Source organism: Hemiscyllium ocellatum, chromosome 47 (genome assembly GCF_020745735.1).
Source record: "Hemiscyllium ocellatum isolate sHemOce1 chromosome 47, sHemOce1.pat.X.cur, whole genome shotgun sequence".
In the NCBI taxonomy this organism is placed as follows: Eukaryota; Metazoa; Chordata; class Chondrichthyes; order Orectolobiformes; family Hemiscylliidae; genus Hemiscyllium; species Hemiscyllium ocellatum.
Window position 1 is genome coordinate 2,595,705 of NC_083447.1, and position 263,786 is coordinate 2,859,490.

Below are 263,786 nucleotides of genomic sequence, written 5' to 3' on the forward strand. Positions count from 1 at the left end.
TGGTCCAGGGCCTGAAGCACGTGGCGCTGGGAATGGGAGCCATTGGGGGCAGGGGTGGATTGGGAATTCTGAAAAGGTATGGGAATTCTGTGAGAGAATAGGAATCAGGGACGTGGGAAAAATGAGAATGGAAAATATGTTGGTGGTATGGAATGGAAATTCTGAGAAGGAATGGGAATCGTGGAGAATGGGAAACAATGTGGGGAGGGATGGGAATTCTGAAAGGGAATGGCAGATGTGCTGGTGTGAGGGAATGGGAATTCAGAGGAAGTGGAATGAAATACATGGGGTTAGCAGTGAATGGGAATTTGGAGCGGGAGATGGGAAACAGGAGTGGGAAAAACGTGAATTCTGAGAGGAAGCAATGGGAAGACATGAGAGGTTTGTGATGCAATGGGAATTCTGAGATGGAGTGGGAAATATGGAGATTGGAAGGAATTGAAATTCTGAGAAGAAATGGGAAACAGAGGAACAGTTTGAATGGGAACGCTGAAAGCAATTGACAAACATGGAGAAGAGAAAGAATGGTAAACATGAGGTGCGAGATGGAATGAGAATTCTGAGAGGAAATGGGAGACTGAGAGAATGGGAAACACAATGTGAGAAAGGGTGGGAGTTCTGCGGGGATGGAAGATATAAATGTGGGGTTAAAAAAGAATTCTGAGTGGATTGGGAAACAGGGTGGGATAGAATGGAAATTTTGAAAGGGAATGGGAAATCTGAATTCTGAGAGGGAATGGGAAGTGGAATTGGGAGTGAATGGGAAATATGTTGTGATTAGGAATGGGAGTTCTGCGAGGAATAGAAATTCTGAGGGATAATGAAAAAATGGAGGTGGAAGATGATAGGAATTCTGAGAGGGAATGGGAAACAGGAGTGAGATGGAAAGTGAATTCTGAGAGCAAATGCATGTGGGAGGCAATGGGAATTATGATAGGGATTGGGAGACATGGGAGTGGGATAGGATAAGAATTTTTGGGTGGAATGGGAAATGGGGTTGTGGGCTGGAATGGAAACTCAGAAAATGGGAATTCTGAGAAGGAATGAGACGTGTAAGCAGGTTGGAATTGGAATTCTGGGAATGATTTGGAATTTAATGTGGGACAGTATGGAGTTCTGTGAGGAAATTGTAATTCTGAAAGCGAATGAAAACATGGGATGGGTGGGAATAGGAATTCTGAGAGGGAATGGGACATGTGGAGTGGAATGCAAAGGGGATTTTGTGGGAGTGGGATATGGGAATTTGGACAGGGAATGGGAACCATGTGGTGGAGGTCAAATGGGATTTCTATGGAGTGGAAAGTACTGGGTTGGAGAGAATGGGAATTATGTGAGGAAGTCAGAATTCCCTGAAAGGAGGTAGCTTTGTAGTGTGAGGAAATGGGAATCCTGAGAGTAGGTGGGAACCATATAGGATATTTTGGGAATTCTGAGAATGCATAGTTTCTCTGAGGGAATGGAAGCAATGTGGGAGGGATTGGGAATTGTGGGAAAGAATGTGCATTGTGGAGAAAATGAGAATCATGATGGAAAGAATAAAGAATTCTGGGAAGGACAGAGGACTGCGTGGCGGTTGGCACTAGAGATTGCTTTGATGCATTAGGACTTATTATCTTGAAGGCATACTGATATACAGTTCAGTATAATTTCATCAATTAAGATGGCAATATTCTGAAACTTTGTCATAATCCTTGCTGCATGATAGAATATTTATAACACAGAAAGGAGTTATTCATTCAGTAACGTCCATGTTGGCTGTTTCCAAGATCATCTAATCTGCCTAATTGTGTAAATATTTCCAAATTCAATGAGAAGTTGATGATAATCATTGTCACAGGGTGAGCACTCCAAATGCTGTGCATTTCTTGACCACAAGCCTTATAAGGTATTAGACTCTCTGTTGTGTATGATACTAGATCTGCTGAGAATTGTGGCCTTTTGTTGATTATGGTGCTCAATGACTCCAAAAAATGAGGGCCATGTCACCAGCTGGGCTAACCCCTAAACTTTGGAATTCCATCCTTAATCCTCTTTGTTACCCTCTCGACCTTTTAAGATGTCCTTTTAAGATAATTTCCAATCAACCTGTTAAGAGAGGTTATCATTCACCTCCAAGTACCTGTGGATGGGACTTGAAACTGGGCTCCTGGTCTAGAAGTAGGGACATCAGCACAAGTGCCTTTAAGATATCCTTTTAAAACCTATTTGTTTTATTTTGATCACCTGTCTTAAGAGATCCTTGTGTGGCTCAGTTTCAAACATAGTTTAATAAAATTCCTGTGAAGCACTTTGGGAAGTTTAATTTATGTTAAAGGAGAATCATTGTGAATGTAGGACATGGTTAAACTGAATGAAAGAAAACCTTGCATTTCTGACACTGTGTTTATAACCTCAAAGCTCTTTCATTGGGGTCCCATAGGGCTAAAAACCAGGTCCCTTATTTTCTGTAGCATGTTCTACTGCATTAGACTTGAAAGAAATCTGCAGGTGACACTAAGTTTGCTGGTGTGATTAAAAGTGAAGAAGAAAGCTTCCGACTGAGGGAAACAAACAGTAGGCTAGATCAGTAAATGGGGCATTGGCAAATGGCGTACAAGCTAGAGAAAGGTGAGGTATTGCATTTGGAAAAGTCTAAGAATCAAAGAATCATTGGTGTACATAGTGACAGTGGCATAGGTCAGTTCTATTATCCAATTCAGTCAGGAAACGACCAGAGGACATAAAATATAAACAGAAAATAAATCTGACTATCTTTTGAATCCAGGAGAAATGAAAAGCAGGATCTGTATTAGTCCTAAATGATTTAAGACTATGCATCATACCAGAACAAGATGAAATATACATCAGATTTAGGTTTAGGAAAAGCTCCTATATCTTTGAAGTGTTATCTATAGATCAATAAATCAGACTTAATTAAATTTACATCAATTCCAGGAAACCTAAGGGTAATGGCAAACACTTGCTAATACATCACACATTTTCCTCAGGCCAGTATCACAGGAATAGACCTAGATACAAACTGCAGCTCATGAGAATTTAGAAAATGAGAGTAAGAATTGTTTTATTCAGCAACCCTTTGATGGACTAACTGTTGCTGCTTTGAGGCTTAGGGAAAAGGCACTTTGTAAAGGTACAGATGGTTACGACCCATACAAGATGAATACCGAGATGAATACCATTATCTAGCATTCCTAACAGCATTGGTTGTTGCTCATTTTGATGACAAGGATCTGATTAACCTTGACTGGATGCAAATCTAGACCCAATTACATGTATGGCTGTCAAGTACCAAGTTACGTACACATGGAGACCAAACCCTTGATGTAAGCATCTGTTAATAAGGTTGGAAGCAAACAGTAGCAGCTTTGAAAATGACCTGAGCAATTTCTTTTGTAGCTTTGTCCAAAGATAGGCTGAATTTCAGCATAAATCAGCTGATACTGAATTTGACAAGTTTCATGGAACGTGTCTCTCCATAAAGCCCAGCACAATTTCTCTCACTATTGTCTGAAATACACTTCATACCTATGCATCCTATGAATGTAAGAAATAGGAGCAGGAATAGGCCATCTAGCCCCTTAAGCCTGCTTTGCCATTCGATAAGAACTCAGTTCCACTATCCACCCACTCACCATAACCCTTAATTCTTTTACTATTCTAAAATCTATCTCTCTTTGCCTTAAAAAGATTCAACAAGAGAGCCTCAACTGTTTCTCTGGACAAGGAATTCTACAGATTCACGGCCCTTTGAGTGAAGAAGTTCCTCCTTAATTCAGTCCTATATCTAGTTCTAGTTTCACCTGCCATTTGAAACATCCTCCATGCTTCTATCTTATCTATTCCCTTCATAATTTTATATATTTCTATCAGATTCCTTCCTCATTCTTCTAAATTCCAATGAGTGTAGTCCCAGTCTACTCAATTTCTTGTCATTAGTCAACCCTCTCAATTTCGGAATTAACCAAGTGAACCACCCCCCTCCAGTGCCAGTACACCCTTTCTCAACTAAGGAGACCAAAACTACACAGTACTCCAGGTATGGCCTCACTAGCACCCTACACAGCTGCAGCATAAACTCCCCATTTTTAAACTCCATCCCTGTAGCAATGAAGGATAATATTCCATTTGCCTTCTTAATTACCTGCTGCACCTGCAACTCAGCTATTTGTGATTCATGCTCAAGGACAACCAGGTCCCTCTGCACAGCAGCATGTTACAATCTTTCATAGTCCATAATTGTTAAATAATCATGCCTCTATGGTGCCCTGTTTGTTGTAACTTCCCTCTTGCCATATGCGAAAGTACTCTTCCCAACTGGTACTGGGGCCAAATCTGAAATGCAATTTTTAAAAAATTCACTCATGAGAAATAGGCATCACTGGCTCGGCCAGCATTTATTGTAATCTCTGGTTGCACTTGAAAGGGGATGGTGAGCTGCTTTCTTGAACCACAGTCCGTGTGCTGTGGGTATATCCATGATGTTGTTAGGGAATTATAGAATTTTGACCCAGCGACATGTGCATTGAATGAGGCACTGTCTGTCGATTTAGAGCTGCCCTGAATGGTTCATGTGAAACACCCAAGAGATGGCAGACAGTAAATGCCATGCTTTGGTGACAGACTCCTGAGGTTCTGGTGGATTTGATGACAAAGAGAAAGGACGTCCTCTTCCCTCAAGAAGGGGCAACCACTTCATCAAACACTGTCACCTGTCTGAGGTTGCCACCTGGTTCAGTGCTGTTTTCATGGTCAAGAGGAGCACCCAGCAATGCAGAAAGAAGATCAGTTTCTCTGCTCTGCGACAGTGAGTGCCACCATATTTTCTTTGCAACTTCACCAGTCCCTCTATCTCCTATTATTGCCCCAACCTCCGACCAAAGTTCATGTCTGCCATTCTAACTATAGCATGCAAATCTTCCTTCACTTACTCTTAACCACCCAATCCCCCAGACCATTAACCCAAATGGTCCCTGTGCTGCCTACTTAACCACTTGAGACAGCTTACCATCTTGCCCTCACCTGCACTAGCACTAATAGCTGTACAAGTCCCTGTCATGTTTCTCAATCCCTCCTTTTGTTCTCTTCCAGAGAAAACTGGCCAAAATAGGGTGGATAGCCAATCAGAGTGATGGGGTGCCAAATAATCAACTCCTCTCCCCAAATGAGGTGAGGATCACAATTGTTCCTGTGATGATTTTGAAACCTCCATGTCGTGGTAATGAAGTCAGAATGATTGTCGTTACTGGCTGCTCTCCCATTGCTGTTAATTTGAATGCATTTTTACTATGTCCAAACTTCTACCTCTTGTTTGTGACACATTCTGTCTTTTCTCTCCTCAAGATACAGTGGCACCTATACAGTCTATGATGTCTCCTCCACATCTGAGGATGAAGCCACAAATTCTTCAGAGGTTGCACTGGCAAGGCTGCACCCTCCACCAATTCAGGTACTGACAGTTAGGTTGGCAGTTTAGCTAAATTAGAGTTGAGAGGACATCACTGCCATGTCTCAACAGCTGGTCAAAGAAGAAATGCCCTACATCACTGGCACCTAAAAGACAGATACCAGGCACCTCACCGCCCCATTCAGGAGAGAACTCTATGGTCTCAACGATTAAGAACATCATGGGACCCAGGAGCAGTGGGCAGGTTTGTTGGAGGAACTGGGCAAACTGGGGTAACGTTTGGAGGAATCCACCAATGCTGATTGTACCCTGCTGCCTCTCTGCAGTTGTCTGGCTGCCTCCACGAACAGTTTGGTAGCTATCTTAGAGTGACAAACCTCATTCCCACAAACCTGCATTGCATCATTCTAGTCATTAGTTTTCAATACCAGTCAAAGGAGACATGAAGGTGAGGGACTTCGACAAAACTCCAGGTGGGTCTTTTTCACAAAGAGACAGGGTTGGCCTCATAGACACCCAGCTCAAGGAGGAATCATAAACATGTGCCCCAGAAGTCTAATCTCAGGACACTCTAGAGCAATATTCCTAATATTTTTCATGCATAGACCTAACAAAAGCAATTGAGGTTTTGATCAACCAGAACTTAAATGGATGATGAAACAGGCTTTAGGGGCTGAATGATCAACTTGTGATCCACCGTTCTAATTGTTTCAAATGCAGTTTTGTTTCTTTCTGATTCTTGGCAGCATCTTGGGAACTTTTCTCTTTTTTAAAGATCGTGTTTGTTCTTGAGCAATAATCTGTGTTATAATTCCAATCGATGTTATTACTGGACACGTCAGATCCCAGACTATCTGGCTTGATACACCTTTTTATTTTAAGAAGGTGGTCGTTCACTGAAACACCAGCACACAATGCTGCAGATTTGGTTTTAACAATAACCAATAGTTTATTATGCAAAAGAAATGTAAATAAAATAGAATAAACCAAACTACTTACACATAACATTGATTTAAAGATTTCAAACACATGATAAAAGTACAATCATTTAATTCCAACAGTATCCCATTATTGTACTAAAACACCAGAGAGTATTTTCAATCAAACTTAGGTTTGATTTAGCTGTGGCTTCAGTTCTCTATTTTTAAACTCTGATACCTTCTTCCTGGAGCCTTCAACTGAGCTTGCTCGACTTCAAATAACCCCTTCAGGGTTCTAACCAAACGCATTTGTTCTGGAATCTTTAAACTCTTTACATTGAGGTAACCTCTTTCTTAGTCCTTAAACAATCCTTCCTTTTCTCAGGAGCAACTATTTCACACATGCAATTTCAGCCAAGATTTCTGCAACCTGTCCCAAACTGAAATCCAAAAGTTTTATTTTTCCAAACTATTGGTTTCCCCTAACCTGGAAAAGAACAATTCCAGAATCTTCTATTTGAAAGTCTCATTCACAACACTGTTTACTTTGTTTGCTTCTAAACTCTCCCAACCTAAACAAATTTGAGTGCTGTCCAGGAAGACTCTCTCAAACACTACATTTTAAAAGAAATCACCATGGCTATGGAGATATTCACAAATTAATCATTAAACCCCTTCAGGCACAAAAAACATTTATGCCACTAGTTCACAATTCAAAAATTCTGTTGTAACACATATACATGACTCACCTTAATCCTTGCTGAAAATATGTTGCTGGAAAAGCGCAGCAGGTCAGGCAGCATCCGAGGAACAGGAGATTTGACGTTTCGGGCATAAGCCCTTCTTCAGGAATGAAGGATTCCTGAAGAAGGGCTTATGCCCGAAACGTCAATTCTCCTGTTCCTTGGATGCTGCCTGACCTGCTGCGCTTTTCCAGCAACACATTTTCAGCTCTGATCTCCAGCATCTGCAGACCTCACTTTCTCCTCACCTTAATCCTTTGTTGTTATTAGTAACCAGTTTACACACAGTAAAATCTCATGTCAGGCATGGAATAAATGAGCGTTTTTCCTCCTGGAACATTTGTTTGTGAAATTAATATTATGTAAAACTCCTCACTCTTCTTGTTAAAAAGTATTGGAGGGGAGTTTTAAGTTTTACCCGAACATGGGCATTGCTTTGATTTCTATTGCTTTGATTCACTGATGTCCTTCAGAGAAGGAGATCTGCCATCCTCACTTGGTCTGGCCCACATGTGGCTGCAGACCCACAGCAATGTGATTGGGTCTCAACTGCCCTCTGAAATAGCCTAGCAAACCACCCGGATGTATCAATTGCTACAAAGTTTCAAAGAAATGAAACTTGGCATCAGTCTAGGCACTGGAAAAGAAAATGGCACAAACAGCTCTGTTGACCCTGCAAAGTCCTCCTGATTAACACCTTGGGACTAGTGCAAAATTGGGAGAGCTGTCTCACGGACTAGTCCGGCAACAGCCTGATCTAGTCAGACTCAAAGAATCTTACTTAAAGGCATTGTCCCAGACGCTACTATCACTGTCCCTGGATATGTCCTGTCCCGGCACGACCCATCCAGCAGAAGTGGCAACACAGTGTTAAACAATCGGGAGGGAGACAGAGTCATACAGCATGGAAACACGCCCTTCAGTCCAACTCCTCTAAGCCAACCCAATATCTAAACCATTTGGCAGCACCTGGCCCATATCCCTTTAAACCCTTCCTATTCATAAACCCATCCAGATGCCTTTTAAATGTTGAAATTATACTCACTTCCACCACTTCTTCTGGCAGCTTGTTCAAGACAAGCACCACTCTCTATGTAAAAAAAGTTACATCTCAGCCTCTTTTTAAATCTTTCCTCACTCATCTTAAACCTGTGCCCTCGAGTTTTGGACTTCCCCACCCCAGGAAAAAGACCTTGGCTATTCACCCTATTCATGCCCCTCATGATTTTATAAACCTCTTTAAGGTCTCTGAATCTCCAGGGAAAAAAGCCCCAGCCTATTTGGCCTCTCCCTACGGCTCAAACTCTCCTAAGCCGGCAGCATCGTTGTCAATCTTTTTGCCTTAGCTGTCCTCAACATTGACTCCGGACTCCATGAAGTCTCATGGGGTCAAGTTAAATATGGTTAAAAAAATTCCCTTACTGATTACCACATACTGCCCTCCCTCGGTTGATGAATCAGTATTCGTCCACATTGAACAACACTTGGAGGAAGCACTGAGAACGGCAAGGGTGCAAAATGTACTCTGGGTCAGGGATTTCACTATCCACCATCAAGAGTGACTCAGCATCAGTACTACTAATTGTACTGGTCAAGTCGTAAAAGACATAGCTGCAAGACTGTGTCTGCAGCAGGTGGTGAGGGAGCCATTAGGAGGAAAAAATATACTTGACCTCATCCTTACCAGTCTGCAGATGGATCTGTCCATGACAGTATTGGTAAGAGTTGAAAAATGTGTTGCTGGAAAAGCGCAGCAGGTCAGGCAGCATCAAAGGAGAAGGAGAATCGACGTTTCGGGCATAAGCCCTTCTTCAGGAATGAGGAGTGTGTGCCAAGCAGACTAAGATAAAAGGTAGGGAGGAGGGACGTGGGGAAGGGGCGTTGGGAATGCGATAGGTGGAAGGAGGTTAAGGTGAGGGTGATAGGCCAGAGTGGGGGTGGGGGCAGACAGGTCGGGAAGAAGATTGCAGGTCAAGAAGGTGGTGCTGAGTCTGAGGGTTGGGACTGAGAAAAGGTGGGGGGAGGGGAAATGAGGAAGCTGAAGAAATCTGCATTCATCCCTTGTGGTTGGAGGGTTCCTAGGCGGAAGATGAGTCGCACTTCCTCCAGGCGTCGTGTTGCTATGGTCTGGCGATGGAGGAGGCCAAGGACCAGTATGTCCTTGGCGGAGTGGGAGGGGGAGTTAAAGTGTTCAGCCACTGGGCGGTTGGGTTGGCTGGTGCGGGATGAAAGCAGATTTCTCCAGCTTCCTCATTTCCCCTCCCCCCACCTTTTCTCAGTCCCAACCCTCAGACTTAGCACTGCCTTCTTCACCTGCAATCTTCTTCCCAACCTCTCCACCCCCCAACCCCTCTCCGGCCTATCACCCTCACCTTAACCTCCTTCCACCTATCGCATTCCCAGCGCCCCTCCCCCAAGTCCCTCCTTACCTTTTATCTTAGCCTGCTTGGCACACCCTCCTCATTCCTGAAGGGCTTATGCCCGAAACGTTGATTCTCCTGCTCCTTTGATGCTGCCTGACCTACGGCGCTTTTCCAGCAACACATTTTTAAGTTCTGATCCCCAGCATCTGCAGTCCTCACTTTCTCCTTGTATTGGTAAGAGTGGCCACCGCACAGTCCTGTGTAGACAAAGTCCCTCCTTCCCATTGAAAATACTCTCCATCGTGTTGTGTGACACTACCACCATGCTAAATGGGGCGGGCTCCAAACTGGTCTTTCACTTCAAGATTGGGCATACACAAAGCACTGTGGGCCATCAGCAGCAGCAGAATTGTACTCCAGAACAATCTGCAACCTCATGGCCCAGCATATCCCGCACTCAACCATTACCATCAAGCCAGAGGATCGACCCTGACTCAATGGAGAGTGCAGAAAGGCATGCTAGGAGCAGCACCAGGCATATCTGAAAATGTGGTGCCTGCCTGGTGAAACTGCCAAACAAGACTACTTGCATTGCCAAACAGCATAAGCAGCAAGTGATAGACAGAGTTAAGTGATACCAAAACCAATGGATCAAATCTAAGGTCTGCAGTCGTGCCACATCTAGTTGTGAATGTTGGTATATAAACAACTCACTGGAGGAGAAAGCTGCACAAATATGCCCATTCTCAATGATGGAAGAGCCCAGCACATCAGTGCAAAAGATCAGGCGAAAGCATTTGCAGCAAAGTTCAGCCAGAAGTTGGATGATCCACCTCGGCCTCCTCCAGTGGTTCCCAGCACCACAGATGCCAGTGAATTCAATTCACTCTATGTGATATCAACTAATGGTTGGAAACACTGGATACTGCAAAGACTATGGGTTTTGACAACACTTTGGTAATAGCACTGAAAACTTGCATTCCAGAATGTGCTACTCCCTGAGCCAAACTCTTTCGATACAGTCACAACACCAGCATCTACCTGACTATTGTCCAGAAATGTCCTGTATATAAAATGCAGGACAAATCCAACCCAGTCAATTACTGCCCCATCAATCTATTGGTGATCATCAGTAAAGTGATGATATCATCAACAGTGCTATCAAGCAGCACCTGCTCTTGAAAAACCTGCTCAGTGATGTCCAGTTTGGGTTCCACCAGGGCCACTCAGCTCCTGACCTCATTGCAGCCTTGGTTCAAATATGGACAAAAGAGCTGAATTCCAGAGGTGAGGTGAGAGTGAGAGATCAAGGCTGCATTCGACTGTGTGTGGCATCAAGGAGCCCGAGCAAAACTAGAATTAATGGGTGTCAGAGGCAAACTTTCTGCTGGTTCGGTTCGTACCTGATACACAGGAAGCTGATTGTAGTTGTTAGAGATCAGTCATCTCAGCTCCAGGAGTCTCTGCAGGAGTTCCTCAGGATACTGTCCTAGGCCCAACCACCTTCAGCTGTTTCATCAATGACCTTCCCTCCATCATAAGATCAGAAGTGGGGATATATGCTGATGATTGCACAATGTTGAGCACCATTTGCAACTCCTCAGATACTGAAGCAGTCCATGTTCAAATGCAGCAAGATCAAGACAATATCCAGGTTTGGACTAGCCAGCAATGCCCACAAAATGAATTTTTACAATCTCATCAAAAAGACAACAGTTCTGCTATTGTAACACCTGCTCAGTGGTGCATTGAGATCAGTACATATTATGCACTGTCCTGGAGTGGGACTTGAGTCCACAACCTTCTGACTGTGAGGGGAAGGTTCTTCCCACTGAGCAAAGCTGGCAACTCACACTGAGTGTATAGTGGGACATAAATTTGATGTACAGACGTGGCCCTACTATCCAGTATTCTTTTAATTGTGATTCGGTGCAGAAAAGAAAATAAAAATTTGTCTTCGTATACAATGTCCCAAAGCATTTCACGGGCGACTGAGTACTTGTTCTATGTAGCCATTGTTGTAAAGCCAGAAGCACAGCAGTCAATTTATGCACAGTAAGTTCCCAAAATCATATTGTGATAATGACCAGATAATCCAATTTTAGAGATGTTAGTTGAAGGGTAAATGCTGCCAGAGACAGCAGGAAAACTCCTGTATCTTTATACGCAGGGAAGCATTGTTTGAACTAGTGACATTTCTGCAAGAGTCTGTGAATCTAAAAGATACAAAACTTGTTTACACAGCAAGGGTCTGGAGCTGGTCTCCAGAAATGATTATTTTGACTTAATGACTGAAAACAACAAATGCTGGACTTTACAGCAGATCACGCAGCATCCATGGAGAGAGAGCAAGCTAATGTTTCAAATCCAGATATCTGTACATCAAAGCTGAAGTAAAGTGTGGAGGGGTTAGCATTTATGCAATTGATGGAGTGAGTGGGATGTGTGGGAGTAGGTCGTGTAGGGTGCGCTATAGTTTGGGGATGTGTGGAGTTAGTGAATGTACGGTCCACTCTAGTTGAGTGGGTGGAGTTTTTAGGGGTAGTTGGACTATAGCATAAATGTTTGTCCCTTCCATACTTCACTTCAGCTCTGATGAAGAGACATCTGGATTCAAATCAGAGGCTTGCTCTCTATCCTTGGATGCTGCCAGATCTCCAGCATTTGTTGTATCCAGTACAGATTCACTACAGGTCTGCAGTAATTTGTTCCTATGTTTTGACTTTATTTTTGGTTAGTTTGCTAGCCATCTGCCAAACATTAATTTATTTTGTAAGTCACAGGTAATATATAGTATAATTGTGATCTCAGTTGCAATTCTTGCATTGGGAATTTAATCCCAGAATCACTGTGTTGATATGCATGTGAAAATCTTTTATAACTCACAATTAAGAGGGAAGCCCAACAGTGTCCACAAACCCAACATAAAAGCAGCGTCAGTCTGAAGAACCCTCAAATCCTTTGCTTGATGCTAACAATCTGAAACACGAGAGCATATCCTTTAAACCGAGCCCAGGTATTCAAAACTGAACACCTTTCTATGCAAAGATTGGGAGCAGTGTGGAGCTGACTCCTACAAAAGCTCTGGTGCTAGCTCAATTAACTATTTTGAATTCTAGGACTAATAGAGCTATTAGTCCTAGACCAAACCTATTAAAGGATATGGAACCATAATCTCATTGAATGGTGGAACAGGCTCAGTGATGTGCTGTTATTTCTTATAGATACATGTATGGCATATAAATGCAGTAAAATGCCTCATAGTGATGTGTCACTTGGGCTATTTTACAAACATTGTAGTTTGTAACTTTGGATAGTAATGGTAGAGGTTCCAACTTTCTTTCCATCTGTTTTGCTCATATCTTACATAATCAACCCATTTATGTGTATTATGAATGGACTTTGCCTGACCATCAAAGATCCAGAGCTTCTAGCTCAGAAACAGGGGTCTTGCCTAATTACTGCAGACCACCATAGTAACGTATTGAAAGAGAGAATGTGAATAAAGGAAGTGTTGCCATCAGCCTGTATGCCCTGGTATTAGTGCAGCCATGGCTTCTCCTCTCCTTGACACCTTTGCTGCAGTAGCAGATACCATTAATAAGAAACTGTCAAGTTGAAACCAATAGGAAAAATATGAAAAGGTATCATTTACTTAGCAAAGCTGATAGTATGAATCAGGAGTCTTGTAGCAGCAAGTTAAGTCACCGATAGCTCCCTCCACCTTTGCAATTTGGTTATGTCAATTAAGAGAGTCGCATCATGCAATATCATAGAAATTAAAATGGTAGCTGAACCACAGAAGGTGGACCACTTAAGTGATGGTGGACACTCTTGTTGATTTTTGCAACCAATAGTGCAGAGAAATGGACCCAGAATCCTAGCACTGATGTCTGTCCAAGTCACACTTAGTGTGTATATATATATCTGGTCCAGAGTGATTACACACAGTTAACTAAACTCAAAGTCAGACAGCACTTGAACTTCCAGTTACAAAAGTTGAGGGGGCAATTAAGAGAACAGAGAAGTATTGTTTGAGTAAATCTTCCTTAATCCGAAAAGTAGCTACAGAGATATGGATGCTTTGGTTGTAATTTTCCAAAAATCCTGGGATTCTGGAGAATTACCCGACCGATAGGAAAACTGCCAATGTAAAACCCAACATTGAATCTTCCAGGTGGACATAGTACTCCAAATGGAAAGGAAATAAAAGATTCAACTTGAACGAATAAACGTGAGTTCATTACTGAAAGAAACCACTCCAATTCAAAATGAGAAGGTAGCAAAAAGTGTGCAACTAAAGCGAAAGGCCAATTAGTCTAACATCTACTATTTAATTATTAAGGGAATCATGTTTGATGAATATATTAGGGTTTTTGAGGAAATCTCAAACGGAGTAGAAAAAGAGGAACCACTAGATGTGTTGTTTTGGGACTTTCAGTAGGCTCTTGACAATTTACCTCACAAAAGGTTAAGTCATAAGAACCCATAGTGGTGGAAGTAGTATAATGGCATAGGCAAGATTTGGCGAATGGACAGGAAGCAGCAAGTGGGATAAGGGGTTGTTTTTCTGCTTGGTGACCCTTGACCAGTTGGATTCCACAGGGATCAGTGCTGGGATCACAACTGTTTACTATATATTAGTGACTTATTGGGTTATTTATTGTCATATATATCCAGAATGATACTTGTGAAAAGTGTTTTTTTGCCACAGTCCATTGTCAATTTGAGTTACAAGAAGAATAAAAAGAAATTACACAAATAGAGTTCATCTTCTGCACAAAGGGACTTCACATACAGCTCCAGGGTTTCTGCAACGTGTCCCTGGCCTCAAGGAGTCCCCATTCTGGGTACAGCAGTGATAACCCCACCAGGAGTCCATGGAAAGGAAGAAAATGTACTATAGCCAAATTTGCAGATGACGCAAAAATAGGTGGACAGGCAAGTTGCAAGAGTGATATAAACAGTTTACAGAGAAATACTGGGAGCTAAAGTAAATTGGCAAATGGTGTACAATATGGGAAAATATGAAGTTGTTCATTTTGGAAAGGAGAACAAAAGAACAGTATTTTTTAAATGGAGGGAAGTTGTAACACAAAGTGATTTGGGGGTATTCGTGTGTGAAATAAAGAAAACTGACACACAGGTGCAGCAGTTTATCAAGAACACCAATGGAAGATTTCAAGGGAGTTCAAGTAAAAGAATAAGGAAGTCATTTGGGCGACACAATGGCTCAGCGGTTAGCACTGTGGTATCACAGTCAGACCTGGATTCGATTCCAGCCTCAGGTGACTGTGTGGAGTTTGGCGGGCACATTCTCCCTGTGCCTGTGTGGATTTCCTCTGGGTGCTCTGGTTTCCTCCCACAGTTCAAAGATGTGCAGGCTAGTTGGTTTGAACGTAGAACATTACAGCGCAGTACAGGCCCTTCGGCCCTCGTTGTTGTGCTGATCTGTGAAACCAATCTGAAGCCCATCTAAGCCACACTATTCCATTTTCATCCATATGCTTATCCAATGACCATTGAATGCCCTTAAAGTTGGCAAGTCTACTACCTTTGCATGCAGTGTGTTCCATGCTACTACTACTCTCTGAGTAAAGAAACTACCCCTGGCATCTGTCCTATGTCTATCACTCCTTAATTTAAAGCTATGCCCCCTCGTACTAGCTATCACCATCCGAGGAAAAAGGCTCTCACTGTCCACCCTATCTAATTCTCTGATTATCTTATATGTCTCAATTAAGTCACCTCTCAACCTTCTCTCCAATGAAAACAGCCTCAGGTCCCTCAGCCTCAAGTCCCTCAGCCTTTCCTTGTAAGACTTTCCCTTCATACCAGACAGCATCCTGGTAAATCTCCTCTGAACCCTTTCCAAACCTTCCACATCTTTCCTATAATGCGGTGACCAGAACTGCACACAATATTCCAAATGTGGCCGCACCAGAATTTTGTACAGCTGCAGCATGACGTCATGGTTCTGAAACTCAGTCCCTCCGCTAATAAAAGCTGACACACTGTATGCCTTCTTAACAACCTGGGTGGCAACTTTTAGGGATCTATGCACATGGACACCGAGATCCCTCTGCTTATCTACACTACTAAGAAATCTTACCATTAGCCCAGTACTCTGTGTTCCTGTTGCCCCTTCTAAAGTGAATCACCTCACACTTTACCACACTAGACTCCATTTGCCACCTCTCAACCCAGTTCTGCAACTTATCTGGCTGTGCTACATTGCCCATAGTGTCCAAAGATGTGCAGGGTAGGCGGATTAGCCATGGAAAATACAGGATCTGGTTTGGATGCTCTTTGGAGTGTCAGAGTGGACTTGATGGGCCAAATGGCCTGTTTCCACACTGTAGAGATTCTATGATTCTGCAACTGTACAAGGTGCTAGTGAGACCACATCTAGAGTATGTGAGCAGCTTTTGTCCCCTTATTTAAGGAAAGATATTATGTTAATTGAGGCAGTTCAGAGAAAGTTCACTCATGATCCCTGATATTGAGGGATTGTCTTATGAGCAAAGGCTAAACGGTTTGAACTCTACTCACTGGTGTTCAGGAGAATGAGAAGTGATCTCATTGAAACATTGATCTCATTGATTGTTAAGGGGCTTGACAAGGTAAATGCTGAAACTATGTTCCCCCTCATGGGAGAGTTGAGGACCAGAGAGCACAATCTCAGAATAAAGGGGCACCAATGTAATACTGAGCTGAAGAGAAATTTCTTTTTTCAGAGGGTTGTGACTCTTTGGAACTCCTTGCCACAAAGAGCTCTGTGGAAGATTCTTTATGTCTCTATAAAGCTGAGATAGATTTGTGATTAGCTAGGGAATCAAGGGTTATGTGTAATGGGCAGGAAATCGATATGAGAAATTTCAGATGAGCCGCAATCCAAATGAGTGGTGGAGCAGGCTTGAAAGGCTGAACAGTCTCCTCCTGTTCCTATTTCTTATGTTCTTAATGAACAGAGCTCCATATGTGCAAAAGATTTTTATGTGCTGTATTAGGCAAGTATACTTATTCTCCTGAAGTAATGTCCAGTGAAGAAAAGTTTCGCAATTTCAATGCCATCTTTTGTTGTTTCTTCACAGCAGAAAATTAACACAAATGTATCTACTACCTTATTAGCCACCTTTGTTTAAGACCCACCAGTGTGGGTAAATGGATATCGGGTCTACAGAGGAACCTCAATTATCCGAATGAGATGGGAGGGCACTATTTTATTTGGATAATTGATTATTCAGTTAATCAATTCAGTGCCTTTCCTCAGGGGCTTGGAGTTTTCTGTAAAATCTGCTTCCTGTTCAAGAGATAAGGCAGCATCACAGAGTGCGCGAGCCCCCCCCAACACTGTTCAACATACTAACCTGCGCACCCCCAAACCCCTCCAACACCGCCCCCCCGCCCACCCCAAAATCCTTCCAACACCGACACCCCCCAACCCTGTTCAACACACTGACCCGTGCACCCCCAAACCCCTCCACCATGGCCCCACCCCCCCCAACCCCGTTCTACCCATCCAACACTGCCCCAAACTCCATCCAACACCACCCCCCACCTTCCCCAAACCCTGTCCAACACCATCCCCACCCACCCTACAACACCGGCTCCTGATCCCCCCAACCCTGTTCAACACACCGACCCGCGCACCCCCAAACCCCTCCAACACCGGCCCCCGCACCCCCAAATCCTTCCAACACTGACTCCCCCAACCCTATTCAATGCACCGACCCGCGCACCCCCAAATCCCAACACCACCCCTGACCCCCCCAACACTGTTCAACACACCGCCCCCGCTCACCCTCCAAATCCAGTCCAACACAACCCCTCCATTTGCCCCCCCACATCGTCCAACCCATCCAACACTGCCCCCTCACCCGCTGTCCATACCCCATTGAACACCACCCCTGCCTGCCCCCAAACCCCATCCAACACCGCCCCCCTCCGTCTGCCCCCACAAACCCCATCCAACACCACCCCCCCCCAAACCGCGTTCCACACTGCCCCTGCCCACCCCCTCTCTGGGGCAGCCAGACTGAACACCAACAACAAAACTGTTACTACTACTGTTATTTGGGAGTGAGTCTCCAAATAGCACGTGCACAAACACACACAACGTTTTACTGCAACCTTTTGACAGATTCCACCTTCGCTCTGCACAGGACAATGTTAGAGAGATTAGCTGGGGAAGGGGAGTTTAGAGTACACCCCTGTGTAGAACTCCAGGGAAAGTGTGGGAAGAGAGAGGGCGAGAGGTTAGTCATTTAGAGACCGCCTGCGCTCCCATCAGGACTGTTCTCGGCAGCACTTTTAATCACTGTAAGCAAAAGATGCGATCAGTGTTGGACACACATCTTTGATGTAATGTTTCTGTCAGGACCTCGAGATCTCCTTCAGATAATCTGATTTTTGGATAATTGGTATTCAGATAATTGAGGTTCCCCCATGTATGCTGTAAACGGTTAGTCTGAATTTTCAGGGAGGAGACAGTGAGGTCTGCGGATGCTGGAGATCAGAGTTGAGCGTACGTTGCTGGAAAAGCACCGAGGCCAGGCAGCATCAGAGGAGCCTTTCATCAGGAATGTGGCTGGGAGCCTCGGAGGTGTGGTGATAAATGGCAGGAGCTGAGGCTGTGATGAATGTTGCTGAGAGTGCAATGGGTGGATGAAGATGGCGGTAATAGTGATAGGTTGGAGGACAGGGTGGAGTGGATAGGTGGGCAGGAAGGACTGGTTTCATGGGCAGTGCTGAGCTGGAAGACTGGAACTGTGATAAGGTGGGGGAGGGGAAATGAGGAAGCTGGTGCAAGGGACATTGGTTAGGTCATTTTTAGAATATTGTATGTATTCTGGTCTCCTTCCTGTTAAAAGGATGTTGTGAAACTTGAAAGGGTTCAGAAGAGATTTACAAGGATGTTGGAGGATTTGAGTGATAGGGAGAAGCTGAACAGGCTGGGGCTGTTTTCCCTGGAGCGTCAGAGGCTGAAGTGACCTTATAGAGGTTTACAAAATAATGAGGGGCATAAATAGGCTAAATAGACAAGGTAATTTCCCTGGGATAGGGGAGTCCAGAACTAGAAGGTATAGGTTTAGGGTGAGAGGGGAAAGACGGGAAAGAGACCTAAGGGGCAACTTTTTCACACAAAGAGAGGTGTATGTATGGAATGAGCTGCCAGGGGAAGTGATGGAGGGTGGAATAATCACACCATTTAAAAGTCATCTGGATGAGTATATGAATAGAGAGAGATATGAGCCAAGTGCTAGCAAACAGGACTAGATAATGTTAGGATTTCTGGTCAGCATAATCAAGTTGAACCAAAAGGGTCTCATTCCGTGCTGAACAGCTCTATGACATTAAAGCATAATTCTCTATGTCTACAATTACAGCATTTTGAATGAGACCGAGAGTGACCAATATTTATCAATCTCTCTCTCGCACAGATTTATTTTGGTATATCAAGTAAGCTTGGTGGGTGCAGTTGGGTTCTGTTTTGCCTACTTTACAATACTGACGACATTGCAAAAATACTTAATGAATATAAACTTCTTTGGAATGTCTGGTGCTGCAAAAATATAAGTCTTTGTTATGCAATTCATTACGTCAAGTGCGTTAATATGTCTGAACACTAAATATAGACACCCTTACAGGAGCACATTTTCCTGCTTATTTAATGAAGCTGTAGTATGCCTGCTTCTGATAGGAAGCAGAAAGCTACATAACTTGTCTCATTTATCGAGACAGCAACCACCTTATTCCGTTCTTATCGCTTTACTCTTTCCTTTTATACTTGAGAGAATCTACTACAACCCAATCCTTGGACACTCACAGATTCAAAAGCAGCCAATGAAGGTTGGTGTCAATTTTCCCCGGACCTCCCACCTCCTTATGGATGATTAATAAGGGAACGTCCTTCAGGTAACAATCCAATTAAATCCGTGGGTAATCCCTGAGACCGCGCCCCATTGAGTGACGCTGTCACGCGTGTTGTCCAATGAAAACTAGCTGTCAGTTCTTTGACCCAGCAGCCAATCAGATACGAACATCAGTCAATGGTTCGTTAGCCAATTGGAAGACCCTATTGACCAACAAAGTGTGGAGCCTCAACCAACTAGAGGTGGGGCCAATCAGACTCATGAACAGTAGCCAATCGGAAGCGACCACTGCTCTCATAGACATTGATTGACCAATCAGAGGCTATCCTTGATCTCTGGCTCTCCAGGTATTGATTTGGCACCCGAAGGACCCCGTTCGGCGGCGACCAAAAACCTGCCTCGATTTTATTTTTAAAATTGAAAACGAAAATAAAATTAGAGCAGAAAATCAGTGTGAGAAGAAGATTGGTCGAAGAATTAAAATCTGAATTTAAAATTACAGAAGGGGGAACTAAGGAAGGAGTGGAGGATGGCTTTAAAATAAAAATACACAGGGAAATGAAAAAAAACCCTGTGAACTGGGAAGGCTATATTTTTCTGTCCCACCTGAAGAGGTGTTTTGGTTGAAAGTTTGAGAATGTGATTGTGGTATTTCTGGTCAGGAGTGTGTGGGAACAGCTGTTGTTGTTGACCTCCCTTCAGTCATGTTAGCCCCTGATGTGATGGCGAGGAAACCCCGTTAGGCAGGCGCTCTTCATGACGGTGAGTTCCTTTCGAGTATTACAAATTTCTCTTAAATGTCTTAGCCCTTATTTTCTCTCTCCCCCTCCCCTTCAAATCCCCCTCCTCCTTCGTTACCATAGAGGGAGAGAGAGAGAGAAAGAAAAAGGGGGAGGGGAAACGACAACAATCTTTGAAAAAATACCCATTATCCTTTTTAAAAAAAAGAAACACCCCCTCCCTCCTCCTTTACCCTCAAACCACCGTATTCTTTTCATTTTATTGAAGAGAATGTTGCAGCAGTGTATGGGACAGCCCCCGCGCAGCCTCCTGATATGTTTCTCTCCCAGCTCAGCTTGCAGCTACATTGTATCCCTTTCCCCTTTTTGATACATGCGGATGGAACGTTGATACATGTCTTCGCGTTCCATTTCCCAATGTTGATCAATCTCAATGTTGCACCTTATACCCCCGCCCCCTTCAGCTTCCCCTCCCCCCATCTCCAGCTTTTCCACCTTCAGCTCTCCTCCCCCTACCTCACCTCCCACCACCCCCATTCCCTTCCGCCCCCACCTAGGGGTTTCTTCCCACCCCTACCTCCAGTTTTTCTCTCACCTCCCCTCCGCCCCCACCTCGGGCTCGCCTCTCTACCTCCCTACCCCCCCCCCCCCCAGTCTTCATCTCCCCTTCTCCCCCCCCCAGTCTTCATCTCCCCTTCTCCTCCCCCAGTCTTCATCTCCCCTTCTCCCCCCCAGTCTTCATCTCCCCTTCTCCCCCCCCAGTCTTCATCTCCCCTTCTCCACCCCAGTCTTCATCTCCCCTTCTCCCCCCCCAGTCTTCATCTCCCCTTCTCCCCCCCCAGTCTTCATCTCCCCTTCTCCCCCCCCAGTCTTCATCTCCCCTTCTCCCCCCCCAGTCTTCATCTCCCCTTCTCCCCCCCCCAGTCTTCATCTCCCCTTCTCCCCCCCCCAGCCTTCATCGCCCCTTCCCTCCCCAGTCTTCATCGCCCCTTCCCCCCCAGTCTTCATCGCCCCTTCCCCCCCAGTCTTCATCGCCCCTAACCCCCCCAGTCTTCATCGCCCCTAACCCCCCCAGTCTTCATCGCCCCTAACCCCCCCCAGTCTTCATCTCCCCTAACCCCCCCAGTCTTCATCTCCCCTTCCCCCCCCCAGTCGTCTTCTCCCCTTCCCCCCCAGTCTTCACCACCCCCTTTCCCCCCCCCAGTCTTCACCACCCCCTTTCCCCCCCCAGTCTTCACCACCCCCTTTCCCCCCCCAGTCTTCACCACCCCCTTTCCCCCCCCAGTCTTCATCTCCCCTTCTCCCCCCCCAGCCTTCATCTCCCCTTCTCCCCCCCCAGCCTTCATCGCCCCTTCCCTCCCCAGTCTTCATCGCCCCTTCCCCCCCAGTCTTCATCGCCCCTTCCCCCCCAGTCTTCATCTCCCCTTCCCCCCCAGTCGTCTTCTCCCCTTCCCCCCAGTCGTCTTCTCCCCTTCCCCCCCAGTCTTCACCACCCCCTTTCCCCCCCCCAGTCTTCACCACCCCCTTTCCCCCCCCAGTCTTCACCACCCCCTTCCCCCCCCAGTCTTCACCACCCCCTTCCCCCCCCAGTCTTCACCACCCCCTTCCCCCCCCAGTCTTCACCACCCCCTTCCCCCCCAGTCTTCACCACCCCCTTCCCCCCCAGTCTTCACCACCCCCTTCCCCCCCAGTCTTCACCACCCCCTTCCCCCCCAGTCTTCACCACCCCCTTCCCCCCCAGTCTTCACCACCCCCTTCCCCCCCAGTCTTCACCACCCCCTTCCCCCCCAGTCTTCACCACCCCCTTCCCCCCCAGTCTTCACCACCCCCTTCCCCCCCAGTCTTCACCACCCCCTTCCCCCCCAGTCTTCACCACCCCCTTCCCCCCCCAGTCTTCACCACCCCCTTCCCCCCCCAGTCTTCACCACCCCCTTCCCCCCCAGTCTTCACCACCCCCTTCCCCCCCAGTCTTCACCACCCCCTTCCCCCCCAGTCTTCACCACCCCCTTCCCCCCCAGTCTTCACCACCCCCTTCCCCCCCAGTCTTCACCACCCCCTTCCCCCCCAGTCTTCACCACCCCCTTCCCCCCCAGTCTTCACCACCCCCTTCCCCCCCAGTCTTCACCACCCCCTTCCCCCCCAGTCTTCACCACCCCCTTCCCCCCCAGTCTTCACCACCCCCTTCCCCCCCAGTCTTCACCACCCCCTTCCCCCCCAGTCTTCACCACCCCCTTCCCCCCCAGTCTTCACCACCCCCTTCCCCCCCAGTCTTCACCACCCCCTTCCCCCCCAGTCTTCACCACCCCCTTCCCCCCCAGTCTTCACCACCCCCTTCCCCCCCAGTCTTCACCACCCCCTTCCCCCCCAGTCTTCACCTCCCCTAACCCCCCCAGTCTTCATCTCCCCTAACCCCCCCAGTCTTCATCTCCCCTAACCCCCCCAGTCTTCATCTCCCCTTCCCCCCCCCCCCAGTCTTCACCACCCCTTCCCCCGTCTTCATCTCCCCTAACACCCCCCCAGTCTTCATCTCCCCTAACCCCCCAGTCTTCACTCCCCTTCCCCCCCCAGTCTTCACCACCCCCTTCCCCCCCCGTCTTCATCGCCCCTAACCCCCCAGTCTTCACTCCCCTTCCCCCCCCCAGTCTTCACCACCCCCTTCCCCCCCCGTCTTCATCTCCCCTAACCCCCCCCGTCTTCATCTCCCCTAACCCCCCCCGTCTTCATCTCCCCTAACCCCCCAGTCTTCACTCCCCTTCCCCCCCCAGTCTTCACCACCCCCTTCCCCCCCCCGTCTTCATCTCCCCTAACCCCCCCAGTCTTCATCTCCCCTAACCCCGCCGTCTTCACCCCCACTTCTCCCAGTCTTCCCCCCCCCAGTCTTCCCCCCCCAAGTCTTCCCCCCCCAGTCTTCCCCCCCCCCAGTCTTCCCCCCCCCAGTCTTCCCCCCCCCCAGTCTTCCCCCCCCCAGTCTTCCCCCCCCCAGTCTTCCCCCCCCCAGTCTTCCCCCCCCCAGTCTTCCCCCCCCCAGTCTTCCCCCCCCCCCCCTCCCCCCCCCCAGTCTTCCCCCCCCCCAGTCTTCCCCCCCCCCAGTCTTCCCCCCCCCCAGTCTTCCCCCCCCCCAGTCTTCCCCCCCCCCAGTCTTCCCCCCCCCCAGTCTTCCCCCCCCCCAGTCTTCCCCCCCCCCAGTCTTCCCCCCCCCCAGTCTTCCCCCCCCCCAGTCTTCCCCCCCCCCAGTCTTCCCCCCCCCCAGTCTTCCCCCCCCCCAGTCTTCCCCCCCCCAGTCTTCCCCCCCCCCAGTCTTCCCCCCCCCCAGTCTTCCCCCCCCCCCAGTCTTCCCCCCCCCCCCAGTCTTCCCCCCCCCCAGTCTTCCCCCCCCCCAGTCTTCCCCCCCCCCAGTCTTCCACCCCCCAGTCTTCCACCCCCCAGTCTTCCCCCCCCGTCTTCCACCCCCCTTCCTGCCCAGTCTTCATCTCTCCTCTTCTCTCCCCTCCCAGCCTCCATCTCCCCCTCCCCATCTTGAACTTCCTTCCTCCCCCTCCCCGTCTTCATTTCGCCTCCTCGTGCCCCGTCTTCATCACCCCTCCTCCACCGTCTACCCTACCCCCCCCATCTCCATCTCCCCACCCCCCCAAGTCTTCGTCTCCCCTCCGTCCCCCTCCGTCCTCTTCCCCCCCCATCCTCCCCGCCCTCCGTCCTCTCCCCACCCCCCATCCTCCCCGCCCTCCGTCCTCTCCCCCTGCCCTCCGTCCTCTTCTCCCCCCCCATCGCCCCCCGTCCTCTTCGCCCCCCCAATCCTCCCCGCCCTCCGTGCCCCCCCATCCTCCCCGCCCTCCGTCCTCTTCCCCCCCATCCTCCCCGCCCTCCGTCCTCTCCCCCCGCCCTCCGTCCTCTTCTCCCCCCCCCATCGCCCCCCGTCCTCTTCGCCCCCCAATCCTCCCCGCCCTCCGTGCCCCCCCAATCCTCCCCGCCCTCCGTCCCCTCCCCCCCAATCCTCCCCACCCTCCGTTCCCCCACCCCGTCCTCCCACCCCCATCCTCCTCCCCCTTCGTCCCCACCCCCCCACCTCCTACCCTACCTCCTCCCCTCCCACCTCGCCCCTCCCCTCTTCCTTCCCTTCCCCCCCTCACCTGTCTCCCCTCTTCCCCCCCCTCACCCGTCTCCCCTCTTCCCCCCCCTCACCCGTCTCCCCTCTTCCCCCCCTCACCCGTCTCCCCTCTTCCCCCCCCACCTGTCTCCCTTTTTTCCCCCCCCACCTCGCCCCCTCCCTTCATCCCCCCCCACCTCGCCCCCTCCCCTCATCCCCCCCCACCCGTCTCCCCTCATCCCCCCCCCACCCGTCTCCCCTCATCCCCCCCCACCCGTCTCCCCTCATCCCCCCCCACCCGTCTCCCCTCATCCCCCCCCCGCCTCCCCTCTACTTCCCCCCCGCCTCCCCTCTTCTTCCCCCCGTCTCCCCTCATCCCCCCCCCCGCCTCCCCTCTACTTCCCCCCCGCCTCCCCTCTTCTTCCCCCCGTCTCCCCTCATCCCCCCCCCGTCTCCCCTCATCCCCCCCCCGTCTCCCCTCATCCCCCCCCCGTCTCCCCTCATCCCCCCCCCGCCTCCCCTCTACTTCCCCCCGCCTCCCCTCATCCCCCCCCCGCCTCCCCTCTACTTCCCCCCCGCCTCCCCTCTTCTTCCCCCCGTCTCCCCTCTTCTTCCCCCCCGTCTCCCCTCATCCCCCCCCCCGCCTCCCCTCTACTTCCCCCCGCCTCCCCTCTACTTCCCCCCCCGCCTCCCCTCTACTTCCCCCCGTCTCCCCTCATCCCCCCCCCGCCTCCCCTCTTCTTCCCCCCGCCTCCCCTCTTCTTCCCCCCGCCTCCCCTCTTCTTCCCCCCGCCTCCCCTCTTCTTCCCCCCCGCCTCCCCTCTTCTTCCCCCCGCCTCCCCTCTTCTTCCCCCCCCGCCTCCCGTCTTCTTCCCCCCCCCCCGTCTCCCTTCTTTTCCCCCCCCCGTCTCCCTTCTTTCCCCCCCCCCGTCTCCCTTCTTTCCCCCCCCCGTCTCCCTTCTTTCCCCCCCCGTCTCCCTTCTTGCCCCCCCCCGTCTCCCTTCTTTCCCCCGTCTCCCTTCTTCCCCCCCACCCCGTCATCCCCCCCACCCCGTCATCCCCCCTCCCCCCACCCCCACACCCCGTCTCCCCTCCCCCCTCTCCTCCGTCTCTCCCTCAGTCCCTTTCCCCTACCTGGTCCACCTCCACCTCTGCTCCACGCCCCAAACGTCTCCCCACTCCGTTCCCCCAACATCTCCCCACTCACCCCCCCCACATCTCCTGCTCCCTTTTCCCCACCTCCCAACACCCCCGCCACGTGGTATTTGCCTCCCTCCAGCATACCCCACCATCTCCAGCTTCCCCCCTTCCTCCTCCACAGCCCCCAGCCCCTTATCTCCAGGTCCATTCCCCCTTCCAGCTGCCCCTTCACACAAACATCCCCTCCAGGTTTCCCGGATCTACTCTTTTTTTTCGCCTCCCCACTCCACTCGTTATCCCGCCCACACTGGCCATCATTTCCCCCCTCCCTCCACCTGCTCCCTTGTCCACTCCACCAACCTCCCCATCTGCCAGTTTCCACCCTCCACTCTTCTGCCCCCTCCATCTTCTCACTAGCTTCCCCCTCGTTCACTCTCCCACCCGGCCAGTTCTTCCCCTCATTCCCAAATCCTGTCAGTTTCCCTCATTCAGCCCTTCCCCCGGCCAGTTCCCATTCCACTACAACCCTCTTGTTTGCTCTCCCCTCTGGCATCCTCCACCCCACTCCCTGGCCAATGCCGCCCCCCCCCCCAGGGCACCTCCCCAACCACAACCCTCTTCTCTCCACCCCCTGAACCAGCTCAACCCTCCACTTTGACCCCCCTCCATCTCCTCACATGCCTCTCCACCTCTCTCCTCCCTCATTCAGCTCCCTTCCTGCTTCCCAAACTTCTGGCTGCTCGTCCTATTCCTGTTATTTCTCCATCCAGATTCCCTGCCTTCCCATCTCCTCTCCCCCTTCTCCCCCTGCCGCTGCTCGCCCCCTTCTTCCCCCAACTCCCCCTCCCCGTACCCCCCCCCCCCCAAAACCCTGGTCCCTTACCCCTGGATCTTTCACTCACTCCCCCCACCATCCCTCACCCCCTCCCCCATTCACCCTGTCCAGTTCTTCCCCTCCACCAGCTCAGCCTCTTCTCCTTTCACTCTCTTATCCCATTCCCTCTTCTGCAGTCATTCCATTTGTTGCTGCTGTCTCACTCCTTGCCCCCATGCCCACCACCCTTGAAGGTTAATTAAGGACGCTGCTAGTTTACCTTGGTGTTTTTGATCCCGTTTGTTTCCAGGTCACTTGCATGTGGAAATGAAATTGCAAAGCACAATTTTAAATAAAGCTGCTTCTATCTGTGTTTCATTTGTACCTGTGTTTGGCGCAATACTTTGTCTTATAGTTATGTTTCATTGGGGTTTTAGCTGTCGTCGCCTCAGTTTTTGACAATGCAATCTTCAGTCGAATACGGGTCCTTCCCCACCTTTTATCTGAAGTCGATATTTATGTGTATTCTCGTCTACTGTTCCCTGCTCTGGATTTGTTCATACTGTATTTTTTCAATGTTTGATTACAACATGATGTTGCTGAAATTTCAATGCTTGAAGTGGCTATTTTTAAAACTGTCAATGGTACAAGGCCCCGAGAGAGCCACATTAAGATTTCCCTTTCCTGTCCACTATTGCTTGACTTTAAATTTTAAGCTTTTTCTGAGGTCTACCTTGATGGGTCAACCATAACCTGTTTGGAGGTTATACCCTTATTCTGTCACTTGGTCAGTTGTTTGGTTATTTTTCAGGCTTGATAAGCCCTCAGTTCTAATGTGAAACAACTTCCTTCCCTGTCTGTGAATAGCGGAAGGGGAACAGTTTTGAGGCCTTCTCTTCTATTAATGTATGAATTTTCTTTTCCATCGCCTTCTCATTCCATTCTTTGCTGAGGAGTACGCTATTTTCTGTTTCCTCATTCCTCACCCTTAACTTTCAGGCTTTGGAGCTGTCCTGCATTTTTCTTGGGTCTTTTTATAGCTTGTCCTATCTGGAGTCAAGTGTTAACATTGAGAATTTGTTTTGTCCATTCACAAGTTTCTCGTGTTTTCCTCTCTTACGCCTTGTTAATTTCAAGTAAATGGTGCGTCTTAACTGTAACTACTGTGCAACACTATCTAATTGCAGGTGATTGTGTAGATATCATAATTTAAGCAAAAGGGAGTGCAGGAAGAACTGCATTGATACTTTGCCTGGAAAGACAAGGTGTTTGGTCACTGCAGCCATTTGACTACAGTTAAATGAAAGCAAATTACTGTGATTGTTGGAACTCTGCCACTCAAAGTGTCATTTCAGACTCAAGCCGTTAACTCTATTCCTCTCTGTACAGGTGCTGCCAGATCTGCTAAGTTTCTCCAGCAACTTCTGTTTTCATTTCATTATTATGGATGTTCAGATTGAAGTTTTGAATCCCTGAAATGTTTGCACTGAGATTGTGATATGTTTGCCCTGCTGAAGTTTGGTAACCTGTTTCCAGTTTGTCAGTATTGTTATGTAATCAGTTAGTAATTACTTCCACCAGCCCCCATGGCCCTGTAGTCACGATCATTAGTAATCCCTGTAGTTGACAGTGAGGTTAATATGAGTGACTCAATTCTGTTTAGCATCTAGAGAGCAGTTTTTCAGTTTATTGATTTTCTTTTTGCAAAATTTGTTGCATATTTCAAAGCGCTCGTTTAAGTAAATGGAAATTTCATTTGAAATTATTTTGATATCACAAACAGAAGCATTTTAATATGTAGATTTATATTGTGATTATTTACCTACCTGCAGTTTGCAGACGGGTGCAGACTAAAGAAACCAGATTGACACAAATGTTGGAAATGCAATAACGAGGAAATGCTGTCAGTCTGCAGTGGATCAGTGAACACATGAAAACCAGACTGTGGCCATTCATACTGGAATGTGCTCCCAAACTCTGATCACCTGATTAAAATACCAGGAGGTGGGCAGCAGCATGGAACCTGCACCATATCGGAAGTGGGTGGGTGGGGGTCGTCAGTCATGGCTTGGGGTAATATTCTTGCCATCCAGTCAGAAAATCCATGTTCATATTCAAACCCAAGGTCTTTGACACACAATTTATCATGAATGGGGGGAATGGGATGGGTGTTCGCTGCATTGTCAGAGGATTCACGTTTCAAATGAGAAATTAAATTAAGGCATTGTCTGCCATTTTGGGCACAAGTAAGAGATCCTCACACTGATTATTTAGAGAGAGAGAGATCAAATAATTGTCTCCTTTGACCTGGTCAATATTTATCTTTCAATCAGCACCTCAAAGCAGATTAACTGATTGTTATTACATTGCTGTTTGTGGGAACGTGCAGTGTGCAAATTGATTGCTATGTTTCCACTTTGAACAGTGATCCACAGAACAGGAAAAAGCCCTTTGGTCCATCAAGTCAAACACAATCTCCTATTTATTATAATTATGTTTTCCAGTGCTTGCCCCATAATCTTGTATGCCTTGGCATCGCAAGTGCACATCTTGATACTACTTCAATGGCATGATTGTGCCTCTAACCGTCGCCTCCCCAGTCAAGACAGTGAATTCCAGATTTCTACCACCCTGTACACAATCCTTTCTCACCCCCCCCCCCCTTGCTGCAAATCCCTGCCCCCAGTCATCGAACCCTCCATCAAGGAAAAAGTTCCTTATTTTAATTTATACATTTCAATCGTGCCAGCCATCCCCGTTGCACCGGACACTTAACCTCTTCTCTCCAACAGCCCCAGTCTGGCCATTCTCTCAAAACTAAAATTCTCCAGCCTAAGCAAATCTCCACTGCAAATGCAATCACATCTCTCCTGAAGTGTGGATACTGTGTTGCACATCACTTCTCCAGCTATAGCCTAAACTAATTTTTATAGACAGTTCAAGCATAACCTCCCTGGTCTGAAACACTGCCTCAGCTACTAAAAGCAAGTATCCCATAATGCCACCTTAATCACTTTTTCTACATATCCTGATACCTTAAGGGATTGGTGTACATGCACACGTAGGTCCCTCCGATCCTTAGTGCTTCCAGATTCTTACCTTTCATCATATATTTCCTTGCCTTTGTCCTGTCCAAATGCATCACCTCAAACTTATCCAAGGTTAAATTCCATTTGCCACTGGTCAGCTTGTTATACCCTCCTGTAATCTAACACTATGCTCCTCACTATTTACCACCTTACTGTTTTTCACATCGTCCGCAAACTTGTTGATGAATCCTCTTACATTCCAATCTAAGTCATTTATATCTTCCACAAACAGCAAGGACTCCAACGCTGATCTCTGCAGAGTCTCATTGGACACAGGCTGTTTCTCACAAAACCCATCAACCATCACTGTATGCTTCTTGCACTCAGCCAGTTGTCTACAAAGCGATCTTGATCAGCGGGCTTTGAGAAGATTTGTAGCTCAAGTTGAGGTTCTGGATGTAGGTTTGCTCACTGAACTGGAAGGTTCATTTTCAGACATTTCGTCACCATACTAGGTAACATCTTCAGTGAGCCTCTGGATGAAGCACTGCTGATGATTCCTGCTTTCTCTTTATATGTTTGGATTTCTTTGGGTTGACGATGTCATTTCCTGTGGTGATGTCATTTCCTGTTCTTTTTCTCATGGGGTAGTAAATGGGATCTAAATCAATGTGTTTGTTGATAGAGTTCTGGTTGGAATGGTTCCTGATGAAGGGCTCTGGCCCGAAATGTCGAATTTCCTGTTCCTTGGATGCTGCCTGACCTGCTGTGCTTTAACCAGCAACACATTTTCAGCTCTGATCTCCAGCATCTGCAGACCTCACTTTTTACTTCTGGTTGGAATGCCATGTTTCTAGGAATTCTCGTGCGTGTCTTTGTTTGGTTTATCCTAGAATGGATGTGTTGTCCCAGTCGAAGTGGTGTCCTTCCTTATCTGTATGTAAGGATACTAGTGAAAGAGGGTCATGTCGTTTTGTGGCTAGTTGATGTTCATGTATCGTGGTGGCTAGTTTTTTGCCTGTTTGTTAAATGTAGTGTTTGTTACAGTTTTTGCACGGTATTTTGTAAGTGACATTAATTTTGCTTGTTGTCTATATAAAGTTTTTCAAGTTCATTAGCTGCTGTTTTATTGTGTTGGTGGGTTTGTGGGCTACAATGTTGCCAAGGGAGTCTGGCAGTCGTTTCGAGATGTCTTTGGTGTTGGGGAGAGTGGCTAGGGTTTCTGGACACATTTTGTCTGCTTGTTTGAGTTTGTTGCTGAGAAATCGGCGAACTGTGTTCATTGAGTACCCTTTTTTTTAATACATTATATAGATTTTCCTTTGCTCTGCATAGTTCCTCTGTGCTGCAGTGTGTGGTGGCTAGTGAAATAATTTTCTGATGCAGCTCTGTTAGTGGGTGTTGGGATGATTGCTTCTGTAGTTCAATATTTAGTCCATGTGTTTTGTTTTCCTGTAGACACTGGTTTGAAGTTCCCCATTGGCTGTTCACTCCACTGTGACATCTAGGAATGGCAGTTTGTTGTTGTTTTCCCCCGTTTAGTGAATTTTATGCCAGTAAGGGTATTATTGATGGTCTTGAAAATTTCCTCTAATTTGTTTCATTTAGTGATGTCAAAGGTGTCATCCACACAGCCGACCCAAAGTTTGGGTTGGGTGGTTGGCAGAGCTGTTTATTCGAGTCTCTGCATTACTGCCTCTGCTAAGAACCCTGATATTGGTGACCCCATGGGTGTTACATTGGTTTGTCTGTAGGTTTTTTGTTGTTGAAGGTGAAGTCGTGAAGCTAGTGGACCTATGCCTTACCACACACTTCACCTTCAACAACAAAACCTACAGACAAACCAACTATGGGGCGTATTTTTAAGGTGAGAGGAGAAAGATTTAAAATGAATGTGAGGGGTACCGTTTTACACAAAGTGGCCCGTGTGTGAAATGGACTGCCAGAGGAGTTGAGATGCTAATTGAACATGTTTTGAGAAGATTTGAAGCTCACGCTGAAGTTCTGGATGTAGGTTTGCTCACCGAGTGGAAGGTTAATTTCCAGACATTTTGTCACACTGCTAGATAATATCTTCAGTGGGAGTCCGTGCGAAGCACTGCTGATGATTCCTGCTTTCTATTTATATGTTTGGGTTGGTGATGTCATTTCCTGTTTTTTTTTCTCTCACAGGGGGTGGCAGATGGGGTCTAACTTGATGTGTTTGTTCATAGACTTTGGATTGGAATGTTATACTTCTAGGAATTCTCGTGCATGTCTCTCTTTGGCTTTTCCTAGGATGGATGTGTTGTCCTTCCTTTTATGTAAGGATACTAGTGAGAAAGGGTCATGTCGTTTTGTGGCTAGTTGATGTTCATGTATCCTGATGGCTAGTTTTCTGCCTGTTTGTTAATGTAGTGTTTGTTACAGTTCTTGCGCGGTATTTTGTAAATGACATTAGTTTTGCTTGTTGTCTGTATAAGGTCTTTCAAGTTCATCAGCTGCTGTTTTATTGTGTTGGTGGGTTTGTGGGCTACCATGATGCTGGGGGGGGTGGGGTGGAGGGGGGAATTGTCTGAGTAGTCCCCCTTGGTAGTTGAGTATTTTGCATCGGTGTTAACTGTGAGGATATGGAAGCTAGAGAACTCGTGGAGATAAATAGCGACATCTTGAAAAAGGTCCATGTTACGGAGGAGGAGACGTTGGACATCTTAATGTACAAAGGTGGATAAATCCACAGGACCTGATCAGGACCTAGAATTTTGTGGGAAGCTAAGGAAGTGATTGCTGTACCTTTGCTGTGATATTTGTATCATCAATAGCCTCAGGTGAAGCGCAGGAAGACTGGAGGTTGGCTAACATGATGCCATTATTTAAGAAACGTAGTAAGGAAATGCCAGCGAGCTATCAACTGGTGGGCCTAACATCAGTGGTGAGTAAGTTGTTGGAAGGTGTCCTGACGAACAGGATTTACATATACTTGGGAAGGAAAGGACTGATTAGGGATAGTCAATATGGTTTTGTGCATGGAAAATTGTGTCTCACTAACTTAATTGAGTTTTTTTTTGAAGAAGTAACAAAGGATTGATGAAGGCAGAGCAGTGGACGTGATCTACATGGATTTCAGTTTGCAGTTGACCCAAAACATCAATTTTCCTGCTCCTCAGATGCTGCCTGACCTGTTGTACTTTTCCAACACAACTCTAATGTCTAGCATCTGTAGTGCTCACTTTTGCCTTTATTGGTCAGAGTATTGAGTACAGGAGTTGGGAGGTCATGTTGAGGCTGTACAGGACATTGGTTAGGCTGCTTTTGGAATATTGCATTCTGTTTTGGTCTCCCTCATATAGGAAGCATGTTGTAAATCTTTTCTGAACCCTTTCAAATTTCACAAGGATGTTGCCAGGTTGGAGGTTTGATTTGCAGGGAGAGGCTGAATAGGCTAGGGCTATTTTTCCTGGAGTATTGGAGGCTAAGGGGGGAGACCTTATCGAAGTTTATAAAATCATGAGGGACATAGATAAGGTGAATAGTCAAGGTCTCTTCCCCGGGGTAGGGGAGTCCAAAACTAGAGGGCATAGGTTTACGGTGAGAGGGTAAAGATATGAAAATGACTTAAGGAGCAACTTTTCCACACACAGGGTAGTGCGTGTATGGAATGAGCTGCCAAAACAAGTGGTGGAGGCTGTACAATTACAGGATTTAAAAGGCATCTGGATGGATAGGAGTAGGTCTAAATGCTGGCAAATAGGACTAGATTAGTTTAGGATGTTTGGTCAGCATTAATGAGTTGGACCAAAGGGTCTGTTTCCATGCTGTACGTCTCTATGACTCTAAGTGGTGGATGCAGATACAGTTACGATCCTTAAAAGATCTTAGAATAAATAATTAATTAATTATTAATTAAACATTTAATAGGAAAAATTAGCAGATGGATGAGCCAAATGCAGGCAGGTGGGACTAGTTTAATTTGAGAATATGTTTGCCGTGGAGCTGTTAAACCAAAGAATCTGTTTCAATGCTATAGAACATCCTAACGCAGAACAGGCCCTTCCGCCTTCGATGGCTCCACAGGTCAGTGCAACAATCTCCATTTTCATCTATATGTCTATCCAATGACCATTTAAATTCCCTTAAAGTTGGCAAGTCTACTACTGTTGCAGGTAGGGCATTCCACACCCCACTAGTAAAGAAACAGCCTCCGACATTTGTCGTTCACCCCTCGTGCTAGCCACCATCTGACGAAAAAGGCTGTTACTGTCCACCCCATCTAACCCTCTGATTATCTTATATGTCTTAATTAAGTCACCTCTCAACCTTCTCTCTAATGAAAACAGCCTCAAGTCCCTCAGCCTTTCCTCATAAGACCTCCATACCAGGCAACCACCTAGTAAATCTCCTCTGAACCCTTTCCAAAGTATGACTGAGTTTGACTCCATATCTGATACATAAATATAAGCACTAGGAGCAGGAATGTAGTGTTAAATCCCATAAGCATGCTGATTCTTTCACTTCAACTCATCTTCTCATTCAGTATCCCTTGATTCCTGTGGAGAGCAAGGATCTGACCATCTCAGGCCTTGAATAATCTCAACAGTTCTACATTTTTAGTAGTCTGGCAGATAATATCAAATATCCCCAAATCTGTTGTGTGAATAAACCTCTCCTAATAGCTGGCCCCCTATTCTGAGACTGTGAACCTTAATTCCACACTGATGAGTAAGGGCAAGCATTTAACTAAAAGCCTTCTCAGAAACTTTTTGCACATGGGGAGGCTGTTCACTGCCAAATATCATCGGAGAGATGAGTACTTCAAGGGCAGCAGGGCAATTAGACTTACAGTGTGGAAACAGGCCCTTCGGCCCAACAAGTCCACACCGACCCGCCGAAGCGCAACCCACCCATACCCCTACATTTACCCCTTACCGAACACTATGGGCAATTTAGCTTGGCCAATTCACCTGACCTGCACATCTTTGTGACTGTGGGAGGAAACTGGAGCACCCGGAGGAAACCCACGCAGACACGGGGAGAACGTGCAAACTCCACACAGTCAGTCGCCTGAGTCGGGAATTGAACCCGGGTCTACAGGCGCTGTGAGGCAGCAGTGCTAACCACTGTGCCACCGTGCCGCCCACAAAAGTGATGGACAGCAAAAGTAGCACACATCTGAGCATAATTTGCATTCAGTACAGCACCTTGTCCATACTTAATATCTTGGGTGCCCAAAGTATTCTCTCATCTCAGTCAGAATCTTATTTGCAAGTTTCAGAAAAGTGCTGTGTGTTTCGTCTCCTATTATAATTTGCCAGCTGTTGACTTAAAAAAATCTGTCTGGCTGAAGTGGTCATTATTATAGTTTGTCTTTTAGAACATACCCACCTACATTGATTCATGAAGACAAGGCAAGGATCTACTTTGTAAACCATCCAGGTCAGACAGTGAGTTTTTAGAGGTATCTAAACGGGTGTGATTACCATGTTGTTTATGGAGAAAATCAATTTGTGTCATGGTTTTGGTGTGCTGATAAACTGCATCAGCAATTAGCAGTGCAGTAGATTACATCATTGGATTCCCAAGTGTCCAGTGATATCAGGTGAAAGTGTAGATGTAAGAACTAAACCAAATCTCATACAACTGCAAAATAAAAACCGAAAGAACCGCAGATGCTGTAAATCAGAACTAAAACAGAAATTGCTGGCAAAGCTCCTCAGGTTTGGCAGTATCTATGAAGAGAAATCAGAATTAACGTTTTGGGTCCAGTGGCCCTTCCTCAGAACTGTTTTTGCTTCTCGTACTACAGCACTTGAAGGTCCGCTTGGAAGCTGTGTGAAGATCAGAGTGGTGCTGGAAAAGCGGAGCAGGAAAATCAGCGTTTTGGGTACAAGCCCTTCATCAGGAATCAGTTTCTTCCTGATGAAGGGCTTTTGCCCGAAACATCGATTTTTTTTTTCTCTCTCTCTGCTCCTCGGATGCTGCCTGACCTGCTGTGCTTTTCTAGCACCACTTTAATCTTGACTCTGATCTTCAGCATCTGCAGTACTCACTCTAGCCTTGGAAGCTGTGTGGTTAATTGATGCTAGGATTGAGTTGCACTTGAGTCTGTGTGTCAAGTCCAGATAATTGGTTACGTTGAACACAGCCACAAATCCCAAGCCATAAAAAATGGGTAACTAATTTCTTAAAGCATTAATTCTCAGATGTGAAACTTACTTTGACAAGCAAACCTGTTGGTTGCCCATTCCAACTTGCCCACAATTGTGGATCTTCTGCTGGTGATAGCATCTTTATCACTGTGGTGTAGGTAGAGCATTCAATATTATTAACCCAGCGGTGAAGGAGTAATGATGCATGTCCAAGTCAGAATGGTGTATGTTCTGCAGGTGATGTTGATATATGACGAGTTGATGGGAGCGAAACTGTACTCCCTCACGAAAGGATTAGGAACAAGAGGATACAGATTTAAAGTAATTTGTAAAAGAACCAAAAACACTGAAAATAGCTTTTCCAAACAGTGAGTGTGTTAAGATCTGGAATGCACTGCCAGGGATTATGGTGGAGCAGGTTCAGTTGAGGGATTGTAAAGATTATTAGACTGTTATCTGAAAAACAAGAATGTGTAAGGTTCCAGGGAGAAGGCTGGGAAAAGGCACCAAATAAATTTCTAATTCAGAAATCTTGTGCAGGTATGACCACCTCCTGTGCTGAAGCATTGCTATAATTTTGCTGATTGATGATTTGTGCTTCCCCAGAGAATGGTGGCAGTATGGTAATTGAGAAGCTGTAGATAGATTCTTGACTAACAAGGGAATCAAAGGTTATTAGGATAAGTCAGAAGCTAGAATTGTGGCCACAATTCTAATCAACCACAATCTGCTTGAATAGTGGAGCAAGCTTAATGGGCCAAATGGGCCTTAATTTTATGTTGGTATGGTCAAATTGACCTCTTGAAAGTGATTGAAGCTCTCCTTTTAGGATTTAGAACCGTTTTGCACATGGAATAAACAAGACTTTGTTTGACCGGCCAAATTAAACAGTAAGTTTCAAAAGGCATCTAAACCGGTATGATTAGCATGTCATATATGGGGAAAATCAATCTGTGCCAGGGTACTGGTGTGTTAATAAAGACTGCATCAGTAACAAAGGGCGGTAGATGAGAAAGCTGAAAGAACTGCAAATGCTGAAACTCTGAAACAAAACATTAATTTCTGGAAAATCGCTGGACTTGAAATGTTATCTCTGATTTCTTGCCATGGATGCTGCCAGACCTGCTGAGATTTTTCAGCAATTTCTGTTTTAGTGCAGTAGATTATATGAGTGGATTTGCAAGTGTCCGATTGTATGTTTTAATGTCTGGTAAGGATTAGATGTGCCAGCACTGTAGTGATTTATAATCCCACCTGGTTTCCCTTAAAATGCTCCCAGTAGCTTGTTGGTGAAGGAAGATTCCAAAGCTGTTCTTTCCTTGAAATAGATTAATTTACGAGGTGAAATGCTACAAATATATATCCAGTCTCCACACAACTTGTATCAATAAGCTAGTTCAAATAGCCATTCAGTTGATGCTCTCTATTAAGTGAAGCACATAAAGGTATGGTTAACATCCATGTTTCTGCCATTCTACTTCAAGCTATATATTTTTTAAAATCTCTAATGAGTGATTAGACAGTCAGGTGGACCTTTGTACAAATTGATCTGTTAGAAGCTCCTTGGGGAGGTTTCATTCAAATTCTGTTTTTCGGGGAGTTTCCATGATTTTCTCAAGTTACAAGGGAAAATGGCAGAACACGTGTCACCCCTCCCTGTATGTTCACTGGTGAATAATTGACCCATCAATTCAGGTTGGTCTGGGACACTTATTTAGTCCACTGTTTAAACATCAGCTGCATGTTTGGGTGTATTTGCCTCTGGGTGCTGACGGGAGTGCTTCACATGATGACAATGTGTTTACAACCAATTCATGTTTCTATGATGCCAGATCCAAAGAGGAGCTGTAATCAACTCTCATAATGCTGTCCTTTCATTCACTTCTCTTTACCACATTGAAGCATTTAATAAGCTGAAGCGTATGACATCGCTAGTTGCATTGATGTGTGATGTCAGACTGCTATGCATCATAAAGTGTGGGTTATAGTTCCCTTTTGTTCCATTGCTGATCATGGCTGAGTGGTCCTAGTTAGTGTGATCCTACCTTTTCTCCCCCTACCTCACCCTAACTCAAAGTAAGATTACAGGATAATAAGCTAAGGCACTCCGAGATGGCTCATAACAAAACCTTCCATTTTTATCCATTCTTCATAATGTTGTTAGATATCCCAGGAGTGTTACCAGACACCATTTGACATTGTGCCACTTTGGGTGATATTGGAACAGGTGACCAATTCTGGGTCAAAGATTGACCCCATTGGCAATGGTTATCCTGCTTTCTAGCATTGCTGTCCAATTCTGCCCCCTTGAACATTCCCCCCTCCCCCCATTATCAATAGTCAAGCCTTTGTGGGGCAATTAAAATCAGAGATGCAGATATATCAGAAGGTTATGGGGCTGAAGGAGGTTTCAAAGGTAGCAGAGTGCAGGGAATAATGGGCTATGGAGAAACTTGAGAAGGAGGATGGGAGTTTTAAACTGGAGTCCTTTCTTAGCCCATCTTGGTCTGCTAGCAGAGGGGGATGCATTTGTACAACTTAGGTCATGGTCAGCGCAGTTTTATGAGAGTAGCATAGAATACAAGAAACTAACGAAACTGAAATAGTCAGCTTTGGGGGTTTATGAAGTCATAAATGAGTGTTTCAGTAGGTGGTTACGTTGAGGAAAATATGTTATGGAAATAGGCAATCTTAGTGCTGGTAAATCTAGGTGCTCCTGTGAGAAGTGTATTGATGGTCCAATGACAATGTTCTATGGGGCACAGAGCCCCTGTAGATGAATGTGGCATAGCAGAGGCTCATGAAGCTAGTCTTTACATAGGAGAAACATACTGAGGTTATAGAGTCGTAGAAGGTACAGCATGGAAACAGACCCTTTGGTTCTATTTGTCCACGCCAACCAGATATCCTAGATTAATCTAGTTCCACTTGCCAAAATTTGGCCCATATCCCTCTGAACACTTCCTATTCATGTACTCACCCGGATACTTTTTAAATGTTGCAATTGACCAGACTCCACCACTTCCTCTGGCAGCACATTCCAAACATGCACCCGCCTCTGTGTGAAAAAGTTGCACCTTAGGTTCCTTTTAAATCTTTTCCCTATAATCTTAAACCTATTCCCTCTAATTTTAGACTCCCCTACCATGGAAAAAAGTCCTTGGCTATTCACCCTATCCATGTCTCTCATTATTTTATACACCTCTAGAAGGTCACCCCTCAGACTCTAACAATCCATGTTACATAGGAGGAAGATATTCTCAACCATGACTGAACCAAATAGATATCCATTGAATCAGCAGACCTTCCAATCTCTGGTAGGATTGTCCCCAAATGCAAGAATAGTCATGTTTCGCTACAGATTGTTGGTTCTCAAACTGGGATTTGCAGGAAACTGTTCAAAGGATCCACAATATAAAAGCTATGGAGAAGCAGAGTGGCATATTCACAGATACCTGTTCATTTTATTACTTAAATGCTTTTTACTTTGAGTATTTCATATTATGTGCCTTATAATTTAGATAGGGTCCACAATTCATGATACACTAGACAAAGGGGTCCTTCAATTTTTGCAAATATTTCAGATCCACTGATGCAATGTTGAAGACTGCTGGAGGATAAGAATGTCCAAAGAGTGGTGCAAAACCCTCACCTGTGCCTTGAGTCCAGTGGTTAATAGCAGCTTAGTTAATATTCTGTCCTCTCATCAGAGTCACTGACAAATTTGAGCAGCTTGTGGCAGAGTTCCCTCTGAGAACTGGTACACATACAGCAGGCCTCTGCTGAAACAGTACTGTACTAAAGCAGTTTAGAGTTCTCGATGGCCCTATTTATGCAGAGCCAGGAGATGAGCACAAGCCTTAGGCTTGCCGCAGATTTCCAGCACATTTCAAAATGTCAGTAACCTCTCTCTCTCTCTCTCTCTCTCTCTCTCTCTCTCTCTCTCTCTCTCTCTCTCTTCCCCCCCCCTCTCTCTCTCTCTCTCTCCCTCTCCCTCTCCCTCCCTCCCTCCCTCCCCTTCACCACTCCCCCAAGGCTTCATTGCCACCATTTGTAGAAGAGAGAGAGATGCAAAAAAGTTATCAGCTGTGATCTTTCCCACAACCTGGGTTATCCCATTATAATCTGTGTACACTTAAGGATCAGAGTTTCCCATCCCCCTCCATCCTTCAATCTCCCATTTCCCCATCCCCCCCCTCTTGCTTCAAGCTTCATTCCCCTGCACAGGCTTCTGCACGTCTCCCTCTTTTCAGATGTTTTCTATATTGTGGAACGTTGCTCACTTTTCCTGTTTCATTACTTGTTCCTGATTTGGTTTTCCGCAACGTCCTTTTAAAGGGTGCACTTTTTATTTTCTTTGATTTCAAAGTAAGTGTGCAGCAGTTGCATTAACAAATAGCCAGTAATGGAAGCATTTTGGGTCCCTGCTGAACCCCTTGCTTTTTCTTAGTCCCACACTCCTGTTCTGTGGAGTGAAGTGGTGGTCATGTATTGCAGGCCACTCATGGCTCTTATTCCTTGGTCTAACCTAGGTAAAAACCACTGGTAAAGTCTGATCACCATGGCCACCTAACCTGTGTAGCTTAGTCCATGCTGGGTAAACCTGGAGGCAATGGGTGTTGTCCAGTGGGATAGGAGAATACTATCTGCAAATGTGTTGCTGGTCAAAGCACAGCAGGCCAGGCAGCATCTCAGGAATAGAGAATTCGACGTTTCGAGCATAAGCCCTTCATCATACTATCAACAACCGAAGCTAAGTTATTATATCACTTTTAAGTTTCTGTTTGTCCTCCGTAATCTGTGGTGTTCCTTTTAAATATTTTGTATTTTCAGTTGATTCAACGTAGTCTTATTCGTCACCTATCCTTTGCCCTACTCCCCTTCCCCACCATATGCAGCACATGTGGGAATGAGAAAAGAAGCCTTGCTTAATTCAATGAAGGGTAGGTCGGGATATTTCTGTGAAATTCCTTTGTCCTTTCGGCATGACAAATTAAACTAAGGCAGCACAAAATTCCTCTCCTAATATCCAATTACCCTTTATATGCTGAAGTCACCCCCCCCCCCCCAAGCTGACAGGAAACTCTGCAACTCCTTATTAAATGTTTGCAGCAAATTCGTACTCAATATATTTATTCAAACTTCATGACAGTTTGGGAATAAAAAACACAGATATCAAGCCTGCTTCTGAGCTTGAATAACTTGAACATATTCTGCCTCCATCCAATCTAACTCATTAGCATGGGCATGGTTAGACTTTTCTTTCATGGCCTCATACCTTTGTTAAGAATGGGGGTGAGCAAAGGATTCTGTTTCCGATCGCAGACGACTCTTTCAGAGTTTGAACTCTGGATGAGATCAGATTCCTTCGTCACTGCAGGAGCAGCTATGATTTTCACCTGAGTCTTGGTCACTCCTGAGAAACAGGAGCAGGTTCTTAATATGCCAGAGGAACTGTTATTTCATCCAGGCTCCTGTACAATGCACAGCTCTCTATAGTTAGCAGCGGTAGTGTTGAAGATAGATGCAGTATTTGAGTTTTTCTTGCTGCTGTAATTTTTCTTCGCTGTCGCCAGGTCCGACTTTTGAAACGTTTGGTTAAAGATGAATCTAAGAATATGATAGCACAGAAGGTCATTAAGCTCACCAAGTCTGTTCTGACCCTTCCAAAGAATGTGTTTCAGCCCCAGTCCTTCAGTATTCTGCAGCTCTTTTGTTTTTGTTCCTCCAAATATTTGTATAGTTCCCTTTCGGCAAAGCCTACTGAATTTGATCCCATTTGATCCCACCACCATATATATCAGACAATATATTGCAAATCTTAACCACTTTATAGTTTTTTAAACCTGTTGCCAGGGTTGGAGGGTTTGAGCTATAGGGAGAGGCTGAATAAGCTGGGGCTGTTTTCCCTGGAGTGTTGGAGTTGACGTTATAGAGGCTTATAAAATCATAAGGGGCATGGATAGGATAAAGAGACAAAGACCATTTCCCAGGTTAGGGAAGTCCAAAACAAGAGGACATAGGGGAAAGATTTAAAAGGGACCTGAGTGGTATGTGTATGGACTGAGCTGCCAGAGAAATTGGCAGTGACTGTTACAATTACAACATTTAAAAAGCTTTTGGGTGGGTACATGAATAGGAAGGGTTTAGAGGTAAAAGGGCCAAATGAGAGCAAATGGGACTAAATTAATTTAGGATATCTGGTTGGCATGGGTGAATTGGACCAAAGGGCCTGTATCCATGCTGGGCAGCTCTATGATTCTGCCTTTTTTTTATTATTGTCACTCAGTCTTCTGGCTGTCATCCCATCAGCTACTGGAAATATTATCCGGTTTTAAAACTTTACATTATATCTCTTATTCTTCTTTGTTACAGGGAGAACAATCCCCAGGTTCTCCAGTCTACCCATGCAGTAATAATCCTTCATTTCCTGGAACCATTTCATTAAATCACTTTCAAACCCTCTACAAAGCCTTTCATCCTTCCTAAAGTGCAGAGTGTTGGACTCTCTATCTCTTCAAACTTCTTCTGATATGAATTTGTAGTTGGAATACTCTGGGAATAGTTTACTGGTCCCTTAGATAGCTGGTTTTGCTTTTTTCAACTTGGGAATTGCTGACAGAATTATAAGCAGTTCTGAGTCACAAATATTTACTTTATTGACATCAGCTTCTCTAATTGTGCAAGAGCAAGCTGCCATTTTAGAACAGTGCACAAATACTCCAATTGACAGGCTGGCTGGCTGGCTCACTAATTTTAAAGGGCCTCTGTTACTTGGCGTGAAAGTGTTACAGCTTTGCTTCAGCTCTGTCCTGCCTGCTGCCGTTACTTAGTATGACTTTGGCAAGGATCGTTTTCCCCACCCTCTGCTGGGTGACTCAGTTCTGTAATGTGATATGAAGCTGCACAAAATCCTTGCCAGATCCAAGATTCTCACCCAACCCTGGCCTTAAAAAAAAAAAGGAAATCCGGAACCCAGTGTGGAAAATATAATGGTTTCAGTTTTATTGAAATCTTTTTGAAGAGGGCCCACAGAGAATTAGTTTCAAAAATGGGAAACTAAGGAATGGTCAGCTTAGCATTGATTGTGAATAATAAGTAAGTAGATTTGTGTTCATATGGCTCCTTTCACAACCTCTGGGTATCTCGAGCAGCCTCACGCTCAGTGAAGTACTTATTGAATTGTAGTCACTACAAAACACAGCAAGCTCCCACAAATTACAGTTCATAATAGCTGGATAATTTGTTTCATAGCATCCCTACAGTGTGGAAGCAGGCCACTCATCCCATTGAGTTTGCACCAACCCTTTGAACAGTATCCCATCCATATTTCCCCCATCCCTATAACCTTGCACCTAACCTGCACATCCCTGGACACTATTGGCAATTTAGCATGGCCAGTCCACCTAACCTACTCCCCTTTGGCTATTGGAGGAAACTGAAGGAAACCCACACAGACACGGGGAGAATATACACTCCACACAATTACCAGAGGGTGGAATCAAACCCAGGTCCCTGATGCTGTGAGGCAACAGTGCTAACAACTGAGCTACCATGTCAACATGGTGATTGTTTGCTGCTGATTAAGGGAGAGCTATTTGCCAGGATACTGAATAGAACACCCTCCACTCTTGTTACAAATTAATGCTCTATAATCTTTTATGTTCACCTGAGAGGGCATCCAAGCTTCGGTTTAATGTCTCATACAAAAGGTGGTACTTCAAATTGTGCAGCACTTCACTTAGTTTTTAGGATCTCAAACTCCTGATTCTCTGATTCCGGAAATAAGTAAGGAGAGGTGACCCACTGACCCAAGCTGCCAAAAGCGTGATAGCAAGGCAACATTAGCACAGCAATGTTTCTGTTTTACAGTAAAGTTTACTTATAATGAGTAGTATGCTTAGGTGAGGCTGTATTTAACAGCAGCAGATGGATCAGCTTGATGCAAGACGACTAGAGGTGTTCAAGTTTTACCCAAGCTCAAAATCAGTCCAAAATGAATTTTAAAAATGCCGTTTAGTCCCTCTTGCCCATGCTGGCTCTTTAAAGGAGCCATCCAGTTAATGCTATTTTGCTGAGCCTAGCCCACAGCGCTCCAGTTTATTTTCCTTTTCAAGCATTTATCCAATTCTCCTTTGGAATTTATAATTGAGTCTGCTACCAACACCCTCTCAGGCAACTCATTCTAGATCAATGCTCTCCCATCTCTGCATCTGGCATTTCAAGTAATGTTGACCCTTTTTTAATTCATTAAATTATCGCATGTCTTGAAAAGCATGTCCACAGGGAACTACACTGAGACCAACCAACGCTGTTCACTTTAGTTTTCCACAGTTGGAAAAGGGACAAAATTTTTGCCTGTCAAACTGAGGTGGGTTCAGATCTGAATGTGGGCTGTGGAAGGCTCAGTCATCTTGCTATTAGCAGCTAGCTTCCTTTTAAGAAATTAGTTCAGTAGGAATTATGTTTGTGTTATGTACAATATTCCAGGAAATCGATCTTCTCTCAGTCTTTTATAGAAGCTGTACGGAGCACAAGTGGTGTGACAGTAGAGACAGTGAAGTAGTGGTAATATCACTGGGCTAGTACTGCAGATGCTCTTGGTACACAGGTTCAATTACCGTGATGGCAGCTAGTGGAATTTCAAGTCAATTAATGAGTTAGTAATAAAAAGTTAGTTTGAGTAATCATCAATTGTCATGAAAATCCATCTGATCCATTAATCTCCTGGGAAGAAAAGCTGTCCCTTCCTGGTCTGACCTGTGTGTGGGCATTGCTGGCAAGGCCAACGTTTGTTGTCCATCCCATGAAAGATGGAAAAAAAGAAGTTTGCCAGATTTTGCCTGGTATCTCTCTTGTGAAGCCATTTGGGATGTTTTTCTCCCTTTAAAATGCGACATAAGTGAAAGGTGTTGTGGTTCTGTTCGCCGAGCTGGAAGTTTTTGTTGCAAACGTTTCGTCCCCTGGCTAGGCGACATCATCAGTGCCTTGGGGTCTCCTGCGAAGCGCTTCTTTGATGTTTCTTACGGTATTTATAGTGGTCTGTCCTTGCCGCTTCCGGTTGTCAGTTTCAGCTGTCCGCTGTAGTGGTTGGTATATTGGGTCCAGGTTGATGTGTTTGTTGATGGAGTTTGTGGATGAATGCCATGCCTCTAGGAATTCCCTGGCTGTTTTCTGTCTGGCTTGCCCTATGATAATAGTGTTTTCCCAGTCAAATTCATGTTGCTTGTTGTCTGCGTGTGTGGCTACTAGGGATAGCTGGTCGTGTCGTTTCGTGGCTAGCTGATGTTCATGTATGCGGGTTGTTAGCTGTCTTCCTGCCTGTCCTATATAGTGTTTTGTGCAGTCCTTGCATGGTATTTTGTACACTACATTAGTTTTGCTCATGTTGGGTATCGGGTCCTTAGTTCTAATAAGTTGTTGTCTGAGCGTGGCTGTTGGTTTGTGTGCCGTTATGAGTCCTAAGGGTCGCAGTAGTCTGGCTGTCAGTTCTGAAACGCTCCTGATGTATGGTAGTGTGGCTAGTCCTTTTGGTTGTGGCATGTCCTCGTTCTGTGGTCTTTCTCTTAGGCATCTGTTGATGAAGTTGCGCGGGTATCCGTTTTTGGCGAATACCTTGTATAGGTGTTCCTCTTCTTCTTTTTGCAGTTCTGGTGTACTGCAGTGTGTTGTGGCCCTTTTGAATAGTGTCCTGATGCAGCTTCGTTTGTGTGTGTTGGGGTGGTTACTTTCATAGTTTAGGACTTGGTCTGTGTGTGTTGCTTTCCTGTATACCCTTGTGGTGAATTCTCCGTTCGGTGTTCTCTGTACTATCACGTCTAGGAATGGGAGTTGGCTGTCCTTTTCTTCTTCTCTCGTGAATCGGATTCCTGTGAGTGTGGCGTTGATGATCCGGTGTGTTTTTTCTATTTCCGTGTTTTTGATGATTACAAACGTGTCATCGACATATCTGATCCAGAGTTTGGGTTGAATTTGTGGTAGGACTGTTTGTTCTAACCTTTGCATAACTGCCTCTGCTATGAGTCCCGAGATTGGTGATCCCATGGGTGTTCCGTTGATTTGTTCGTATATCTGGTTGTTGAATGTAAAGTTGTAGTCAGGCACAAGTCCAGTAGTTTAAGTATGCCGTCTTTGTTGATAGGTTCCGCGTCCTGTTTTCTGTTCTGTATGTCCAGTAGGTTGGCTATTGTTTCTCTGGCTAGGGTTTTGTCAATCGAAGTGAACAGTGCCATCACGTCGAATGAGATCATGAGTGAAAGTGTTGTTGCAGCAAGTTGATCAAGTTTGTTGATTTGGAGGTCAGTTTGTCGGTTAAGTTGAAAGGTCATAAAGTTGATGCTCGACAGGAATGAAAAGCACCATCCATTTTAGTGTTGCTTCTGCAGGGTTTAATATTTGGCATATCAATTTCATACTTTATCAATTTAACAGCTAACAAAAGCACCTGTTTGGCAGCAATTTCCGTTTGTATAGCTACTTAATAAAATTTCACAAGGCATTTCACAGGAAGTATATAAAAGAATGGAAGTAAATCATTTAATAAATAATTGGATTTATTCAAGACTGAGTAGGATTTTATGAGGCAAAGGAGTCAAGTGCTGAAGGTGGCAGCCTGGAAAGTGCAGTTGAGATCACGATCAGATCAGTCATGACCATATTGAATGGCCTTCTCTTGCTTCTAAGTCCAGCGTTCCTAAGAGCATTTCCCAGGAAATTATAATGACAAATGTCGTCAAAGTTTGCTCGTAGAGGTAGGTTACAAGGAGCGTCTGAAAGGAATAGAGTGAGGTGCAAATGTAAAGAGCTTGGAGGGAATTCCAGAGCCCGGGACCTTGGCAGCTGAAGGCATGGCCAAGGTGCAGCAATATTGTCACGTTCCACTTGTTTGGACATGGACTGTGTATTGGCCTAAGTTACTGTCGGCTCAACAGCTGACAATTGTTGGGTGCATTTTGTGGTAATGATTGCAGAACATTGCTTGGAAAATGTATCTGCTGATGGTTTAGAACTTTGTTTAAACTAAAATTGAAATCAGTGCAGCTTGTTGATAGAGGTGACCGTTTTCAAAGGTGTGTTTTTAGTATGAGGTGGACGTGGTTAATTTGAAGGTGAGATTTCCACGTGGAAGTGGATGAAAGGTCATGGGGGGGTGGGGGAGGTGGGGTTGATATGTAGAATTGAGGTTAAAGTCAGATCAGCCATGAGTTTATTGAATTACCGAAGGGCTTACTGTTCACGAGAAATTATGGGCAACTTCACAATTGATAGAAAGATTTTCCTTTCTCTGATGTCTTTCATACTCAGGATGTTCCCAAGTGCTTTTACAAGTGCAGTCATCAGTATACTATCTTAAAATGCTCCAGTACATCTTTTACGTGGTGTATATTGCTGTTTTGGTGGTGAATGAGGTTGCAATCCCACTAATAATTTGTGAAAACCAATGGAGAATTCAGTGAGGATGGTGCCCACAAGTTCCACGTCTCCCTGTCACACACAGTCTCTGTAGTCATGATTTGGAGATGCCGGTGTTGGACTGGGGTGTACAAAGTTAAAAATCACACAACACCAGGTTATAGTCCAACAGGTTGAATTGGAAGCTAGTGTGCTTCCAATTAAACCTGTTGGACTATAACCTGATGTTGTGTGATTTTTAACAGTCTCTGTAGGCACTACTCTTGGTCATTGTACATTTTATAAATTTTTTTTGGGGCATGCCTTTATTCTCCCTGCCTGTACTTTCTCATTCATTCTTTGCTTTCCCGATTTCCTTATTGAGTTCCCCTCTATTTTGTTTGCACTGATCTAGGAACTCTGCCATATTGAGCCCTTTCTATTTACCATAAGCTTCTCTTTATTTCTTAATCCTAACCTTTACGTCCCTTGACATCCAGGGTTCCCCAATCTTGGCCCCATCCCCTTGTTTAACTGGGAACATATTTGCCCTGTACTAGCTTGTTCTCTTTGAATACCTTCCACTGCACGCTCAGTTGCATCTGCAAGTAGAGGCGATTTGACCAAAGTGAACAGAGTGTATCACATTTTTGTTCCCCCCTACATTCTACACTAAAATTATCCCAGTTGACATTTGAGTGGTTAAAATCCCTAGCTTTTGCTGCTTTATTATTCTTGCACTTATCTGAAGTTTGAACGGTACTTGATCCTCTATCTCTCCCTGACTGTCTGTTTCTTTGCCTGGGAGCCTGCAGTACATGCCGAGTAGGACATTTACCCTGTTTTGTGTTTTTCACTTTTATCCATAGAGCCTCATATTGTGATTATATTATAGACCCCTAATAGTCAGCAGGAAATTGAGAAACAAATTTGTAAGGAGATTTCATTTATCTGTAAGAATAGTAAGGTGTTTATGGTAAGGGATTTTAACTTTCCAAACATAGACTGGAACTGCCATAGTGTTAAGGGTTTAGATGGAGAGGAATTTGTTAAGTGTGTACAAGAAACTTTTGAGTCAGTATGTAGATGTACCTACTAGAGAAGGTGCAAAACTTGACCTACTCTTGGGAAATAAGGCAGGGCAGGTGACTGAGGTGTCGTGGCGGAGCACTTTGGTGCCAGCGATCATATTTTTATTAATTTTAAAAGGATGGAAAAGGATAGACCAGAACTTGAGGTGTCATCCTCAATGAATTCTCCATTGGTTTTCACAAATTATTAGTGGTATTGCAACCCCATTCGCCATCAACTCAGCAATATATACCATGTAAAAGATGCACTGTAGCAGTCTAAGATAAGTTCTAAATTGGAGGAAAGTTAATTTGACAGTATTGGGCAAGAACTTTCAAAAGCTGATTGGGTGCAGATGTTCACAGGTAAAGGAACAGCTGGAAAATGGGAAGCCTTCAGAAATAAGATACCAGGAGTCCAGAGAAAGTCCTCACATCATCGCTGATGCTACATGCTCAGTGTCTTCCGCCACCCCTACTGCCGTGTCTGCCACCACTTCCGCCCCCACCAGTGCCACTCACCTGCATTCTGCTGACATGCCCCCCACAGACCCCACTGTCACTATCCCCACCCCCCACCCCCCAGGAACACTACCCCTGCTCATGACTCCACCCCCATTACCCCCACCATCACACCCACTCCAGGTACTGGTTCCGACCCAGCTCCACACCCACACCAGATCCCAGCTCCCAGCCCTGTCAAGTTTTCACCATCCCTCCAGACTTCCCCTCACTGAGGACGAACAATCAGACCTCAGCAAAGGACTCGCCTTCATCCCCCTCCTTCCACGCATCAATGAATTTAATACACGCCGTGACGTCGAACAATTCTTCCGTCGCCTCCACCTCCGAGCTTACTTTCACAATCAGGATTCCCGCCCACCTTCCGAGGACCCCTTCGCCCACCTCCAACACACTGCATCCACCTGGCCTATTACCTGCCCTCGAACTCTTCATTTCCAACTGCCGCTGGGACATTAACCGCCTCAATCTGTCTACCCCCCTCCCCCACTCTAACCTCTTGCCCTCACAACGCGCCCTCCAATCCCTCTGCTCCAATCCCAACGTCACCATTAAGTCAGCGGATAAAGGGGGCGCAGTGGTAGTCTGGCGCACTGACCTCTACACCGCTGAAGCTAAACGCCAACTCGAGGACACCTCTTCCTACTGCCCCCTCGACCATGACTTCACCCCCCATCACCAAACCATCGTCTCCCAGACCATACAGAGCCTCATCACCTCAGGAGATCTCCCACCCACAGCTTCCAACCTCATAGTTCGAGAACCCCGCACTGCCCGGTTCTACCTCCTTCCCAAGATCCACAAGCTTGACCACCCTGGCCGACCCATTGTCTCAGCATGCTCCTGCCCCACTGATCTCCTTTCTACCTACCTCGAAACTGTCCTATCCCCTCTAGACCAGGAACTCCCAACATACGTTCGAGACACCACCCACGCCCTCCACCTCCTCCAAGACTTCCGTTTCCCCGGCCCCCAACGTCTCATCTTCACCATGGATATCCAGTTCCTCTACACCTCCATCTGCCATGACCAGGGCCTCCAAGCCCTCCGTTTTTCCCTCTCCAGACATCCCCAACAGTACCCTTCCACCGACACTCTCATTCGTTTGGCCGAACTGGTCCTCACCCTTAACAATTTCTCCTTTGAATCCTCCCACTTCCTCCAGACCAAAGGGGTAGCCATGGGCACATGTATGGGCCCCAGCTATGCCTGGTCTCTTTGTTGGCTACATAGAACAGTTGATCTTCCGTAATTACACCGGCACCACTCCCCACCTCTTCCTCCGCTACATTGATGATTGCATTAGCGCCACCTCGTGCTCCCGCGAGGAGGTTGAGCAATTCATCAACTTCACCAACACATTCCACCCTGACCTTAAATTTACCTGGACCATCTCTGACACCTCCCTCCACTTCCTGGACCTTTCCATCTCGATTAATGACCACCGACTTGACGCTGACATTTTTTACAAACCCACCGACTCCCACAGCTACCTGGATTACACCGCTTCCCACCCTATCTCTTGCAAAAATGCCATCCCGTATTCCCAATTCCTCCACCTCTGCCGTATCTGCTCCCAGGAGGACCAGTTCCACCATAGAACACACCAGATGGCCTCCTTCTTTAGTGACCCCAATTTCCCTTCCCACATGGTTAAAGATGACCTCCAACGCATCTCGTCCACATCCCACACCTCCGCTCTCAGACCACAACCCTCCAACCGTAACAAGGACAGAACGCCCCTGGTGCTCACCTTCCACCCTACAAACCTTCGCATAAACCAAATCATTCGCCAACATTTCCGCCACCTCCGAAAAAGACCCCACCACCAGGGATATATTTCCCTTCCCACCCCTTTCCGCCTTCCGCAAAGACCGTTCCCTCCGTGACTACCTGGTCAGGTCCACGCCCCCCTACGACCCACCCTCCCATCCTGGCACCTTCCCCTGCCATCATAGGAACTGTAAAACCTGTGCCCACACCTCCTCCCTCACCTCTATCCAAGGCCCTAAAGGAGCCTTCCACATCCATCAAAGTTTTACCTGCACATCCACTAATATCATTTATTGTATCCGTTGCTCCCGATGCGGTCTCCTCTACACTGGGGAGACTGGGCGTCTCCTAGCAGAACGCTTTAGGGAACATCTCCGAGACACCTGCACTAATCAACCACACCGCCCCGTGGCCCAACATTTCAACTCCCCCCTCCCACTCTGCCGAGGACATGGAGGTCCTGGGCCTCCTTCACCGCCGCTCCCTCACCACCAGGCGCCTGGAGGAAGAACGCCTCATCTGCTGCCTCGGAACACTTCAACCCCAGGGCATCAATGTGGACTTCAACAGTTTCCTCATTTCCCCTTCCCCCACCTCATCCTAGTTTCAAACTTCCAGCTCAGCACTGTCCCCAGGACTTGTCCAGACTTGTCCAACCTACCTCGCTCCTTTTCCACCTATCCACTCCACCCTCTCCTCCCTGACCTATAACCTTCATCTCTTCCCCCACTCACCCATTGTACTATATGCTACTCTCTCCCCACCCCCACCCTCCCCTAGCTTATCTCTCCATGCTTCCAGCTCACTGCCTTTATTCCTGATGAAGGGCTTTTGCCCGAAACGTCGATTTCGCTGCTCCTTGGATGCTGCCTGAACTGCGTGCTCTTCCAGCACCACTGATCCAGAATCTGGTTTCCAGCATCTGCAGTCATTGTTTTTACCTGAAAGGAAAGGCTGGTGGATGTAGGGAATGCTGGATGACAAGAGAAATTGAGGGTTTTGTTAAGAAAAAGAAGGAAGCATATGTCAGGTATAGACCAGATAGATCAAGTGAATCCTTAGAAGAGTATAAAGGCAGTAGGAGTATACTTAAAAGGGAAATCATGAGGGCAGAAGGGGGACATGAGATAGCTTTGGCAAATTCGGTAAAGGAGAATCCGAAGAGTTTTTACAAATACATTATGGGCAAATAGGGCCCCTCAAAGGTTAGCAAGTCAGCCTCTGTGTGGAACCTAAGCAGATACTAAGCAAATATTTTGCATCAGTGTTTACTGTGGAGAAGGATATGGAAGATATAGAATGTAGGGAAATAGATGGTGACATCTTGAAACATGTCCATATTACAGAGGAGGAAATGCTGAATGTCTTGAAATGCACACAGTTGAATAAATCCCCAGGATCTGACCAAATAAACCCTAGAACTATGTGGGAAGCTAGGGAAATGATTGCTGGGCTCCTTACTGAGATACTTGTATCATCAATTGTCACAGGTGAGGTGCCAGAAGACTGGAGGTTGACTAATGTGGTATCATTATTTAACAAGGGTGGTAAGGACAAGCCAGGGAACTATAGACCAGTGAGTCTGATGTCGGTGATGGGCAGATTGTTGGAGGGAATTCTGAAGGATAAGATATACTTGTATTTGGAAAGGCAAGGACTGATTAGGGATAGTCAACATGGCTTTATGTGTGGGAAATCGTATCTCAAATTCATCTGAGTTTTTTGAAGAAGTAACTAAGAGGATTGATGAGGACAGAGCGGTAGACGTGATCTATGTGGAATTCAGTAAGGCGTTTGACAAAGTTCCCCATGGGAGTCTGGGTAGCAAGGTTAGATTTCACGGAATACAGGGAGCACTAGCCATTTGGATATACAACTGGCTCAAAGGTAGAAGACAGGGGGTAGTGGTGGAGGGTTGCTTTTCAGATTGGAGGCCAGTGACCAGTGGAAATGCCACAAGGATAGGTGCTGGGTCCACTACTTTTCATCATTTTATGAATGATTTGGATATGAACATAGGAGATATAGTAAGTTTGCACATGACGCCAAAATTGGAGGTGTAGTGGACAGCGAAGAAGGTTACATCAGATTACAACTAGATCTTGATCAGAAGGACCAATGGGCTGAAGAGTGGCGGATGGACTTTAATTTAGATAAATGCGAGGTGCTGCATTTTGGGAAAGCAAATCTTTGCAGGACTTATACACTTAGTGGTAAAGTCCTCAGGATTGTTGCTGAACAAAGAGACCTTGGAGTGCAGGTTCTTAGCTCCTTGAAAGTGGAGTTGCAGGTAGATAGGATAGTGAAGAAGACATTTGATATGCTTTATTGGTCAGAGTATTGAGTACAGGAGTTGGGAGGTCATGTTGCAGTTGCACAGGACATTGGTTAGGGCACTTTTGGAATATTGCATGCAATTCTGGTCTCCTTCCTATCGGGAAGATGTTGTGAAATTTGAAAGGGTTCAGAAAAGATTTACAAGGATATTGCCAGGGTTGGAGGGTTTCAGCTAGAGGGAGAGGCTGAACAGGCTGGGGCTGTTTTCCCTGGAGTGTCGAAGGCTGAGGGGTGACCTTATAGAGATTTATAAAATCATGAGGGGCATGGATAGGATAAATAGATAATTTTTTTTCCTGGGGTGGGGAACTCCGCAACTAGAGGGCATAGGTTTAGGGTGAGAGGGGAAAGGTAGAAAAGAGACCTAAGAGACAACTTGTTCACGCAGAGGGTGGTGCATGTATGGAATGAGCTGCCAGAGGAAGTGATGTAGGCTGTAAAATTGCAACATTTAAAAGGTATCTGGATGGGTATATGAATAGGAAGGGTTTGGAGAGATATGGGCCAAGTGCTGGCAGGTGGGACTAGATTGGTTTGGGATATCTAGTTGGCATGGACAGGTTGGACCGAAGGGTCTGTTTCCGTACTGTACATCTCTATGACTCTATTTGATAATCCTTCCAGCATATCGTTACTACTCAATTCTATAATTGATTCCTTGATCATATTGCAACGACTCCCACTCATTTTTCTATCCCCCTCTCTAGATAGACTTAATACCCAAATAAACAGGAATGTTGAGCTGCCAATCCTGCCCATTTTTTGTTCAAGTCTTGGGCATGGCTGTGATGTCATACCCCCACATGTCTATCTTTCCTTTCAGCTCATCTATGTTATTCCTCATTGCCTTGAATTAAATATATTCCATTTAACTTTACTAAACTCAGACTTTCTAAACTAGCCTGTGCTTCCCCTGCCTTCCAGACTCACTGCGTTTTAAAATCTAGTTCCATCTCCCTTCTGAGCTGTGTCAGGATCGCATGCCCCTGACAATATCATTTTAAATCCTTCCCAACAGCACTAGCAAATCTTCCTGCAAGGCTGTTGTGGACGATTTATCAAGATTTATCCCATTCTTGTTCAGAACTAACCTGTGGAGTTTGTGCAGGTCCCACGTCCCCAAGAAAATGTCTTGCTGCCTCCCAGAATGTCCCCTTTCTCACATCGTGTCTCTGCCTTATATTCATCTGCTCTATACTTCTATTCTTATGCTTGCTACATCAGATTAGAAATAATCCAGAGATTGCTACCTTTTGAAATTCTGCTTTTCAATTTCCAACCTAACTCCTTCAAGTCTGCTTGCAGGAACTAGAGTCATAGAATTTGTAGGACCTCATTTCTTTGCCTTTGGGGTGGCTCAGTGGTTAGCACTGCTGCCTCGCAGTACAAGGGTCCCAGGTTCAATTCCAGCCATGGGTGACTGTGTGTGTGTAGAGTTTGCACATTCTCCCAGTGTCTGCGTGGGTTCTCACTGGGTGCTCCGATTTCCTCTCACTGTCCAAAGATATGCAGGTTAGGTGAATTGGGTAATTTCTTCGAGTAAAAAATGAGGTCTGCAGATGCTGGAGATCACAGCTGCAAATGTGTTGCTGGTCAAAGCACAGCAGGTTAGGCAGCAGAGGGACGGGAGGAAGCCATTCAGCCTCTCGACCCTATTACAGCGGGAAAGGAGGATTTCATTCAGCCTCTCAAGTCTATTACAGAGGGACAGGCAGAGCCTATTCAGTCTCTCGAGCCTGTTACAGAGGGGCAGAAAGTGTTTATTTAACTTTCAAGTCTGTTACGCATAAATCTTAGTTTGAAATTAGTCCTGTTCAATGTGCTAGGTCCATTAGTCAGAGGGAAATGGGTCTGGAGGGCTGGGGTGGACTAGTTGGACCGAACGGCCTGCTTCTGCACTGTAGGGAATCTAATCTAATCTAAATTCATCTTCTATGTTACTCTTTCCCATCTGACTAGCCCAGTCAATATGCAGATTAAATTCCTATAAGACAAGTGTAGTGCCCTTCTTGCACACTTCCATCGTTTCCTGATTAATACCTTGTCCTTCAGTGAGGCAGCTTTTTTAGGACCTATAAACAACTTCCACCCTTGGCTCCTTTTATAGCATCATGGAGACGTACCACACAAAAACAGGCCCTTTGGTCTAACTCATCCATGCTGACCAGACATCCTAAATTAACCTAATCTCATTTGCCAGCATTTGGCCCATATCCCTCTAAACCTTTCTTATTCAGAAACCCATCCAGATGCCTTTTAAATGTAATAATTGTACCAGCCTCCACACCTTCCTCTATACACATCACCCTCTGTGTGAAAAAGCTGCCCCTTAGGTCCCTTTTAAATTTACCCCTGTCGCCCTAAAACTATGCCCTCCAGTTCTGGACTCCCCCACCCCAGGAAAAAGACCTTGTATATTTCCCCTATCCATGATCCTCATGACTTTTATAAACCTCTTTAACCCCTCAGCCTCCGACGCTCCAGGGAAAACAGCCCCAGCCTATTCAGCCTCTTGCTATTTGTTGCTTCCACCAAACTGATACCACATTGCAATCTATTACACTGTATCTATAGTCACCAGTGGTATCCTTTATTGAAAAATCTGCTCCAACTCCCTTTCTTTTTTTTCCCTATTCTTAAGGAATATTGATTATCCTTTAATGGTGAGTTCCCAGATTTGGTCACCCTCCAGCTATGTCTCTGAAATAGCTATCAAGTTGTATTCTCTTATTTCTATTCGCGTTGTCAGATCATCTATCTCATTGCAAACCCTGCATGCGTTCAGGTAAAGAATTTTAAGCTTTTACTTTTTACCATTATTAAATACTTGAGTTCTAATTTCTGCTCTACTCTTGTGTATATTTTCTATCCTTTCCTGACACACTTTCAATATAGAGTCATCCAGCATGGAAACAGACCCTTCGGTCCAACCAGTCCAATGCCAGCCATGTTCCTACCTGCCTGCACGGCCCATATCCCTCCAAACCTCTCCTATTCATGGTCTTATTCAAATGTGTTTTAAACGTTGTAACTATACCCACTTTTTCTGACAGTTCATTCCACTTGTGAAACCACTTGAATGTATGTTGCCCCTTTGCTAAACTGCACCTCCTCTTTCCTTTTTAATTTTTAACTTCCCTTCAATTCCCCACTGCTCACCAATTATTTTAAAGCCCTATCCACTTCCCTTTTCCCTTTAAAGTTTGCTGGGACTCTGATCCCAGCATGATTCAAATAAAGCCTATCCTAACAGAGTAGCTTTCTCTCCCTGGTACTGGTGCCATTTCACCATGAATTTGAACTCATTTCTTCTAAGATAATCTTTAAATCACACCTTCACTTCTAATCTGCATGCTAAATTGCATTTGGCCTGGTAGTATTCTGGAGTTTATTACCTTTGTGGTTCTGCTTTTTAATTTAGCCCTGAGCTGCTCATAATCCTTCAACAGAACCTCTTTCCTGGTCCTCCTTATACCTATATAGACCATGACAACTGTAGCCCTTCCCTCCTACTCTAAGTGCCTCTCCAGCTTAAATGAGATGTCCTGAACCTTGGCACCATGTTAGACAACACAGCCTTTGAGACAATCTATACTTGCAGCAGAAAACACTACCTATTTCCAAAAAGTGCTCTGGAGCAAGGTGCCATGGTCAGTTCACGATCCTGCTGTCTGGTCCCTCAGGACAAGGAACAAAAATCTCATACCTTATTGGACAAAGTGCACTGGATGAGGGTCCCCCAAAGCTATATTTTGGATCTTCAAACCTGCCTTACTTAAAGTCTGGTTGAAGATTTGTAGCTCGGGTGTCCGTTGTTGTGGTTCTGTTCGCCGAGCTGGAAGTTTTTGCTGCAAACGTTTCGTTCCCTGGCTAGGGAACATCATCAGTGCTATTGGAGCCTCCTGTGAAGCGCTGCTTTGATGTTTCTTCCGGTATTTATAGTGGTTTGTTCTTGCCGCTTCCGGGTGTCAGTTTCAGCTGTAGTAGTTTGTATGTGGGGTCCAGGTCGATGTGTCTGTTGATGGATGTTCTTGCCGCTTCCGGGTGTCAGTTTCAGCTGTAGTGGTTTGTATATGGGGTCCAGGTCCATGTGTCTGTTAATGGAGTTTGTGGATGAATGCCATGCCTCTAGGAATTCCCTGGCTGTTCTCTGTCTGGCTTCTCCTACGATGGTAGTGTTTTCCCAGTCAAATTCATGTTCCTGGTTGTCTGAGTGTATGGCTACTAGGGATAGCTGGTCGTGTCGTTTTGTGGCTAGCTGATGTTCATGGATGCGGATTGTTAGCTGTCTTCCTGTTTGTCCTATATAGTGTTTTGTGCAGTCCTTGCATGGTATTTTGTAAACTACGTTAGTTTGGCTCGTGCTGGCTATTGGGTCCTTTGTTCTAGTGAGTTGTCTGAGTGTGGAAGTTGTCTTGTGTGCTGTTATGAGTCCTAAGGGTCGCAGTAGTCTGGCTGTCAGTTCTGAGACGCTCCTGACGTATGGTAGTGTGGCTAGTCCTTTTGGTTGTGGCATGTTTGCATGGTTGCAGCCAGACTACTGCGACCCTTAGGAGTCATAACAGCACACAAGACAACTTCCACACTCCGACAACAACTCACTAGAACAAAGGACCCAATAGCCAGCACGAGCCAAACTAACGTAGTTTACAAAATACCATGCAAGGACTGCACAAAACACTATATAGGACAAACAGGAAGACAGCTAACAATCCGCATACATGAACATCAGCTAGCCACAAAACGACACGACCAGCTATCCCTAGTAGCCATACACTCAGACAACCAGGAACATGAATTTGACTGGGAAAACACTACCATCATAGGACAAGCCAGACAGAGAACAGCCAGGGAATTCCTAGAGGCATGGCATTCATCCACAAACTCCATTAACAGACACATGGACCTGGACCCCATATACAAACCACTACAGCTGAAACTGACACCCGGAAGCGGCAAGAACAAACCACTATAAATACCGGAAGAAACATCAAAGCAGCGCTTCACAGGAGGCTCCAATAGCACTGATGATGTTCCCTAGCCAGGGAACGAAACGTTTGCAGCAAAAACTTCCAGCTCGGCGAACAGAACCACAACAACCTGCCTTACTTGCAGCCTCACCCTTCTTCCCTCCACATGGAAAATTTTACGAAACTAATCGTAAAACCGCCCGAGTGGGCGGCACGGTGGCACAGTGGTTAGCACTGCTGCCTCACAGCACCTGAGACCCGGGTTCAATTCCCGACTCAGGTGACTGACTGTGTGGAGTTTGCACGTTCTCCCCGTGTCTGCGTGGGTTTCCTCCGGGTGCTCCGGTTTCCTCCCACAGTCCAAAGATGTGCAGGTCAGGTGAATTGGCCATGCTAAATTGCCCGTAGTGTTAGGTAAGGGGTAAATGTAGGGGTATGGGTGGGTTTCGCTTCGGCGGGTCGGTGTGGACTTGTTGGGCCGAAGGGCCTGTTTCCACACTGTAAGTCTAATCTAAGTCTAATCTAATCTAATCTGAGGTGAGTGCATCATGAAACATAATGTCACAGACCTCTTCTCCCCATGTGGTGCAGTACCTGCAGCTCAGACTCCAGCTCAGCAACTGAGTTGAAGTTCCTCAAGCAGTTAACACTGGCTGCAGACATGGTCACTGATATCCACCTGCACCCCCATACTACAGCTGCAAAACATTGCCTGCCCAGCCTTCTAAACAATTTGGCTGCTAAATATTTTAAAAGTGTAATTATTAACTGTGCTGCTCAGCTGCAGTAACATATCCTGATTTAAACTACCTTTCCAATGAGAGGAGGCATGAGGAGAATACCCACCAGTCACCTAACTCTTCTCCTGTAATATTACGCTTCGGCTCTGTCCAGCAGAAGCAGGTTGAAGAGGCTCCCTGCAGTTAGTTTTTACCTCCTCATCACTGTCACCCTCATGAAGGTCATGAATAGAGTCAGCAGCTTCATTTAAAAAAAAAGCAATGTTTCAGAAACACACGGTCTCTCTGTCTGGGTGTCTCTCGCTCTCGCTCTCGCTCTCTCTCTCTCTCTGTAATAGGCAGGTGCCTTGTCTCTTCGACCTGGTACTATGTATCCTCACTGGGGCCCAGACTCGATGTTAAGAACTCCCAGGACCACCTTCCCTTGACTGTCTGCCATTGTGCCACCAATTCTGTCTGTCCTGCCAGCAGGACAGGAAATACTCAGGGTTGGTGATTACCATGTCTGGAGATAATATGTAAAGTATGTTTGATCAGGTTGTTGCTTGATTTGTCTGTGGTGGGGTAACTCTCCCAATTTAGTTTTGGCATTAGACACTGAAGTTGGGAGGATTGAACAGGGTTGACTAGGCTGGGTATACCATTTCTGTTGCATAGGTAGATACAAGTTTAATTCCTTTGTGATGTAGCAGTTTTGGTACAACTGAGTGCAGGAGTTGGGAGGTCATGTTGCAGCTGTACAGGACATTTTTAGGTCACTTTTGGAATACTGCATTCAATTCTGGTCTCCCTGCTATCCAAATGATGTTGTGGAACTTGAAAGGGTTCAGAAAAGGTGAGGAGGAAAGATTTAAAAAGGACCCGAGGGACAACTTTATCACACTGGTTGGTTTGTCTATGGAATGAGTTGCCAGAGGAAGTGGTGGAAGCTGATACAATTGCAACATTTATAAGGCATCTGAATGGGTACATGAATAGGAAGGGTTTAGAGGGATATGGGCCAAATGCTGGTAAATGGAACTAGATTAATTTAGGCTATCAGGTTGGCATGGACAAGTTGGACTGAAGGATCTGTTTCTCTGTTGTACAATTCTGATTCTCTAAAAATGGCTAGTAAGCTGCTTATAGAGTTGTTAAGTATTACCTTATCTAGGTTTGTCCTGAATAGGACTTTGTATACCTTAAGCACGATTTCTGTCTCCTTGTATTCAAGCCTTTTGATAGTGAAGGACAACGTTCTATGAGGCTATTTGATTTGTTTTACTGTTCTTATTTATGTGAAGGAAAGTGAGGACTGCAGATGCTGGAGGTCAGAGTCGAGAATGTGGTGCTGGAAAAGTACTTCAGGTTAGGTCCTGATGAACTGCTTATGCCTGAAACATCAATTCTCCTGCTTCTCGGATGCTGCCTGACCTGTGCTTTTCCAGTACCACACACTCAATTCTGTTCTTATTTAATGCATTCATCTTTTTACTGTCTTCAAAATACCCTGCCTCATACCTAATTAGGTTCAAGGCGCAAGTTCTCAGATCTGCCTACTTTGGAATTCATTTATCTTTCATGCCCATTCACTTTATCAATATTTCTTTGTAAATTGTATGGTTCCGTCTATACTTTCACAAAGAGTTTGTGTCATCAGAAAATTGGGATAAGTGATCTTATGTCCTGTTATCCAAATCATTAATGACTACAACGGATAGTTAAGGTCCTGACACTGATTCTTCAGAAGCATTATTAGTCAGATTCTGTCCATTGAGCAGCTGCCTTTATCCCTGCTCTATCCTGCCATTCAACAAAATTTCTTGGTTAGGAAATTGGTTATCAGTTCCCTGAGCTACAGCTTTAGCCAGCTGGGAGACTTTATTGAATGCCTTTTGAAAGTCCATATAACTAACATCCATTGACATTTGCCTGCCTACTACTTTAGTCAACTCTTCAAAAAAGAAATTCAACCAACTCAACGACACGATCTACATCTTACAAATCCATTCTAGCTCACTCTGATCTGAATTTTCGAGTTCAGTCAGATTGCCCTCAAATTCATTACTTACAGACTTGAGCAGTTTTCTGAAAGCAGAGATTTGGTTAACTGTTGTATAATTCCTGGGTTTTCTTCTCTCTTCTTCAATGGTAGAGAGGAGAAAGTGAGGACTACAGATGTTGGAGATAGGAGTTGAGAATGTGTTGCTGGAAAAGCACAGCAGGTTAGATCCTGATGAACATTCCTGATGAAAAGCTTATGCCTGAAACATCAATTCTCTTACTCCTCAGATGCTGTCTGACCAGCTGAGCTTTTCCAGCATCACGCTCATGTCTTCAATGGTAGAGACACGTGCAATTTTCCCATCTAAAGGAACTATTCCCAATTCAAGAGAACTCTGTAAGCATATAGTTAGGAAACCAGCAATACTCTCACCTACTTCCTTTTAAAACCTTGGGATGCACGTTATCTGGTTCTGTGGATTCTCCTGTCTTTCATGCCTTTCATTTCCATTCTGTTATTTTGCTGGTGTTACTTTTGGTTTATCCCTGACTCTGATTTGATAATTACATTGTGAGTTTCACTACAATTGGCAATAGTTTCGCCCTCACCATTAGCCTAGGCTTTTTCATTCCACATTTTTATTGAATTCAGATTTTAAATCGTTAGACATTTAGAGTCTTGCATTCAATTCTGTTTGCCACATTGCAGGAAGGATGTGAAGGCTTTGGAGAAGGTGCAGAAGAGGTTTACCTGGATGCTGCCTGGATTAGAAGGAATCAGCTATAAGGCGTGGCTAGACAAACATGGGCTGTTTTCTCTGGAGTTTGAATAGAAGTCTATAAAATGATGAGATACATAGATAAGGTTGACAGTCAGAATCTTTTTCCCAGATTTGAAATGTCTAATACTATGGGGCATGGATTGAAGGTGAGAGAGGGAAAGTGTTTTGCCTATGGAGAGTGGTAGGAGTCTGAAACGTGCAGAGGCAGATACGACCAGGGCGGTTTAAGAGACTTTTAACTAAGCACATGGATATGCAAGGAATGGAGGGATGTGGACCAAGGGCAAGCAGAAGGGACTGGTTTAATTTGATGTCAAGTTCGGCACAGCATGGTGGGCCGAAGGGCCTATTCATGTGCTGTACTGTTCTATGTTCAAGGTTATCTTCAGAACATTAGTCTGAGGTCCTGATTACGAGTCCAGTGACATGACCACTACAGTACCTGCCGCCACTTCCTTGTACTTTGTGCTTATATGAAGAATGCACATTTGGGCTACACCACCTCACCTGCCATCCTACTGTAATGCACTGCTAGCATGTTTATTCCTCTTTCCCTGTTTAATTGCTCCATGCCTGTTGAATTTTCCGTTGCTTGTAATGCCTAAAAAATTATTTCTGGCTGCTTCTCTGCTCTCTTCCCATTTGCTTATTGTTTTCTTTTGAACTGTTGTGAAGATGATCTTTTCCTACTAGGTCAGAAAATTGTAGGTTCAAGTTACAGTCTAGATGCTTAAAGCCACAATCTAGGCTGAAACTGCAGCTCAGTACTGAGGGATTGCTTCAATGTCTGAAGTGCTGTCAATTGGATGCACTTCCACCCCTCTCCACTCCACCCCACCCCACCCCACAGTGTAAATACTTGAGACCCTTCTGAGAAATCCTCCCTTATAATGTTAACACACTCCCTTACATCAACCCAACCTAACCCACCCCCACCCCCCGCTGCCTTGCTTTTCCCCTCCCTCTTGCACTCTACCCTTTGTAAACACTACTGGCACGCCCAGGGATTCCAGTGTATAAACATTGGATCTAACCAGCAGCTCACATGAGTACGGCAGCTGAGTGAATTCCTTTTTTAAGAATGGATGGGAGGAGAATGAAAAACATAATTGCGAAGTTTGATTGAAGGTTTGAGATTTAAACCTTTTACCGAGTCTAATTTAATCAGGGGCCTTTTATATCACATGCTGCTGGTAATTTTTAGCAGGAGATTTATCACCACTCTGAACGCTGCCTCCTCCAGAATCATTGTTAGGTTTTTTTGTGAATGGCAGTCATGTGCCAGCCTCCTTGCCTGACTGCTGTGTGATATCTGTTTCAGGCAGTAATTACATTGGAGTGTGATCACTGTAACACACTTGCTGATTTTGGGTAGAATTAAGCCTTCAGCAAGAAATGAAGCTGGAAAAGGAGGAATGGCTTAGTTGCGTGATGCAGTTTAGAAGGATGGACTGAGAGAAGTGCAGGAGACTGCTGTACGTAAACATGGTATCTTGGGAACCTAGCACTAGATAATCTCTCACCACGCTACATGTCTGTTCCTCCCACCGTTCCACTGCTCCAGCTATTTAATTTTTAAAAATTTCTTCAGATATTTCCTTTGTTCACACATTTTCAGTACATGCCCCTGAGTTTGTTTTTGCTGGAGCAGTGGCTCCAAACTCTTCCTCTCCAGGCATCATTAGTTGTGAGGACACAGTTAATGCTGTATAACCACAAGACCATCATAAGACAACTCCAGCACTAAAAGCCAACATATGTACGTCAAGTTCTTGTAGCCTCTGCTGGATAACCATAATCAGGAGTATTTTCTCCTCTTGACTTTTCCCCTTTATTAATTTGAGACAGGCTATTCAGCTCCAACCTCACTGCTGCCAAACTACTCGTTCCTACCCAAGGGCTGTTTTTATTGAAAACAGTGGAGCTCATTAATACAGACTGTACTGATAGTCTCTCACTCAAAGAAGCAAATTTCCGTTGGTGCCAAATGTCCGAATAGTAAATGATAAATCCAGATAAATTATCCTTTGTTTTTTGTTTTGAAATGTTGATGGTCTTGGTTAGTCCCTTGGAATCCAGCTTTTTGGATTGTTGACCAATTGTAGCAAGGAAGCAATAAGGAGAAGGCGAGGACTGCAGATGCTGGAGATCAGAGTCGAAAAATGTACTGCTGGAAAAGCACAACAGGTCAGGCAGCATCCGATGAGCATGAGAATCGAAATTTCGAGCATAAACTCCTTATCAGGATTCTTCGTGCCCAAAACGTCAAAACTCCTGCTCCTCAGATGCTGCCAGACCTGTTGTTCTTTGCCAGCACCACACTTTTTGACAAGCAAGCAATACATCTACAAGAGACCCAAGTATGAGATGAGCTGTGTATCAGTAACTATACTTCTTGAGTAGGCTATACTTACCACACCTTGAAATGTAGTGGAGGTAATTGCGTAGTAATGATATCACTGAGCTAGTAAACCAGGGGCCGAGGCTAATGCTCTGGGAACTTGGATTCTGATCCCATTATGGCAGGTAGTCATAGAGATGTACAGCATGGAAACGGACCCCTTGGTCCAACTGGTCCATGCCAACCAGATATCCTAAATTAATCTCATCCCATTGGCCTTTATTCCTCTCAACCCTTCCTATTCATATACCTATCCAGATGCCTTTAAAATATTGTCATTGTATCAGCCTCCACCACTTCTCTGGCAGCACGTTCCACAAATGTACCACCCTCTGTGAAAAGGTTGCCCCTTAGGTTCCTTTTAAATCTTTCTGCTCCCACCTTAAACCGATGTACTCTAATTCTGGACACCCCCATTCCAAGGAAAAGTGTGAATTTAATTAATGTATCTGAAATTAGTGTCAAATACAAATTATTGTCTTTTTGTTCTAAAATCCCATCTAGTTCACTAATATGTGGGCAGTACGATGGCTCAGTGGATACTACTGCTGCCTCACACTGCCAGGGACCCGGGTCCAATTCCACCCTCTGACAACTATCTGTATGGAGTTTGCACATTCTCCCCATGTCTGTGTGGGTTTCCTGGTTTCACTTCTTTCGAGGGCAGTCCAGGGCAAATGATAGATGTTGGCTTTACCAGTGACACCCACAGCCCATTGAAAGAACAAAGGTCACTCCTACACATTATCCCAATGTGCAGTAAGTTGGCAGGGCCCAGCAGTTGTTAATTTGAATCCGAACCTTCATGTACTGATGGCTGTTGATGAGTGGAGAGTCTCAGGAATTCTGCATTAGCAGCTTTCACGAAAAGCTACTGTATAAATGTAGAAACAGATCCCATCGTGCTTCTGGAGTGTTAACAAATAAAATCTGACAGCCCACTTGAAGATGCATTAGGACAGATGATCAGAGAATTGGTAAAAACAGCTAGGTGTTGAGCAATGCCTTAAGAGAAGGAGATAAAAGTGGAGAGAAATCCAGATTTTATTGCTCAGGCAGCTACGGGCATGATTCTATATTGCAGCAATGGACGTCAGAGGATGCATAAGAGTCTGGAATTGGATAAATGTGGGAGATATTAAAGGGTGGTGGGACTAGAGGTTTAGTTGGTGATGTGGCAAAATTCCGTGAGTTAGGGAACAATGTACTGTCCTAATGCTGTAAATGGTGAATTGCCTCTTTGGAACAGTCTAAAATTATGATGGTGCTATATTTTATTCACTTGTGAGACGTGGGTGTCACTGGCTGGGCCAGCATTTATTGCTTGTCCCTAGATGCCCCCTTGAGAAGGTGATGGTGAGCTGCCTTCTTGAACTGTTATAGTCCATCTGTTTTAGATAGACCCATAATGCTTTTAGAGAATTCCAGGATTCTGACCAGCGACAGTGAAGGAACAGCAATATATTTCAGAGTTAGGATGTGAGTGGCTTGGAAGGAACATGCAGGGGGTAGAGTTCCCATGTATCTGCTGCCCTTGTCCTTCTAGATTTTAAATGTTTATGGATTTTGAAGGTGCTATGTTAAGGAGCCTGGGTAAATTTCTGCAGCACATCATGTAGATGATACAGGGTGTTTTGGTATAACATGACAGTTGTGTTCTTCTGCAACCTCACACTATAGAAAATTGCACTGTTGAAGGTTGCCATTAGAAAGTCGCTGTACCCATTCACTGGAAAGTTCGCTTTATTCAAATGGCGTCCACAATTCATCAATCATATTATAGACAATCTGTGTTGACGAAACACACGTTAAGGGTGGCACGGTGGCTCAGTGATTATCTCTGCTGCCTCACAATGCCAGGGACCTGGGTTCGGTTCCAGCCTTGGACAATTGTCTGTGTGGAGTTTGCACATTCTCCCCATGTCTGCATGGGTTTCCTCTGGGTGCTTGGTTTCCTCCCACAGTCACAAAGATGTGCAAGTTAGGTGAATTGGCAATGCTAAATTACCCATAGTGTTCAGGGTTGTGTAGGTTAGGTGCATTAGTCTGGGATAAATAGAAGGAAAGGGAATGGGTCTGGGTGGGTTACTCTTTGGAGGGTCGGTGTGGACTTGTTGGGCTAAAGGGCTTGTTTCCATATTACAATGTGGAATCTATGATCTATGATCTTGTTTAACCTTTTACTAGAACAACCTATACACAGGTAGGTGATGCTTGTGGATGTAATGCCAATCAAGTAGGCTGCTTTGTCCTGGATGTTATCGAGCTGCTTGAGTTGTTGGAGCTGAACCCATCCAGGGGAGTATTCCATCGCACTCCTGACTCATGCCTAGATGAGGGTGGACAGGCCTTGGAGAGGTAGGAGATGAGTTGCTGCAGGATTCATAGCCTTTGGATATATTTGGATTGCTAGTCCAGATTCTGATCAGTAGTAACCCCAAGATGTTGATAGTGGATTCAGTGATGGTAGTGCCATCGATTGCCATGGTGCGCTGGTTAGGTTATCACTTATTGGAGATGGCCAAAGCCTGTCTCTTGTGTGTCATGAATATTACTTGTCAGTTTTCAGCCCAAGCCTGGATTTTGTCCAGATTTTGTATTTGGACAAAGACTGATGAAGAATCTTGAACAGTGCTGAACATTATCCATGATGTGGAGGAGCCGGTACTGGACTGGATGGACAAAGTTAAAGATCACACAACACCAGGTTATAGCCCAACAGGTGTGTTTGGAATCATTAGCTTTTTGAGCACTGCTCCTTCATCAGGTAGTTGTGAAGCAGGACCATAATAGACAAAATTTATAGTAAACGATTATAGTGTCATGCAACTGAAATGATATATTAAACAATCTTCAATTGTCGTTAAGTCTTTCATCTTTTAGAATGAGTTGCAGGTTTCATTTCATTAATATGTAAATCCCAGAACTTCTTTTAAGTCATATTCTCAAGATAACTTAAAGCTTTATACATGAAGGTGACATCTCAGCTCAGACAATGCATTTAAGGTATGAGGTTACAGTCTGTCTGTGTATCAATCTTGAGTCAGACTGGTTCTATTTCCAAAGTAGGAATTTATAAAATATTACATGGATTGACTGCCTGCAAGTTGTGCATTTTTAGAGCAAAATAGAATGTATCTGCATATATAATTCAACAAATACAAATTCACCCCAGAGATGTGTGTGTGCAGGAGAGAGAAAGTGAGAGTGCACAAGAGAGAGTATGTGTTTGCATGTGTACAAGCTTGGTAAAGTGTGAGCGTGGGGTATAAGCCTGTGAGGGAGTGCATGCGTGGATGACTGTGTGTGTGGGTGTGTATAGTATAGTGAGTTGCTGAGGTGCCCATTCTTGATGGAGATGCATGTGTCCAAGAATATGACAGATACTAAAGAGTAGTCCATGGTGAGTTTGATGGTGGGATGAAGCAAGTTGATATTACTGTGTAGTTGTTTCAGTGACTCCTCGCCAGGAAGAAAATGTCGTCAATATAACCGGTTGTATAGCATTGGTTGGAGTCCTGTGCAGTACAGAAGTCATGTCCGAACCTGTGCATGAAAATGTTTGCATATTGAGGTGCAAATTTGGTCCCCATGGCTGTTCCATGTGTCTGGATTTAGAACTGGTTGTCAAAGGTGAAAATGTTGTGGTTGAGGATGAATTGGATGAGTTGCAGGATGGTGCTCAGAGATTGGCAGTTGTTGGTACTGAGGCTGTTGCCCTGATACCATCATTGTGGGGGATGCTGGTGTAGAGTGTTGAAACGTCAATTATGACAAGGAATGTTCCCAGTTCAACTGGTCTGTGGGTGCTGAATTTCTGTAAGAAATCTGTAGTGTTGTGACAGAAACTGGGAGTCCTCTTATACAATGGGTTTCAAGATGCCTTCGAGATAGCCAGAGAGGTTGTCACACATTGTCCCATTGCCTGATATGATGGCACGTCCTGGTGTGTTGGCTTTGTGTGTCTTTGGAAGGCAGTAGAAGTCTCCTACGTGAGAAGCACGTGGGATTAGAGCACATAGGGAATTCTGATCAATGTGTTTAGTTCATGGGTGTGTTCTTTGGTAAGATCTACCACAAACCCATAGATAACCTCACGATGCTACACTTCTCTATCTTCCAACCTAAACATTAAAACAGCCAGCCCCTGTGGACAAGCCCTACGTATACACAGGATCTGTTCAGATCAGGAGGAATGTGACAGACCCCTGAAAGTGCTCAAGGATGTCCTCATAAGAACAGGGTATGATGCTCAACTCATCGATTGCCATTTCGGACATGTCACAATGAGAAATTGTAATGACTTCCTCAGGAGATGGACGCTGATAGGATACCCTTTATTGTCCAGTACTTCCTGGGAGCTGAAGAAACTATGCCATGTTCTTCGCAGCCTGCAACACAACTGCCAAATCTTAAACACGTTATTGTTCGCAGTAAACTAGCCAGCCTTCAGGACAACATCGACCACAACACTGTACAACCCTGTCATGGCACCCACTGCAGGACATGTCAGAGTGTTGACATGGATCCCACCATTACACATGGAGACCACCACCCTCCATGTACATGGCAGGTACTCATGTGACTTGGCCAACATGGTCTATCTCATATGCTACATGCAAGGATGCCCCGAGGCGTGGTGCACTGGCGAGACCAAGCAGACTAGAACAACTGATAAATGGACACCGTGCAACAATCTCCAGACAGAGGTGTTCCCTCCCAGCTGGGGAACACTTCAGCAGTCAGGGACATTCAACCTTGGATCTTCAGTTGACCATCCTCCAAGGTGGACTTCAGGACAGGCAACAAAGCAAAGTAGCCGAGCAGAGGCGGATAGCCAAGTTCGGTACCCATAAGGACGGCCGAAACCGGGACCTTGGGTTCATGTCACACTACAGGTGACCCCACTACACTATACGCTCTCACTCTCTCTCACACTCTCTCTCTCTCTCTCTCTCTCTCTCTCTCTCTCTCTCTCTCTCTCTCTCTCTCACATTCTCACTCACACACACTCACACTCTCTCTCTCTCTCTCTCTCTCTCTCTCCAGCGCTCACGCGCGCGCGCTCTCTCTCACACGCGCGCACACATTCACACTCTCACTCGTGCAAACCCTCTCTCATAGTCGCGCGCGCGCATACACACACACACACACACACACACACACACACACACACACACCCACCCACACACACACACACACACACACACACACACACACACCCCCTGATCCACCGCCCCCACACTCACCCATACATGCACCCTCTCACGGGTTTATACCCCATCACACTCACTCTCACACTTTATCAAGCTTGCACACATGCAAACACACACACTCTTGTGTGCACTCACTCTGTCTGTCTGTCTCACTCACTCACTCACCCTCACACGTGTGCACACACACACAGGTCAATGGGGTCAATTTGTATTTGCTGAATTATATTTGCAGATGCATTCTGTTTTGCTCAAAAAATGCACAACCTGCAGGCAGTCAATCCAAAAATATTTTGTAAATTCCACTTTGGAAATAGAAGCAGTTTGTAACCTCGCACCTTAAATGCATTGTCTGAGCTGAAATGTCACCTTTTTTTAATAAACCTCGAAGCTATCTTGAGAATGCGATTTGAAAGAAGTTCTGAGATCTACATATTAATGAACCAAAATCTGCAACTCATTCTAAAAGATAAAAGACTTAACAACAATCGAGGGTTGTTTAATATATCACTTCAGTTGCATGACACTGTAATCTTTTGCTATGTATTGTGTATCTTATGGTAAAAACAATGACTGCAGATGCTGGAAACCAGATTCTGGATCAGTGGTGCTGGAAGAGCACAGCAGTTCAGGCAGCATCCAACGAGCAGCAAAATCGACGTTTCGGGCAAAAGCCCTTCATCGGGAATATGTGTCTTATGGTCCTGCTTCACAACTACGTGTTGAAGGAGTAGTGCTTCCAAATAAACCTGTTGGGCTATAACCTGGTGTTGTGTGATTTTGAACATTATCCACTATATTACATGAACATCCCCACTGTATTCCCTTATATAACATTAATTAGGCCCTAGCAGGAGTATGATGTACAATCTGGGAGAAAGTGAGGACTGCAGATGCTGGAGATTAGAGTCAAGACTGTGTTGCTGCAGTGTTCAGTCTGTGTTTGCCACACTATAAGAAAGATGTGGTTGCTATAGAGAGGCTGCAGAAAAGATTCATGATGCTGTTACCTGGACTGGAACAATTAACTATAAAGAGACGCTAGGGCTGTTTTCCTGAAAACAAAGAAGGCTGTGTGGGGATCCTGACTGAATTTTACTAAGGCCTGGGGGCCACAGACAGTGTGTGTATATAACTAGGGAGCATAGATCTATTAATAGCAGCACGTTTAGAGAGGATTTGTTGAGGATATCCTTACCCGTAGATTGTGGGTATCCGGAACTCGCTGCTTTAAAGAGTCCTCAAGTCTAAAGAGCTATTTAGGTGAACACTTGAAATGCCACAACATGCATGCCTACTAAAATGGGATTAGATTAAATGGATGTTTGACCAGCACACAAACAATGGACTGAAGGGCCTCTTTCCATTATGTTAGAACTCAATCACAGTCTTATTAATTGATTCAAACATGTGCATCCTAGTTTGTTGGATGGGGGCAGGATTTGGATTGTCCACTGCTTCCTCTTTCCTCCTCAACCCAGAGTGCAGTTGCCTAGTATTTATTGCCAAAACTCTGATTTAGGCACTGACAAATTGGGAATGCCTATTGAGAGTGCAACCGAATGAGACTCAACACTGAAAGGAAAGATGGACTTCAGATGAAAAGATATGCAGGATCCACTGAACAATAGGTATGGTTAGTAAGTTTGCAGATGACACCAAAATTGGAGATGTAGTGGACAGTGACGAGGGTTACCTCCAATTACAACAGGATCTTGACCTAATGGGCCAATGGGCTGAGAAATGGCAGATGGAGTTTAATTCAGCTAAATGTTAGGTACTGCATTTTGGGAAAGCAAATCTTAGCAGGACTTATACACTTAATGGTAAGGTCCTAGGGAGTGTTGCTGAACAAAGAGATCTTGGAGTGTAGGTTCATAGCTCCTTGAAAGTGGAGTCACAGGTAGATAGGATAGTGAAGAAGGTGTTTGGTATGCTTTCCTTTATTGGTCAGAGTATTGAGTACAGGAGTTGGGAGGTCATGTTGCGGCTGTACAGGACATTGATTAGGCCACTGTTGGAATATTGCGTGCAATTCTGGTCTCCTTCCTGTCGGAAAGATGTTGTGACACTTGAAAGGGTTCAGAAAAGATTTACAAGGATGTTGCCAGGGTTGGAGGGTCTGAGCTACAGGGAGAGGCTAAACAGGTTGGGGCTGTTTTCCCTGGAGCGTCGGAGGCTGAGGGGTGACCTTATAGAGGTTTACAAAATTATGAGGGGCATGGATAGGATAAATAGGCAAAGTCTTTTCCCTGAGGTCGGGGAGTCCAGAACTAGAGGGCATAGGTTTAGGATGAGAGGGGAAAGATATAATAGAGACCGAAGGGGCAACTTTTTCATGCAGAGGGTGGTACGTGTATGGAATGAGCTGCCAGAAGATGTGGTGTAGGCTGGTACAATTGCAACGTTTAAGAGGCATTTGGATGGGTATATGAATAGGAAGGGTTTGGAGTGATGTGGGCCGGGTGCTGGCAGGGGGGACTAGATTGGGTTGGGATATCTGGTCGGCATGGACTGGTTGGACCGAAGGGTCTGTTTCCATGCTGTACATCTCTATGACTCTAATAAATGGCTCTTATCTTGGCACAGGGTTCCTGTGCAGGACCTTGCCAGATCTTAAATACTAAATTAGTTGTCAAGTTACAAGTGAAAAATCCTTTTGGCATCGAGTAATCTCATTTCTTTTGAAGTAGGTCCAACGTGTTTGTGTTTATATTAGAAAAAGCTTTGTTTGTGAGAGGGCAGGGACTCTGGCTCATGGAGTTCCCAAGTGAGGTTTGACAGTGTATTGAGTGCAGTCAGGAGTCAGGCGCTGATGATATCAAGGCAATCTGGATGTAGCATTGAAAGAAGGCAAAGTAGTGTGGCTGTTTATTGACCTCCTGACAAGTGTGGACTTCTTGTTTAGTAATCCCTCGAGCTAAATTGTACAGTGCATGTCATGTTTGAAATGGAATCCACTCATTGCTTTTGTTTATGGTTGATGTGCAAGAGAGACTGTGGTTGCATCCCCAGCTCCAAGCTAGAAAGTTGTGAGTTTAAGTTCCATTCTAGAGACTTGTACACAAAAACCAAAGCTAACTGTGGAGTATCGAGGACGTGCTGCATTGTCAGAGAGTCGTACAGTATCAAAACAGGCCCTTCAGCCCACCATGTCAATGCCAACCAACAAACACCAAACTACACTAATCCCATTTACCTCCGCTTGGTCCACAGCTATCATTGCCTTGGCATTTTAAGTGCTTATCCAGATTCTTAAATGTTGCAAGAATGCGTGTCTTCACAATCATCTCAGGCAGCACATTCCACAATCCTAACAACTTCTGAGTGAGAAAATCTTTCTCCAATCGTCTCTAAACCACCTACTCCTCAGCTTAATCTTATGCCCTTTGGCCTTAGACACATCTGCCATGCAGAAGAGATTTTCATGATCTACCCTGTCTATGCCTTAGATAATTTTGTATACCTCAATCAGATTCAGCCTCTTCTGCTCCAGGGAACACAAACCCAATCTATTCAGTCTCTCATAACTGAGAATTCCATCCCAGGCAACATCCTGATGACTCTGCTCTGCACCTTCTCCAGTGCAATCACATCCTTCCCATAGCGTGGTGACCAGGATGGCGCACAGCATTCCGTCTATGACCTAACCAATGTTTTATAAAGCTGTAACAAGACTTCCTTGCTCATATATTTGATACCCTGGCATGTGTGCCACCTTCACCACCCTATTTATCTGTGTTGACCTCTTCAGGGATCTATAGACTTGTACATGAAGGTCCCTTTGTTCCTGTGTGCACCGTAAGGGCCTACCATTATTAGCTGGCCTAAAATACAACACCTCGCACTTATCAAATTCCATGTGCTATTGCTCTGCCCAATTTACCAGCTGAAAATTATCAGTCTGTAACCGGAGACTATCCTCCTCACTGTCAATAATGTCACCAATTTTTGTCATCTGCCAACTTACTAATCATACCTTCTCCATTCCCATCCAAGTTGTTAATGTACATAAGAAACAGCAAAGGTCCCAGCACTGATCCCTATGGTACATCACTGGTTACGGGCTTCCAATCATAAAAACACCTCTTCACCATCATCCTTTACTTCCATTTTACAAGCCAATTTGGATCCAATTTGCTGACTTGCTTTGGGTCCTGTGGGCTCTTACATTTGGACCAGGCTTCCATATGAGACATTGTCAAAAGTCTTACTGAACTCTGTATGAATCACATAAGCTGCATTACTCTCATCAATATATTTAGTTACCTTTTCAAAACAACTCACCTAGATTAGTCAGACAGGATCTACCTCTAACAAATCAGTGTTGACTATCTCTGATCAATCCCTGCTTTTCCAAACTTTGATTTCATCCTGTCCCTCAGAATCTTTTCCAATAATTTCCCTACCACTGACATCAGATCTGTAATTACCTATCCCTATCCCTGCAGTCCTCCTTCCTGTCATCTTGCAGTTTACCTGTTGCCAGTGAAGTATTAAGTAACTCCACCAACAATCTCCTGCCTTCCCTTCCATTGCAGCCTGCGGTGCATCTCATCAGACCCTGGAGATTTATGTACATTTGTGCCTACTAAAACATATAATACCTCCTCTTTATTAAATCGTAACATCACCATCCAAACTGAAACCCACAGCTATAATGTCTTTCTCCTCTGAGTTAAAATCAAACAACACCAGGCTATAGTCCAACAGGTTTACTTGGAAGCATGAGCTTTCCGAATGCTGCTGAGCTACTGAAATGTTTCTCAACCCCACTCCTACCTTTCTTCTCTAACCCCTGATTCCCTAACTAATCAATAACCTATCTATCTCTGTCGTAAATCCACCCAATGACAGGCCTCCATACCTCTTCGCAGCAATGCATTCCACAGAGTCCCCACCCTCTGGCTGAAGAAATTCCTCCTCATCTCCGTTCTAAAGGGTCATCCCTTCACTCTGAGGCTGTGCCCTCAGGTCTTAGACTCTGCTAATAGTGAAAACATCTTCTCCTTGTCCACTCTATCCAGGTCTGTCAGTATTCTGCAAGTTTCAATCAGATCACCACCCCCGGAATCCAATCCCCACCCATCCTCAACTGCTCTCATATGACAAGCCTTTCATCCTCTGGAACATTCTTGTAAACCTCCTCTGCCACACACACACACACACACACCCGGCCCCCCTCCAACGCCAGCACATCCTCCCTTAAATACGGGACCTAAAATTGGTCAGAATATTGCAAATGTCATCTGACCAGAGCCTGATACACCTTCAGCAGTACATCTCTTCCAAATGCTCCTCTGTTGGCAGCCCTACCTCCATCTGCCAGGGCCTTGAGCCAGTGCTTCCCCAATCGTTTCCCTCGGTAGCCCCATTTTGAGGCTTCGAAATTGCCTCAACCCATTGAGAAAGACCCCCTTGGCAAGAATGGGGAAGGGGGAGGGTTGAGGAGGGCCTGTGAAATTGGGGGCCTGTCTATTCAAGCATAAGGTAAAAACAATGATTGCAGATGCTGGAAACCAGATTCTGGATCAGTGGTGCTGGAAGAGCACAGCAGTTCAGGCAGCATCCAAAGTGCAGCGAAATCGACATTTCGGTTTGCCCAAAACGTCGATTCCGCTGCACTTTGGATGCTGTCTATTCAAGCAGAAGTACAACAGCTAGACTAGTTCAGCCAGGGATTCGCTGCAGCTCTGAAATTCAAGCTCTCAACCACTTTTGGGGATCCCAACTCCCACTTTGGAAAGCCTTGTCCTAAATTAAGAATTCCCACCATAAATCCCTTTCCTGATTGGCTGTTTTCCTTTTAAGAACCAATGTATTCAGAGTCACACAGCATGGAAACAGATCCTTCTGTCCGGCTCATCCATCCCAACCAGACATCCCAATCTAATCTAGTTCCATTTGCTAGCATTTGACTCCTATCCCTCTAAATCTTCCTATTCATTTATCCATCCAAATGCCTATTAAATGTTGTAATTGTACCTGCCTCCACCACTTCCTCTGGCAGCTCATTCCATACACGCACCACCCTCTTCATGGAAACAGTTACCCTCCGGTCCTTTTGTTTTTAATTTTTCCCCTCTCACCTTACTCGATGCCCTGTGGTTTTGGATTGCCTAGCTATTTGACCAACCTTTTAGTCATCCATCCTCACATGTACAGGGTTAAAGACAGGATTCTTGTCAGTGTAGAGAACAAACAAAAAAGAACAGTGAAAATTACAGCACAGGAAGCCTGCGCTAATCCAGGTACTCTATCTAAGCTGCTCGCCTATTTTCTAAGGATCTGTATCCCTCTGCTTCCTGACAGACATGAATCTGCCTAGATACATCTTAAGTGATGCCATCATGCCCATCTCTACCACCTCTGCTGGCAACATGTTTCAGGCACCCACCACCCCTCCGTGTAAAGAACTTCTCATGCATAGCTCCCTTAAACCTTTTCTCTCTCACCTTCAACTTGTGACCTCTAGTAATTGAGACCCCCCCCCCCCACCCCAGCGTAAAGGCTTCTTGCTATCCACCATGTCTATACCCCTGATGATTTTGTTGACCTCAATCAGGTTCCCCCTCAACCTTTTGTCTTTCTAATGGAAATAATCCTAATCTATTAAACCTCTCTTCATAGCTAGCGCCCTCCATACCAGACAACATTCTTGAGAACTTCCTCTGCACCCTCTCCAAAGCATCTACATCCTTTTGGTAACGTGGCCTGGGATAAATCCCATCCAGACCCAGGCACTTGTCCACCTTACTGCCTTTTAGAATATCCAACACTTCCTCCCTCCTTATGCCGACTTGACCTTGGGTAATCAAACATCTATCCCTAACCTCAACATCCGTCATGTTACTCTTGGTGCAAAGCATTCATTAAGAATCTTGCCCATTTTTTCTGACTCCCTGCATAACTTTCCTCCTTTGTCCTTGAGTGGGCCAATCCTTTCTCTACTTACCCTCCTTGCTCCTTATGTACAAATAAATGGCTTTGGGATTTTCCTTAACTCTGTTTGCGAAAGATATTTCATGACCCTTCTTAGTCCTCTTAATTCCTCATTTCAGATTGGTCCTACTTTCCCAATATCCTACCAAAGCTTCATCTGTTTTCAGTCATGTATGCTTCCTTTTTGCTCTTAGTTAGTCTCTCAATTTCAGCTGTCATCCATGGTTCCCTAATCTTTCCATTTTCACAGAGACATGTCTGTCCTGCACTCTAATCAACCTCTTTTTAAAAGCCTCTCACATATAAAATGTGGAATTCCCTTCAAACAGTTGCTCCCAATCCACATTGCTCAGTTCCTGCCGAATTTTCCTATATTTGGCCTTCCCCCAATTTAGCATTCTACCTTGAGGACCACTCTCGTCCTTTTTTATTATTAACTTAGATTAGGGGACTTGTCCAAGAGCATTCTAAAACTTCCAGGATTGTGATCGCTATTCCAAAGTAATCCCCTACTGAAACTTCACCCACTTGGCCGGGCTCATTCCCCAACACCAAGTCCAGTATGGCCCCTTCCCGAGTTGGGATTTTTACATACTACTCAATAAAAACCTCCTGGATGCTCCTTACAAATTCTGCTCCATCTAAACCTCTAAAGTTAAGTGAATCCCAATCAATGTTGGAAGATTTAAAATCTCCTATCGCTACCATCCTGTTGTTCCTACACCTTTCCATAATCTGTTTACATATTTGTACCTCTATCTCCCGCTCGCTGTTAGGAGGTTTGTAGTACAGCCCTGATATAGCTACTGCACCCTTCCTATTTCTGAGCCCTGCCCATATTGCCTCACTCCTAGAGTCCTCCATAGTGCCCTCCTTCAGCACAGCTATGATATCCTCTCTGACCAGTAATGCAACTTCTCCACCCCTTTTACCTCTGATGTTGTGAAACTTGAAAGGGTTCAGGAAAGATTTACGAGGATGTTGCCAGGGTTGGAGGACTTGAGCTATTGGGAGAGGCTGAACAGGCTAGGGCTGTTTTCCCTGCAGTGCCAGAAGCTGAAGGGTGACCTTATAGAGGGGCATGGATAGGATAAACAGACAAGGTCTTTTCCCAGGGGTGGGGGAGTCCAGAACTAGAGGTTTAGGATGCGAGGCGAAAGATATGAAAGAGACCTAAGGGGCAACATTTTCACACAGAGGGTGGTACGTGTAGGGAATGAGCTGCCAGAGGAAGTGGTGGAGGCTAGTACAATTGCAACATTTAAAAGGCATTTGGATAGGTATATGAATAAGAAGGGTTTGGAGGGATATGGGCCGGGTGCTGGCAGGTGGAACTAGATTGGGTTGGGATATCTGGTTGGCATTGATGAGTTAGACCAAAGGATCTGTTTCCATGCTGTACATCTCTATGACTCTCTGTCCTGCCTGAAGCATCGATATCCAGGGATATTTAGTTACTAATCATGTCCATCCCTGAACCAAGTCTCAGTAATAGGAATATCATCATACTTCCAGGTACTAATCCTAGCTATAAGTTCATCTGCCTTACCTACTACACTTGCCTAAAACAAATGCACCTGTCCCTTTGCACTCATCATCTGCTCCCTGCCTACTCTTCCCCTTAGTCACGCTGACTTCATTATCTAGTTCCTTACAGGCTTTAGTTATTACCTCCTTCCTGTCCATTAATCACCTCATTTGGTTCTCATCCCCCACAGCATTAATTTAAACCATCCCCAACAGTATTGGTAAAAGCACCCCTAGAACATTGGTTCCAGTCCAGCTCAGGTGTAGACTGTCCAATTTGTAATCATCCCACCTCCATCAGAACTGGTCCTAATGTCCCAAAAATCTGAATCCCTCCCTCCTGCACCACATCTCAAGCTATCCTGAATATTCTTTCATTTCTACTCTGACTAGCGCTGGTAGCAATCCTTAGATTACTATTTCTGAGGTCCTACTTTTTAAGATGACTCCTATCTCCCTAAATTCTGCTTGTAGGACCTCATCCCATTTTTTTTACCGATATCGTTGGTGCCTGTATGCACCATGACAGCTGGCTGTTCACCTTCCCCCTTCAGAATGTTCTGCAGGCAATCTGAGGCATCCCTGACCCATGCACCTGGGAAGCAACATACCATTCGGGAGTCTTGTTTTTGACCACAGAATCGCTTATCCACTCCCCTTACAACGGAATCCCCCATGACAATAGCCATTCTACTCTTTTATCCCACCCTTCAGAGCCAGCCACGGTGCCATGAACCTGGTTACTGCTGCCTTCCCTTGGTGAGCCGCCTCTCCCAACAGTATCCAAAACGGTAATCGAGAGATGACCGCAGTGGACACCTGCACTGCCTTCCTCCTATTTCCCTGCCTTTTGGTCACTCATTCCCTTTCTCCCTCAGCAATCCTAATCCACGGTGTGACCACTTCGATGAATGTTCAATTCACATCCTCCACAGAGTTGCAGATGCTCCAAAGTGAGTCCATCCGCAGCTCCAGAGCCAGCATGTGGTCTAACAAGAGCTGCAACTGGACACGCTTCCTGCACGTGAAGGAGTAACGGACATCAGCCGTGTCCCTGAGCGTGCTCATTGAGCAAGAGAAGCATAACATGGGTCTGAGATCTCCTGCCATTTTTACTCTTAAGCTTAACTTAGTCGAACTATAATATCAAATAATACATAAATGAAAAAAGCTAAAAAGAAAAATTTTTACCAATTACACGATAAAAAGGAGAAAAATCTTAGTGGATCAACACATCAGTTTTTTTAGTTAGAGGAGGAGGGCAGATGGGAGATATGACATGTGTAGTGTCTGAGGTTCAGACGCTGACCAAATATATCAGTTCACTCACCTTCCCAGAGCGCCATTTGAACACACCCACTTAGCTCCTCATTCTCACTGCTTCCGCTGCTGCAACATGGAGGTTGCTGACTCTCAAGGTAAGTAATTTTAAAGGGAAATTTACCTTCCTGGCAGCCCCCTGTTCCTCGTTTACATCGCTCCTGCTGCTGCCATAAAAGGTACAGCAGGATCTTGGGGTCCACGTACATAGAACCATCAACGTTGCCACCACATTGATAGGGTTGTTAAGAAGATATATGTTTCAACTTTCATTAACAGAGGAATTGAGTTTGAGTGCTGCGAGGTTTTGCTGCAGCTCTATAAAATACTGGTTAGACCACACGTGGAATATTGTGCCCAGGTCTGGTCGCCTCATTATAGGAAGGATGTAGATGCTTTAGAGAGGGTGCAGAGGAGATTTACCAGGATGCTGCCTGGATTGGAGGGTTCCTCTTCTGAAAAGAGGTTGAGTGAGCTAGGACTTCTCTCACTGAAGAGAAGAAGGAAGAGAAATGACTTGATAGAGGTGTACAATACTCCACATCCACCTGATGAAGGAGCAGTGCTCTGAAAGCTAGTGCTTCCAATTACACCTGTTGAACTATAACCTGATGTTATGTGATTTTTAACAAGATAATGAGAGGCATAGATAGTCAGAGACTTTTCCTCAGGGTAGAACTGTCTGTCAAGAGAGGTTATAATTTTAAGGTGATTGGAGGAAGGCATAGGGGAGCTCTGGGAGAGGTAGGTTATTTACGCAGAGAGTGGTGGGTGCGTGGAATGCACTGCCAGCAGTGGTGGTAGAGTCAGAGACATGAGGGACATTTAAGCAACTGCTGGACAAACACATGGATGGCAGTAAATTGAGGCGTGTGTAGGTTAGGTTGATCTTAGATTAAGAGAAGTGCTTGGCACAACAACGTGGGCCGAAGGGCCTATACTGTATGTTCTGTAATTTTCTCACCTTTTTACAACACTTGTTTGAAATACCTTGGTGCTGACAGTGGGTGACTGCTCATGAGCTCTCTGCAGCAAATCTTATTCTCACATTTTTTACAACCATTCCACACTTTGAGCCCTCAATTCAGAGTCTGAAAAAATTACTAATAGTGTTCTCCTGAATCTCTAATTTCAAATCTAATGTTGACCTTGCTTTGTGCACCTCCTGTGCAGCTATAGCTTTGTATGCCTCACTCCATCTAAATGCCGTATGATCGTATGTCCTTGCATGGTATGATCTGTCTGTACTGCACACGAAACACAGTTTTTCACTGTACTTGGGTAGATGTGACATCAATAAATCAAATCAAATGAAGTTAAAGGTATTCCAACAATGCAAACTGTCCTTGGGGACAAGAAATTAAATGATCTTCTCTCTGCAGTCCTGTGTGCTGCATTGTTCCTCAGCCCAGTTCTTAGACCTGGTATTGTATTGGACTGTAACTAATTGGTCATGCTTTAGTGTCAGTATTTTTTCTTTAACTTGGTGGGTGGAGGGGAATCTCTGACTCAGGTTGTTAGTTGTGAAAGGAACCATTTGGGCTCTCAGTTTCTGTTTGTCTCAGTCATGACACAAAAAGACAATTGACTTGAACAAAATAATTCCTCTCAAGACAAAACCTGTCTTGATTGTCTGTAGAATAAAGTGGAGTGGATTATGCTTCAATAACAACCTTATTTGCCATCTTTAGCAAAGATAGCATCTTTACTGTAACAAAATGTCCCAAAGTATTTCATAGGAGAATTATCAAAGTATGACATTCCACTGCATGAGCTATCTGATCAAATGACTAAAAGCTTGGTCATGGAGGTAGGTTTTATGAAGTGCCTTGTGGAAGAAAGCAAGGTAAAGAAGACTGGATGTACAGGAGAGTAGTCTGGGCAGTGTAAGAAGTCGCTATGGTTTATGGAGTAATTGAAATCGAATATGTTCAAGATCCAAACTGGAGGAGTGGAGAGTTGTAACACTGGAGGTCATGGTGATAGGGAGAGAGAAAGCCATGAAGGGCATTGCAAAATATAAAGATAAGAATTTTAAAATCATGATTTTGCTTGCCCAGCAGCCAGTAAAGCAAGGGGACTTGGCATGAGTGCAGTCTCTGGGCAGCAGAGCTTCTGATAATCTCTAATCTCTGGAGGCTATAACATGGCAGTTTGGCCAAAGTCTTGTTGGAATAGTCGTGTCACATGGTAGCAAAGGTATACGCAAGAGGTTTTCAGCAACAGGTGAACTGAAATGGGGTAAAGTTGCCCAGTGTCACGGGAGTAGAAATGGGCCATCTGGATAATGCATGCATATCAGGTTGGAGGCTCAGTTCTAGGTCAGAGGTGACACAAAGTTGCTAAACTGATCACTTTAATACCAGGAGTCCATTTGTAGGGATTTTGGAACAAGGAATGAAAGCAATGGCTTCTGTCTTCATAGTATTTAATTGGAGGAAATTGTTGCTTATCCTGTACAGTGTGTCTGATGCTCCGCCTGAGAATTCAGTAACTGTGGAGGAGTCTAGAGAGGTTTCGAGGAAGTATTCTGTGTTGTTTGGGCTTCCTCGCAATCCCCTTGGTGCCTTACTGTTTGATGACTCAGTACAGTTTCATCATCCTTTTATTCCCTTGTTTCACACTTTGCACCACAATGTGTAATGCAGTGTTTCACAGTGTGCATTGCTTTTCACCATTGTTAATTCCTGTTTTTCTCACACCTGTGGAAAATGAGTTTTGTCAATGAATCAGTCTGTGCAAATATAATTTAACACTGTGTGTTTACGTTTGCACACTTCCTGCCCAATTTCCTGTTATCGTTTTTGGACAGGCTTTTAGAAAGAGGAAAGAACAAACCTCCATTTCTGTTACACCTCTCAAAACCTCAGCCAAATTGGTGCCTTAGTCACTTCATTTTTCTAATTCTAATCATTGTTAGGTTGGATATGGGGGAAATATCATCTTCTAACTGGCCTGATTTCCAGATTATGCTTGGGTATCTTGCCCCTCTCAGCTGTGACTCACAGGCTATCATTATTGCCTCTGAGTCAGAGAGTTATTGGTTTGAGTCCTGTTCCAGAGATGTTAGCATAATCTCCCAGGATGATGCTTCCAGTGCAGAATTGAGGGATTGCTGTGCAGAAGCGCTGACCTTTGGGTGAGACTGTAAACTAACTGCCCGAGCATTAGAGAATTAGGAAGTAGCATGCTCTAGGTCTGCCATCCTGGAAAAGCATGAAAGATCCTTGAACACTATTTCAGAGAAGAGCAGACACGTTCTGCACAATGTTCTGGGAGGAATATTTATCCAATCAATATTATTGAATAACACTTTATCTTGGAGCTTGCTGTGTGTGATTTTCCATTGTTACAAACTGGGCTAGTTTTCAAGGGATGCTTCGTTAGTTGCAAAGTATTCGGAGTTGCAGAAGACACTGTAGAAATGCAGTCCATATTTGGAATCTAATAATCTTAGAGACATACAGCATGGAAACAGACCCTGTCGTCCTTGCCGACCAGATCTCCCAACCCAATCTAGTTCCACCTGCCATCACCCGACCCATATCCCTCCAAACCCTTCCATTTCATATACCCATCCAGAGGCCTTTTAAATGTTGCAATTCTTCTAGCATCCACCACTTCCTTTGGCAGCCCATTCCACACACGCACCACCCTCTGCATGAAAAAATTGTCCCTTAGGTCTGTTTTATATCTTCCCCCTGTCACCCTAAATCTATGCTTTCTAGTTCTGGACTTCCCCAGGCCAGGGAAAAGACTTTGTCTATTTACCCTATCCATGCCTCCCTCCTGATTTTATAAACCAGCTTCTGCTGCTCCAGAGAAAACAGCCCTAGTCTATTCAATCTCTCTATAGCTCAAATCCCCCAAACCTGGCAACATACTTTTCTGAATCCTTTCAAGTTTCATAACATCCTATTGATAGGAAGAAGACCAGAATTGCGTGCAATATTCCAACAGTGGCCTAACCAATGTCCTGTACAGCCACAATATGACCTACCAATTCCTATACTAAATTTTCTGACCGATAAAGGAAAGCATACCAAATGCCTCCTTCACTATCCTATCTACGTGCGACTCCACCTTCGAGGCATTATGAACCTGCACTCCAAGATCTCTTTATTCAGCAACACTCCGGAGGACCTTACCATTAAGTGTATAAGTCCTGCTAAGATTTGCTTTCCCAAAATGCAGTACCTCACATTTATCTGAATTAAACTCCATCTGCCACTCCTCAGCCCATTGGCCCATCTGATCAAGATCCTGTTGTAATCAGAGGTAACCTTCTGCTCTGTCCTCTACATCTCCAATTTTCTTTTAAATCATGTAGCAATACTTTGAAGTTTAGTCAAACAGCACTGACACCCCTGGGCATATACCTGTATACATGCTTTAGAACCTGGAACTATCACTTTTCTATCAAAATGAGGATTTTACTTATTGAACAATAGGCAGTTTCACAGTCTTGACTTTTTAAGAATACTTGATATATTGATACATGGCTGCACTAGCTTGGCTCATGAGTTGCTGTTCTGCAGGCAAAGCGTTGGTTCATATCCTGTTGCTCCCTTACGGTCTCTTCTGAAGGATGATTCCCAATAGTTTTAAAGTTATGCAAAGAACATTGCCTCAGGTCTCTGGCACCAGGTTCACCCTCTTGCTTCTTGTCAAAGTAACTTTTGGTTCAATGCTGTTCTGAATAGTAATTTTCTTGCATTCATGAGAATGGTTCCACTGGCTTGTCCAAAATTATTCCTTCAATAAAGATGATCAATAACAGATTTTCATTTGTATGGTACAGCTTGACCATCTCGTTTCCTACATTACACCGTCAGCAGCCTTCCATCATGAATGACAGCAGGTTGTTCTGTGTTGGTCAACTCTGCGTTAAGTATTACCTGTTGCAGCTCAGGGTCTCTACTCCAGCATGGCATCCATTGCTGCTGTTGCTGCAGATGAAGACAGTGGCCTGCAAAGGTGCAACATTTACCGGCTTCCGTGGTCTCTGGGTCCACTTGGCCGGCTGAACCACATGACTCTTCTTTACAACTCCAGTGCCCCACCAGACTGTCATCCTCCAGTAATGGCAGCAGTCAGAAACTCACTCTCCCTGTTTGGATCAGTTCCTGTCATCTTCATATATCACTGAGATGTCCTTCCAGTAAAGGTGTGGATATCCAGGAAGTAATGACCCTTTGGTCAAAACACCCTGCAAGAAGTTTTTTCATTAACGGCTATCATCTGTCCAATAACACTCAATAATGTTTAGCATTGAGTGTGCATTAGTGGAATTAGCATGCTGTCAGACTTCTGAATGCATGAACCCTCCCTGCAGGGAGATGCTGAGGAGACAGCTGAGTCAGGAAAGGTGGAAACTATTCAGCCTTTTCTCTCATTTAGCACTTTCTCTCATTTACCATACAGGAGTACGCTGAAGGCCCAGGCACGGTAAGGATACCTGTTTAGTGTTCCCAAATAATGTTCTACACTGTCTTAATCAGCTTGACCAGCTATACTTCAAAATTTACATCACTGGCTGTTAAATGTTTTGGGCAATCCTTGATAGGGCTTGTCAACCTTCCTAGAGTGGCAAAGAGCCAACTGGAATTGACATCAATCTCCTGGTGTCGAAATAAAATGGACATCATTGAGAACTGATCAATCACCAACATTTTTTTTTCTCCCTCTCTGTCTCCCTCCTCTTGTCTCACTCTCACTCCTCCCCAACCCCCACGCCACTTCTCTCTCTCCATCTCTCTCCCCCCTTCTCCCTCCCCCCACCCCACAAAAATACAAGAAGAAGGGCCCATGGCGCTGCATAGGAAATGTAGTCTTCCTGTATGGCAATGAGCGAGGAACTGGCTGTAGCAGACTGTAATTCCAGCAGATTTGACCCCAGTGAGTGGGGAGCAATGACAGAATTTGTGACAATCATTTGTATTTGGAAAAACAAGTGTCCCAGGGCTGACCCCTGGGAAACTCCTCTCTTCCAACAACCTCCATTAATCATCACTGTTTCCAATGCCTGTCAATTCTTATGCAAGTTGCTGTTGGCCTTATTATTCCATGGTATGGCTCATGCCCGAAACGTCAATTCTCCTGCTCTTTGGATGCTGCCTGACCTGTTGCGCTTTTCCAGCAACACATTTTCAGCTCTGATCTCCAGCGTCTGCAGTCCTCACTTTCTCCATGGAATAAAAGAGAAGGCAGTCTTAGTCCAGAGGATGTGAAAGGAGCTATAGGAATGCATATATTACTTTCACCTTTCTGACATAAATCCATATTATTTTACTTTAAAGTTTAACAAACTTTGCAAGGATTAAGCAGTTTGCTTTTTAATAAACTTATCTCACCATTACATCAAGTGCAGTTCTGACAACAGCTGTTCTGGGGATCTTTTATTTGCTCTGATCAAATGTTGTCATGTTTGAGTTTGAACAAACAATGCAGGTGAGAAACTTTTGGATCAGCTTTATAGAAAGCAAGACTTGCATTTCTGTAGCACCTGTTGTGACTTCACAATGTCCCAAAGAGCTTTATAGCTGATGAAGCACTTTGGAATGTTGTCATGATGTGCTAATGACCAGCTAGATAATCTGTTTAGTGATTGTTGATGGAAAGCTATGTATCCACCAGGGCAACAAGTAAAATAATCCAACAAAAACAGAGATCCTGGAGAAGCTGCGCAGTTCTGGCAGTATCTGTAGAGAGAAAGCAGAGTTAACGTTTTGAATTTCCAGTGACTCTTCAGCACACCACCCTTCTGAAAAAAGGTCACTGGACCCACATTAACTCTGTTTTCTCTCTCCATAGATGCTGCCTGACATGCTAAGTTTCTGCAATATTTGCATTTTTGCTACAGATTTCCAGCATCATCATAGTTGGTTTTTTTTGGTTGAGGGAAAACATTCCTCCCATTCTTCAAAAAAGTGCTGTGATATCTTTTTATCTCCACTTGAGAGCAGACATTGCCTTGGTTTAAGTTCTCATCTGAAAGATGGTACCTTGAAGTTTAAGATGTGCCTTGCTGGAACTAGAAGTGTTCACAGGTTTTTGTTTGTAAGTCTCTGCTCTGGGATAACATAAACCCAATACCACAAGCCTTGAGTTTTGAAATGATATTTTCTCTTTCTCCTCCCTCATGTGAGCAAGTGAAGTTTTTAAGCTTGAAAACTGTGTGAAGGGAAGTCACCATGTGGGTTTCTGATTCTGGTGGAGTCTTGGCATAGCTTTAGCTGAATGTCTGATTGTGAAACTGGTTTCTTTTCAAACTGGAATGTGCAGATTCTGTGGTTTTTAAGCAGATGGTTTCTAAAAGCCTGTGGCTACGTAACCAAGTTCCAGAACTGTTTGAGTATCTTTCCCTCAACAATGACTAATGTAGGAACTTGTGAACCCACACAAATTCTGAGCTGTCAGCATTTTACTCTGGACTTTACTCTGAAGCTGTGTTGCAAGGGAGTCAGAATCATACAGCATAGAAAAAGACTCTTTGGTTGAACCAGTCTATACCCACCATGTTGCCAAACTAAACTAGCTCCACTTTACCTGCATTTGGCCCATATCCCTCCAAACCTTTCCTCTTCATGCACTTATCAAAATGTCTTCTAAACATTGTAACTGTACCTGCATCCACCACTTTCTTTGGCAATTCATTCCACTCATTAACCTTTTTGTGTTTAAAAAAAGTAAGAAATCACCCAATCCTGTGCCTGCCTTGCTCCCAGACACATTGAGATGGGTCGATGTTGAGTAAACCATACCATCATAGCTCATAGAACCCGTAGAAACCCTACAGTGTGGAAGCAGGCTGTTCAGCCCGTTGAGTCCACACTGACCCTCTGAAGACTATCATGCCCAGACCCAGACTAGTTCTTGGTACTTACGATGAACAGCCTGTTGGTGCATGGCCACCTTCTTCACGAGGGCTTGGACTGATGGCAGATTGGAGAATCATGACCTTATGTATGAATTGTGATGGGCCAGGGTTCCCAGGCACTGGCTCTTGTGGGGACATGGGTCCCACAGTCACTGATCTCCCTTCCTCTGCTCCAGACCAGCAACCTGTCGTCTTGTCTGAATGTTGATAGCTTGACTGACCTCTGCACTCAATCATCCTCAAGGTCACTTCATGGGGGGACCACAGTGGAGCAGCCTGAGTCTGATCAACTCCATTGACCTGATTTTAACAGCAACAATGTCCCCTACACACTTTCAACATAAGTGTTTAAGAAGGCATTGCCATAGCATGAAAGAATAGCTGTTGTGGAGAACATGTTTTGTGTCTGGTGCCTGGGCTGATTGTTGACTTTCACGTTGAAGTGCAAATTGCCGTAATTTGTCACTCTTCAGAGACTGCGTTCTGGAACTGGTTGTTTCAGGCCCAGTACAGAAATCCCGTTTGTTTCATTAGAAACTGGAATTCTTCAAATTCTTTATCTTGCCTGAACATCTTGGATGCAGTAAATGAATTTGAAACACCAAACTATTCTAAGTTCAGTAGCCACTTTGCACGCATTATCCCGTGCACAGAATCTGAGATGCGCCTGTATTGATACTGGTTGTGTGAGTGACATTGCCCTGAGGACCCAGAAAAATTCCTGATCCCCATCCAGTGTTGTCATTAGATCATTACATTTTGCGCAGGTAATCACAGGCTCTGGTTATAATCTTATCTGAACAGTATTGTCTAAAACTTTTCCCCATATGTAGACCATGTAGATGAGGCCAAAGAGACCACAGTTGAGCCACCTGACCTGTCCATCTATCTGTTCAATACTATCTACTTTCACTTATCACTATAAAAATAAAACTCAACAGAATTAATGGAAACTATAAATAATGTGCTGCTTTTCACTACTAAATAATTTAAAACAGTGCAATTTTAAAAAATATTACCATTGAAAGATATCACCTCATTGATACAACATTAATAATCAGCTCTGAACTGTCAAGTTGTCAAGATTACATGCTCAAGACCTGCAGTGGAGATTAACCTGCAGATTTGGGAAGTGACTTAGGGACTTAATGAACTTAACTGTGATTTCAGTTTGGATTGACCAAGATGAATGATTCGAGTAAAAAGTGAGGTCTGCAGATGCTGGAGATCAGAGCTGAAAATGTGTTGCTGGTTAAAGCGCAGCAGGTCAGGCAGCATCCAAGGAACGGGAGAATCGACGTTTCGGGCACGAACCTGATGGTGCATGGCCTGATGAAGGCTTGTGCCCGAAACATCGAATTTCCTGTTCCTTGGATGCTGCCTGACCTACTGCGCTTTAACCAGCAACACATTTTCAGCTCAAGATGAATGATTGACATTTTGTGTGCTGGTCTCTCCTTATGTTCATTATCCTAATAGATGATTTGAGCGGTTACATTTTCTTGTAGGTTCTGCTGTTTTACCATTGTACTCACAGCATCAGCCTTCACCCACAATCCAACCTCAATCTCTGAATATAAAAATGAAAGCTTCACCACCCACCTGGGTCAAGGAGTTGAATCCAACATTCGTTGAAGCAGTGAGGGCCTTGATGAAATCTGAAATCTATTCTACTCCTTGTGGCAAACCTTGTGTTTATCCAATGTCTAAATCACCACATGACTTAGGAGCGGACATAGACTCTTTACCCCACTGAGTCTGTTCCACCCTTCACGGAGACCACGGCTAATTTGAATTTTGAATTCCACTGTCCTGCCTTATTTCTAAAATCCTCGATTTCCTTCCTGATTAAAAATCTGTCTAAGTCGGCATTTTCAAGTCATGGAAATCTACAGCACAGATAAAGGCCCTTCAACCCATCAAGTCTGCAACTGGTTAAAAACAAGCTCCTAACTATTCTAATCCTATTTTCCAGCACTTAGCCCATTGTTTTATATTCCTTTGCATCACAAGTGCACATCTAAATACTATTTCAGTAGTCTTTCTGTCTTTACCACCCTTTCAGGCAGAGAGTTCCAGATTCCCACCAGCCCCTGGATGAAAGAAAATTTCATCTCAATCTTCTGTCCCTTTGGGGGCGGCGCGGTGACTCAGTGGTTAGCATTGCTGCCTCACAGCGCCAGGGACCCAGGTTTGATTCCAGCGTTGGGGGACTGTCTGTGTGAAGTTTGGGTGCTCCGGTTTCCTCCCACATTCCAAAAGATGTGCAGGTCAAGTGAATTGGCCATGCTAAATTGCCCATAGTGTTAGGTATATTAGTCAGAGGGAAATGAGTCTGGGTGGGTCACTCTTCAGAGGGTTGTTATGGACTTGTTGGGCCAAAGGGCCTGTTTCCACACTGTAGGGAATCTAATCTAAAACTGTCGCCCCCGGCCATTGGTTCTGCCACCAAGCGGGGAATTTTCTTTCTGTATAGCCTTTTTATGCGTTATACTTCTCAATCATGTCTTCACTCAGGCTCCTCTGTTCAAGGAAAACAGCCCCAGTCTATCTTCGTAACTAAAACGTATCAGACCTGGCAAAATCCTGGTAAATCTCCACTGCACCCTCTCCAGTGTAAATACGTCCCTCCTATAATGTGGATTCCAAAATTGCATATAATAACTGAGTTGTGGCCAAACCAACCAGTTCCAGCATTACCTGCCTACTCTTCAATTCTGTGCCTCAGCTAATAAAGGCAAGTATCTCAAATGCTGTCTTACCTACTTTATCTACCACCCTGCTTCATTAAGGGACGAGGGGGCATGCGCACCAAAGTCCCACTGATCCAAGGAACTTTGCGAGGCCCTAATGTTCACCACATATTCCCTTGCGTTGTTTGTCCTGCTCCGTGATAAATGGATCACACTTATCCAGGTTGAATTCCATTTGAGGAGAAAGTGAGGTCTGCAGATGCTGGAGCTCAGATTCCTGAAGAAGGGCTTATGCCCGAAACGTCGAATCTCCTGTTCCTTGGATGCTGCCTGACCTGCTGCACTTTCCCAGCAACACATTTTCAGAGCTGAATTCCATTTGCCACTGATCAGCCAATCTGACGAGCCTGTCTATATCCTCCTCTGATCTAAGGCTGTACTTCTCACAGTTTATGACCTTACTAGTTTTGATATCACTCACAAACTTACTAAGTGACCCTCCTACATTTCTCTGTGCCTAGTATACTAATGTCTAATGTTTTAATATAAGAAAAGCAAGGGTCCCAACATTGACCCCTGTGGAACTTCACTGTAAATATTTCTCAGCCCGAAAACTATCCATTAGCTGTTACTAATTTTGTGTCCATGTTACTGCTGTCTCTTTTATTTCCTGGGCTCTAACTTGACTCAGAGTCTGCTGTGCAGCACTGTATCAAATGCCTTCTGGAAATCCATGTGCCCCACAACAATATTGTCCTGGTCAACCATTTGTGTTGACTCATCAAAAAGCCACAGTGCGTTAGTTAAACCTATCCTTCCTTTAAGCAATGTGGGACAGCCATCCTCCTTATTATTTCTAAACATTTCACAACCACCAAAGTCAAGCTGACTGCTCTGTATGTAGTTACCTGTCTTATCCTTTGTAGTTTCTATTCCCATGTTCGGATGGGTCTTGCCTGGTCCTGGTGGTGCCTTGTCAACTTCCTATACTTGTGTGCTGCCAGCCGATCCAGTATTCCTCTTTTATCAATTTTAAGCCTATCCGGCAACTGCATTTTCTCCTCTTCTACCATAGTCTGGGTAACATCTTCCTCCTTGGTCAAGTTGATATGTAGTTGTTTAATACTTCAGCCATGGTGCGTGCCTCCTTGTGTATATCCCTCACTAAAATACAATAAAATAGTCAGTTATTGTCACTTACCAAAAAAACAGTGAAAAGTGTTAAGTCACCACGCCACAGTGCCTATATTAATAAAAGAAGGCATAGATAAGAAGAAATTTTTTTAAATTAAGAGAAATCCATCTTAGCTTGGGAAAAGACAGTACCACTGTAAGACTACCATGCTGGGCCACCAGAATACCGGGCCAGTAGCCACTGCCAAAGCAGCCTACCAGACACAGCTGCAATGGTCATGAGGAACCGCCAACACTGCCACAGAAGTCACCCAAAATACCCTACCTCCACCTCGCCGATGTCACCTCTACCAATGAAGTAGCCAATGTCAGGTCCCTGTGCTTGCCCCTCCACGAGGTATCTACCCAGTACCACTGCCAGAGTCCTAGACTACTCTCTTTACCAGCTTTCTATTATTTATTTGCTTAAAATGGAATTCAGATGTCTTCTTTATGTGATCTGCTGGTCTCTCCTCTTAATGCCCTTGTGCTACTCATGTTGTTTTTCACTTCCAATAATTCATAGAGATTACAGCACGGAAACAAGACTCTTTAGTCCAACTTGTCCATGCCAGTAATGAACGGAGTCATCCACAATGCTATTGAATAGCATGTTCTTAGTAATAATTTGCTCGCTGATGCTCATTGAGGGCTCCAGCAGAGCTATTTTGCGTCATTGCAACCTCCATTCAAACATTGGTGCAAGAGCTGGATGCCACAGGGGAGAGTGACTGTCATTGGCATCACGTCTGTGTATTTGCACAAATGTGACATGAGGAAGCCCTAGCAAACCTAGAGTCAATGGGAATTGGGAAGGAAAGCTCTCCACTGTTCAGTGTCACACCTGGCACAAAGTAAGATGATTGTGTTTGTTGGAAATTAGTCATGTCAGCTCCGCGACATCTCTGCAGGAGCTCCTCAGGGTGGTGTCCCAGGCCCAACCATTTTCAGCTGCTTCATCAATGACCTTCCATCCATAAGGTCAGAAGCGGAGATGTTCATTGATTGCACAGTACTCCAGTGCCATTTTCAATATGGTCTGTGTCATATACAGCAAGATCTAGACTTGATCCAGGTTTGGACTGACAAGTGTTGAGTAACATTCACGCCACACAAATGCCAGGTAATAACCAACTCCAACAAGAGAGAATCCAAGCATTATTCCTTGACATTCAATGATAGTACCACTGCTGAATCTCCCATTATCAATATCCTGGGGGGGTTGCCATTGGCCAGAAACTGAACTGGACTTGCCATATAAATATAGTGGCTACAAGAGCAGATCAGAGGCTAGGAATCCTGCAGTGAGTAAGTCACCTCCTATCTTCTCAAAGCCTGTCTACCATCTACAAGATACAAATCAGGAGTGTGATGGAATTCTCCCCACAGGCCTGGATGAATGCAGCTCCAACAACACTCAAGAAGCTTAACATCATCCAGGGCAAAGCGTCTGGCGTAATTGGCACCATATCCACAAACATTCATTCCACTCTCAATGCATAGCAGCAGGGTGTACCATCTAGATGATGTACTACTGAAATTCACTATGGCTCATTAGGAAGTACTTTTCAAACCCAAGGTCAATACTATTTTGAAGGACTCCACTTTTAAAAATATCACCAGCTGAAAGTTTCCCTCTAAGCCACTCGCCATCTAAGGCTGGGGAATAAACTGCTCAGCGAGTGATGCCCACAAATGCATTAAAAAGACTACTCACAGCCTTCTATATCAAGTCTGATTCTCCATTGTGTTCTCAACACCAGTGAGAAAATCAAAGAAATTCTGTAAGCTGCCAAATTCATTTTGTTTGTTCTACGATGGCCCAATACATATTTTCCTGCTGCATTGTCATGCATTTGTCAGGAAACACCTGTATCTGCATCTTTCAGACAGAGTTAGACGTGCAAGAGGTTATTGTAGAGTTTAGAATGCTTCAGGAAATTGAGGTTGTGCAGTGAGCCTAATTATATAGGAATGCTGCTTCAGGAAAGGCTTATTTCTCTGTACACCTCCTTGGGTATGTCCAGGCAGAGTGTCTCTTTAAACCTGCTCGTTTGGAAATGCTGTGATGCACTTGTGGGGCGGGTAAGTCTTGAAGCTGGCCCTTTTGCCGTGGAGATAGGTGCCAAAAGAGAACCTTTCCAGCTACACTGGCAATAATGGTGGTCCGCCTTGCATTTGCAGAAAGTTAAAGAGGTGCTGATCAGTAGCTGAAGGAAGTGCTGCTGGAAAACTAATGAATAACACTGGGGGAAGTGAAGTTTTGCACACACGGCCATATGGCAGAGGCTTCATTAGAGGGGCATTCATGGATAGTAAGAATGAGTGCACTCAAGACATCTGGCCCTTAAAGTTGACATAAATAACATGACTGTTTTTAAAACTAAGAGATCTGTTTAGCCAAGCAATAGGGGAGGCGATGACCTAGTGATATTATTGCTGGACTGTTAATCCACAGACCCAGGTATGGCCTGGGTACTTGAATTCAAAGCCCTCCATAACAGATGGTGGAATTTGAATTCAATAAACATCTGGATTTAAGAGTCTAATAATGACTATTGCCGATTGTTGGAAAAATCCATCCAGTTCACTAATATTCTTTAGGGAAGGAAACTGCTGTTCTTTCTTGGTTCAACTACATGTGACTCCCTACCCACAGCAATGTGTTGACTTGTAGCTATCCTGTGGGGTGAACAATAAATGCTTGCCTAGCCAGTGACACCATCATCCTGTGAAATAATTTTTTAAAAAGAAATCATCTTGTTCCAATTTGTTTTTTTGGGTAATTCTTACAATGCAGGAGGCGGCTATTTGGTTCATTGAGGCCATGCTTTGCAGGAGCTTCCAATTAATCCAGCTTCTCTACTCTCCCTACAGCCTGTAATTTTTCAAATAATTTTCCAATTCCTTTTTGAAAGTTTTTTTACTTAAATTGCACTACCTTTTGCTAATTCCCTAAACTATGTTGTCTCTCCTGCTGATACAAAGCTATTCTTCTTCTTTACTGTCAAAGCCCTTCATGATTTTGAACACCTCTCTTAAATCTTACTTTCACCATGAAGGAGACCAATCCAGTTTCTCTAGTCTGACAACGTCTCTGAAGTTCACTACGATGTTTGATCTCAATAGAGTGGGGAGAAAGAGAGGAATGTTTTAAAAGGGAGTGTTTCTGGTGACCCACTGGGTCAGAAGTTTGTGGTTCAAGTCCCTTTTCAGGACTTAAACACAAGAGAAATCTAGGTTTCAACTCCCAGAGGAGTGCTGAAGGAGGACTGTGTAGTTGTAAATGCCATTTATACATACTGCATTCACCTGTGGCCCCTTCAGGTAGATGCAAATGATCCTGCAGTGTTATTTGATAGAGGTGCAAGGGTGTCTTCTCCTTGATGTCCCAACCAACATTTTTAACAGAGTCAACATCAGAAAGAAAACAGGCTACCTTCTCGTTGTCACGTTACATTTCGTGGGAGCTTGCTGTTCACAAATTGGCTGTTGTGTTTCATACATGACAATAGAGGCTGTGCTTAGAAATAGGATTCACTGGCTATAAAGTGCTTTGGGATATTCTGTGGACGTGAAAGATGTTCTGTAAATACAGTTTTTTTTCCCTCTGAGATTGGTTGCTTGACATGTTTGGATAGATGCCTGAAATTCTTGTGTTAGCAGCTTTGTTCCATAAATAGTATCTGCTGAAGGGATCCTGAGGAAGTGTGCCTCTGGGAAACATAACTCCCAGTGGTGATCCTTTGACTAACCAGGAAAGAGACAGTTACAAAGGAGAGATTTGCAGTAAGGAGTATGGTCTTTGTTCCTGTCTGGAGGATTTCCTCCTGCTTTCTCTGATTACCTGCTTTTCACTATTAAATGGAAAATGACGATTCTGTTAACATCAAATTAACTCCTGTATTTACACAAACAGTTACAGACAGCAAATTGCACGTGGCCATTTTATCTGATGCAGTTGGGAGATGGATTAAGAATGTTACTTCAGCAAAGCAAAGACTTACATTTCCATAGAACCTTTCACATTCTCGGGATGTCCCAGTGCTTTACAGCCAATGAAGTGCGTTTTAGGTGTAGTTACTGTTGTAATGTCTGAAATGTAGCAGCCAGTTTGTGCACAGTGAGACCCACAATCAGTGAATGGTGACGATAACTAGATAGATGGTTGTTCAGAGAGAAATTTGGTCCCAGGACAAAAGGATGGCCATGTCACTCTTCAAACTCATACTGCGGGATCTTTTTCCTCCTATGGGGAAGCCACAGCCTTAGATTAACATCTGATTCGAAAGATAGCAATCCTGAAGTACGTGAGGCGGGATGTCTCGTGTCGGGTGGGATTATGGGGTTTGAGTTTAGAGAAAATCCTGCCCATGCAATTGAGATTGGAATACTTCTCTCCTGTCCAAATGCTGGAGGAGTTTAAACAGCTAGTGCAAATTGTCCCTAATTGAATACCAAGTTCATTTTTGGAGTTCAAAGGGCATACTGAAAAGGGTGCAGAACTGAAATTCTGCATTGATGCAGTGGTTGGAGTTTTTGTTTTTTGTTAGGAGACAGTAAAGTGTGCATCAATTCCATTCTGAAACTGGGAAATGTTCCATTCACCGACGCTTAACATCCTTTTGACTTGACAAATGTGCACATATCCAGAACAAATGTTTTCAAATTCTCCTGTGTGATTCCACTCATCTTTGACCACAGGCGAACAGCTATGTCCTGTAAACTCCCTGCAGAAATACAAATGTTTTCAAAAAAGCATTTTATTCTGTACAATCTTAATGTTCTGGTTTTGTTTTGCATCATGATTATTTTGACGTTTTTGTTTGGAAAGGAGGTGAAACCTTGCGCTGATAAAGTTGAAGTCTTCAAGATTATGTTGTGGATTTGACAAAACTGATTTGGACAGATTGTGGGGTAGGTTCACATCCTGAGGGATGCAGGCTTAAAAAGAAAATTCCAAGTGACCTTTCACCTAGCCGTGTTACAGAGTAAATGACCAGGATAGGTTATTGAGGCCAACAGATTAGAGTGTTGCACATCTACACAATTATGTGAACTGTCTGTCTGTACATCTTTTTTTAAACTTCTCTCTGGCTGTCTGTCTGTCTGTCTCTCTGTTTTGGGTTCTGTGTTTCTGTCTTGTAATTTTTTTCTCTTTGTCTCTTTCCCTCGCCATCCCATCCCAGTGCCATTACACTGTGGTTTCTTAGCTCTGACAAGCCAACTCTGTACTCTCTGTCACAGATTGAGTCAGTTCACCCCAGGCTCAATGTGCCAGATCAATTCTGCTACCTATAATGGCCAGAGTACTGCCTTAGGGCACACATTGCATGTGTGTGCATGCATTCCCGTGAGGGATGACTTAACCGTAGAAAATGTTCCTTCTGCAGTAGGTCGCATAACCAGTTCCAAATCACAATTGAACAATTTACTTTTAACAAAACTAATAATGATATTGAGTTACAGGGCAATAGTCCAAGTGTACGAGGAATTTTTATATCATATGTAACTGTGTGGTACCCTCTACCAAGTTTGTTTTGGAGTGGGGATTTGTTTTCTCTCTCTCATCAACAGAAGAGTTTTAATAATGTATTTTTGTACAGGTAAAGCATTGCTCCCAACGGTGCGTGACGTAATGTGGGTATTGTGCAGTCCCTGGCAGGTTCTACGCTGGAATAGGGGACCGAGACACAACTAAAGTGCCAGGCAAGATTGCAGGATTTATATGATGTCTGCTCGTGCAGGTAAATAGATGAGGTTGCTCGGGAATGTGTCACAGTTTCCAGAAAGATTCAGCCCAGAGCAGGTTGCCAGAAGCTAAAGCACTTTTCATATTGTTGATTTTCCCATCTTTTCCAATTTCCTGCCGTCCTAACCTGAACCATGGGGATAGTCCTGAGTGCTGGTGACCAGTTGTTCCAAGAAGAAGCCATTCTCTGAATATTCTCTAGGTTTATTCACGGACTTCACTTGCTGGGCCAATATTTATTGTTATGCCCTTGAGAAGCTGGTTGTGAGCTGCTTCCTTGATGTACTGCATGTAGATATACCTACACTATTTTTAGGGAGAGAGTGCCAGGAATTCGACCCAGCAACACTGAAGGGTCAAGGCAGGATGGTGAGCAGCTTGGGCAGGAACTTGTAGGGGGTGCTGTTCCCATGTAACTGCTGCCTTTTTTTAAAGTTCTTTCATGGGAAAGAATTTCGCTGTCTGGGCCAGCATTTGTTGCCCATCCCTAATTGGTTTTGAGAAGATGGTGGTGAACTGACTTCTTGAACTGCAACAATCCACGTCCTTGTCCTTCTACATGAAAGTGGTTAGGGTTTGAAAGGTGCTGTTTAAGGAATTTCTGCACTGCATCTTGTAGATGGTACACCCTGTCTATGTGACCTAGCTAGGGAGGACTGGGAGACATTTCAACTTTGAAGGATTCACCAGTAGCATTATTTACAAAAACAATCTAATTGAACTTGGCAGTGAGATGTCTAGTTCCCTTTTAGGCCCCCACATCCACCGCATCTTCGCTACACCCTAAGGTACCAACATTGTTTCTGTCAGACATAAACCTTGTATGCATTCCATTAATCTTGAGGGTTTGCTGTGCTTATGAGATTGGAGCCATACAATGGAAAGCTCTCAGTTTCAGATACTCTCTCTGCATCAAGCCAAGATGCAGTTACAGAGTAAAGCTTCTTTCATGGTGTTCCTTGATGGTTCCTAGGTTCCAGGTTTTCTCTGATTTGACATTTTGCATTTTCCCCCACAATAGCCATCCAATGCCATCTTATGTAAGATTGATAGCTGATCTGAATTTCTCTTGTTTCTGTACCCACTACGATCTGCAATGAAGGTGTTTCAACTGCTGACAGTGCAGTGGTTTAGTGAATCAGATGCTAGATTTCAAATCCATGACTTCTAAAACTGCCTTGTAAAAGTATAAAATTGAATTGCTAAAACTTGATTTTGCAGGACACCAAACTGTCGTCATAACTAACTAAATTATTGTGTTACTGACGGTCTGTATCACATCAAGTCTTGGTTGTGAAACAGCAGGACATGGGAAATAGGAGCAGTAGGAGGCCATTCAACCTGCTGAGCTTGTACTGACATTGAACAAAATCATGACTAATCAACTACCTCATTATCAATTTTCCCTGCTATTCTTCCATCTCTTTACATCATTGGTATCCAGACATCTTTTGATTTTTGTCTTCAATATACTCAATAATTGAGCTTCCACATCCCTCTGGGGTATGGATCGATAAAATACAATCCAAATTCATGGAGAAAATCTGGTACTTAGATTAACCAGAAAAGGACAAAACTTCCTACGATTCTAGCGCAGGTGATCAGAAGTGATGTGAATTTGGTTCTGAAATTGGCACAGTGCATTTACATCTGCAGAAATCCTCAGGCAATCTAATATTCTGTTTACAATTCCACTGGTGTCCATTTCTGTTCCTCCTTTTCCTAGCAATGTTCCCCATTTTACTTTAGGAAGGATGCAAAGGCTTTTGAGAGGTTGCAGGAAAGAGTCATCTGAGAATGTTTCCAGGGATCTGGCACTTTACTTTCATATGGATAGGTTAGAGAATCTGGAGCTGTTCTTCTTTGAGATGGAAAGTTGAGAGGTGATTTTTTTTCTTAGAGTTGCTCAAAATCGTGACTGATCCAAACAGGTTGGATAAAGGGTCAGGAAGGAAAGGCACCAACTTAACATGGTGGACAAAAGAATCAAAAATGACACAAAAAATGAGAAAGGGCAGAGTTTTGGGTCTACCTGAGTTGCGTTGCAAACAGCATGGACTCAGCAGGCTGAATGGCCTCCTCAGCTGTTATCATTCTATGATTTGATACTAATGTTGGCACTGCACCTTGGGATATTGTATTTCAAAGGTGGAGTGCTTTTTCTTTCAATTGTGGTAAATCAGTATTTAGATCTTGTCAACAGCACCAACAGTTAACAGACATGAATCAACCAACTGATAGAGCATTTTGAACAGTGTAAACTATCAAGGCAAACAAATGTAGGAACCAGGATTAGGAGTAAGCCCTTTAGCCCAACAAGACTTTTCCACCATGCAACCGGTATATAACTGATCATCTCCCTTAGTGCCATTCTTCTGTACTATACCCATATCCGTGATGTTTTTAATATCTAGAAATCTATCTATCAATGCACTCAATTTTAATTAAGAATGAGAACAAGAACAATGACTGTAATAATGGGTGTGTTTTGGTGAACAAACCATGGGAATTCCCGCACCCCAAAGTGAAAGTTGTTTGCTGGCTGGACCTGATACACTGCAGCTTAATAAGTTTATCATTGCTTAGATGATTTAATATTTGATTTGATTGGAGTTTGTACCTCTTTACTGAAATTTACAGTGTTTGCTCATGTGCTTCATAAACATAAACTTGTGTAAAACTCTGTGATAACATCCTAACTCTCACCACATTCTGTTTTTCTCCCCATCAACCCTGTGCTCGTTTACCTCCATATGGCTTCTAATCTGGTAATGCCTCGCTATTTTAAAAACTTGTATTCTTGTTTTCAAATCGCTTCTATGGCTTCACCTCTCCTCATCTCCGTTACCTCCTTCAACCGGGCTGGGTGATTGCATTTCTTCGAATCAGCCTTGCTTTTTGTGCCTGGACCCAAAACTCTGGAGTTTCCTGCTTATACCTCTTTTCCATATTATGATGTGCCTTATTACCTATCTCTTTGACTAAGCATTTGGTTGTTTTATGTGGCTCAGTGTCAAAGTGTGTCTGATAATGCTTCTGGCATTGCTTTCCTACTCTCAAACTTTAGTAATGCTTAAGAACATAGTTTGTAAAAAATGGGTTAATTAAATTACATTTGGATTAAATATGCCTAGCTATGTAATTGTATTACAGTATTGTCATGTTCTACCTTGACTGTTTGAATGCCATCCTATCTCTCTTGTCTGCTTTACATTCTGCATTTCAATGCAAGACTGCACTGATTGCATTTGCCTGGCGAGGGTGATGGTTTTCTGAGGAGGTCAGTGCAGTGAACTACCATTACCAGAGCAGATTAATGGCAAAGGTGAATCTGAGTCCTGTTTATTCTAATAGTCAGCAACCAGCTCTCTCTGCAAAGTGAATTAGATGCTAGAATAGGATAGGTGCAAATATTTTGAATCTGGGGCCTCAACATTTACTCAGAGTGAAAATAAAAAGAAGCAAGGATTTTATTTTAAATGGCTTTCTCAAGGGCCTTGACTTTGGAACTTCTCAGTATGTCAAGTGGCCAGCATTGACGGCAACTTCAGATGGTGACCACATCTTAGTTTCACATGGTGTGCAACTAGGGAATGACAGAGAGAGCTAGCATCTTGCCAGAAATTTGATACTAGCTGCATGTTTGGGATTAACACCAGATTTCTATAATTAACCGTAAGTTAAAAAAGAATGTAGCCGCGACTCAGTGGGTAGCATTTCACCTTTGAAGCAGAAGACTGTGGATTTGAGACCCAATGCAGAAACCTGAGCACAAGAAAATTCAGTGCTCCTGTTGTAGGACTGAATGAGTGCTGTATTATCAGAAATGTTGATTATTGGATGATGCATTCTAGAATTATAGAATCCCTAGGGTCTGGAAGCAGGCCATTCAGCCCATCGAATCCACACTGATCCTCCAAACAGCATCCCATCCTATCCTTTGTAAGTCTGCATTTCCCATAACTAAGCACCTAACCTACACATCTCTGGACAGAACAGACAGTTTATTTAGCATGGCCAATTCACCTAGCCTGCACATCTTTGGACTGTGGGAGGAAACCAGAGCAAACCTACACAGGCATGGGGGAGAATGTGTAAATTTCACACAATCGCCCATGGGTGGAATCTAATCCGGATCTCTGGCAGCAGTGCTAAACGCTGAGCCACCATATCACCATACTCGTTTAACTGAGGTCCTATCTGTCTCCTCAATTGAACATAAGAGCTCCATGACATTAATTACAGCCAGGCAGGAGAATACTGGCCTATACCTATGACGTGACAACACTTCAAAATCACTTCATTGGCTTATAGTGCTTTAGGATGCCCAGAGGTTGAGCAATTTTATATAAATGTTTGATTCTTTTAGACAATTGGTAGGGCAGTAGCACTTTAGTTATTGTGTTTTGTTTTTACAGTTGACATGGATGATGAAGATGGACGTTGTCTGTTAGACGTAATTTGGTATGTATCTCATCTCCAAAAAAACCCCTAAGAAAAGGTAAATAACAGTGACTGTTCACTTACATTTTCTCCTCCCTGTTTTTGGGGCATCTTCAATTCATACGAAGTTTGCCGTCCCTGGCCAAAATACTGTAGGAAGTTGGGGTATTTTCCTGTTCCAGTAGAGCAGCATTTCTGTTTGATTACTTCTGTTGTAAATACTTTGTGAGCACTTTGAAGAGTGGTAATCGAGTTTCTTGCTGAAAATTGGAGTGACAATGGAAAGCTCCAACCTACCCAGGGTGACTGGCCCCTCAGCACCAATCATTCATACCCTCCCATCAACTGTACTTCACCTCATTTATTCTGCAAGAGCTTTGACTTGGGAATATTCACAAGCTTTCTGACCAGAGAGGGTATTGCAAAGAAATTATTTCAGCAGCTGAAAAAACTGCTCAGGTTAATTTAACATCAGTAATGGGAAATTAATTTATCTTAATTAATCCTTCATTTCCCTGACTTTAATCCAGCAAAAAGCTAGAGATTTGAACAAGGGAGCCACCATATTCATAGCTGGAGGCTTCTAACCTACAGAATCCGACGTCTGATCAGACAAAGCATCAAAATGGGTCAAGTATATATTACATTTTAAAAATAAAAGTCACTGTGCGATCCCTATGATGAAGGCTTGGTGATTAGTTACCACATGAAGGGAATAATCCTTCAGTAACTGCAGTCCTGCCTTACTTTCAGAATCCGCTTAAAGGTTTGTCTTAATTAATTGCATACAGCAAAATGAAATAGTGGGTCTGGCTTCCAAACTCCTGTTGGTCTAAGTTCAAACTCCACTTTCACTCTTGGAATTCATTGCTCTTTTTGTTGAACTGTGAAGGTTTTGTTAACTTCAGGTTTAACTGGCTTCTCATTAAAGAATCAACCACCCTCCTGAGGGTTTTCTGTTCATAATTCTATTGGTAATTTTTTTTTTATTCATTTGAAGATGAGAATTTGTGCTGAGGTTGGAATATCTTCAGCGCCTAAGCAAACCTATATACTTGTCAAGCACTTTCAGGACAGCTACAGCATGGGTTTCAATACAGAGTAAAGCTCTCTTTACACTGTCCTTGTCTATCACTGTTAATAACAGTACAACACTGGGTTAGATACAGAGTAAAGTTCTGTCTACGCTGTCCCTATCAAACACTCCCAGACAGGGACAGCACCGAGTTAGAAGCAAAGTAAAGCTTTCTACACTGACCCCCATCAAACATTTTTAGGGCAGGTACAGCAATGAGTTCGATAAAATGTCAAGTTCTCAGTACACTGTCCCTTTCATGTAACTCAGACCAGCATTTGAAGAGATGCCCCCTGGTGGGCCATTATGGCATTACAAGTTTCTCATTGCACTTTGAGTTTAGTTATGTTTTTCGTTGCTAAATCAGTGAATGGATTGGGGCTACAGGCCCTCATTTGATGTTGGATGTTTAATGACAGCAGAGGCAAGACGCTTTTAGCGTTAGTTATATTCAAATGTGTTGTAGGGGATGAAAGCCAACATTTGTCTCACCCCTTGGTGATCTGTTTAGATTACAATCACCCTGCGTGCAGATTGGATTTGCATTTTTGTTTAACAAAAATGAATCCCAGGAAGGCTGACTGGATTTTATTTTTCAGTTATCTTGCTCCCTTGTGGTTTTATGTGCCAGGAGTTTTGCAATGTAAATCCTCTGCTAACAGAGTGGCTGTTTAGTTTTGTTTTAAACAGCATAGTACCAAGCAAGTAGAAATTAAGTTTCTGCAGTCATGCCTTCCTCAGCTTGTTCCACTTCGAAAAGCACTGACAGCCCACTGTGTTTTTTCATTGCTTATCTTTCTTAACTGTTCTTAAAACTAAAGCACATGGGAGCAGAAATTAGGCCTTTAAACCCATCAAGTCCGCTCGAGCCTCAGCAGTACATCTCTGCTCTTGTATTCCAGCTCTCTCAAAATGAATGCTAACATTGCATTTGCCTTCCTAACTGCCAGCTGAACCTATATGTTAACCTTAAGAGAATCCCAAATCAGAACTCCAAAGTCCGCTTGTTGTACAATCTTTGTTTTGTTGCTTTTTTTTCCAAACAGGGCCACACCTAATGGATTAAGTCATTTCAGTTCCTTTTTGTGAACAGAAGTTAATTGACCCGAAACACAAACTCTTTCTTTCTCCACAGATGCTGCTAGATGTGCTGAGTATTTCCTGTCTTTTCCATTTTTAATTTGGGATTTCCAAGTACCCTACGATATTGAAGTTTGGGTCACACATGTGGTTTGTTCCTTTTATTTCTCCTTCTGTCCCAGTCACCTGTAGCTTTCTGTGGGTTTCTGATGTAATTGGAAAACTCAGTTGTTCCTGATGTATATCTTTTTCCTTTCCAGTGACCCTCAGGCTCTGAATGACTTCTTGCATGGTTCAGACCAGGTGAGTATAATTTGCTGCTGGAATTGTACTTCTGTGTGTGGTGGTTCTGGTGCTCACTGGAAGAGTCCCATGTGGTTCTGACCTTGGGTTCAATGATCTGAAAAAGATTGGCATTGGAATTTTGCAATTCAGTTCTGCCTATCTAGCTTTAGCTGCTTGAAAGAGTTGGGCCATTTAGTTTTCCTTATCATTTTCTTCGCTATAATGCTGCAACTTTGTTCATTTTAAGTACATGTCCAATAGCTTTTTCAAAGGCATGAATGAGAGTCCAGTACCCTTTCAGCGGGCATTTTTCAAATCCGTTTCCAACCCTTTGAAGAAATTTCTCCTCATCCTCCTTTTTCCTGTTAATGTAAATTTATGCTCTCCTAATGGAGTGATTCACCACGTAAATGGGCCATTCGGTCCATCTAGTTCACACCAACCATGTTCCCAAACTAAGCTAGTCCTGTGTTTGGTCCATATCCCTCCAAACTTTTCCTATTCATGAACTTATCCAAACTTCTTTTAAACATTATAACCATACCTGCATCCACCACTTTCTCTGGCAGTTCATTCCATTCATTAACCTTTCTCTGTGTGAAAATAATTGCCCCTCATGTCCCTTTTAAATCTTTCTCCTCTCTCCTTAAAAATATGCCCCCAAGTTTTGAATACCAACCCTAGGGAAGAGACCTTTGCTATTCACCTTATCTATGCCCCTCATGATTTTAAAAACTTCTATAAGGTCACTCCTCAATCTCCTATGCTCCACTGAAAAAGTCCCAGCCTATCCAGCCTTGTCTTATAGAAAAATTCTCCATTCCTGGCAACATCCTGGTAAATCTCCTCTGAACCCTCTTCAGCTTAATATCCTTCCTATTGCAGGGTACACACAGTACTCCAGAAGAGGCCTCACCAACGTCCTGTACATCCTGAACAAGTTTCCTGATGAAGGGCTTATACCCAAAACGTCAATTCTCCTGCTCCTCAGATGCTACCTGTCTACTTTTCCGGCATTACATTCTTGACTTTGGTGTTCCCAACTCCTATGCTGAAAGTTCTGAGCAGTGAAGGCAAGTGGGCTAAATGCCTTCTTAACCACCCTGTCTGTGTGTGCTTCAGCAAAACCCCTCATATGTTCAAACTTATCCCTTAACCTTCCCAGCTCAGAGGAGAACAATCTTTGCATTTCCAATCTCTGAGTTCCCTCATTCCCTGAAAAACCAGCTCTTTACCTTTTCCGGAGTTTTGACATTTTTCCTGAAGTGCGTTGCCCTGAATTGAAAATTGTACTGCTTATTGCAACAGTTGTTTCCTGCCAATGTTCCCTACACATTACTTGTATGTAACCCACTCACCCATCTACTACTTCATTTATGCTTTATTCCTAGCAGATATCAAAATTCAGTTCTCAACTTTACAAAATATCAAAAGATATCTCTAAATTCCTTGACTTTTGTTCTCAAAATGTGCCATCTTAATGAGTAGTACCAGGAGTAGACCATTCAACCCATCAAGTGTGCTCTGCCACTTGATTAGATCATGCATGTTCTCACGGTGGCCTTTACTCTTGCCTGTCCTGTCCCACATAGCCCTGTCATAGAGTCATAGAGTTCCTTGTACATCTGGAATCTATCTGAACTGTGCTTTAATATAATTAATGACGCAGTCTCCGTCACTTTCTGGGGAAGAGAGAGTTAAAAATATTAATGACTCTTGAGAGAAAAAAGTCCTCTTTATCCTCATTATAAATAGGGAGACACCTTGTGTTTGAACTGCGCACCCCTACTTTTCAATAACTCCCATAAGAAATATGTTCCCAACATCTGCTTGGTCAAATCAAGGGCAAATGCCTGAGACATCGATTCTCCTGCTCCTTAGATGCTGTCTGACCGGCTGTGCTTTTCCAGCACCACACTCTTCAGCTCTGATCTCCAGCATCTGCAGTCCTCACTTTCCCCATATCTATGCTACAATTTGAATTGAGTAATGAAGTGGTCCTTTCAGTTTTACTCAATTCGACACCACCCCCCAACAACCCAGGCCAAAACAAATCCCCACAAGTGAGCCCCTTGCCAAGTGTAGATTTTCAGTCTACAAGAGGGTTTCTGGTCAATAGAGAGAAGGGTTTGAGTGAAGACATAGCTTGTACTGACTTCCTTCCCAAGTCTGTGTGGCTCAGTTTTTTTTATGCTTTTAATGTGAAAAGCGTCATTTTTGAGAGTGTGCTTTCACTTCCTTCTCTGGTGAAGTAGGACTGGGGCCCAGCCAAAGCAACTGATTAGTGACACTGCTCCTGCCTGTCCCTCTGAACACCCAACACCTGATGGATCAGGTCCACTTCCACATTGGTAATGAGGCCAGAAAGATGCGTCAGTGTCTGCCTCCATTTATTTACTTGTTTAGCCTTGTGCCCTTGATGCCAACCTGAAGCCTGGCACATGCCCTACACAATTCCCCCATGATCACCCACAGTCCTTGATGATCTGTACAGGATGACAGGGTGCAGTGCTGTTTGCAAGGTAAGGCAACCATGAACAAAGGGCATCGCAATCTTGGTATCTCCAAAGAACCTCCCAGTACTTGGTTACTATGTGAAGTTCCTAAATTGTCCCTCAGCTGAGAATGAGTCATTTTCTATATTGGGAATAACAAGCGTGGGTTATTTTGTCCTGTGATGCTACATGGCACAATTTTCTTCAACTACTACTGGTCAGCAACTTACAAATTGAGGCCTCCAAATAATTCTCGAAAGGGTAGCTCAACATCTCCAAGCTATGCTCCTGAATCCAACAAGACTGTTTGAATATTTACAACCCTTCTGTTTACATATGAGATTATTAAGTTTATGATGTTTCACTCCTATCTCTTTTAATTTATGATGTGGAGGTGTCTGGTTTGGACAAAACCAGAAGTCACATAGCACCAGGTTACAGTCCAACAGGTTTATTGAAAGCACAAGCTTTCGGAGCACTGCTCCTTTATCAGGTGAAGTGAAGGTCACCTGAAGGAACAGCGCTCTGAAAGCTTGTCTTTTAATTGATATTAAGATGCAAGAGCAAAGGTGTTTAGATTAGATTAGACTTAGATTAGATTAGATTAGACTTACAGTGTGGAAACAGGCCCTTCGGCCCAACAAGTCCACACCGACCCGCCGAAGCGAAACCCACCCATACCCCTACATTACCCCTTACCTAACACTACGGGCAATTTAGCATGGCCAATTCACCTGACCCGCACATCTTTGGACTGTGGGAGGAAACCGGAGCACCCGGAGGAAACCCACGCAGACACGGGGAGAACGTGCAAACTCCACACAGTCAGTCGCCTGAGTCGGGAATTGAACCCGGGTCTTTAGGCGCTGTGAGGCAGCAGTGCTAACCACTGTGCCACCGTGCCGCCCACTGTGCCACCGTGCCGCCCACTGTGCCACCGTGCCGCGTGTTCATGTACCCTGTTCTGAATTGTGCCTGACAGCGAACTTAATGGATTGGTTCTTAAATGTTAAAAAGGGGATCCATTATGAAAAAGATTTGAGATATTCGTAATGATCCAAAAACGTGTTTTGACAGTGGATAGACTCCCAAGTGTAACAAATGTCAAGTTTTGTAGATCATTTTACTTTAAACTGTCTAATTCCAAGATTGAATAATTTCGGGATCTAAGGATACCTAGTTAGCAGTTCTATCTTGATAGAAGGTCCAAGTAATTCATTTATCATGAAGATGGGCTATGATATCAGATTATTTTCCTGAGGTTTCATACACGAGATGCAATTTGCACACACCAACTTCTGCAAACAGTTAGTTTATTAAAGCCTGTACAAGCGAGGTGACCCTCCTTTAACCTTCCTCGCAGGCGTGCAAAGTTGATTCAAAAGAGACCCCGAACAAAGGAAATACATCCCCTTTATAAAGGTCAGTTGGTAATGCTCACACGTACTCTGGCTACTCAGATCATGAGGGCTTAAACAAAGCTGGAAGATTCACTTAGCATTGACAAGAGTGAGGAATCTGTGGGGTCAACCACACTGAAAAGTTTAGGATTAGAATTTATCTGTCAGGAAGGAAAGTGCTAAGAATCACCTCACATAGTTCATGACAAATAGTGTGTCTGCTTACAGACAAAGTATAACTGTGAAGGGAGATTTTCAGCTCTTTTAAATGTTAAATGGTGGATCTTTGTAGTTTAGGCTCTAAGTTACTGTCTGAATTGTGTTAGTTGATATTACTTTCAGTTTGTGTGTTATAGTAAAAATCTTAACTTGAATTCTTGTGTGACTCTTTCAATCATTCTCTGAAAGCTTGATTTTTTAAAAATTATATATCATTCTGTAGTCCAATCGTAACGTCATTGGACTAAAGAATTATATATAATTTTTTTAAAAATCAAGCTTTCAGGGAGTGACTGAAAGAGTCATAACATGATTGTGTTCACATTTAATGTGAACTTTAATGTGTTCACAACATTAAGATCTGAAGTTGATGCTCGTTCTCTTTGTAAACATGTTCTTAATTTAACAATCAGCTCGATGGCGATGATCTCCTTGATACGACAGCTGATCCTGCCAGCGCCTTCTTCACTGATGCATCTGTGAGTGTTCACTCTTAATCTCCTCCTCCATTTCTTGGGCCTCAAAGAATTTTAAATTGATGCAACATGTCATGCCTTGAATCTGGGCTGAATAGACATGAAAACTAAGGAAATTGCAGAGGATTTGTTAAGTTCTTAACGGCATTAAAACTTCAACATTTTGGTGTTTGTTTTGGTGTACATCATATTGTATATTTGACGTGGGCTTATTTTCATTTTCTATATCAAAACATTCTGACTACTTCTAACCCCCATCCTCAACCCACTCTCCCGGGGTGGGGGGGAATATGCTAGCTATTGACCATTTCCTACAAATTATCTGCTGGTCAGTCTTCAATGGTGAGTTTAGAGTGGATGCAAAAACAGGAGGAACCAAATTAAATCCTAAGATATAGGACCAGCAATAGACCATTTGACCCATTGAGTCTGCTTTGTTATTCAGTAGCAATTGATAATCCTCAACTTCATTTTCCTGTCTTCTCCCCATCATTCCCTTACTGATTAAAAATCTGTCTCCGTCTTGATCCAGTCTCAGCAGTCCTTAGTGGTAAAGAATTCCATAGATTTCCATCCTCGTCTTTGTCCTAACTGCGGAAATACCCAGAGATTATTCCTTCCAGTCTTAGACTCCTCTATAAGGAGATCCAACATTTCTGCATCTCCCCAGTCAAGTTCCTTAAAAATCCTACGTTTCTATAAGATCTCCTCTTGTTCTTCTAAATCCCAATGAGTATAGACCCAATCTACTCAATCTCTCCTCAAAGGAAGACCCCTCCATACCCAGGATTGACTCATGAATTTTTTCCAAACTGCCTCCTGTGCTGTTATCGATCCCCTTACAGAAGGGGACCAATAGTTTTCACAAAACTTAACTATCTTTATATATTTTTGAATTAAAGGCCAAAATTCAGTTTGCTTTCCCTATAATCTGCTGATGTTGTATGTTTGCTTTTTGTGATTGATGCATGAGGACTCCCAAATCCCTCTGTGCTGTAGTCATCTACAGTTTCTCTCCTTTTAAATAATATTCCTCTCCTATATTTTTCCTGTCAAAGTGCATAAACTCACATATCCCACATCCTCTTCCACATACCAAAGTTTTGCCCATTCTCGTAACCTGTCCATAAACTCCTGTAATATGTTTGAGAAGATTTGTAGCTCAGGTTGATGATAAGTCTGTAAGTTAGGTCGCTGAGCTGGAAGGTTTGTTTTCAGACGTTTCATCACTATACAAATTAACATAATCAGTGGTGAAGCACTGGTGGTGGTATGTCCTGCCTCTCGATTTATAAGTCTTGGTTTCTGAAGTTGGGTGATGTCATGTCCAGTTCTTTTTTTCCAAGGGAAGGTAGATAGGAACTAAATCGATGTGTTTATTGATGAGTCCTGGTTAGAATGCCATGCCTCTAAGAATTCTCATGCGTGTCTTTGTTTCGCCTGTCCTAGGATGTGTGTGATGTCCCAGTCAAAGTGGTGTCCTTCTTTGTCTGTATGTACGGAAACTAGTGATAGTGGGTCATGTCTTTTGGTGGCCAGTTGGTGTTCACGTATCTTGATGGCAAGTTTCCTGATAATTCATCTGATGTAGTGTTTTCTACAGTTCTTGCATGGCATCTTGCAAATGACTTACTGATAGCATCTAATGGATCCTTTAGGTTCATTAGTTGCAGTTTAAGTGTCTTGGTAGGCTTGTAGGCTACCATGATGCCAAAGGGACTGAGTAGTCTGCAAGTCATTTCTGATATGTCTTTGATGTAAGTTATTGTGGCTATAGCTTTTGGTTGCATTGTGTCTGCTTGTTTGGGTTTGTTTCTAAGGAATCAGTGGGTTGTGTTTATTGGGTAGCCATTTTTCTTGAAAACATGTATATCTACTTTTCTTCTGCTTTTTGTAGTTCTTGGGTGCTGCAGGGTGATGTAGCTCCTTGAAATAATGTCTTGATGCAGCTCCGTTTGTGAGTTTTTGGATGATTGCTTCTGAAGTTAAGTATTTTGTCCATGTTTGTTGTTTTTCTGTAGATGCTGATTTGAAGCTCTCTGTTAACTATTTGTTCAACTGTCACACTTAGGAATGGGAGTGTATTGTCGTTCTCCTCTTTTGTAAATTCTTTGCCTGTCAGGATATTGTTGATAGTGTTGAATGCTTCCTCTAATTTGTTCCATTTGTGATGACAAAGGTGTGATCAACGCAGCGGACCCAAAGTTTGGGTTAGATAGATGGGAGGGCAGCTTGTTTGAGAGTCTACATTACTGCTTCCGCAATGAGCCGTAATACTGGTGCTAGACCCACTATCGCAGGGACAGATCAAACAAAGACATGCATGAAAATTCTTAGAGGCATGGCATTCTAGCCAGAACTCCATCAATAAACACATCGAATATCAATCCTATCTACCTTGCCTTGAAAAAAAATTGAAAGTGACATCACCCACCTTAAGAAACCAAGACTTATAAATAGAGAGGTGGGACATACCACCAGCGCTTCACCAGAGTCTCTCAATGATGATATTACCTCGTCATGGTGACAAAATGTCTGAAACCAAACCTTCAAGCTCAGCAAGCTAACTTACATACTCCTGTAACATCTTTGTTATCCATACCACTTGCCTTTCCACCTATTGTGGTGTCATCAGGAATGATTAATGACCAGTTCATCTGTTTTTGGTGTGTCCAGCTGTGGGAGAAATGTTATCCAGACAGCAGTGATCTCCTTCTGTCTAATGAGAGAGCCCTTTGGTACGCTGGGACTATGGCAGCTTTACTGTTTTGCATTCCAGACAATCATTAACCCACTGGCTTAGAAACATTTCTTCCCATTTCCCTTCTGCTTCCATTCCCAATTTCCTAAAATCCATGTCTTCTGATTAATGGTCATCAAGTCCTTGGCAGCAGTTTCTCTCTGTGTATCAAGCCTTTCATAACGTTGAACATCTCTTCAGTGTCTTCACCTTCTCTGCCACACAAAAACAGTTTCAGTCTTTGCATTTGACTTTAGAGAGAAATGGTGGTACAGTGGTAATATCACTAGGCGAATTCCCCAGGATTGGGGGACTTGGATTCAAATCTTGTTATTATTAATAATTCATGGGATGAGAGCATCACTGGCTGGGCAGCATCCCTAATTGCCCAGAGGGCAGTTAAGAGTCAACCACATTGCTGTGGGTCTGGAGTCGCGTGTAGTCCAGACCAGATGAAGATGGCAGTTTCCTTCCCTAAAAGACATCAGTGAACAAGGTGAGTTTTTCCCAACAATCAACAATGGATTCATGGTCAACATTAGACTCCTAAATCCAGACATTTATAGAATTCAAATTCCCCCATCAGTCGTGGCAGGATTTGAACCTGCATCCGCAGAGCGTTACCCAGGTTTCTGGATTAACAGCCCAGTGATAATACCACTGGGCTGTTGCCTCCCCTGCAGCAGCTGCTGGAACATAAATTCAATTAATTTTTTTGTTAAACTTGGAACTGAAAGATGAGAAATTATCATCAATTGTTGCAAATATTCATTTGATTCACTCATCCTGTCGGGATGGAAATCTGGCTGACACATGATTCCAGACCCACAACAACTTGGTCAGCTCTTCAATCTGAAGGGCACTGGGGATAGGGAACAAATAATACTTTGACCACATCCCATGATGATGTAATTTTAAAAAAAATTAAGTCCCTCCTCCCCTGTATCATTTGAGTAAATCTGTATCTTCCCTATTGTTTAATATCCTTCCTGAATTGTGATGCCCGGAACTTGATATGTTAGTATGAAAGGTGCTGTAGAAACATGCTTTCATTTTGTATTCTATTGTCATTCAATGAACATTCCAGTTAAAGCGATTCAATCGCATTTCAGTTGCTGCATGAACATTGCTATGATCCTTGACTGTTAATTGTTTTGGACAGGAGAATCTAATTGAGAGTTGCTAATGTATTGAATTTTTTCAGCTTAATGTACAGGATACGACTGTTAATCATTTGAACAGCGGGCAGACTCAGAATTCCTCCAGCGCAGTCGATCTCGATTTCCTGGAAGATGATATCCTTGGGCCATCCCCTGGTTCCAACTTGCAGAATTCTGACCAGCCGTGTGATATCTTGCAGCAGAGCTTGCAAGAGGCTAACATCACAGAGCAGTCTTTAGAAGAGGATGCTGATCTGGACATTGCCTCGCTCCATTTCCCTTCCTTGCAGCCGGTATCACAGGCAGCTGATGCCTCCCAGCTTTTCTCAACTAGCACTGATCTGATTGGTTTGCAGCAGCAGCCCACAGTCCTTGCCCAGCAGACTCTGATCCAGCAACAGACCATAGGTGGCCAAGTTGTGAACAAGGCCATCAACGTACAGCCCTTTTTGCAGCAAGTCGGACTGGGCAATGTGACCTTGCAGCCCGTCTCGAATCTCCAGGGGCTGCCAAATGGAAGCCCGTCCGGGGCATTGGGCATCGGGCAGATCCAAGTGGTTGGGCAGTTGTCAAACCAGTCGGTCATGACCATCAACCAGCCGGCACAGCAGATCATCACAAAGGCTGGGCAGCCTACCCAGGTGACAACTGTGCCGGTCGGGAGCTATATATCTTCGCCGGCCTCGGACCAGCAGCAAGTGGCCTTGAACTCTGCTGGGGTCTCGCCTCCCAATGCTGGACTCGTGCTCCAGAAGAGCGCCCCTCCTGGAGCGTTGAATGGAAACTCCCTCTTTGCTGGTACATCCATCGCTCAGGCAAATCAGGCGCTGACGGTCAGGCCCACCATGAGCAATCCCATGACGCAGGCTCCACTCTCAGCCCAAAACGTCATCATTCAGAGGACCCCGACTCCGATCCAGCCAAAGCCAACGGGAGGAGTCATCCAGCACAAACTCTTTCAGATTAGCTCGAAGCCGTTTGCTTCCACCAATACTGCACTGACCATCCAGAATGAAACTTCACTGCAGCAGCAACAGCAGCAGCAGCAGCAACAGCAGCAACAACAAAAGGCCCAACAAAATGTGACTTTCATGGCAGGGAAGCCTGTGCAGAATGTGGTTTTCTCTGCCTCCGGGACTGGGTTCCCCCAGACTATCTCCTCCAATGTTTTCAAGCAGCATCAGGCGCAGCAGCAAGCCTTGGGCAAATCCCTGAGTCTGCACCTGCAAGGTGGCAGCATTGTCATCCAGCCTCAGCATATGCAGCAGGCTATGCTTCAGAGTCAGAACCAGTTCCTCCTGCAAGGCCAGCTGTCTGGTGCCTCAGCTGTCCCTCTTTCACAACAGCTCTCTGCCTTGCAGGCAAATGTGGGCGGGCAGATACTGACTGCCCAGTCTGCTGGTGGTCAGGCGCCCGCGACCCACATCATTGCTAGCCAGGGTCCGGCCGGTCAGCTGATCGCCAACCAGACCTTGCCGGCTCAGATCTTGACCAACCAGAACATTGCCGGACAGCTGAACTTGAGCCAGGTAATAGCAGCCCAGAATGCTCACGGAGCAACCCATATCTTGTCCGCTCCCATCCAGCTGCAGCCTGGCCCCGTGGGTCAGTCCGCAGTCTTCCAAATGCCAGTGTCTTTAGCGAATAGCCTGAACCCTCAGACATCAGCACCTGTCCAGGCAACCCTGGCCGGTGGTGCCGTCAACCAGCAGAGCCAGTCAGCTGTCGTACAGGGAGTGACACTGCCCAACCAGGTCACCATGCTGAACAGTGGAGAGAGTCTCGGACAGGCAGTGAGCATCCAACAGCCGGCCAGCAACGCCCAGGGCTCCAGCGTCATCCAGCAGCAAGCGGGGCCTGGCCCTGGGTTAATGGCTCTCGGGAATGGGCAGCCCTCGTTGCTGACTGTCCAGACTGCCATAGCGTCTCCAGCTCAGCCATCCCAACAGCAGCAACCCGTCCAGGCTCAGTTAGCCTCAGCCCCTCAGTCCAGCAGCAGCAGTATGGTGCAAACGCCTGGGAAAATTATCATCAGCCAGCAAGGATCTGCGGGAGTCATCAGCCAAGATGCAGCTGACATGTTCTTCCAGCAGGTAAGGTTAAAAGGCTGTGATATTTCAATGCAGCTGTTTTTTTTTATTATTCACTCACAGGATGTCAGCATCACTGGCTCGGCCAGCATTTATTACCCATTCCTATTTGGCCAGAGGGCAGTTTGGAGTCAACCCCATTGCTGTGGGTGTGGAGTCACATGTAGGTTAGACCAGGCAAGGATGGCAGCTTCCTTCTCTAAAAGGCATCAGTGAACCAGATGGGTTTTTCCCACAACCATAACAGTTTCACAGTCATCATTAGATTCCTAAATTTATTGAATTCAAATTCCACCATCTGCGGTGGCAGGATTCGAACCAAAGTTCCCAGAAAATTACCAAGCTCTCGGAATAATAACCTGGCAAATGATTCCACGAAGCCATTGGCTCCTCTTTAAAGATTCAAGGCCTTCCTCCTTTTTCCTGCGGTTTGCTTTCCTCAGACGCTCCTCCACTGGGAACCTGGTTCAGCAGAAATGGGCCACTCTGTAGAGCTTTGGCACAAAGTGATGTGATGGCAGGGCCTGACTGACTGCCTGTGGCGTCGCAGTTGTGACCACTTCACGTGTGCACAGTCACAACTGCATTGCTGAAATCACACCCCGGATCCCAGCCGGGACACACTGTCAGTCTCCTCCAGGTAATCTGGCTGAGAGCACAGCAGCTAGAAATCTAACTTGAGACTATGGGAACTCAACAGTCCTGATGTCAAATGAAACCATGCATTCAGCAGCTAAACGTGAGGAACATATGTTGGGTGGAATGATAATCACTCTTGTTTGACGCTCCTTGTCTGAGGAGAGGAAAAAGAAATTACACCCACCTCTCTCAGCTCCTAAATAGTAATAATTGTGCCAGAACGTATGTACTGGAGGAAGTCATTCAAGTCTGTCCCCCTTTCCATTAGATCATGGCTAAACAAAACGTCAATAGAGAGTCTCCAAAGTAAGCTGCTGAGCCGAAGCACGGGGGAATTAGAAATGAGCCTAATTGCAAGTTGTGGTTCTGTGATTTCTTTTGCAGGAGATTGTTTGTCCTGTCTTTCCTGAAATGAATGAGCTCCGAGGCACGTTTCCACTACAGTCTGTTTGTCTCCTCTGAGCTCCAGCTCATCAGCCTTCTCATCTGGTCACCTGACTTATTGTCACGGCCATGATTGAAGGAGGTTTAAATTAAAGCTGTCTTGTTTCTCCTGACTCATAGTGGTAGGCCTTAATCAGTAACTCACCTGTGTGAGTGTCGGGGTTTGAGCGGCATTAGGTCCAAACCTGATCTCTCTCCTCCCAGGGATCACTGCTTTGGGGTTCCAGTAACAAGCATTATGACAGGTGCAGCAGTGCAGGTTAGTTCTCCACAATCTCAGGCTTAAACTGACCCTCTACATTTGTGATCTTCAGAGGGCAAGAGTTTGTGTTTCTCACTGCGTGTGTGCGTGCGCACGCGATGTGGAGGTGCCAATGTTGGGCTGGGATGGACAAAGTCAGAAGTCACATGACACCAAGTTATAGTTCCAACAGATTTATTTGAAATCACAAGTTTTCAGAGCGGTGTGTGTCTATGCGTGTATTTAGAAGTGCTTTCTGACATCGCCCCTGAACAATCCAAATTCTAGTTGTAAAGTTGCACCTCCTTGTTCTGGATTCCCCCAAATTAAAGGACACCATTTCTCTTTCTTTACCATTTAATTATCTCTAACCCCTCAATTAGATCACGTCTCAACTTGTCTAAATTTGAGCAGAAGAGCCAAGCATAATAGAGCATATTCTTATGATTTAACCCTTTGGGTCCCAGTGCCATTCTGTTAAGTCTGCCCTGTACTCTCCTTCCACTGTTAGTATCTTTTCCCTGAAGTGTGGTGCCTGGAACTGAATGCAGTTACTCTAAGTGGGGCCAAGACAGTGAACAGCTGAAGCACCACTTCCCTTTATGTTCTGTGTTGTTTGAAATAAAGGCCAACCTATCATTAGCCCAGTGGAGCTATTAGATTTACATTTCTAATATCATATCATTTCCAGCAACCAACAGTTGACAGTGTTTATACTGTCAGTCCTGCCAGAATTGACTAGGTTCGGATTTTTTTTTTATCTTCCCACTGCCACTCATCCTAAAAATCAATCCAAGGTACTCTGGACTATAGCTTCACTGTGAGCTTTGTCCAACCACCATAAGATGCGCTTGTCTCATGTCCTGATGTTCCCTGAGCTGCAGGACCCAGAGACCTCGGTGGTCAGTCAGCAGTGAGACTGGAGACCAAGGGAATGGTTGACTTTTCCAACTGAACCCTCAGGAAGCAGTAGTACTTATAGCAGAGAGTGTAGATTATAGAACAGGTGGAACTACACAGTATAGATAGATTTATTAATGAAACACAAACTGTGCAGCAAAGCTAAAAAGGCAGATACCAACCAACATACCAATCTAAGAGTAGGAGGGGTATGGATAGGGTAAATAGGCAGAGCCTTTTCCCTGGGGTCGAGGAATCCAGAACTAGAGGGCATAGGTTTAGGGTGAGAGGGGAAAGATATAAAAGAGACCTAAGGGGCAACGTATTCACACAGAGGGTGGTACGTGTATGGAATGAGCTGCCACAGGAAGTGGTGGAGGCTGGTACAATTACAACACTTAAAAGGCATTTGGCTGGGTATATGAATAGGAAGGGTTTGGAGGGATATGGGCCGGGTGCTGGCAGGTGGGACTAGATTGGGTTGGGGTATCTGGTCAGCATGGACGGGTTGGACCGAAGGGTCTGTTTCCATGCTGTACATCTCTATGACTCTCCATAAATGACTGCCAACTGCATTTCAACAGGAAATTGCATTGATGGAGACCTTTCAGGTCCCAAGATGCTTCTTGCAAATGATTGTCAAACAGAATCTAATACTGAATCATAGAGCCAAACAGCGTGGCAGCCGGCTCTTCGGTCCAACTCGTCCATGCCAACCAGATATCCTAACCTATTCTAGTCCCATTTGCCAGCACTTGGCCTATATCCCTCTAAACCCTTCCTATACATATACCCATCCAGATGCCTTTTAAATATTTCAGTTGTACCAGCTTCCACCACTTCCTCTGGCAGCTCATTCCATACACGCACCATCCTCTGTGTGAAAAAGTTACCCCTTGGGTCCTTTATAAATCTTGCTCCTCTCACCTTAAACCTATGCCCTCGAGTTTTGGATTCCCTCACCCTGGGGAAAAGACCTTGTCTATTTGCCCCATCCATGCCCCTCATGGTTATATAAACCTCTCTAATGTCACCCCTCAGCCTCCAATGCTCCAAGGAAAACAGCCCCAGCCCATTCAGCCTTTCCCTGTAGCTGAAACCCTCCAACCCTGGCAGCATCCTTGTAAGTCTTTACTGAACCCTTTCAAGTTTCACAACATCCTTCCTAAAGCAGGGAGACCAGCACTGCATGCAGTATTCCCATAATGGCCTAACCAATGCACTGTACAGCTGCAACATGACCTCCCAACCTGTATACTCCCATGTGAGAGATGATGATTGGTGACCAAAAGCTTAGTCAAAGAAAGCGACTTTAAGAAGCATCTTAAAAGAGGAGAAAGAAGGAAGGCTGGATGGATTGCCATTGGTGATGTGATTGAAATGGAAGATGTGAAAGAGGCCAGAATTGGAAAAGAGGGCTTTAGGAGGTCACTTAGTTCTGGGAAGGATATTTCCCAGGGCAGCTCCACAACTACAGGTCTCATACTTCCACTGTGTTTTATAATTTTGCATCACCTGGTTTTTTTTTTGAAGTATTTTGTTTCACCCCTCCACCGAGTCCCTGAAGTTCAGCTCTCGCTATTGGTGCGGCGTGTGCTGATAACTTTGTCTTGAACGTTGCAGCAGGAACAGAAACAGCAGCAGCTTTACCAGGCGGCTCTGAAACTCCAACAGGAAAAAGGCCTGAACCAGCCGTCCCCTCACAGCTTAGCACCGACTGCCACCACGAGCAGCGTCCCTGCCTCGGTTATCGTCAGCAGTAGCATGGGGCTGGCACCGGCCACGCCTGCGGGACACGCGGACTCCAAAGGACAAACAGTGTTGCCCTCGCTGCCGAACACTCCGTTCCAGCAGATACGGGCTGGACAGGTAGTCCCCCGTCCTCCTCCCAATCTCTCGCTCTCTGACGCTTCTACTAACACGGCTCTTGCTTTGAGTTTGACGGGTCACGGTCGGCGCTATCTGCACAATATTCTCAAAATAACGTTGGGAAAAACCTTTTCTCGTAATAAAACAAAGAACTGGTGCTGGAGATCTGAAACAAAAACAGGAACTCTGGTAGCATCTGTGGGGAGAAAAGCAGAGTTAACACTTCAGGTCTCGTGACTCCTCTTCATTCCATTCTGATCACTGGTTCGATCCCAGCTTGGAGTATTGTGTCCATTCCTGAGTACCAGAATATAGCAAGGTTAAGAGTCCTGGTGAAGGTACAAAGGAGATTTACTAGAATGCCCGCACAGATGACGGACTAGAGAATCTGAGAGTGTTCTCTTCAGAGCAGAGGGGAATTAAGGAAGGTTTAAGAGTTGTACAAAATATTATGTTATTGGCAGAAAGGGAGAAAATATTTCAGATAATTGAAGGGATGGCAACCAAGGGAAGACTTGAAAGTAGGAGCAAATTGCTGCTGGAATCTGCACTGAAAACAAAAAATGCTGGAAATCACAGTGGCAGCATCCATGGAGAGAGAACAAGCTAATGTTTCGAGTCTAGATGACTTCATCAGAGCTGACCTGAGATGTGGAGGGGCCAACAGTTATATAATATTGGGGGTTGGGGTGGAGTGCTGGGGGAGAGAGGCTGCTGATAGTGTAGGAAGACTTGAAAGTAATTGACAATGGAATCGGAGGTGAGATGGAAACGTACTTCCACTCATTGAGTTATTGTGATCTGAAACATGCTGCATGAATGGGTGGGTGGAAACCGATTCAGTAATAACTTTCAGAAGTGAACTGGGTAAAGACCTGCAAAGCAGAAATTTGCAGTAAGAGGAAAGAGCTGGGAAGTGGGACCAGTTGGATTTTGTTTGAAAGAGCTAGTGCAGTCATGCTCAGCAATTGGGACATGGTGAGTGAGTGAGCTGAGGAGGGGTGTAAATCCGTTGAAATAAAGCGGAAGTGACAGTATGGGTCACTCAGGTCGATAGGTGTATTCAGTGGAGAAACAGGCCAGTGTAAATTGGTAATAATTTGAGCAATGCATCCCAATGAGTCCCTGACTTTTACTTCTGGTTTTGGTGGTTTAAAACAGATTCTCTCCAAGAAAGGCAGGATAGTGAGTTCTGAGCAAGAAGCAGCTTTCTCTGTTCCAGGTCTCCGATTTCTTGGGGTCGGGGATAACTCTGAATTGTCACACGCACCAAGGCCATTTGTCAGTCTTGCCCCAGACTTCTGTTTAAATGTGCAGCCAGCAATTTTTGACTGAATCCCGTCAAAACTCGTATGTGTGCGTGGCCTGTAACAGACTGGTGTACCTCAACCTCTCCAAACGGGCTTCCTTTACTTGCCCTTCCTTCTGCCTCAAAGCTGCTGTTTACTGTTCCTTCTACCTTGTGTCTGTTTAACTTTTTTTTCACATTTACTTGTGTCTAAGGAAGGTTCATGTTGTGTCATGTCAGTATCTGATTTTCATAGCAGAACTGAGAGATCACTGCTTAGCCAGAATCCACACCTCAGTCGTACAATACTGCAAGACAAAACAATCAGTGTTACTTTCTGCCAGAAAATTTGCAGAGAGTGCAATCTCAGCAGGTGGGATAACAGTTTAAGAGTTTAGAGGCTGCTGAAGAGATTTAACAGCATGATTCCAGGCAGGGGGACTTCAGATACACGGTTGAGTTTCAGAAACTGGAGTTGTTGTTCTTAGAGCAAAGACATAGTTGGAAGATTAGACAGAGGTGTCAGTATAGCTAGAATGAAGCTCCCCCTGCACTGTTACTATCTACGCCCGTGCTGTCTCTGTCCTAGGAGATTTTGGGGACAGTGTAGAAAGAGCTTTACTTGTCCTGTCCAGGGATTATTTGATGGGGACATTATCAAGGAAGCTTTATTTTCAGTTTAAAAGAGTAGAGAAAGCTTTACTCTGTACCTAACCCTGTGTTATCCCTGTCCTGCAAGTGTTTGATGGGGGACAATGTAGAGAGAGCTTTACTCTATCTAACCCCGTGCTGCCCCTGTCCTGGGAGTGTTTGATGGAGGACAGTAGAAAGGGAGTTTTACTCTGTATCTGACCCCATGCTGCCCCTGCCCTGGCTGTGTTTGGTGATATTGGGTGCTTAAAATTGGACTTACTTTATTCCCTGCATAACATCATTCACCTTGATCAGCCTCTGAAAATGTACAGGGTATTTTTGTTTTGGATGAGAAAACAAATCATCCCTTTCATTGAGGCTACGTTCTTAAACAAATTATCAGTTGAGATTATAGGTATTGCTTATGACTAAGTGGGCATTAAATTTCAAATGGGGACTGCTTTGGATCAAAATAGCAAGCTCTGTTTCTCCTATCAATTTCCTCCATCAAATTATTTTACCTTGAGAATGGACTAATAACCTAAATCCCAATGAAATCCTGCAGGGATCGAACATAGGAGTATGAAAGTTTGCATCGTTTTGTATTTTTGTTTGGTTCATTCAGCAGATGGCTACGGGACAGCAAAAGACAACCTTGCAGCAGCTCCCGGTTACTTCACAGTCACCTCTACCTCAAACGCCACAGAATGACAGCCAGCTCCATCTGCAGATGCAGTCGCCACACCAAATGCAGTCTCCCCATCAGATGCAATCACCGCACCAGTCACGTCCACCCTCACAGCCTCAGCCTTTGTCGAGACCTCCCTCCCGCCCTCAGTCACGTCCGTCCTCTCAGCCCCAGGTGCTGTCCAGGCCACCATCGGAGCCCCTTTCCCGCTCTTGCACGCCATCCCAGCTGCCCCTTCAGCCCCTGTATGTGATTCAGACCCAGGTCCAGTCATCCCCGCACGGTGCCCCCCAGGGGCAGCACCCAATGAGGCCTCCATCACAGCCTCATGTGCAGGTTCAGTTCCAGAACCCCCCTCAGCCTGAACCCCAGCCCCAGTCTCAAGCCCAGCTGACATCTCCCACCCAGATACACCTTCAGGTCCAGCCCACCCCTCAGGTCCAGAGCCAGGCCGAGGTGCAGACCCCATCCCACCTCTTGCACCCGTCCACAGCCCCAAGCCAAGTCCCGAGCGAGCATCATCCAACGCAGTCTCAGTCACAGCACGTCCAGCTCCAATTGCACTGCCAGTCCCAAGCGCAGGCCCCTCTGCAGCCCGTCTATCAGACGCTGCATCTCACAACGGAGCAGCAGAACCGGTTCCAGATGGTTACGAGCCAACTTCAATCCATATCTTCGATTCCCAACCCCACCGACCAGCATAAACACATCATGGAGAAGCTGCAGCAGGTGAGTACCTTTCCATCTTCCTTTCATCGGAGAGGTGTGGAGATGGGGTGTGGTTGAAGGCCTGCATTCCAAAGTGACTGGACCCACTGGGATTGAGACAAGTTGGGGAGGAGGTTTGGAAGACTGATTTAATCTAGGAGGAGTGTTTGGGTTGCTGCTACACTTGGACCTTTGAAACTGCTGAGGAAGGTGAGAAGCTTTATTTACATGGATCTGGTAAATCTAACTGGCACAGGAATGCAATTACACGGAGCCTAGTCAGAACAAATTTCTTCCTTTCCCACTCCATGCTTCCTGAGTTGGTTTGCTTCCTCCCTTGATGATATTGACTGCCTATTGGGATAATATTCTCTGGACAATGGTTCACCACCCCTCCTGAATTTCTCCTCCTCCCTCCTTTCCACTTCCCCTCCCAGCTTTGTTGAATGAGCACAGTAGGGTGAAATGAAGTAGACTCTTTGAAGCTTACAGCACGGAAACAGACCCTTCGTCCAACTCGTCCACATCAACCAGGTGTCCCAGACTTAACTAGTCCCATATCCAGCATTTGGTCCATATCCCTCAAAACCTTTTCTGTTAATACACCCATCCAGTTGCCTTTTAAATGTTGTAATTGTACCATCCTCCACCACTACATGTGGCAGCTCATTCCATACACACACCACACTCTGCGTGAAAACATTGCCCCTTGGGTCCCTTTTAAATCTTTCCTCTCTCACCTTAAACTAGGTGAGAGACTAGGAACCGTGGACACAGCCTTAAAATTAAAGGGGGTCAATTCAGAATAGAAATGTGGAGACATTTCTTCAGCCAGAGAGTGGTGGGCCTGTGGAATTCATTGCCACAGAGTGCAGTGGAGGCCGGGACGCTAAATGTCTTCAAGGCAGAGATTGATAGATTCTTGATGTCACAAGGAATTAAGGGCTACGGGGAGAATGCGGGTAAGTGGAGTTGAAATGCCCATCAGCCATGATTGAATGGCGGAGTGGACTCGATGGGCCGAATGGCCTTACTTCCACTCCTATGTCTTATGGTCTTAAACCTGTGCCCTTCAGTTTTGGATTCCCCTACAATGGGAAAAAGACTTTGGCTATTTATCTTATCTATGTCCCACATGATTTTATAAATTTCTGTAAAGTCTCCCCTCAGTCTACAACGCTCCAGGGAAAATAGCCCCAGGGTGGCACGGTGGCTCAGTGGTTAGCACTGCTGCCTCACAGCACCAGGGTCCCAGGTTCGATTCTAGCCTTGGGGTGACTGACTGTGTGGAGTTCGTACATTCTTCCCATGTCTTCGTGGGTCTCCTCCGGGTGCTCCGGTTTCCACCAACAGTCCAAAGGTGTGCAGGTCAGGTGAATTGGCCATGCTAAATTGCCTGTCGTGTTCGGTGCATCATTCAGAAGAAAATGGGTCTGGGTGGGTTACTCTTCGGAGGGTCGGTGCAAACTGGTTGAACCGAAGGGACTGTTTCCACACTGTAGGTAATCAAATTAATCTATTTGGAGTTTTCTAGAGCAATATGTCAATAGTCCAACGAGGGAAGGGGCCATGTTGGACCTGGTACCGGGGAACGAGCCAGGACAAGTGGCAGAAGTTGCGGTGGGGGATTTCTTTGGGAACAGTGACCACAATTCTCTATGTTTTATAATACTCATAGATAAAGAAGAGAGTGGTCCTAAGGGAAGAGTACTAAACTGGGCCAAGGCCAATTATATCAAAATTAGGCAGGAGCTGGGAAATGTGGATTGGACACAGCTATTTGAAGGGAAATCCACATTTGAGGTTTGGGAGGCTTTCAAAGATAGGTTAAAGGTAGTGCAGGATAGGCATATCCCTTTGAAGACAAAGAATAAGAAGGGCAAGATTCGTGAACCGTGGATGACAGGAGAAATTGTACAACTAGCCAAGAGGAAAAGGGAAACGTGCATAAGGTCTAGGCAGCTAAGAACAGAACGGGCCCTGGAGGAATATCAGAAGAGTAGGAAAAATCTTAAACAAGGAATCAAGCGGGCTAAAAGGGATCATGAAATAGCTTTAGCAAGCAGAATTAAGGAAAATCCCAAAGCATTTTATTCTTGTATAAGAAGCAAGCAAGAGAAAGGATTGATCCACTAAAAGATAATGAAGGAAGGCTGTGTGCCCAACCTGATAGAATGCGTAAGATTCTGAATGATTACTTTGCATCAGTATTCACTGAGGAGAGGAACATAATGAATCTTGTGATTAGAGATAGACGTATGATTAGTCTGGATCACGTTGGCATAAGTAGGGAAGATGTGTTGGGTATGTTAGAGGTTAGAGCTGAAAATGTGTTGCTGGAAAAGCGCAGCAGATCAGGCAGCATCCAAGGAGCAGGAAATTCGACGTTTCGGGCATAAGCTCTTCATCATTCCTGGAGTGGCAGATAGCATAAGGCACTGTCAGAGAATACAGGAGGATATAGATAGACTGGAGAGTTGGGTGGAAAAGTGGCAGATGGCTTTCAATCCAGGCAATGTGAGGTGGTGTGTTTAGGCAAGTCTAATTCTGGAGTGAATTATACAATGAATGGGAGAGCCTTGGGAAAAGTTGATGGGCAGAGAGAGCTGGGAGTGCAGGTCCATTGTACCCTGAAGGTTGCTGCACAGGTGGCTAGAGTGGTCAAGAAGGCATGTAGTATGCTTGCCTTCATCAGACGGGGTATTGAGTATAACAGCTGGCAAGTCATGTTAAAATTGTACAAGACATTGGTTCGGCTGCATTTGGAATACTGTGTACGGTTCTGGACGCTGTGGAGAGGGTGCCGAGAAGGTTTACGAGATTGTTGCCTGGTATGGAAGGTGCTAGCTATAAAGAGAGGTTGAGTAGGTTAGGTTTATTTTCATTAGAAAAAAGGAGATTGAGGGGGGACCTGATTGAGGTTTACAAAATCATCAAGGGTGTAGACAGGGTGGATAGAGACAAGCTTTTTCCCAGGGGGAAGGATTCAATAACGAGAGGTCATGCTTTCAAGGTGAGAGGTGGAAAGTTTAAGGGGGATACACGTGGTAAGTACTTCACCCAGAGGGTGGTGGGCATTTGGAACATGTTGCCAGCAGAGATAGTAGAGGTAGGCACGGTAGATTCATTTAAGATGCGTCTGGACAGATGCATGAGTAGGTGGGGAGCTGAGGGATACAGATGCTTAGGAATTGGGTGACAGGTTTAGACAGTACATTTGGATCGGCTCAGGCTTGGAGGGCCGAAAGGCCTGTTCCTGGGCTGGAAATTTTCTTTGTTCTCTATTCGACCTCTCCTAATAACTGAAACCCTCCAACCCTGACAACATCTTTGTAAATTTTTTTTGCACCAATTCTATGAAGAATTTTAAGTAACATGGATCTAGGAGAAAGTGAGGACTGCAGATGCTGGAGAGTCAGAGTCAAAAAAGGTGGCATTGGAAAAGCACATAGGTCAGGCAGCATCCAAGGAGCAGGGGAGTCAACATTTTGCGCATAAGTTCTTCATTATTCCTGATGAAGAGTTTATGTCTGAAATGTTGACTGTCTTGCTCCTCTGATCTGCCTGACCTGCTGTGCTTTTCCAGCACCACCCATTTCGACTGACTAACAAGGATCTGTTGGGCCATCTTATCTGAGAGTCGATATAGACCAACATCGGATCAGAGACGTGACGTTCATCTTTTTTTTCAACAGATGCAGCATAACATAATTCTACAAGCCAAACAGTCTGCAGCGAACCAGACTGTGAGTGGGCTTGGCCCACTGAGCAATCAGGCACCCACCATGCTAATCAGTAGCCAGGTGCAGTCTCCCAGTGTGCCAGCTCAGGTACATACCACCTCAGCCAGTATGAAGTCCCAGCCTCATGGGGGAGGTCAAGCAGCCCTAGCAACACTGCTTCAACAGACATCCGTCCTTGTGAAGACATCTTCAGCAGGTACAGCTACCAAATTCATTAATCAGTCATTCTCTACTGAGTACTGTCCTCTTCCCCAATTCGCTGTCTGAGTTGATATTTGCATTTTTATAGCACCTTTCACAACTTCTGGGTACTCCCAAAGATCTTTCGAGTCAGTGAAGGTTTTTTTGGCTTGTAGCCACTGTTGTAAAGTAAGAAACCCGGCAGCCAAATTACACACCGGAAGCTCCCACAAATAGCATTGAAGGGATGTGAAAATAATGTACTTTTTTCAATGTGAAGAAGTAATATTGCTGAGGACACTGGTAGCTTGTTTGATGTTCATCAGATTTATGTTATGGGATCTTCTGCATCCACTTGAGGGGGGAGGATGGGTAACTTTGGTTAATGTCCCATTCAGAAGTTGGCACCACCACCACCAATGCAGCACTCCTTAGGTATTACACCGGGAGTGGCAAACCTGAGGAGTGGGATTTGAATCAACAACCATCTAACTTGTCCCTTGGTGTAAGCTGTGGCTTAGAACCCAAGAGAAGCAATGCTGAGTGTCTCAAATGCAGGTTGTGTTTCCTGATGTCTCATTGTGTCACCTGGTAGAAAATTCTGTGAACACAGTAAACTGAAGTTGATGCTACTCCGGTATTTAATGGTCCAATGAATTGCTTCATTAGTAGAGACAAGTTTACTCCTATACCTCATTAAACATAATCCTCATCATTATGTCAGGTACCACGACCACAACAAGGTCTCCAGACAGCAAAGTCATCTCGGGGGGAGTACCTGGAGGCACCTGCCACATCCAGCAGGGAGCAGCGGTCCCTATACAGATGAAACCTCTCGCACAGCACCAGATTCAACCAGCCCTGCAGGTAGCAATTGTAGCTTTCATATCTATGACAACAAACCTGTTTTCAACTTGCAACTTTTCCAATAAGAAAATGGTTTGCTTGACAAATTCTCTTGGCATGGTGACAAGCGTGAGTGTGAACAGTAAATGATACTTTGCATTGGTTTGACCGTAGAGGATAGAAGTATACCTGGAGAAACTCAGTAAGAAAATGGATAGGAAAAAGGAACTTGAGAAAAGTCCAGGGAAGTGGCACTGAGCAAATTGTTGGAGTTGTGGGCTCACAGGGACTTCATCCTCGGATCATGAAAGAAATGCATTTAATTCATTTGTTTTACTTCTTTCCAAATTTCCCGGATTCGAGGAACATTCTATTAGATTGTAGACCAGCAAACGTAATGGCTTTATTCAAAAAGGAACAAAGACCAAAAGTAGGAAATTACAGGCCAGCTATTGCGACATCTGTCAAAGGGAAAATACCAGAAGCTGTTTTTAAGCACACTGTAGCAGGCCATTAGAAAACAATGAAGGTGGTGATGGCAGCGTCAGCATGCTCTAGTGAAAGAGATATTTTGCTGAACCATTTTACTGGAATTACTTGATTTAAAAAAGATAAAGAAGTACAAGTAGATGTACTGTATTTAGATTTCAGAAAGGATTTGATAAGGTGCTTCGTCAAAGAATATTGCAGTAAATCAAAGCTCAGGTAAAGGAAACATATTTGTACAAGTAGAAAGTTGGCTGGCTAACATAAACCAAAGTGGGTATAAGGGGATCATTTTCTGGTTGATAAGATGTGAACAGTGACCACAAGACACCGGAGCAGTTGGCCCTTAACCCACGTGTCATCCAGTGAGATCACAGCTGATCTAATAATCCTGAACTCCCACTTTCTTGCCTTTTTGCCATTACTTTAATGATTAAAAATCTATCTCCACCTTGAATGCTTAATGACTGAGCCTCTATGGTTCTTTGTAGTAAAGAATTTCACAGATTCACTGCCCCCTGAGAGAAGAAATTCCTCCACATCTAAGTGGTGGAGTAGAGGGACCAGTGCAGGGGTTTAACCTCATCACAGTCTATTTGAATAACTTGGATGAAGGAACCAAAGCTATGGTTTCTAATTTGCCAATAACGTAATGATCAATTGGAAAATAAGAAGAGATTAGGAAGGTACAAAGTGATACCCATCGTTTGAGTGAGTGGACCAGAATCATAGAATCCCTACAGTGTGGAAGCAAGCCATTTGGCCCATCGGGTCCACACTGTTCCTCCGAACAGCATCCCACCAAGATTCACACCCCACCCCCACCACACCCTCCTCTTGTAACCATGCATTTCCCATGGCTAAACCACTTAACCTGCACATTTTGGATTGTGGAAGGAAACAGGAGTACCGGGAGGAGCCTGCACAGATATGGGGAAAATGTGCAAACTCCACACAGACAGTCACCTGAGTGTGGAATCGAACCTCGGTCCCTGGCACTAAGGCAGCAGTGCTAAGGTCTGGCGAATGAACTCAAATGTAAGAAACTCTGAAATGTCCTTCTGGACAGGAATAAAATAAAAATTATCTAAGTGGTGAGAGATTGCAGAGCTCTGATGTGCAGAAGGATCTGAATGTCGTAGTGCATAAATCGTAAAACATTAATGTGCAGCTTCAGCATGTCGTTAGGAAAACTAATATTATGATTTATCCCAAGCGGTACTAAATAAAAAATAGGAAGTTATGCTTCAGTTATTCACAGCAATAGTAAGACCACATCTGCAGTACTGTGTGTAATATTAACCACTTTAGTTAATAAAGGATGTAAATGTAGTGAAGGGAGTTCAGGAAAAGGTTTACGAGACGAATGACTGGATTGGCCGTACTGTCTTATAAGGATAGTTTGGACAGGCTAGATTTGAATCTGCTAGCATTTAGAAGAGAAAGAAGCAACTTGATCTAAACATGCAAGATCTTGAGTGGTATTAACATTGTAAATATGGAGTGGCTCGGTGGCACAGTGGTTAGCACTGCTGCCTCACAGCGCCAGAGACCTGGGTTCAATTCCCACCTCAGGTGACTTTTTGTGTGGAGTTTGCACATTCTCCCCATGTCTGCGTGGGTTTCCTCTGGGTGCTCTGGTTTCCGCCCGCAGGTTAAGTGGATTGGCCAAGCTAAATTACCCATAGTGTTAGGTGAAGGGGTAAATGTAGGGAAATGGGTTGGATGGGTTGTGCTTCGGCAGGTTGGTGTGAACTTGTTCGGCCGAAGGGCCTGTTTCCACACTGTAAGTAAGTAATCTAATGTTTCTACTTGTGGGCGAATCTGGAACTAGGGATCAAAAATAAATTTAAAAATCAAGTATTGCCAATTTAAAGCAGAGATGAGACAAAATGTTTTCTGAGGTTCATGAGTCTTTTCTTCCACCACAACTTCAGGGAGAGAGTTCCAGAGTCTTTTAATATTTTTAAGGCAGTGGTACATGGTTTCTCATTAAGCAAAAGTTGAAGCATAATCGGGATATACAGGAACGCAGTTTAGATCAGCTGCAATCCTAGTAAATACTTGAGTAGAATCAAGGGGGTGAATGACCCTCTCTCATCTGTCTGTCTTTCTTACACTCTCCCCCTCCATGTTCCCCTGACTGTTCCTATAAACTGTGTTGACCTACTGATGGATTAATTGTTCTTGGCTTTTCACAGACAAAACCTGGAGTAATCAGTTCAATTTCTGGTCTGAATATGAACTTGACCAAAGGACCAATCCAAATCCAGCTTCTTGGTAAAGGACTAACACAGTTAATGCCAGCGACCTCTGTCCCAGCACATCAGGTACGTAGGAGGATCAGAAAAACAGCTGACTTAGCCTTTCCAACAGGAATGGGCAATTGCTTCTGACCATGCTTGTTCTCTTCAACAGTAGATAGCAAGACCTTCTAGGATTGTGGAAAAGGCCATCCCTTTTTACATTATGGGCTATATCTCTTCTTGCTTCTTTCATGCTGTGTAGTCTGCTGTGGCTCACCCAGCATTTGTTGTTGTCCCTAATTGCCCTTGAGAAGGTGAGGAGTTGTTGTTTTGAACCAGTGCATCTCTGTGGTGTCAGTATGTGGATCCTGATCCAATGACCATGAAAGGAAAGTGATAAACAGGAGATCCCTGATTTATAAACATCTGGCTTATGAACACTAGCTCCATTTAAGGATATACCTTCACAAACCCGACATACGGCGTGTTTCCTGCCCTTTCAAACGACTGCTTCACGTTGCCCCACATTGTGTCCTGACTTCCATGCAAGTTGACTCGGGAGCAAAACCTGTTCACAAGTTGATTTGTGCACATTGCGGGGGGGGGGCTACCTGTTGTCAACCAGCATTGTGTGTGGGGAGCTTGGAGAGGAACCTGCAAGGGGTGGTGTTCCCATACATCTCCTTCATTTCCCCTTCTAAGTGACAGTGGGTGTGCGTTTGGAAGGTGCTGTCTGAGGAGCATTGGGGAGTTGCTGCAGTGCACCTTGTAGATGGTACACACTGCTGCTGCTGTGCGTTGGGTGGTAGAGAGAGGGGACATTGAAGGTGGTAAGGTGGTGGATAAGGTGCCACTCAGGCAGGCTGCTTTAATCTGGAGGAGCTGAGTATTGCAAAGTGACCAAGTTCAATCAATCTCATACCTACCATCCTGATAGTGACTTGATGCAAGGTGAATGGCATTATTTTAACCAAATTACAGTAAGCAGTTTCAATCAGTGTGTTCAAAAAGCAGACCCAGATCAAAGGTAAGGAAAGCTTCCAGTAGTGTGAAGTGCTTTGGAACCCGATGGGTCCAAAGTCACCGGTTCCTCCAGAGGACACATGAACAGCTCATACTTTCTGAATTTGCTGCTTCTGTTGACATCCAATATTTCCAGTTGATCTCCCTCATTTTTCCCGCATCAGCTTTCCTCTGGTGTGATTATTGGAAATATATCTGTACTCAAGTGTTTCTTACTCCTGATATATTTCACAGATGGATAATAAATTGGGAGGATCGAAGGTGCCAGTGTCCCTGAAACCAACAAAGGAAGCTGTGTAAGTGACTCCTCCAATCCAAGAATTGTAGCTCATCTGCAGAAATCACCAATTCCCTCTCCATCCCCTCTTTATTCTTCCATGGGGTATGGTCATCACAGACAGGGTCAGCATTTCTGGGTATTCCTAATTTCTGTTGAACTGCTAGACTGTGTCAGAGTCAACCAAATGGAACTTTAGATTTCCTTCTCTAAAGAGCATTGATGAACCAGATAGAATTTGACAGCCATCAATGATATTTGTCATCGTCATCATCACTGAGACTAGCTTTATATTCCAGGTTCATGAATCAAATTTAATTTCCACCAAATGGAACCTGTCACTGTGAAATATTGGATTGAGCCTCTGGATTATAGGATCATAGAATCCCTACAGTGTGAAAGCAGGCCACTCGAACCATTTAGTCCACACTAACCCCCCCAATCCCCATCCCCAAAAGCATCCCACCCATACACACCCCCCTATCCTATTCCTGTAACCCTGCATTTCTCACGGCTAATGCGCTTAACCTCCACATCTTTGGACTGTGGCAGTGACCCAGAGCACCTGGAGGAAACCCATGTAGACACAGGGAGAATGTGCAAACTCCATGCAGACGGTCACCTGAGGATAGAGTCAAACCTGGATCCCTGGCGCTGTGAGGCAGCAGTGTTAACTACTGAGTCACCATGACACCTCCTTTGTAGGCTTTGTAGTTTGGAGTACTGGTCCAGCCTGTAACCACTGTGCCCCAGTCAATATGCTTTTTGATTTTCCCCCAAAACCACCTGTTCTCCACTTCCTTATGTTACAGTCGCTATATACATGTGAGGGGTTTTATAAATCACTTGTACTCCTCAAAATGCCATGTTTGTTTCTAGATGTCACTTCTCAAAGCAGAGATTGACCTCGTAGAGAGGGTGCAGCACAGATCATCATCATTGGGGCTGTGGTAAAAGAGATGAGACAACCAAGTTGGTGTTCCCTGGAATGTAGCAGATTCAGGATTCTCTAATTGAGAGGAGGTGAAAATAATTGACACAGCTGATCAGCTAGATGGGCAGAGACAACCCTTTTACAGTGTAGAACATAAGCACAGAACTTTAAAATTATACCTTAGGAGTGATGTGTGGAAGCACTTCTTCACACAAAGTAAAGTGGAAATCTGGGACATTCTCCAACCCCACCCATCCCAAAATGTTGTTGAGGCTGAAAGTCAATTGAAAATTTCAAAACTGAAATGGTATGAAGGGTTCCAGAACCAAGATACTTAAATAGCATTAAGACACAGATCAGCTATAATCTAACTGAGCAGGGAAATAAACTTGAAGAGCTGAATGGCCATCATATTTGTTTAAAGTTAAAAATCACACAACACCAGGTTATAGTCCCAACAGGTTTATCTGGAAGCGCTGCTTTCATCAGGTGGTTGTGGAGTATAAGATCGTAAGACACAGAATTCATGCTATAAATTCTGTGTCTTACGACCTTATACTCCACAACCACCTGATGAAGGAGCAGCGCTCCAAAAGCTAGTGCTTCCAAATAAACCTGTTGGACTATAATCGGGAGTTGTATAATTTTTAACTTTGTACACCCCAGTCCAACACTGGCATCTCCAAATCATAATATTTGTTGCAGGTTGTACCAGCTGCACAATAGTTTAAGATACATGAAATTTACAGTTCAGAAATAGTCCCTTCAGTCCATCTGTAATGCTCATGCTCTAATTAAGCCTCCTGCAAATCAGTGCATCCATCTATTTGTTTTTTCACCTCAATTTATTTATCTAGCTTCCCTTTCATGTGTCTGTGGTATTTGCTTCCACCGTTCACAAAGAGCTGGGAGCAGGAGTAGGCAATTCAGACCCGTGAGCCCATTCCCACCATTTAAAACAATCATATCTCAGCCTGAACTTCACTTTCCTGACTACCTTTCAATCCCATTATTAATTAAAAATCTTCTGTCTCCATAAACTTACTCAGTGACCCAGAATCCGTCGGACTATGGGTTTGTGAATCCCACAGATTCACAAGCCTTTGAGAGAAGATGTGGGATTCTCACCATTCTCCAGAATACCCTTTTAGGAGTGAGTCTTACGTTGGTGGGCTGTAGTTTTCCGAGACAATTCTTCAAGTAGTTGCAGTCATTCCTCTTGTTCTAAGACAGTGTGTCTCTGTTCCACCTTTAGGATATTGGACAGTCTTGACAAGCATCGGAATGCAGTGCTCCAACCGGACTACAAGTCACGTTTCCAATCGTATGAGGACATGGTCCACCGGCTACTGCCATATCACCTTTATCAGGGGACGTTACCATCTGATGAAGAACACAGGAGAGGTAAGCTCCACAGAGTTGCTGACAGACTCTCAATACCAAACCTCCCTTCTGCAGCACTGCTCTCTTTCATCACTGTGGATCCCCAGTGCTGTGACCTATTTGGTATGTACACTTGTTCCCTCAGGTCCACGATTCTAATCCATGGAATGTCCCCAACATTGCCTTGCTCAGTCGCCAGTGCACACATTTACAGAATCTTGAGTGTAAACCGTTCCTCATTGCACACAGTTCCTGAATGGAGTGATTGCTGTATCCCAGTAGGTAGACAGGACAGTGAAACTAATTTTAGAGTATTCTTGGCTGAAGTCCACACGTTGTGATAAATGTGATGTATATTTTCATTTGCGGTTTGGATTTCAAAACACAGGCAGCTAGATATGGGTCAAACCTGTAAGCTTTGTTTTAGAAGTTTTAGAAAGTCAGTTTGGAACAGTGAAATTTGTCAGTTCCCAGAAACCATGTGACTGCAGAAGAATGTCTGGCAGAACCCTCAAGTGTTAATAAATGAAATGTATATATTGTTGAGTTTATGATGAGCAGAGTAATAATATTAAGGCAGTTACTTTAGTTTTGACCTCTGAACAGAGTTTAAAGATTTTTTTTCAGAAAAGTCCAGAGTTCACTTCAGAATATAAAAACATTTCTCCCATCAAGAGAGTGAAGTTAGTTCAGGGAACCAGTCACCTCAGCAGAATGGGTTTCTAGTTTGTTGAGCTTCCAAACCAGGAGAGTTTGGGTAAAAAATGTTGCTGTAACTGAGAAATTTTAGGCCATCAGAATTGTGAAAGGATTGTGCAAGCCATCTCTGAAAAGAATTGTAAAATTCCCTCAACAATTAGAGTAAAAGAAACTGGGAAAAGTCAGTTAACTAAAGATTTTAAAAACTGAGGTAGGAGTGACATTTCTGTGGGATTGAATATCCATAGTGAATGTATTGAGAAACAGGTTTAAACCTTATTTAGATGTGTTTAAGCTATTTCTGTTCAGATTTGTTAATAGTTTTTTTGCAGTAAATATATTTGTTTATTTCTTGTGTGTGGTAAGTTACATCCAGTTGTTGAAGAGCATCTGGAGCACATGTGAATGTTTCAGTTACAAATCACCATGTTACCCAACTAACATGGTGGCTCAGTGGTTAGCTCTGCTGCCTCACAGCGCCAGGGTCCCAGGTTTGATTCCAGCCTTAGGTGACTGTCTGTGTGGAGTTTGCACATTCTCCCCATGTCTGCGTGGGTTTCCTCCAGGTACACTGGTTTCCTCCCACATTCCAGTTCAGGTGAATTGGCCATGCTAAATTGTCCATAGTTGTTAGGTGCATTAGTCCGAGGGGTGTGGGTTACTCTTCGGAGGGTTGGTGTGGACTTGTTGGGCCGAAGGGCCTGTTTCCTCACTGTAGGGAATCTAATCTAATCATTTGCAAAAATTAAATGTATGATCTATTAAACCCAGGTTTCGTTCTGGGATCTGACTTGTCTGATGTAACAGTTAGTTGGGATGCACTGCTGTGGGCTGTATTTATTCTGAGACTGGTAGCGATACCGGGTGGCGACTATAGTTGAATAGCCTTTTATCAATACATTAGCAGTTCTTTTAGGATATAAGTCACAAACTAATAAATAGAAGTTGTTTTTAAAAGTGTGAGGTCGAGTTCAAGATGCAATATTTTTCCCTATTCGTAAGGTGTGGGCGTCACTGGCTGGGCCAGCATTTATTGCCCATTCCGAATTCCCCTTGCAGGTGTCCGTGTGGTATAGGTAGACCCACATCTGTTGAGGGAGAATTCCAGCAATGAAGGAACCGTTTTATAGTTCCAAATCCAGATTATGGATAGTTTAGAGGAAGACATGCAGGGGGTAGTGTTTCCATGTACCTGCTGCCCTTGTCCTTCTAGATAGTAGTGAAAGGTGCTGATGAAGGAGATTTGAGTTTTTGTAGTACACCTTGTGGATGTTACAAACCACCATCACTGCGTAGTGGTAGTGAAATACTGATTGGGCTGAAGGAGTCTCCCAGCTTTGCCCCAACTTCTCAAACCTGTAGAAAGATTGAAAGAAAAACAGTCTCTGGACGGTGAAGAGTGAGTTTAGAAGAGAAGAGGCCAGTTAACAATGTGCCACATAGCACATTCTCTAAACGTTTTCAATAAAGTATCAATAAGCTCCAGTAACTAAAGGGATTTTCCTGTGACCAGAGGGTCAGTAACCAAAGTTCCAAACGAACCAAACTGCAAATTGGCAGAACAACACGTTATCTTCTACATGGGCAGCCTACATTCAACATTGAGTTCTCCAATTTGAAATAACCTCCCTCCCCATCCCCAGACTCTCTTCCCAGTCTTTCCCCATCCCTTCCACTCCTCCCTGCCACCAACCGGATTCATTCCTCCCATTGACCAACCAGGTGATACCCTCTACCTGTCTTCACCTATCCCCACTTCACCACCCTGCGCCCGCCCCCCCCCGCCACCGCCTTTCTCTGCAGCTCCCCCTACACCCACTCCCTGTCCTGAAGAAGGGTTACACCCAAAACGCCAACTTCTCCACCACCTGATGCTGCCTGGCTTTGTGTTCCTCCAGCCACCTGCCTTTTGACTTTGCAAAAGAATAAGGTAGAGCTGTGAAATGTTTTTACAGACCAAGTTATGATTTGGAATTTGATGCCTGAAAGTGGTGGGCGGGGGGGGGTGAAAATGATTCAAAACCCAACTTTCTGAAGGGGATGTTGGGCAATACTTGAAGAAAAATAATGCAGAGCTTTGGAGGAAAAGGAAGGTAGTGGGACTCATCAGAGAGCTCTTATCAAAGAGAAATCATGGATTTGTATTGGGCTGAATGGCCTCCTTTTAAGTGGCCCATTCAGAACAGCCACTTCCATTGTTTCTCTTCACAGATGTTGGCAACACACTGCCCATTTCCAGCAAGGTCCATATATTGTGCTTAATTATGATGGCCACATGCCTCACCCTCCTCTTCATTAAAACCTTGAACAAGAATTAATTGTACAGAAACCAACTATACTCTGCTGGGATGTCAGAGGGTATTCTCACATTCGTTAAGACTTTACATATCTAGATCTAATCTCCCTTCCCACGCTAGTTGTTTTAATCAATTTTAAGAATATATATTTAATAATTGAAATCTGTAGCACTAAATGTTCCTCTGTTTCAGTGGATGAAGAATTTGAGACTGTATCGACGCAGTTATTAAAACGTACCCAGGCCATGCTGAGCAAATACCGAATGCTGCTGTTCGAGGAGGCCAGGGTAACCATTTCTGCTTTTGCTTTCTGTGCACCGTCCTTGAAACTGGGGCATACAATCCTGGATATTTCCTGTACTTTGTTGGGGGAGGGAATGGGATGTAACATTTGTGTGGATCTTTCAAGCTTTCTGGTACTAAGTTAATATTCAGACGAGACAAGTTAAATTGATGTCGCTCTCTGGGTAACACGAGTGAAGTGGGTTTTGGGGCCTCTGTCAGTCTGGTTCGATGTTGCAACTGAGCAGATCTGCCCACAATCAGCCTCTGAATTAAGGCTTTCACTGAGAGGGCAAAGAGTTGTGGGAAGGGTTTTACAGTAGGTATGTGTGTTATTGTAACATCTCATCTGAGACTGCAGCTGAGGAATCCTGGCTCAGGGGAGCTGCAGAAACCCTGGTTGCTTTGAGCCAGTGTCTAACTCTAGCTGGCTGAATAGGGCCCAGCCCACAGACCACTGACGAGGAATGGGCATGTTTGTTCCTGGTGTTCGAAGAGCAGCCAGGGAGGAGATTATCATGAAGATGTGGGTGTACTGTACCTTTTAAGAGAGTGAAAAGCTAGCAGAACTACCTGACAGCATCAGTTGTTCTGAACAAGATATAATGCAACCTTTTGGTCCAGCAGCTAGTGTAGCTGGTTGCCTGGAGACAAAAAAAAAAGGCAAATTCAAATTAGGCCAATCAGTTTAAATTAAACCCCGAAAAATACCAAACTCCATCAAGCCTGAATTGAGTATACTGACAATATTAAAAGCTAATGACACAATCTGACGTTTTGGAGTTATAAGACCGGGAAAAATTGAACAGTTGGGAGAGAACTACCAAGTCACCTGCATGTAAAGACTGCCTGAAAAATAGCTGTCTTAAAGGTATCTTTATCAATCAGTGACCTGTGAAACAGAAATCCCTAAGAAAAAGAAAAGAAGACAGAGAAAGATATAAAGAGAAGATTTAACAGCTGGCTGGTTTTGAAGTTTGAAATTTGGTAAATCTTCATCAGGGGTTTTATTGAACTAGTATTATAGAAGGGAAATTAAAGATAGGTTAGAGGAAGGAGTTAGTTAATTATTCTCTGTTATACTTTAAGAAATAAAGTTGTTAATTTTTACTTAATAGTTCTTGGCCTCTTGAATTTTCACAGATTACTGCAAGGGATAAAATTTTTGTGTTGCTGGTTTAAATTAAGCAGGAGGGGTCACCCCATGACGTAAGATTTGAGTCAGTCTGATTGTTATAAGAAAGTTACCACACACACCGCAGTGATCAATCAATTGGAAACCGAATAACACTGCTTTTTTTTTAACAAAAAGACAAAACAGACTGGGATCAGAGACTGTGCAACCGCATTGCGGTATTATGTAAAATTAGGGAATTGATTGGTATAAGCAGATGATTACGCTCCTCTCCCTCCCTGGGAAAACTTGTCAGGGAAAGAACAGCCAAACCTGAGTGATAAAAGGAGGATCTTGCTCCAGCCATTTTAAGTTCAATGATGCTCCGGTTGAACGGTTCTCAACCTCTGAGTGCCAAGTATATGAAAGTCTCCTGCCATTGAAATGGGTTCCCCAGAGACTGAAGGCGGACTGGTTTTTGCAGTCATTGCTCTGGTTTATCTTTAAGGCTTATTTTTCGAGGTAACTGGATGGGCAGCACAGTGGCTCAGTGGTCAGCACTGCTGCATCACAGCATCAGGTACCCAGGTTTGATTCTACCCTCAGGCAACTGTCTACATGGAGTTTGCGCATGCCCACCCCCCGTATCTGCATGGATTTCCTCCCACAGTCCAAAGATGTGCAGGTTAGGTAAATTGGCCATAGTACTCAGGGAAGTGTAGGTCAGGTGCATTAAACATGGGAAATGTAGGGTTATAGGGTAGTAGGATATGGGTCTGGGTGGGAAACTCTTCGGCGGGTTGGTTTGGACTTGTTGGGCCAAATGGCCTGTTTCCACACTTAAGGGATTCTGTGGTATGGCAACTGTAGCAACTAACACTTAGTCTTCTGACAAGGCAACTCTAACTGGTCAGTGTGTTGTATTTAAATGCCTTTGTTTCGGGAGGAGGTTTTTCTCCCCCCTCTCTTGCATGTCTGTTGCTCCTCCTGCTCTTTATCTCCTTTCCCTCAGCTTGTTTCTCCTCTTAGGGCAATAGAGTATTTGTACTAGAGGGAGACAGAGCACCTGCAGCAGCCTGTGACTGGAGTGAGCAGTGTAGTACTCTCTCTGCAATGTACTGGAAGTGGCCAGGAGACAATAATCATAGCTTTCTGTTAGTTTCTCACATGGCAACAGTGGACAAAACTGAGGCAAGATTCAACTGAGAATCATTGCCCTGGAGTGTGTTTTAGTACGTACATTACACTCCACTCTGATTCTTCAGTGGGTAATGGTTTTCAATCAGCAATGAAATTGTCTTTTCTTTAATTTTCAGAGATTGAGTCCATCAGCTGAGATGGTGATGATTGACAGGATGTTTATCCAGGAAGAGAAAACCTCCCTTACCACTGACAAGCAGCTAGCAAAAGAGAAACCTGGTAAGACTGTTCATTGAGGACACAACTCTCTCCTTTTCAAATACCGGATCAGTTGAGGGCTGGTAATCAGTCAGAAACCTTCCCATTCTGAGCTGGTCCATTCGCAAAGATCCTGCTCAATTGTATTGAAGCCAGTTGCTGATTATCTTGCAGTCAGTGGCATGGTGCACGCAGGAGATGTTGCGGTGGTGTAGAGATTGGGACCAGTTCAGGTGGTCCATATTCCTCTGGTTAACTCCACTTGGTTCTAAACACGGATAAAGATGGAAAAAATGGGCCGCAGAAGGAGGAAAACCTTCTCCACTTTTGATACTCTTTACAATCATTCTGGGAGAGAGTGAGGACTACAGATGTTGGAGATCAGAGTTGAGTGTGTGGTGCTAGAAACACCTCGTGAAGAGCTGATGCTTGAAACAATGACTCTCCTGTTTCTCGGATGCTGCCTGACCGGCTGTGCTTTTCCAACATCACATTGTCCGACACTGTATTTGCAGAAGCAGCTTTCCCATTGGTGCTGCCAAAGAATAGAGCCACCGGCTTCAGATCCGCCAGACATCCTGAGTGTTTGGAGTTTTCATTCTAAGATAAAAGGTCCTCTAATGTCCAGTGCATGAGTAGGATTGAATGCAACAGGATTTCACCAAAAGTGGTGTCTTGGAGCTCTCCAGCCAATGGGTAAAACGCCCGTTATCTTCATTAATTTCATCCCATATAGGATTACAGCACTAAGAGCTCATTTGGCCCATTGTAACTGAGCTAACTCTTTGAAGGTGATATAGAACTCCCTTTTGAAAGTTAGTTGTTTTTATATTCATTCATGGGATGAGGACATTGCTGGCTAAGCCAGCATTTATTGCTGTGGGTCTGGAGTCAAGTGTAGGCCAGACCAGGTAAGGATGGCAGTTTCCTTCCCTAAAGGATATTAGTGACCCATATGGGTTTTTCCATCAATCGACAATGGATTCATGGGCATCATTAGACTCTTAATTCCAGATTTTTATTGAATTCAAATTCCACCATTTGCTGCAGCAGGATTCGAACCTGAGTCCCTAGAAAATTCCTGGGGTCTCTGGATTAATAGGCTAGTGATAATACCATGAGGCCATCACCTCCCCATGTAGTATTGAATCCTCCCACCACACCTCAGGCAGCAGTTTACAAACTATCACAGCTCAGTGGGATTTCTTTTGTTTGTTTTTGAAGAGAAAATCTCCTTCATCTTGTCTGTTGAATTATTTTGGCCATTATCGCAAAATTATTTGGAATGTCTGAAATGCTGAACATAAAGTTCACCAAAGGACTGAAACCTTGAACAAAGCACAAAATAAATTGCAGTTGTCAGACCAAAATGAAAAATGATTCTGCTTCTCTGATTACTTAGTAAGATTGAATTACACAACAGTTGTGTCAGCATCTGTATAGCTAGTGTAGGTAAGCTGCCTTCATTTTTATCACATCTTTATCATCGTAAAACATTATAAGGCATTTCACAGATCTACTTATCAGACGATGTTTGACAGTCACATGAGAAGCTATTGGGTCAGGTGGCTAAAAGGTTAAAATAGAAAGATTTTAAGGTGCGTGTTAAAAGGGAGAGACACATTGACATTTAGGATGAAAATTTCAGACCTTGGGGCAACACATAACTTCAGGCCCAATGGCTGATTCAGGTCACTTGATCATAAAATTCCTACAGTGTGGAAACAGGCCCTTCGGCCCAACAATTCAATGCCACCCCTCCGAAGAGTATCCCACCCAATCCATTCCCTTATCCTATTACTCTACTTTTACCCCTAACTAACACATCCCTGAACACAATGGGCAATTTAGCACAGCCAGTTCACCTAACCTGTACATCTTTAGACTGTGGGAGGAAACCAGAGCATCTGGAGGAAGCCCATGCAGACATGGGGAGAATGTGCAAACTCCACACAGACAGTCACCTCAGGCTGGAATCAAACCCCGGGTCCCTGGCGCTGGGAGGCTGCATTGCTAACCACTGAGCCACATGCCAAAAATTACAGAAGTGTAGATATCTCCACAGGTATGGTATTAGAGATTACTTGGAGGGAGGGATGATGTGGTGAATGACATGGGCATATCATTTTCATGTAAAAGACAGAAGGTTTAGTGGGGATTTAAAGAAAAACAATTTTGCCCAATGGGTGGCGAGGGTCTTGAGGTGGGAAACCTCACAATCTTTTTTTTAAAAAAAATTACTTGGATGAGCAAATGTCAGAGGTAGGTTCTTTATTCAGAGGGTGGTGGGTGCATGAAATGCACTGCCAACAGTGGTGGTAGTCAGATATATTAGGGACATTTAAGCGACTCTTGGATAGGCACATGGTAGATAATACAATGGAGGATATGTAAGTTGGTTTGGATAAGAGGTTGCCACAACTTCGAGGGCCGAAAGGCCTCCACTGTGCTGAGCTGTTCTATGTTCTATGAGCACTCAAAGGGTCATAACATTCAAGGCTATGGAGAAAGTGAGGACTGCAGATGCTGGAGATCAGAGTCGAAAGTGTGTTGCTGGAAAAGCCCCGCAAGTCAGGCAGCATCCGAGCAGCAGGAAGATCGACGTTTTGTGCAGGAGCCCTTCATCAGGAATCGGGATGAAGGGCTCCAGCCCAAAACGTTGATTCTCTTGCTCCTCGGATGCTGCCTGACCTGCTGTGCTTTTCCAGCAGTACACTCTCGACTATAATATATATTTGGCAGCACAGACCAGATGGGTAATAATGTATGCTTTGCCGTGGCGTTTGATTCTATGACACAGCCAAGGGATTTGAAAACAATAATGAGAAATTTAAGTAGGTGTTGCTGAAGGGGAAGGGGAATGATAACGGAGAAGTGAGTGTAAAAGTGTTCAAATTTAATTTCTTGTATTTTCTTGTCCCACTGCAGATGAATATGTGGCATCTTCCTCCAGATCCCACAGCCTGGCTACCTGTTCTCCATCCCCCTCCTGTAACACTTCAGCTGCTTCACTGGAAACCCCTCGGGCTCCCGGTACTCAAACAGCCACACAGATCCACCCGACAAAGTTGGTCATCAAGCACTCTGGAGCCTCACCTTCCGTCTCGTGGGCCAAGGACGGTGACGACGAGACTCTTCACACCCGAAGTCGGCCGCCTCCGATGAAGACGTACGAGGCTCGAAGCAGGATCGGGCTGAAGCTTAAGATCAAGCAGGAGGCAGGGCTTAGTAAGGTGGTTCACAACACTGCCCTTGACCCCGTCCATCAGTCTGTCAGCACGAGCTCAGTCATCAAAAGCACCGAATGTTTGGTGGCAACGAGCGTCAGCCAGATGAACGGGACTCTCGAACACGCGACGCCACCCCCAGCTGAGAACAAGCCACCTCGTAGTGCCAACTATTGTAAGCTGCCACCGCGCAAGACTTATCGGGAGAACGTGCAGTCACTATCAGCTGATCGAACTGCTGGGACCCCATCTCAGGGTGGGACTGTTAGGGTGGAGGACAGCAGGAGAGAAACAGTGTCCAAGTGTGAGGAATCTTCCAAAAGTGTCATAGCCACTTGCAAATCCGCAGAGAGTCCAAAGGTGAGAACTGCAAGAGGCAGACCTGAGGAGAGCGCAGTGGTCTCGAGTTTCAGTAGGAAGGCTCGAACACATACACACCACCTGCCTCCCAAATCGGAGGAGCCTCCTGGAGGAAGAGCCGAGGATGGCACTGGGGGACTCATGAAGGAACTGTCGGACGTTGAGGACGAGTTAATCATCAAAGCAGACCCTCCGGACGGGCCCTGGGAACTGGCACTCCCACCTGCCAAGCGGAGCAAGTCCGAGTCGTTCGACATGGACAATGCCAGTTTCTCCAGTGACAGCCCTCAGGATGACACGCTCAATGAGCATTTGCAGAGTGCTATTGACAGTATCCTGAACTTGAGGCAACCGCAGTCCGTGTCAGTCACTCAAAACCCAGTGTCGTCTCCGTACAATTCCTCAGAAATGAACTCTTCGCCCTTTTCCCCCACTCCCCACTCAGACAGCTATCTTGCACCCAATCACAACGGAGGCCTTGGAGCTAGAACTTACACTAGATGACTCAGTCTGTTCAACTCGTATTTTTCCCAACATTGGTACGATGTCTGTGCTGTGGAACCACAACACAGCTCATTAAAGAGAGAGTATCCCTTTATGTGAACCTACCGTTGTGGTATTTTGTAAGCATTGCATCCAAAACAAAAAAAGATCTTTCTCAATGCATTCTTGAGGCTTTTAACATTAGTTAAAGATGCAGTGATAACCGTCCAGTGTAACCTGTGATGAGATTGCCGACTCTCACATTGGAGCTTGTACCTGTTTTTTTAGCAGGTTGCTTGGAAGGGCCAGAGGCTGGGAGAAGGCACAACACAGTTTGCCTTTTGGGAGCCCTGTGTCCTTGCTTGAGTTCAGAGTTCAAGGGTGCAGCAACCTAAAGGTGTGATTCATAAGAGTTGGTTTGTGATAAATTCAAAGGCTAACTAGATGATTGACCAATGTACCTTAACCAAAAAAAAACAAATCCACATACATATGGTTTTCTCAGTCTTCCTTGGAGTGTGCACAATCGTTCTGATTGTGGGAACATTCATCAACCCGTAATGGAGTCAAAAGTGCCAGTACTTGTGTGAAATGGTTTCTCCTCCTTCCTATGGGACCTTGTATTTTCTCCTGTCTCCACCCTGGGAGGTAGACTTGGGATGTAACTTTCTGGTTTTCTCCTTGCCGCCAAATGTCATGTTGGCCCTTGTTATCAGCTGAAGGTCAAAGCTGTGATAACACGCTGATCTCTGTGAATAGGTGGAGGGGACCTATGTAGCATTGATACATACTGCAACTATATTTGAGCCACAATCCAAGTTCCCATGTCCCCCCGCCTCTACACAATCTGAGCTGTAATCTCTCATTTATATGTAGCATCATTCCCTTCAGTGCCAGCCTTGCCTAAGTTCTCAATTCCTTCTTAAATGCCCCCTTCCTCCCCTCAGCCACTGAAGTAACTACAGGCTTTGGCAGTAGGATGGTTTGGTGAAGACCCCTTTGGTATTGCAGTTGGTCACTGAATAGTGCAGAACCAACCTAGCCATGACTTTTCCAGAGTGTTTGAGTGTGTGGCCCCTGTGCATTTATGGTTTTGCCTGGCTGTTCTGGGCACATGACTTAAGGGAACTGACTAGTCCATGGCCTATAGAGGGACTATTCAGTCACTCTGTGGTTGCACAAGTTTGAATGAAGGTAAAGGACTCTGTTTTCGGAATTCCCCCATCTCTCTCAAACACTCTGCTTTAAGAAATTGTCTTGTTACATCACCCAGGGTTACCCAGTGTCACACACATGGGCGTGTCCCTGAGATTTTATTGGGACAGCTCCATTCCTCCTCCCTGATCCACTCCATTTGGTTTCCTGACATGTCCATCATCTCAGTTTCACGCCTGACAGTCCTCCTGTTGATCAGTCTTTCCAAGTTCACCACCTTTTCTGGAACTTCTCATGGCCTGTTAAAATGTCTGGGTTTATGTTGTATTAATTTCCCTCCTGAGTTATTCCCATCAGCGTGCTGCAGATAAACCTACAATTTCTAGAGACCCCAGGGCAGTGCTAGGGTAGGTTGGGGGGGGGCCAATTTTAAAACTCTCCTGTTTTGTTTCGAAAACTGAAGTGATATCAGGTTGCGTGAATGTTTTGGAGCTATCACTGATTTGGAGCAAGTGTGGATGTATCTCACTGCCTCACACGCAGAGGAAGCTTTATTCCGTAACAATTGATACACTCAAGAAGGGCCATATGTTTCTGCTGGGGAGGGTGCAAAATTTGCCAACGCGCATAACCTCTGGCAGAAGGGGGAAGACTGGATTAGAATTGGGAAGGGAAATGTAGGAAGTCAGCTGCAAGTTAATTGAAGCATTTTTCTGATATATTTATAATATGAATTCTGTTAATTGCTGTTTATCACAAATTAATTAGAAATGGGCAGCGTGTGGGTTTATTTGCTTTCAGAATTGAGATTGGTCAACTTAACGTCAAACTGTGTCAGCTTCAGGGATACAGCCAGACTAGGGGATGGGGGAATTCCAGGAGCTGGGCTTCTGCTGGTTCCTAATTGAATGTGTTTTGCTGTCTTCAATTGTTGTGCAACAGTAAAAAGGGTCAACTCCGAGGTACAGGAGGGAGTATCCCTGTTTTTATTTTGCTTTCTGAAGTAAGTTGGGGCATGGGGTGGGGGAAGTAATTTTAACAAGATCATGGCATTGGCTGTTTCAGGAGAGATGTTGATCTTTCTGCAGGTTCTGAGTTACATTTTCATCTGAGAAGAAAATCTTGTTTTTTTTATTATTCATTCTGGGATTGTGGGTTTTGTTGTCAGTGCTGGGGTTTGCTGTCCATCTTTAATTTCCCTTGAGAATTGCGTGGCGTAGAGAGACACAAGGAGTAAAAGTTGTTCCCAGATGTTGCCTCCAGTAGGGTAATTGACAAAGGAAAGTTATCTCGATGTCATGATTGTTCTTGTGTGAGTACAGCAGGACTTGTGTAAACATGCAGGATTCTGCTACCTGTTGCTTTAACAAGTACTGCTGGGGCAACAGAATTAAACACTCTGTCTCTCCATGAGAGATTATAACAGCCAGCAGCAGGGTTGGATCCTGCCCGTTCACCAGTATGATATGAGGTACTTTAATTAAAAAAATTGTCATCAGAGGCCCCAGTCTGTCTTGTCAGACTGTGCAAGCTGACTTGACATCTTCTGGCCCTCTGATACCCTACAGGTCCCAGTGGCCAACCACACCTTTGTGACATTTCACCTGTTTGTTTGTATGTCCCCCATTAGGAGTAGACATTTGCTTTACAGGTTGAAACGCTGGAATTTCTCGTACTCCACCACTTACATAGCCGTTATGATCGGTAAATTAATTTAAGATTCTGTTGATTTAAGAGATTAGCAAATCCCTCAATTCTCAAATGTTTTCAAAGGAGTTTGTGCAAACTTATTGAGACATTGTGATGTAAATTTCAGTAGGGGCTAGGTGGTTGCTTCTCTTGCCGAGTGTGTGTGTGTGTGTGTGTGTGTGTGTGTACTTCATCTGTACTTTTGCGTTTCTCCTTCTCTCTTCCCCCTTACATGACAACACACCACATCCCCTACCCCCATCCAAAACGCACGGGGAAGTACCCCTGTGTAGATTTTGAATTTTTTTTGTTAAATATATTCCTGATATAAGGACATAAACTGTTAAACTGAGGGTAGCCTGGTTAGCTCCTCAAATACAATATTAATTTGCCACCAGCTCCACAGATGGTCAGCATACATAATGTTTTACTTTAAAACAAAAAGAAATTGAAGTGAAGAATTTTGAGTGTTGATGATTATTTAAAGGCTTATTTCAGATGAACTATTAGTTTAAAAGAAGACCCTGCCTGGGAATAGGCGCTGGAGTCCAGTTAGGATAATTGTAAATGTATGATTTGGCTGTTAGGCTTTCAGTACTCTCTTTTAAACCATTTTCAAGTTGGGGGAGTGGGCAATACTGAATGATTGGAAGTCCCCACTGTGAAAACTCATTTCTTGAAAGAACTGTTGTGAATGTTAATTTTCTTCACACTTTTGGGCATGGTTTCATTATTCTGATCGGCGCCAACACTGTGTCCACGTCTTCAGTCTTTATTCCTTTTTTTTTCCCTCAATTAAACTCTCCAAATTATGTAAAAGCAAAATATTGTGGATGCTGGAAATCTGAAATAAAAAGGGTGCTGGAAAAAATAGTGTATCTCTCCAGCACTTTGTTTTTAATCTCCAAGTTATGTTCCATTTTTCTGTTAGAACAATACAAAACTTTGCCTTTTATTTTGGCAGCTTTAAGTGTCTGTGATTTCAAACAGACCCAATTTCCAGTGTTAATGAAATGACAGCATTATTTATAAACCTCATTATGGAACCCTGAGCTTTTTTTTAAACAGCGGTGGTATCCTTTTTTTTCGCTCTGTATTGGAATGGTCTTTTTGCAAAACTTGGACAGCAAGTGTCAACAAGCTATTTGACTGCAGAATGCCTCACGTGAACCAGGTTCTGACCTTGTTTGGTGCCCAGGTTCGTCTCTCCTATCAATAGGAGAAGATAGGAGCTGGGATCCTGCAGGACCTGCACCTTCTTTTAAATTTAAAGTCTGTGCCAATGAAACACAAGATTTATGTATTATAATCTCAATTATCATTTGTTTTTGCCCAAGGACTGAGGCTGTCAGGGTTAATGTCGATCAGGATGGAGTTAGCTAATTTCAGTGGGGCTTGGGCTAGGTTAGGGGAGAGGGGCAAAGCTGCCTTTTAGCAGGAGAGGGGAAGGGTGTGTTACATAAGTGATTCAGAATCATGCGCTGCAGGATCGTCTTCAACATTTTATTTACTGATATATCTGCTAAACGTACAAGCATCCCCTATTCTGAGGGTGTTTAACATGATGGCTGGGCGCAGCATGATGGAGAAATAGTGCTGTTGCTGTATCAGTTAGGATCAGAGTTGCAAATCTTCACCAGTGCCACAACACCCACCACCCTCCCTGCCGTCCTCTTTGACAGACTGTAAACTCTACTGTCTTCTGTTAAATCCTGGTCCTTAATTGGACTTTGTGGCCCCTTTTGAGTTGGATTCGTGAGTAAATACTTTGGCAAAGTTACAATGAAATGTAGAATGTTTTCCACCTTAAGACCCAATCTGTCTGAAAATGTGGACTGAATGCTGCACCTTTTCTAGTTTTAATTTTTTTTAAAAAATAATTTTCTTTCCTTCCCTTCAATGTTTCTTTCCCTCCATTTTCCTGTTAGTCTTCAGTTTCCTAAACCCCCGTCACCTCCATCCAATCAGTTCACCTCTCATCCCTCCCTCCCTTTTCATTCACATCTTCATGAATTTACACTCTTCCACATTGTGTGCCATTTGTGAAAAATAATGTGCCAATTATTATCAGAGTTCATTAATTGTCATTTTTAAAACTTGAGTTTGTTGTTGCCTTTATCAGTTTGGGATGCTGCAGAGTAATTCTGTACTTAACCCTTCCCTGTCCTAGGAGTATTTAATGGGGACAGTATTGGGAGAGCTTTATGCTGTATCTAGCCCTTTGCTATCCCTGTTGTGGGAGTGTTTGTTGGGGACCGTGTAGTGGGAATTATTTTCATCAGAAGAAACTGATGGTAGCGCTTTGGAGAGATATCCAGTGACCTCTTTAATTTAATTATGTTTTGTGGAGAAATTGAAAATGGCAACATTGCTTTTGTTTAACGGTTAGATGCATGCAGCAGTTTGAAAGCACATGGTTATCCTCCCTGTGTGTGGAGCTCCCATTTGAGAGCTTTGCTGAATTGTATCTTTTATCGCTGAAGTACAAAGGGGTCCCCCATTTATTAACGTCCAACTTCGGAGTGTGATCCCATACAAAGATGTAATTTTAAATATCCAACCTGTGAACATTTCCTGTACTTATACTGTCCTGCATCGTGTTCCAACTTCAAACAGACTCCGGAATGGAGCACGTTCACATCTGGCATTGCCTGGACAGTCCAGGGTTTGCTCTCTCCAGTGATCACCCAAGTTCTCTCCTTAATTCAAACATAAGCCACTTTTGATTGAAAATTCTGTTCTGGAAAGCAGTAGCAAAAATAGTCATCTCCAATGTTGCTTCTCTCTTTCCAACAAAGATAGTCAATAGTCCTTCCTAAATGTGTGCCACCCATTAAAGACCGATCCCATTCTAGTTTCAAGTTTTGTTTGACTTCTTCCCCCCCCCCCCCCTCAGAACCACTTATTGTCAGGAACTCCTTCTCTCTAGACTATTTCAATCCAGAACTTGCCTCGTCAGACTACTGAAGCTGTTATTAGTTTTGTTGCAGTTTGATTTTATTGACCGCCTTTGCTGTTCATTTGTGGCTGGTGGATGTCTGTTGTTGCATCTCTCCAGAGACGCCGCGGGTGTATGAAAAGGGAAGCGACGATTGAGTTTCATGCTGTGTCCGCAGGAACTTTGATCAGGATGCAGTCATTCCTCAGTGCCCAAGAACAGCTGCCTCTGTATTTAACCAGAAGCCTCTGTTCTCCCAGTGGAGGTGTTGGGTGTTAGTGAGATTCAGAGTATATTGTGCCATTTCATGTTAGTGCCACTATGATTGTAATTCAGGCAAAAGTTTGGGGTGATAGTTGCCTATTAGAAATCAGCATTAATTCCGAGTGCGTGTATTTTGTTATTGGGGTGAGCAACCACTTCATTGCTGTCGATTCGCCTGTGTCCTACTAACTAGAACACTCCTGAGTCGGCAGATTCAGCGAATACACACAAGTCCAGGTGTTTAAAGGGATACTGTCTCTTTTCAGCTGATATTAATTCTACCTTGAAACAAAAAAAATACGGAAAAATCTCTCGAGCTCCCCCACCTCTTCCCCCCCACCCCCACCACACCGCAACACACCACAAAAACCTCGCCTTTCTAACTGTGTCTCGTACCCTAACATTCCTGCAGGGGGAGGTCACAGAAAACAGTGTATTGTCCTCGCAGTGTTCCCTGAGTTTGGAGGGGGTTGGGTGGTGGGAGGGGTGGGGGGGGGGGTGGTAGGAAGAAGAGATGGGGATGTGAAGCTATCACATTCTGCCTATGCTTTTTCACCTGCAGACCAAGATGATTGTATATATAATATTGAAGAGAGGTCTCATCGATTTGTTATACTGTTTAAAAGGTTTGTTTTTGGAGAGGATATTTTCAGCAGTTATGTTCCAGGGGGCCTTAACCTGAGAATCATTCAAAAATAAAATAACTGTCAATGTCTGTCAATAATGAAGGATGGTGATTGAAAGTACTGTGACTTTTGATGTCTCCCTTCGCTGTACAAACCCAAGCTCCTACTCTTAAAAACAAGTGAACATTTTTGTACACATTTATATTAAGCTATTTATTAAACAAAATGTTTTGTAATAAACAAAAATCTTAAAAGAAGCACAAAGTTGGGCATCTTTTTTGCATAGAATTTCTCTGGTTCCCCCCACCCCCACACACCCACACCCACACACACACACACAATGTGGAGCTTCAGGTGTTGGACAAGGTTGGAAGTCTCACAACACATGGTGGCTCAGTGGTTAGCACTGCTGCCTCAGCACCAGAGACGTGGGTTCAGTTCCCGCCTCAGGTGACTGTCTTGTGTGGAGTTTGCACATTCTCCCTGTGTCTGTGTGGGTTTCCTCTGGTTTCCTCCCGCAGTCCAAAGATGTGCAGGTTAAGTGAAGTGGCCATGCTAGATTGCCCGTAGTGTTAGGTAAGGGGTAAATGGCAGGTCGGTGTGGTCTGTTTCCACACTGTAAGTAATCTAATCTAATTTGAAATAACTAGCTTTCAGGATTTCATCCGATTAGGACCAGCACTTCGATAGCTTGTGATTTCAAATAAATCTGTTGGACTATAACCTGGTGTCGTATGACTTCTGACTTAGTCTCAATCAGTTTTTGTTCCCTTGAAGTTACAAACTCTCTTTAGGTTACACGGGATTGACAGCACGGGAAGACGCCAGTTTGTCTCTGTTTATGCCATAGGGTTTTCTCACTTAAAATTTATCACAGTAAGCCTTTTTTCCCCTTGTGTGCTTCTCTTTAAATGCAACTTTAGCAATTGTTCCAACCACTCCCTGTGGGAGCAGGCTCCAGTCTTACTGCCCCTCTCGCTGAAGACATTTCTTCCGATTGGATTCCTCAGATTTATGTTTGGAATTGGAAGAGAGTGAGGCTCTAACTGGCCTTCATATTGTATCTGTACAGTGTCTGGAACTCTTCCCTCTATAGGGCAACTCCCCCATACTTTGTCACTAATCTTTTGTGTTTTTCTCATGTTAAATTATCCACTAAAACCTTACTTTTAAAAGAGCGCCTACACACCTCCCAAATTCCCACCCTAACTGTGGTTCTCTGGATTAAAGGTGCTGATCATCTCCCGACTTGTAAAAGTTATTCTTGCATGGGTCACACATGTGGACCGATGTTGCCCTCTGCTGGTACAACACTGATTCTAAAAACCTTTTACTCCACTGTAGTGTGTAATCAGGCCATTCAGCCCATCATGACTGAACTGGCTCTTGGGAAGCATTCTCCTGCTCTTTTCCCATAATGGTTAAACATTTTCTTCCTTTTCAAATATTTATCGGACTCCCTTTTGAAAATTATCATAACTTTGCACAGCCCTTTCAGCTAGAGTGTCAAGATTGTAAACAATCATTGCATGGTCTTCCCATCGGTTGGTTCTTTTGGTCAATTGCTTCAGATCTATGTCCCTCAGGTAACTGACCTTCCATAGGAAACTGTTTCTCCTTACTATCAAACCCCTCCATGATTTTAACTCTGCTATTAAATCTTGCCTTCACCTTCTGTGGTTTAAGGATAACAACTTCAACTCTAATCTCCCCACATTTATTGGATTCCCCCAGATCTGGTCTCATTCTCTTAAATCTCTATCTCCTCATTATCCTTCCTAAAGTGCAGAGTCTAGAAGTGGACTAAAATTCCTCCAACTTTCGTTAAACCTAGTGATTTATAAAATTCCTTGTGTTTATACCTTCTGCCTCTATTGCAAAAAGCCAGCCATCTCTAATGTCTATTTAACAGCTTTCTTAACTTGTCCAGCCTCTGTCAAAGACTTTGTGCACAGACCTCAAGGCTCTTTCGATCCTGTCCTTGCTCAGAATTGTACCATTTTGTTTGTATTTTCCTCCTTTGTTCTTACAGTCATAGAGTTATACAGCATGGAAACAGCTCGTTCGGTCCACGTGTCCATGCTGACCAGATACCCTAAATTAATCTAGTTCCATTTGCCAGCACTTGGCCCATATCCCTCTAAACCCTTCCTATTCATATATCCAACCAGATGCCTTTTACATGTTGTATTTGTACCAGCCATTTCTCACCATAATTAATCACTTCAGACTGCTCTCTCTTAAATGTCATTTGCTGTGCCTGCCCACTTTAGCAACCGATGTTTCTTTGGTGACCTGTTACTGTTCACTCTTTATTGCATTCAATGTTTGACATCAATAGCACACATTGAGATTACATCCTCTATATGCAGGTCTAGGTGGCATTATGTACTCTCTTTCAAACGATCTTGACTCCTTGTAGCCAGTGACCTTATGTTAGTTACATGTATTTCCACTTTCCCTCGCATACATCAACAGTACCTATCCTTAGCAAACCTGTCCATTACTACAGCCAAGATCTTTGTTATGTTTGACTTTTCAGTTTTTATTTCAAAACTCAAGATGTGGAGACAGGTAATTTACCACATTAACACATTGTTAGTTAACTTGGTCTCCCAAAACACTTGATGTTTACATAGCGATTTATTTATAAGATTCCATGAGTTATTTCACAAGCCCTGTCCTTTTCAGACTGGTGGAAGGATTGTAGTGTAGTTTCCCAGGGGTCAGTACTCAGACCCTTGCTTTTCCTGATGTATATTAATTATTTGGGTCTTTGTGTGAAGAGACAATTTCAAAGTTTGCAGATGACACAACATTTGAAGGCATTGTAAAGCATAGGAGGACAGTGTGGAACTCCAAAAGGACTTTGATAAGTTGGTGAAGACAGTGGATAGGTGGAAGATGAGGTTCAAAATCAGAAGTGTGAGGTAATATGCTTTGAGAGACAATATAAAATAAAGAGTACAGTTTTAAAGGGGGTGTAAGAACAGAGGGACCTGGAGATCTATGTGCACAGATCACTGAAGGTGGCAGGTCCGGTGGAGAGAGCAGTTAATAAAGCGTACAGCATCGTTAGCTTTATTAATATGGCATGAAGTATGAGTAAGGAGGTGATGTTGGACTTATTAAACCTCGAGGAGAAAGTGAGGACTGGAGATGCTGGAGTTCAGAGCTGAAAATGTGTTGCTGGAAAAGCGCAGCAGGTCAGGCAGCATCCAAGGAGCAGGAGAATCCTGAAGAAGGGCTTATGCCCGAAACGTCGATTCTCCTGCTCCTTGGATGCTGCCTGACCTGCTGTGCTTTTCCAGCAACACATTTCCAGCACTTATTAAACCTCATAATGTATTGTGCTCACATGTGAGTTCCTATTATAGGAAACATTAATGCATTGGAGAGTGCAGAAGCAACTTAAAAGAATGTTTCCAGGAATGAGTAATTCCAGTGATTGAAGAAATTGGGACTGAATTGGAGGGAAGAAGGCTGGGAGGAGATGTACTTAAGGTTTTCTCAAAATTTGATTAGACTAGAAAGATTAAATAGAAAGAAACAAGAGGCAGACATTTCAAGTAATGTGTGAACGAAGCAAGGGTGATTAGAGAGAAAATAAAATCTTTTCACCCTTGATTTGTGGTTAGATATGGAATGTACAGCCTGGAAATGAGATTGGAGCAAGTTCAATTGAGACATTCAAGAAGGACATTGGATGGTTATTTGTATAGAGATGATGTGCAGGGACATGGGGAAAAGGCAGGAGATTAGCTCCCGGTAATGGAATCATTTCCCGTGTGACAGGTACCTATTACAGTGTTTGCACCATCTCCACTCTCTTGTGTTATCCTGTAACAATGGCCTGCATTTATATAGCTACTCCAGCATAGGTGAAGGAGTGTAGATAGAATAGACAGAATAGAATAGAAAAGTACAGCACAGAACAGGCCCTTAGGCCCACGCTGTTGTGCCGAGACTTTAATCCTAATATAAAATGTAGTAACTTAACCTACGTGCCCCTCAACTCACTGCTATCCATGTGCATGTCTAGCAGTCGCTTAAATGTCCCCAATGACTTCGCTTCCACCACCTCAGCCGGCAACGCATTCCATGCATTCACAACTCTCTGCGTAAAGAACCTATCTCTGATGTCTCCTTTATACCTTCCTCCTAATATCTTCAAACTATGACTTCTCATACCAGTCAATCCTGCCCTGGGGAAAAGTCTCTGGCTATTGAAGCAAATGAGCTAATGAGTAAAGTTAACACCAAGCCACATGAGAAGATACTGAGACAGGTGACCAAGAGGTAGGCTTTAAGGAGCATCTTAAAGGAGGGGAAGGAATCTGAGGTGTAGGGAGGGAATCTGAAAACTTAGGGCCCCTGATGGCCACAGCACAATAATAGGAGCAGCAGGGTGCAGGAGGCCAGAAATTCAAGACTCGGGGTCTCAGATTGGTCAAGCAAATGGAGATGTGCATGTGGGCATAGAAGGATTCAAAAACCTCAACATAATCCAAAAGTGACTCTGTTCCATTAGTGCTTCACTGTACAATGCACTAACGGGTGCTAGAAAAATGCAAGTTCTTTGTTCAATATTTTTCTTTCGATAACATATCATCCAACTTACCACAAGCCTTGATCTGGGAAATGTATGTCACTGTGTATCAACTGTTTAACATGAGAGGCAGTCAGTTAGTTTGGACTTGGTTCAGATTTCAAAGAACTATAAAAAACAGTTGAATGAGGTGGCATTAATGTGGCATATTAAGCACAGCTGGAATTTATAGAAATGGAATATCGATATGTCTGTTGTTATAAAGCATAAAATTCCTCTGAGTTCTCCCAAACAGGCCAAGCATCTATTTTAGCTTTCCCTAATAATTTTGGCAGAAAGCTACTTTGAGTGTCAGGTTGCAGAGTGAAATAGCTGAAAATGTGTTGCTGGAAAAGCACAGCAGGTCAGGCAGCAGCCAAGGAACATTTCGGGCATAAGCCCTTCTTCAAGAATCGTGAAGAAGGGCTCATGCCCGAAACGTCGAATCTCCTGTTCCTTGGAATCTGCCTCACCTGCTGCGCTTTTCCAGCAACACATTTTCAGCTCTGATCTCCAGCATCTGCAGACCTCACTTTCTCCTTGCAGAGTGAAATAGGCAAGTTTAAATCCAATCATAGTTGTTGTTTGCTGATGATGCCTTTGATAACCAAGGTAAAGAAAGTTAAAACATACCAGAGAAATTTCGTTTATTTTGTTTGCCCCGATGCAGAGTTGGTGTTAACTCTGTCTACCTGCTTTCCTATTATTCTCTTCACTGTGACCAGCTCCAGCATGATGTGATCCCTACTTCAGTCACTGAATCTGTTATTTTGACAGAACGTTACAACCCCTCTGTGAAAATATATATACTTCTGTCCAAATCTATTTAATCTCCATATCCGCTCCGTTTTGTTTTGAGCAATTTTTGTTTACTTCATTCACAGGATGAGGGTGTCGCTGGGTGGGCCGGATTTTTTTGCCCATCCCTAATTGTCTAGAGGGCAGTTAAGAGTCAACTGTTGGTCTGGAGTCAGATGTAGGGCAGACCAGGTAAGGATGGTGGCTTCCTCCTCCAAATGACATTAGTGAACCAGGTGGGTTTTTCCTGACAATTGACCGTGGATTCATGGTCATCATTAGACTCTTAATTCCAGATATTTATTGAATTCAAATTCTACCATTAGTCACGGTGAGATTCAAACACTATTTACCTAGGTCTCTGGATTAACAGTCCAGCGATAATAGGCCACTGCTTCCATCTAGACATAGTTAAAAAATCACACAACACCAGGTTATAGCCCAACAGGTTTATTTGGAAGCACTAGCTTTCGGAGCGACTCTCCTTCATCAGGGGGTTGTGAAGCAGGACCATAAGACACAGAATTTATAGCAAACAACTACAGTGTCATGCAACTGAAGTGATATATTGAACAAACCTGGATTGTTGTTTAGTCTTTCCTCTTTTAGAATGGGTTACAGGTTTCAGTTCATCAACATGTAAATCCCAGAACTACTTTTAACTCCCATTCTCAAGCTCAGTTAAGGTTTTACACAAAAAAAGGTGACATCCCAGCTCAGACCATGCATATAAGGTGCGAGGTTACAGTCTGTCTGTATCCCAATCTCGAGTCAGACTGGTTCTATTTCCAAAGTGGAATTTACAAAATATTACATGGATTGACTGCCTGCAGGTTGTTCATTTTTTGAGCAAAATAGAATGTATCTGCAAATGTAATTCAGCAAATACTAATTCACCCCATAGATGTGTGCATGTGCAGGAGAGTTAGAGTGAGTGTGTGCATGTGAGTGTGTGAGCGTGAGTGCACTCAGAGTGGGTGTGTGTTTGCGTGTGTGGAAGCTTGGTAAAGTGTGTGAGTCAGTGTGATGGAATGTAAGCCTGTGAGAGGGTGCGTGCGTGGGTGTTAGTGGGGGGGAGGTGTGTGTATACATATATGAGACAGGGTTTACTTGAGTGTGTGTGTGTGTGTATGTGTGAGAGAGAGAGAGAGAATAGAGAGAGAGTGAGTGTGTACAGTGTAATGGGGTCCCCTGTAGTGTGACATGAACCCAAAGTCCTGGTTGAGGCCATCCTCACGGCCTCTGAACTTGGCCATCAGCCTCTACTGGGCTACTTTGTGTTCTTGCCTGACCCAAAGTCCACCTTGATGGATGGTCACCTGAAGATCCAAGGCTGAATGTCCCTGACCCCTGAAGTGTTCCCCAGCTGGGAGGGAACACCCCTGCCTGGTGGTTGTTGTGTGGTGTCCATTCATCCATTGTTTCAGAGTCTGCTTGGTCTCGCCTCAGGACAACCACCAGACAGAGACGTTCCCTCCCAGTCAGGGAACTCTTCAGCAGTCTGTGACATTTGGCCTCGGATCTTCGGGTGACCATCCTCTAGGGTGGTCTTTGGGATAGGAACCACACAAGTGGCTGAACAGAGGCTGATAGCCAAGTTCAGTACCCATGGGGATGGCCTCAACTGGGACCTTGGGTTCATATCACACTACAGGTGACCCCACTGCACTAGTCTCGCTCTCTCGCTCACTCTCACTCTGACTCAAGACTGGGATACAGACAGACTCTAATCTCACACCTTTAATGCATTGTCTGAGCTGAGATGTCACCTTTTGTTATAAAACCTTAAGTTATCTCAAATATGTGACTTTAAAGAAGTTCTGGGATTTACATGTTAATGAACCGAAGCCGTTCCAAAAGATGAAAGACTTAACAACAATCCAGGTTTCTTCAATATACCATTTCATTTGCATGACACTCTGTAATCTTTTGCTATACATCCTGTGTCCTATGATCTTATACTCCGCAACCACCTGATGAAGGAGCAGCACTCAGAAAGCTAGTGCTTCCAAATAAACCTGTTGAATTATAACCTGGTATTGTGTGATTTTTAACTTTATCCACCTCCATCCAACACCAGCTCCTTCACATCATGTCCACCTAGAGCGAGAGGGACAGAGAGTCTAGCATAGTCTGCGCCATCTCCCTGTTATTTTCAACGCTATTTAAATAATGTCACTATTAGAATATTTGATCGTTATCAACATGGAATCACTATCATAATTTTTTTAAAAAAGGAAATTGGGTAAAATTTGGAAGAAGTTGAAGATTTCCAGGGAAATGTAGGAGAAGCAGGATTCCTACTTTCAACTCACTGCGTCAATGGCATTCCAAGGTCACATGAGAGGGTGGGGAGGCGGTCGTCTTGTGTAGTTTGAGATTATCGATTTCTAATTCCTTGTGGAAGCAGTCTGCTTGTTTCATGATTTGGAGATGCCGGTGTTGGACTGGGGTGTACATAGTTAAAAATCACACAACACCAGGTTATGGTCCAACAGGTTTAATTGGAAGCACTAGCTTTCGGAGTGACGCTCCTTCATCAGGTGATTGATGAACTCCCCCCTGGTGAAGGAGCGACACTCCGAAAGCTAGTGCTTCCAATTAAACCTCTTGCGCTATATTGTGTGCTTGTTTCAAGATTTGTTTTAGTGTTTGTGAGATCTTGTGGGAACCTACAACGTACAACCCCTTCACAAACCGGTTACCCAGAACATCTTCGACAGCCTCTGCACATCCCCAAGGATTTCACACCCAGACAAGTACCTTTTAGAGCATAGTCACTGCTGTGATGACAGAAGTGTGACCAACAGCAGCACAGCAAGATCCCATGCCGTGCAGTGATGGTCACATCATCTGCTAAGGTGATGGAGAGGAAGGATAAATACTCAACAGCTTGTGCGGTGCAGCTCCCTACATTTCTTCAAATTCATAACGTGTAATCTACCACACTGACCTGAGAGAGCTGAATGTCACATGTCATCGCAAAGGCAGCACTTTCCAATAACACAACAGTTCCTCTGGACTGGACTGAACTTAGTCTAGATATTTGTGCTTCGTTTTCTGGAATAGGACATGAATATGCACTCAACAGAAAATTTCCCATGAGACTCCTCTCAGTCCCACACTAATCTCACTGTCTACATCTCCCTCCCCCTTAGCTCTGTATCAATCCCACACTAATCCCACTGCCCTATGATCTCCCCATAGCCCTAAATAAATCCCACACTAATCCCACTGCCCTATAATCTCCCTATAGCCCTATATCAATCCCATACTAATCCCACTGCCCTATAATCTCCCTATAGCCCTATATCAATCCCACACTAATCCCACTGCCCTATGATCTCCCTATAGCCCTATATCAATCCCATACTAATCCCACTGCCCTATAATCTCCCCATAGCCCTATATCAATCCCACACTAATCCCACTGCCCTATGATCTCCCTATAGCCCTATATCAATCCCATACTAATCCCACTGCCCTATGATCTCCCTATAGCCCTATATCAATCCCACTGCCCTATAATCTCCCTATAGCCCTATATCAATCCCACACTAATCCCACTGCCCTATGATCTCCCTATAGCCCTATATCAATCCCATACTAATCCCACTGCCCTATAATCTCCCCATAGCCCTATATCAATCCCACACTAATCCCACTGCCCTATGATCTCCCTATAGCCCTATATCAATCCCATACTAATCCCACTGCCCTATGATCTCCCTATAGCCCTATATCAATCCCACTGCCCTATAATCTCCCTATAGCCCTATATCAATCCCACACTAATCCCACTGCCCTATGATCTCCCTATAGCCCTATATCAATCCCATACTAATCCCACTGCCCTATGATCTCCCTATAGCCCTACATCAATCCCACTGCCCTATGATCTCCCTATAGCCCTATATCAATCCCACACTAATCCCACTGCCCTATGATCTCCCTATAGCCCTATATCAATCCCATACTAATCCCACTGCCCTATGATCTCCCTATAGCCCTATATCAGTCCCACACTATTCCTGATGAAGGGCTTTTGCCCGAAACGTCGATTTCGCTGCACTTTGGATGCTGCCTGAACTGCTGTGCTCTTCCAGTACCACTGATCCAGAATCTGGTTTCCAGCATCTACAGTCATTGTTTTTACCTCTATATCAATCCCACACAATCCCACACAATCCCACTGCCCCATGCTCTCCCCATAGCTCTTTATCAATCCCATACTAATCCCACTGCCCTGTGATCTCCCTATAGCCCTATATCAATCCCCAAACTCATCACACTAACCCATTCTCCCCACATTGCCCTGTATCAATCTCCAAACTAATCCCACTATCAGTCTCTCCTCTTAGCCTGTATCAATACCAAACTAATCCCTCCCCATATCCCAAACCAATCCCCAGCCAGTCCCACAGTCCTGCTCTGTCGCCATAGCCCACTATAGATCCCAGACTAAACCCATTGTCTCCCAACATGCTCTAGTGATGCAATGGTAGTGTCCCTGTCACTTGACTAATAGTCCTTGGTTCAAATCTCACCTGCTCCAGAGGTGTGTCATAGCATCTCTGAAAAGTTTGGTTCAAAAATATCTAGCTTGAGTCTTCAAACTGCTCCACTATTTATGCCTTTGTTTTTTATCTTTTAAGTAGCATCCTCTCACTCCATCGTTGTTAGTGGTTATACAGTCCCAGCAGTCACCTGCCTAAAGACGTTTCTGAAACAGTTCCAATCACTCAATGACACTTTTCAGTTGATAAACTTCCCCATCACTCTACACAAATCCTTTACAGTTTAAAAAAACTTCAATGAGACTTTTTGTCTCCAACTCTTCATACGGAGAGTGTCTGTGATATTTTATAATGTTAGGGTACAGCGGTTTAATGTTATGTTCCCTGGGGTTTATGCTGATGTTGATATTTTTAAAAGAAAATTGTAAACAAAATATAATTGAGGCCTTTTCTTCATTTCATTAAATTTGATAACTTAATAATTAGTGAGTTATGATGATCTGGAACGTAGATAGATGAAAATTGCATTAGGAATTTTTGATGAGAAATGGGTGAAGAAAATTTGAAAAATGAGAGATTTAGGTGGTAGTCGCCCAGGAGTGAGAGAGTGTGGAGCATGTTAAGTAGATTCTCAGATTAGTAGGTTTTTACAGCATACAAAGAGGCCATTCAGTCCATCATACCTAGCAGCTCCCAAAAGAGCTCCGAGCTGGTCTCATTCTCCAGCCCTATCAATCCCCAAACTAATCCCACTACCCCGTGATATCCCTATAGCCCTGTATCAATCCCCAAACTAATCCCACTGCCCCATGGTCTCCCATAGCCCTGTATCAATCCCCAAACTAATCCCACTGCCCCATGGTCTCCCATAGCCCTGTATCAATCCCCAAACTAATCCCACTACCCCGTGATATCCCTATAGCCCTGTATCAATCCCCAAACTAATCCCACTGCCCCATGGTCTCCCATAGCCCTGTATCAATCCCCAAACTAATCCCACTACCCCGTGATATCCCTATAGCCCTGTATCAATCCCCAAACTAATCCCACTACCCCGTGATATCCCTATAGCCCTGTATCAATCCCCAAACTAATCCCACTGCCCCATGGTCTCCCATAGCCCTGTATCAATCCCCAAACTAATCCCACTAGCCCGTGATATCCCTATAGCCCTGTATCAATCCCCAAACTAATCCCACTGCCCCATGGTCTCCCATAGCCCTGTATCAATCCCACTGCCCCGTGATATCCCTATAGCCCTGTATCAATCCCACTGCCCTGTGCTCTCCCCCATAGTCCCATATCATTCCCCAAACAAATCCCACTGCCCTGTTCTCTCCCCATAGCCTTGTATCAATCCCACGCTAATCCCACTGCCCCGTGCTGTCCTCATAGCCCTGTATCAATCCCACACTTCTTAATCATGTACCTGTATCTGCATTTACCACTCCCTCAGGCAATTTAATCCACATCTGAAGCAGTTTCTGTGAAAAAGTTGCCCCCTCATGTCCCTTTTCAATCTTTTTCCTCTCACGTTCAAAATATGCCCTCAGGTTGGACTCACCCCACCCTTGGGAAAAAAGCCTTGCTATTCACTTTGTCTATGCCCCCCATGATTTTATAAACCTTTGTAAGGTCACCCCTCACCCTCCTACGCTCCAGTGAAGTAGGTCCCAGCCTGTCCAGCCTCTCCTTACAACACAAACCCTCCATTCCCAGCAACATCCTGGTAAATCCTTGGTCAGCATGGACAAGTTGGACCAAAGGGTCAGTTTCCGTGTTGTATGAAGCTATAGGTCCAGCTCACTTTGAAACCTCCCGTGGAATCCTCACGACTGTCTGAGTAAAGAAGTTTCTCCTCATCTCATCACGGCAATCCCAGGACTGTGACTCCATACTTACTGACACACCAACTAGTGGAAACAGAATATCCTCCTTCACCCTGTCAAAATTGTTCATCATTTTGAACACCTCAATGAGGTCATCTCTTAACCTTCTCTGCTTCAAGGAACATAGAATATCACAGCGCACTACAGGCCCTTCAGCCCTTGATGTTGCACCGACCTGTGGAACCGATCTGAAGCCCATCTATCCTACACTATTCCATTCTCATCCATATGTTTATCCAATGACCATTTAAATGCCCTTAAAGTTGGCGAGTCTATTACTGTTTCAGGCAGGGCGTTTCACGCCCCTACTACTCCCTGAGTAAAGAAACTACCTCTGACATCTGTCCTATATCTATCACCCCTCAATTTAAATATATGTCCCCTCATGCTAGCCATCAACATCCGAGGAAAAAGACCTTCACTGTCCACCCTATCTAACCTTCTGATTATCTTATATGTCTCTATGAAGTCATGTCTCAACCTTCTTCTCTCTAATGAAAACAGCCTCAAGTCCCTCAGCCTTTCCTCATAAGATCTTCCCTCCACACCAGGCAACATCCTAGTAAATCTCCTCTGAACCCTTTCCAAAGCTTCCACATCCTGCCTATAATGCGGTGACCAGAACTGTACACAATACCCCGAGTGCGGCCACACCAGAGTTTTGTACAGCTGCAGCATGATCTCATGGCTCCGAAACCCAATCACTCTACCAATAAAAGCTAACACACTGTATGCCTTCTTAACAACCCTATCAACCTGGGAGGGGGGGGAATTTCAGGGATCTATGCACATGGACACTAAGATCTCTCTGCTCATCTACATTATCAAGAATCTTACCATTGGCCCAGTATTCTTTATTCCTGTTACTCCTTCCAAAGTGAATCACCTCACACTTTTCCACATTAAATTCCATTTTCCACCTCTCAGATCTGCAGCTTATCTATGTCTCTCAGCAACCTGCAACATCCTTTATCACTATCCATAACTCAACTAACCTTTGTGTCATCCACACATTTACTAATTCATCCTTCTACACCCTCGTCCAGGTCATCTATAAAAATGACAAACGGATACATCACTAGTAACTAAACTTCAGGATGAACTTACCCGTCCACCACTATCCTATGTCTTCTTTCAGCTAGCTAATATCTGATCCAAACTTCTAAACCTTCAATCCCATGCCTTTGTATTTTGTATAATAGCCTACTGTGGGGAACCTTATCAAACACCGTACCAAAATCCATATACACCACATCAACTGCTTTACCGTCGTCCCCCTGTTTGGTCACCTTCTCAAAGAACTCAATAAGGTTTGTGAGGCACAACCTACCCTTCACAAAACCGTGTTGACTATCCCTAATCAAGTTATTCCTTTCTAGATGATTATAAATCTTATCTCTTATAACTCTTTCCAACACTTTACCTATAACCAAAGTAAGGCTCACTGGTCTACAATTCCCAGGGTTGTCTCTACTCCCCTTCTTGAACAAGGAGACAACATTTGCTATCCTCCAGCCTATTCCTGTAGATAATGACGACATAAAGATCAAAACAAAGGGCTCGGCAATCTCCTCCTTGGCTTCCCAGAGAATCCTAGGATAAATCCCATCCGGCCCAGGATACTTATCTATTTTTACATTTTCCAGAATTGCTAACACCTCCTCCTTGTGAACCTCAATCCCATCGGTATCTCAGTATTCTCCTCAACAACGTTGTCTTTTTTTAGTGTGAGAACGTACGAAAAGTATTCATTCAGCGTTTCCCCCATGACCTCAGACTCCGATACAGGAGGGTAAACCAATTTTCTCATAGTTCTAAGGAAGAGTCATTCGACCCAAAAATGTTAACTCTGCTTTCTGTCCACAGATGCTGACAGACTTGCTGAGTTTTTACAGCAATTTCCATCATCTCTAATTCATAGAATCCCTGCAGCGTGGAAACAGGCCATTCAGCCCATCAAGTCCACACAAACAGCATCCCATCCAGACCTTACACCCACACCCTATCCCTGCATTTTCCAAAGCTAACGAACATACATCCCTGGACACTTTCCCTGTGCCAATCCATCCTTCCTGATGAAGGGCTTATGCTCGAAACGTCGAATTCTCTATTCCAGAGATGCTGCCTGGCCTGCTGTGCTTTGACCAGCAACACATTTTCAGCTGTGATCTCCAGCCCTCATTTTTTACCCAATCCATCCTAACCTGCACATCTTTAGACTGGGGAAGGAAACCCACACAGACACAGGGAGAGCGTGTAAACTTCACACAGACAGTCACCTGAGGGTGGAATTGAACCTGGGAACCTTGAAGCTGTGAGGTAGCAGTGCTAACCACTGTACCACCTCAGCTCTCTCTAGGTCTTTAATATCCTTCATTAAACAAGGTGCTCAGAACTGACCAACCCACTCCAAATCAAAAATAGAAATTGCTGGAAATTGCTCAGCAGGTCTGGCAGTGGCTGTGGAGAGAAATCAGAACCGCACCTGAAACATTAACTTTGATTTCTCTCCACAGATGCTGCTAGACCTGCTGAGCTTTTCCAGCAATCTCTGGTTTTGCTTCTGATTTCCAGCACACTCAGTTCTTTCAGTTTTCATCTAGCACCACACGCCTCCTGTGGGGCGCTTCTGTGATCTTTCCTCTGGCATTTCCTCCAGATTCAAACCACTACCAATTCCAGAGGAGGGATCGCAGGGACACTTCAGGGGAGGCTCCCAAGCACTGAGGAGTCCAGATCTAGGGGGGGCATAGGTTTAGGGTGAGAGGGGTAAGATATAAAAGAGACCTAAGGGGCAACCTTTTCATTCAGAGGGTGGTATGTGTATGGAATGAGCTGCCAGAGGAAGTGCTGGAGGCTGGTACAATTACAGCATTTAAAAGGCATCTGGATGGGGACATGAATAGGAAGGGTTTAAAAGGATTTGGGTCAAATGCTGGCAAATGGGACTAGATTGGGTTGGGATATCTGGTCAGCATGGATGAGTTGGACTTAAGGGTCTATTTCCACGCTGTACATCTCTATAACTCTAAATAGGTCAGAAGGCACAAGACACCAGGTTACAGTAAAACAGGTTTGTTTGAAATCACAAGCTTAATCTGTTGTACTATATCCTGATGTTGTGTGATTTCTGACCTTGCTGCAAATGTGTTGCTGGTCAAAGCACAGCAGGCCAGGCAGCATCTCAGGAATAGAGAATTCGATGTTTCGAGCATAAGCCCTTCATCAGGAATAAGAGAGAGTAGCCAAGCAGGCTAAGATAAAAGGTAGGGAGGAGGGACTAGGGGGAGGGGCGATGGAGGTGGGATAGGTGGAACGTGGCTGAAGAGTTTCTGTGCAGAGGAGATGACCTGGGGGGTGCAGTGAGAGAGGGACTCACTGAAATCCTTGTAGAGGGAGGAAGAGAGCTTCTTCAAGGAAGGCATCCTTGTAAGAGGATTCACAGCTGTGCAGAGGACTCGAAGATTTTCACCTTCTGCGAATCCTCTTACAAGGATGCCTTCCTTGAAGAAGCTCTCTTCCTCCCTCTACAAGGATTTCAGTGAGTCCCTCTCTCACTGCACCCCCCAGGTCATCTCCTCTGCACAGAAACTCTTCAGCCACGTTCCACCTATCCCACCTCCATCGCCCCTCCCCCTAGTCCCTCCTCCCTACCTTTTATCTTAGCCTGCTTGGCTACTCTCTCTTATTCCTGATGAAGGGCTTATGCTCGAAACGTCGAATTCTCTATTCCTGAGATGCTGCCTGGCCTGCTGTGCTTTAACCAGCAACACATTTGCAGCTGTGATCTCCAGCATCTGCAGACCTCATTTTTTACTCGATGATTTCTGACCTTGTTCACCCCAGTCCAACACCAGCACCTCCACATCGTGACTGCCAATGGGGTCTGACCAATGAATTGTAGCTCTGCTGAAGAGCTAGCAAAGGTACTACTGGCCGATTGGTCTGTCCTTGAGTTGGATTAATCCCCTTTGGTCTGGAGTAATAATACCGAACGCCAGATGGCGCCGAGTTGCTCCAAAACTAGTCGCTTGACTTCGTTCTTTGAGAATATTTATTAGTTCAGAGATATTTGATGTGGGGGGATTGGGAGGAGGTTTTATAATAATTAAAGGAGTGTTTTCTGCGCAAGTTTGGAGGCTGTGCCTGAGTTAACTAACGGCAGTCTCACTCAGAACTACTCCCAGGAATTCCTCACCCTGAAAATTATTGTGCAAAACTTTTGAGACTTGTTTTGAAGTGGAAAACTTTGAAAGCAGGGAGGGAGGAAAGGACGGAGATTTATTTTGTCTGCATTTCTCTTGAGTGCCACTTTTTATTCAGCCCTAACACTAGCAAAGACCTTGTTATTCCTGTGTTTAAAAATGTTCAGTTGGATGAAGAAACACGAGAAGAAGAAGGAGGAGGTGATTGAGAAAGCTCACACAGTGACTGAGGGGCTGAAGGACCTGTACAAAACAAAGCTTCTGCCTCTGGAGAACTTCTACAAGTTTCACGACTTCCACACCCCCTCCCTGGAAGATGCAGATTTCGACAATAAACCCATGATCCTGGTGGTGGGACAGTATTCCACCGGGAAGACCACTTTCATCCAATACTTACTGGAGGAGGATTTCCCTGGGAGTAGAGTGGGACCCGAACCGACCACTGACTCCTTCATCGCTGTGATGCACGGGGACACAGAGGGTGTGATCCCTGGGAACGCCTTAATGGTCGATGCCAACAAACCTTTCCGCAAACTGACCCCTTTTGGAAACTCCTTTCTCAACAGGTAAATTTACAAAAAAAAACCCCTCCCCACTAACCTTCTCGAAGTTACCTTTCAAAATTTTCACCTGAAGAGGGAATTAAATTGACACTTTGCGGGGAAAACAAAGCAAAATGCACATCATGGAAAAAAAAAGAGCAGGGACTGTATTCGGGACGCACTTCCAAGTGAGAGCCAGCATTAATATAATGGGCCGAGTGGCCGTCTCCTGGGCTGTGTGATTGGAGACCACGCCACGGGGCTGTTGGGATTTGCTTTGTTCCCGGATTGGCAGATGGAAGAGCAAAGTAGGCCATTCGGCCCAGGGGGTCTGTTCCCCCTCCCCCCTCCCCCCAGTCCTGGCTGATTGGAACCCTCTCAGCTTTCCTGCCTTTTGCCTCTAACCCTCCATCCCCTTCCTGATTAGAGACCTGTCTCTCTCAGCCTTGAATATACCAAATGACCCAGCCTCCAGGGCGCTCTGTGGTGAAAAAAAATTCCACTCCCCGTCCTGGAAGAAGAAATTCCTGGTCATCTCCGCCTTCACTGGGCGACTGGTCACTCTGGGATGATGCTACTTCCCCCCTGGTCATCGTCTCTCCCACAACAAGGGGAATGGCCTTTCCATGTCTCCCCTGTCAAATCTCCTGAGAAGCTTGTATAAGGTTGTTCCTCATTGTTTGTCTATTAGCTTCAGTCCTTCTTGAAGGTGAGGGTGCTGGAGGGGGAGGGGTGGGTGTGGGGTGGGGGGGCTGGGGAGGTGAATATTGAGCAGGGTCAGTATTCCCGATGGCTGCAGGGCCTTAGAGAGCGACTCCCTTTAGCCCACGCAGTGGTTCCTCCTCAAAGTCAAGAAACCCCAACTCTGAGCCTCATCACGCACTCGGACAACGGCCCTCCTGGTGGAACGACTTTATGAAATGAGATCGCCATGTTCCAGTTACAGAGCCCCGTGCCTGATAACTCCCTCTCCTCCGGCTGGAGAGAATTCCTCACAGAGACCAGGTTCATCAAATCAGAATTTTAATCTGACCGTTTACCCGGCCAGCCCCATCCCGTTAAGGTTTTGCTGTAATCCCAGCTGCCTTTCCCTTGTCTGAAAGTAAGTGATGATTGAATCTGCTTCCACATTCCAAACCACCACAACTCAGGCTTAAAACACCTCTACATATACACAGTCCCAATCCTCCCGCCCTCTACTTCTGTCAGTTTCCTTAAACATGTCCCCTCTGGTTCCCAACCCTCTCACCAAAGGAAACCTCTGTCACTGAGGTGGAGTAGGCCATTCGCCCCCTCAAGGCCGTTCCACTGTGGCTGATAGCAGCCCTGACTACTGATTCCTTTTCTCTTCATTCGGAGGCTGTGGGTGTATCTGACTGGGCCAGCATTTATTGCCCTCCCCCTAATTGCCCAGAGGGCCGTTAAGAGTCAACCACACGGCTGTGGGGCTGGAGTCACATGTAGGCCAGACTAGCTGACTTCATTCCAGGATTAGTGACCCAGATAGAGATTTCCTTCAACAACTGGCATCATCAGACACTTAACTCCAGATTTTTATTGAATTCAAACTTCATCATCTGCTGTGGCAGGATTTGAACTCAGATTCCTCAAGCATTACCTGGGTCTCTGGATTAACAGTCCAGCGATAATACCACTAGGCCATTGCCTCCCGTAGACAATCCTAGGCATCTACTGGTACCATTACTTCTAATCGTTTTGAACCTCCTTACTGAATCTCCCATCACTGGTGCTGATCAGACACCTCCCTTGCAGGGCATTCAGTTACAGGTTTTATTAGAAATAATACATGGATACCTGCAGAACTAGATGTAGATGGTGTTGCAGGAGAGAAAGGACGTTATTCCACTGAAGAGCAGCACATCACTATAAACCAGAACTTTGAGCTCATTGTCAATGCAGTCAATAATTTCCAAATGACAGCACATATTTCTCTAGTTACATCCCTCTCTTTCGTACACGGACCAAATACTTAACTTCAAAAGCAATCATCTCAACACCCACAAACAGAGCTGCTTCAAGACATTATTTCAAGGAGCTACATCACACTGCAGCACCCAAGAACTACAAAAAGCAGAAGAAAAATGTTCAAGAAAAACAGGTACCCAATAAACACAATCCACTGATTCCTTAGAAACAAACCCAAACAAGCAGACACAACGCAACCAAAAGCTATAGCCACAATAACTTACATCAAAGACATATCAGAAATGACTTGCAGACTACTCAGTCCCCTTGGCATCATGGTAGCCTACAAGCCTACCAAGACACTTAAACTGCAACTAATGAACCTAAAGGATCCATTAGATGCTATCAGTAAGTCATTTGCAAGATGCCATGCAAGAACTGTAGAAAACACTACATCAGACGAATTATCAGGAAACTTGCCATCAAGATACGTGAACACCAACTGGCCACCAAAAGACATGACCCACTATCACTAGTTTCCGTACATACAGACAAAGAAGGACATCACTTTGACTGGGACATCACACACATCCTAGGACAGGCGAAACAAAGACACGCATGAGAATTCTTAGAGACATGGCATTCTAACCAGAACTCCATCAGTAAACACATCGATTTAGTTCCTATCTACCTTCCCTTGGGAAAAAAAGAACCAGACATGACATCACCCACCTTCAGAAACCAAGACTTATAAATCAAGAGGCGGGACACACCACCAGTGCTTCACCAGAGTCTCTCACTGATTATGTTACCTAGTCATGATTGGATTCAATTCCCTACAGTGTGGAAACAGGCTTTCGGTCCAACAAGTCCACACCGACCCTCCGCAGAGTAACCCACCCAGACCCATTCCCCTACATTTACGCCTTCACCTAATACTATGGACAATTTAGCATAGCCAATTCACCTGACCTGCACATCTTTGTGACTGTAGGAGGAAACCAGAGCACCCAGAGGTAACCCACGCAGACACTGGGAGAATGTTCAAACTCCACACAGATAGTCACCTGAGGCGGGAATTGAACCCGGGTCTCTGGTGCTGTGAGGCAGCAGTGCTAATCACTGTGCCACCATGCTGCCCCAATGGTAATGAAATGTCTGAAAACAAACCTTCCAGCTCAGCGAGCTAACTTACAGACTTATCATCAACCAGAGTCACAAATCTGCTCAAAATTCCCTCTCTTTCTCTCCAACAGTCCATTTCCACAACATTGCCACACAGTGTGACTGCATCCTAAATCTAGCATCAATTCTGGGAACAGAACAGAAATGGCCATTCCCTAAAGAAAGAAATTTCCCAACTTTTGGATTTCCTTGGCACTTTACCCCGATGGTTGGTTGACCAGATGTTGAAACTTTGCAGCGCATTTAATGTTGGAATAGATTGTCCATAATAACTTTGTGCCTTGTCTCTGCACTCACTTCCTTCTCTGATGTCCTGCTTTGTAATGTTACCTGTCACCGTCCCCACCTCAATTCACCCGATAATCAAATATCCTACCCTAACTCTGAATAGAACCACTCACTGGTTTTAAACGGATACCAGATACGACCTGACCAAAGCTGGAAGGATAATTATGGCTCTTGTGTTGTTCATGTGGCTAACATTGGTGCAATGGTCCCAAGTAGTTTATTAAATCACTGGATGTGGGCACCGCTGGTTGGACAAATGTTTATTGGCCTGTCCGTAGTCCCCTTGAGAAGGTGGGGATGAGCTGCCTTCTTGACCCGCCATGTGCTGTGGGTTGACCCACAATGCCCTGAGGGAGGGAATTCCAGGATTCTGACCCAGTGACACTGAAGGAAAGGGATATACTTCCAAGTCGGGATGGTGAGGGACTTGGAGGGGAACTTGCAGGGGGTGGTGTTCCCATGTATCTGCTGCTCCTTGTCCTTCTCGATGGAAGTAGTTGTGGGTTTGGAAGGTGCTGCCTGAGGATCTTTGGTGAGTTTCTGCAGTGCATCTTGTAGATGGTACACACTGCAGCTACTGAGTGTGGGTGGAGGAGGGAGGGGGTGTTTGGGGATGTGGGGCCAATCAAGCGGGAGCTGCTTTGTCCTGGATGGTGTTGAGCTTCTTGAGTGTTTGTTGGAGTTGCCCCCAACCAGGGCAAGTGGGGAGTATTCCCTCCCACTCTTTGGGGAGTCAGGAGGGGAGTTACTCCCAGCCTCTGACCTGCTCTTGTAGCCACTGTGTTTATGTGGTGAGTCCAGTTGAGTTTCTGGTCAATGATAATCCCCAGGATGTTGATAATGGGGGACACAGTGATGGTAACACCATTGAATGTCAAGAGGTGATGATTAGATTGTCTCTTATTGGTGATGGTCATTGCCTGGCACTTATGGAGCACGAATGTTACTTGGCATTTGTCAGCCCAAGCCTGGATATTGTCCGGATCTTTCTGCATTTGAACATGGACTGCTTCAGTATCTGAACATTGTCCAATCATTAGCAAACATCCCCATTTCTGACCTTCTGATGGAGGGAAGGTCATTGAAGAAGCTGAAGGTGGTTGACCCTAGGACACTCCCCTGAGGAACTCCTGCAGAGATGTCCTGGAGCTGAGATGACTGACCTCCAACAATCCCAACATCTTCCTGTGTGCCATGTATGGCTCCAACCAGTGGAGAGTTTGCCCCCGATACCCATTGATTCCAGTTTGCCAGGGCTCCTTGATGCCACACTCGGTCAAATATGACCTAATGTCAAGGGATGTCACTCTCATGTCTGGGGTTTGGCTTTTTTGATCGATGAACTATTGATCTGTCTGGTCCCCTGTTTCTAGTTGAACATGGGGGAATCATTTACAACTGAAAGCTGACAGACTGCCACCTGTTCAAACCTGACCTAGCCACCTCCTGGAGAAGGTTCCTCTTATCCCAACCTCAGTCACAGTTATTCCTCGTGTTTCACCTCTGGCATCTGGGTCCCTAAGTTCCAGAATTTTAGATTAGATTCCCTACAGTGTGGAAACAGGCCCTTCAGCCCAACAAGTCCACACCGACCCTCTGAAGAGTAACCCACCCAGACCCATTCCCCTCTGACTAATGCACCTAACACTACGGGCAGTTTAGCATGGCCAGTTCACCCTGAACTGCACAGCTTTGGAACATGGGAGGAAACCGGAGCACTCGGAGGAAACCCACGCAGACACGGGGAGAATGTGTAAACTCCGCACAGACAGTTGCCCGAAGCTGGAATCGAACCTGGGTCCCTGGTGCTGTGAGGCAGCAGTGCTAATCACTGACCCACCATGAATTCCCTTCCTAAACTTGTCAATTGTCCATCTAACTTTCAGATGGCCCTTAGAACCTACCCCTTTGATGAAGACTTTTGACCATCTACCCTCCTGACTCCTGAAGCAGCCCGATGTTTGTTAGCTTCCACTGTGAGGCGCTCTTGATATGTTTTAATCGCACCGAAGGCACTTTGTAGATGCAGGTTGTTGTTGTTGGTGTGGTTGGGTTAGGGTTCCTGATGAAGGGCTTTTGCCTGAAGCACCGACTCTCCTGCTGCTCGGATGCTGCCTGACCAGCTGTGCTTTTCCAGCACCACGCTTTTGACTGGATCGGTTGTGGCTCTTAGCTGTAGCGAGGGCACCATCTGATTGGCTTCTGAAGATGAAATGTTCAGTTCCAGAGAATGTGAGGCCATTTCTTTGTGAATTTGTATTTTTATTCGATCATCTGGATGTACGTCACAGCTGGCATCGGGTCAAGGGAAGATGATTCTGTTGAAATGTTGGAAAAACTGACAAAGGGAAGGAACTGTGCCACCCTGAGCTGCTCTAGGCCTATACGTGACTCCAGTCCCACACCTACTCTGCCCTTAGCCACCAGTGAGGAGCTCTCAAAATCCACTCATTTTCGGAGCAATTAAAAACAGACATTAAGTGCCAACATCAGGAATAAATTCATTGGAGATAAACTGTAGGAATTTGTTAAAAGTTTCAGTGATTTGTTGACTTTGCTTAAAGCTTTGTGGGAAAGCAAAGAGAAAAACAGGGCCAGGAATTCTTCCTGTGCTCCGTGAGGGAAAGAGATGACCTTATTTGTCGAGAATCTGGAATGATTATAGTGTTTGCTGTGCCAAGTACATGCTTCTGGTAAAGGGTTGAAATTGGAGCCTGACTTTCATAGAATCCCTACAGTGTGGAAACAAGCCGTTCAGCCCATCGAATGGACAACAGCCCTCCAAAGACCTTCCCATCCAGAGTAATACTATCCTTGCAACACTGCATTCCCCATGGCTAACCTACACATTCCTGAACAATATGAGCGATTTCCCACAACCAATCCACCCTGAGCTGCACAAGTTTGGACTGTGGGAGGTAACCCACACAGACACGGGGAGAATGTGCAAAGTCCACACAAACAGTCACCCCGAGGCTGGGATCGAACCAGGGTCCCTGACGCTGGGAGGCAGCAGTGCTAACCACTGAGCCATCGTGCTGGGCCAGAGAGATAGTTACAGAGGGAGTTACTTGGACAAAGACCCAACCAAATTGGTGGGGTAGAGGGCAGCGTCTTACTGTCATTCAGGGTCAGAGTTAGGACAGATCCGGGGGAAGGGGCAGACATGGGGAGGGGTGGGGCACATGGTGGGGCAAGGGGAAGGGGCACTCATGGACGGGGTTGCATGGGGAGGGGTGGGGCACGTGGAGAGGGGACATGGGCAGGGGGCAAAGGAGGGGTGGAGCACGGGGAGGGGTGGCTCAGGGAGGGGAGGGTACAGGGAGGGTGATGAGGCGATTCCCCTCACGTTTTGCCTTGCTCCGACCTGTCCGTCCCGTCTGTGCGAACTTCCCAGCCCCCGGAGGGCCCATATCCCTCCGAACCCTTCCTGTTCATATACCCATCCAGATGCCTCTTAAATGTTGCAATTGTACCAGCCTCCACCACATCCTCTAGCAGCTCATTCCACACACGTACCACCCTCTGTGTGAAAACATTGCCCCTTAGGTCTCTTTTATATCTTTCCCTTCCCTCACCCTAAACCTATGCCCTCTAGTTCTGGACCCGCCCACTCCAGAGAAAAGACCTTGTCTATTTACCCTATCCATGCCCCTCATGGTTTTATAAACCTCTATAAGGTCACCCCTCAGCCTCCAACACTCCCAGCCCCAGCCCGTTCAGCCTCTCCCTGTAGCTCAAATCCTCCAAACCCTGGCAACATCCTTGTAAATCTTTTCTGACAACATCTTTCCGATAGGAAGGAGACCAGAATTACTAATGTCCTGTACAGATGTGTGTGTGTGTGTGTGTGTGTGTGTGTGTGTGTGTGTGTGTGTACACGCCTGAACTATATTATGGGTGTGATATAAATTAAGTTGTTGTTGATTGATCACTGATGGTGAACAGTGTATTGTGAGGAATTAACCAAATCATCCGCCGACATTTCCGCCACCTCCAAACGGACCCCACCACCAGGGATATATTTCCCTTCCCACCCCTTTCCGCCTTCGGCAAAGACCGTTCCCTCCATGACTACCTGGTCAGGTCTACGCCCCCCTACAACCCACCCTCCCATCCTGTCACCTTCCCCTGTCACCTTCCCCTGTCACTGCAGGAATTGCAAAACCTGTGCCCACACCTCCTCCCTCACCTCTATCCAAGGCCTTAAAGGAGCCTTCCACATCCATCAAAGTTTTACCCGCACATCCACTAATATAATTTATTGTATCCGTTGCTCCCGATGCGGTCTCCTCTACATTGGGGAGACTGGGCACCTCCTAGCAGAGCGCTTTAGGGAACATCTCCGAGACACCCGCACCAATCAACCACACTGCCCCGTGGCCCAACCTTTCAACTCCCCCTCCCACTCTGCGGAGGACATGGAGGTCCAGGGACTCCTTTACCGCCGCTCCCTCACCACCAGACGCCTGGAGGAAGAACACCTCATCTTCCGCCTCGGAACACTTCAACCCCAGGGCATCAATGTGGACTTCAACAGTTTCCTCATTTCCCCCTTCCCCCACCTCACCCCAGTTCCAACCTTCCAGCTCAGCACCGTCCCCATGACCTGTCCTACCCTTCCCACCTACCTGCTCCACCCTCCCCTCTGATCTATCACCTCCATCCCCACCCCCATTCACCTATTGTACTCTTTGCTACCTCCCTCCCCCACCATTTATCTCTCCACCCTGGAGGCTCCCTGCCCAAAACGTTGATTTTCCTGCTCCTCAGATGCTGCCTGACCTGCTGTGCTTTTCCAGCCCCAGCTCTGATCTAAACGACAGTGAGGAATGCTTGCTGTTTGTCCTTGTGTTACAGCATTGCCTCTGGACATCACCCTGAACCTCACCCTCCTTTCAAAGGGGAGCTCTCCTGATAGTTGTGGGAGTTGGGAGGTTTCTATGATGGGCTCATATTTGTTTGATTTCCCGCAGATTGACCTGTGCCCAGCTGCCGAACAGAGTCCTGGAGAGTATCAGCATCATCGACACCCCCGGCATTCTGTCAGGAACCAAGCAGAAGGTGACCCGAGGTGAGAACATTTACAATCTCAGCCCGTCCCCACACGGTGTCTCCTCACTGCCCTGCGTACAATGGACACTCACTCACTGTGACTCTGTTGTTTCTCTGTGGACAAACAGGATGACAGCTGTATGTTGTGGGAGTGAGGGCTCCCCCAGTCAGATGCTGAGGAAAGCTCCCTCCACGCGGCTTGACTATGTGCTTTCGCTTCACCACAAAGGGGTCTGACTATCGTGTTCACCTGAACAGTTTCTTACCTGAACCCGTTCCCAATATAGAGAGGGTGCAAACTCCGAGTTTAGTTGGAGGAGGGTCTACCCACGTTCCGGTCAAAACAGGGAAGAAAAGAAAGACTTGCATTGCTATAGCACCTTTCACAACCTTGGGATGTCTCAAGCATTTTAGAGACAATGAAGGGTACCTATACCTATGGAATGGTACAGGTACCTATAGAATGAGGGAGTAGTGAGGAATCTATAGGATGAGCATATTGTGAGGAATCTATAGGATGAGCATATTGTGAGGGATCTATAGGATGAGCATATGGGGAGGAATTTATAGGATAAGGACAAACAGTAGCCCCTTGACATACGAACGACCCTGTTCACAAACAAATCGGTTTACGAACAGGATTGTACGTAAAACTTTGCTTCAACGTACGTACGAAATTCAAGGTACGAACGAAGGTGCGAACGCCAAAAGCCCGTGTGCGACCACGTGGTTTCATTGCTCTGCTTTGCTATGCGCTTGTTGAACGCAAAAGCTCTCGGGCCCCGCGTGATCTCATTCAGTTCGTCTTTGGCGCGTGCGCTGTGAACAGCCGCCCAAGCGTTCTTACGCTATCCGGACAACGGGAAAAATTGATTCAGTTTACAAACTTTGCGGTTCGCGAACCCGGTCCCGGAACGGATTAAGTTCGTAAGTCGAGGCGCTACTGTATTGATGAATCTGTAGGATAACTGTATAGCGAGGGATCGAAAGGCTGAGCACATAATGAGGGATGTACAGGATGTGCACATAATGAGAGATCTATAGGATACACACATTTTGAGGAATCTATAGGATGAGCACATGGTGAGGAATCTTTAGGATGAGATATCTATAGAATGAGGATATGGTGAGGTATCTATAGAATGAGGCGCTATTGGGAATTCTATAGAATTAACAGACAGTTAGGAATCTATGGAATGAGCAGAGAGTGAGGTATATATGGAATGAGAGGGAGTCAGAAATCTATAGAATGAGGAGCTATCCATAGGAAACTAATGAGGACTCTATGGAGGATTTTATTTCAGATAATGGTTAGAATGGATTGCTGAGACAGTGGGGATTAGAAAGTTGGAGGATAATTGAGAGAGTGTGTGAGGCAGAAATGACCATGTGAGCATTGGGCCAGCATTCACAGCTGCTGTGGGGATGTCAGGAGGAATGATCACCTGTCTGATATCAGACCAGCTGCTTGGTGTGAGCTGGGAGATGCTCTCACAATAATCCAGCTCCCCCAGCAGCTGGAACTGGGGCCCTATATCCAGCTGTGTACAGGATAACCCTGTTACTTTTTGCCAATTGGGTGGACCACACAAGGAGAATTCTATCTCATCCTGCCCACTATGACTGTTTTGATCTTTATTGTTGTCACATGTACCAAGATACAGTGTAAAGTATCGTTTTGCATGCAAATCCTACCTTAGATCAGTACCACAGGGTAATAGAACAGAGTATAGTGTTACAGCGACAGAGAAGGTGCAGAGAAAGATTAACTCTAATATACAAGAGGTCTGTTCATAAATCTGATAACAGCAGGGAAGGGGCTATCCTTGAATCTGTCGGCCCGTGTGTTTGAGTTTTTGTATCCTCTGCCCGGTAGAAGAGGGTGGGAGAGATTATAACCGGGGTGGGAGGGTCTTTGATAATGTAGGTTCCTTTCCCGAAACAGTGGGAAGTGTAGATGGAGCCAGTGGACGGGAGGTTGGTTTGTGCGATGGACTGGGCTGTGTTCACAGCTCTCTGTCATTTCTTACCGTCCTGGGCAGAGCAATAATTCGCTCATCAACACCGTCCACACTGTCTCTCATCAAATACTCCCAGGACAGGGACAGCTCAGGGTTAGATACAGAGTAAAACTTCCTCTACACTGTCCCCCCATCAAATACTCCCAGGACAGGGACAGCTCAGGGTTAGATACAGAGTAAAACTTCCTCTACACTGTCCCCCCATCAAATACTCCCAGGACAGGGACAGCACGGGATTAGATACAGAATAAAGCTCCCTCTACATGACCCCATCAAACAGTCCCAGGACAGGGACAGCACGGGGGTTAGATACAGAGTAAAGCTCCCTCTACACCGTCCCCTCATCAAACACTCCCAGGACAGGGACAGCACAGGGTTAGATACAGAGTAAAGCTCCTTCTACAGTGTCCCCATTAACCACTCCCAGGACAGGGACAGCACAGGGTTAGATACAGAGTAAAGCTTCCTCTACACTGTCCCCATTAACCACTCCCAGGACTGGGACAGCACGGGGTTAGATACAGAGTAAAGCTTCCTCTACACTGTTCCCATTAACCACTCCCAGGACAGGGACAGCACAGGGTTAGATGCAGAGTAAAGCTCCCTCTACACAGTTCCATCTGGGTGCTGTATGTGGTAAGGGCAGTGTAGAGGAAGCTCTACCCTGTATCTAACTCCGATGCCTATAACCTGAGAGGGTTTAGTTGTGACACATGAAGTGAAACATGAACAAAGGCTCTGCTTTCCGCTAGTCTCTGAGCAAGGAATGGGAGGATGGGCTTTATCCAAAAAAATCCTTCCTCCCTCCCGCCTTTGAGTCACTGATCCCTCTCCGACAAGGGAACAGCCGGAAGGAGACATCTCAACAAGCTGCAAAATCCTCACTCAGGGTGCAAGCTCATTTCTTGGTTGATTTGACAAAGTAACCATCGTTGCACACAGAGTGACATCAGCTCTCCCACTGCCTGCACTGACTCACTGCACACATTTCAGAAACCCCGATCCAAATTTCCACAGGAATTGGCCAGTCCTTGGCTAGAAACGGTTCTGTAAATGTGAGTAAAGGCTACCACAGGGAGAGGGTCATTCAAGAACAGGAAGATCCCATGCTCAATACCTGACAAATACACGGTGGCTCAGTGGTTAGCACTGCTGCTAGGGACCCGGGATCGATTCCACCCTCGGGTGACTGTCTGTGTGGAGTTTGCACGTTCTCCCCGTGGCTGCTTGGATTTCCTCCGGGTGCTCCGATTTCCTCCCACAGTCCAAAGACGTGCAGGTTAGGGTGGATTGGCTTTGGGAAATTGCCCCATAGTGTTCAGGGATGTGCAGGTTTAGGGACAGGGGTCAGAGTGAGACAGAGACAGGGGTCATTTAGAGAGGGACAGGGATCAGGAGGCAGTTGGAGTGAGAGATGTCTCTATTTATTAAATTTCAGCCTCATAACCACAAACCGTTCCACAGTAATGCTCCCGCGGTGGCTCCACTCCCATCGTCTCTCAGTTTTAGAGGATACTTCATCAGAATCTGAGGATTAGATTAGATTCCCTACAATGTGGAAACAGGCCCTTCGGCCCAACCAGTCCACACTGACCCTCCGAAGAGTAACCCACCCATTTCCCTCTGACTAATGCACCTAACACTATCAGCAATATAGCATGGCCCATTCATCCTGACCTGCACATCTCTCTGGAGTTTATTTTACTTAAAGTGACTTCAGCTCCCACCATCCCTCCCTCCCTCCCTCCCACCAACCCCCGAGAAACACGGCTGGGTTGGTGAAATGGTTGAAAACTGTTTGCCGACCACAAGCAACGTGTCAGAGCAGGAGATGTTGCAGAATCTCTGTGAACAGACGGGATTTGGAGCTGAGCCATTTTCCAGAAACAACAGCTGCCTGGAAAATGGCAAAACACTGAGCTCATTCCAGGAAGGACCCAGCGAGTGAACAGCAGCCTCACTCACTCCCTCACTCCCTCACTCACTCCCACACTCACTCCCACACTCACTCCCACACTCACTCCCACACTCACTCCCTCACTCCCTCACTCACTACCACACTCACTCCCTCACTCACTCCCTCACTCACTACCACACTCACTCTCTCACTCACTCACTACCACACTCACTCACTCCCTCACTCCCTCACTCACTACCACACTCACTCTCTCACTCCCTCACTCACTACCACACTCACTCACTCCCTCATTCCCTCACTCACTACCACACTCACTCTCTCACTCACTCCCTCACTCACTCACTCACTCTCTCACTCACTCTACTTGCTCCTTCATTCACTACCACACTCACTCCCTCACTCACTCCCTCACTCACTCACTACCACACTCACTACCACACTCACTCCCTCACTCACTCCCTCCCTCCCACACTCATTCACTACCACACTCACTCTCTCACTCACTCCCTCGCTCCCTCACTCACTCACTACATCACTCATTACTCACTCACTTTATCACTCACTCAGTACCTCCCTCACCCACTCACTCACTCACTCAGTCCCTCACTCACTCACTCTTTCACTCACTACCTCCCTCACTCACTACATCACTCACTACCTCACTCCCTCATGCACTCACTCCCTCACTCACTCCCTCACTCACTCCCTCACTCACTCCCTCACTCACTCCCTCACTCACTCCCTCACTCATTCACTGACTCACTCACTGACTCCTTCACTCCCTCACTCCCTCATGCACTCACTCCCTCACTCACTCATTCACTCACTCACTCACTGACTCCCTCACTCTCACTGTCTCATGCACTCACCCCCTCACTCACTCACTACCTCACTCACTCCCTCCCTCCCTCCCACGCTCATTCACTACCACACTCACTCTCTCACTCACTCCCTCGCTCCCTCACTCACTACATCACTCACTCACTACATCACTCACTCACTCACTCCCTCACTCACTCACTCTTTCATTCACTACCTCCCTCACTCCCTCATGCACTCACTCCCTCACTCACTCACTCCCTCACTCTCTCATGCACTCACCCCCTCACTCACTCACTACCTCCCTCACTCATGCACTCACTCCCTCCCTCACTCACTCATTCCCTTACTCACTCACTGACTCCCTCACTCTCTCATGCACTCACTACCTCACTCACTACCACCCTCACTCATTCACTCACTCACTCACTCCCTCATTCATTCCCTCACTCACTCACTCACTCATTCCCTCACTACCTCACTCACTCACTCACTCACTCTCTCCCTCACTCACTCACTCACTGACTCCCTCACTCCCTCACTCATTCACACTGACTCATTCACTCACTCATTCACACTTATTCACTCTCACTCTCTCACACTCACTCATCTCTCTGTCACTCACTCACTCATTCATCTCTCACTCACACTCCCTCACTCACTCATCTCTCACTCACTCAGTCACACTCACTCAATTACACTCACTCACTCACACATTCACTCACTCTCACTGAATCATTCACTCGCACTCATTCACACTCACTCACTCGGACACACCAATACACACTCACTCACTCACTTGGACACACTCAGATAAGTTCACTCGGATAAACTCACTCATTCACACACTCACATTCATGGTCACTCGCATTTACACACTCACTCACTCACTCTCACTCACATTCACTCACTCACACTTACTCATGGTCACACTCACTGACATGCACAATGCCTGATCCCGTTCCTATCAATATCCACTTAGTCTGACGCCCCTATCCCCAAACATCGATACGGTGCCCATTTTCAACATGTTTTAAAGAAAAAATGGGTTTATTTCAACAATAGTTTTGCAAGAATCTTAATTTTTCCAGCACTGACCCAGGACAGAGAGAGAGAGAGAGAGAGAGTGAGAGAGAGAGAGAGAGAGAATGTGAGAGCTCCCAGTACTTACCCAGGAGAGAGAGAGAGAGAGAGAGAGAATGTGAGAGCTCCCAGCACTTACCCAGGAGAGAGAGAGAGAATGGGAGTGTTCCCAGCACTGAGCCAGGACAGAGAGAGAGAGAGAGAGAGAGAGAGAGAATGGGAGAGTTCCCAGCACTGACCCAGGACAGAGAGACAGCGGGAGAGTGAGAGAGAGAGAGAGAGAGAGAGAGAATGTGAGAGCTCCCAGTACTTACCCAGGAGAGAGAGAGAGAGAGAGAGAGAGAATGTGAGAGCTCCCAGCACTTACCCAGGAGAGAGAGAGAGAATGGGAGTGTTCCCAGCACTGAGCCAGGACAGAGAGAGAGAGATGGAATGGGAGAGCTCCCAGCACTGACCCAGGACAGAGAGACAGCGGGAGAGTGAGAGAGAGAGAGAGAGAGAGAGAGAGAGAGAGAGCGAGAGAGAGAATGGGAGAGCTCCCAGCACTGACCCAGGACAGAGAGAGTGAAAGAGAGAGAGAGAGAGTGGGAGCATGTTGGACTTTATTGTGAGGGAGTTGTTTATACTTGAGTCTCCCTGCCGTTGTCCTGGCTCTTGGTGAGACCCACACTGGAATACTGAGAGTGGTTTGGAGCTGCCTGTTGAAGGAGGGACCTAATTACATCAGGGGCCATACAGTATAGGTTGACTAGACTGCTCCCTGGGATGGGAGTGTGGTCCTACAATGGGAGGCCGGGGAAACTGGGCTGTTATTGTCTGGGGTTGATGGCAATGTGAGGTGACCAGGTCAGCCATGATCACCTTTAATGGCGGAGCCGGACTGAGGGGCTGAGTGGCCTTCTCCTCTTCCTGGTTCTGATGTTCCCATCGAAACATTGAAACTTCCCTCCGAGTTTGAGGGTGTTGACATTGAGGGGGTTTATTGGGGATTTTAAGGGACGGGTCTCTGGAACATGGGGATCTCGGGGTAAAAGGCCGATGGGTCCGGGCTGAGATGGAGAGAAATGTGTTCACTCGGAATCTTCAGGACCTCCTGTCCCAGAGGGTGGGGGCTCCATACGTGAATATATTTCAGGCTGGGACAGACAGATTTTTGGGGAATTGAGGAGGATGGGCAGTGGACTCGGTGGGGTGGGCAGGGGGAGTAAAGGTTACAATCAGCCACAATTGTATAGAATGATGGAGCAGGCTTGATGGGCTGAAGGGCCTTCTCCTGTCTTTTATATTCTGTCCTGATCCGTCAGTCTGACGGGGAATGGGGGTGGGGGTGGGGAATGGGATACCCCTTGTTCTTGATTCACCTCCATCAGATTGTGGGAGTGATCCAGTAATCTCCGAGAGAGACAGCTCGGGATCAGGGATCACATTGGAGGAACCAGTCTGAGGATCCGATGATTCATTCCCGGGCTCTGGCGAATTTCAGAAATAGAATCACAATCGCAGCCGAAAACACAAATTAAATTAAAATTACAGACTGCAGCCATTCACCTCCCTCCCCCTCAGCAATCAGACATGGAGAACATTCACAGCCTGATGGAGGTCACCATTCAGCACCTTCGCTGAGATACTGTACTGTGGAGGAGGGGGCCTTTAGCATTCAGGGAGAGATAGCTAGATCTACAGGTTGGGGGGTGGGATGGTGATGTGCCAGGGTGGATCTGTATTACAGAGAGTATTCCATCACAGCCTGTTCCATCCTGTCCTCCCCTGTCTTTATTGGTCAGAATATTGAGTACAGGAGTTGGGAGGTCATGTTGCGGCTGTACAGGACATTGGTTAGGCCACTGTTGGAATATTGCCCGCAATTCTGGTCTCCTTCCTATCGGAAAGATGTTGTGAAACTTGAAAGGGTTCAGAAAAGATTTACAAGGATGTTGCCAGGGTTGGAGGATTTGAGCTACAGGGAGAGGCTGAACAGGCTGGGGCTGTTTTCCCTGGAGCGTCGGAGGCTGAGGGGTGACCTTATAGAGATTTATAAAATTATGAGGGGCATGGATAGGATAAATAGACAAAGACTTTTCCCTGGGGTGGGGAGTCCAGAACTAGAGGGCATAGGATTAGGGTGAGAGGGGAAAGATATAAAAGGGACCTCAGGGACAACTTTTTCACGCAGAGGGTGGTACGTGTATGGAATGAGCTGCCAGAGGAAGTGGTGGAGGCTGGAAAAGGTTTCTGGATGGGTATATGAATAGGAAGGGTTTGGAGGGATATGGGCCGGGTGCTGGCAGGTGGGACTAGATTGGGTTGGCATGGGCATATGGATGGGTTGGACCGAAGGGTGTGTTTCCGTGCTGTACAGCTCTATGACTGAGATGCCCCCTCTCTGGGATAGCAAAGGTGGCGAGGTCTGGAACACAGTTTGTCTCCAAAGGTGAAGAAATTGGGAAGTGGTCATTTTAGCAAAAGCCCATTGGCCTGTGGGATGCGATCACTGCTGGTGCTCAGTGTGTTTTTGATCAGCTGTCACTGGCAGCCAGGTGATGGGAGGGAATCCACAAAACACTGAAATTCTAAAGAACCTGGATGTTTGTATTTGCAGTTATAAACTGTGAGCTTTGTTCAGTGTATCCTGTGTACATAATAAACAACGGAAACCTTGTTTTGGGGGAAGTAATGTTACTGAAAGATTCTAATCTCATGTTGAGTGTTTGTTTTCCATGGCTTTGTGTTCCTCCATCTGCTTAAACTCTTTAATGAGATCATTGAGGTTTCAGTGTTCCAAGCATTTAATGCTCTCCTTGTTATCCCTTCTGTAGTCTGCCACACAATATTCAGTGACTTGGAGAGCTGTAAGGACTGTAGGTTCTGGAAACCAGAGACAATATGGTCATAGAGTCATAGAGATGTACAGCATGAAAACAGACCCTTTGGTCCAACCCGTCCATGCCAACCAGATATCCCAACCCAATCTGGTCCCACCTGCCAGCACCCGGCCCATATCCTTCCAAACCCTTCCTATTCATATACCCATCAGATGCCTTTTAAATGTTGCAATTGTACCAGCCTCCACCACTTCCTCTGGCAGCTCATTCCATACACGTACCACTCTCTGTGTGAAAAAGTTGTCCCTGAGGTCCCTTTTATATCTTTCCCCTCTCACCCTAAACCTATGCCCTCTAGCTCTGGACTCCCCCACCCCAGGGAAAAGACTTTAGATGTGAAGGTGGAACAGCACCCCCCCGAACTATTGCCTTTCCTGCTGTTCAGAAGCTGACTGACCTGCTGTGTTTTTCCAGCTTGACAGCTACTGACAGAATAATCAGGACCTGGGACTTTTGATCTTTAAAATCTGCAGCAGGATTATCAGTCGGAGAGGGACATTGTTGGGACTTGCACTGAGGAATTTGGATAGTGAGTGCCTGTGGTTTGATCGGACAAAGCAGAACTTGCCCCAGGCTCCTCCGGGTGTGTCTTAGAATCTGTAGAAGCAGGTCATTCTGCCCATTGAGTCCACACCAACCCTTCAAAGAGCGTCCTGCCCAGACCCACCCCATCCGTGCGTTTACCATGGCTAACCCACCCAGACTACACATTCCTGGAAACTTTAGCACAGTCAATCCTCCCTTAACCTGCACACAGAGTCATAAAGTCATAGAAATGTACAGCACAGAAACAGACCCTTTGCTCCAACCCGTCCATGCCGACCAGATATCCCAACCTAATCTAGTCCCACCTGCCAGCACCCGGCCCATATCCCTCCAAACCCTTCCTATTCATATACCCATCCAAAAGCCTCTTAAATGTTGCAATTGTACCAGCCTCCACCACTTCCTCTGGCAGCTCATTCCATACACGCACCACCCTCTGTGTGAAAAAGTTGCTCCTTAGGTCCCTTTTATATCTTTCCCCTCTCACCCTAAACCTATGCCCTCTAGTTCTGGACTCCCCAACCCCAGGGAAAAGACTTTGTCTATTTATCCTATCCATGCCCCTCATCATTGTATAAACCTCTATAAGGTCACCCCTCAGCCTCCAACACTCCAGGGAAAACAGCCCCAGCCTGTTCAGCCTCTCCCTGTAGCTCAGACCCTCCAACCCTGGCAACGTCCTTGTAAATCTTTTCTCAACTCTTTCAAGTTTCACAACATCTTTCCGATAGGAAGGAGACCAGAATTGCACGCAATATTCCAACAGTAGCCACCAATGTCCTGTACAGCCACAACATGACCTCCCAACTCCTGTACTCAATACTCTGACCAATAAAGGAAAGCATACCAAACACCTTCTTCACTATCCTATCTACCTGTGACTCCACTTTCAAGGAGCTATGAACCTGCACTCCAAGGTCTCTTTGTTCAACAACACTCCCCAGGACCTTACCATTAAGTGTATAAGTCCTGCTAAGATTTGCTTTCCCAAAATGCAATACCTCACATTTATCTGAATTAAACTCCATCTGCAACTTCTCAGCCCATTGGTCCAGATTCTGTTGTAATCTGAGGTAACCCCCTTCGCTGTCCACTCCACCTTCAAGTTTGGTGTCATCTGCAAATGTACTAACTGTACCTTTTGGACTGTGGGAGGAAACCCACACAGACACGGGGAGAATGTGCAGACTCCACACAGACAGTCGCCCAAGGCTGGAATCGAACCTGAGTCCCTGGCGCTGTGAGGCAGCAGTGCTAACCACTGAGCCCCTGTGTCAGGGGAAACCTCAGAAGTTCCCTAATTTACAACACTAGCATGTCACCTTTGACCCCAGAGTCCCTTGCGCAGTGAATGCTGGGCTGAGGTACAAATGGGGCGTTTGGATAGTGAAGGTCTCAGTTTATCCTGAGAGGAGGTGGGATCTGCAGGGTGTCCCTATGGGATTTGGGATGGACCATGGAACCAGCAGCCTCTGTCAGCAGGTGTCTCTGCTTACAGGCAAACATACAAAATAGCTGTGGAAGTAGGCCATTCGGCCCCTCAAATCTGCTTCACCATGCAATCCCTTTAAGGCAGAAGTGTTTATGTTTCAGCCTCCCTTGCCTCCCTTTACTCCCTTTCAGTTCCCATCTCTCCGCCTCGGTCCTAATGACCCCCCTCTGAGGCTGACAGCTCGAAAGACTCTCCACCTTCTGAAAGAAAAACGTGTCTGCTCATCTGTCACAGAGCTGTACAGCACAGAAGCAGACCCTTTGGTCCAACCCGTCCATGCCAAAAAAAGATATCCTAACTTAATCCAGTCTCATTTGCCAGCATTTGGCCCATATTCCTCTAAACCTTTCCTATTCATACACCCATCCAGGTGCCTTTTAAATGTTGTAGTTGTACCAGCCTCCACCACTTCCTCTGGCAGCTCATTCCACACCCTCTGTGTGCAAACGTGGCCCCTCAGGTCCCTTTTAACTCTTTCCCCTCTTATCCCAAACCTATGCCCTTTAGTTCTGGACTTCCCTATCCTGGGGAAAAGACCTTGGCTATTCACCCTATCCAAGGGTGACCCCTCCTTCTTAATCAGCGACCCCTAGTTCCAGACTGACCCAACAGAGGGGCCATCCTTTCCCCATCCACCATGTCCCAGACCATTCAGGATCTGATACACGTCAATCAGATCACCCCCTCACTCTCTAACCCCCAGTGGGGACAAGCCCAGTCTGTCTAATCTTTCCCCATCAAACAACCCCCTCCTTCCAGAGATCAATCCAGTAAACCCCCTCTGTGTGCACCTCCAGTGCATTTACATAGTTCCTTCAATAAGGAAACCAAAATTACACACAGTGTTCACAATGTGGCCTCACCAATGCCCTGGCTAACTGAAGCAGAGTTTAAGGAAGGCAAGCGTTAGGGGTCATCAATATCAGACCATCACAAATAAATCCGACGGGAATTCAAGAGAAATCTCTTTCCCCAGCAAATGGGAAGAAGGTGGGACTTGCTTCCACAGGGAGAGGTCAAAGTGAATAGTATCGACACATTTAAGTGGAAGCTGGATAAACCCATGAAAGGGCAGAGCAACAGCGTGATACTATACGATGAATAGGTAAAGGGAGGTGGCTTATGTAGAGCATATGTAGTGGGCGGCACGGTGGCACAGTGGTTACACTGCTGCCTCACAGCGCCAGAGACCCGGGTTCAATTCCCACCTCAGGCGACTGACTGTGGAGTTTGCACATTCTCCCCGTGTCTGCGTGGGTTTCCTCCGGGTGCTCCGGTTTCCTCCCACAGTTCAAAGATGTGCGGGTCAGGTGAATTGGCCATGCTAAATTGCCCGTAGTGTTAGGTAAGGGGTAAATGTAGGGGTATGGGTGGGTTGCGCTTCAGCGGGTCGGTGTGGACTTGTTGGGCCGAAGGGCCTGTTTCCACACTGCAAGTAATCTAATCTAAAGCATAAAAACCAGCATGGAGTGGATGGGCTGACTGGCCTTTTTCCGAGCTATAAATTCTGTAGAATGCCCTGTAATGTTGTCCATCTACTTGATAAATTACCTGTCTGTCTAACCTCACCTTGGCTGGCAGCACTGTATCTGCTTCCAGCCTGGTTGGAGTTTGGAAGGATATATTCAGACACTCCACCTGCCAACGAACCAGCAGGTCTCTGCGGCTGTGGATTTACCAAGGACCAGCCTCCTGTGCCGGGGAGGATCTGGAACATGACTCTGTCAGTTCGAATACTCTCCTGACTGACATCTCACTTAGTTAAAAATCACACAACACCAGGTTATAGTCCAACAGGTTTATTTGGAAGCACTAGCTTTCAGAGCGCTGCTCCATCTTCAGGTGTTAGTGAAGTATCAGATAGTAAGACACAGAATTTATAGCAAAAGTTTACAGTGGGATGTAACTGAAATTATATATTGAAAAAGACCTGGATTGTTTGTTAAGTTTCTCATCTTTTAGAGTGACCACATTGGTTTTGGTTCTTTCATATGTAAATCGCAAATTTTTTTAAAAAGTTTCATTTTCAAGTGAACTTTAACAATTGGTGTCGTGTTGGCCCAGATAATATATTGAAGGTGTGAACTTCCCTGTTTGAGACTTAGAGTCATAGAGATGCGCAGCACGGAAACAGACCCTTCAGTCCAACTCGTCCACGCCAACCAGATATCCCAACCCAACCTAGTCCCACCTGCCAGCACCCGGCCCATATCCCTCCAAACCCTTCCTATTCATATACCCATCCAGATGCCTCTTAAATGTTGTAATTGTACCATCCTCCACCACTTCCTCTGGCAGCTCATTCCATACACGTACCACCCTCTGTGTGAAAAAGTTGCCCCTTAAGTCTCTCTTATATCTTTCCCCTCTCACCCTAAACCTATGCCCTCTAGTTCTGGACTCTCCCACTCCAGGGAAAAGACTGTCTATTTTTCCTATCCATGTCCCTCATGATTTTATAAACCTCTATAAGGTCACCCTTCAGCCTCTGATGTTCCAGGGAAAACAGCCCCAGCCTGTTCAGCCTCTCCCTATAACTCAAACTCTTGACACTGTCCCGTCCCCCTAAGTGCAGGAACTCCCACCCATATCTGGGACACTACCCTCGCCTTTCACCTCCTCCAAGGTGTATGTTTCACCTGGGCCCAAACGCTCCAAACCTGGCAACATCCTTGGAAATCTTTCCTGAACCCTTTCAAGTTTCACAACACCTTTCCTATAGCAGGGAGAGCAGAATTGAATGCAGTGTTCCAAAAGTGGCTGAACCAATGTCCTGTACAGCTGCAACATGACCTCCAAACTCCTGTACTCAGTGCTCTGACCAATAATGGCAAGTGTGCTAAAGCCTTCTTAAGGTTTAAGAGTTCATTAGTTTTTCTATAATGTGATAGTTGCGTTCTAGAGCAACCCAATGTTATGGAAAAATCACACTTTAGAAACAGCGCTTAAAGTATGAGTGATGTAATCGCGTTACAATCAACACGTTTTAAACCTTCACACTTTAGAAACGGTGTCCCTTGCGTGAAATGCGCATTATGGCAGAATGACCTGTATTTAAACGAACTCCCAGAGTAAACTTTAAATCTGCTGAGATCTGCAATCAAACCGACTGCCCTTCCTCCGTGCACCCACTGACCCCCACTGGCTCCCTATCGATCAGCACCTTTATCGTGTAAGGTCACGGGTTAATGTTGCTGTCTGCTTTCGGCTCCCACCCTGCCTGATGATGTCAGACGGGAAAAGTAGATTAAATAAAGAACTGCAGATGCTGGAAATCCGAGACAAAATCCGACAGTGCTGGGGGTCTCAGCAGGTCTGGCAGCATCTGCAGAGAGAGAAAACAGACTCAATGTTTTGGGTCCAGTGACCCTTCTTCAGAGGAGGATTCTGGTCCGAGATCCTAATGGTGAAAGGTATGACTTTGCTGGCTCCTTTGTCATGTTCTGTCCAGTGGGTAGTGTTGACATGGACATCATTTGTTTGCCATCCCCAGTTGCCCTTGAACCATGTCACTGTGGGTCTGGAGTCACGTGTACATCCAGGTGGGAATGTTCCTGCCCATTGCCAGGGTTTGGGACATTGGTTGGAAAGGAATGGTTAGCACAGTGGCTCAGTGGTTAGCACTGCTGCCTCATAGCACCAGGGTCCCAGGTTCGATTCCAGCTCAGGTGACTGTCTGTGTGGAGTTTGCACATTCTCCATGTGTCTGCGTGGGCTTCCTCTGGGTGCTTTGGTTTCCTCCCACAGTCCAAAGACGTGCAGGTCAGGGGAATTGGCCACGTTAAATTGCCCATAGTGTTAGGTGTATTAGTCTGAGGGAAATGGGTCTGGGTGGGTTACTCTTCAGAGGGTCGGTGTGGACTGTTTGGCTCGAAGGGCCTGTTTCCACACGGTAGGGAATCTAACTTAATCTGATCTATTTTATGGGCGGCACGGTGGCACAGTGGTTAGCACTGCTGCCTCACAGCGCCTGAGACCCAGGTTCATATCCCGTCTCAGGCGACTGACTGTGTGGAGTTTGCACGTTCTCCCCGTGTCTGCGTGGGTTTCCTCCGGGTGCTCCGGTTTCCTCCCACAGTCACAAAGATGTGCGGGTCAGGTGAATTGGCCATGCTAAATTGCCCGTAGTGTTAGGTAGGGGTAAATGTAGGGGTACGGGTGGGTTGCGCTTCGGCAGGTCGGTGTGGACTTGTTGGGCCGAAGGGCCTGTTTCCACACTGTAAGTCTAGTCTAGAATGCCCAATGGGTCATCATGGCCCATGTAGATATGACTGTCACAGGGAGGAGCCAGACGGAGATTGACCCTGTCAGGACCCCAAAGGTTCATAAGCGCTGGTTGATTACCTCAGCCCAGTGCACACTGGCACCAGTCCATCAGTGGAGAGGGATGAAGGTGTGGTAAAGGCCGCAGTCAGAGAAGTGGGGTTCGGTTCATGAGGGCGCACTGGTACTACCCCTGGGGAGGGTGGGATCTGTAACAGTCAGATGGTTTCCACCTGAACGCTGCTGGGTGCCCTTACCAACCCCATGACCAGTGACAGCGAGAAGGCCTCAGACTCTACCAAGGATCAGATTTGGGAAGATGCAAATCCAAGAGTAAAGTCAAAGCCTAAAGGGAAAGTTATTAATACAAAGATAGGAACTAGGAGCAGGAGGAGGCCATTCAGCCCTTCGAGCCTGCTGTACCGTTCATTGAGATCAGGGCTGATCCACTATTTCAACACCATCCCTCCACACTCTTCCCAACCCCCTGACATCTTCCACATCGAGAAACTGACCTGTTTTTGTAAAGGTATTCAGTGAGACGGTCTCCGAAACCGTCTGTGGTTCAGAATTCCTCAGGTCCATCACCCTCTTCCGAGTATCTCTCCCCGTCTCAATCCAAAAATGGCCACCTCAAACCCTGACAGAGTGACCCCTGCTCCATCCTGTACCCTGACAGAGTGACCCCTGGTCCACCTTGTACACTGACAGAGTGACCCCTGCTCCATCCCGTTCCCTGACTGAGTGACCCCTGGTCCACCTTGTACACTGACAGAGTGACCCCTGGTCCATCTCGTACCCTGACTGAGTGACCCTTGGTCCATCCTGTACTCAAACAGTGACCCCTGGTCCATCCTGTACACTGACTGAGTGACCCCTGGTCCATTCTGTACCCTGACAGGGTGACCTCTGGTCTATCCTGTACCCTGACAGAGTGACCCCTGCTCCATCCCATCCCCTGACAGAGTGACCCCTGGTCCATCCCGTATCCTGACAGTGTGACCTCTGGTCTATCCTGTACCCTGACAGAGTGACCCCTGGACCATCCCGTACACTGACAGAGTGACCCCTTGTCCATCCCGTGCCTTGACAGAGTGACCCCTGGTCCATCCCGTATCCTGACAGAGTGACCTCTGGTCTATCCTGTACCCTGACAGAGTGACCCCTGCTCCATCCCGTCCCCTGACAGAGTGGTTCTTGTCTATGTTGACCTATTTCCAAACTAACCAAGTCCCACCCGGCTGCGTTGTGCCCATGTCCCTTTGAACCTTTCCTATTCTCGATCCTGTCCAAACGGCCTTTTCACATTGTCACTGTGTCCACATCTCCCACTTTGTCTGGCACTTTCTTCCACCACCCTCTGACATGAAAAAGTTGCCCCTTAGGTCTCTTTTATTATCTTTCCCCTCTCACCCTAAACCAATTCCCTCTAGTTCTGGACTCCCCCCACCCCAGGAAGAAGACTTTGTCTGTCACTCTATCCGTGCCCCTCATGATTTTATAAATCTTTATAAGATCACCCCTCAGCCTCCCAGGCTCCAGGAGAATAGTGTCGGCCTGTTCAGCCTCTCCCTCCAGCTCAGACCTCGACAGCACCAATACCGAGTGATTGAGGCTGTTGTTTGGCTTCGGATCTCGGTGTGTTTGCAAACATTTGTTGCTTAGTTTCTGCTGGAGGTACTCGGGGAGAGTTTATCCTGAATCTGTAACAGCTGCACCGCCCTCTCCCTGGGGCAGAGCTCTGGAGAAAGCCGAAAGGCTTGTTTCTGCGAGTCTGTTGTTTGGAAAGCATTTCCCAGCGCAGCCTTTTATGGAGCTGTGTGGGGCTCGGTGTGTTACCGCTGACAATGGGCGGGTCGCTTTCCTGGACGCACTTCAGCTCTTTGGCTTCGGCGGATTGTGATCCTGTGTCAGCAGAAGCCCATCTGTTAGTGGGATTCATTCCTGGCCCCGTCCCCTCCCACCCAGAGAGAGAGAGAGAGAGAAGCCCATCCCCGAAACAATTTCCACAATCTTTAGATGTCTCCGTTAGTTTGGCAACTGGGGTGGGGGAAGGGGGAGGGGGGATTTTTGGGAAGATGGTGGCACAGCAGGATCCCGTTGCAGCAGTGAGCATATCTGTTGATTGAAAGGCATGGACCGTGGGGGAGAGCAGCGAGGGAGAGTTTCCCATCCCCCACCCCCATCCCCCACCCCCATCCACAATCCCCCATCGCCCACCCCCATCCCCCACCCCCATTCCCCACCTCCATCCATCATCCCCCACACCCATCCTCCATTCCCCACCCCAATTCCCCCAACCCCAACCCACATCCCCCACCTCCATCCCCCACCCCCATTCCCCACCCCCCATCCACAATCCCCCATCCCCCACCCCCATCCACAATCCCCCAACCCCCATCCCCCACTCCCATTCCCCACCTCCATCCATCATCCCCCACACCCATCCTCCATTCCCCACCCCAATTCCCCCAACCCCAACCCACATCTCCCCACCTCCATCTCCCACCCCCATTCCCCACCCCCATCCACAAACCCCCATCCCCCACCCCCATCCACAATCCCCCAACCCCCATCCCCCACTCCCATTCCCCACCTCCATCCATCATCCCCCACACCCATCCTCCATTCCCCACCCCAATTCCCCCAACCCCAACCCACATCTCCCCACCTCCATCTCCCACCCCCATTCCCCACCCCCATCCACAAACCCCCATCCCCCACCCCCATCCACAATCCCCCAACCCCCATCCCCCACTCCCATTCCCCACCTCCATCCATCATCCCCCACACCCATCCTCCATTCCCCACCCCAATTCCCCCAACCCCAACCCACATCTCCCCACCTCCATCTCCCACCCCCATTCCCCACCCCCATCCACAAACCCCCATCCCCCACCCCCATCCACAATCCCCCAACCCCCATCCCCCACTCCCATTCCCCACCTCCATCCATCATCCCCCACACCCATCCTCCATTCCCCACCCCAATTCCCCCAACCCCAACCCACATCCCCCACCACCCCCCCCACCACCCCCCCACCCCCCAGGTAGAGATTCCCATCACCTCTACCCCACCCACCCAACCAAGAGGGCAGGGCGAGGGTTAATGTCTCATTGGCAAACCACCAACACCAACAGCACTCCCTCAGCATTGACCCTCTGACAGTGCGACACTCCCTCAGCACCGACCCTCCGACAGTGCGGCACTCCCTCAACACAGACCCTCCGACAGTGCCCACTCCCTCAGCATTGACCCTCCGACAGTGCGGCACTCCCTCAGCACCGACCCTCCGACAGTGCGGCACTCCCTCAGCACCGACCCTCCGACAGTGCGGCACTCCCTCAGCACTGACCCTCCAACAGTGCGTCACTCCCTCAGCACCGACCCTCTGACAGTGCCCACTCCCTCAGCACTTACCCTCCGACAGTGCGGCGCTCCCTCAGCACTGACCCTCTGACAGTGCCCACTCCCTCAGCACTTACCCTCCGACAGTGCGGCGCTCCCTCAGCACTGACCCTATGACAGTGCGTCACTCCCTCAGCACCGACCCTCTGACAGTGCAGCACTCCCTCAGCACTGACCCTCTGACAGTGCGGCGATCCCTCGGCACTGACCCTCCAACAGTGCGGCACTCCCTCAGCACCGATCTTCTGACAGTGCCCACTCCCTCAGCACTTACCCTCTGACAGTGTGGCGCTCCCTCAGCACTGACCCTCTGACAGTGCAGCACTCCCTCAGAACTGACCCTCCGACAGTGCAGCACTCCCTCAGCACTGACCCTCCGACAGTGCGGCACTCCCTCAGCACTGACCCTCTGACAGTGCGGCACTCCTTCAGGGCTGACCCAGGGTGACTGCGATAGGCTGCACTGCGCTCTGGTATTGGAGTCTTCCTGTGTGCTTAGTAAGCAACCTTTTATCAAGATTAATAGCACAGCCACAGGCCATTCAGCCCGTCTGTCCCACTCTGGTGTTCCAGCTCCACATGAGCCTCCTCCTCAGCCCATATAACCTCCTTTTCTCCTTCTTTACCCACCTCGCGCTCCTGATCCCAATCCTGTACATATATTGTCACAATTCAGTCTTCCCTGAGGGAGTGAGTGCCCTATTCTCTGAGTGAAGAGGTTTCCCCTGAAGTCCCCATTGGCTCATGAATGACGATTGTGTGTCGAATGGCCTTCGCTGTGGATCAGGAGAGGCCAGATTACTGTTTTCTTTTGAGTGGACAAGGCTGAGGCTGGGTCTGATGGGTCTGTATAAAATCCCGGGGGCCACAGATAGGGAGGAACATTTGCCATTAGTGGAGGAATCAGTAACCAGGGGGTGGCACAGCTTTAAGGGAAGGAGCAGGAGGTTTTTAAGAGAATTGAAGAAAATGTTTTGGTGAGCACTGGGAGGGTGCTAGAGGCAGAAAGATAATTGAGAAGGTATTTAGATAAAGCATTGACATGCTGTAGTCAACAAGAGGTCCTTGTGGTGCAGTGGGATTGGAGGTCCAGGTTATGTTAGAATCTTTGAAACTGCACAATGCAGGTGGAGGCTATTCAGCCCAATGAGCCTGCACCCACCCTCTGTACACCGTCCCACCCTGTCCCTGTAATCCCGCGTTTGCCATGGCTAACCTCCCAGCCTGCACATCCCTGAACACTGCAGGCAATTTCCCACGGCCAATCCAGCCTCACCTGCACGTGTTTGGGCTGTGGGAGGAAACCGGAACACTCCGGAGGAAACCCACATAGACACGGGGAGAATGTGCAAACCCACACCGACAGTCCCCCAAGGCTGGGATTGAACCCAGGTCCCTGGCATTGGGAGGCAGCAGAGCTAACCACTGAGCCACCAGGGGAAGTCCCAGCTGCTCCAATGGTAGGACTCTGATCAGCCCCCTTTGGAAAATGTCTTTGAATAGTTATGGAAGGCAGTAACGATGCAGTGGTAGTGCCACTATCTCTGGGCCTGGAGGTCAGAGGTGTGTACTGTTATGTGAGGGAACACCGTTATAAAGGTATCGCCTTCTGCCCTGCAGGTTACGACCTTGCTGCTGTACTGCAGTGGTTCGCTCAGCGAGTGGATCGCATCATCCTCCTGTTCGATGCCCACAAGCTGGAGATCTCGGATGAATTCTCGGAAGCGATCCGGGCGCTGAAGGGGAACGAGGACAAGATCCGAGTGGTGCTGAACAAAGCCGACCAGGTGGACACCCAGCAGCTGATGCGGGTCTACGGGGCCCTGATGTGGTCTCTCGGGAAAGTCATCAACACGCCCGAGGTCATGAGGGTCTACATCGGCTCCTTCTGGTCCGAGCCCCTCCTCATCTCCGAGAACCGGAAGCTCTTTGAGCTGGAGGAGCAGGATCTGTTCCTGGATCTGCAGAACCTGCCTCGGAACGCTGCCCTGCGGAAGCTGAATGACCTGGTGAAGAGAGCCCGGCTCGTGAGGGTAAGGTGGGGTGGTGGGCATCTCAGGGTTGGGTAAATATACCTCATCAACACTGAGCTCCTTTCTGCTCTCAGCTCGGATCGGTGTGGTTATAAATCCAGCAGCCCCTCTCCCTGGGCAGGTCCTGTCCAGTGGGTCAGTATCCTCAGTTGGAGCCGGTTTAGTGTTTAATGGTTGTGCACAGGAACACTCTTTGTTTATCTCAGTATCTCGAGGGAACAGACAAACCAAGATAGATTCAAGTCTGAATAGTTGTCTTTCACACTGGGTCAGGCATAATCCATGTCACAGGATTTTTCAAATTCTTGATGAATTTTTGCGAGTGATCCCATTAATGTTGGAGCATTTCCAGTTGATACAGAGGAATTACCAACACAGCAAACTGATAATGACCAGGCCATCATTTGTTGATATTGATTGAAAGAATAATATTGGCAAAAATACCCCTCCCTTCCTCGCAGCAGTGACATCGGGTGTTTCCCCAACAGCTCACATGACAGCTCGGTTAGATAAGGTCTTTAATAGTGCAGCACTCCCTCAGCACTGACCCTCCGACAGTGCCCACTCCCTCAGCACTGACCCTCCGATAGTGCCCACTCCCTCAGCACTGACCCTCCGACAGTGCCCACTCCCTCAGCACTGACCCTCCGACAGTGCAGCACTCCCTCAGCACTGACCCTCCGACAGTGCAGCACTCCCTCAGCACTGACCCTCCGACAGTGCGGCATTCCCTCAGCACTGACCCTCTGACAGTGCAGCACTCCCTCAGCACTGACCCTCCGACAGTGCGGCGCTCCCTCAGCACTGACCCTCCGACAGTGCGGCACTCCCTCAGCACTGACCCTCCGACAGTGCCCACTCCCTCAGCACTGACCCTCTGACAGTGCCCACTCCCTCAGCACTGACCCTCCGACAGTGCCCACTCCCTCAGCACTGACCCTCTGACAGTGCCCACTCCCTCAGCACTGACCCTCCGACAGTGCGGCACTCCCTCAGCACTGACCCTCCGACAGTGCGGCACTCCCTCAGCACTGACCCTCCGACAGTGCAGCACTCCCTCAGCACTGACCCTCCAACAGTGCAGCACTCCCTCAGCACTGACCCTGTGACAGTGCCCACTCCCTCAGCACTGACCCTCCGACAGTGCGGCACTCCCTCAGCACTGACCCGCTGACAGTGCGGCACTCCCTCAGCACTGACCCTCCGACAGTGCAGCACTCCCTCAGCACTGACCCTCCAACAGTGCAGCACTCCCTCAGCACTGACCCTCCGACAGTGCGGCACTCCCTCAGCACTGAACCTCTGACAGTGCGGCACTCCCTCAGCACTGACCCTCTGACAGTGCGGCGCTCCCTCAGCACTGACCCTCCGACAGTGCAACACTCCCTCAGCACTGACCCTCAGAAAGTGCGGCAATCCCTCAGCACTGAACCTCTGACAGTGCCCTCTCCCTCAGCACTGACCCTCCAACAATGCGGCACTCGGTCATCACTGACCCTCTGACAGTGCAGCACTCCCTCAGCACCGACCCTCCAACAGTGCGACACTCCCTCAGCACTGACCCTCTGACAGTGCCCACTCCCTCAGCACTGAACCTCTGACATGCCTTCTCCCTCAGCACTGACCCTCCAACAGTGCAGCACTCCCTCATCACTGACCCTCCGACAGTGCGGCACTCCCTCAGCAGGACCCTCTGACAGTGTTGCACTCCCTCAGCACTGACCCTCCAACAGTGTGGCACTCCCTCAGCACTGACCATCTGACAGTGCGGCACTCCCTCAGCACTGACCCTCCGACAGTGCAACACTCCCTCAGCACTGACCCTCCGACAGTGCAGCACTCCCTCAGCACTGACCCTCCGACAGTGCAGCACTCCCTCAGCACTGACCCTCCAACAGTGCAGCACTCCCTCAGCACTGACCCTCTGACAGTGCGGCACTCCCTCAGCACTGACCCGCTGACAGTGCGGCACTCCCTCAGCACTGACCCTCCGACAGTGCGGGACTCCCTCAGCACTGACCCTCTGACAGTGCCCACTCCCTCAGCACTGAACCTCTGACATGCCTTCTCCCTCAGCACTGACCCTCCAACAGTGCAGCACTCCCTCATCACTGACCCTCCGACAGTGCGGCACTCCCTCAGCAGGACCCTCTGACAGTGTTGCACTCCCTCAGCACTGACCCTCCGACAGTGTGGCACTCCCTCAGCACTGACCATCTGACAGTGCGGCACTCCCTCAGCACTGACCCTCCGACAGTGCAGCACTCCCTCAGCACTGACCCTCTGACAGTGCGGCACTCCCTCAGCACTGACCCTCAGACAGTGCGGCACCCCCTAAGCACTGACCCTCTGACAGTGTGACGGTCCCTCATCAGTGGCCCTCCGACAGTGCAGCACTCCCTCAGCACTGACCCTCCAACAGTGCGGCACTCCCTCATCCCTGACCCTCCGACAGTGCGGCACTCCCTCAGCATGACCCTCTGACAGTGTTGCACTTCCTCAGCACTGACCCTCCGACAGTGTGGCACTCCCTCAGCACTGACCCTCTGACAGTGCGGCACTCCCTCAGCACTGACCCTCCGACAGTGCAACACTCCCTCAGCACTGACCCTCAGAAAGTGCGGCACTCCCTCAGCACTGAACCTCTGACATTGCCCTCTCCCTCAGCACTGACCCTCCAACAATGCGGCACTCGGTCATCACTGACCCTCTGACAGTGCGGCACTCCCTCAGCACGACCCTCTGACAGTGTTGCACTCCCTCAGCACTGACCCTCTGACAGTGCGACACTCCCTCAGCACTGACCCTCCGACAGTGCAACACTCCCTCAGCACTGACCCTCAGAAAGTGCGGCACTCCCTCTGCACTGACCCTCCGACAGTGCCCACTCCCTCTGCACTGACCCTCTGACAGTGCGGCGCTTCCTCAGCACTGACCCTCCGACAGTGCGGCACTCCCTCAGCACTGACCCTCTGACAGTGCGGCGCTCCCTCAGCACTGCACCGTGAGGGTCATGTATCTCTAGTGAAACTCAACTTTACCTTCTCTTGACTCAGCGTCTGAAAGAGATGTGTTTAAAATCTCAAACATTCAGAATACATTTGCTGTGGTTTTGTGCTGTTTCGGAATCAGTCCCTTAGTGATGGGGGTTTCACAGCGATGTGGCTCCTCAGTGATGGCCAGTGACCCCTCTCACCTCCCCTCGTCATCATGGAAATGCAGGATGTGTTAACTGAGAGTGGGGACAGGAATGGAGCGGAATATGAAGCACACCCTAGTTGAATAACTGGCCAGCTTTGAGAAGGTGGAGACAGCAGGATAGATCTCTGAATGGCAGTCCCATGTTTGGCGTGAATGTTTGACTTTTTGACCTGGATATTTGTGTGTCTTAGTGACTTCCTTTTTACCTCACCCTCATTGGCAGCTTCACTGCTCAGTCAGGCCTGGGTCAGACTTCAATCAGTCTCCCCACCCGGCGACACCAAACTGGCCTCAGCTCAGTCTCACACTGTTCCACTTCCCCTGGACACAGCCCCCAGTCCAGTCCTTATCCCACCCCCTGATCAGGCTCAGAATTAACTCCTCAGAGGCTGGTGTCCCATCACCAAGTGCCCCTTTAATTACATAGGGAGAGTTCCTGACCCTTGACCCTGACCCAGCTCCCTCAGAGCCAGCACTCAGAGTAAATAGAACCCCCGACCCTCCTGTTTCTACCTGTCAGCCGGGGCTCCCTCATTGGATCAGGTTAACAGCCCCAATCAGAGAACTGTGATTCTATAAGGTCCATCTGGTTACAATCCCTGAAGGATGGAGTTTGAATGGGCCCCAGCCTCTGCCCAGTGAAAGGTCTGGATGAGGGTAGGACACAGTCATGATGATGTCAGCTTCCTCACCGCGGTCAATGCTCATTAGGCAAAACAGATAGACTCACAGCTGTGAGTCCCAGTATTGCCCAGTTTGAGCCATGGCCACTCTTTGATTACCTACTATCCCTGCTGTCCCTGTCCTGGGAGCGTTTGATAGGGACAGTGTAGAGGGAGCTTTACTCTGTATCTAACCCTGTGCTGTCCCTGTCCTGGGAGTGTTTGATGGGGGGACAGTGTAGAGGGAGCTTTACTCTGTATCTAACCCTGCGTTGTCCCTGTCCTGGGAGTGTTTGATGGGGGACAGTGTAGAGGGAGGTTTACTCTGTATCTAACCCTGTGCTGTCCCTGTCCTGGGAGTGTTTGATGGGGACAGTGTAGAGGGAGCTTTACTCTGTATCTAACCCCGTGCTGTCCCTGTCCTGTGAGTGTTTGATGGGGACAGTGTAGAGGGAGCTTTACTCTGTATCTAACCCTGTGCTGTCCCTGTCCTGGGAGTGTTTGATGGGGACAGTGTAGAGGGAGCTTTACTCTGTATCTAACCGCACAGGTAGCCTTTGAGGAGAGAGACAGAGAGAGAGAGAGAGAGAGAGAGAGATGGAGAGATGGAGATCACAGTGTGGCTCTCAGCGTTGGAGTGAGGAAAATCAATGATGGGCATGAGGCCAGAATTAGAGGAATTCAGAGAGATCCCGCAAGGGAGGAAATTCCAGAGATAGGGAAGGGCGAGGCCATGGGGAGATTTGAAAGCAGGGATGAGAATTTTGAAATCGAAATGCTGCTGAACGGGGAGTCAGTGCAGGGTGGGTCTTTTCACCACCTGTTTGTGAGATCTTGCTGTGCAGAGTTGGTTGCCTAGTTTCCTGCAATATCCAGGCAACTTCACATTAAACAAAGATTCCTTCCTCGGCGGTAAGGTACTGAGGGACTTGCTGACATTGTGAAATGCATGTCCCTTACATCAGTTCTTTTCGATGACCATCAGCAATAAACAACTCCTTCCAATGAGCCAGTGTGCGCAAAGTGACATCCCACAGTCAGACACAAGACGATGCACGAGGACAAATAGCAGCCCTGCCCATGACAGCCGGATTTCCCACTGCTCCCCTTCCGGAGGGTTAATAGGGCAGGCAGGGCCAAGTTATAAGGTCTAAGGTGGCACCTCTGACAGTGCGGCACTCCCTTAGCACCGACCCTCCGACATTGCGGCACTGTCTCGGTGCTGACCCTCCGACAGTGCTGCTGTCTCGGTGCTGACCCTCCCGCAGTGCGGTATTGTCTCGGTGCTGACCCTCCGACAGTGCGGCGCTGTCTCGATGCTGACCCTCTCACAGTGCGACGCTGCTTCGGTGATGACCCTCTGACAGTGCGGCGCTGTCTCGGTGCTGACCATCCCACAGTGCGACGCTGCTTCAGTGATGACCCTCCGACAGTGCGGCACTCCCTCAGCACTGACCCTCCGACAGTGCGGCATTCCTTCAGCACTGACCCTCTGACAGTGCGGCGCTGTCTCGGTGCTGACCCTCCGACAGTGCGGCACTCCCTCAGCACTGACCCTCCGACAGTGCGGCGCTCCCTCAGCACTGACCCTCCGACAGTGCGGCGCTCCCTCAGCACTGACCCTCCGACAGTGCGGCATTCCTTCAGCACTGACCCTCCGACAGTGCGGCGCTCCCTCAGCACTGACCCTCTGACAGTGCGGCACTCCCTCAGCACTGACCCTCTGACAGTGCGGCACTCCCTCAGCACTGACCCTCCGACAGTGCGGCACTCCCTCAGCACTGACCCTCTGACAGTGCGGCACTCCCTCAGCACTGACCCTCCGACAGTGCGGCGCTGCCTCAGTGATGATAAGCAGAAACATGGTTTGTTTTAAGAAGCTCTGAGCTGTCCCTTCAGGGACAGAGCCCTCTCTGCCATTCACACAACAAACCAATTGACCTCCCACAGACCTCAGCATGGCCTTTGTTTTATGTGTGACCCACTGTCTGTGTGTACACATTGCCTTTAAATAGCGCAGATCCTGCTTACAATTGACAGCAAGTAAGAAGCCAACACAAACATATCTCTCCTGATTAAACTCAATCCTGTTTATTTATGTTAGACACAGAGATCTCCTGTTAGTGCACAGTGTGGTTTTAATTTTCGGTCCCTCTGACTGTCCAGGTACTGAGAACTCTTTCTGACAAGCTCAACATTTTAATACCAGGTTAAGATCAAGTTGGGTTCCTTGAGGTACACAGCTTTGAAAGGACGGGTTGCATCGTTTAAAAATAACATCCAACTCCCGCCACTCATCACCCCCAATCCCCAAACCATCACCCACACCCCACACCCATCACCCCCACAGCTACCAACCATCACCCACACCCATCACCCAAACCCCCCACCCATCACCCCCACCCATCACCCCACCCCACACCCCACACCCACACCACCATCCATCACCCCCACAGCTACCACCCATCACCCACACCCCCTACCTGTCACCCAAACCTTCCTTCCACCACCCCCACCCATCACCCACACCCATCACCCAAACTCCCCACCTATCACCCACACTCATCACCCAAACCCCCCACCCATCACCCCCACCCCACACTCCACACCCATCACCCACACCCCCACCTGTCACCCAAACCTTCCTTCCATCACCCACACCCATCACCCAAACCCCCCACCCATCACCCCACCCCACACCCATCACCCACACCCCCCACCTATCACCCACACTCATCACCCAAACCCCCCACCCATCACCCCCACCCCACACCCATCACCCACACCCCCCACCTGTCACCCAAACCTTCCTTCCATCACCCACACCCATCACCCAAACCCCACACCCACCACCCAAACCCCCCACCTATCACCCACACTCATCACCCAAACCCCCCACCCATCACCCCCACCCCACACCCCACACCCATCACCCACACCCCCTACCTGTCTCCCAAACCTTCCTTCCATCACCCACACCCATCACCCAAACCCCCCACCCATCACCCCACACCCATCACCCACACCCATCACCCACACCCCACACCCATCACCCAAACACCCCACCTATCACCCACACCCATCACCCACACCCATCACCCACACCCCACACCCATCACCCACATCCCCCACCTATTTCCCACACCCATCACCCACACCCCACACTCATCCCCCACCTCATCACCTATCACCCACACCCCACAGCCACACCCACCCATCACCCAAACCCCCAACCTATCACCCACACCCATCACCCAACCCCCCACCTATCACCACACTCATCACCCACACACCCCACCTATCACCCACACCCATCATCCACACCCACACCCATCACCCAAACCCCCCACCTATCACCCACACCCACCACCCACCCAACACTCATCATCCCCAACCCGCAAACCATCACCCACACCATCATCCTTTGCCCCCACAGCCGACATCCATCACCCACACCCCCTACCCATCACCCAAACCTTCCTTCCATCACACCCACCCATCACCCTGACCCACCACATATCACCCCACCCCACACCCATCACCCACACCCCCCACCTATCAACCACACCCATAACCCACACCCCACACCCATCACCCAACCTCCCCACCTATCACCCATCACCCACACCCATCTCTCAAACCCCCCACCTATCACCCACACCCATTACCCACACCCCACACCCATCACCCAACCCCCCACCTATCACCCACACCCATCACCCACACCCACCCATCACCCAAACCCTCCACCTATCACCCACACCCATCACCCAAACCTCCCACCCGTCGCGCATACCTTCCACCCGTCACATCCACCTCCCACCTCTACCCCCATCCATCACCCCCACAGCCCACACCCATCACCCATACCCTCCAACTGTCACCCACACCTCCCACCCATCTCTCCCACCCCTCTCCCGCCATCCACACACCTGCGCATCACTCCCACTCCCATCCATCACACATATCCCCCCACCTGTCACCCGTCACCCCCACCTGTAACCGCCACCCATCACCCCCACCTCCCACCTACCTATCTCACCCTCCCAATCTGACCCTTCAAATGTCAGTGCAGAGGTGATGCTTGACCACAGGGTGGCATTCACAGACTAGCTTGGTCCCATCTCCAACACACACAGACACACACACACAGACACAGACACACACACACAGACACACACACATACACACACACACACACACACAGACACACACACACACACAGACACACACACACTCTCACACACACACACACAGACACACACACACACACAGACACACACACAGACACACACACACACTCTCACACACACATGCAGACACACTCACATTCACACACACAGACACACGTTCATTGCTCCCTGAAAGTGTAGTTGCAGGTAGATAGAATAGTCAAGAAGGCTTCACCAGTTTCCCTATCTCCCCTCTCCCTACCTCTCCCAGATCCAACCCTTCAATTTGGCACCGCTCTCTTGATCTGTCCTATCTGTCCATCGTCCTTTCCATCTATCCGCTCCATCCTTCCCTCTGACCTATTAGTCTCCCCCCATCTGCACCCCATCTGCACCGATCTATCACCTTCCAATCTACATCAACCCCACCCTCCTATTTATCTCTCAGCCCCCTTCCCCCCTCACATTCCTCATGAAGGGCTTATGCCCGAAATGTCGATTCGTCTGCTCCTCAGATGCTGCCTGACCTGCTGTGCTTTTGCAGCGTCACACTTTTCAGCTCTGACCTCCAGCATCTGCAGTCCTCACTTTCTCCTAGCGAAGAAGACGATTGGTACACTTTCCTTTATTGGTCAGTGCATTGAGTGTAGCAGTTGGGAGGTTATATTGCAGGTGTACAGGATGTTGGTTAGGCCACTCTTAGAACACTGCTTGCCAAAGGGCAGATATTGTTAAATTTGAACAAGTTCAGTAAAGATTTACAAGGATGTTGCCAGGGTTGGAGGATTTAAGCTACAGGGAGAGGCTGAACAGGCTGGGGCTGTTTTCCCTGGAGCGTCGGAGGCTGAGGGGTGACCTTATAGAGGTTTATAAAATCATGAGGGACATGGATAGGGTAAATAGACAAGGTCTGTTCTCTGGGGTGTGCGAATCCAGAACTAGAGGGCATAGGTTTAGGGTGAGAGGGGAAAGATATAACAGAGACCTGAGGGGCAACTTTTTCACACAGAGGGTGGTACGTGTATGGAATGAGCTGCCGGAGGAAGTGGTGGAGGCTGGTACAATTACAACATTTAAGAGGCATCTGGATGGGTATATGAATAGGAAGAGTTTAGAGGGATATGGGCCAGGAGCAGGCAGGTGGGACTAGTTTAGTTTGGGAACATGGTCAGTATGGACTGGTTGGGCCGAAGGGTCTGTTTCCATGCTTTATGACCCTATATAAGGTGAGGGTGCACAAGGAGCTGTGATGGGGGAGCCTGTTAAGGTTGTTTGGGAGCACCACCTCAGGTGAGGCCCAGGCTTTTGCCTCTGAAAAGGCCAATCTTGCTACTCGATTCAAGGCCAGTTAAGGATTGGCCGGTCAGCAACACCCACAATCCCGTGAAAGAATAAAGAGAATTAATGACCCTTTGTGTGAGAGGCTGCAGCTGTCAGTGGAACCCAGCTTTTAAATACAACAGTAAGTCCTCCCTCTGTCCGTGCTGTTCATAGAGAGCAGGGTGAGGCCTGGGGCATGGTTTATATCTCTCCAGATCACCCACCTTCCTGAGGCACAAACCTGCTTTAATGGAAACAATTGTTATTCAATTTCCTTTTATTTACTTTTCCACTGGTTTCCTGATACTCCTGGGTGTAACTGTTTTAGTCATGATCCCAATGTGGAAACACAGAGACGCAGTTTAATAGAAACTAGCAGCAGGATTTGGCCATTCAGCCTTCGAGCCCTGCTGTACCATTTAATCTGACCATGGCTGATCCTCTGTTTCTGTCATAGTTATCTTTATTTTTTTAGGATGCTCTCCTCTGAGACCCTGTTTCTGATCATCTTTGACCTCTTCCTATCTTCAAAAACAGGAAAAAAGCAGCACGATGGCTCAGTGGTTAGCACTGCTGCCTCACAGTATCAGGGACTTGGGTTCGATTCCAGCCTCGGGGGACCATCTGTGTGGAGTTTGTACCTTCTCCCTGGGTCTGTGTGGGTTTCCCCCCATAGCCCAAAGATGCGCAGGTCAGGGTGGATTGGCCATGGGAAACGTGGGGTTACAGTGATGGGGTGGGTCTAGGTGGGATGTCCTTTGGAGGGTGGGTGTTGACTCGATGGGCTGATTGGCCTGCTCCCACACTGTAGGATTTTTATGTTTCTAAATTGCATCTATACAAACCTCATGATAGCTCAAAGTGCTTTACAGTCAATGATGTCCTTTTGAAGTGTAAGCCCTGCTGCATGTAGGAAACATGACAGCCAATTTGTGCACAGCATGATCCCACAAGCAGCCATGTGACAGACGATTAAATACTCTGTTTGCAATGAACCTCGCTGCCTTTCCCATAATCCAATTGGGCTGCTCCCTGATTGGGGAGAGTCCGGCGGTGAATTTAACCTCAGGGTCATGCCTCAGGTGAGGGGCAATGACAAGAAGATGGGAACTTCACGGGAACATCAGCAGGGGTGGGAATTGAACCCATGTTGGTGTCATCCTGCATCACAAACCAGGTGACTGAGCCCACCTTTTCACATCATGGCCGTGGGATCGTTAAATCTCACCTGAAAGGACATAGGAGGCCTCAGTTTAACCTGGTAACTCCGAGAGTGCAGTACTCCATAAAACCACACGAGGAATGTCCTCCCTCACTTAAAAGTCATGATTCAGAGAGAGAGTACTGAAGGATAGGAGAGTCAGGGAGAGAGTTAGTATTGAGGGGTGGGGGAGTCAGAGGGAGAGTTAGTATTGAGGGATAGGGGAGTCAGAGAGAGAGGTAGTATTGTAGAATAGGGGAGTCAGAGAGAGAGTTAGTATTGAGGGGTGGGGGAGTCAGAGAGAGAGTTAGTATTGAGGGATAGGGGAGTCAGAGAGAGTGGTAGTATTGAAGAATAGGGGAGTCAGAGAGAGAGTTAGTATTGAGGGATAGGAGAGTCAGAGAGAGTTAGTATTGAGGGATAAGGGAGTCACAGAGAGAGTTAGTATTGAAGGATAGAGGAGTCAGAGAGAGAGTTAGTATTGAGGGATAGGGGAGTCAGAGAGAGAGTTAGTATTGAGGGATAGGGGAGTCAGAGAGAGAGTTAGTATTGAGGGATAGGGGAGTCAGAGAGAGAGTTAGTATTGAGGGATAGGGGAGTCAGGGAGAGTTAGTATTGAGGAATAAGGGAGTCAGAGAGAGAGATAGTATTGAAGGATAGAGGAGTCAGAGAGAGAGTTAGTATTGAGGGATAGGGGAGTCAGAGAGAGAGTTAGTATTGAGGGATAGGGGAGTCAGAGAGAGAGTTAGTATTGAGGGATAAGGGAGTCAGAGAGAGAGTTAGTATTGAGGGATAAGGGAGTCAGAGAGAGAGTTAGTATTGAGGGATAGGGGAGTCAGAGAGAGAGTTAGTATTGAGGGATAAGGGAGTCAGAGAGAGAGTTAGTATTGAGGGATAGGGGAGTCAGAGAGAGAGTTAGTATTGAGGGATAGGGGAGTCAGAGAGAGAGGTAGTATTGAGGGATAAGGGAGTCAGAGAGAGAGTTAGTATTGAGGGATAAGGGAGTCAGAGAGAGAGTTAGTATTGAGGGATAGGGGAGTCAGAGAGAGAGTTAGTATTGAGGGATAGGGGAGTCAGAGAGAGAGTTAGTATTGAGGGATAGGGGAGTCAGAGAGAGAGTTAGTATTGAGGGATAGGGGAGTCAGGGAGAGAGTTAGTATTGAGGGATAGGAGAGTCAGAGAGAGAGTTAGTATTGAGGGACAGGTGAATCCGGGGTTCAGGGGAGCAGGAAAGTGGAGTTGGAACCACAGTTAGCTGAGCCGGGATCTTATTGATGACGGAGTCATTTCAAGCTCCGTAGTTGCTTTTCCTCGGTCTTTTCGGCCTGAGTCAGTGTGATTGGGAATGCTCAGTGATTTAACAAAGCCTGTCAGAAATCTGTAACAAAAATTGACAGTGTTGGAGAAACACAGCAGGTCTGGCAGCATACATGCAGAGAGAAAACAGAGTTAACTGTGAGTCCAGTGACCCTGCCTTGAACCTTGAAAGGGTTCAGTAAAGATTTACAAGGATGTTGCCAGGGTTGGAGGGTTTGAGCTACAGGGAGAGGCTGAACAGGCTGGGGCTGTTTTCCCTGGAGCGTCAGAGGCTGAGGGGTGACCTTATAGAGGTTTACAAAATCATGAGGGGCATGGATAGGGTAAATAGACAAAGTCTTTTCCCTGGGGTGGGGGAGTCCAGAACTAGAGGGCACAGATTTAGGGTGAGAGGGGAAAGATCTCAAAGAGACCTAAGGGGTAACCTTTTCACACAGAGGGTGGTACGTGTATGGAATGAGCTGCCAGAGGAAGTGGTGCAGGCTGGTATAATTGCAACATTTAAAAGGCATCTGGATGGGTTTATGAATAGGAAGGGTTTGGAGGGATATGGGCGGGTGCTGGCAGGTGGGAGTAGATTAGGTTAGGATATCTGGTCAGCATGGATGGGTTGGAGCGAAGGGTCTATTTCGATGCTGTACATCTCTATGACTCTATGACCCTTGTTCAGAATTAGTCAGAGCGATGAAAAGCTGAAAACTGGAGTAAGCAGATACAGGGAGATGGAGCCCAGAGAGAATGAACAGTCCTGAACTCACAGGGGTGGATGATGGGGAACGTGCGTGGCTTGAAATGGGTTGGCTATGCTAAAACAGTTTTTAAATTCACTCATGGGACAAGGGTGTCACTGGCTGGGCTCAGTAGTTATTGACCTGTTCCTAATTGCCTCCTTGAGAAGGTGGGGGTGAGCTGCCTTCCTGAACCGCTGCAGTCCATGTGCTGTGGGTTGACCCATAATGCCCTTAGGGAGGGAATACCAGGATTCTGACCCAGCGACACTGAAGGAATGGGATATACTTCCAAGTTGGGATGGTGAGGGGTTTGGAGGGGAACATACAGGTGGTGTTGGTCAGGTGGACCTCGCAGAATGGGTTCCCTGATTGTGGCTTTTAATCTGGTCCAATCAGGGAGCCCTGGTTGATGGAGATAAACAGGAGAGTCGAGGGTTCTGCTCTGTCGAGGAGCCAGCTCTGAGCTAGCTGGGTCAGCGTCATATACTACGCACAGGGAGGCGATTGCCTTATGGTATTGTCACTGGACTGTTAATCCAGGTAATGTTCTGGGGACCCAGGTTCAAATCCTGCCACGGCAGATCGTGGAATTTGAATTCAATAAAAATCTGGAATTAAGTGTCTCGTGATGACCATGAATTCATTGTTGGTTGGAAAAACCCATCTGGGTCACTAATATTCTTCAGGGAAGGAAACTGCCATCCTTACCTGGTTGTTTAGATTAGATTAGATTACTTACAGTATGGAAACAGGCCCTTCAGCCCAACAAGTCCACACTGACCCGCCGAAGCGCAACCCACCCATACCCCTACATTTTCCCCTTACCTAACACTACGGGCAATTTAGCATGGCCAATTCACCTGACCCGCACATCTTTGGACTGTGGGAGGAAACCGGAGCACCCGGAGGAAACCCACGCAGACACAGGGAGAACGTGCAAACTCCACACAGTCTGTCGCCTGAGTCGGGAATTGAACCCGGGTCTCAGGCGCTGTGAGGCAGCAGTGCTAACCACTGATCTGGCCTACATGTGACTCCAGACCCACAGCAATGGGGTTGACTCTTAATCATGCTCTGGGCAATTAGGGATGGGGTACTAAATGCTGGCCCAGCCGGTGGTGCCCTCATCGTGTGTGTGTATAACAGAAAGGCTGACGTGGCGACAGAATACCAATCTCTGTGGAGTTATCTCACTCCAAAACCATCAAATTCCATATTGAATCCTGAAGGCTGCAGGGTCTCCAAGTGAAGTGATTTTATTTGATGTAGCTGGATAAATGCGGCAGGCAGGTTTATTGTTATTGAGCACCAGTGAAATGTGTGAACAAGCCTCACAATCTAGAGATAGCCTCTTGATCTGCACCTCCGGAACATTCTGCAGGAACGGAAGCTTTGCCAAATTCTCTCTGTCTTGCTCTGTAGAGACATCTTGGTTGCTGCTTTGAAATGCGCGTCACAGACCTTGGATGCCCCCTTGCTTCCTGACCCAGACAGATGGGACAAAAAGGACCATCATTCCCCTCATGGACACCAATTCCGAATGTTTGGGATAATGCTGTGGGCCACAGCCTGGAAACCGAGCTGGTTAGTGACAGAGGAGACTGGGACCCCGAGGAGGGATTTACGAGCTGCAGGGCTGGTTCAGAACTAGCGAGGAGTAGGCCATCAGTCCGCAGAGTGCCCTCGGAATATCCTGGTTACTGACAGTTACTGACGCCTTTGTTCAGAAGGAGCAGGAACTGATCTCTGACCCTCCTGAGCTGACATGAAACGGATTCTCAGAGTTTATTTGTAGGACAAATAAATAGATTTCCTCACTCGCTTTGATGTCAGTCTTTTGAAGGGGAAAAAAGATGTGCTGAGCAAAACTTTTGTTTTCTTGTCGAACACAAGAACGATTAATCCATGATAAAGATTCGCAAGTTAGGGTGGATTGGCTGTGCTAAATTGCCCATAATGTCCATGGATGTGTAGGTTAGGTGAGTTAGCCACACGATATGTGAGGTTACAGTGTAATGTGTGTCTCGGTGGGAAGGTTAATGTGGACTTGATGGGCTGAATGGCCTACTTCCACACTGTAGGGATTCTATGATTCAAAGAGAACCATTCCCTTTTCTTTCTTGTCCATTGCTGTTGCTTGGACCCAGCTGTCAGCAGCAGCTCCTCACAACACCAACATTTTTGTTAATGTGCCAAAAGTATAATCTAAGGCATGTTTGGACTTCTCTCCCACAGGGTCTGTATTAAAATAACTCAAGACAAACAGGCGAAGGCTTTGCTAACAGTAATGTGGTCTTCACAGAGCTGCCCGTTGGGCTCTGAGTGGGCAATTTGGCAGATTGACTCTGGGGGTATCTTGCTCGCATCTCGCTCAGAAAGACATGGGCTCAGGACCCACTGCAGGAGTACAATATCCAGGCTGGCACTCCAAATGCAGTGCTGAGGGAGTGCCGCACTGTCAGAGGGTCAGTACTGAGGGAGTACTGCACTGTCGGAGGGTCAGTGCAGAGGCAGTGCTGCATTGTCGGATGGTTAGTACTGAGGGAGCGCCGCACTGTCGGAGGGTCAGTCCTGAGGGAGTGGGCACTGTTGGAGGGTCAGTGCTGAGGGAGCACCGCACTGTCAGAGGGTCAGTGCTGAGGGAGTGGGCACTGTCGGAGGATCAGTGCTGAGGGAGTGCCACACTGTCGGAGGGTCAGTGCTGAGGGAGTGCCGCACTGTCGGAGGGTCAGTGCTGAGGGAGTGCCACACTGTCAGAGGGTCAGTGCTGAGGGAGTGCCTCACTGTCGGAGGGTCAGTGCTGAGGGAGTGCCGCACTGTCAGAGGGTCAGTACTGAGGGAGCGCCGCACTGTCGGAGGGTCAGTGCTGAGGGAGTGCAGCACTGTCGGAGGGTCAGTGCTGAGGGAGAGTTACTCTGTCGGAGGGCCAGTGCCGAGGGAGTGCCGCACTGTCAGAGGGTCAGTGCCGAGAGAGTGCTGCACTGTTAGAGGGTAAGTGCCGATGGAGTGCCGCACTGTCGGAGGGTCAGTATTGAAGGATTGCCACACTGTCGGAGGGTCAGTGCTGAGGGAGTGTTGCTCTGTTGGAGGGTCAGTGCTGAGGGAGTGCCACACTGTCGGAGGGTCAGTGCTGAGGGAGTGCCGCACTGTCAGAGGGTCAGTGCTGAGGGAGTGCCACACTGTCGGAGGGTCAGTGCTGAGGGAGTGCCGCACTGTCAGAGGGTCAGTATTGAGGGAGCGCCGCACTGTCGGAGGGTCAGTGCTGAGGGAGTGCAGCACTGTTGGAGGGTCAGTGCTGAGGGAGAGTTACTCTGTCGGAGGGCCAGTGCCGAGGGAGTGCCGCACTGTCAGAGGGTCAGTGCCGAAGGAGTGCCGCACTGTTGGAGGGTCAGTGCCGATGGAGTGCTGCACTGTCGGAGGGTCAGTGTTGAAGGATTGCCACACTGTCGGAGGGTCAGTGCTGAGGGAGTGTTGCTCTGTTGGAGGGTCAGTGCTGAGGGAGTGCCGCACTGTCAGAGGGTCAGTGCTGAGGGAGTGCTGCACTGTTGGAGGATCAGTGCTGAGGGAGTGCCGCACTGTCGGAGGGTCAGTGCTGAAGGATTGCCACACTGTCGGAGGGTCAGTGCTGAGGGAGTGTTGCTCTGTTGGAGGATCAGTGCTGAGGGAGTGCCGCACTGTCGGAGGGTCAGTGCTGAAGGATTGCCACACTGTCGGAGGGTCAGTGCTGAGGGCGTGTTGCTCTGTTGGAGGGTCAGTGCTGAGGGAGTGCCGCACTGTCGGAGGGTCAGTGCTGAGGGAGTATTGCTCTGTTGGAGGGTCAGTGCTGAGGGAGTGCCGCGCTGTCAGAGGGTCAGTGCTGAGGGAGTGCCACACTGTCGGAGGGTCAGTGCTGAGACAGTGTTGCTCTGTCAGAGGGTCAGTGCTAAGAGAGTGTTGCTCTGTTGGAGGGTCAGGGCTGGGGGATGGTGCACTGTTGCAGGGTCAGCATTGAAGAAGAGCCACACTGTTGGAGGGTCATTGCTGAGGGTGTGTTGCACTGTTGGAGCGTCAGTGTGGAGGGAGAGCCGCAGTGTTGGAGAGCCTGTGCTGAGGGAGCATTGCACTGTTGGAGGGTAATGCTGAGGGAGTGTTGCACTGTCAGACGGTAAGTGCTGAGGGAGTGTTGCACTGTCAGAGGGTAAGTGCTGAGGGAGTGTTGCTCTGTCAGAGGGTCAGTGCTGAGGGAGTGCCGCACTGTCGGAGGGTCAGTGCTGAGGGAGTGCCACACTGTCAGAGGGTCAGTGCTGAGGGAATGCCGCACTGTCAGAGGGTCAGTGCTGAGGGAGTGTCGCACTGTCGGAGGGTCAGTGCTGAGGGAGTGCCGCACTGTCGGAGGGTCAGTGCTGAGGGAGCGCTGCACTGTTGGAAGGTCAGTGCTGAGGGAGTGCCGCACTGTCGGAGGGTCAGTGCTGAGGTAGTATTGCACTGAGTTTGAGCAGAGCCCTGGGGACTGTTTGAGGTCCTGCAGCCAGTCAGGGCTGTGCAGTGAGTGGAATGGTGTTGCGTGTTGTGGATGTTTGGCTGGATGTCACAAAGGTTCTGTGAGAGTTAAACTATTTAACAGTTATTGTGAATTGTTTTAAAAAGAAATGGGCAGTGGTAGGTGTTTCCCCGTTACACAACTGGGCAACTTGCTGAAAGCAGCACTGAAAGCTGTGCAGTCATGCTGGGGGCCTGATTTATAATCTCTCCCAGCCTTTGAGGAAGCTGCTAACGTCAGTGCCTCATGGCCAACATCCTGTAGCAGTGGGCTATGCCTGTCGGCTGTGATTGATTTGATTTGGATTTCTCAGCTGTCTTGTTAGCCCAGTCAAACTCCTCCAGCAACCTGGTGATGTGACGATCCAGCTTACACTGTGCTATCACTAAACATTGGTTTCATTACAATCCCATAGCATTTCCATCACGGAAAGAGACCATTTGTCCCATCTGCTCCATGCTGCTGTTTCTGGCCTCCCAGCCCGTTTATATTGTTTACAAGTTCATGGGACTTTAGCGTCATTGGTTGACTCAGCATTTGGTGCTCATCCCTGACTACCTCTTGAACGGAGTCTTCCTTGACTATTTCAGAGGGTAACTAAGTGTCACCCACATCACTGTGGGTCTGGAGTCACATGTAGGTCAGACTGGCTGAGGATGGGAGATTCACTTCCCTACAGGATAGTTTTTTTTATGACAATTAGCAGTGGGGTGTGTTTGCTATTTTAATTCTGGATTTATATTGAATACAAATTTTACCATTTGCCACAGCGAGGAAAATCCTCCCAAGACACTTCTCAGAATTGCAAAAACAAAATCATGATGGGTGTAGATGAAGTGAATGGCAGGTATCTTTTCCCCAAGGGTTCGGGATTTCAAAACTTCGAGGTCATATTTTAAAGTGGTGAGAGCAGAAATATTTAAAAAGGACACAAAGGGCAATTTTGGTTTGTTTGTAGAATGAGCTGCCAGAGGAAGTGGTGGATGTGGGTAACAGTTACAACATTTAAAAGACATTTAGATAAGTCTATGAATAGGAAAGTTTTGGAGGGATATGGTAAAGACAATGACTGCAGATGCTGGAAACCAGATTCTGGATTAGTGGTGCTGGAAGAGCACAGCAGTTCAGGCAGCATCCAAGGAGCAGGATAATCGATGTTTCGGGCAAAAGCCTTTCATCCGGAATACAGGTAGAGAGCTTGAAGCGTGGAGAGATAAATGAGAGGAGGGTGGGGGTGGGGAGAAAGTAGCATAGAGTACAATAGGTGAGTGAGGGAGGGGATGAAGGTGATAGGTCAGGGAGGAGGATGGAGTGGATAGGTGGGAAAGAAGGTAAGCAAGTCATGGGGATGGTGCTGAGCTGGAAGTTTGGAACTGGGATGAGGTGGGGGAAGTGGAAATGATGAAGCTGTTGAAGTCCACATTGATGCCCTGGGGTTGAAGTGTTCCGCGGCAGAAGATGAGGCATTCTTCCTCCAGGCGTCTGGTGGTGAGGGAGCGGCGGTGAAGGAGGCCCAGGACCTCCATGTCCTCGGCAGAGTTGAAACGTTGGGCCACGGGGTGGGGGGGTTGATTGGTGCGGGTGTCCCGGAGATGTTGGCCAAGTGCAGACTGGTGGCTCTAATTTAGTTTGGGATTATGGATGGCATGGACTGGTTGGACCAAAGGGTCTTTTTCTGTGCTGAATGACTCAATGACCATAATCATGTGAAGAGAAAACAGGACAAGTAACCAAAAAGATACATGGTTGACCATTTAGGACTGAGATGAGGAGAAATGTCTTCACTCTGAAAGCTGTGAACCTGTGTGGCCAGGTGACAGGGGAAAATGAGGATTACAGGTGCTGGAGATCAGAGTGGAAAAGTGGCGCTGGAAAAGCACAGCAGGTCGGGCCGCTCCTTGGATGCTGCCTAATCTGTTGTGGCTTTTCTAGCGCCACACCTTTCAAGGTGATTGGAGACAGGAAAGCCAAGTAACTGAATATATTTAAAAGACAGATTTCTAGGGGTGAGAGAGACAGGGGAGAGAGTGCGAGTGTGGTATTGAGATAGAGGATCATGTTGAAAGGCACTGTGGATTCAATGGCCTCTCCTTGCCCCGATTTTCTCTGGTTATTTAGGACAATGATTTAAATTTTAAGGACTGCCTTAAAGGAGGATAGAGAGGTGGAGAGCAGTGGGAAAGGAATTTGACAATTTAGGATCCAGGGATCAGGAGGCATCCAGGATGTGCTGGTGGAAACTGGGAATGCTGAATGAGATCAAAGAGTATGGAACAACATCTGGTGAATTGGAGTGGAGGTAGAGATCAGCCACAATTTAACACTGAGGATCCTGTTGTCTGATTGGCTCAATTTAAACTGGGGATCCTGTTGTCTGATTGGCTCAATTTAACACTGAAGATCCTGTTGTCTGATTGGCTCAATTTAAACTGGGGATCCTGTTGTCTGATTGGCTCAATTTAACACTGAGGATCCTGTTGTCTGATTGGCTCAATTTAACACTGAGGATCCTGCTCTCTGGCTCAGTTTAACACTGGGGATCATACTGCCTTGTTGGCTCAATGTAACTTTGGAGGTGCTGCTATCTGATTGGCTTCTGGAGGTCCCAATGCTGGATCTGATTGGATCATTTAGCCACTGTCTTTGTCACCATGGCCTCTTGGGTAGTAGGAGCCACTGCTCAGCAGATATTTTGAAGGTCAAAAACGTATGGCACTGGAAAAACACAGCAGGTCAGGCAGAATCTAAGGAGCAGGAGAGTCAACGTTTCTGGCATAAGCCCTTCATCAAGTTTCTCCCCTAAACGTTGACTCTCCTGCTCCTCAGATGCTGCCTCACCCTCTGTGCTTTTCCAGTGCCACACGTTTAGACTCTGATCTATAGCATGTGCAATCCTCACGTTCACCGAGATATTCTAAGGGATGTTCCTGTCTCCTGCTCCAGGTCCATGCCTATATCATGAGCTACCTGAAGAAGGAAATGCGTGGAGTCCTCAGGAAGGAGAACAAGAAGAAGCAGCTGATCGCCAATCTGCCAGAGATCTTCAGGAACATCCAGTTGGAGCACCACATCTCAGCAGGAGATTTCCCAGACTTTGAAAGGATGCAGGTCAGTCCCATCTCATTCCACTCGGGTGAGGGGCAGGGGGAAAAAACGATATTTGTGAAAGTAACCTCTCTGTCTCCATCTTGATTACTTACAGTGTGGAAACAGGCCCTTCGGCCCAACAAGTCCACACCGACCCACCACCCACCCATTCCCCTACATTTACCCCTTACCTAACACTACGGACAATTTAGCATGGCCAATCCACCTGACCTGCACATCTTTGGACTGTGGGAGGAAACCGGAGCACCCGGAGGAAACCCACACAGACACGGGGAGAACGTGCAAACTCCACACAGTCAGTCGCCTGAGTCGGGAATTGAACCCGGGTCTCTAGCGCTGTGAGGCAGCAGTGCTAACCACTGTGCCACCGTGCCGCCCAGTTATGCAATTAATCAGAAACCCCCTCTATCATGACAAAGCATCTGTTCTAACTCTAACCCATCAACAGAACTGTTGTCACCAGAAACATTTCACTCCATTTGCTGCACAGGTCCTTTTCCAGAGTTGTTTTGTTTTTAATTTCAGATTCCCAGAACCTGCAGGATTTTGTTCTGGGAATAATGATCCCATTCTAACTGCCTGATGGAATTCTGTGGTAATCTTTTTGTCGTGTGCAGCTCCTTCATCTAATTCCTTGCCCAAGTCAACCAGCCATCTTTGTAAAAAAATGTGTTCTCAGCACATGGCCAGTCCTGGCTGGGCCAGCATTAATTGCCTGTCCCTAGTTGCCCTGCAGAAGGTGATAGTGAGCTGCTTTCTTGAATCAGTGTCGTCCTCAGGTTTAGGTGTACCCGTGATGGTAGAGTAACTCTTATTTGTCATTTCTACCATATACAACTGATCCAGTAAAAACGAGACGTGTTCCTCCAGGATTGAGGGTGCTACATGGACAGCACAAACTGCACAGTCATACACAGCATAAAGTGCAAAACCCGCAAGTTACAGTGTAACAGAAGAATGATAAATAACGGGCATTTTTCTAGCAGCAATTCAAATCATGCAGAGAATTTCAGATGGGAAAGAGTCTGATCAAACTGTGTTAAGGAGCCTGTTGGCTTTGTGGAAGCCTGGTGGCTTTGTTGCTCGGTCTGGCCGTGGGAGACTGAGTGCTTAGATATCTTCTGCCAGATGGCAGGAGGGAGAAGAGTTTGAGTGAGGGGTGTCTGGGGTCTTCCACAGTGCTCTTAGCCTTTCGGATGCAGCTAGTGTGGAGTAAATGTCTGTAATGGAGGGGAGAGAGCTATTAGTTCCAGGATTTTGGTCCAATGACAGTGAAGAAACACAAGGAACGAAAACAGAGTAGTCCACTTGGCCCTTCAAGCTCCATATTCAAAATGATCAAAAGTCATCACCCACCTCAGGCCCCTGTTCCCACTTTCTCCCCATATCCTTTGATCCCTTTAACCCTAAGAAAACATGTAATTCCTTCCTGAAAGCATTCAATGTTTTAGCCTTGCCACTTCCTGGGGCAGAGAATTCCCCAGACTCCCCACTCTCTGGGTGAAAACATTTCTCCTTGTATCCGTTGGAAATGGCCGACCCTGGATCATTAGACTGTGACCTCGTGGTTCTGGACCTTCCAGTCACTAAGAACCTCCTTCTTCCATTTAACTTGCCTCGTGAACTCCAGTGAATACAGTCCTAACTAATCCAGTCTCTCCTCATACGTCAGCCATGCCATTCCCAGGAGTCAGTCTGGTAACCCTTTGTTGTACCTCCTCCATCGCCAGAACATCCTTCCTCAGATAAGGAAACCAAAACTGCACACAGTACTGTGTGGTCTCACCAGAGCCCTGTACAATTGCAGCAAGACATCCCTGCTCCTGGTCTCGAACTCTCTCACTCTGAACGCCAACATCCCATTTGGCTTCTTCACCACCCGCTGTCCCTGCACGCTTACCCTCAGCGACTGGTCTACAGGATACCCAGGTCTTGTTACACCTCCTCCTTTCCCCCATCTATCGATATTCAGATAGCCTACCTTTCTGTTTTTATTACCAAACTGGACAATCCTCCCTTTATCCATTTATATCTCCTGCGTCTTCCAGGCATTTGGCCGCTGACTCAGCCAGACCAAATCATACTGAAGCCTCGGTGCATTCACCTCACACCTCACTGTCCCCAACAGCTTTGTGTCATCTGCAAAACTGGAATTATTACGTTTAATTCCATGATCTACATCCATAATAAATACCACAAATATCTGGGGTCCAAGTACTGATCCATGTGGGACCCCACGAGCCATTGCCTGTCACTGGGAAAAAGATCTATTGATTAACTCCAAGTTGTGCAGCACGGAATCAGATCCTTCAGTCCAAGCCGAACATAATCCCAATCTTAACCAGTCCCACCTGCCTGCTCCTGGCCCATATCCCTCCTAACCTATCCTATTCATATCCTTAGTTGAAAAATGTGGTGCTGGAAAAACACAGCAGGCCAGGCAGCATCCGAGGAGCAGGAGAATCAACGTTTCGGTCATTCCTGAAGAAGGGCTTATGCCCAAAACGTCGATTCTCCTGCTCCTCGGATGCTGCCTGACCTGCTGTGTTTTTCCAGCACCACATTTTTCAACTCTGGTCTCCAGCATCTGCAGTCCTCACTTTTCTCTATTCATGTCCTTATCCAAACATCTTTTAAACACTGTAACTGCACCCACAACTGTACCCACCTCTTCCCCTGGCATTCCGTTCCACACATGAACCACTCTGTGTAAAATAAAAAAAACCCTCAAGTTGTTTTTAAATCTTTCTCCTCTCACTTTAACAGTATATCCCTAGTCTTGAAATCCCCCACCCTAGGGAAAAGACACCTGTTATTCACCTCATGAATACCCCTGATGATTTTATAAACCTCTACAAGGTCATCCCTCGGTCTCTTAAGTTCCAGTGAAAAAAATCCCAACTTATTCAGCCTGTCCCTGAGAACATCCTGATAAATCTCTTATCAATCATGATCATTCATTACCTCTTTATTCCTAATCTTTGTCTCGTGTTTGCCACACAGTTCTCTATCCATCTCTGTACCAATCTCAAATGGGCTACAGATACAGTTCTTTGCGCTAAAAGAGCCCAGGGGACCTTGGAACAGGATCCTGAGCTTGATGGTCATATACGATCATACTGCATGGTGGGGTGAGCTTTGAGGGGCCACTAACCAGCTGGTATTAGCAATGTTCAAGACAAACAAGATGTGAATGTGGATTTCCGAGCGGATAAGCTGTCTCGGAATGACGTTAGGAGGACGTAACTCTGCCGGTGTTGTGGTGGGGTGATGTTGGGTCGGGCTGGGGCTGGGCTGAATGTGTCAGACTCACACTAATCCAAATGAATGTGGTCACTTCTTCAGGAGCAGCTCCGGGTCCATGACTTCTCCAAGTTCCCTTCCCTCAAGCCCAAGATGATGGATGAGCTGGATCATATGCTCACCTACGATGTCGCTAAGCTGATGCCTTTGGTGAGACAGGAGGAGTTGGAGATGCCGGAACAGCTGGTCCATGGTGGTGCGTTTGACGGGACCTCCAATGGGCCATTTGTTGAAGGCATTGTGGATGGAACCTGTGAGGGAGCGGACAACGATGATGAATGGGTTGTCACAAAGGATAAGCCAAAGTACGACGAAATTTTCTACAATCTGTCACCGATGGATGGCAAGATCAATGGGATGAAGGCCAAGAATTGGATGATCACGACCAAGCTGCCCAACTCCGTCCTCGGGAGGATCTGGAAACTTTCCGATGTCGATCAGGATGGAATGCTGGATGATGAAGAATTTGCCTTGGCTAATCATCTCATTGAGGTTAAGCTGGATGGCCATGGGCTTCCCACCGAGTTACCTGGTTACCTGGTCCCTCCATCAAAGAGGCGGCAGGTGGGATCCGCTGAGTAACAGGCAAGGAAGAAGGGCAATTCTTCCTCGGGGCCAACGGATTCAGTTCGGAGTTTGACAATTCCATTGATTGCAGCAGACTATGTTCTGGAGACAGGAGGGACTGTTGGGCTGAATGGAAATGGAGGGTGGGGGAGGGTTGGATTGTGTAAAGGAGATTCCTTAGCTACTGTTAAACCAAACCAATAAGGAAAGTTATTTCATTTGGCTGATCAGTGGATTGGTCCTCCTTTGAATTATTCAAGAGTAGTGCTAATCCCAACTGTCTCCAGGGTCATAGACTCAAACCTTGCCTTTTGTAAAATTGGGCTCTGTTGCTTTAAAGCCTTTACCATCTGGGTTATAATATATCATGGTTCAAACCCAGTATTTCAGGGACTGAAACTGTCCTTTCTTCACGATATAACTGTCACTCGCACATTGTTCTGGCTGCTTCTCATAAAAGTTATTGCATCGAGCTTCTGTAGTATTTTCACAAAATGTCTGTGACACCAAAGAAATCTTCCTGGTCCAATTGCCTCAGAAATCACAGTAATTATTCAGAAAGCACTTTAACACCTATTTTACTGTGCACATCAGGTCTGTGATGCCTCACAGCTCTCCTCAGCAAAGAACAATAGCAGACTAAATGTATTCACCCATCACCATGTCGAGTAGGCTCCAGGTAATTTAGCTCCCCAACCCAACCCAGACAAGAATCACTCTCGCTCATTGTTCCTGTGGCTAGAGCATGGTTCCAGGACCATGATTTGGTCTGAAGATCAAAATTAGTTATTTAACAACTTGTCTATTCCTCTCACTTGAATACTTGAGTGCGCTCACCCCTTTCCAAAGCTCAGGAACATGACCTCTCCGGCATGGAATAATCACAGCCCCTCTATCACTAAGAAACACACATCTGCCAACTTGGAATGTCTCCCTCAAATGGAAGATGCAGGCCATGTTGATGTTTATAAAGTGTTATGGAAATATTATTGTTTAAAACTGCTTATACACAGTTGTATCGATGTTCTGAGTTAACATTGACTCTGGTGCTCTGGATACAGGGTTCACCTTACATGTCAGTGTGTAGTAACTCCTGTTGCACTTCCAACCTCTTATCCCTGAACTACCAAAGAACACATTCAGTAAACCTGCTGCTCACATAGGTTGGCAGAAGTGACATTTGCAGCTTATACTCCCATGAACTAACAACCCAGCTCTATCTGCTCACCCTGTATTTCACTTGTATCGTGTTTGCTGTTGGCTGACATTCCCTCACCTCCGTTAATTTTACAATTCATAAACAAAGCTAATTCAAAGAAAACAGATCAAGTCAGAGAACACGACAGGTCAACCCAGGCCTGTAACAGAGCAGAGAATTGAGAATTAAACACTATGTCAGGCCCCATTAAACACATGCTGAAAATGTGTTGCTGAAAAAGCGCAGCAGGTCAGGCAGCATCCAAGGAACAGGAAATTCAACGTTTCGGGCATAAGCCCTTCATCAGGAATTCCTGATGAAGGGCTTATGCCCGAAACGTCGAATTTCCTGCTCCTTGGATGCTGCCTGACCTGCTGCGCTTTTTCAGCAACACATTTTCAGCTCTGATCTCCAGCATCTGCAGACCTCACTTTCTCCCCATTAAACCCATCCCTTATTTGAGTGATTCAATCAGGGATCCTGCTGTCTCAAATCCCTCTTCAGACCCTCACACTCCAGAAATGGATTGATTTGGCCAAACCTTCAAAACTGTTCACCTGATGGCATCAAAGTATGATCAGATATCCGAACCTAATCTAGTCCCATTTGGCCCATATCCCTCTAAACCCTTCCTATTCATATACCCATCCAGATGCCTATTAAATGTTGCAATTGTACCAGCCTCCACCACTTCCTCTGGCAGCTCATTCCACACACGCACCACCCTCTGTGTGAACAAGTTGTCCCTCAGCTCCCTTTTAAATCTCTGCTCCCCACCCTGACATCTATGCCCTCTCGTTCTGGACTCGCCCACCCTGGGGAAAAGATGTATAATGACCACATTGTCTGAAGACAATTAAGGTGAAGACTGAGATACTCACAGATTTTGGTTTTGGAGTTGCCTGGAGGATGTAGATGCAAAGCCCTTAATTTTGTTTGCAAGGTTGTGTACACAAGGGGCCAACGTGTGTGTGTGTGTGTGTGTGTGTGTGTGTGTGTGTGTGTCTGGGGGAGGGTGCGGGGGTTCTGGGTTCCTGTGTGATCGTGCAGCATAGAGGGGACATTGGTGAAAAGCTTTTAAAGGTATATTATTAATTGTTTGCACTGAGAAGAGGAAAAATAATTGTTTTTCTGACTCATTGCAGGCTCATACAGGATGGAATATTGCCTTAGGAATGTGAATCCTTTCAAGTTCTCGAAAGGAATACTGACTCTTTGAAATGTTGTTCTCTGACTTGTTTTTTACCACAATAAACAGCGTTAAAGGAGTATTTTTAAAAACTCTTTTTGTTTTGAGATTAATCTTCAATTATTGGAGGCTCAGGTATTCTGAATGTGTTCATCAGCTTATGTAGAGTCAGAGTCACACAGCTCGGAAACAGACCCTTCGGCCCAACCAGTCCATGCTGACCACGTTCCTAAACTAAACTCATTCCCACCTGCCTGCTCCTGGCCCATCTCCCTCCAAACCTTTCCTATTCATGTCCTTATCCAAATGTCTTTTTAACATTGTAACTGTACCCACATCCACCACATCTTTGGCAGTTCGTTCCACACACATAGAACATTCCAGCGCAGTACAGGCCATTCGGCCCTCGATGTTGCGCTGACCTGAGGAACCAATCTGAAGCCCACCTAACCTGCACTATTCCATTCTCGTCCATATCCAATGACCATTTAAATGCTCTTAAAGTTGGCGAGTCTACTCCTGTTGCAGGCAGGGCATTCCATGTTCCTACTACTCTGAGTAAAGAAACTACCTCTGACATCTGTCCTATATCTATCACTCCTCAGTTTAAAGTTATGCCCCCTCATGGTAGCCATCTCCATCTGAGGAAAAAGACTCACTGTCCGCCCTATCTAACCTTCTGATTATCTTGTATGTCTTAATTAAGTCACCTCTCAACCTTCTTCTAACAGTCTCAAATCTTTCAGCCATTCCTCATAAGACCTTCCCTCCATACGAGCTAACATCCTAATAAATCTCCTCTGAACTCTTTCCAAAGCTTCCGCATTTTTCCTAGAATGCGGTGACCAGAACTGCACACAATGCTCCACCTGCAGCCATACCAGAGTTTTGAACACCTGCATCATGACCTTGTGGCTCTGAAACTCTATCCTTGTACTAATAAAAGCTAACACACCATATTACTTCTAAACAACCCTATCAATCTGCATGGCAACTTTCAGGGATCTATGTACATGGACACCAAGATCTCTCTGCTCGTCTACACTACCAAGAATCTTACCATTAGCCTAGTACTCTGTATTCCTCTTACTCCTTCCAAAGTGAATCACCTCACACTTCTCCACATTAAACTCCATTTGCCATCTCTCAGCCCAGCTCTGCAGCTTATCCGTGTCCCATGAGAATCACTGTGTAAAAATGGTTGCCCTTGTCCTTTTCAAAACTTTCAACTCCCCATGTTTAGGGAAAAGGCTCTCGTCATTCACTTTATCGATGCCCTTCATGATTTAAAAACCTCCACAGGTCACCCTTCAACCTCCTACACTCCAGTGAACAAAGTCCCAGCCTGTCCAACCTCTCCTGATAACTCAAACCCTCCATTCCTGGCAACATCTTGGTAAATCTTTTCTGGACCCTCCCCATGGGCTATACAGATCAGAGCAGGCCATTCGGCCCAGTCAGTCCATGCCGATGCTTATGCTGTTGTCCAGCTTCCATCTGTCTGAAACTATCAGAATCCTCTTTCCCTTCTCTCTCATTTCTTTGTCCAGCGTAAATGCATCTGTATTATTTACTTCAACCATCCCGGTGACTGTAAATGGTGCAGTAATCAACATTAAAAGGTGCGTGTCAGAGGGGTGAGGAGATCAAATCTTTCTTTGATTCCAAGTGTGGTTTGAAGTAACTCTAATTAACTCTTGCAGGAAGACTATCTAAGCAGTCTGTTATGAGTTAAAAGTTTAGACTTACCATATATAAATGTTTATTAAATATATCCTCAACAATATCATGGTTTATGTTTCACTCACTGTAGACAGGTACACTGTAGCTATCACTGCTTTGTGTGGTTTGACTCCCAACGTTCCCTGTCTGATCCGTGTCTCGTTTCATTACAATGAATGAGTTCTCGTGTATAATTGATTCCTAATTAAAGCACACACGGTAAACCAGCCACTCCTGTCTTACAGTCATTTGCTTGTTCTCGTCTGAAAGGTTTGCCTTTTGTCTTGTCTGTTTCTCTCCTGAAGCTGCTGACCTGCAATGTCCTGAGTGTTGGCAACATCACGCCCAAAACAATCAGGGATATTCGACTGTGACGGCATCCCAACTTCCACTGCATTGCTATACGGAGCAGGAACATTGGGAAACTTCTGGTTGCATTTATCTCTTCCCCCTCCCCCTCCCATTTATCTCACCCTCACCTACCTTCCCCCTCCCATTTATCTCTCACCCTCACCTACCTCCACTCCACCCCCTCCCATTTATCTCACCCTCACCTACCTTCCCCCTCCCATTTATCTCTCCCCCATCTACCTTCTCCCTCCCCCCATTTATCTCACCCTCACCTACCTTCCCCCTCCTCCCTCTCCCATTTATCTCTCCGCCCACCCACCTTCCCCCTCCCATTTACCTCACCCTCACCTACCTTCCCCCCTCCCATTTACCTCCCCCCCACCTACCTCCACTCCACCCCCTCCCATTTATCTCTCACCCTCACCTACTTTCTCCCACCCCCTCCCATTTATCTCTCACCCCCACCTACCTCCACCCCACCCCCTCCCATTTATCTCTCACCCCCACCTACCTCCACCCCACCCCCTCCCATTTATCTCTCACCCCCACCTACCTCCACCCCACCCCCTCCCATTTATCTCTCACCCCCACCTACCTTCCCCCCCATTCATCTCACCCTCACCTACCTTCCCCCTCCTCCCTCTCCCATTTATCTCTCCGCCCACCCACCTTCCCCCACCCCCTCCCATTTACCTCCCCCTCAACTACCTCCCCCCTCCCCCTCCCATTTATCTCACCCTCACCTACCTTCCCCCTCCTCCCCCTCCCATTTATCTCACCCTCACCTCCCTTCCACCTCCCCCTCCCATTTATCTCCCCACCCCTCCCATTCATCTCAACCCCCCCCCCCCCATTTATTTCTCAGCCCCTGGCCCTCATTCCTGATGAAGGGCTTTTGCCCAAAATGCTGACTCTGCTGCCCCTCGGATGCTGCCTGACCCGCTGTGTTTTTCCAGCGCCACACTCCTCCTTAACCCTGGGATGCTGGAGGATGGAAGATACCTGAAATGAGAGGCTGAGTGTGGGGGAGCTTGCGAATTGGAGCTTACATTTGCTGGATCTGTCCATCCTGTGTTTTGTTGGGGGTGTGATCATTTGGAAGAAACATTAAACTGGGCTCTCAAGTGGACATTTCTGTGGCACTATTTCCAGAGGATCAACTGTCATCGCTCGGTGCAGTGGGAGCAATTTTTAATCCATCTGCCAACAGCACTAAGACTTATCTGGCTGCAATTCCAATGCTTACACATCCCTGAGTGTAAACAGCCCATTGCACATTCAGCCCCCGAGCCCTATGTTCCCGATGTAGCAGTGTGTCAGTAACACACTCACTGTGGAGTCAGGTTCTGTGTTCAAAACCCACTCTGGACACCCAAGCATTAAAAAGAAATCCAAGCTGAATGTCTCAGCTCAGTCCCGAGGGGGTGCTACACTGCCGTTGACTCATAGAGATGTACAACATAGAATCTTGTGGATGAGACATTAACTGTCAGGGGAATGCAAAAGAATCCTAGAGCCAGTATTCACAGTGGAGAAGGGAGCATGAGGACAATATTAATCGAGCTGAAAATGTGTTGCTGGAAAAGCGCAGCAGGTCAGGCAGCATCTAAAGAGCAGGAGAATCGACGTTTTGGGCATCAGCCCTTCTTCAGGCTCATTCCTGATGAAGGGCTCATGCCCGAAACGTCGATTCTCCTGCTCCTTGGATGCTGCCTGACCTGCTGCGCTTTTCCAGCATCTGCAGTCCTCACTTTCTCCACAATATTAATCGCTCAACATTGCTTAAATAACATGACCTGGTCAGCTATCACTTTAGTATTTGTCAGAAATCACATGACAGGTTGGACTATAACCTGGTGTGGTGTGATTTCTGGCTTTGCCCACCCCAGTCCAACACCGGCACTGCCACATCATTACTCCTTGTGGGAGCTTGCTGTGCGCAAATTCACTGCTGCGTCCCCAACAAATGACTGCACTTCAGTCTATGTAGCAGATAAAGTGCTCTGGGACATGGAGATAGTGTAAAGTGCAAGGAAAGTAAGGTTTTGATTTGATTAGGTTCCCTACAGTGTGGAAACAGCCCCTTCGGCCCAACAAGTCCAGACTGACCCTCTGAAGAGAAACCCACCCAGACCCACTCCCCTCTGACTAATGCAGTGAACACTATGGGCAATGTAGCATGGCCAATCCACCCTGACCTGCACATCTTTGGATTGTGGGAGGAAACCGGAGCACCCAGAGAAAACCCTTCTCACGCAGACACGGGGAGAATGTGCAAACTCCACACAGACAGTCACCCAAGGCTGGAATCAAACCTGGGACCCTGGTTCTGGGAGGCAGCAGTGCTAACCACTGAGCCACTGTGCCACCCCAACTAGATTTTCTAGTGAATCTTTATTAACGTCAGTTCAAAGGATTGGCTGGGGTGGCCTTTGTTGGGCTTTCAGTTCAGAAGCAGGCAGCTGTAGATTATATCAGAGAGTGAGTAAGTTAATGTGTCCGTCTAGCTTCCTGCTATTATCCCTCACATTCCTTTCTAATCACAACATGTGCTTCATTCCAGTGATAAGGCTTCGGTTTATAAAGGGGCGTTCTCATTACAGACAGGAGCTGTGTTGGAACAGGTCCCAGCAGAAACTGCTTGAACAACACGTCCTACAGACTCTGGGATATCAACTGTTCTTTTCCCAGTTTGGAAAAGACACTAATCGCCTTCACTTTAAATACTCCAGAGGTTAGAACGATCTCATTCATAAAGAGTACATTTATCACATCATTTGGGAACACCGCAACAGGGGAGACCTTTCTACCTGTGGGATCAGGAATGACACTCAATTAAACCACGGGTGAACTGCATGTTTACTCCACCTTCCAACTGGATTACATCATCCTTTTCAAACAATTTATTTTTAACGTCTTAATCTTGACACTTTCAGTTGACCTGTCTCAGATTTCTACTCCTCTGAGTAGGGAAGTTTCAGGGTCTCGAAAGTCCCTGACGACAGACATGAACAATAGCTCTCCCTCACTGTCATCGTTCTGGAGTTTAACACCAGGCAGAGGACAGCATCAAGTGAAGGAAGGACTATTGTCCGACAAAGAGGAAGCTGGAAGGCTGACCTTGAAGCAGATTTCTTTCATGAATTACTGTTGCTGAGCTTGTTAATAGCAAACATTCAGTTTCTTTGCAATTACCACATTCCTCAGGCAACAGCAACATTCAGACATTAGAACGGATACCCCTATAAGGGTGGCACAGTGGCTCAGTGGTTAGCACTGCTGCCTCACAGCACCAGGGATCCGGGTTCGATTCCAGCCTCTGCTGTCTGAGTGGAGTTTGCACATTCTCCCCATGTCTGCGTGGGTTTCCTCTGGGTGCTCTGGTTTCCTCCCACAGTCCAAAGATGTGCAGGTCAGGGTGGATTGGCCATGCTAAATTGCCCATAGTGTTAGATGTGACATTCAGGGGGAATGGGTCTGGGTGGGTTACTCTTCAGAGGGTTGGGCTGAAGGGCCTGTTTCCACACTGTAGGGAATCTAATCTAATCATAACTGGGCTGTAGTTCCCTCAGTGCTGGACTCACCTTACTGACAATGAGTACGAAACATGAATGGTAGGGATTATATAATCCCGACAGTGTGACAGCAGGTTACTGAGCCCACACTGACCCTCTAAAGGGCATCCCAACACCACCACCGCCATCCCTCCCCACCCCATCCTTGTAATCCTGCATCTCCGACCGCTAAGCCACCTAGCCTACGCATCCCTGGACACTATTGGGCAATTTGCTATGGTCAGTCCACCCTAACTTGCACATCTTTGGACTGTGGGAGGAAACCCACATGGGGAGAATGTGCAAACGCTGCCCAAGGCTGGAAGTGAACCCGAGTCCCTGGGAGAGGAGTCACCATGTCGCCCAAATAATCGTACAACAGGTCAGTTGGTCAAATGGTAACCTAACCATTAGGAAATTACTGGGCCATTCCTTAAGTGTTTTCTAAAGAGACATGTCTGTGTTTAAATTAACACTGCTCCAAAATAAACTCAACGGACCAGGGAAGGTAGGAATAAAAACCTACAGATCAGTTTTGATTTCAACACAGGGTGAAATCAGGAATGGGAACAGTGGTTAATGAGGAGGGAGGCACTTCAGAAATGCTTGAGGAATTAATTACATAAAAAGGGGGAAAAAATTAGATATAAAAACCACAAATGAGAGGAAGGGGTTAAGAGTTGAAAGAAAAAGCACCAAGTGCCAGTTATTCAGTGTTTCCTTAAATATTTTTGTTCAAACTCCCAGAATTTGGACAAACCAAGATAAAGACTGGCTTTATCCACTCCTTCCCATTGCACACATTTTCCTAATAATGTTCCTGAGCTTGGGACTGACAGGAGTTTGGAGCAGACAAACGGATGATCTGACTCATGGACTGACTCACCGTGGCTAAAATGCAGCAATGTGCTGCGCCAGGAGCCGTAATTCCTCAGCAGCTGCAGCAGGACAGAGCTCCAACACTGGCCAGGCTACTGGGGCCCTGCTCCCTGTTCTAATCACAAACAGTCAGTTGGTGTAGACGTTGCAGCAATAACGGGCCTTGTTCTCTGGGTCAGATTACAACGGCTGCAGCCCTCCATCGACTGCTCAAACCAACCAGTCGGTGATACTGGGGAAGGCTCATCTGTGTCAATCCATTCACTGGACAGCAGGAAGAAATGGGACTCAGAGACACAGCCACTATTCCATAAGCTGACTTTCTGCTGGACAGGATATACACTCACATATACTCTACACCCCTCTTCGAAATATGCCGATATACCCCACACCCCTCACTGTAATGTTCTGATATACCCCACACCCCTCACTGTAATGTTCTGATATACCCCACACCCCTCACTGTAATGTTCTGATATACACCACACCCCTCACTGTAATATTCTGATATACCCCACACCCCTCACTGTAAAATTCTGATATACCCCACACCCCTCACTGTAATATTCTGATATACCCCACACCCCTCACTGTAAAATTCTGATATACCCCACACCCCTCACTGTAATATTCTGATATACCCCACACCCCTCACTGTAATATTCTGATATACCCCACACCCCTCACTGTAATGTTCTGATATACCCCACACCCCTCACTGTAATGTTCTGATATACCCCACACCCCTCACTGTAATGTTCTGATATACACCACACCCCTCACTGTAATATTCTGATATACCCCACACCCCTCACTGTAAAATTCTGATATACCCCACACCCCTCACTGTAATATTCTGATATACCCCACACCCCTCACTGTAAAATTCTGATATACCCCACACCCCTCACTGTAATATTCTGATATACCCCACACCCCTCACTGTAATGTTCTGATATACATCACACCCCTCACTGTAATATTCTGATATACCCCACACCCCTCACTGTAAAATTCTGACATACCCCACACCCCTCACTGTAATGTTCTGATATACATCACACCCCTCACTGTAATATTCTGATATACCCCACACCCCTCACTGTAATGTTCTGATATACACCACACCCCTCACTGTAAAATTCTGACATACTCCACACCCCTCACTGTAACACTGACATACCCCACACCCCTCACTGTAAAATTCTGACATACTCCACACCCCTCACTGTAATGTTCTGATATACCCCACATCACTCACTGTAACACTGACATACCCCACACCCCTCACTGTAATGTTCTGATATACCCCACATCACTCACTGTAACACTGACATACCCCACACCCCTCACTGTAATGTTCTGATATACCCCACATCACTCACTGTAAAATTCTGACATACTCCACACCCCTCACTGTAATGTTCTGACATACCCCACACCCCTCACCGTAAAATTCTGGATTATGGCCCTCTCTGTGGTGGAACTGGATGAATAATCAGAGGCTGAGTTTTGATACCAGAATCAGCATCAGCTTAGCGCCGGGCACAACGAGAGGGGTGCACTGGCTAGATTCTTTTGAAGAATGGTCACTGGACCTAAAATGTAATCTCTGCTTTCTCTCTCCACAGAGGTACCTGGTTTCTCCAGCAATTTTTGTTTTTGTTGGGATACATTCTTGCTCGACTAGGGAACACAGGGTCATCGGGTGTAGATAAGAAGGAGGAATTTGAAACACAAACAGCCATGATTTTATTGAATGGTCAAGCAGCTTTGAGGGGATGAGTGGGATATTTCTGCCCCAAATTAATATGTTTCAATGCTTCTCCCCCATCCTCACAAGGGTGATGGGGCATGGATTAACAGTACAGCAATAATACCACTAGGGCATCACCTCCTCAAGAGAGATACACTCATTTTTCACCGATAGATATTTGGTAGGATCCAGAGGCAAAGGGATTGAAATGGCAGTGAGTTTTAGCACCACCGAGATAAGGAGCACACTGAATCCCATGGGGCACAGGTCATCCTCAGCGGCTCAGTAACCATCTCCCTGGAGAGACGTAGACCCCCCTGGGTACTATTCCCTGGACATGCACAAGACATTCAGGAGGGTCTTGGAAGCTGTTGTTTCACCTTGGTGCCTTTTCTTTGCCCTCCCCCAAGGTTGGTGGCCCCAGGAGTTGGCAGGGCCCCTCATGGGGAATCTACCCCATGGCAGTGATGGGTTCTGAGTCTCGGAGATGCTGGTCTGCCTGGGCCGTACAGCCCTGAGACCTTCCTTTGTGTCTGCATCTACTCCAGCACGCAAGGGTGCAGCAACACTGGGTTACCCCATCTTTATAACCTCAACACCTGACCTAGGCATAGTCTGATCCCACTCTAACTTCTCAATGGCTCCTTGACCTTGGCATAGGCTGATCCCACTCCAACTCCCCATTGGCTGGCTAGGCATAGTCTGATCCCACTCCAACTTCCCATTGGCTGGCCTAGGCATAGTCTGATCCCACTCCAACTCCCCATTGGCTGGCCTAGGCATAGTCTGATCCCACTCCAACTTCCCATTGGCTGGCCTAGGCATAGTCTGATCCCACTCCAACTTCCCATTGGCTGGCCTAGGCATAGTCTGATCCCACTCCAACTCCCCATTGGCTGGCCTAGGCATAGTCTGATCCCACTCCAACTTCCCATTGGCTGGCCTAGGCATAGTTTGATCCCACTCCAACTTCCCATTGGCTGGCCTAGGCATAGTCTGATCCCACTCCAACTCCCCATTGGCTGGCCTAGGCTGATCCCACTCCAACTCCCCATTGGCTGGCCTAGGCATAGTCTGATCCCACTCCAACTTCCCATTGGCTGGCCTAGGCATAGTTTGATCCCACTCCAACTTCCCATTGGCTGGCCTAGGCATAGTCTGATCCCACTCCAACTCCCCATTGGCTGGCCTAGGCCTAGTCTGATCCCACTCCAACTCCCCATTGGCTGGCCTAGGCATAGTCTGATCCCACTCCAACTCCCCATTGGCTGGCCTAGGCATAGTCTGATCCCACTCCAACTTCCCATTGGCTGGCCTAGGCATAGTTTGATCCCACTCCAACTTCCCATTGGCTGGCCTAGGCATAGTCTGATCCCACTCCAACTCCCCATTGGCTGGCCTAGGCTGATCCCACTCCAACTCCCCATTGGCTGGCCTAGGCATAGTCTGATCCCACTCCAACTTCCCATTGGCTGGCCTAGGCATAGTTTGATCCCACTCCAACTTCCCATTGGCTGGCCTAGGCATAGTCTGATCCCACTCCAACTCCCCATTGGCTGGCCTAGGCCTAGTCTGATCCCACTCCAACTCCCCATTGGCTGGCCTAGGCATAGTCTGATCCCACTCCAACTCCCCATTGGCTGGCCTAGGCATAGTCTGATCCCACTCCAACTTCCCATTGGCTGGCCTAGGCATAGTTTGATCCCACTCCAACTTCCCATTGGCTGGCCTAGGCATAGTCTGATCCCACTCCAACTCCCCATTGGCTGGCCTAGGCATAGTTTGATCCCACTCCAACTCCCCATTGGCTGGCCTAGGCTGATCCCACTCCAACTCCCCATTGGCTGGCCTAGGCATAGTCTGATCCCACTCCAACTTCCCATTGGCTGGCCTAGGCATAGTTTGATCCCACTCCAACTTCCCATTGGCTGGCCTAGGCATAGTTTGATCCCACTCCAACTTCCCATTGGCTGGCCTAGGCCTAGTCTGATCCCACTCCAACTCCCCATTGGCTGGCCTAGGCATAGTCTGATCCCACTCCAACTTCCCATTGGCTGGCCTAGGCATAGTTTGATCCCACTCCAACTCCGAGTAAAAAATGAGGTCTGCAGATGCTGGAGATCACAGCTGCAAATGTGTTGCTGGTCAAAGCACAGCAGGTTAGGCAGCATCTCAGGAATAGAGAATTCGACGTTTCGAGCATAAGCCCTTCATCAGGAATAAGAGAGAGAGAGCCAAGCAGGCTGAGATAAAAGGTAGGGAGGAGGGACTAGGGGGAGGGGCGATGGAGGTGGGATAGGTGGAAGGAGGTCAAGGTGAGGGTGATAGGCCGGAGTGGGGTGGGGGCGGAGAGGTCAGGTGCACCACCCCCCACCTTTTCCTCCGCTACATCGATGACTGTATCGGCGCTGCCTCGTGCTCCCACGAGGAGGTTGAACAGTTCATCAACTTTACTAACACCTTCCATCCCGACCTGAAATTCACCTGGACTGTCTCAGACTCCTCCCTCCCCTTCCTAGACCTTTCCATTTCTATCTCGGGCGACCGACTCAACACAGACATCTATTATAAACCGACTGACTCCCACAGCTACCTGGACTACACCTCCTCCCACCCTGCCCCCTGTAAAAACGCCATCCCATATTCCCAATTCCTTCGTCTCCGCCGCATCTGCTCCCAGGAGGACCAATTCCAACACCGCACAACCCAGATGGCCTCCTTCTTCAAGGACCGCAGATTCCCCCCAGACGTGATCGACGATGCCCTCCACCGCATCTCCTCCACTTCCCGCTCCTCCGCCCTTGAGCCCCGCTCCTCCAACCGCCACCAAGACAGAACCCCACTGGTTCTCACCTACCACCCCACCAACCTGCGCATACAACGTATTATCCGCCGCCATTTCCGCCACCTCCAAACGGACCCCACCACCAAGGATATATTTCCCTCCCCTCCCCTATCAGCGTTCCGCAAGGACCACTCCCTTCGTGACTCCCTTGTCAGATCCACACCCCCCACCAACCCAACCTCCACCCCCGGCACCTTCCCCTGCAACCGCAGGAAATGTAAAACTTGCGCCCACACCTCCACACTCACTTCCCTCCAAGGCCCCAAGGGATCCTTCCATATCCGCCACAAGTTCACCTGTACCTCCACACACATCATCTATTGCATCCGCTGCACCCGATGTGGCCTCCTCTATATTGGTGAGACAGGCCGCTTACTTGCGGAACGCTTCAGAGAACACCTCTGGGCCGCCCGAACCAACCAACCCAATCACCCCGTGGCTCAACACTTTAACTCCCCCTCCCACTCCACCGAGGACATGCAGGTCCTTGGACTCCTCCACCGGCAGAACACAACTACACGACGGCTGGAGGAGGAGCGCCTCATCTTCCGCCTGGGAACCCTCCAACCACAAGGTATGAATTCAGATTTCTCCAGCTTCCTCATTTCCCCTCCCCCCACCTTGTCTCAGTCGGTTCCCTCAACTCAGCACCGCCCTCCTAACCTGCAATCCTCTTCCTGACCTCTCCGCCCCCACCCCACTCTGGCCTATCACCCTCACCTTGACCTCCTTCCACCTATCCCACCTCCATCGCCCCTCCCCCTAGTCCCTCCTCCCTACCTTTTATCTCAGCCTGCTTGGCTCTCTCTCTCTTATTCCTGATGAAGGGCTTATGCTCGAAACGTCGAATTCTCTATTCCTGAGATGCTGCCTGACCTGCTGTGCTTTGACCAGCAACACATTTGCAGCCCACTCCAACTCCCCATTGGCTGGCCTAGGCATAGTCTGATCCCACTCCAACTTCCCATTGGCTGGCCTAGGCATAGTCTGATCCCACTCCAACTCCCCATTGGCTGCCCAGACTCCTTTCACCAAACATTTTTTCTGGGACACTGACACCTCCAGCCTCTCCACTGAAACAGGATTCCTTTTAGTCAAATCGGTGGTTTTCTCTTTGACGACCCTTGACCCCCCAATCTCCCACCAAACCCAATCCCAACACCGCCATCCTGACCAATCAAATTGCACTGCCGCCTGGGGGCGCGGATCGGAAGGACCTCCAGGCCGGCAGGGGGCGCGGATTGAGGAGGGTCCGGTTTGGAAGCGGGTACGTGTTTGGGAGACTCCAGCCCGGCAGGGGGCGAAGGTTTCGGAGACTCTTGTTTGGCAGGGGGCTGGGGCTTGAGAGGCTCCGGTCCTCCAGGGGGCGCGGGTTTGGGCGGCTCCAGTCCTCCAGTCCTCCAGGGGGCGCGGGTTTGGGAGGCTCCGGTCCTCCAGGGGGCGCGGGTTGAGGAGACTCCGGTCCGGCAGGGGGCGCGGGTTTGGGAGGCCAATTCGTCTATCGAAAGTGCGAATCTGAATGTAAAAGCTTTCCACTTTTAGCGATTATCTCTCCCTGAGAAATATCTGTATATTTTATCCCTGACGATATTGTTGTGTTTGTTCCGGGGGAGGGCTGTATTCTGGTTAAAGCTGTTGGTGGTGAATGTGCGGTTCCCTCCCCCCCATCTCTCTCTCTCGCGCTGTCATGGCGGCGGCGCAAGGCCCCGGCTCTTTCCTGAGCCTCAGGCCCGGCTCGGGCTCCCCGCTCCCCCGGCACCAGCAGCGCCGCCAGCGAGTCAACAAGAACAAGAAGAAAAACTGGAACAAACACAGCGACATCACCGCGGTGGAGGAATTCCTGGAGGATGTGCGGCTCCAGGAGCGGACAGTCGGGTGAGGGGGAGGGGGGGAGGACGGAGGGGTGTGGGGAGGACGGAGGGGTGTGGGGGGGGGAGGGGGGAGGACGGAGGGGTGTGGGGGGGGAGGGGGGAGGACGGAGGGGTGTGGGGGGGGGGAGGGGGGAGGACGGAGGGGTGTGGGGGGAGGGGGGAGGAGGGGAGGAGGGGGGAGGAGGAGGAGGGGAAGAGTATGGGGGAGGAGGGGGAAGGTGGTGTGTGGGGGAGGGGGGAGAGGGAGTGGGGGGAAGAGGGAGATTTGGAAGGAGGGGGTTGTGAGTGGGTAGGGATGCTGTGTGGGGGTTGGGCAGGCGGAGATGAGGGAGGGAGTGAGAGGGGATAGGAGGGGTCACTGTAAGGTGGGGAAGAAGGGGTTGTGAGGGAGTAGAGAGATTGTGGTGAGGGGTGATGATGGAGAGGGGAGGAGACAGTGTGTGGAGGGGAAGAAAGGCAGATGGATTGTTGCGAGAGGGCGGGAGAATCTGTGACCTATGCCCGTCAGCACCTTTATTATCACAGCCAGAGATTCAATTAAAGTCAGCCTCGGAGTGTTTGTGTCTGGAGGTGAAATGTCTCACAAATCTCTGTTTATTTTCAGAGGCCTTGTGTCTGAAAAGTCAGATGATAACCTGTTCTTTGTTGACACTGGAGATGATGTACGAGGTGAGCAATCGCCTTCTGGCTGATGGAAATAGCCCAGATCATTTCAGAGTTAACACACTGTTGTTACACAGGTGTGTCCTACTCCAGAGGCCTGAGGATGTAATCCCAGATGGCAGCCTGACTGATGCAGAGCTGCACTGCCAGAAATGATGCTCAAGTAATGTCCTAACGGTCCTGTCAATTGGATGTAAAAATCTGCGATCACTATTTGAAGAAGAACACACAAATTTTCCTTAGTGAACTGGACTAGTGTTCATCCCTCAAGTATCATTAGTATAGTAGGTCATCTGCCTGTGATCACATTGCAGTTTGTGGATTCTTGCTGTTCCTATTTAGATTAGATTAGATTCCCTACAGGCCCTTTGGCAGTTAGGTTTCTGACGGTAGAACAATGAATTTCCCATTGGCTGTGAATTGTTCTCAGGCATCCTGAGGTTTTGAAAGGCACTATGTAAATGCAGGTCTTTGGAATAGGATTGGGATTGCTGCTTTGCACTGAGTTTCCATTTTGTTGAGCTATATGCTCCAAGATGCTGTTCAGACGGAGCATTATCAGCCTCCCTCAATATATATTCAAAACACAGTCTAGACCTTAGCTTTTTCTTACCTTAAAGGTAATTGTTAGGGGTTGTGTTCCAGATGCAGTTTGGTTGGCTAAACTACTCAACGTTAAGCAAAACATACTTTGTCTTTATTTTAAAACTGCAGTGTAAAATAAAGACAGAACAGAAAAGAAAAGAATTGGCTTACCTCTGTTGAAATGCTGAACAAAAACTACTAATAATTAACTGTTCCAGTACTGTAGCATCCCATAAACACACCCCTGGCAAAGGTAAATTCAGACTGTCTCACATGCAATTCTAACAGCAAGAAGAGAACCCCCAGCTTTTGGCTTTAATAGAGAAGAAAAACAGCTTCCAAAGTCAGCTTCAAGACCCCAGCAACAGCTGACAGCTAAAACTGTAAACCCTGGTTCTGTGGAAACGTGACCCCACCCATTCAGGCTGCTTCTGCTGTTGCAACTTCTTAAAAAAAATCCCCAAGGCTCCGCAAGCTGTTTACTTTATTGGCTTTTAGACAGCTCGTTACCCCTAGCTGAAAACCTCTCGTCAAAACAAAACCCAGTAACATCACAGAAACCACGTTATTCTGTGTTGTCAATCTGAGGTGCCAATGAATGCTACTCAGGTATGGCAGCGTAATCGTTAAGTTTGTTGTAATCTAGAAAAATGTTGTTTCAACCCCATCATGGCATTGAGTTTTACAAATCTGGAAATTAAAATGTTGGCCATTGCAGAAGTGTGCAGGAAGTAATCAGGATTGTTTTCCCATGGTCAAATGTCTTTCTGATCATTTCCTCCTTGAATCTTAACCGCTCTATAATGGGATGTAGGCTGCACAAAGGTGTCTCCGAACTGCTGCCGCCTTCCCAGAGAATCTAAAAGCACGTGGTCATCAAAGGCTTTGCCTCTTTGTCTCAAACCTGAAAACCAAAAGATGCAGCAAGATCAAGGATGAAAAGAATGAGACCAACACTTTGAGTGCGGACCAGTTGCTGGGTTTTGAAAGTTATTTGCGTGTGGAGGTAACGGTTTTATTGTTTTTGTAGATCTGATCCATAACAAAGGGAAGTTGAAGCCTCTGAGAATTGACCTCATTCTACAGTCAGACTCCAAGGTGCCGGCACCCAAAGAGTGAGTATCTGTCTGTTCACATCGGATTTCACCAGAATGATTAGGAAGTTAAATTTTGGATCCGAAGTTTTTGCAGAATTGAAGCCTTTCAGTGTATATGTTTGTACATCTGTATACTGTAACAGGAAAGGACAGGGTGGATCAAGGTAATCTATTTCCACTGGATGGGAATTCTAAAATGAAGGGTGTAGTCTGGGAATTCGGGCCATTCTGTTCAGGAGAGATGTTAGGGACCATTTCTGCACACAAAGGGTGGGAGAGGCTTGGAACTCTCTTCCACAAACAACAGTGGATGCTGGATCGGTTGGTCATTTTAAACCTGAGAGAGAGAAATTTCTGTTAATCAAAAGTACTAAGGGATATGGGCCAAAGACAGGGAGATGGAGTTAGGCCACAGATCAGACTTGAGGGGCTGAATGGCCTCCTGTTCTTATGTTCCTGTGTGAGGACAACACAGTGACCGTTAAGAGCTGTCACTGTCTTATGGAATTATAGTACTGGTGAACACCAGGAATAGGAACATGAGTTTAACCCACTCTGTTTTTTAATTAGATCATGGCTGATATTGTCTCAACACCTGCTCTCCATAACCTTTCACCCCAATGTCAGTCAAAAATCTGTCTGAATCAGACTTGACTATATTCAATAACCCAGCCTGCTCCCTGGGAAAGAATTCCACCGGCTAACAGCCCTCTGAGAGAACGAAAAAACACTTCATATTAGTGAAATAGGAGACCCTGATGTTTGAACTATGACCCCTGGTTTGAGATATCTCCATATTGAGAAACACCCTTTCAGCATCCCCAGGTCTGTCACTGTACAACATTGGGGTACAGTACTGAAGGGGCAGATCTGTTGCTGTATAACACTGGGGTACAGTACTGGTGGGGACAGTACTGTCACTGTATAACACTGGGGTACAGTACTGGTGGGGACAGTACTGTCACTGTATAACACTGGGGTACAGTACTGGTGGGGACAGTACTGTCACTGTATAACACTGGGGTACAGTACTGGTGGGAACAGTACAGTCACTGTATAGCACCGGGGTACAGTACTGGTGGGGACAGTACTGTCACTATAACACTGGGGTACAGTACTGGTGGGGACAGTACTATCACTATAACACTGGGGTACAGTACTGGTGGGGACAGGTCTGTCATTGTATAACACTGGGGTACAGTACTGGTGGGGACAGTACTGTCACTGTATAACACTGGGGTACAGTACTGGTGGGGACAGTACTGTCACTGTATAACACTGGGGTACAGTACTGTCACTGTATAACACTGGGGTTCAGTACTGATAGCTGAAGCAGACCTAAGAATTGGTTTACTTGCATTCTTAAGCACAGCTTATGTACGATTTGTTGTATTAGGGTGATGAGATATGTGGATTAAGTATCTTTAACACTAATGGTCATTGTGCCAGAAACTGTGAGAATGGTTAGACATGTAAAAGTTAATGACCCAAAATACATCCTTGTTTAGCTTATGGGGAGGCACCTGGACAATGACTGCCCAGTGGTATTAGCACTGAAATGTTAAATCCAGAAACTCCGCTGATATTCTGGGGACAAGGATTCAAATCCCACTCTGGCAGATGGTGGAAGTTTTGAATTCAATAAAAAAACTCTGTAATTAAGACTCTAATATTGCCCATGAATCCATTGCTGATTGTCAGGATAACCTCTCTGGGTCACTAATGCGCGTTAGGGAAGGCAAGTGTCTTACCTGGTCTGGCCTATATGTGACTCCAGACTCTCAGCAATGGGGTTGACATTTAACTGCCCCATGGTCAATTAGGGATGGGCAATAAATGCTGGCCAGCCAGTGACACCCTCATCCAATGAATGAAGAAACAGTTAACCTATAATCAGACTTCAGCAGCCTGGTTTATCCAGGTACGGTTAGCAGCTTTGGAGTGATGCTTTCATGTTAGTTATCGTTTTAAAAGCTCCATCTGTGAGTTATATTTCTCTTTGAGCTGTTGTACCAGTTGCCTGATTAATGTACTGCAAATTTATCAGGAACTGAAAGGTGTCGTGAATTCTGCTTTGGCTTTCCATCTCTGACTGCAAACCAGAAAAGTGTGGTGAATCTTTTCAGCTGATCGAAACAGCTCCTCTTTGTTGTAAACTGGTATTCCGTCATCACCATGTCCCGAGATTTCCTGTAAAAGGGGATGTTTTTGTAATTTGTAACTTTTCCATTCCAGTATTTTATCCCATCAAATTCCAAACAATCGGAAGCTGAGAAGGAAAGCGGAAAGGGAGAAACGTTTCGGAATTGTCTCCCGGAAAGAGCGGCTGCTTTATGCTCGAACCCAGAAGCCTGTGGTGAAGGCAAAACCTGATGCTAACACCAATCCTGCCAGAGATTTCTATGACCTGTGGTCAAACACCGGTAAGAGAGTGGCTCAGCTTTGACGAACTATACATCCGGCGTGTGCATGGTTCAATTCCCTGCCCCTACCTCTCAGATGTGGTCAGTTCCACCCACACAGGCCAGTCTCTGATAATACCATCATTGTGACATCCAAGATGTTCAGGGAGTGTTGGCGAGCTCTCTCACTCTTGTGCGAGGGAGGTGGCTGGAAGTGGGGATTTCTGAGGTTGGTGGAGTGAGATTGAGAAACCGAGAATGCTGGAAAATGCACAACGAATTCCCCGTTGGGGGAAGAGAGCAAGAAACAGTGATACCAAAACTGAAAAGAATCGCATGAATGACCTGAAATATTAACACACTTTCTCTGGCAATAGATCCTATGCAATTTTCCCAGCATTTTCCACGTTTTAAAATTTAACTCCAGTGTCTACGTTTGATTTGTTGTTGGCAGACCCCAATTGGGATCCGATTCTTCTTTCAAGCCTGGCCTGAAACTTCCCTGACGTTCCCTGTATCATCCCTGACTGCTCTCTGGCCACTGAGTGGGACATGTATGAGTCAACACAGCCCACCCCTGATATTGCTGAACTAATCCGTGTTTTTTGAGGTCCCCTAGATAAGGAGCTGGAAGGCAAAGATGCGTGGTTCTTGGAGCAGACCAAGAAGAAACTACTGAAGGTTGGTGTCAAGTGATTTTAGAGTCTCTGTATTCGGGTGAGGCTTTTCATCTCTTTTTAAAATGCAGCTGTGTTAAACTACCAGCCCTTGGTTGGGCACAGTAACAAAATCCAAATGTAATGGCCAACAGAAAGAGAGCAAATCAAAATAATTTTGTCTGGGTGAGAATGCAACCCAGCCCCTATGGTGCTCACCGGTTTCTAAAGGCCTCTGTCATGCCGTGAACGTCTCACATTCCCTCACAATGGAAACTGGAGTGTGGATGTTACTGTGAAAAAGGGTGGGACACTCAGGCACCGTGACTAAGCCCAGCCCACTGTCTGGACCTGTTCATGGCCACTGCGTTGAGGTTTATGTGCAGTATTAGGGGTATAGCAGTGTATCAATGCAGCACGGGCACATTAACAGGAGGAGAACCTTGAATACCTCGAATTCTCCGCTCTTCTATTCAGTTCAATTGTGGCTGATCTCTCATTTATCCAACTGTGGTCTCGTCTGGGTGCACTTGTTGTGTAACAAGACCGTGTGGTTACACGTGCAATCCTGCACGCACCTTTGATGGAGGGAACTCGGCATTCTCCCAAAATTGCTCCATGTTACTCTTCCCCCTTTAAACTGCTCTTTAAAATTTGACTCTTTGATTGAGTTAGCTTCCTCCTGGTCTCCCCTCTGTATGGGCCTTGGTGTCAGGTTACCACTGATACAGTGCCCATGAAACATTTGGAAATATTTGACTATGGGATACTCTTGTTCAGAGTTTTAAACAAAAACAAAACTGATTTGGAGATGCCGGTGTCAGACTGGGGTGTACAAAGTTAAAAATCACACAACACCAGGTTATAATCCAACAGGTTTAATTGGAAGCACTAGCTTTCGGACCGTCGCTCCTTCACAATCACATGATGAAGAAGTGTTGCTCCGAAAGCTAGTGTGCTTCCAATTAAACCTGTAGGACTATAACCTGGTGTTGTGTGATTTTTAACTTTAAACAAGACTGTCAGACATGCACTATGTTAGGACAGTTAGGGCCACTTAGAATGGGTAACACTGTAACCACAGGGAATATTTCCAGTCTCCGTATGCGTTCCCGCCAAGGAATCCAGTTTGTGTCTCTAGCTGGAGGTGAAGAGAGTTGTTGCCTTCAATCTGTGATCTTTGTTTCTGAACAGCGGCCACAGAAACTAAACCAAAAACCATCCCAGGTCTCAGCGATCGAAGTGATTGCACCGGGCGGATCGTACAACCCCACCTTTGAATCTCACCAGGTAATGTGGGCTTGAGCGACAACCCAGCTGTTGCTGCGGGTGTTTCAGCAGCGATTACATCTGCACAGAGCTGGGAAGAGAAAGGAGAAGCTGTTGGAAATGAACAAGGTGGTGGCCTTTGGCCCTCTTTCAAAAGGCTTTGTCAGCCTCTGTGTCTGCCACATTTACTGCTTGTTCTTCCTCTGTTCTTTCATGGGACATTGGCATTGCCATTTGTTCACTTTGGATTGAGTGAGTTGCTCAGTCATTTCTGAGTGTTGTTACTCGTAACCCAGATGATTGTTAGTCTGCAGTCTAATGTAGAAGAGCCTGGGTAAGGATCGCAGATTCCCTTCTGTGCGTGGCATTAATGAATCCGATGGGTTTTTATAACAGTTATTGATGGTAGTTACCATTATGTAGTCAAATTCAAATTCCTCAGTTGTTACTGGTTTACTAATCCAGTGACATTACTGATGGGCTGAAAATGTGTTGCTGGTTAAAGCGCAGCAGGTCAGGCAGCATCCAAGGAGCAGGAGATTCGACGTTTCGGGCATAAGCCCTTCATCTTGACAGGTAAGAAGGGTAAGTTTAAGCAGCCTTGGATGACGAGAACAGAGGAGCTTCTTGTCAAAAGGAAGAAGGCAGCTTCCGTGAGGTGGAGGAAGTCAGGGTCTAGCACAGCTTTAGAGGGTTACAGGCTAGCTAGGAAGGAGCTCAGAAATGGACTGAGGATAGCCAGGAGGGGACACGGGAAAGGTTTGCCAGGAAGGATTAGGGGGAACCCAAAGGCATTTTACTCATATGTGAGGAATAAGAGAATGGTCAGGAATAGCGATGGGAGCTTGTGTGTAGAGTCAGAGCAGATAGGGGAAGCCGTAAATGAGTTTTTGCTTCGGTTTTGACGAAAGAAAGGGACCTTAGTGTGAATGAGAACTTTGAGGAGCTGGGAAACAGGCTTGAACAGGTCAGGATTGATGAAGTGGATGTGCTAGAAATTTTGGCGAACATTAAGATTGATAAGTCCCCAGGGCCAGACCAGATTTATCCGAGGCTGCTCCGGGAGGTGAGAAAGGAGGTTGCTAAACTGCTGGCGAGGGTATTTGCCTCCTGTCTCTCCACAGAAGTTGTACCGGAGGATTGGAGGGAGGCGAATGTTGTTCCTCTTTTCAAGATCGGGAATAGGGAAATTCCTGATAAATACATACCAGTCAGTCTTACATCTGTGATCAGCAAGGTTTCGGAAAGAATTCTGAGGGATAGGATTTATGATTATTTGGAAAAACATAGCATGATTAAAGGCAGTCAGCATGGCTTTGTGAGGGGCAGGTCATGCCTCACAAATCTTATTGAGTTATTTGAGGAGGTGATGAGACAGGCTGATGAAGGTTGAGCAGTGGATGTGGTGCATTTGGACTTCAGCAAGACATTTGATAAGGTTCCCCATGGTCAGGCTCATTCATAAAGAGAGGAGGTATGGGATACAGGGAGATTTGGTTCTCTGGATTCAGAATTGGCTGGCTGACAGAAGGCAGAGAGTGGTTGTAGATGGAAAGCATTCTACCTGAAGGTCAGTGGTGAGTGGGGTCCCGCAGGGCTCTGTTCTTGGGCCTCTGCTCTTTGTAGTTTTTAATAAATGACTTGGATGAGGCGGTTGAGGGGTAGGTTAGTAAGTTTGTCGATGACAAAAGGTTGGAGGTGTCGTCGATAGTATAGAGGGCTACTGCAGGCTGCAGCGCGACATAGACAGGATGCAGAGCTGGGCTGAGAAATGGCTGATGGAGTTCAACCTGGATAAATGCGAAGTGATGCACTTTGGAAGGTCAAACTTGAATGCTAAATATAAGATTAAAGACAGGATTCTTAGTGGTGTGGAGGAACTTGGTGTTCAAGTGCATAGATCCCTCAAAGTTATCACCCAAGTGGATAGGGTTGTTAAGAAAGCATATGGTGTGTTGGCTTTCCTTTCCGGGGGATCAAATTTTAAGAACCGCAAGGTTTTGCTGCAGCTTCACAAAACCCCTGGTGAGATTTGCAAGTTCTGGTCGCCCTGTGATAGGAAAGATGTGGAGACTTTGGAGAGGGTGCAAAGCAGGTTTACCAGGACCCTGCCTGGACCGGAGGGCTTGCCTTATAAAGGAAGATTGACGAAGCTCGGACATTTCTCTCTGGAGAGAAGGAGAAAGAGAGGAGACCTGATCGAGGTGTACAAGGTAATGAGAGGAATAGATAGATACAATAGCCAGAGACTATTCCCCAGGGCAAGATTGACTGGCACGAGGAGTCAGAGTTTGAAGATATTAGGAGGAAGGTATAAAGGAGCCGTCAGAAGCAGGCTCTTTACACAGAGAGTTGTGAATGCATGAGATGTGTTCCCAGCTGTAGTGGTGGAAGCAGAGTCATTAGGGACATTTAAGCAACTGCTGGACATGCACTTGGACAGCAGTGAGTTGAGGGGGGCATAGGTTAGGTTATTTTATTTTACGTTAGGATTAATCCTTGGCACAACCTTGTGGGCCGAAGGGCCTGTACTATGCTGAACTGCCCTATGCTCTATCTCCTCATCGCAGCTTTGTGTCTGAAACATCTCCGTGAGCTGTTGAACCAAATTGAAGGTGTGGGACAGAACGTCAGAAATAGGAGCAGGTATAGCTACTCAGTCTACCCTGTCATTCTGTAAGATCATAGCCCTCAACTTGCTGAGATCTCAGCGATCAGTAGCCATCATAAGGAGTGCCAGATCAGCCGTGATCCCCATTGAATGGTGGAGCAGGACTGTGTGGCAAACTTCCACCCCAGCTCTATCTCTCGGTTCGCTGACAGTACAGATGGTTTTGATTGGATCTCAAAAGAACAACCAGCCAGAATACAGGAAAGAGAGTGCTTCCTGGCATGGTGTAACGATCTCTCTGTCAGTGTCAGCAAAACAAAGGATGGTTATTGACTTCAGGAATATGTGGGTGGACTGAGAAAATCAGATGGTATTGGCTCCCAAGAAAATAAATTTATGGAAAGTCTACAAGGTGGTTTTTTTGCAGCAGTTTGTGGTAGAGCCCACGAGGGAACAGGCAGTTCTGGGTTTGGTGATGTGTAATGAGGCAGGCTCGATTAGGGAGCAGATGGTGAAGGGACCCCTCTAGGAGGCAGTGACCATAATATGATGGAGGGAGGTTGAGGTGTAGGAACTTGAATCTGATGTAATGCTGTTACAATTGAGTAAGAGTAACTGCAGAGACATGAGGGAGGCACTGGCCAGAGTTGGAAGGGCAGTCTGGCAGGGAAGATGGTGCAGCAGCGAGGCAGGAGTTCCTGAGGGTAATTCAAGAGGCACAGCGGAAATTCAAAGCAAGTGAGGAAAAGCGTACTGAGGGGAGAATGAGGCAACCGTGGCTGACCAGGGAAGTCAAGGACAGCAGAAAAGCAAAAGGGAAAGCATACAATTATGGTGAAGATGAGTGGGAAGCGTTTCCAACCAGCACAGGATAACTTAAAACAGCAATAAGGGCGGGGAAGCTGAAATATGAAGGTAAGCTCGCCGGTAAAGCGAAACAGGAGTTTTTTCCTAAGATCTGACAGGTAAGCAGGAGGCAAGAGCAGACATTTAGACCACTGGAAAACGAGGCTGGAAAAGTCATAATAGAGAAATGACAGAGAAACTGGGTACTTGGAGACACTAGCAACAGGTCAGAACGTTAAGGGGATGAGGGGCTTGTCATGTGAGGAGCAGTTGGGGACACTGGTTCAGATTCCTGATGAAGGGCTTATGCCTGAAACGTTGAATTTCCTGTTCCTTGGATGCTGCCTGACCTGCTGCGCTTTTCCAGCAACACATTTTCGACACTGGTTCTGTACTTGATGGAATTTAAAGGATGGATGGGGAGAGGAATTTCATTAAAACTCAGAATACTGAGAGACCTGGATAGAGTGGGCATGGAGAAGATGTTTCCCTTGGTAGGAGAGACAAGGACCCGAGGGCACAGCCTCAGAGTGAATGGGCCTCCATTTAGGACTGAGATCAGGAGGAATCTCTTCAGCCAGAGGGTGGGGACTGTGTGCAACTCATTGCTGCAGGGAACTGTGGAGGCCAAGTTGTTGAGCGTCTTTAAGACTGAGATAGATTAGATTAGATTCCCCTACAGTGTGGAAACACGCCCTTCAGCCCATCAAGTTTCTACCGATCCTCCAAAGACCCATTTCCCTCTGACTAATGCACCTAACGCTACGGGCAATTCAGCATGGCCACTTCGTCTGACCTGCGTGTCTTAGGGCTGTGGGTGGAAACCTACAGGGATAATGTACCAACTCCACACAGACAGTCACCTGAGGCTGGAATCAAACCTGTGTCCCTGGTGCTGTGAGGCAGCAGTGCTAACCACTGAGCCACCATGTCACCCCAGAGGTTCTTGATTACTAAGTGGATCAAGGCTTATGGGGAGAGGGCAGGAGAATGGAATTGAATAACATATCAGCCACGATTGAGTGGTGGAGCAAACTCAATGGGCTGAATGGCCTAATTGTGCTCATGCATTTTATGATCTAACTACTCCGTCCCAAGGAAATCTTTCCTGAACAGCCTCCAGTATATCTTTTATTAAATATAGGGACCAAGACTGTCTACTGTACTCCAGGTGCAGCCTCCCTGTCGCTGTGAATGGTCTTAACCAGCTCAAGTGAAGCGAGGTACACATGGAGTTTTTATTATCAAACATCCTCTCAGTGACTGATGGTTATTGCTTTAACACTGTAGATAAAGGTCCTTTTAAATTATATCTATTTGTATGACTAGTAGCTGCAAGCATTAATTTTGCTGGTGTTACAGCCAATGGCCATGGGTTGCTGCTGAATTATGAACACATCCTTATACACATTTAAAATTCTTGTCAGCACAGGCTCTACTATTTGAAGCTCATGAAGTGGAAGTTAAGAAACTGCGAGCTGAGGAGAGGATTGCTCGACAAGTGGCGTTTCCGTCTTCCGAGGAGCTACCCACAGAGGTAGGAGCCTCTTTGCTGTGCTCACTGAGGGATGCTGCACTGTCCGAGGGGCCACCTTTGTGAGATGTTAAACCAGGGCTCCAGCCATCTGCTCACTGGGCAGAAAGGATCCCACAGAGCTATCTCGGAAAGAAAAGGGAAGTTGACCCAATGATCAGTATTTGTCCCTAAAACAGATAACAATGAGGTCATCACGTTGCTGTTTATGGGATCTTGTGCTGTTTCCAGAGTTCCAGCAATGTCCACGTTTTCAAAATACTTCATTGGCCGTAAAACATTTGAATTGTCCACTGTTTGTGAAGGGTGCAATAAAAATCCAAGGCTTTTGTTCATAGAAACATAGAATCCTTTTGTGTGGAAGCAGGTTTGGCCCATCGAGTTCACACCGACACTGCAAAGAGCATCCCACCCAAACCCAACCTCCACCCTAACCCTGTAACCCTGTATTTCCCATGGCTAATCCATCTAGCCTGCACATCCCTGGGCATCATGGTGTATTTTCCCAATGCCAATTCACCCGACCTACACATCTTTGGACTGTGGGAGGAAACCGGAGCACCCGGAGGAAACCCACGCAGTCGCAGGGAGAATGTGTAAATTCCACCCAGGTGGAATTGAACCCGGGTTCCTGGTGCTGGGAGGCAGCAGTGCTAACCTCTGAGCCACTGCGCCCACCCATTGTCCTTTTACCCTTTTTCTGCAATGTGGTTTTGCAGGCTCTTGTTATAGTCTCTTCCTTCTCAAAAACCCGCCGGTGCAGGACTGTTGCCACATTTGCTCAGCTGTTTCCCTCGTCCTTGTAGGAGACGGTGCTGCAGGAACTGTGCCAGGGCCTGTTGGTAGATTCGGATGGTGAAGAGCAGGACAAAGGGCCCAAAGCTGCTGAAGAGCCTGAGGCCGGCCCGGTGTGGAATGCTGCCTGTTGTGAAAAGAAAACTGAGAAGGAGCGGAAACGAGAGAAACTGATGAGAAAGCAGGTGAGTGGAGCACTTCGGCAAAACGGAATCCATTCGGCCCACTCGGTCTGTCCCACCAGTCTCAGTTGATCTGTATTTTAATTCCATCTCCTGCCTTGGTTCTCTAACCCTCAACCTATCAAAATCCATCGGTTTCAGCTTTGAAGAAACTTCCTGTTGCCCCACTCCCTCTGTCAGGGGAAGGGTGACTCCTTTTTAGTTCTCAGGAGATACATCTTCATCTTCTGTGTCTTCAGGGAAGAAATGCTTCCTGAATTCACCCCAGAACGACCGAACTCCGATTTTAATGTTTGTCCTCTGTTTTGGAATTGAGACAGGCGGTAGGCTGGGTGAGAGGATATTGTTGCTGTCTCTTGTACATTCTCTCTTTATTCTTTCTCCCCCTCTCACCAGCCCATTCCTTTGTCCACTAGCCCACCTGCTGTGTGTGTGCTTCTCTCTCTCTCTCTCTCCCCCAACTGATCCTTTCTTCTCTCTCTGTCTCTTTTTCTCTCTCTCTTTTTCTCTCTCTCTCTCTTTTTCTCTCTCTCTCTCTTTTTCTCTCTCTCTCTCTCTCTCTCTTTTTCTCTCTCTCTCTCGTTTTCTTTTTCTCTCTCGCACACATTCACACTCTCTGTCGTACATATGTTCTCTCTCTTGCTTGTGAGCGCTCTCTTTCTCTTTTTCTCATGCAAGCATCTGTGCTTGCTCTCTCTGTCTGACTGTCTCTGTCACTCTCTGTCTGACCTTCCACTGTGCCACACCTCTGGTTTGTTGCTGCGCTGTAACTTGGATTCAACATTGTTAATATGTTTTAACCTCTTCCTTGCCTCTTTTTGTTTCCCTCTCTCCGCTGCCCAAACGTAACTCTCCTTGTTTGATTTATATGTGAACGTTTTACATGAATTAACATTTTCTCAAAGTGAGAAGACGGAGGACTGTAAACAAAGATGGGTGACGGTCTGACGGTTTCCTGTGGTTCTTGCTGGAAATGTGACCTGTTCCATTTCCCAGCCACCTCTTGGTAAACACAATTTGTCCAGAAAAAATATTATATCCCTGCCTGATGATGAGAGCCATCCTTGCGCACACAGAATTCCTGTGGTTCTTCTGTCTGGGAATGTGAGGATAACACAGGGATTCCTCGGCACTGCCAAGTGGGCAGGCCTGGGAACTGAAGGCAGAGGAAGTCATTGAATTTAGTTTAATCCTAGAACAGTGCGCAGCATTTCATCGGCTCCAGCCTTGTTTCTGCTTGTTCTAACACCGTCCTTGAGCACTGTGATTGCGAGGGTATTGAGAATGAGTCTGGACATTACTTTTAATGTGTTTGTGAGGAATATCTGCGACAGGGGGAGATGGGTGAGAATGGAGCGGATCTGACTACGAGATCATCAGAGACTCTGCTCATCCCTTGAGGTGTTCCTTGTAACGTCTTTCCAGTTTGTGAGGGAAATGTGGTCTCTGCCCGTACTGTTCCAGACTGGACTTCTCAGTGTGCTCCCTCCACCTTTTAGTTACAACAGTTAAAGCAGGAGAAGGATGCTCAGCAGAAACAACAGGATCTGTTCCGGCTGCGATCCATTAAGGGGGAAGTCAAGGAACTGGAGCTAAAGCTGGCCAAGAGGAAAGCCAAGCGGGTGGAGAAGAGGAAGGCAGAGGCCAACAAACCCAGGCGCCTGGGCCGGTTAAAGTAAGTGGAGAGGATTCTGGGTATTGCTGCTCGTTTGCTCAAAGTGGGGAGGGAGCTGTTGCAAACTGTGTCTATGAGTTTCAGAAGCGCTTTCACTCACATTGTCCAGCTGCTAACTGACTCTGGAAGCCAGATCCCCCACTTCCCCCTCCTCCTGCAATTGTGATCGATGCCCGTGTACAAAGCATTGGCATCAGGAGGTGGGTAATCACATGGTGTGATGGCTGGGTGCAGAGAGTGTGGCATCTGGGCAGTTATTACAGCAGACAGATGCCGTGTGAGAATGGTTTCAGCTGCTTCTGTCAAAGTAACAATCCACATTTTGTGAAGCTGGGGCTGTTTGTGAAGCTCCTGCATGTCCTGTTGCTGTCAGAGTTTGGAGGAGTCGGTGTGAATACTTGGCGAATGTGAATCTCCGAACCAAGCGATGATCCCCTTTTTATCAAGTTACAGGTGATGGGTCTGTCCCTTTAACCTGGAGAGGGGCCACCCCTTGGGAAATGCAGCATTGTCCACAAATGCAGAAGGAGTTTGCAGTAAAGCCGAGTGGTTCACTGAGTAGGGTGGGAGTCATCAGACTGCTCCCTCAGTGCCCCCCCCACCAAAAAAAAACTGCTTCAGGGAAGCCGTGAGTGTGCAGAGTAGTGACTGTGTGCAGGAATTAATTCCACACAGTTTGGAAGATATTTTACATCCAGCCTTAGTGCAGTGTCATGGCTGAGTGAAGTACTATTTTTTAAGTTTGCTTCCAGCAGTATTGGCTGTGTGCTGTTGGTGGGGGAATATTGTGACTGTATCTCTTTACTCTCCCTGTTAGATATGAAGATCCTGACCTTGATATCAAGCTCAGTGATGAGCTCACAGGGACACTCCGGACTCTGAAGGTTGGTATTGCTGCAGTGTTTGCTTCAAACTGACGAGGGGTTAGTGATTATAGAGCTTGAGAAATTCTGCTGTCTTGCTGTTTGTTCTCCTCTCCACATTCTTCCTTCACTGCCCCCAGCCCGGCCCTGCCTCTGCCCCCTGCCGCTGCCCCCGGCCCTGCCGCTGCCCCCGGCCCTGCCGCTGCCCCCGGCCCTGCCGCTGCCCCCGGCCCTGCCGCTGCCCCCGGCCCTGCCCCCGGCCCTGCCCCTGCCCCGTGCTGTCTAACCACTCGGTGCTCCACTCTTCCCCCTCCCAGTTTGGATTTCTGTCCCTCGTTCTCTGTACTTCCCACAATGTTGTATTTGCCCATGCCCCTCGTCCACTTGTGCCCTCTCCTTCACCTGTGCTTTCACCCCCACTTCTGTGCGGAGCTGTGCCACTGTGCTCCTGTATCGTGTGAACTGAAAATGAGCCGTATCGAGTAAGAGGAGAATGTTGAGCAGCCCTAACATCTCCCGAGCCCTGCATGTCGCTTTCTCCCCTTCTCACAGCTCTTGGTCCACTGCAATGCTGAGCAGCTGTCTGGTTTTCTCTTGTATCCGGCCACCCTTGATGCTGTGCTGATGTTTTGAGCCACACATTAACGGTGCGCCTCCTGCCTGATGACGAGAGCCATCCTTGCGCACAAAGTATTCCTGTCCATGGATGGGAATGTGAAGATAGCTCAGGGTTCCCCAGGCACCGTCGAGTGGGCCTTGCACTGGGGTCTGAGGGCAGAGCTAAGTTGTCTGGAACATTCTACCTCACGAGCCTGCTGACTTTCAGGGTTCTGTATAACATTTGGCCCTTACTCTCTGTCTCAAGTTACCATGATCACTCTTGTCTGTCTTTCTGGATTAATCCTGCTGTTGCCAAGAAGGAACTACTGTTTTGCTTTGGTTGTCTGAACGTGTCTTGTGGACTTTGGGGCAGTGAGTCCCTGCGAGCAAGTTCCTATTTCAGACGTTTCGGTGTGTGACACAGTCCGGGAGAGAGTGCCAGTTGTTTTTGGGAGTGGTGCACATATGATTCGGGGTGTTTCGGGGATTTGTGAGGCGTGTGATTGTTTTGGGGAGGGAGGTGGACACGGGGAGGTTGAAATGATGTACGTAGTTCGATGGATATTTGAACTGCTCAGGTTTGCTGGCAGTGTGCTGCTGCTCCCAGGAGGTGGTCAGTGTTTGCTGGCAGTGTGACCCTCCCCCCAGAAGGTGGGTCAGTGTTTGCTGGCAGTGTGACCCTCCCCCCAGAAGGTGGGTCAGTGTTTGCTGGCAGTGTGACCCTCCCCCCAGAAGGTGGGTCAGTGTTTGCTGGCAGTGTGACCCTTACCCCCAGAAAGTGGGTCAGTGTTTGCTGGCAGTGTGACCCTCCCCCCAGAAGGTGGGTCAGTGTTTGCTGGCAGTGTGACCCTCCCCCCAGAAGGTGGGTCAGTGTTTGCTGGCAGTGTGTCCCTCCCCCCAGAAGGTGGTCAGTGTTTGCTGGCAGTGTGACCCCACCCCCAGAAGGTGGGTCAGTGTTTGCTGGCAGTGTGACCCTCCCCCAGAAGGTGGGTCAGTGTTTGCTGGCAGTGTGACCCTCCCCCAGAAAGTGGGTCAGTGTTTGCTGGCAGTGTGACCCTCCCCCAGAAGGTGGGTCAGTGTTTGCTGGCAGTGTGACCCCACCCCCAGAAGGTGGGTCAGTGTTTGCTGGCAGTGTGACCCCACCCCCAGAAGGTGGGTCAGTGTTTGCTGGCAGTGTGACCCCACCCCCAGAAGGTGGGTCAGTGTTTGCTGGCAGTATGACCCTTACCCCAGAAGGTGGGTCAGTGTTTGCTGGCAGTATGACCCTTACCCCAGAAGGTGGGTCAGTGTTTGCTGGCAGTGTGACCCTCCCCCCAGAAGGTGGGTCAGTGTTTGCTGGCAGTGTGACCCTCCCCCCAGAAGGTGGGTCAGTGTTTGCTGGCAGTGTGACCCTCCCCCCAGAAGGTGGGTCAGTGTTTGCTGGCAGTGTGACCCTCCCCCCAGAAGGTGGGTCAGTGTTTGCTGGCAGTGTGTCCCTCCCCCCAGAAGGTGGGTCAGTGTTTGCTGGCAGTGTGTCCCTCCCCCCAGAAGGTGGGTCAGTGTTTGCTGGCAGTGTGACCCTCCCCCAGAAGGTGGTCAGTGTTTGCTGGCAGTGTGACCCTCCCCCCAGAAGGTGGGTCAGTGTTTGCTGGCAGTGTGACCCTCCCCCCAGAAGGTGGGTCAGTGTTTGCTGGCAGTGTGACCCTCCCCCCAGAAGGTGGGTCAGTGTTTGCTGGCAGTGTGACCCTCCCCCAGAAGGTGGGTCAGTGTTTGCTGGCAGTGTGACCCTCCCCCCAGAAGGTGGGTCAGTGTTTGCTGGCAGTGTGTCCCTCCCCCCAGAAGGTGGGTCAGTGTTTGCTGGCAATGTGTCCCTCCCCCCAGAAGGTGGGTCAGTGTTTGCTGGCAGTGTGACCCTCCCCCCAGAAGGTGGGTCAGTGTTTGCTGGCAGTGTGACCCTCCCCCCAGGAGGTGGGTCAGTGTTTGCTGGCAGTGTGACCCTCCCCCAGAAGGTGGGTCAGTGTTTGCTGGCAGTGTGACCCCACCCCCAGAAGGTGGGTCAGTGTTTGCTGGCAGTGTGACCCTCCCCCCAGGAGGTGGGTCAGTGTTTGCTGGCAGTGTGACCCTCCCCCAGAAGGTGGGTCAGTGTTTGCTGGCAGTGTGACCCCACCCCCAGAAAGTGGGTCAGTGTTTGCTGGCAGTGTGACCCCACCCCCAGAAGGTGGGTCAGTGTTTGCTGGCAGTGTGACCCCACCCCCAGAAGGTGGGTCAGTGTTTGCTGGCAGTGTGACCCCACCCCCAGAAGGTGGGTCAGTGTGACCCCACCCCCAGAAGGTGGGTCAGTGTTTGCTGGCAGTGTGACCCCACCCCCAGAAGGTGGGTCAGTGTGACCCCACCCCCAGAAGGTGGGTCAGTGTGACCCCACCCCCAGAAGGTGGTCAGTGTTTGCTGGCAGTGTGACCCTCCCCCCAGGAGGTGGGTCAGTGTGACCCTCCCCCCAGAAGGTGGGTCAGTGTGACCCTCCCCCCAGGAGGTGGGTCAGTGTGACCCTCCCCCCAGGAGGTGGGTCAGTGTTTGCTGGAATCCTTGGCAAGGGGAACTCAGTCAAAGCAAAGCTTGATAGGAAGGAATGAAGACAGAGTGTGACTAAAGTGGGGAGTGAGAGTGTTTAAACACGTCACTCCGAGGACAGGCTGGTGAACTCTCTGGCTGGGGGTATTTGCTGTTTTTTAATGTCGTTCCTGTCATTCATTGTCTCTGTTTTTCTCTCCCAAAAGTTACGAATCTGGCCAGGGTAAGGTCAGTATCATTCCCGCCTAAAGACTGTTTTATCAATGGGTTAAAGGGTTTCAAACAGCAGGCAGGAAGGTGGAACTGAGCTGAGAGGTTTTCTTATTAATGAGCAGGCTGCAAGGGCTGGCTGGTCTCCTCTTCCTCGTTCTTATCTGAAGCAGCTGTAAGTTTGAAGCTAGCTTCAGATTGAATGGGTTCCATCTGCTAAGTGCTGTCAGGATAATAATTGTAACGTGATGGGCTGGATAGGGGTTGCTGTCCCTCTCACGGTGTGATTTCTGTGTCATGTTTGTGTGTGTTTTTCCCAGCCGGAGGGTAGTATCCTGGCCGACCGCTTCAAGAGCTTTCAGAAGAGAAATCTGATCGAGCCCAGAATAAGAGCAAAGTAAGTGGATGCGACCTTTGGAGGAGAGTTGAGAGCCGTGCTGCTATGGGACAGAGTCACTCCGGCCTGCTTTTCACCTGTCCTCACTTTAAACATCGCGGCTGCAGCTGTCACAGGCCTTTCCGATTTAATCGTGATACTTTGGGCTGGGTAGACGGAGGGAATGAGCCCCTCCCTCCCTTAGATCCTGATCGCTCTCCACTTGTTGTAATTGGCAAAAGCCTGTCTAACGCAGGGATCCAGTGGTGGTGATGGCTTCCACTGTTAAACAGCTTGCTGACACTCCCTGCCTGCACCCTCGTACATGGAAGGAACTTGCATTGACATTGTGCTGCTGTCACAGCCTCCAGATGTCCCAGTGCGCTGCGCAGCCAATGAGGCTAATGGAGCGTGGGAAATGTGCCTCCAACTTACACACAAAGATCCCACAATTCAGCGTTCGATAAGTGAGCAGGCAATCTGTTTTTAATGCTGATGACTGACAGATAGAAATGGCCCAGGCCACCTGTTCACTTTGAATAGCACTGTGAGACCTTTACATTCCCCTGTGAGGGCAGGGCCTTAATTTAGTGAGATGAAACAGTGTCTTCTTTAGTCACTGTATTGGCAACTGTCTCAGTTCTTTGTTTTTCCTTACTTTAGGTTCAAGAGGAAGCACAAGTTAAAATACGTGGAGAAACGAGCATTCCGAGAAGTGACGTAAGTCTCTGGGCTCCCGGTCCCTCTGAGGTGGTCCCTCTGAGGTGGTCCCTCTGATGGTGGTCTCCCCAGCTCCTTGTACACTTGCATTAACATTTCCCTACTCACATACTCCAACCTCTTGAAATTAAGGCCAACATTCTGATGACCTGCTGCCCCAGTGTGCTCGGTTTCTGTGTTCCATGTAGAAGTATCCCCAAGTCCCTTTATACTCCCACGTTTGGATATACAAAGTTCCACTGGCCTGGGAAAGTAGGGAGAACTCTCCTGTTCTTTGATATAATGCTCTGGGATCTTTTTAATCCACCTCCGAAAGGCAGGTGTCTTCCAAAGGTCACCTTCCTCAGTACTGTTCTGGGACTGTCAGCCTGGGCTTTGGGTGCTTTGGTTTTGCCGACAGTGAGGCAAATTCTCAACTTTCAAACTCCAAGGAGTGACTGCAGCAGCGCGGTGCCTCAGTGGTTAGCACAGCTGCCTCACAGCGCCAGGGACCCGGGTTCGATTCCACCCTCAGGTGGCCGTCTGTGTGGAGTTTGCACATTCTCTGGGTGCTCTGGTTTCCTCCCACAGTCCAAAGATGCACAGGTTAGCGTGGAACGGCCATGCTAAATTACCCCAAAGTGTCCAGGGATGTGCAGGCTAGGTGGATTATTCATGGGAAATGCAGGGTTATAGAACATAGAAAAATACAGCGCAGTACAGGCCCTTTGGCCCTCGATGTTGCGCCGATCCAAGCCCACCTAACCTACACTAGCCCACTATCCTCCATATGCCTATCTAATGCCCGTTTAAATGCCCATAAAGAGAGAGAGTCCACCACTTACTGGCAGGGCATTCCATGAACTCACGACTTGCTGAGTAAAGAATCTACCCCTAACATCTGTCCTATACCTACCACCCCTTAATTTAAAGCTATGCCCCCTCGTAATATCTGACTCCATACGTGGAAAAAGGTTTTCATGGTCAACCCTATCTAAACCCCTAATCATCTTGTACACCTCTATCAAGTCACCCCTAAACCTTCTTTTCTCCAATGAAAACAGCCCCGAGTGCCTCAGCCTTTCCTCATACGATCTTCCTACCATACCAGGCAACATCCTGATAAACCTCCTCTGCACCCGTTCCAATGCCTCCACATCCTTCCTATAGTATGGCGACCAAAACTGCACACAATACTCCAGATGCGGACGCACCAGAGTCTTATACAACTGCAACATGACCTCAGGACTCTGGAACTCAATTCCTCTACCAATAAAAGCCAGTACGCCATATGCCTTCTTCACAGCACTATTTACCTGGGTGGCAACTTTCAGAGATCTGTGTACATGGACACCAAGATCCCTCTGCTCATCCACACTACCAAGTATCCGACCATTAGCCCAGTACTCCATCTTCTTGTTACTCTTACCAAAGTGAATCACTTCACACTTAGCTACATTGAATCCATTTGCCACCTTTCTGCCCAGCTCTGCAGCTTATCTATATTCCGCTGTAACCTGCCACATCCTTCCTCACTGTCCACAATTCCACCGACTTTCGTATCATCCGCAAACTTGCTCACCCAGCCTTCTAGCCCCTCCTCCAGGTCATTTATAAAAATGACAAACAGCAATGGTCCCAAAACAGATCCTTGTGGAACACCGCTGGTAACTGCACTCCAAGATGAACCTTTACCATCAACTACTACCCTCTGTCTTCTTCCAGCCAGCCAATTCCTAATCCAAACCTCCAACTCCCCCTCAATGCCATACCTCCATAATTTTTGCAGTAGCCTACCATGGGGAACCTTATCAAACGCCTTACTAAAATCCATATACACCACATCTACCGCTTTACCCTCGTCCACCTCCTTAGTCACCTTCTCAAAGAATTCAATAAGGTTTGTGAGGCACAACCTGCCCTTCACAAAACCATGCTGACTATCCTTGATCACATTATTCCTATCCAGATGTTCATAAATCCTATCCCTTATAATTCTCTCTCAGACTTTGCCCACAACAGAAGGGAGACTCACCGGCCTATAGTTACTAGGGTTATCCCTACTCCCCTTCTTGAACAAGGGAACCACATTTGCTATCCTCCAGTCTTCTGGCACTATTCCTGTAGACAACGAGGACATAAAAATCCAGGCCAATGGCTCTGCAATCTCCTCCCTTGCTTCCCAGAGAATCCTAAGATAAATGCCATCAGGGCCAGGGGACTTATCTATTTTCACCCTTTCCAGTATTCCCCGGACCTCTTCCCTACATACCTCAAAGCCATCCATTCTAATTAATTGTGACTCAATATTCACATCAGCAACAATGTCCTGTTCCTGAGTGAATACTGGCGAAAAGTATTCATTCAGTGTCTCCTGAATCTCTTCAGCCTCCACATGCAACTTCCCACTACTATCCTTGACTGGACCTATTCCTACCCTAGTCATTCTTTTATTCCTGACATTCCTATAGAAAGCCTTTGGGTTTTCCCTAATCCTACCAACCAAGGACTTTTCATGTCCCCTCCTTGCTGCTTTTAGCTCTCTCTTTAGATCCTTCCTGGCTACCTTATAACTCTCAATCGCCCCAACTGAACCTTCACGCCTCATCTTTACATAGGCCGTCCTCTTCCCTTTAACAATGGATTCCAATTCCTTACTAAACCACGGCTCCCTCACACGACCCTTTCCTCCCTTCCTGACAGGTGCATACTTATCAAGGACACTCAATAGTTGCTCCTTGAATAAGCTCCACATATCGACTGCGCCCTTCCCTTGAAGCCTACTTTTCCAAGCCACACATCCTAAGTCATGCCTCACCGCATCATAAGTTCCCTGCCCCCAGCTATAGCTCTTGCTCTATAGTGCACACTTATCCCTCTCCATCACTAGAGTAAAAGTCACCGAATTGTGATCACTGTCCCCAAAGTGCTCACCTACCTCGAATTCTAACACCTGGTTACAGGGATAAGGTAGTAGTGTTGGGTCTGGATGGGATGTTTTTCAGAGGGTTGGTATGGGCACGATGGGCCGAATGACCAGCTTCCACACTGTCGGGACTCTTGAGTGCTATCCACTGAGCCGCAGCTGCTGGCTTGGAGTTGCTGTTCATTACGATAGCACTGCTCATGAATAGCATCGAGGTCTCTCCTTGTCTGATGGTAACAGTTAGCAAGCTCCAATGGCCATATCTCCCATCAGTGTTGCAGTAATAACGTATGAGAAACTGCATTAGACTGCAGAATTGGTCAACTATTTCGTCACTGATTTGATAAGGTTTATACAACTTCAGAATAAATTTGAAAGATCACTATATGCTGTAGATTCCCTACAATGCGAAAACAGGTCCTTCGTTCTTTGGACGGCATGGTGGCACAGTGGTTAGCACTGCTGCCTCACAGCGCCAGAGACCTGAGTTCAATTCCCGCCTCAGGCGACTGACTGTGGAGTTTGCACGTTCTCCCCGTGTCTGTGTGGGGGTGCTCCGGTTTCCTCGCACTGTCCAAAGATGTGCGGGTCAGGTGAATTGACCATGCTAAATTGCCCGTAGTGTTAGGTAAGGGTATGGGTGAGTTGCGCTTCGGCGGGTCGGTGTGGACTTGTTGGGCCGAAGGGCCTGTTTCCACACTGTAAGTAATCTAATCTAAAGTAATCTAATCTAATCTAGGTCCACACCGACCCTCTGAAGAGCAACCCACCCAGACCCATTGCTCTACACTCACCCCTTGACTAATGCACCCTAACACTACGGGCAATTTCCCATGGTCAATTCACCAAACCTGCACATCTTTGGACTGTGGGAGGAAACCGGAGCACCCGGAGGAAACCCACACAGACACAGGGAGAATAAATTATATAAATTCTCAAAATTTGATCTGTTAAGGTGTATCTTGGGCTGACTTTGAGTTAACTTTTAAGCATAAGAACCAGAGGTTCAGATCCTTGTTGCAATTTGTTAATAACTTTGTTTTATTCAAGCAGTTGGCTTTAATTAAGATAATTATCAGTCTGTCCTCTTTAGTTCTTATGCTGTCAGTTGGAGAGTGATTTGCCCTCGTTGCTCTTTCTTTCTGGTTTAAGTGCAGCAACAATTCAGCGACGTGTCAAACACTGTGTTCATTCCTCAGCAGTGTCCCAACATCTGGAAAAAATTAGGATCATGTTTTTCCACTGACTGCAAATTCTGGAAATAGCTGCTTTGCTTGTGAGAGTTCTTATCCCAGCCTCCAGCCCGTGTTCCCTGTTCTCGTTTCGTGTTTCAGTCTGAGGTCTCGCCCCCACCACCGCCTCCCCAACCCCCCTGAAACCTCATCTGCTTCGACCTCCCGCTTTCCTTCTCCCTCTCCCCATTCCCATCATTTTACTTAGTACAGGCATTCTCTGAATATGACTCTTGTTTTTCACCCCTTCCTTCAGATCTCACCCCCTGCTCGCTCTCTCTCTCTCACTCTGTTGATGTTCCTGTCCGAACCCTGTTTAAGGATAGTGCTTCAGTTTATGGCTTTGTTCCTGTTAGAATCCAGCTCACAAGGTCTTGGGTCCTGGTTCCCACTGGGGTCATGATGAGATGTTGCTCTCTGTACCTCCCAGGCTAGTGTGGAGCCTGGGACTTATTACTGACGGCGCTGGGCTTCATTTTAAATCCTCGCTGTTTAGTTTTGGCTGGTGCTTGTGGGTCTAATTAACAGCCCCCTGAAGTCTGGATGCTGGCTTTTTTTAAAAAATGAAACCATGGTCAGTCTGAGACTTTAAACTGGCAGTCACACTGATGTCACCTTGCGAAACTCCCTAATTACTGCACCTCGAATAAACTCCGAATCTCTGTCTCGCAATCCCATCAATCTTGCTGACTTGGCCATTCGCCAAGACGTTTGGAAAAATAAATTGAGAGGGAGCTTGACTGAATTTTCAGCTCTCGATGTCATTCCAGGATTTTACATCAGGTGGCAGTGAGATCCCGGGGAACTCTGCGAGAAATGGCCCCAGGATTCCTCAGCGAGATTCTGGTCTTTGTCAAAAGTTGGAGCTGAACCAGATTTAGCTTCCCGTTATTTAACTAAATGGCAGTGTTGTTGGATGTGGGGATTCTGTCAGCCCATGCTGTGCGATCCCACTTATTTATCTATTGCTATAATGAGGGAAGGCTTGAGCTTTCAGACCGTATCCATGTGCCAGAGATGGCCTCTGGTGCAGTCTCTCTGGGAAACCGAGGCTGCCTGGAGAATGAAGAGAGCTTTAACAGGATATGCCCGGGTTGGAGTGTTTCACTTATAAAGAGAGATTGTCGGGGCTAGAGTTGTATTCCTTAAAGCCAGGGGCACGTGTTTGAAGCATACAAAATTGAGAGATGTAGAATAGGAAGGAACTTTTCCCTTCCCAGGGAAATCAATAACAACGGGGCATCGTTCCTGCCCAGGGACAGCAAGCCGAGTGGAGATGTGAGGAAAGTTTTTTTCACCCAGAGGGTGATGGGAATCTGGAACTCGCTGCCTATCAGGGTGGGAGAGGCCAAAACCCTCACAACATTGAAGAAGGATTTAGATATCCTCTTGCAATGGCAAAGCTTACTAGGCAATGGACCAAGTGCTGGAAAATGGGATTAGAATGGTCAGCACAAACACGATGGGCAGAAGGGTCTTTCTCTGTGCTGTTAATCTCTCTGAGTCTGACAAAGCACCTTTTGGATTTCAGTTGGATAGCAAATCGGTCTGAGTGCTTCAGGATAACTTGCACGTCAGCCTGCACATTTTCACACACAATGAAAACCTTTCGCATTATTCTTCAGCCACCTCGTCGTATTTATACCATTTGCTGTCAGCGATACTGCCTGTTCCAGTGATATCCCCGCACTGTAATCACCGATACTGCACTGTACAGCAATATCCCCACGCTATAATCACCGATACTGCCTGTTCCAGCGATATCCCCGCGCTCTAATCATGGATACTGCCTGTTCCAGCGATATCCCCGCGCTGTAATCACCAATACTGCACTGTACAGCAATATCCCCACGCTATAATCACCGATACTGCACTGTACAGTGATATCCCCGCGCTGTAATCACCGATACTGCCTGTTCCAGCGATATCCCCGCGCTGTAATCACCAATACTGCACTGTACAGCAATATCCCCACGCTATAATCACCGATACCGCACTGTACAGGGATATCCCTGCGCTGTAATCACCGATACCGCACTGTACAGGGATATCCCTGCGCTGTAATCACCGATACCGCACTGTACAGGGATATCCCCGCGCTGTAATCACCGATACCGCACTGTACAGGGATATCCCCGCGCTGTAATCACCGATACCGCACTGTACAGGGATATCCCTGCGCTGTAATCTCTGATACCGCACTGTACCGGGATGTTCCTGACTGTAATCGTTTGCTGTGAATTGCACAGTTTAACATCTCTCTTTATAAACTAGTTATTTTATTCTGTTACTTCTGGTTTTTCTTGGGTGTTTCCCAGGTTTTGATATTGTCTTTTTAAAATTGTATTTTTCAGGTTGTGACATCTGTGCTTGGGAAGGAAAGTGGATCTCAGCTGAATTTGGTGTTTGAAATATTTGTATTAATAAAATCTCTGCAGTAGTTCTGTCCATGTGTTAATGATACCTGGCTGTAACCGTATGGTGCTTGGTGTATTAAGAATGGTAAATATTGTAAAGGGTTTATATTTGCCACTGTGTGTCAAAGGTACAAACTGATCCTTGGATATTTATAGCAGCAAGTTACTGCAGATGCTGGAAGCTGTCCTGAAGCCAACACGTATCCCAGCGGGTCAGACTGCATCCACGGGGAGAGAGCAAGTGAACGTTTCATGTCAAGATGACTCCTGGTCAGTGCTGTATGTTAGCTTGCTCCCTCTTGGAGATTTATGTTGTGGGAGTCTTCGACAAACCCATCAGCCGTACTTTGTGACATCTCTGCTGTTTTGCTGAAGTAGATGGAACCCCTGAATCAGCTGGGACTTCTGTCAGGGAATAGTGGGAGCTGGGCAACTCCTGGCACTGTGCTGCTGACCAGCTAACCTGTGGCTGTTGGTGCTTGGTCCCTGACATCAGGGAGGGCTTGCCCATGCTGCGCTTTGGAATAATGCTGTGAGTTTGATTCCATCCACTCGGTACGTCTCACTGTAACATTGCAGTCCAGGAGCAGAAATAGCAGTGACCCTTTGGGTCTGTGTGAAGGGTCCTCAGGTGATGGGCTTGAGTGTTTTAAAATGGGGCATGTAACCCCCCCTCCCCTCCCCTCCCCCACCCCGTGGTGAATACCCGGGACTCTGTGCAGAGACCTCAGGCCAGTGACTTCCAAACTTTTTCCAACCCTCCCTCCTCCGACACCTGTTTTGAGGTTTCAGAACTGTATCCCCTCACTAGGAATAGGGGCGTGGGGGGGTGGGGGGGCAGTTAACCCCCCCCCCCCTTACTGGAAATGAGAGCTCAGCCCCCAGCCCATATCCCGGGAATGGGAACTCTTGTCCCAGCTCATGTTCCATTTGGAGCCTCTTGCCCACTTCAGTGTTCCACCTGATCATCCCATGTCGGGTCCCAGCCCCGAACCCCCTCCCCAAACCTGGGAAAGTCCTGCTGTAAGGATTTCCTCTGTTTTTCTTCATTCAGGGGGTGAGGTACTGCTTGCTAAACCCCAGGGGGGCAGTTCAGAGTCAAATTTCTGTGGGTCTGGAGTCCAGACCGGGTAAGGACAGCAGATTTCCGTTCTGAAAGGACGCTAGTAACCCAGATGGATTTTTCCGACAATCGGTAATGGGTTCATGGTCATTAGAACTTGAATTGCGGATTTTCCCCAGATCTGTTTATTCACTGAGGAAATATCAGGAGAGAGCTGAAAAATGTGTTGCTGGAAAAGCGCAGCAGGTCAGGCAGCATCCAAAGAACAGGAGCCCAGGGCTCATGCCCAAAAGGTTGAATCTCCTGTTCCTTGGATGCTGCCTGACCTGCTGCGCTTTTCCAGCAACATGTTTTCATCTCTGATCTCCAGCATCTGCAGTCCTCACTTTCTCCTAGATCCTGAGTTATGCCAGGAGTGTCTCCAATGCGCTGGCTGCAATAAGGAGCTGACTCAAATTCAAAACCTCTGCAATGCTTTTCCAGAGAGCCATTTCTCATCAACGCGTCTGGGACACATGTGACCTGAACCTTCTAGTCTGCAGGTAGGACCATTACCACTCTACCACAAAAGCCCTGTCCAGATCGTTTTTTAATTTTTTTTCCCTCATAAACCACCGCCAAATCTAACGTATACCTTTATTGATGTGCTTCCTCATGCTGTACGATAAAGTTGGTCATTCGGGTCGGTCTAACTTGGACCAAGTCCCATTGACCTGGCAAGCCTGTGTCTCCATTCAGCGATACAGCTCCCAGTCTGGCAATTCCCGATTTCAGGCCTGTGTTCTCGCCCTGTCTCTCTAATGTCGGTCCACGGCACCCTGCGAACCCTGTCCTCCTCCCATTGTTCCACCATCAGCTCCAAGTTCCTCCTGAAATCTCTTTGCCCCGCTGACACAGACTACCTCTGTGATCACTCCATCTGACCTCGTCATCTCCGGGACATGCACTAAACACCACCACCGCCCTGTGGCTGACCACTTCAACTCTCCCTCCCCCCACCCGCACTCCACCAAGGACGGGCAAGTTCCAGGCTACCTACCCCGCCTGCCAAATCCAAGCCACCCCACGCCTGGAGGAAGAACACATCTCGGGACCCTGCAAACAACACAGCATCAATGTCGATTGGCATCTCCCTTTCTCCCACCTTAACCCAGATCCAACTTTCCAACTCGGCACCACCATCTTGAACTGTCCTACCTGTCCATCTTCCTTCCCACCTATTCACTCCACCCTCCACCCTGACTTATCACCATCACCCCGCACCATTGTCCACCTATTTTCTTCCCAGCTATCTTCTCCTCCACCCCCCCGCCCCCCCCCCCCCCCCCCCAACCTACCCACCTATTTATCTGTCCGCCCTTCCCACCAATCATTCCTGATGAAGGGCTTATGCCCGAACCATTGACTCTCTCCTGCCCCTTGGATGCTGCCTGACCTGCTGTGCTTTTCCAGCACCACACTCTTGACTCTGATCTCCACCATCTGCAGCCCACATTCTCTCCTGACCTTATCTCCTTGTCTAGCTCAGTGTCAAGTTCAATTCTGGTGTTAGTCAGTTTTTCAAACATCTAACTTATGAATGCTCATATTTAAGAGCACAATCCCATAGGGGTGTGAGCTTTAAAGACCTGAAGTGTGAGCGTTTTCTATACTTGTGAACAGCTGCTTTACAGTGTGTTCTAACTTGTATGCAAATGGACTCAAGAATGAATTCAGTTCACAATCTAAGGACTGCCTGTACTGGGGTCAGCAATGCCCAGTTAAAACACTGGGAGGTGCTGTTAGGCAGCACTCTGACCATGTGAGATTTAAGCCACAGACAGATTGCGGGATGTGATTGTAGCCCTGGCTCCTGTACAATCCAGCATCTTTAACAGGGGAGGAATAAACGGTCTCAGAAATAGAGCATTTGAGCACAATCCCTCCAGCTCAGTCTAGGAAGCCTCCTGCTTACGACACTCCTCAATTCCAGCAAACCTACTTACCTGCAGTATAACTCACTCTCTGTCTCCATGTAATCCTTATCTGTCCCTAACTTGTAGATTTTGAAAGGTCTGCATAATCCACAACTCTGAGGTGATCTTTGAATTTTTTTTAATGTAGCTTGTTAATTGGTACAGGACTTCAATGCAAAACCTTTGTATTCTGCTAACCATTAACCTGTTAGACACAGAGCAAACCCCATTCTGTATTGGCACCTCATCACTGTCCAGTGATTCCTGGATCGGAGAGGGAGAGAGAACTCAGCCAGGGATCCTGCTCCTGATCACTGTCCAGTGATCCCTGGGTTAGAGAGAAAGGGGAAATCAGCGAGGGTTCCTGCTCCTGATCACTGTCCAGTGATCCCTGGGTTAGAGAGAGAAAGGGGAAATCAGCCAGGGTTCCTGCTCCTGATCAGTGATCCCTGGGTTAGAGAGAGAAAGGGGAAATCAGCCAGGGTTCCTGCTCCTGATCAGTGATCCCTGGGTTAGAGAGAGAAAGGGGAAATCAGCCAGGGTTCCTGCTCCTGATCACTGTCCAGTGATCCCTGGGTTAGAGAGAGAAAGGGGAAATCAGCCAGGGATCCTGTTGCTGATCACTGTCCAGTGATCCCTGGGTTAGAGAGAGAAAGGGGAAATCAGCCAGGGATCCTGTTGCTGATCACTGTCCAGTGATCCCTGGGTTAGACAAGGACAGCTATCAGCCAGAGTTAATGCAGGTAAAGTGGAGAATCGGGTTGGGGAAGATGCGAATAAGTTGGCAGAATAGTTTGCTAAATGCAAGACAAGTACAGAGCTTGTGTTGTCTGTCCAAAGGTAGGCCCTGTGATCTCCTTTCCCCCACGGGTAGGGACAATGAGGCAGACAATAAGCCTGAATCCATCCTTCACCGAATGGCGTTGAATCCCATGCTAGTGGGACCGATATGGGTCCATGGACAATCCAAGATGGTGGCAGAGTAGAGCTCCTGAACTGGAGCCTGTCCACTACAACCACTTTCTTGCTTTATTTTTTAAAGTTTTTTTCACCTTAATGGAGGGAACTCTGTTGAGAGGGGCAGTGGGGAGGAGGGACTGTAATGTTGAACACTTACTTAATTTTTTACTTTATTTCTAAAGGTTTTGAACTCAGGTACCTTGTACCTAAGATGGTGCAGTGAATGGGACATTGTAAACGTTTCACTGTACTCCTGTATCCATGTACGTGAGTACATGTGACAGTAAAACCACATTATAAACCAGCCGGCTGTGCTAACCAGACCAACATGAGTCCCAGTTGCTATGGCAATGTATGTTTTACGTGGTGTTGGGGCTATGGGTGGTGATGGCTGGGCAAGGTGGGGCTTAGTGGGGTCACACACTCAGACACAGTGATGTAGACACAGCTCCCCCAGCATACCCCTGTGT

General features: G+C 46.7%; 3 protein-coding genes across 7 annotated transcripts; all 3 read left to right on the forward strand.

Moving 5' to 3' along the window:
* Nucleotides 1-20,032: 20,032 nt before the first annotated feature.
* Nucleotides 20,033-148,056, forward strand: LOC132836571 (BRD4-interacting chromatin-remodeling complex-associated protein-like). Of its 4 annotated transcripts, none has more exons than XM_060855922.1 (16): nt 20,033-20,067; nt 95,560-95,700; nt 100,124-100,169; nt 102,564-102,606; nt 107,116-107,181; nt 111,123-113,171; nt 117,016-117,261; nt 119,808-120,599; nt 124,274-124,517; nt 125,226-125,368; nt 128,035-128,163; nt 129,337-129,398; nt 131,569-131,717; nt 134,885-134,979; nt 137,405-137,507; nt 140,415-148,056. In XM_060855922.1, exons 2-16 carry the CDS (start codon nt 95,682-95,684, stop codon nt 141,575-141,577), a joined length of 5,349 nt encoding a protein of 1,782 aa, XP_060711905.1. In that variant the 5' UTR covers nt 20,033-20,067; nt 95,560-95,681; the 3' UTR covers nt 141,578-148,056. The 4 variants fall into 4 exon arrangements, with proteins under 4 accessions (XP_060711905.1, XP_060711906.1, XP_060711907.1 ...); XM_060855923.1 differs by having other exon boundaries at nt 119,811-120,599; XM_060855924.1 differs by having other exon boundaries at nt 117,019-117,261.
* A 16,069-nt stretch (nt 148,057-164,125) lies between these two features.
* Nucleotides 164,126-219,251, forward strand: LOC132836709 (EH domain-containing protein 2-like). The gene is made up of 5 exons (XM_060856113.1): nt 164,126-164,791; nt 173,143-173,240; nt 193,275-193,687; nt 213,754-213,918; nt 217,264-219,251. Exons 1-5 carry the CDS (start codon nt 164,385-164,387, stop codon nt 217,801-217,803), a joined length of 1,623 nt encoding a protein of 540 aa, XP_060712096.1. The 5' UTR covers nt 164,126-164,384; the 3' UTR covers nt 217,804-219,251.
* Nucleotides 219,252-232,942: 13,691 nt separating this feature from the next.
* Nucleotides 232,943-259,361, forward strand: nop53 (NOP53 ribosome biogenesis factor). 2 transcript variants are annotated; one of them, XM_060855946.1, is made up of 13 exons: nt 232,943-233,157; nt 233,758-233,822; nt 235,432-235,516; nt 237,734-237,921; nt 238,511-238,581; nt 239,751-239,846; nt 244,715-244,819; nt 245,623-245,796; nt 247,293-247,468; nt 248,286-248,352; nt 252,009-252,085; nt 252,728-252,784; nt 259,276-259,361. In XM_060855946.1, the coding sequence occupies exons 1-13, from the start codon at nt 232,970-232,972 to the stop codon at nt 259,280-259,282; spliced, it is 1,356 nt and encodes a 451-aa protein (XP_060711929.1). In that variant the 5' UTR covers nt 232,943-232,969; the 3' UTR covers nt 259,283-259,361. The 2 variants fall into 2 exon arrangements, with proteins under 2 accessions (XP_060711929.1, XP_060711931.1); XM_060855948.1 differs by having other exon boundaries at nt 238,520-238,581.
* Nucleotides 259,362-263,786: the final 4,425 nt, after the last annotated feature.

Coding starts and splice junctions, on each gene's coding strand:
- LOC132836709 (XM_060856113.1), top strand. CDS start 164,385: ATGTTCAGTTGGATGAAGAAACACGAGAAGAAGAAGGAGGAGGTGATT. Junction 164,792..173,142: donor GGAAACTCCTTTCTCAACAG/GTAAATTTACAA, acceptor GATTTCCCGCAG/ATTGACCTGTGCCCAGCTGC. Junction 173,241..193,274: donor CAAGCAGAAGGTGACCCGAG/GTGAGAACATTT, acceptor TCTGCCCTGCAG/GTTACGACCTTGCTGCTGTA.
- nop53 (XM_060855946.1), top strand. CDS start 232,970: ATGGCGGCGGCGCAAGGCCCCGGCTCTTTCCTGAGCCTCAGGCCCGGC. Junction 233,158..233,757: donor CTCCAGGAGCGGACAGTCGG/GTGAGGGGGAGG, acceptor GTTTATTTTCAG/AGGCCTTGTGTCTGAAAAGT. Junction 245,797..247,292: donor AGAAACTGATGAGAAAGCAG/GTGAGTGGAGCA, acceptor TCCACCTTTTAG/TTACAACAGTTAAAGCAGGA.
- LOC132836571 (XM_060855922.1), top strand. Junction 124,518..125,225: donor TGTGAAGACATCTTCAGCAG/GTACAGCTACCA, acceptor TCATTATGTCAG/GTACCACGACCACAACAAGG. Junction 125,369..128,034: donor AGATTCAACCAGCCCTGCAG/GTAGCAATTGTA, acceptor GGCTTTTCACAG/ACAAAACCTGGAGTAATCAG.